This window comes from Cinclus cinclus, chromosome 1 (genome assembly GCF_963662255.1).
Source record: "Cinclus cinclus chromosome 1, bCinCin1.1, whole genome shotgun sequence".
NCBI classification, from domain to species: Eukaryota; Metazoa; Chordata; class Aves; order Passeriformes; family Cinclidae; genus Cinclus; species Cinclus cinclus.
The window spans coordinates 126,105,011-126,393,368 of record NC_085046.1 but is presented as its reverse complement, the minus strand read 5'-3'; the positions used below and the strand labels follow the sequence as shown (position 1 = coordinate 126,393,368).

At 35.6% G+C, this 288,358-nt stretch overlaps 1 protein-coding gene across 1 annotated transcript; it reads left to right on the top strand.

Annotated features, from left to right (window-relative positions):
* Positions 1-119,637: 119,637 nt before the first annotated feature.
* Positions 119,638-281,387, top strand: MMP16 (matrix metallopeptidase 16). The gene is made up of 10 exons (XM_062502793.1): positions 119,638-119,769; positions 202,024-202,172; positions 209,685-209,807; positions 218,409-218,713; positions 238,189-238,350; positions 241,309-241,526; positions 264,280-264,418; positions 272,417-272,567; positions 276,452-276,567; positions 281,053-281,387. Exons 1-10 carry the CDS (start codon positions 119,638-119,640, stop codon positions 281,385-281,387), a joined length of 1,830 nt encoding a protein of 609 aa, XP_062358777.1.
* The last annotated feature ends 6,971 nt before the right edge of the window (positions 281,388-288,358 follow it).

Here is a 288,358-nt window from a genome sequence, read left to right as displayed (position 1 = left end):
TATATACTGCAGTTCCTCAGAAAGAGCTAGCTGTGATAGAAGAAGTCCTTGCTTCTATAAAATAAATAGTAAAGTGATTTAATTACCTCAGGTCTGGACAACATTTACTGTATCTCTTGACCACTCCAAAGCCCACAAAAGTAGCTAGTAAAATAGTTCTTTAATGTATCCCGTTCACAATTTATATACAAAAAAAAAAAAAAGGTGAATGCTTGCTGTCTCTCTTCCCTGAAGTATATGGCTGGATGGAAAGCAAGGTTTCCATCTTATAATAAATGTCAGAATTCTGTCATTTGTGTCCAGTTCCTGATTTGAACAAAACAGGCTTTCAAGAGTTTTGGGAGACATGGACAATTTCAGAGGAGCTGATATTCATAGCACGCATGAAACTTTAGCTTCTAATCTGTGCCTGAGGAACAAGGGACTTAATGCTTTATTTTCTATATCCTAAGCAAAAGCACTTAACAACAACTGCAGGGCAATTTGTCTGTGGACTTTCGCTCACAAAATCTATCTGGGCTCCAAGAAATCTTTTCAGACAGATTTAAGTTAACATCAGGATAACTTTGTGCAGCAGGATAACTTTGTGGAATGTGTTAGTGTGAAGGGATATGTTTTTCAAAATGAGTTGCTTTTAAAAAAGGGTATTTCACTTCAAATATCATTTCTGAGCTCTAATAGTTGTAGAGTCCCAGCTCACACTTAGTTCCAGACTGACACAGGTGGCTTCAGGGGTAGGTGATGGTGTCAGGGACCTGAGACAGTATTCTTCAGAGAACAGGGATTCCCATTTTCAATTGGAATAGCACCTATGCCCACTGTCACACTGTGATCAGGCTCAGAACCTGAAATTATTGATGGCTAAAAGATATGGAACAAGCAGGATTCTACCTCCATGAGGGATTCAGGTACTGATAAAATAACACTCCTTATTTGCATAACATTGTCTTGAACAGTGTGGCAATATCAAAATAAAGTTGGTAAGTAATTTTGTATCACTGAATCAACATTGTATCTGTGACAAAAAATTCAGGCAAAAAATATTTGAGAAACCCAGCAACAAGCTCACTATAGCAGATAATACTAACAGGGAACTCTCAGCTCAACTTGCAATATCCTAAGGGAGCATTTGAGAATCAAACTTATTCTGTGTTTCTCCAGAAATTTAAAGAGTTTTCTAGTTGTAAAGTGATTAGAGCAGGAATACCAGCTTTCAATAGGTAATATGCTTTTTCCCCACCAACCATAATATATGCAAAACTTTTAAAAGAAATTATCAGTCTGACTATATACATCACTTAGAACAGAATCTTCCATGGATATTTAAACTTCAATTATTTACATTTTTAAAAATAACAAAATAATCCCAAAACAAAAAACTCCAAACCTATAAAGAATGATTATGGAAAAGTTAAGACCCAGACTACAGGCGATATTTTAGTTTTTGGCTAAGGATTTGCAGGAGGCTTCAACTAGATATTTATTTACCTTTATGAATCTCAGTGAGAGGGCAAGAATAGGGCTCTAATGACAGAATTTTGGTGACACTCACTATCTTGCAGCAGATTTACTCCTAGATGTCTTCCAGAAGGACAGGGTAGAATTTTGATCAGCCAATAGTGGGATAAGTTCTGTGGAAAATATTTTAGCCTTGCACATGGGAGCTGACTAGTTGATGTATTCAGTCCTTTCTGTCTGTATTTCAGCAGTCTGATTTTAATACCACCATATGACAAGCGGTGCAGTCAGTGTACCAAAATTACAAGATACATCTTTACTGGATCTTTTATTTTTTGCTTAGTTCTTGAAAAAAATATTTGCTGGGCAACCTGAGTCTTCAGAATTCCCTAAAAGGAAAAATTTCATCCATTAATCACCCCTCACAGGTTTCCAGGTTTCTGGAGTCACTGGGAATAAAAAGCTTCCTTTAACACCTCAAGTGGACAGGTCAGAGTGCAAAGGAAGGGAACAACATTCATCATCAATTTAGTCCTGGAGGGGGGATTAACTTCATTAGAGAATAAGAACTGACAACTAACTCACCAAAGACTAGAGCACATGTCTGCTTCTACTGCTGCCACTTTACAAGTTGACCTTCACCCCAGCACTTTTCACAGCAGCAGGTTTGACAGATGAGCAATAATGAGAGTCCAGATAGTGCACAGAACAGACTGATGCTGGAGCTGCACAAAAGCCAGTCATCACAGAGCACTTGCCTGGAAACTCTCAAAGGATGTTGCACTTTCAGTACTTTGATTTTTTTTTTTTTTTTGATTTTTTTTTTTTTAAGCAGAGCAAGCAGAGAAAGGCTGGGACATTTCAGAAGCATAATATGTGGTCTGTTTCACTCTTCCCTTTTTTCCACGCTCCCCTTTCCTCACTATTGCTCTTTATGAGGCAGACTGCATATATTAAACTTTGATAAATGACAAATAAATCCTGCTGTTTAAAGAGTGACTGTGGAGTTGTTTGCTTCCATAGCCATATCAAACTGTCTGTCAGATAATTTTTCACAAAAATTTTATAAGAAATTTTATACAAGTGCATTCATATGCACACACCAGTGCATTAAAGACACACACACCTAGTTGGACAAAAGGCATTACTGTAATGTGGATCTTGTTTGTTTTCTCACACTGTAGAGATTTGACCCTTCTGTCAACTTTGTAGTATTTAGAGATCTACACCACACTTGCACATCTTGAAGAGGAAATATTCATGTTGCACATTACTCTTTTGCTTTCTTTGATGGACCGAACATGTTCACTTATCTTGTCCAAATTGTGGCACCATTTTAGTCCTGATTCATTCTATGTAGTAGTTTACATTTTGAAGCAGTGTACAAACTTCAGTCCTCACAGTGTCCTCATGAGAACTGAGAGGGAATGTTATCTTTGGTTTTCAGGGATCAGAGCTTTCATGCCTACTGGAATTAAGGTGTAGTGGCTCAGTAAATTATTATCCATTGGGTAAACAATGGTGAAAATGTGAGCCCCCTTGAGCCCCTCTGATAATTAGTTAAATCTCAATAAAAGATATCTAAATCAATGTACTGTCACTTTAGATATGGCATAAGCTGAAAGTCCAGAACCTGTATGCAATTGCAGACATCCAGCTGTCACTATGTGATCCCATACGTGCATACTTGAGGAATGAAGTATGCAAAGAGTTTTCAACAGCGGTATCCAGCTGTCTAGCTCAACTCACTGCTGGGAAAATCTATCCTAAACTGCTGGACTTTGCACTGGAAATGCTGAAAATCTGAATCCTTCATGTCTATTTTGTTGCAATTAAGCTCTTGAAGAGAAATGGAAACAAAATTTTGTAGGCTTCTAGTATCTTAAGCCACTGCAGGAATTTGAACTTTTAATAGATACCAAGTGATCCAGCTTTTATCCAATACTATAAAATTAATTATTGATAAAGAGAGCATCAGCACTAGCCTCTTGATTTAGTATTCCATTGCAAAACATCTGCAGGTGTTCTATATGATTCAAGGCTTGACAAAGAGACAAAAGGCATGATTTCTAGTTGTCTCCAAACAAAGGAGCAAAACATTCAAATGTATAATTGAGAATTCTCCTCTACGATTTTTTGTCTGTAAAGGGGAAAATAAATCCTCTCCATGAAGTTATTTTATAACTTATATAGCTGCCTTAAAGTAGCTGGTAAAAGGCTGGACTATTTTATTTCTGGAAATCACAACAAAGATACAAATTTGACCTTCTAAGTAGTGAATTGTTACAAAAAGAAAAGAAAGTGACATTCCAGTTTACAAGAATTTTGTACATAAAACCATATTTTGTTATTGTAGCCTCCCGATCCCACGGCCTTATTCATATATAATTTCACAGTAAGGCATTGCCATTCCAGCTAACATGTGACATATAAAAACATAAGAGAGTGATTAAATGAGGAAGGGTGGTATAATGATTTTATCACAAATATATGGTAAAACAAGAAAGCAAGTACTGCACATTGTTAAGCGAAAAGAGGGTGAGGAAATGTGCCCTGACTACATCTGCAATTGTTTATCAGAGTGTAAAGGACAGAATGAGATTTAAATTCTGACTTGCACAGAAATATGAAACGAACTCATTGGTATTTATAAACATGAAAAACGTACATAGAGGATAGAATGCACTGCATATATTTTACAATCTAATAAATAAAGACATAGGGGAGCCAGGCATTCCTTTGCCATAAAAGACACTGAGGATGGATGTCATAAGGCATTTGTAGAATACCATGTAAGAGGCAGAACATTTTTATACAACTGAGAATTAAATGCCATCTAAAAGGACAGGACAGCCCTACAGCAAATTGACCCTTAGACAACTGCTACCAAAACATTCCACTTGATGAAATCAAGCCAACATTAGAGTCAGCAAAGCAGCCAGACAGAACTCACCAGAACCACTTTTTTTTTTTTTTTCCTGTTTTATTTTGTCAAGGTTACTTTCAAGGAAATGTATGCAATATAAATAGGCAATGAATAGATTATAATTTTATGAAAGAGAATCAGATGTAAACAGAAGGGATTGTCATGGAACATACCAGCACATAAAAGACATGCACACACGCATTAAAGTAGCAGGAAAAACTATCAAATAAATTGTGTTAGGATTCAAGTAAGATTCTTAGTAGGGTTTAATATAGTAAGAATATTATTCTTATGGGGTTTGTGCTGTTTCATCGTGGTTTACTTTGGGGTTTTTTTCAGTCTTAGACAGTAAAATGATATTATAAAATCTGAATTTGTACAAAATAGATTGTACAAGACATCAAATAATTTTCTGTGATTTTTTTAGCCAAAATTATTGGATTTTTTGAATCTACATCAGGAATTGGGATAAATATGATAAATTAGGATTTCACTAAGATGCTTTGAATGGATCCATATTAGAAAAAACTGGTTCATATAGACAAGATGAGGTTTTTCTTTAAAACTGCTTAGTATGATATAACCTACTTATTTGTCTTGCAGGAGTGACCTGTACACAAGGAATTGGGAAGTACTACAGGAATAACATAACATGAAACAGGGTGTCATAGAAGGCAGAAAGAAAATTCTTCAATAAAATAATGGAGAAGGAAGGAACCCATATAACAAAATTTTCAAATACACACATTCACTAATTAAGACTTTTTGTTAAAAGCAGAATCCATCTGTTGGAAGAGGCACAAGAGGAAATCCTGTCATACTTGTCAATATCATATGTCTGCAAAAAAACCCCAAAGCTAAGTGTGATTCTGAAATTAATCAAACTCATGTGTAAGGTGACTCTGCTGTAGACAGACAGAAGATTTAGTACCATTTGAGAGGACACTGAAATAACTCAGAATTCTGGGTATAAACTTGGGTCATCCATGAAGAGACTCTTTGTTGCTTCATTCATTAAATGGGCCAAAGGGGTAAAGAATTTTAATATGCTCGTTGGCAGATTGTGGAACCAGTTATATAAGAGAACACTAAAGATATTTATATATTCATGAGTTCAAAGAAGCATATGTTAGCTTTCCCTGTAAAACATGGTGGGTGGATGTGAGTCAACTTCAGTCAGATGATCTGGTCAACTTTAATTCCCCCTGTGTTTACTAACACAGATTTCAAGTTTCTGACTGCATATTGCTCTTTCCACAGAACTCCTGCTTCATTCAGGGCACATAGTAAATAGTTGTACTGAATGAGCAATTACAACATTAAAAATTATTTCTATCCTCAGTGAAGATACATTTCCCTGAATTATTTACAGCTCATCCTTTGAGCTTCTGCACCAAAAATAAAACTGTTCACTTACACCTTGGGTTCTCCATTGTGTATTAATTCAAAGGAATATTCCACAAAGATAACTCAATGTTTTATAAGAATAAATTAATTTCTTGTATTTCAGAGTCTGAGTTACAAGAAAATAAGAAATTCCATTGAGTACTTGAGAAAATGCTGGAGTTTGCATTAAGATCCCAAATTACTACTATAACACCCAAACTTCCTGCTTTGTGAACTAAACATCCCAGAGTTCTAACAAAGAAAGCAATATTCCTCTGTCTAGTGACCTTAGTTATTATAAATCTATGATTCATTCCATACCACAGTCTCTGTTCTTGTATGAGACACAACTGTGAAAGATTACCAAGTGATTACGTGATAAAGAACTACAATACAGACACAGAAAATGGTTGCACCAAAAAAAAAAATGAAAAATCTCGTTCCACCATTTCCTAACATGATTTTTTCCTACAGAAATCCAATAATCCCAAAATATATGTATAATTTATCTGAATCTTAGCTCGAGTTCATGTAAGCATTTTTTGCTTTCCCTGGAGTTAAAGGAAAGTTTCCTTCCAGAATGATTTCATATTAGCATTATATTTAAAATTATTTTGTTACTGATGTCTGTCTTCAAGTATGAGCAAGTTTTTGAATTCAATGTAATGACTGGGGAACACATCCAGTAGAATATACCTTAAGAGTACTTTGTCATTTGCTAACATTCAAAGTCTCTACTGATCCTTGGAGGTCAAAACTCATTTCCATGGGGAAGCTAGCAGAGACCTGATTATTAAAGATCACTAAGATTTAGAGCTACATAATCTTATTAATAAAGACACCCAATTCAGACACAGTATTTTTTCCAGATATACCCAATTAACATTAAGCATAAGTGATGGATAAATTGGACTTATTTATATTTTATATCAAAATTGTTTCACACTGTACAATTGGTTGTACTATACTGATTTTTCCCCAAAAAAATGTGTTTGGTTTTCATGGAAAATGTAAGAATTTTTTCTATGGAATGAATTAATACAGGAAATCTTCTTCTTTCACAATACAATGCATCAGTTAGGTAAGACTCAGATATAGTTTTCAATTGGAATTCACTACAAAAATACTAATATTTGCAATTGATGAATAAAAAGAAAAGCATAATACTGCCTTTATAGAAGAGTTGAGAGAAAAAATAATATGGAATGGAAGTCAATGATAGGCATTAGTGCTTTTTCGTAAAGCTTTCACAACCCAGTAATTCATCATATGAATAATTTATAGAAATATTGTCCACTGAGGAATGTCATACTTTGCATGTTTTGGTACACCTAAGAAAAACTATCCATCCACACATTCATCATGTTCACTGAAATTGTCTGTGAGTGATTCTTCAACTGCCCAGATTTGTTTCATCACTAGACAGTTCAAATGCCCTAAAGACATCTGGAAACAGCAGGATAGATGTGTAACAGAGTTTACTGTGTAGAAAAAGGGAGCTATTTTGGCATTCCTGCATTTAAAGAGGGCATCCCTTCTACTGAGAAATAGCACTTGCTCAGGTACAATGAATTAGCTGTTATTGCAAGCACAGTAGCCCTAGGAATTTGTCTGGGGACAATAACATCAGTAAATGCAGATTTAATTGATGTTGTGATCTTTGGACTGGATTGAACTTCTCATACAAGACAACACACGAGAGACTTGTCCACTCCCATCAACTCTGTCTCTCCTTTCTTGCTAGTTCAAACATCACTGGTGATTTCCAGATTTCAGTTAAGATCTAGCAAAAATTTGGAAGGAAAAAGAGGTACCTTACATTCTCTGGCTGCGATTTAGCTCTTGACCTCACCATTATATTCCTCCTCATATTTCTGCACATCCCATTGTATCCTTTCTTATCACTTCTTTCAAGACTCAAGTTACATGTTCACTTTATAAAAGAATGATCCTTGCTTTGAATTAACTTTAAAAACTCAGCTTAATAATAAGTCTACAGAGAATTCAAGAAGAAAAATGAAAATCTCAAACTACTGAACAACGTGTCTTTCTAACCATGAAGCCTGTTATTCACTAACAAAACCTAAACTTTTGGCTTTTTCAGGGAAAGATATTGTTGGTCTCATAGTCATTAACATTTTTAAAGAGAATAAAAGTGGATCTTTTGTAAATAAATACTATTCAGCAGTGGAAAATGGAAGTGAAAAAATAATTGAATAATGTTAATAAACTAATAGAAATAAAAGAAATAATAGGTACTACTAAGATGAAAGACAAAATTTAAGGGAGGGTAAATACAATTGTCTCTTCTGAAAAGCAGAGGAGAAATTCAGATTACTAGAACGTAATTAAAAATTCAGTGACTCAGTCTGCAATGTTTGATGAAGATGAGAAATTACTAAGTGAAATGTTTAAAAGCTTAGCAAAATCAGTTCACTTTGAAATAGGCCAATTTTTCTACATTCTAAGAGGGTAAAATTGATTATTCTTCCACTGAAGTCGTGTAGATTGAGGATGAAAATCAAATATTAAATTACTTTAGAGAAAAGTAAAATCATTTGAGAAAAAGATGATTTTCATATAAGAAAATCTGACTTTGGAAAACTCTGACAAAAGTGAAAGTGTCATAAATTCAAAGACAGCTGTATTCTACTGTAGTAAAACTGGTTTTATAGCTAATGGAAGTGTTTTCTGTGGGAAATTCAGGATTTACCCAGGGCAGTACTATCTTGCAATTGGACTATCTCTTGTCATTAAGTAAGCCAGTATCTTTGTTGTTTGTAATGACAGTCCCTGAAATACTTAATTTTATTTTTTAGGATTTTCTTCCTTTCAGATCCCTGCAGTAATAAGTATATCCCGAAATATTCTTGAAATTGCAGAAATAATAATTTCCTATAAGTACTTGCAAAGACTGGGATTGATTTAACTTAGAAAAATGTACATTTCTTAATTTATCTAAAGTACAAAGGACCTCACTTCTTCCCCCACAGTAAAGGCACCTTACTGTAAAGATCTTGGAAGTACTTTGGGCCATCTGTATTACATTGTAGCCCTGCATTACAATCTTCTTTCAGGAACTGAAGAGGAAGAAATTGCTTGGTTTTGCTTAGCACATTGTTTTTATGCTTAGGCAATTTGATATATGCATTAAAGTTTATGTCGTGAGAGGCAGTTATTTAAAATCTCATTAGAAATACTTTGATGTTTCAGCAACAACTTTAGAAATATAGGGTTGTATCAATAAGTATTCATTTTAGCAGGGAAAAATAGACTTGAGATTCTAACTGGCTCTTGCAAGTAGAAGTATGGGCTAAACAGCTTATAGAAAACCAGTGCTGTGTTTGCAAAAGTGATCTTTAAAGTCACAGGACTATTTCTAGACATCGTGGTCTCATTTTCTTGACAAAAACTAACTAGATTTCCAATTTGAGCCTTCAGAGAACAAAAAAACATTCCATGAAGTTGTGTTCTTCAAACAGTTTTAGCTTAGAAAATGTCCAGGTTCAGCTGCCAAGTTGTGATCGATCATTTCCTTTAACCAGGCTCATTTTCAGAGCTTCTATCTCTGAAACAGATTGATGTCTGCTCAACACTGTTATTTGCCTGCTCTCCCATGTTTCTAAGACTTCAGTATCCTCTAACATATCTCAAATTACGTTTAGCTAGGCAAATCTCCCAACAAACAGCAAAAGGGGGCATGAGACACTTCTCAAACCATGGACCCTCAGAAGCAGTCTGTGATTGTTGCATCTTTGCTCAGGCAGATTCAGTTTACCGAGGGGGGAGAAGAGTGAGTCAAGTGATTTGGCTTCATTTGCACTGAAGTAGGTGTGAAGCAGTGTTTGAAAGCCAGCTATGGTGTAAGTATTTAAATCACAAGTGGTTTGTGGTATCATGCTCTCTTTTCCCCCAGACTAGAGGTTGCACACTAACCCAGCCAGCCAATGGATTTGGCAGAGAGGTGAGTGTTACTAGCATTACACCTCAGCTGTTATTTCTGAGTGCTTTTTGCAGTCCATCGCCGAGGATAGATGCTGAATCTCAGCCTGAGGGGACACCAAAATAAGCACAAGAAGGTCTGATCATCTGAATCACATGAAGATTATGGAATTAAACTCAGAATTCAGAATACCTCTGATTAACAAGAATCTAGATGAGATCATTGCCTTGGGGAGACTGTCACCCTTCACTGCTGCAGCTTGATGTGTTTCAGCTCACAGTCTTATAACTTTATTTATGACAGTTCATTGCTGCTTATCCCTGTCCAAAATACATATGAGGTGGTAGTGGAGAAATTATTGTCATGCAACATCCCAAAGAAGTCTCTGTTCCTGAATTAACCATGAAGAGACCTCTTTTGTGGTACTGTGCCTTTCCTTTTGCTTGTCCATGCATCCTCAATCAGCGGTCCAAGAGAATTCGCAGGTACATCCTGAAGCATTTATAACCCCAGCTTAAGGCTGATTTTTTACAAAATCTGCACACTTCCACACTGAGCAAAGTACACACAAAGATTGGCACTTCCACTGAGTTGCCTTCAGCTGACAGGAAGTATTGTCAGAAACTTTTATCCCTTAGGCTTGTGTCCACCTGGATTTCCAGCAATGCTCTTCTCTTTCTTAGCCAAAAGCTGCCAAAAGCATGACATTTTCCCTTACATTTTCAGGACTTCAGACCATGTGTTTGAAACATAAAGATTTCGTTAAATTATTATGACAGTTAATATCTGTCTTATGAAAATTCAGTGAAGAGCTAATATGCAAACCCAAGAGAATCTCACCAAAAGCTAGGCAGAGAGAAATCATTTTCTTCACATGGTTGCAAAGAGTAATTTTTTATTTCCATGGGCATTAAAGAGTTAGGATTCATGCCTGCATAACAAGGAAAGGATATAACATCAGATAGAACACCTTGCAAAAATGCAATCTGACTTGAGCCTATATAGAACTTGCATTTTATAAATTATTTTCTAAATCCTGAAACTGTAAAACAATGCAACTTTTCTTCTTCTCACACATAACTCATGTGCCTTAGACGAGAAGCAGTACTTTCCATGGAAAAGGAGTTCATAAAAGCAGGGAAATTTTGGAAGCAAAATAAGATTATGGGCATTCAGGATGATTGGTTGCCTTGGTTTATCAGTAAGTTGTTGGACCATCAATAAAGACGATTAGTCATCAGATTCTCTAATTAACTAGGGAAGGCTCCAGGCAGGAAAGTGATAAAATTAGTCAGGTGGTAAATGCTCAGGTCATGCTCAAAGCTCAGAAGCTTTGAGATCTCCAGTTCCCTATTGGGATCTAAAAAGAAGGAAAATTGGTGTCAATGTAGCTTGGAAATGCCTATCAAACCTGCACCTGGTGGTCAGGTTATAAGGAAATGGGCACTCAGAGAAGTAAGTTACCTCCTAAGGAAGTAGATTTTCATTCAGATAATATTATTAATTATTAATTAATTGTCAAATCAGCATTTTCCCCACAACAATCGATTCTGCCAGACAACTTAGAAATAACAGCAAGAACAACTGAGAATCTGGAATTTCAGCTTCAAGTATTTTTCCTGAGGGCCTTGTTAGGGCATCAGAGAAACAAATATTAAACTGGTAAAAAGATGGATTATTTGGAAACTAATGAGTGGGAGTAGAAATTAAACTAGAACCCAAAATCTGTGGTAGTCAGATTTTTTTTTAAACTGGAGTCCTATTGATTGGCATTGTTGGGGGATGGAGCTGCTGGCAGCACACTGTTTTCCTTTGCAGCACAGCAATTAACAGATTTTGTAGGTAGAAAGCAGATAAGACACATGAAGGAAAATCCAATGTTTTCCACCCTCCAGGTTTCACTTCCTACAGTATAAAAAAACATGGTGCACAAGGTTATATGGAAATAAATGTCAGTTTATTTCATATCAAATGGGAATAGGAAGGAAAATGCCCTGCAAGTGAAAAAATCGGCATCCATATTTATAAGAAAATATTTAAGAGAACAAAACAAGGAGAGCTCTTGATCTGCAAATGCTGTACTTACAGGTGCTTTATCAAGAAGATTATTTTGCACCAAATCTCTCCTGTGTCAAGATGTTTATGTCCTTGACATGATTTCTTGCAATAATTGGGTATGTTTAGTCAAACAGAAAGATGAAAAGTAAGTTGCATCTTCTGAATCTGTAGTTTTTACAGAGTGAAAAAACTATCTAAGGAATTTAAGAGTAGAGGACTCAAAGAATTGCTACTAGGTTGAAGTAAAATGTTAGATACTGCTCTTTTTTGAGTGACAACATCTTATGAGTCTGCTCTTATGAGCTGATAGTGTATTGTTGTACATCCTAAGCACATCACAGTGGCATGGAAAGTAATCTTTTTGTTTAAATGCCTTTAAACAAACCCCAAAACATATTTGAAACAAATGTTAGAAAAGTCCTTTGACAACCCTCAGATGTGTGCTGCAGAGTTACAGCTCCACTTCAGCACAGTTCAGTTATTTTGATACATTTTCCACATTTAGACTTAAGATGGATCCAGGGAAAATTTTATAGGAAGAAAGAGAGAAACAAAACAGGAAGCAAGAAGGAGAGATGTGTTATGTCAGGATATTTGTCAGACACATCTCTCTTTTCTTCTTGTATCGAGAGTTAAATGCAGGATCAAAAGGTCTCTCTTGAATCTAAGTGTCATCACATGAATAAATGCTGTAAACTGAGTTCTATCAGTCAATTATAATTTTCTCTGTAAGTCCAGATTCCCACATGAAGGACTAAATAAGCATCCCTGGACAGTTTCTAAGTAGGCGAATTTCCTCAGGTTTCCTTAGAAATGTTCAGTCTGGAAATTCTGAAGAAAACAAATAAAAAGGTAGCATCAGTTCACTTGAACTTCCAAATATAGAGCATCCTGGGCTACACTCTATGAAAATGTCTTGATGTCCATCGTCTCCCAAGAAAAGAACACAGCTAACTGAACAGTTAGTACAAAAGCATGCATGCATATTGCATGTTCAGCACCTGGGACAGGTGTGTATCCAGACTACTTGCAGGCTGCCTATTCATAGTCAATCTATTCCACTCATTTGGGTAAATCAGATTCCTTTCTTACACTCAAATATATAATGTTTCTGTCAAAGCAATCCTTGCTCATATGTCATTTTATGGGACCCCACAGTCACAAGCTACCTTCTAACTAGCTGAGTAAAGACAGAAATGCTTTGTCTGGGAAAGCGTTCTAGTTGAAACTTGTCAATATTTTGAGATTCGAGCAATTACGAATTATATCACTGTGAACTTTAAAACAATGTATACTGAAATCCCCAAATATGTGCCTCCAACATCAATAGATATTCTTATTAGGTTTACAATGTAAGTGAAAATCTGTCCAGACCAGGAATGCTATTTTTGCTGTCATTGCATACATTTCTTTCTAATGACAGCAAAAATATCCAAGAGAAAAAAACATTTTTTTTTAAGTTGGGGGAAAAAATGCTGAGAGCCACCCTTTATTTTTTGCTCTGTTATTCATCTTATTTCCTTTACATATTTTATCCTCCAGTTAAATTCTCTTCCTTTCAGGTTGAAACATCTTAATGTCCTTTATTATTTTTTTCTCTCCTTGTCTTCTCTCCAGTGAATTTGTTTCTTCTACCAGCTTCTTTTTTGCTCATTCTGTTGTGTTCCTTGAAGAGCAACCCCTCCTGTTTCAATCCTTATCCTTCCTCTTCTCATTTCTCTCCCTCCCTGTGAAAAAACTCTGTTATCTATACTACTCATACCATAGTAGACTGAGATATTGTTGGATCAGGCAACTGCCTTCGCCATTTCTTTCATGTTGTCTTAACTTTCCTTATCTGTCCCTAGCTGTGATGGAATGAGAGAACACAAACCAGATCTGAGAAGGGGTAATGAGACGAAGATGAATCCTGCTCAGCACAGCAGTCGCTAAACATCATTGTGACGAGTGAAGAAATTGCAAAGCAACTCATTGTTTCTTGCCTAACAGCCTTATTTTCACACAAAGTTTCAGGAAGATCTCTGAGAAGGCCTAATGACAGAAGCAAAGGATAAAGATCCATTTAGAAAATAAAATCAGTGATGCACCCACTGATAAAGCCAAAGTACTTTGGAACTCATCCTTTTATTACTGGCTTGCAATCTGGTATTTCTCCTTCAGATGTTGCTTGAAAGCTTGTTTATATTCCCAGGTACAGCCACAGTAAAAGTTATTTTGCTTCTCTCTCCAAAGCTTGCCCCTGCCATTATCTCACTCCAGTTTTGTTTTGCTGTTTCAGACTGCCACAATACAGTTAAAGTTATAAAATCAGTGAGCACATGTTAAGGTACATATTAAAACATGAGTAATAAAAAAGACAAAATATAATTTCAGAAGTGTTAAGATTGCTGGGAAAAAAAAAACTGGGAAGGAAAGCCAGGTTTCAGGTACAAGACTTAATATTTTTTAGCATATGCTGTAACTATTCCTTTAATAGACCTGACCTCACAACATTAAAAGTCCTTCCTAATAAGCAAAAAAGTAGACAAATAAGGAAAAAATGCAATGATATAAGAATCTCTTTAGTTTGTTTACTCAGTAGTACAGTTTAAAAGGAAAATTTTACAGTTTTAAGCCAATTTGTACAAAATACAAAAATTGCATAAAGTTGGTAATCCTTTGTAATATGTCACTTCTAACCACTAGCTTTTATCATTGCAGGAATGCGTGTGGTGATCCTGAATGTTTAGAAGAATAAACTGACCAACTGTTACAGGAAATAAATTAGTTAGGTTCCTATTTTAACAAATTAGTTTGTGAAATGTAAATTTGACAAATAGACTATTTTAAGGCTCTTACAACGAACTGGAAAAATCAGGCGCATGAAAGACACTTTTTATTTGTAGCTCAAAGCCCAGCACTTGCCCAATAATCTTTAGGAATACATTTGAAAAGAATAGAGCATCTCAGAATGTGCAAGCAAACTCAGAAGCTGTGTGCTTCATAATGTGTCTCAGAAAACTGTTGTTTGCTATGTGTATGTCAGGAGTTAATTTTCCTGTTGCTCTCAATAAACTATTTTTGTATCTTTTTCTTTTTTTTTTTCTGCTATCACAGATCCCAAGAATTTCAGTTAAAGATTAGGAATCTCTGCTGGGTGCACACAAAGCAAAATGACAGTGTCTGCCTCTGGTTTGTGAGAAGAAAGTCAAGGATGCTGCCAAGGGAAAACAAAGATGTGTTAAACAATAACATTCAGCATGGTAAGTGGTAGGGCAGAGTGCTCTGAAGCATCTTTGTCATCAACAGTTTCTGCAAAATTCTCAGCCACGATAAATTTAATTCAGGGATGAGAGGAAGGTTACATGGTTCCAGTGTGGGCTCTTTTAAAGCATGAAGGGCACTGTGGGAGAAAGCAGAAAGGCTTGGCTTGAAAATCAGAGAAAAGAGAGACAGAAATGCTACACACGCAGGAGTCAGCCTCTCAGGATGTCAAGCTGGAAGAAGTAGTAATGCTCAAGGTGAAGAAAGATTGAATAAATCTTGGAAACAAAGACAAGTGATTTCTGATGTAGTAAAGAAGTGGGAACTTTAGGAGGCTGAGAATAGGAGTAATAGAAAAATGCTTAGAGTAATAGATCAGCAAAAATCTTTACACCACCGTATTCTAGGAAAATTCAGTAAAAAATATGTAGTGAGGGTGTTGCCTAATAAAAAAGAGGAAAAAACCCCTTGCAACAGAGTTAAAGAGGTAAGATATAAAATCAATCCTTTGATGACTGGTTTCAGGTGCACAAATATGGCATGATACATGTGTTATACATGATTTCTATGATTTTTGTAAGGTTAGTTAATTAGTATATCTAGCCAGTACCTCCAATAGGAAATAAGTCATCCCCATAACCCACCCCTGGGTCAGCCCTTGGAGCTGGTTCAGGGGCTTTTTGCTCTATTTTCTTGTTATGACTCTTAAGTTCTCATAGAAAACAAGATATCCTTGTCAGGCATTCTATTCTTAAGAATAAGACTAAACACATTTTCAAGGATGTATTAGTAAGAATTTGCTAAACTATGAGATAGGGCGGGAAAAATACTAGAAGCTACACAAATATCTATTAAAAAGATACAGGGCTACAAATACATGAAAAAAAGACATAAAAAGCTAAAAGAATCTTTCGGCATCGAGGGGAATTAATAGAAAAGATTTTTCAGTCATTTAAATACAAGGTCAATGGGCTTTTCAGGGGAAAGTTTTCAGAGGAGAAATCAATGGTATCACCTGTTAGATGAATTATGCAGAAAACATCTGCCAGAAAACCCGGACATGAGAAACTAGGCACAGTGTCTAGATGACAGGCTTAGAGAAAGCCAGGATAATGAAGTTTTTCACAGGGATGGAGAAATAATGCAGTGAAAAAGTGGAACGGCAGCAGAAGATTATGAAGATAAAGAGACCATCATTCATCATCCAACATCGTTCTACAAGTCACATAACAAAAACCTGTGCCAGTAAAATAGTGTTCAACTTTGTGAATATCTAGCTGAAGTCACCTAAGTTACTTGTAAAACTTTATTTAGTGAGAACCAAATAAATATTGCTTGTAACAAGACAATGCTTGGAACATAAATAATTTTTTGTAAATAAAATACAATTTCATATATAACATACAAGCACAAAATACCACCTGAAGCAAATTCAATCCCTGTAAAATTTCTATTATTTTTACTCCCCAGCAATAGAACCTAAAGAACATTGTTAAGTGAAATCTTACATTCAAGGCTAAAATACTGCAACCATAAATGTTGCATGACCCGAGGTCACCTAATATAGTCCTTTTGAGTACTTCATGGATGGAGTGATCTTAGAGAGTGAAGTTCAATTATACACTTACCAGATGTTTTAACAGACTTTCACTGATTAAAACCAAATTATAAACAGACCATTTTAATTCAGAAGGCTGAAAAATATTATCTTTTGAAATCTAACAAATCTTAATTCTGCTGATGAATATGTGGTTGGAATTCCAGTCTATTAAAATATTTGAGTCTATTAGTCTCCTCTTCATAATGGGGGAAAAAAATAACAATTTTATAGATATATATGAAATTTTAATAATTATACATGCACATACATGTATGCATTTATATGTGACACATATACATATATATATATGACATCCATATACAGCATAGATATAGATACAAAAAAATTCTTATAAACTATGCAAAAATGAATTTATATATATTTCTGTGATTATAGTAATTGAGCATTCTAAAATCACTTCTTTACCAAACAGTTTAAATAGGAAGTTTACATATATATCTAGTACATAAATTTAAAAAGCCAGTTATTCCCTGTTTACTTAAGATGATTTGATTCTAAGTTTACAAAGCACTAAAAGATGCTATGAAAATGAAATCTGTACCCAGTCATGCTGAACACAACCAGACACATTTAAACATGTATAAAGTTATATTTTATGCTAGGAGATACTACTTGAAAATAAAAACATAACCAGTTCCTGAAATTGGAGTGAGTAGTGAGAAAAGTCCTGAGAGATGAAAAAAGTCACTCTACACACTCCAAGAAACAGCCATAGTCCGATCCATGTGATTATAGAGTGTGTCTAATTTATACTGAAGCTCTTTAATAGTCCATATTATGAATATCAAGGCAGTAGTAAAGTAGGTGAGACTGCAGTAAAAGAGGGTTAAAGGCATGGCTGTCATGTGTGCAATGCTATGGCTGTGCTGCGCCAATGCACGATGGGCATTTGCACATTAGGTGTGAGAACAGAGTGAGTCAGAGCTGCCTCACTCAATGGTTAGAAACAAACCAGCACAGTGCATCTCTTTTTCGTTTGTCATTATGCACAGGAAAGAAATATTGCCAAGTTTCTAATTTAGGATTCTCTCCAAAAGAAAAGAACAAAACTGCTGTGTGCCTGGTCACTACTCTGTGACTGCAGTTCCAAAGAGTCGACTGCGATGGTCAGGGTCTATCTGCCCCTCTAAAGCATTCCCAGGCTGGATTTTCCTTCTTTTTGCCATACACAGCATGATCTGCTGCTGTGAGTCCCTTTGTCCCATCACGTGCTGAATTAGTGAGCACAGAAGAGGTGTCCTTGCTGGAGCTCTGGGTGGGCTCTGCTGTCTCCATCACCTCAGCCACTGGGAAGAGCAGGATGCAGTGACAAGATACCTTTTGGGAAACAGAATTTGAAGCAAGTACTTCTGTAATGGTTATGTTTTTATCTTGATATACTTGCAAGCTATAAACCCAACTATCTTCAGTCCAGTTTTTTAATGAAGCTGATTTTAATCCTAAATTTCTTTCTGAGGAGGACTTACGAATCTGCTTTTGGAACTGACTTAAAATTTCCATGATTATAATTGTGTCTTTTCTGACTCCAGATTTCAACCACCTTCACAAAGTATTTGCTAGCAATAATAGAGTAACAGTGGCAGGAGGAATTACATGGGAAAAGGTGGTGACATGTTTGCTTTCAGTTTTTTTCACTCCGCAGTGGTGAGACATCCTCTGAATTTTACAGGCCTAGCTGATAGAGAAGCAGGCTTTTTCAGTCAGCAAGACCAGTAAAATAAACTATGACGCTGCATAGTTTTTAACCTCTAAATCTCAAAAAACCCCAAGCCCTTCAAACACTGGAAGACAGAAATGAAAGGTGCAGATGACCTTTTCTGTGTCATCAGGATCCTGAGTAACCCGGATATCAGTACGTGTCCTCCTGCTCTAGTGACACTCTGTGCATTTCTGGGTCAGTGTATGTCAGTAAAGAAAGAGACTATTTTTCAAAGTAACCCAAGTTTTAAGTATCAAGGCCAGGGCAGCAGACCCCTAGTGTCTTACATCCTTAAAATTGTTATTTCTTCTCTCCACTTACATTAAATATCTGTTATTATATTAGAGACAAGAAATGAAAGACAGAAGTTTTATTTCATGGAATTATTTTAATGATGTTTAACAACAGCTGATCTGCAATGGGAAGAGTAGTTTTTAGTATTTTCAGCTAACTTACAAAAATACCCCAAAACCTCTACACTCTGCAATTTAAAAAAAATTTCTTCTTTAAAATTTTGAATTAAAAATAATTTTAAAATATGCAATTTATAGGAAAGTATTTTACATTTCCTTGAGAATAACAGCTGCTTACCAAATATTACCTGTATGTTCTACTACCACATTTCAAATGCTAATAAACACACCCAGTTACCACAGAATATGTTTCAGCATTTTCTTACCAATTCTATGAAATTATTTAATATCTAAGCATTTATATTGTTTGCTTGATATTCTTTATCACACCAGAGAAAAATGTAACAAATCACACCAGAGAAATATAAAACAAATTATAATGTTTAAGTATAAATCACACATATCCCTAGATAAGTACCCACTCATAAATAAAAAAAAATAATATTATCTTTTAACTTGAAACAGAATAATTTCAGCAACAGAAGTCTTGCCTGAAACCATTGCAGATCTGCTTAATGGTAAAAAAACAAACATGAAAATGAGGAAGCTATAATCTGTCCCTTCTCATCTTGTGAAATAACTCAATTTCTACAAATATATAAAGGAAGAAAATATTCAATAGTTGACACAGAAATGTGAATATATTTCATACTATCCCTTTCTAGAAGCAGTATGATACCAATACAATAATTCTTGGGAGCAGTGGGAAAATTTAACTCAGAAATATCATCAGTAAAATTTCTTAACAAACTTCCAGTAAAGCAGTTAGAAAATGTCAAAGTTCATATCATGTCCCAAATTCTGCATGTCTATTAGATGATAATAGCCTGTTTCAGACAACAACAAACAAACTGTAGGTCAAGAAACAAAAAATGTCTCCAGTCACCAAAGTTCTACTTTCAAACTTCTCTGAGTTGCAAACAATGCAGGCTTTATATTAGCGATGACTACTATCTGTGATTTAATAATTCACATTGAATCATGCCATTCTTAATTATGACAGTTATATGTACTGTCTTTCCTAAAATGTCTGTGATCAATTTATGTCTTTATAAAATATAATTTAAGTTAAACAGGAATTTATGTCAGCAAAGAGTCTCTGGGCTGTAGATTGTAGCACTTAAAAGTATTTGATTCTCAAATTCAAACAGAGATTGTCATATTTAACCAAGTTGCATCCATATTGCCCATATATTTTCTGGGTTTTAGGACACAGGAATCTAACAGCCTCAGAGTTCTGGTTTCACTACATAGTCTCAAAAGTTTCAAATTCTCTTCCAGGCAATTCTAGAAAAAGGAATTAAAATTCATATTTAAATATTCCTAGCTAACAAATGCATAACTTCAAATCATTGCAAAAAAACTCTGTACAGCAAGATACAATGAGTTTTGAATTGTTCCTTTACATTTCAAATAATATTCACATTGAATGTCCTGTCACATTTTTCTAGGCATGACAGCAAAAGTGCAATTGGCTGTCTTGTTAAAAAAAAAAATGTTATCTCCTTTTACACCTTTTATACGCAGACAAAGAATTTTCTGTTCCTTTTTCTCCTCTGTCAAGTGTAAAATAGTCTTGGCAAGCAGACATGCAAGTTTATATAAAAAATCCACAGATAATCTGGCAATTTAGTTGGCCTGATAGTGATACTTTCCCTGGCTGTCACTCAGTGTAGGGCTTTGTCTTTTACACCTAATATGAGTCAGCAGAACATTTTACCTCTGCCTTCCTTTCTTAATCTTCTCACGCAGTGTGTTTGTCTCCCGTGTGATCAGCACTTATTCCTGGGGAGAGGAATTCCTGGGCACAGGAGAAAAGGAATGGCTATATCTGCTTACATCGTTCAGCTAAAACATAAAGCTGGCTTCACCACTGTAAATGCTGCTTTTATTTCCTTATTACTCCTCTATAGCCTGACTTTCACTCTTTGGCTATGAAATTGAAAATATGCCATCATGAAGCCTGTGATGTACCTGGAAGGTACTTTCATTCTGACAATTTGGGCTTGTCTTATTTCTTTCTGGCATTCTTTTTCCTAGTCACTTCAGACTCTTCTGTTGCTGTCAACTAGATGAGAGAAAAATGAAACCCTAAGAAGTATTGTTTTTTTTTCTGTTGCTCTGAAACCAAAATGAAAAATAAGAATACAACAGGATGATATCAGCAAGCTGACACTTCTTTTTCTATTACCCTACTGATTCCACAGTAATTTTCTCCAAATCTTCCTTGTGGCAAGATAACTGTTTTCACTTTCACCGTTTTCAGGCATTTAAGACAGCTTATGATAAAAAATAAGGATATTTCATTCAAAACTTTAATCCCCTTTCCTATTGTGAGGAAGAAGGATTTTTCCTTAAAGAAGAAAAAAAAATAAATCATTACTCTAATTTTTCAGATTTACAAAACCAGCTATAAATTGTCCTCTATCTTGTGTAACACAAGTTGCAACATTTAGCACCAATATTAATAGTCTGATTTTGAAATTGAAAAGTTGGATTGTTTCATTTTTGGGAAACTTCTCTCATAAAACTCAAATAAAACGGGAGCTGATTATTTGTTTCAACAATTGTATATAAGCCAGATCTAGAGGTTGATATTGACAGAGATGAGTTAAAATATTATTTGTCATAATGATTTACCGCCAGCTAAGAATCTCAGAAGCTCTATCCTTAAAAATTACTATTATTGACATGTCTGTACCTTTTTTGAGAGACAAAAGCCATGTCTGTTTACTGAAACAAGGATATATTATTTTTCCTTTTTACACATGCATGCATACAGAGGTAGAACTCTGATTCACCTGTCATGAATAGAAACACAAGAAGAATTTATTCTGTTGAATCTTCACCATAAATGGTGTTGGAACCAAGACACACAAGCCTCACATTACAAATTTAAAATTGAATATGCAGGGCTAGCAGATGGAATAAGCTTTTTAATTTTAAGCTAAACATGTTTGAACTAGGAACTTAGAATACATGACAGACATTGAACTTCAAATATAAATTTTGCAGAGACACATTTCATAGTGGGATTGCCATTTTACGATGTTAATGCTTGCTTTCTCCATTTAGACTGCAGCAATTGTAAACAGCTGTAACTCACGTTAATGGCAAAAAAAAGCAGGCACTTCCCTGACCTGCCTGAATGGTTTTGGGGGTTATCTACACAGGAAAGTTAGAGTGCCAGGCTGGGAATTTATTGCATAATAACTGTTCCACACAGCTGTTCTCCTCTAGAGTGAGCATCCTAGCTGCATCTTAAATAGGGGGTTTTTTTGGTGTTTTTTTCTTCCCCTGTAATACACAGCCATCCAATTCACATTCAGTGCTTCCTGAAAAATGCTAACTGTTCCTTAAACTGGTCAACAACAAAACATTAAATCATTAAAATCACAAAAATGTTAAAAATTATACCTCCTTCCACCAATTATTTTAAAAATTTACCTTAAAAATACAAAATATTCTACATTATGTGATAGCTAGACGGAAGTTAGGAGAATATTCATGAGCATTTTTGTAGAGTATCATTTTTCAGGGGCTGGAAACTGCCCAGTGTTCATGCACAGTCAGTACCTCAAAGGATGCTCAGGGTCAAAAATGCTTTAAACATATTCATTTTTTGCCTTCACCAGTACAGATCAATTCTATATTTGCAAACAGGTCTATGCAGTATGGCTACTAAATATAAACACATAATTCTGCTGACTCTAACTCAGGTATGCTGGTTTCATTGAAGGGTTTTATTGTTTGAAGAATTCAGCTTTTATTTTTTTAGCAGTTCTCTACTGATTGTGTCAGTTTTTCATATAAAAGCAAATTTAGGTCTCTCAAATCAAGTACTAGTAAAATTAAATTGATAACATTTAACAATCCAAGTCACAAATGTATTTGAAATCAGCTTCTATTAGTTTGTTAAGGACAATACACTTGTGTTTTCTACTTGTGAATGTAATCAGGTTCAACAGGACCAAGTGCAAGGTGTTGCACCTGGGTAAGTGAAACCACTGATATAAATACAGTTTGGGGGATGAAGAGATGGAGAGCAGTCCTGCTGGAAAAGGCTTGTGTGTTCTGTTGCACTGAAGAGATGGTCATGAGCCAACAATGTGCAGTCACAGCCCAGAAATCAAACCATACCCTGGGCTACATCTGAAGCAGCTTGGCCAGCAGGTGGAGGGAGGTGATCCTCCCCTTCTGCTCGGCTCTGGTGGAAACCCACCTGAGTTTTGCACCCAGATCTGGGGCCCCTGCACAGGAAGGACATGGATACGATGGAGCAAGCCAGAGGAAGGTCCCAAAAATGATTTGAAGTTTGGGATACCTCTCTTACGAGGAAAGGCTGGGAGACTTGAGGCTGGTCAGGTTGGAGAAGAGAAGCTTCCAGGGAGACCTTATTGCAGCCTTCCAGTACCTGAAGAGGGCCTACAGGAAAGATGGGGACAGACTTTTTAGTAGGGACTACTCTGATAGGAGGAGGGGCAATGGCTTTGAACTAAAAGAGTCTGGTTCAGGCTTGATATAAGGCTAATTTTTTTTTTTTTTTTTTTTTTTTTTTATGAAGTGCTGGTGAGACACTGGAATGGGTTTTCCAGAGAGGTGGCAGGTGCCCCATCCCTGGAAACTTTCAGGGTCATGTTGGATGGCACTCTGAGCAACCAGGTCAAGTTGACGCCCATAATCTTTGCAAGGGCTTTGAACTATATGACCTCTAACAGTCCTTTTGAACATAAACCACTCTCTAATTCTATGAAATATCTGTTGTCAACTTCCAGGATTTCCCCAGAGATATCTATCAATGGGCAGTACCATTTAACTATAAAGAAATCTTGCCTTTACTCTACTATTCCTTCCATCTCCCTATGGGCCAAATCCTACTATATTGGTAAGGTCTGAAATTACTCACTTCTCAAGTACTCTCAATACCTAGCAAGAATGGCATTTAAGTTCTGGTTTAACTTCACTCACATCAAGAAAATGACATCAGTAAAAAATTGAAGAAGTCAAGTAGAATCAACACTACCTGGAATACTGTAAAAATGATAACAAAAGCTAACATCCTATAACCAATAAAATAGACTGAAAAATGTGGTCTAGCTTGCCTAGGTAGTTGGCAGAATTCTTTCTCAGTTGTGTTTCGATCATCCTGCAGAACAGCATCTAGGAACATAACTGTGTTCTAGGGATGTTGGGCAGATTAGACTTCTGCAGCTCAGCAGCTGAATCACTCTGGATGCATTGAAAAGCTATATGGAGAACTGAGAATCTGCTCTTTTATTTTATAATGAGTATTTTTTCCTTTTGGTGCTTATAGAAACATATGTTTAGTATGAAGGTGAAATCATTCATTTATCCATATGTCACCTGTGATATTGACCAAGTTGCGGGTTTTTTCCAAACCAAATTGTGTGCAAAGAAGGTAGCAAATTATGAACCATAAAACCCAGAGACAATAAGAACATTGGCTTTGTCCCGTAAAATTCCTCTTGCAAGTGAACCCAAACCATATCTGTAAATTGTAACCTAATGCTCTATTGCAGCTGGTAGAGTAGGAAGAAAGTCTCACTTAGTATTTTATTAAAATTCATAGTAACATCTTCCTACAAAGATTTGTTTTGTCAAAACAGGATGGTCATGTGTTGGTGCATTTTGTTCTGTACCCTTTCTGTCATATTCCACACTTACTTTCCAATACCAAGAATTTGCTTTCAGGAGAAAGAGACATTCCTGAGGAAAGACTGAAAGATTTAGAAAACTCTTTCAGTTACAATCAAACTTTTGCAGTTTCTGTAATTTTCCTATAAATAGGCCAATTTAGTCCATTGTTAAAAATATAGCAGTTGATTTACTTGTAGAGGACCTTTGTGAATAAATTGAAATTATAATGTTATTTTCAAGTGCTACATTTTCCATAGTCTGAGAACCGAATCTCTTGGAAACACACTCCCCTTGCAAATCTTTCTCTTGTCAAATAACTTCTATTTCATGTATAATAATTTCATGGATGCTGTCCTTAATGTTTCCTGTCATTGTATATTTTACAGTTCTTGACTAAATAGAACTGATATTGTGCAAATTTAATTTCCTATGCACAAGTATCACTACCATGTTTCAATTTAAATTGAACTGATTTGCAAGTCAAACAATAAAGCACTTCCCAGCAAAGAGATAAGACTGCTATATGCAAGCATGTTTGCAAATGTGTCTCATAATCTTGGATTCGAGTTTTAGAAACCCGCAGTCAAACCTCCTACCTACATCTGTGAACAAACACATAAGCAACGGGGGGTCTGTTTAAACCCAGCAGATGGACAGTCCTTGCATGAACAGATTGTGGGAGAGGCAGTGTGGGATGCAGTGCCACCGCTCCTGAACAGCAAACTCGAGCAGTCTGAGGCAAAGCAGCCCACAGTTAAGGCTCCACATCTCGTTTCTTTTCCTAGATGAAGGCAAATCCTCCATCACCCCACCTCTACAAAATAATTTTACTCAAGCAGAATGATTTGCATTCACTTCCAATATGAGCAAATTGCTTCCTGATATTTCCCGGTCTGCAGGACATGCTGAAACACTCACACATTGTGAATGATAAAAATATGCTTAGAGCTTGTACCTGTGGAAGAAAGAGATAGTTCTTGGATTTGGCTTCTTTATAGCTGATTACTTTCTTAGGCTTGGTGGTGGAAAGACATTATTTCATTCCAGTCTAATTTGACTGCATTTATCAGTTTTTGTAAAGGGTGTTGTAAGCTCAGGATAAAGGCCTTTATTAGCAAAATGAAGCACTGTTTGAAGCAATTTCATCAATAAAGGCGGAAAGGCAGCTAATAATGATGTGTTGTTCCTTACTTATGTTTGTGGGTCATTCTAGTACTTTTTGGATTCCCTTCATGTCTGCTCATGCACCTTTATATAAAATCTCATGTACTTCTGAAAATCTCCCCATCATCTAACTTTAGATCTTGCATCACTCAAATCCATACTACTACACCAATGCTAGAGGATGCTGCATTTATTTCATAGTGTGTCACAAAATCAACCAACCCTGTTTGCATGACTGCCTAATTCACCGTATGATCTGTCCAAACTTAATCTCAAAGACCTTGAAACACTTATACCAAGGGGACAGCTATAAGAAAAAGGACCACTAAGAATGCAGTCTTTTTCTGTACAACTAAATATGCCATACTCTGTAGATTAGAAACCAATACTGCCTTGTTTCTAAAGCACTGTTGTCCTATAATGCATCGTTAAGGAACCCAATTTCATTCCATAGAAAACTTACTCAAAAGAAAAAAAACACTTGTTCAAAGACTGTTTCATTTTTATAGTAAATGAACAAATAATTGAACTGACAAAAGATGTTCATTTTTTATTCTTACCCTGCTTTTTTGAATATTAAAATCTTGTTGATTTATTCTGACAGCAGTATGAAGGACAAAGCATGAAAAATGGGTTCTAAGAATCTAGTAATTCCCTTAGCACCATTATAATACCTCTATGTGGTTACTTGGCTATCTACTACAAAAATAAAGACCACATTTTTTTTTTGTCTTGCACCGGAAAGAGATGGATATAAAATCATACTGCATGACACTGGCAAAGTTTTTATGTCTTTGCTGCACAGTGTAATTATATAATTTTGTTTGATAAGGGATAAAAGCAAAGAGAATAATTCTCATGGTATATGCTTATTTGTTAAGAAAAATTAGGGTTATATTATGATTGGAGGTCTTTTCCTTCTTTATTACTATGAAGAGAAAGATGACACCAAAATTTCTGTGTGACTGGGGAGCAGTTGTTAAATAATTGAAAATAATTCGACATCTTACATCATGTCATATCAAGACTTAAATGTAGACACTTCTAGAATCCTCTCTGACCTATAGCAAGTGCTATTTGTACTTCCATTTTTACTTCTAGCTGAGGTTTAATTTTAGGTAGAATGAGAAAGATGAAGAAGATAGAAATAAAAACTCACAGCCAGGTTAAATAAATAAATCACTATTTTCTGAAATTTCAAGTTTTTTTAGGAAAACATTTTCCTTCTCTCTGTAATGCTTGATTTCTCCTATGGCTATATCTCTGCCTACTCAGAACAAACTTCTGCAAAAGAACTTCACAGAAAAGTTCTTTTTGAATCTGTGAAATCTGAGTGAATAAATAAACAGAAAAACAAAGAGGATACCAAAGGACAGTAAAATCTCATAGGGAAAATCTTGCATCCTGTAATGGTGTAACATGCAAAGTCCAGAGCAGAAGACAAATAATTAATTTTTTATGTTCCTGGTATAAAGGAAAAGTCATAACAGTGTTCTTTTAATTTCTTATTTTTTTCCATTGTAAAAGTCTTTCAGAATAACATCTCAGAAAAGACCATTGTAGATTTTTTAAAATCAATTTGATTTTCTGCTCTCAATATTAGCAGCATCGACATGTGATTTTAATGCTCATGAAATGTACTCATCAGTCTGATAGAGTAAAATAACTTTATTATCTATTGTTCCAGTTTAGAACTGGCAGAGAATTATTCTCTGCCACCACCTACCAGTGCTCTCACCTGGCAGAAACATTTCCTGTGTGTGGGTTATTTTTTGGATCATTCACTCCTAAGGGAAAGGAATTTTGTCTTTGTTTCCCCATGTCTAAAACAGTGTGACTTCTTCAGCACAGAAGTTCAAATTATATGTAGCAACAACAATAGTAACAATAATTAATTATATGATAAAGACATGTTTAGCCTTCCTGCTGTCCTCACTAATATTGCCAAAAGGTTGGTACTTACCTACAGTTAGTCATCTGCAGCTGTTTTAATTGTAGCTATCTGTGACTTTTTATTCAGAAAGGAGTGGGATGCTTTGACTTCTTGAAATGTGAAATAAATGTTTTTATTTCTACTAGCTGCTATAGCATATGTTTTCACCTGGTAATTTCTGAGGTAAAAAGAATTATTATTTCCTTGTTTGCAAGTGAACATTATCAAGCTGAATAACATGACTGATCTTTAAACTACTTTTTGAAATAAATTTATTCCTATACCAAGTGTTCCTATTTCTGCAGGATGCATTGAATACTTTAATATAGTGTGCTAAGGGTTACATTTTATTTAAGGGTAAAGGTTGCAATTTATTTCCAGTTTCATTTTCTGTTCTCAGCACACTTAGTTCTGCAGAATTTGGATCAAGACAACTCCCATGGCTCTCCACATATGCAGGTTTGATATTAATAGCACTATAAACATCTTGATTGTCAGCACTGTGAAGTAGAATGACGTGGTGGAAAAAATAGGCTCACAGCTGAAATGTTACATTTTTGCCAGTTTAACAAAATAAAAGAAGGTGAGAGATTTTTGTCTTGTGGTTTTGAAATAGTTTGATCTCAGTAAAACAGCTCAGAATGATCTTCTTTGGTCCCTCTGAGAAACTGGCCTTTTAAAAAGTAGTTTATTATTATACATTCAGGGGTTTTGAGGCCTTCCCTGCTGTGTCATTAGATTCCGTAAAGCCACTGAATACATATTCCATGGTGGTATAAAGTTTCACATTCCTTAATCTTCACTCTGGAAAGACTTCCACTGAAGTCAAAGTAATGTTGTTTTACTGGGTAAATAAATACTTTTAAAGTGCTATGGGATTGCTTTTGATATTAGAAAAATTGTTTGCATGTAGTTCTGGTTTACACTTGCAAACATGAACAGAGTCTTTAATCAAGGCATAAGATATTTTATTCCTGTATGTTTCACATTCAAGTGAATGATTTGCTGGCATGCTGTAGGTTGTTTTATTAATATCAATATTTGATCAAATTTGGGTTCAAAATATGGAGATGAAATATGACTTCTAAGTCTAACAACAGGCTGTCACCTATCTAGTACCTCACACATGATACCTGAGATTCTAGCTATTTTGTATTCATCAGTGGGGACAAAATCGTTCTTTTTGTTTCAAGTATTCCTCAGTACTTGATCAGCTGCCCATGCAGCTGAGGGCTCCACAGCCTGTTGGCCACCATGTCCCCTTGATGTAGGCATGTGAGCCACCTGGGTCTAGAGAGGATGGCTAAAGTCCCACTTACTACCCAAAATGTTCCTGTGCCTGGTTTTTGGCATATCGTTCAGTTTGATCGTTGCCACACAGCAATAAAAATATTTTAAAAATTCTGAGAAAAGCAAGATAAGATGTTGCAGTAAAGTAGGAGGAATGAGATATCTACCTGTTTAGTGGAAGGCTGGCGTACATGGTGCTTGTGTCCACTCTTGTCTAGATGCTGGCAATGAGGGCCTTACAGGGTGACCCTGGTGAGGAGATGCCAGTGGCCACCTCATGCTGGACGCAGCCAGTTGCAGCTGACACCAGATAGAGCCCACTGCATCCATCAGCCAAACTGGTGGCAGCTCTGGGAAAATCTATTTAAGGAAGACTGAAAACTGCACAGGCAGTGAGGAGTGTGGGGAAAGAAAGTGAGAAATAGTCCTGTGAGCACAAGGTTCAGAGAAGGTGAAAGGGATACTCAGGTACTGGGACAGCCCCACAGCTCACAGAGACCAAGGTGGAGCAGTTACTTCTCTGCAGTTCATATGGGAGTCCAAAGTGGAGCAGGATCATCCTGAAGAACTGCAGCCCATGGAGATAGCCCATGCTGGGGCAGGGAGCTAATGTAAGGAGGTACAGTTATGGGTTGAAATTAATCCCCCAATCCCACTGTCCCTGTGTTGTTCAGGGCTGACAAGGTAGAGGAGTGGGGAGAGCAGTGAAGTTGTTTGGGTGAAAAGGGGAATGAGGGAAAAGTGAGTTTCAATATTGTCTTTTTTTTTTCATGATCCAAATCTAATTAATTAGTGATAAATCTATTTTCAAGGGAAATTTGTTTTATCTGTGATGATAATTAGTAAATGATCTTCATGTCTATATGTCAGTCTGAAAGTTTTTAAATCATTTTTCCTCCTGTTGAGGAAAGGGAATGAGAGAGTAGCAGTACTGGGCATCTGGCATCCAACCAAGGTCAATCCACACATGACTGGGGCTGGAACACTAACCTTTCTAGGAGAGGCTGAGAAATTAGGACTTGTTCTGCCTGGAGGAAGGGATGGCTTCAGGGAGCCTCATCACTGTCCTCCAACATTCATTGGAAGGTCATTGAGGCTCTTTGCAGGAGTTTAAGCAACGAGAGGAGAAACCAAAGCACAGGGAATTGAGTTCAGATATAAGGCATCCCTTTTCCCCACAGGGAGAGCCAGGCAGTGGAAGAGGTTACCCAGAGAAGTTGGCTCCTTGGGGGTTTTCAAGCCCCAACCAAGTAAAGCCCTGAACAAAGGAGTCTGACCTGAGAGGTGCCCTAGCTCTGATCAGGAGTCTGGAGTAGAGATAAAGTCTATTTAAATTTTACAGTGATATTTCAGTAAGAAAAGACCTTCAAACTGTCCTACTTTATTAGAAAAGAAAATTAATAAGGGATTTACCTTCTCTTTATGATTTTTCTAGTCTGTGAATATGTTCCCATTTTAAACTATTACCCATGAAACCAAAGTACTGAACTTTCAAGTGAATAAATTCATATTCTGCAGCTACAACTATTTTCCGTTTGCAAATTTCTTGTGCTTTACCTTAAACATAACACTTATATCTTCAACAGACATACTCTTCAGCATCCATTACAATTAAAAGAATTAAAATTCAAATTTATCTTTCTGACATATGAGAAGATTCAGTTGTGAATAGGATTTTTTTCCCAACACGTAGCTGCAGTTTTTCTCAATTATATACCATAAGCCACATACATCAATATCTGAAATTTTCTACAGCTGGAAATTCAAGTCCATGTGCTCTTTTATATGTCTTTGTTCTCATTGTTATTATTTTGTAATTTGGAAATATTACAGTTAAGGAAGAACATCACATTTTGTTCATAATGACATCAAATATATTTTCCTGTGTCCTTAAAATAATCTTTATGTTTTTGTGTTTGGGTTTTTTTTCTTTATCTTTGAGGCTTTGATATTTGCTAGCTAAAAACAGCCTAGTGAAAGAAGGCTCAGGCAGACAGCTGAGAAATGAAAGAATTCCTTGATATTTGGAAATATTTATGATCTAAATAATTTGAGCAATTTTAAATGTAGCAGAAAACAACTAGCCACTTTACTTTCCATGCCAAAGCATTTTAGAATTCCAGCTGTAATCATTTCAATACTGCTTTTGCTTTTATGTACAGTGTAAACATAACATTCCTATTAAAAAATTGAACTAAATTAATTAGTTTACTTTAAAAGAGATAAATTCTAACCTCAATTGAAATTCCAGTATCCAATATTTGATTAGGGAAAGAAATTCTGAACATGATTTTTCATGTAACTCAGAACCCTGAATTTGTCACTTGATATATTTCAACGCCTCAGATTAGCAGAAATACTTGGAAACGTGTTTATGTAGAGATTATAGCCATGGAGAAATTTTGATACATTGCAATGGAAATAGATTGCCTGAATGTATAAATCCAGTATGAAAACATCTGAAGAGCTGGATACAATTTAAAAACGTCTTTACTAGAACACAGCCAGAGATGAGACCATACGACCCTCTTTGCGAGTTTTTAATTAAACCACAGCTACACATCCTAGAGTAGAAAATGAATTAATTTCTTGATTTGTTTTTGCCTGAAGTGTCAAGAGCAGCAAGAATGCACTGTTCTGCAAGGGAAGGAGAGGTTAAGATGTGATTCTTCAAATAGGTAATGGAGGAAACCCCTGAGGATACTTCTCACAGATTTCTCCAGATGACATTTTACAGTTACCCAACCCAGGCTGCACAGTTTCACCACAGCGGATCTGTTAAAGCCCAAAAAATGGGGGAAGAGCCTTATGGAACCTGCCAGTGCACTCATATTTCCATACACTGCTGAAGTGTTTCTCTCCTACCATTTCTAGCCCTCCTTATGAAGTTGTATTTTTATTATTATATTGCTTTGTCACAAAACAATTCCAACTGTGATGTGTGGAACTTTGCTATTGATTCAAACATATGTTCATATATATGTGTGTTTATGTATATATATATATATATAAACATACATGAGTTTTCTACAGATTTTCTGCATCATTCTGTACTGTTTTGAGTTTTTCAGTGTTTATATGTTCCCTGTAGACTTTTAGTCCCAGTATTTGTACAGCTTGTGGAAGAACACCCAAATGTCTAGCAAATAAAGGTGTAATGCAAGTTAAATACATATATATAAATGAATAATAATATCTGAAGTGTTTTGTTTATACCTTTCCATTATATACTTTTCGTTCTTCCAAAATTACAAAATCTATTGAGTAACTCTTACATAGCACTGCAGTGACTTTCAAAACATCTATTATTGTATCTGCTGTTTTCAAATGAGATAACTGAAGCACAGGGAGATAGAAATTATTTTCTCATTATCTTAAGCAGTTTTAACAAATCCTGCTTTGAAGGTTGATTTTCGATAATAACTTAAAGCTGTTGATATAATTCTTTACCCAGTTATGGGAATGATAACCAGACAACAGAGATAATTATTTAATATCTCTGTATTAAGGTCAGCACTACCTTGGTGAACACACACCTGATACAGTACTTGTGAAAATTTAACTTAACTTTAAATGATGCAAAATAGTTTTAATAGAAGAGATGTTTCTACAACTCCTTGCAATGTTTTGAACAGTAGCAGTAAAGAAGTAAAAATTCATAGAAAGAAGTTTTACAAAGGCAAAGAAAAAAAAAGCACCAAAACCCTGTAAGTAGAAGAACTCTGAACAAGAAAGTAGAAATTCCTTCTAATCATTTATATCTCTTGTCTGGAGCAAATCAGGAGATTGTATTTATACCATGTGATGTTGCTTAAAAAAAATTTGCTGCCTGTAACATGGGGCTAAAATGAAAGATTTTCCAGAATAACAGAACATAAATCACACCCACATCTTGAAGGAATTATCTTAAGACCTAACTAGAAATTGGCTTTATTTCAGATTTCACTCTGAAAAAAACTCATTAATCTGAGATGAATCCCAGTTCCCTATGGAAAGAGAGTGTGTGGTGCACTACCAACTGAATAGACACCACAAATTAAGATTTGTGCTTTCCATGTATGAAAAGCAGGGCAGAAGAGGAGTGTAGCTGGAGCAACAGTGCTGAGTTGGGTCTAAAATGTGACAAGGAGGGACAAAAATGCTGTTTTCTAAAACAATTATTTCCACACTAGGACCAGAAAATTCCTGGTGTCAGGTGTCCAAGTACTATACTCGACAGTCATATTTCTGTGGCTAACAGCACAATGTCAAATGTGAACATTCCCAAGTAAGCAGCAGAAGTGAGAGATTATCTTGTAGTTGCTTGTGAACAAAACCAAAAACAGAAGTCCTTTTTCAAAAATATGTGTAAAGATTTTTCCTTATTTAGGTTCCTGACTTTTGCTCTCAGGGTAGACAAACAGAACTTATAGAAGGAATATTTCTTCAACAAAACTCTGGACTCTGGTGATTTTTCCAGTCATCAAAAGCTGGAATAATCTTTCAGTCTCAGAAATTCAAAATTAGTGCCCAGGGTTTTCTCCTTATTTTGGAAATATACATTATCCACTTTAGACATCACATCAAAATAAATATTTTCTTTTTCATCATTTTCCCTTTGTGATTCTGCTACAAACCCACATTTAAAAAATCCCCTGAGATCTAAGAAACATAAATACTTCATTATAGAAACCTCTAGTAGATATAACCAATATGATAACCATAGGATTGCTACCAAAAATCCTTGTCCTGGTAAGTTGGACTAAATTACTTTTGCCCTTGATGGAGACACCTGGGGAAGGTGCATCATCACACACCTGACTCCCTTTCTGTTTTACAAAGATCTTCCTCTACTCACCTGTATCCCTTTTTATTACACTATTTCGTTCCCAATTATTTTTCTGGTACATTTTCATGATCAGTGATTGATAATCTGCCTGTTGTGCCTCAACTGCAGAACTATTGCCTCTCGACAGCAGAGAGGAAGGATTACATACAGAATATGCAACTTCTTTCTAATGTTACTAGTAGAGTAATCAAAATATAGATGTGTCAATGCAGCGTGACACAAGAAGATAGGGTGGGGAAGAAGGTGAAAATAGTACGCTTCCTAAGTCACAAAGCCCAATCTCAAAAATATAAGTAATGCCTTTTAGAGTGTGAAATAAGAAGTGTCTACACATTAGTATCAAAAAAGGGAGTTTCAGCAGAATCTGTTATAAATTTTGTAAAAAGGAATGCCTTTTGATCCCAGCACATTTTTTTTTCCAGGAATTTGGAAGAGCCAGAGTGCTACTGGTCTCCCAAATTGCAGTCATCCAAAAATAGTTTCTCTCTCTTCTTCTCCTTTTGATGATTAATTAGGAGCAATTTTCCCATGTAAGGGGTGGATGTGTAGAAAATGGAGCCTGCACAAGGTCTATATAGGTAGCTGAGCCAGTAATACAAAAGTTAGGTGAATCCTTAAAAACTTTCTCCAGACTTGGCCAAAAAGTGATATTACTACTGTAAAGGCCAACAGAACTGCTGACTATGTCAGCAAAAACGCAAGCTACTCATCAGGTTAGCTGATGCTACAGAAAGGAGAGACTCAAGCAATTAAATCCTATTATCTATTATATTAATTTATTAGGTGGCAATCTACCAATCAAATGGCATGCTGCCGTGCCAGACTTGAGCTGCTGGGATGATAACAGAATACAGCTTGCTGAATCCTCCTGTATTTCAGATCCTCTGGCAATTTAGAGATCAGAGCATCAAGCGGAGGCTGAATGTGGCTTAGAGCCAACAGATAATTTATGAAGCAAGTGTATAATAGCAGAAGCTCATCAAGAATGTAGAGAGCTAGTGCCTATGGACTTAATTTCTTAATTTCTTTTTATGTTATTACAATGGATTAAATGTTTAAGGTTCACATTGTGGAGAGCAAGACTCTAGGTTGATTTTCTGTAACAAATGAACCTCAGAGAGCAGCATCAGAAGATTCTTTTCTGTAATATTCTTCAGCACCAGCTCTTGTTGGACTGCTTATTGTTAAAAAAAAATCAGAGAAAAATTACCTTCTCTCTTAAAATGAAACATTCAGAGAACTTTTTGCTTAGGCAAAGATTTTCATTTTCTTCTGCAGATAGGGCAAAATGCAGAATACTTTTTTCCTTTAAAAAGATGCTGAAAAAGATTTAACTTCTTTGAAATTTATTGAAAAGATTCTGATTAAGGAAAACATTAGAATGTATTTCTCAATGTGTTTTATGAATGTCTAAAAAAGAAGACAACTCCTGGCAAACAATGCACTTTTGGTTTAGTCACTTCAACAAAAGAAATACCCTACAAGAAACAAGTAGTAAACTGAAATAAATACAATCTGTCGAAACAGTTGAAAACAAATTTATTATTTCATAAAGAAATTCACTCAGATGATATGATTTCACATAAGATACACTAAGTGTGGGGTTGTGCTTTTTGCTAGTTCTAATATTCTAATATAATTTTTACTTTAAAAGTATGAATAAAAGTACCATTCTAATAATTAATAGTTCTGTATTGATTTATCATTGTGAATTGCACAATTACCATTAATCTTTGTTTTAAAATTTTAATAGAAACTTAAGTATTAGTAGGTACATTAAAACAAATAGCCCTATTAATAGCATTGACAGCTATTTAAAATTAAGTCAGTTGTAGTATGTGTTTAAGTTTGTACCTATTCTATTGTATTTTCATTATGTATTTTGAAAACATCTATTAATATAGATCTTAAACACCTGGTACAGGTCATCATTAGCTATAGTTCTATACTGATTAGTAAAGGCATGGTCTGTAGAGCAAAAAGTGTAGCAATACTGCAAAGGATCTAAATATTTGAGTATTTATTGGGAAATGCATGGAAGATACAGAGATGCCTAATTTTTAACATATCTTTTAAAGAAAATATTACTAAGTCAACTTTTCTTTATGCAGCCTTGTTCCAGTATTTAAGTCCTGTAACTGAAACAAACAAACAAACAAAAAAATAATACATGTCTATAGGGAAATATGCAATCAGAAAAAATTGGCAAGTACCCAAAAAAGGCACACAAGACAACATAAGAAGTGCTTGTTTTAATATTCTTAGACATAATAATAGTGCCATTATTTCTCTACAACCTCTGTTTTCCTTTTACATTGTAATTTCTTGTCCTCTTGTTTATATACTTTGTAATATAACAGTTTCTTTCTCCATAAAATTTCAATGTAGACAATAGAAATTTTAAATATTTGCTTAGCTATTTGTTTGGACATAGTAGGCACAGTGATACCAGCAAATTGTGTTAGATAATGGAAGTAAATGCTGTGGGTGAGAATATCCAAGCACTAATTAAACTTCGGAGGAAGAAATAGGAATTTAGGAAGAACCGTTGAATGGAAGTGGGTCTGATGGAATTAAAAAAAGGTGATGGGAGGAGATTTAGATGGACAACAGGAAAAAGTGTTGAAAGAAAAAGTCTGTTTGGTTCTTGAAAGAAAAAGTTCCATAAAAATCTCTGATAAGCTTTCTGAAAATCCAGTTATCCTTTCTTTGACCAGGATTTTGTTTTGTCTTTCTCTCTTTCTCAAGGCTTGTGCATTGATTTTTCATAGCAAGGTTTTGGTAGCAGGTGGCTGCATGAGTGACTCTGCAAGAAGCTTCTAGAAGCTTCTCCTATGTCCAGCAGGGCAATGCCAGCTGGCTCCAAGACAAAGCAGCCACTGGCCAAGGCCAAGCCCATCACCAACAGTGGTAGCACCGCTGGGAAGGCAGATTTAAGAGAGGGGAAAAAATCCTGTGCATACACACCTGGAGACAGGACTTGGAACACGTGATAGGAACAACTCCGCAGACACCAAACACAGGGAAGAAGAGGGGAGAGGAAGTGTTCCCAAGTACCAGAACAAAGATTCCCCTTCAGCCCCCATCAGCCATGCCCCTGCAGCCCGTGGAGATCCATGGTGGAGCAGAGATTCACTTGCAGCCCCTGGAGAGACCCACACCAGAGCAGGTGGATGCCCAGAGGAGGCTGTGACCCTGCAGAGTGCCCATGCTGAAGAGGCTCCTGGTAGGACCTGAGGACCCATGGAAAAGAGCGCACATGGAGCAAGCCTGCTGGCAGAATTTGTCATTCCGTGGGGACTCACAACGAAGCAGTTCCTGAGGGACTGTGCCCTGTGGAAGGGACCCACGCTGGAGCAGTTTGCAAAGAACTGCAGCCTGTGGGAGGGACTTGCCTTGGAGATGTTCATGGAGTACTGTCTCCCATGGTAGGGACCCCACTCTGTAGGGACAGAGTGTGAGGAGTCTTCCCACTGAGGAGGAAGGAGTGGCAGAAACACCATGTGTAGAACTGACTGCAGCCCACATTCCTGACCTCCTGTGGCACTAATGGGGATGAGCAAGAGAAAATGGAAAACAAAGTTAAGCCCAGGGAGAAGGGAGGTGGTGTTTTTGTGGGGAAGAATTTTAAGATTTGGTTTTATTTCTCATTATCCTACTCTGATTTGATTAGCTAAATCAATTCATTGTCCCCAGGTCAATCTCTTTTGTCCTTGATGGCAACTGGTGAATGATGTCTCCCTGTCCTTCTACTGGCCCAGGAGCTCTCTATTATATTTCCTCCCCCCTGTCCATCAGAGGAGGAGAGGAATAGAGTGCCTTCAGTGAGCACCAGTCATCCACCCAGGGTCAAGCCCTTACAGCCACTAAAGAGACCAGACTCTGCAGGAGTACAGGGGCAGTCAAGTGAAGGTCCAGAAGGATGAATTCTGCACTCAGTATGTTCAATTTTGAGCAACATGAGATTTGGAGTCTTTCAATCTAGCCACATTTATAGAGTTTTTGCATAAAACCATTCATAAGCCAGATTAATTTTTTTCACTCTGAAGTACAGTAACTGAATTTGTTCTTTAAAATAATGACTGAGCATGGAAAAACAATTTATTTTCCCCATTACTGTTCTAAAATGGAATTTAATTGATTTTTTAGGACCAAATTTAGTATGTGGCAGCTATTCTGCAATAAATACTGTGGTTCAAAGTTTGGCCATATCTTTTTTATGGGCTTTTCTTTTTTTCTTAAGAATGGAAAATGCAAGGTACATCTTGCTATGTACAGTGCTACAGTTACTAGCCACAATGACATGAATACAGAACCAGGCACTTAACTTTCTTCAGAAATGTCTAACAATTAAGCCCTACAAATGCTGAACTAAAAATAAATCATAAAACCCTGGGTCTGATCAGCCTCACTCAAAACCTTTACTTCTAAATGAGTCCTGCTGCGTCATTTAAATTCTTTTTGGAGTATGGATACAGAAAAAAGCCTCTGAGCCACTACTTTTTCAACTAGTCCTCACTGTTTCCTTTTTTTTTTTTTAATAGACCATCAGAGATGGACTGACCTTAAATGACTAGACTTAGAGAAATCATATTAAAATGAAAGCACCAACACTGAGACTCAAATTTATTTTTACTCTGTAATAAAATGTAAGGTATAAGATATCTGCAAGTCATAAAAAATCGCTTATTTTAATCTTTTTTTTTTAGTTATTTTAATCAGATAAATGTGCATTATTATGGTTAATATCTATGTTTTGGATATTTGAGGTATTCATTTAGGGTTACAAGAGGAAGTTTTTTTCTGCCTGCACTCTGGAAAGACTGATAAGCAGCAAGAGTCCTCTGTTATTAATCTTTTTGCTATCACACATGTAAAAACAGATTGAGTTAATCCTGTGATGGGATCTGTAATAGTTGAAGTAAAGCATGGGAAATTACAGGCCAGAATCAAACTGGGATCCAGGTTATTTGGCTACAGAATTTTCATAAGCCTCCTAAAGACTGAATAGGATCATCTTTACCTTCATCTTTACAGAGGACTTAGAGCAATTTACTTATCTACGTAGAGTAAAATAGAGAAGATATTCTGTCCCTGGTGATGCTGGGATACACACTTGTGGAAAGAATATTTTGTTACTAGTAATAATTACTCTAATTAGTTTCCATGTCACAAAACTTGGTGTTTCAGGTTGCATTAGTCTTTCATTCATTCGTAATAAGAAACATAATGTCAAATAAACTAATGACAGAAAAACAGGGCAAGCGAGATAAAACAAAGTAAACACCAAGATTTTCAAATGTTTGAAGGCCTATTTCAATCCTATGGAATAATTCCAGAATCCCTTCACTTACGCTTACCTCTTAATCTTTGATGGGAAACAGTTAAATGCTTTTAGTTTTCAGGTAATTTAGCTGATGCTGCATTCTATAAATCTAGTTTTATACTGCAATTATGCTGAAATCAACAAAGCACAACATTTTTGTTAATAGAGTCCTGTGATTTTTTTCTCAGCATTTTAGCCATTATCATCCCTATTGACTTGCTTATTACTTCTTAATGAGCTGTTTTGTTAATCCTTCTAATCATCAAAAAGTCTAGGAACCTAAACCTGAGTTCTCTCTTCTGCTTTCACTGTAGTGTTACTTCACTGATTTTACTTGAACACATAGTTCTTTCTACCTACTTAATAGGATAATCAAATTATGTGTTTCTTATATATATAATTTTTTTTCCTATCAGTTTGAAGAAGACCCCACTTTGCCCTCTTCTTAACCCCTCTTTTTAGCAATATTTCTTATAATTACATTATCAGATAATCAGATTAACTTCCCCTGTTGGTGTTCTCAGCAAGGCAGCAGCATCTTAATTTTATGCTTTGGGGCATTAAACAACATGTGTCAGAAAAAGGTACAGCTGACTCTTAAGTATAGAACTGTGAATAGGGACAGATAATTACTCAAATTGCTCTGGTTTTGCTCTTTTTAGTGATCATGCAACCTGTCAAAATTTACGTTATCTATTTTGTAATAACAGAAACCCAGGAACAAGATGTTGGGCACAAAAATTTCTCAGTCAAGAGTATTTGGCAGCCAAATTGCATGCTGGAGCATTTGAACACATCCAAATGCTCACTGCCTTTGAAAGGACTTCCATCTGTCCAAGAATGGCCACCAACTCACAATCAAAGCATGCTTCTGATTATACTAAAAGACAATTTGTAATCATGAACCAGCTTTCAAAAAACCTTTGAAGTCTTTAAAACATGTTTATTTGGATGTTTATTCTCAAAAAGAGACAAATAATGTAGGCTATTAATGGACTTTATTAGATAGCACTGATGTATTTATTTCACCTACAGAAGGTTTGGATGCTAGAAAAGCAAGGATGACAGAAAAAAAAAAATGTGCTGGTTTTTCCTTGTGAATCCAATCCAATGAAATTAACCCTTTCTGGTATTTTTGTTGGTAAGTCATTCAACCTTTTTATTCTTCTTACTTCTTACACATAGATCCAAAGGATCCTGAAACTCTGGAATCACTCCCACAGTAATAGAAGCACCAAATACAAAAAGTTGTTGTATGAAAAAGCAGAAATACACATTACTTTGGGAAAACACTTGGCTAGATCTGAACTGTCAAACTCACTAAACACAAATTGAAATGTGTCAAAAGCATCAAGCAGCTGATTAAGAGCATGTCTACACTTTCTCACTGCTCTAAATTCATCATGACAATGATAGAAGGTTTTTCTTATCACACTTACTTTGCTTATCACATTTACTCCATTAAAGACATAAAAGATGTATGCTGTCTAAGGCAGTGTAGGTGGCATCTGTGAATTACTGAAACACATAAATTTTGTTTGTTAGAATGGCTAAGGTCAGCTGGTTTGTGATATGTGGAGACTATTTATGAATCTATTTCTGAACTTTATATTAATGTATATTAACTCAGTATTTATTATTCTTGATAATGCTGGTATATATTTAATTTTGACCTTTAATATATTAAATAAGTTTACAATATTCATCAAAATGCATTTGTCAGTACTGGAGATGTTCTGGACAGTATTTGTTCACATCCTGCTTCAGCATTACAATTTACAGTGTGACAAACAAATTTCTGGGACACTTGGTAGTTGGGCCTTAAGATCACCTCTCTGTCTGTGAGATGGGCACCCATGTCTAGAGAGAAAGATATGTAAATCTATAAGTTAAGTCTTGTACTGCAGGAAGCTGATAGAGAAAGACAAACATCCTGTTCTCAACACAACTGGTGATGTTTCCAAACAGGAAAATATATTACAATGTAAAAGGGAAACAATCTTCCTGTTGCCTGTAACATTTGCCATGAAGATAATAAAAGGAGTAAAAGGAATCAGAAGCACAGTCCAAAAGAAAGAAAATTATTTCTGAAGGTGAATGTGAATCACATCACATCACACAGACACATTTTGCAGTCCAACCACCTCCACCTCCTTACTGACAATGACTTATCATTGTCATGGCTTAGACAATTTGAAGCTAAAATATCAAGAAGAATCCTATGGAATAGAGACAATAGCTGCTTTGAGACAAATCAGATCTGCCATTGATCATGAAGAAAGTGGGGATGCCCAAAGAATTTGTGGTCTTTGTGTCCATGAGAAGGACAGGGTAGACAGGGAAGCAGGCTGCAACAAATGCAGGAGAAGACTGGCAGATGACTTCTGTCTGGAGAGTGATGTGTGTAAAGGACAAAGAATTCTGGGTCTGCAGTACCCATTGCAGCATTGGAATTGGGTGCTGAGTTTAGGGAGCCCTTACTGAGAATTATTTATATGGAGGAACTAAGATAAACCATATTTCCTTCCTCTTTATTTTTTTCTTTTCCTTCCTTATCTCTGACCTAACTTCCCACTACTGTTTCAATATTTATTCTCCAGTTACTGTGTTTTGTCACTCCTTCTCATCCTCTTTCCCTCTTTTGTGGATGTTCTTGCATTATTGTGTCTCTATACAATTCTGTGTTTTCTACTTCTTCAGAAGTATTGCCTCTTCCACCATATTGCCTTTCCATCATGCTTATCCACCCAAACTAATTTTAATAGGCATAGCCTAAAAGTCATTTCATTTTTACTCACTTTCCCTGTCATCATTCCTGCTGAATTTCAACTGCACATGCCATCTACACAGATTATTTTGTAATGAAAATAATTACTGGTGATTACCAATTGCTAGGTATCAGAATACAGATTTGTTATCACCTGAAGCAAACTTGAAAGTTATTATGCCTCTTCCATTTTAATTCTTTAAAATGTAAGATAGATGCTACAGAAAATAAAAGTGTGTTTGCACACAACTTTTTTTCTATCTCTCTTTTTTTTATTTTTTAAACTTTGATTACACCGCAATTAAACAGGAAGTAAAGAGATCAAATGTACCAAACTAGACTTCCAAAATGATACAAAGTGATATAAAACCAGTTTCTAAAGTATTTAAATCCATCACAAGGATCCCAAAGTCATTATTGAGACCAAATGAAATATTTTGAGTCTTTGAGGGGAGAAAAAAAGTACAGCAGAGGTGTTTAGATACAGAGAGATATGAAACAAGAACCACAGCTTCAAATGACCAGAGCTGAAAGAAGCTTCTCTCCTTTAGAAAAAACTTATTGCAAGTCAATCTCAAGCATTTGTTCACAGCTTAGGAAACAGCAGTTTCCACAGGGAATGGAGCACAGCTTTGTCTCTTGCATCAATCAGTCCATATATTCTGCAGTATCTAAAAAAATCACAGCAAGCAGAAAGCAGCATGCAGATGTGGTGCCCTCAAACACACTGTGAGCATACAGCCTAGATTCCTGAGGAAATCAGATGTCTGAATCAAAGGGACAGTGCTCATTCAGACCAGTTTAAACATGGCAAAATATCATAAATATCATTGATATTTAAATTTGAAACCACAGACTCTTATTGTAATGTAGTCATTTTCTGTTCTGTGAAAGCAATACTTCCTCATACACAATCATTTTAATAACAAACTCGATCATTCCAATAAATATTGATAAGGGAAGATAAGACTTAGATGCCTTCTTGAGTGAGTCCTATTGGAAAGGAAATATATCTTAGCTTGTTTTTTTTTCAGCAGTACAATCACTATTTTTCTTTTTTTGAAATATTCTGGCAATTTAAATTCCACCAAAATCCTTCTATCTGTAACTTCCTAGTTTGGGCAACTCTTTATGCAGTGCTCTTCTTAGGACTTTTGAAATGCTTTTTGATATCTAGAATAACCTGACTTTCTTCACAGGGAAGACCCAAACCCTATGGAGATTTTAGTTCATTCTGAACATCCATGAGCAACCAAATGCTTCTCCCTGTCCTTCAGCTGAAGTCTCTATGGATCATTTCAGTCAATTTTCCCCAGAGTTGAATAGACCCTGCTTTTGAGGGAGAAACATAACATCAAGTTTAGGAAGATTCTTTCACAAAAGTGTTTAGGAAGATTCTTTCACAGAAATATTTATGAAGACTAACAATTTACACATTGATCTACTACACTTATTTTAAAAACTTCTTTTTGAAATATGGTTTTCCCTTTATAATATTTATATATATATATAATATTTATAATATGCTAACAGAAAACATAGTTTAACAGCTTGTCTATCTAAATTTTGTTAAACCTCTTAAATCTGGATAAAGAATTGTATTAATGTTAACATTTTGCCTCAGAAATTATCAATTACTTCTGTAATTTATAACTCACGATATCATACTGAAGACTTTTATAACTGTATTTATATCTGGTATAGCACTATGTACAGATAAATGTGTATGAAAGAAATAGAATGTTGAATGTATTTTCGGCAGAATTTCTTGGTAATACTGACATTGCAGGGCTGTTATTAGAAGAAAATAAACCTAAGAGATCAGTGCAGAATCTTGAGACAGTTTAAAAGCATCCACCATGAGAGTGACTCGGCTATAGGAACTGTCCATGAAAAGGCTGCCATTGATAGCTGTGGGACCTCACTACAGCATGATTTCATGCACTACTGCTGGGAGTAAAACCTATAGAAATTGGAAAGTAATTACTTTCACAAAATTCTATGGAATCATAAGGAATCACCCCCCAAATTTCCAGAATTATGCCAAAATGAAAGCTCTTTAAAAGAGATTTGGGAAAAGCAGGTAAGAAAACCAGAGTGATACAGAACAAAATTTTCATACCGAAAGGGAAATTTTCTGTTTTATTAAAATTCATCTGATACAGACTGTGAAAATCTGTGCATGTAGGCAATAATAAGTTACAACTTTGAATGCAGAGTTAGATGTTATTCAAAAACAATACATGGAGTAGGAGTAACAGAATCCCAAGAAGTTTTATTTTCTGCATGTATGAGATTAACAACCTAAATAATCTGAATAAATATGAGACAAAATAAACCATGCTATGCATTACTTGGAATATTTGTCATATTATTAAGCACATAACCTATAATTCCTCTGCTCTAAAGAATTTATAATTGTGTGTAATGGTGTAAGCTGATTTTTTTTAAGAAATTCTAAAGACAATTCTAGGTATAAATAAAATTAAACAAAAGAAAAAATCAACAATTTCTGTCCTCTAAAGCATTTTTGACTGAAGAATGCCAGTTACAAAATTCAAATTATTAATTTTCTGAAAGATAATTTTGATTATAATGGATTCCTAAGAAAGCCAAAGAAAATTAGCATGCTTGAATCTTTAACTGTAACAAAGTCAGAAAAAAAATAAAATCCATGAAGGAAGATCTCATTTTAATAATAAGCATACAAGGACTTTCTTAGTCAAATGTTATGCAGAGACAGGTAATAATGATGCTGAAGCCTAAATGTGTTGCAAATTTTCACCTCCTTGAAAAGATAGAGGAACAATTGGAAGAAACATAAAAGTAGAGAATTATCTTCCTCTGAATTATACTCTCTGGGCATCAGAATTTGTAATACTGCCCACATCTTCCAGTAAATGAAGGCCTATGCAGAAAATAAGTTATTAAATACTGTCAACCATATATATAAGTTTCCATTCTCTGAGACAGAGATTTCCTGCCTCTTTGAGCCAAACTAGTTACAATGAACCCTAGTAAATTAGAAATATTTAATGGTCACTTTGCAAGCAAGCTTCACTGCACGACAAATGTATGCCTCCTAAAATTACAGTTTTTATATTATTTATCACAGTACTGTTGTTGTTATATAATTCTTGTTTAATTTTTGTTGCTATTATTATTATTAATTTCTTTGTTCCTGATGCCATAACAAAAATCCAGAAAGCCTAATAATAGGTGAAAAAGCACTGCTTTGCAAATTAGGCACTTAATAGTTTATAATATGAATACAAATACAAATACATTGTTAAAATATTTCCACCAGGATTCTATTCACAATCTATATTTTTGTGAATAAAAGCAGTTATTTTAATCTTGATACTTTTTTCTATTCTAACAACTTCAGTTTAAAAGACAATATATGTAAGAATGCTCTTACTTCTTTGTTTGACTTATGACAAATATAATTAAGGTCCTGATCAGTTGTGTTTTAATCAAGCTCAAAAATGCAATCAAAAAAGGTACTATTAGATGAAATTCAACTTTTATATAAGCCCATTACCTTCAAATTAACATCAGCTGCTTACAACAGATCTTCTTGTTGTGGGATGATAACAGATATTGTTGGTAAGAGAAGAAATCCTTTATATCCAGAACTTATGGCCTTCTGTATTTTCCTTTTGATTATCTGTTGATCACATGGTTAAATACCTTGTTGACTAGATAGGATTTTTTTTAAAGTTGAATTTTTGAAAATTCATTTATTCATAACCTAGCGAGATGTGAATATACATATATCAGTTTACCCCCAAACAACACAAAAGCAAACAAACAAACAAACAAAAAAAATCCCAAAAAACCAAAAAGAAGAATAAATTTTAATTTTGATTTGCTGTGGGTGACATAAAAGTCCTTGAGTTACATATTACAGAAATGGCAGGGAATCTCAATTTACTACAAGTGAACTGAAAAAAATTATGTACCAAGCCTAAGCAATAATTTAGGCAGTAAATGTGAATTCCTCATTTTTAAATTGAGATTATCAACAGTAGAGACCTTGAACATCTTATTTCCAGACAAACATCACTGTGAATAGGAAAAATGTTCAAATGAACAAACATATGAAAAGCATACCTGTCCATGGGTCTCTCTTTTCATTGAACAGAATATTGTGTTAAGTAGCATCACTCCTTTATTTTAAACTAGAATTTCCCTTATGCTCTGCATCATTAATATGGACATCTCTAGGGATGAATTTCCAAACTGGTTATCCAAATTTTTGTTGCTACTCCTGGGTCTTACAACAAGCATTTTTTAATCTGTTTTTCCGCCATATCAATAAAGATAGTTGCCCGAGAGAAATTAGAATAATTTCCTTTTTTTTTTTTTAAATTTGTTTGTTTGACCTCATTTACCCAACCCCTAATTTGATCTCTCAGTAGGTTATGACAATGAGCACAGAAGTATTTGTATCAGGGTAGGTTCTAATGCTTTTTAACTGCTGGGGCATTTTCACTGTGCGTGTCCCTGAGCCATTTCCTGGTCCTTGCTCCTGCCTCTTACAGCACCAGACTGTCACTGTGAGCTCCAGCCAGTGTTCAGCACAGGGGAGAAGTCAACACAGGACAATGTCACCTAAGGTTATAAATTTCTGGTGGAGATGAATCTTGCTAATCCAAAAGTATGAACCACACCACCTTGTCTTTTTCTTCAAACTTTCCCCTCCTTCTATTTTCCAGTTTTTCTTCACACCCTCACCATTCTTCTGCCTTTAGAGCCAGACAGCAGTCAAATTTTCTGTTGCACAGGAAATTCCAACATCTTAAAATTTGTTTTTCTTCTGTATTAGACATCACGTCATTTCATATTAAGCATTAACACTACTGGCATGTCATATTATATTAGAGCATGATACATTACCCAAAATATTAAATTATTTAATTTGCAGCATTATTTTGATTATGTAAGGCTATTTTTTATATATTGTTTATTTTACTTTTCTATTACTTTAATATCAGATGCTTTTTTATTGTCATGCTCAGTGTCAAACGTGCCTCATTGCAAGAAATGTAAAACACAGTATATTAAAAAACATCGTATCTTATTATCTTCTCCTAATTAGACTAAAAGGTTTGAACTGACATTACTGAAGTGTGACACACGCTAATCGCAAATCAACCAAGAGCTCATTGGAAGGAGTTTTAATTTAATCTGTTCACTGGCTTGATCTTCGTAAAAGAAAAAAAAAAGTACAAACATTCTTTGAGAATGAGGATTTAGAATGATTATATAAAATAAAAGAGAGACTTTATTCATTAAAAGTCCAAATTTTGTTCTCTGAAGAAAGACATAATCCCTGTTAAAAAGAAACAGACCCAAAGCTGTGTGCCCACCACCATGAATATGTTCACATGCACATGGTTTCTGGGACATCACTTAATGGAAATTGTAGCTTTGGCCATTGCAGACCATCCTGCAGACACATTTATTTGTGACTGAAGAGGTGGTCACTTGGTAGCACAGGGAGGAAGCAGAGTGCATTAGCAGGATCACCACCTAAAGTGCTGATATTCGAAATATACCTCTTGTTTTGCTTGCCTTCCAGAGAAAAAAAGAGGACTGAAACTAGCCATTACGATTCTAAACTTCACAAATTATGTAAAAACAAAAAACATTAATTTATGAAAAAAAACCATAAAAACCAAACCAGAAATATCCTTGCCTGTGGTATGGACAGGGTACAGACAAAAGTTATCTGGAGGAGAATGTAAATATTGAAATTATTGCTGATTATATGCTTCCAGGAAGATAAGGGACATTTAGTCTAGGAAATTGCTTATTGGCAAGATATTTTTTTTTATTTTTAAGCAAATATGAGCAATGTGATTGTGACAAAAGAAAACCATGGGAAACTGTATGAGAAATGTTTTCCTCATTTATTTGTATCCTTTTGTCCTTGCTCTCCTTACTCTGATTCAGCTTTTCCAAGATGACAGGCAAGATGACTTTGTTACAGTGATAAACAACATGACAGCTTTGAAATTCACAGCAATGTTCTGCAGGGCTATAGTATGATGACAACTCTTCGGTAGAGCCTTTTCACTGCTGCTTTGTCATTCTCTCTTACCCAGCATGTAAAGTCTACACATTTCCATACAGAGTGAGATGGAAAATTTGTCAACATTTAAGGAGAGATGAATAGTATTGTTATAAGGGAAAAAGCCCTGAACACATTCATAGCTAAATGTCAAAAATGCAAATCTAGAGATCAAAAAAGATAGAACACTGAAGACAAATAAGAAGAAATTATTGTTTAGCTCTTAGTTTACAATAAAAGAAAGATGCGTTTCAGGTCATTAAATCATTAAATTTACGCTAGACTTGGCAACACCAGACTTAAATCTAAGAGCTGTTTATTTTAGTGCTCCATTTCTGACAGTGGAGGGTATCAGACTTTACATTTTTATCTCTTTCAGGAAGAGACATTTTAGGCCTTATATATATAAAGGAAAATACTGAAATAAGGCAAGTCAAAGATGTTTCCTGAACATAAAGTGAATTAATAATAAAAGGGCTGCAACCCTGACACATGGAGACATCTTCCTCTTTGGTGAAGGTAAAAATGCAGCAGAAGTGTGTGTCTTCCTAGGAAGACAAGGAAACATCAAATACTTACTTTACCATCAAAACCAGCACATTTAATGGAAAATTTATTGACTTTTAAGAAATATGCTGTTCATTAGATTTTCCGTTAACCTAAGGTTTGTGCTCAGAAAATCTGACATTCTGAGTCAGAAAACTCAATTTCTGTGAAGACAAATCTCTGTTAAAATTAGCAAAGTTTAACAAGAAAACATAATTTCATTTCAGAAAGTATACAATAAACATAGGTTTTAAAGACTGATATTTTTGCTGACCTTCTTATAATTTTACCCAGCACTAATATCTCACCTTGACTAAAGTTTCTATGGAAAAATTTAGAGAGTGAATGATAAAGTGCAAGAGAGGTCCAAACTAAGAAATATTCCTAAAGCAATTATGTAATGAAAAAAATTAAATTAAACATTACAATTCAAAGCCAGTCAACTTGTATGAAATGTTCTTGACAACTTTTGCTACTTGGCATTTAAATTACTCACTGTCTCAGCATCCTTGGAAAGCAGTCTGCCACTTCTTATATTGAGATTAAAGAAAGTACACTTTATTAATGTGTTTTATTCCTTACTTTTTTTTTTTCGCTCATGAAAGACCACCACCACTCCATAAATACACTAATACAGCCCAGGAAATTCCAAGTAAGACAGGCAAGCACGTGCTGTACCATTATTTACAGGCTATCAGTATCAGTAAGACCGTAAAACTATGTGGGGTGAAATAATACATTTCTGGATAGGGAGACAGCACTAAGGATGTGTATGCCTACCAGTGCTCAGGTGTCCTCGTACTGTACCACTGAGAATACAGTTTCCTGCTCTCTGGGAATGAAAATGGCATGTCATCTCTTTGGCAAGCCTATCAAATTGCTGAGCAATCCCTAGATGCAAAGCTCAGCAGCTCTGTGCTGTGTGGAAGGCAATGAGCAAAAGGGAACACATATGTGGAAGCACATTCCCAAGGGCACTCCTCTGGCTAGCACCATTTTTCCGCATCTTCTTTTTCTACAAAAGTCCAAAGCACAAACAGTTTTTTTGCTTTCATGAGGCTACAGAAGACACTGGTCTGGACCAGACTGAAAGTCCAACTTTTTCAGATCCTGTCTTTGTCACTGTCTGACTTGGAGGCTACTTTGTCTTTTCATCCTGATCAGAACCATGTTTTTGTAACTTATTGCACATGATTCTGTTCCTAAGGGTTCTCTCCACAGCATAATGTGATTCTTAGCCAGGGAGAAAGTTTTGATAATTCCATTATTTTGTGCAGTGATGGGGTGTTTCAGACAGAACAGATTGCTGAGCTTTCTGACTGAATGTCCTTGAGCTTTGCTGTCAGAGGACGTTCCCCAATATTTCATATTTACCAGTTCAGTGGTCCTACATTTTTTCCAGGAAACAGTATATATACTTAATGGAAGTCTGATATGCCTGATGTAAAACCGCTTCAAGGATTTTTGTCAGCACTAGTATCTTTCAGCAAATAAATAGATGATGCTGTTGTTCTTTAATCAGCCATGAGGTGGCTGTTAAGTTTTCCATAACAAATTTCATTCAAGGCACGCCTGCCTATCACAGTGTAAGGATTTAATGGTGTTTCTGTCACAATCTATGAGAAAATTGATGCTGCTTTCAGCTTGTGCAGGATCAGCACTGAAGAGCATGGAGCTATTCAAGGCTGTGAAGGGACAAGAAGTTGCAGGGTATAGCTGGGAAAATTGTTCCTTTAAGATCATGTCTCACAAAGTTTTTGCTGTTATTAATTAGAATTTGAAACAGTGTATTAAGGGGTAACTGGAAATGTTAAATATTCTTATATCCTCTTGATTGGTTGTTTATTTGGGGACTTTAGGTATTTTGTTTTGTTTTGTTTTGTTTTTTTAATGATTGCCACTTTGCTGTTTTGCCACCCTAGTAGCCACAACTGTACAAGCTGCAGCTTTAAATCTTCCCAGTTCTGACTGATTTAGTGTATCTTGCAGTGTTGCCAAAAATATTCTTAGGAGTGAGTTTGACAAAAGATTCCAAATCTTCTCCCACCATAGCCAAAACCTGGGGCAAAATCAAAAAGTACGTAGAGAAAACAAGCGAATTATTAGCAAAATATGCTTCTTAGCATAACTAAAAGCATAACTATATATTGGATGTGAACAGTAAAAAATAAGTTAAATTCTTATTCTTGGCAAAATAGAAGAACTTCTGACTAGGAAGAAGACAAAAGTAAGACCTACATTTAGTTAATCTCCCCTTTAATGTTTCATATAAATTATTCATGCTCTCAAGCAACAAAATGTTGACCTTTCCTTATAGTACAATGTAAAGTTCACATAAGGCTGAACTGTGGTGACACATTATTTTATTACTGAAGATTCACTTGCAATTCATATTTCTTCCTATATATTTCAAAGGAGTAAAAATACACAGGAACATGAGATTAACTGAAAATTCCAAATACCTTTGCCAACATCTGAATTTTTTTCTTGAACACGTTGCTTAAAATTTCTCATGACAATTTCAGTTTTTAATATTTTAATGAGACTTTAATTCCATGAATGTAATTAAATACTGTATATTCTATGTTGACCAGTGCTCTCAGACTTTCTACCTACTAGTTATATTAGCAGGTGGTTTTCATACCTGCAAAGTATTTCTATGTATTTTTATTAATGTAGAAAATTATGAATTTCTCTTTTATGCTGTTCTTGAGAAAAAAAAATGTTGTTGCATTTTTTGTGCTAACGTCTTTCCAGGAAGAGAAATGACAAACTGCTTGCCTCCTGCAGTAAGGGAATTTGACAAATGTTAATGGGAATGAGAGATAATGAACAGCATGAATTTCAAATTTAATACTTTGCATATGGTCATGAGGTTAAACCACTTTTCCAAAGTGCTAACAAATACTTTGGCTATGTATACATTACACTGAAACCCTAAAAGTGACAACAATGAAGGTGGCAATTTTTTTTACCTTTGCATTAAAAAATACACGGGTGTTTTATACCTAACCAAGAATTTAATCTATATGTATCATTATTGAAATGTGAAATAACTGTGACTGAAAAATGAGTTAGCTTTGGAATAAGATCTGAGGGAATCTAAAGGTATACACTGCAGGGTTATACTTTCAGGTACCCATCAGTCAGAGCAGAATAGAGCAAAGAGAGTCAAGTCACAAATGTACCTGAGTGTCATAGACTGGGACCAAAAGGGGCCATCTCACCAGGGCTGGTATTGCCCTAGTCCAAAAGGGAAACATGACATAAAAAATACTTAACTATAGTATTCAGCACATTAAAAGATTATCTACTTGCAACTACCCTTCTAGTGCTACACAGTCTCCATGCTGTCTTTTCTGTATTTCTGCTAGGCAATCCTATTATGAAACTATTAAAAACATAAAGACAAGATTGCATCAATCCCTGAGATTCTATTCCTACTTCTACTACAGTGTAAGTATTTCAGGGCCATAAAACATTTTAGTCTTAAACTTACAGCTGAGTCCTTCACTTTTCAAATGAAGCTCTTAATTGTGCATCTTATAACATGCCAGTCTTAATATTTGCAAAAGAAATGTGTATCCCACCCACAAAATAGCTTTTACCTGTATGGGTTGGCAGTATGAGTTGCAGGCTTTAGAATTTAAATAATATAATTGTCCAGACTCCCCAGACAAGTGTGTACGGTCTGGTGGAGAGAAGACCTGAGGCTGTCCTCAAGACCACTCAGCTCCATGTGCCCAGCATGCCAGAAAACATGGAATGGCTGGAGAGAAATGGGATCTTTCACCAGGCATCTTGCAGGCAGGCCACATGATCTCAGCTACACCTCTCTTGGGACTAAATCAAGAGGCTGCTCTTAAGAACATAGACATGTCATCTGTGTATTAATAATCTCTTCCAATTTAACACACATAGTCTGGTTTGAAAATGGCTTTGAATTTTTATGTTTCATGACTGAGTTAATTGTAGGACTTCCAAGGGTCACCCCTCTGTGGCTAACTGAACATCCTGATATTAAATTACACACACATGTTGACTCCTTAATCACCAGAATATGCTGCTTTAAGAAAGAAGGAATTAACTTTACAGCGCCACTGGATTATTCTGAGTACATAGAATTGTTCCAAACTCTTGAAGTAAAAGGATTTAGTTCATACCAGCTTTTGCTAAACAAGTTCCTCCTTCCCTTACATGAGACTTGTTCAGCCTCTACAGGTAAACAGAAATTGTGTCCATGCATCAGTTAAAAGAGCAATTCAGCATTTTAATGATAGAAAAATTCCAGTCTGTCACATTATATATACATGTGTTTTCAGAGATAAATTCACTTGGGTGAAGACTATTGCCTTACACTCATTTTATCTGTTGATCAGAAATGTATCATTAGTAAGATGTAATTATTGGATTTCACATATATGCATGAATATATCCATTCACAGATTTTCTTTCTTAAATCTGGGCATCATTACTGTTCTGAGTAAATTAATCTGTATGAAATTGGCTGAACAGTCAAGTCTTTAACTTTGTTTTACAGCTGAAACTGATTAATGATATGACTCCATGTCTTTAAAGATAGAATCATTTGCTGTCTTTTAGAAATAATATAGAATTATTGCTGTCTGCACAGAAAAAAACAAAACAAAACAAAAACCAAAACATTCTGTCTGTAAAGAATTAGTAAAAGTTCCTAACAGCACAGTGCTAATTGATCTTTAAATTATTAATAGAATTCCTCTGGGTTCTTATTCTCCACAGGAAGGGTTTAGTTTTTTTTCTTTTTCCCTGAGTAAAATGACGATCATTATTATAATTTCCTGTAAAGTAACTAGCTTTTGTTTGGAGTTTAAATGAAGGACAGAGTCAATTAACATACAGATTTAAACATTTTTCAAATGAAGACAATTACTAAAACTCTGACATAAAAATCAGCAGAAGACTTATGGTCATTTCATAGTAATTACATTAGCACTATCAGGAAAATAAGAATAATTCTGTCTGCAAAACACTCTTGGCTAGAAGGTTACATATCACTGGTTCCCCCCACTACTTACTAAAGTTTGGGTTTGCCTTAAATAAATATGTTCGACTACCTGATTAATGAGTTCTGCTAACCTTTGTCAGTGTGCAATTCTGCATATGTTTCTTTGTCATGAGAAGATTTATGTTTTTTGTCTAACTGTATAAATCTAGAAATCAGGTTTTTTTCTCCAGTTCTGTTACTTGTGGTTTTTCTGAGGGGAGGGAGATGTTTGTTGGTCTTTAAATCACTACAAAGAGCTTTCTCCCCTGAAAATATCTTTAAGAATATTTCACAGGCACCATAAGAAAAATGTTGGATCTGGATTTTTGCCATTATCGGTTACAACTTCTTTTCAGTTCTGTTGTCGATATATATGGTATATATAATCCCATATGGTATATGACAGTATATTGACATACCCCAGAATAAAACTCTGATCCAGAGCATTTATATTAAATGAAATCTTTCTTGTTCAAGAAGACAATGCCTGAGAAACTGCAAGTACATTGTTGAGCAAGTTGTTCAAAGCAGGCACCCAAGTTATGTGTATAAATGGAACCACAGAAAATGAATCCTGTAAGGATTAATTAATTAATCATGCAGCAAACAGCAGTTTCAGTTCACAATTATCACAAGTTCTTTTTGGATGCATATTTTATTAATAAAAAATAGCTACTAAAAAGATACCAGAAAATTCAAGACTGAATAACTACTGTCTAGATCTCATTTAATATAGCCTACCTAATGCAAAATCCACTAGAACATACACTTTATATCAACTTTGTTTCCCTTTAATATTTAAGGTGAGATTAAGTGTCTAACTAACTATTACAATACAGAGTGAGAGAAAAGAGCCCTTAAGAAGTATTTAGTCACTGTTAGTGGTCTTCTGTGTCATTTGGGAGCTAACTTATGGATTGTATATCTGTCACCATGCATTAGGACACATCTAGTAGAGAAATTGGACCAAAAAACTTTCAGAGCTCCTTTGCAGTCTATTTACTTCATAACCCAAAGAAAAGACTGAAAGAGTACCGAAATACCTGTGGTGGAAAGGAAAAATGTGTGGTTGAAACATGCTACACTTCCCTTATTTTTTTCTTTCTCTTTAGACTACATTAGATGCACTTATGTGCCTATTAGGCTATACTGTATTAAAGCTTGTATAAAAAGGTTAATTGGAAGATTTATTTTAGTCATGGAAATAAATAATTTGGGGACTCCATAATTAAGAAAATGCTATTGAAAAAGGAATTCCCAGATATGAAACAACTGACAGTTAGAAAATTGCTAAGGATTAGTATCATGTATACTTGCTCCTTTCTTCATCTTACTAAGTATCTGCTCACGGCCACTAAAATTAAACACCAGACACTTCAGTCTTAGACATGACTCAGTATGGGCATTAGTTCTTTATTCTTTTTATCATCAAGATTTCTCATCTGGTGGTATTTATCATGTAAACAAGTAATTTGTGACTTTCTTGGACTCTGAATTTTGGCCCAAATATGTTCTCCCAAAAGTTAGCTTTACTTTAAAGTAAAATGGGGAGATAAATTAGCCTAACAGTGTCCCATCAACAGATAGGCAAGACTGAGAAAATAGACTTTTGGAGTAAGCAGAATTTTAAGATACAGTCGTTGTGTCTCCTACAGCACCACAGCCCAATTGGAATCATAAGAATCACCTGTAGAACAAGGTGAGTACAATTTAATAGCTATACATAAGATACAGTATGATATGACTGTCTTACTCTCTGTACAGCTTCTGGATGAACCCTGCATGTTCACCTTAAGAGCCTGTTCCACTCACCCTGACTTGAATCATAAAAGATCATGTCCTGTAGTAACAATACAACCTATTCCATCTTCACCATTCTTGCACTATGATGAATGTATTTTGGAATTTTTACTTATTCCACTCTGCTTCTTTCAAGGACAAGATAATCAGATACAGCTTTCTTTCCCGAAACTTTAAGTTCAAGTATTTTTCAATATTCTTTGTTTTATTTCATTTCATATAAATATTCAGTACATAAATGCATGAACAAAAAAAAAACCCTTCAGATTTTAAAAAATGAATTTTAAATATCTCTGGACTTGACATTAGAACAACTACTATTGCTCTTTTTGCGGCAATATAAAGATGTGGAAATCTCACAGAAAGGACAATTAAACATTATGTTAGCATCTAGAGTGGATCAATGTCAGCAGTCATCAGGTAGAGAGATTTTGATATGACAACCAACACCCAGATGCAGTAGATGTTTCTTAAAAGACAAATTACTTCTCTGGAGCCCCAGTGTTGTCAATGACAGCAGAAAATAAAGAACATGTGTTCACAGAAATATCTGCAATCTGCTTTTCATTTTAAGGTGATATATTTCTTTTTTCTTTCCAGAAGATGTTTTATTTAAATGCAGAAATGGTTAGTCTGGGTTTTAAAATTTGCCTAAGATCACATATTTTTAACATATAAAAAATTGCAGTCAGGTTAGAAGCTTGTGTTAGAAGTTGAAGCCAAATGTAAGTTTCAATAGCCAATCCATAAACTTATTATTAAATGGCATTTTAAAGGTAGTGGTTCCAATTTGAGCCTCCATCCTTCCTCTTTTCTGACAGTTACCCAGCATTCATAACCATTTTTCTTGACCTCTCTCTCCTACTCTGCCCCATTGGCTTCTTTCCTGGTTTTCAACGATATGCTGAAATCTCTTTATAAAATTGATCAGATGACACCAGCTATTCCTCAAGATATTCTAAATTTTCTCTCACTTTATTTAGAATCAAAGAGCTCTGCTGCTCCTTTATGCCAGTTGACTAGTAAGCACTGGCATCCACTTTCTTTGAAAGATGCTTGATTGTTATTTAAAACCTGAACGACCTGACTCAGCTCAACTGAATAAAATGTTAAAACCCCCCTAAGTTTGTGGATAAAACACAAGACAATAGGTGTTTTATACTAGATTTTGGATAGGACATGGTCTCACTGCAAGATTAGACAAGTCTGATGCATCTTTTTCTCATTTTTGCCACTGACTCAAAATATATGTCAGGATGCCTTAATTTACTCCATACTTTGATTGAGAATTTTAATTGCATATTCAGTGGAATGCGACATCTAAATGATTAAAAAAGCCCTGCATACACTGGTACTGTTAGCTGTAAGCATTATTTTTAAACTACCTCTCTACTCCTTGGTTTCTTTACCTGTAACACAGAAGTCAGATTACTAACTCACTTATGTTGAGGTATCTTGAAATATTGATTGGAAGATGCTTTTCCAGCAAAATATATACATATTTATTATTGTCTTTCCATTCAAATGGAACTTGAGAGATAAGCAGCATGCAGGTAATTCCAATAATATTATAGAGTCATAGAATGGCTTGTGTTGGAAGAGATCTTAAATATCATCTAGTTCCAATCCTCCTACTATGGACAAGGACAGCTTTCACCAGATCAGATTGCTCAGAGCTCTACATGGGACAGTGGATAGATAGATAGATAGATAGATAGATAGATAGATAGATAGATAGATAGATAGATAGATAGATAGATATAGATAGATAGATAGATAGATAGATAGATAGATAGATAGATAGATAGATACTCATTAATAATACAATTACACTCTAGCTTTCCATCAGAGCACTGTGTGAAGGGAATCACTAATAGGCAAATTTTAGAGTGTTTGTTTTTCTTACCAACTACTTTGATCTGAGACTTGGACCTTCAGATTCTTACTACCCAAAATATCTCAAGCAGTGACAAGTGTGTTGATAATGACCCAGTCAGTCAGTAGTGCTCATCTATTTGGTGACTTTTGTATTCTGCAGAAAAAGAGAGAGACAATGGTGTTGAGACAGCAGATCTATTCTTTTTGGGGTTTACAGCAAGATGTTCAGAAAGATCTGACAGACAGGATAATGACTTTCTAATGGCTTCTACACAAATCTGTTGAGGCAAGGATAGTTTGAGACAGACTAGGACAAAACCTACTGTGTGTGAACTCTTAATTTATCACAAATTTCCCCCCTCTGAAAACATACACATCCAGTCATTTTCTGCACTGTATTTTGGAAAGAATTGAAATTGAAAAAATTGTAAGACACTTTTCCTATCCTACTAAGCCTTTTTTATCCTGTTCATGTATCATGGACTTTGTTCATAATTTTATTTCATCTTCTCTCTGCTTGTGTTCATAGCAGGAGGGAGCTTGGCTAAGAAATATCAGAGCAGCTTTGAGATTATTGCTCTTTAGTGGTTAAAAGTAGGATTGCTTCCTGATGTAACTTCCAAAATGTCTCCTTTGTGTGTGGTGCCTGTCAAGATAATATATGCAGATTCAAATATGACTGCTATTTTTATATCTATAACTAGTCTAGCCATTTCTCTCTTTATACTACCCAGTTCTCCATTCCCCTTCCATCCCCTATACAGAAGAAAGGGGACATCTTGTTTTGTCACAATGTTTCACCCATACTATAATATTAGAGAAATATTTTCATAGGAGCATAGAAACAGAGAAAGGAAAGCATCATCCTAGACCTAGACCTCTACCATGCTGAAATTGTTCCCTATAGTATAACTTTTATTTTTCCGTCACTTGAAATTTTACATATTTCTCAAATGAGAAGACTTCAACTATTTCTCTTTAAAAATATATTACATAACCTACTAAAGCTGCTTGATAGCATATTTCCCCTTCAACATTCACCTAAATATTTATTTAAACTAATTTCCATTTGACTATATAGTTTTCTGGGCCTTAATTAATTTTTTCTTTTAAATAATTATAGAACAACATTCCTTCTCCCACCCTATTATTAATTTTACATAAATCTATACCAGTACATATTGCGGTTATATTTATTATTGTACTAATCTGAAAAAGTACCTCCAATCCCATAGTTTGTCAGTTCAGGTATCAGAGTTACACCAAAATTAAGGCTTCATTTAAAATATTCATTCAGATATCAAATATTAATTAAAAATTAGTTGGAGATATAAATGAAACTGTCTAAATTTCTTTAGAGAGACAACAGTATGCAAGAACATCATCCGAGCTGGAGAAAACATAGTCATGCCAAGAGACTCTACATAAAATTCAATCTATCAACTAGACTATTTATAGGAGTTAAACATGCTCTTTTCTGATTACTTTGACACAAAATATATCGTATAGTGCTCTTAGTAATTACTTTAAAACAAAGTAAAAGACTGGGGATTTCTTTCAAATTAAAATAAAACTGAAAAACTCTTGCATTTGAACTTTATTCTGTAAGACTGATCTACTTGTAATATAGTATAATATAGTATAATTTATAATGCATATTACATAATATTGTAATAATATAATATAATATAATATAATATAATATAATATATATATATAACACATATATAATATAATTATATAGCATATTACATATATAATAATGTACAGTATAATGTAATAGAGTATAATTTGTGTAAACTAGCAATTTTTAATATAACATAACTAGGAGCATAAATACTAGCTTTGCTATTCAGCCTCGACATATTTAATGTGCATTTCAGAATGCCTTCAACTGACACCATTCAGAATCTCTGTTCAAGGTTTCCCTGTTGAGGGCAGAAACAACCCTTAGCAGAAAACCTAGTTTTCAAGAGAAAACTAAACGAAAAAATGTACAAACACTTAAAACTATGAAATATTTTTAGCAGTTTTATCACACAAAAGAAAAAAAAAGAGAGAGAGATTTAGCAAAACATAGTCTGGAAAAAGTCTTTCTAGTCTTCTTTTTCATTTCTGTATACCCTGCCTAAAATATTTTCTTTTTCTATATGTACTCATATGAAAAAAGTGTTTCTTTCCTACAGATGAAAAATGGAGAAAAAATTAATATGACTGCACCTCTAGACTAGTCTCTATAATGAGGTTTCTAAAACATTTGTAGTAAAGAATTTTCTAACCTCAACCCAATTAATGCAGGAGACATGTTGACAGGAACCAGCTTGGAAACATCTATGGAGGTCTGACCTTATGTTTTGCTTGAAGATAACTGCATGACTGTTGCCAAGTTACTCAGGTCCAGCTCTTGCTTTTGTGAACCATAGGAGCACATTGTAAAAGCAAGAAAAATGGTTTTCTTATCACAAATCACTGAGAGGACTACTGTCCATTAACAAGAGAAATTACAGTAGTTTTTTCATTGCCTTTTCCCCCTCCTTCAGCTTTTTAAATACAGCCTTGGGAACATCCCCCATATGAGCCTCAGCATTAGACTGACTGTGGCATTAGAGCTGGTAAAGCCCAGGATGGAAAATCAATGAACACTGGAACCTGCAACATCCACTGATGAGCTTTTGAGGTTGTTCTTTGTCATCTTAGACCTTAAAGGTTCTCCCAGGTCATTGTCTTTGTACAACTTGTCTGTTCTCACTCCATGGTTTGCTCCATGGATACTTCACTTTCACAAAGACATTCAAACCAGCACTCTCCATGTCACAAGCAGACTAGAGCCTCTCCTATTAACAAACTGCAAAAACAATGCAGAGAATTATTTGGCAAAGTTTTATATATGACCTTTACTACTCTATCATTAATTTGTGTAAAGAAAATGCAGCGCCTTTTGCTCTGCAAGCACTTACAAAAATGTTCTCATTTGAGAAAATGCCATGCCATTAGTATTAAAATGTTGCAAGCACTTACTAAAAGGTTTTTCCTCCTTACTTTTATGACAGTTTTAGCAAATAATGTTAGCAGTATCATTCCAAAAGACACTGGAATCAAAAAAGAGTCAAGCCTTGGGGCTATGTTTTCCTACTGATTCACTAGATAAAATTTATTATATTTACAAACTAAAACATGTTCATTAAAAAATAAAGCATGTTCATAAAACCTTTTGTTAAAGAGAAGTGAAAGAAGCTTTGTGTTACCTAGCATTGTATTTCTTTGCAATTTTAATTTAAAGCAACTGTAGCAATAGAGACGGAATGTATTTCTTTTTCAGTGTTTAAATACAAACTGGTGAATGCAGGTTTTGCATACCAGACATGGGCTGCTCCTGCATGAATTAATAAAAACAAACTGAATTTTCAATCCCTCAACTTATGACTGGTGCCAGTCTTACAGTGGGATGTCTATACTATTATGTGCTTAAGAAAATATACAAATTAAAAGCTAGGCTACAGGGGTGCACATTTTTGAAAGTAATTTCAAAATAACTGTACCATAAGGGACTAGGTTGTTGCCATGTGTTTCTGAAGTTTAGTTAATACTACATTTTAGTTTAAGTGATTGCCATCCAAGCACAGTGAAGAAAGGGTAATCAAATACGGAGCCCATACATTGTGAGTCCACTCTACTAGAGACTGAAAAGGCACCACCAAAACCATAGTAACATTTCCAACATTTATTTTTCCTTAAAAAGGCAGAATCTAAGTTCATGTGTATCAGGGTAAGGTAACTTGTTCATCTGTATCTGTGTAAATTAAAAGTGACTCCTCTAGTGTCTAGGACATACTACTTAAAGTAAACCAATCTGGTTTTCTACTGCTCACGCACTAGAGCTCTAGTCACAGTATTTTCTGTTTACAAAAGCTTTTTGTCTTCCTATAATGTTATACATTTTTACTGATTGGTAAATAAATATTTCTAAATACTGGAAAATAGAGAGGAGACCTGCAGATTCTGATGATCAAGTAACCTTGTGAAAGAACATTTATTTCTCTTTCTTCTGAAAGTGAAATTGTTGCACATATCAATTTCCTTATCGAAGACAGTGAAAATCACTTGCAAAGACTAAAAGTCTGGTCAGGGAAAATTAGTGTATTTATCCACATGACTCTCACAAAATACATGAAGCTGTGTTCCAGACATTTCTATAGTAGGTAAATTAATTAAATCTCTGCAGTCATGCTTTTTTTTTTTTTTTTTTGTGAGGTTTTCTTGGAAAAGCCAAAATGAGCACTTGCTGAAAAGATACACTTTGTCTAGGAGAATTCACCTCTACTGAGGACTGGACCATAACAGAAAACACCAAGCATTGCTTACTATCCCTGAAAATCATGCCCAAATTTTGAGTGCTTTGGAATGCGTGGAAAAAGACAGAATTTCATGCAATCAGAGGAGATAAATGCATGTGACAGAAAATGTAATCCTTATCAGTTGTAGAGATATAATGACTGAGCATTGCAGCTACAAATAGTTAGAACTTCAGTAAACTAGCACAGGAGAAGTGATGGCCTATTAGCAATGCCAGCTGTCATAAGTTAATGCACAATAAACTCTGCATCCCCACACTGCTAATAAATACAATATTGGCCAGACACCTGACTTTTCATTTCTATCCAGGAAAACTGTTCTTATAAAACAAAAGTATTTTATGTTTACAAACAGGGAAACTGATAAATAGAAATGTAATCTTCACAGCTCCATCTATCAGTCTAAACAACAGCCTGTTCTCCTGGTATACAGTGTGAATTATTTGTAATTTTCTGGCAGTAGTAGGTGTTCAGGACCTCACCAGAAAAAAAAAAAAAAGGTACCACTGCAGTAATTCCATTATTCCATGTCTCCTTTGGCCCTTCTTTACATCTGCTCCTCTATCAGAGGAATACCCAGCACAAAGCCTGTTCAAGTCCATATAAAGCAAAGACATTTGGGAAGTGTTTCTTGGGTGCCTCAGGAACACAGTGATCCATTTGGCTTTGCTTCTTCGCTGCCAGTGCTACAAAGCAAAGAACTAGGGGTCTCACTGAGGCAGAGACTTCAGGTTTTCAGAGGCAGACATCCACTCGGAAGTCACGATGTGGATGTAGAGAAGGTTCAAATAGCAAGTAATTGGAAGAGTAATCAGAAACTTTATGTTGACTTTAACATGAGAGCAGAGATTGGATGTGTTAGAAAAAGCACTGTAAGGATAAATTTTTTCTAATAACTTAATTGTAGCTAGTAAAAATACCGAGAAGCTGGATTGTGCCCAGAAAAGGGCAATGAAAGGTCTGGAGTGCAAGCTTTATGAATAGTGGCTGAGGAAGTTTGGGGTATTTTTCCTGGAGAAAAGGAGGCTCAGAAGGTCTTTATCTCCCTCTACAACTGCCTGAAAGGAGGTTGGTAGCCCAGTGGGGTTCAGCTTCTCCCAGGTAACAAGTGACAGGACAAGAAGAAATGTCCTCAAGTTGCACAGGGGAAGGATTTGATTGGATACAGGGAAAAATTTATTTACTGAAACTGTGTCAAAAACTTTATCAGACTGCCCTGGGAAGTGGAAGAATCCATCCCTGGAGCTGATCAAAAGATCTGTGTTTCTGGCAGTTGAAAATATGGCTTTGTAGTAAATACAGTGCCAGGTTAACAGTTGGACCTGATGATCTTAGAGGTCTTTTGCAACCTTAATGATTATATGATTCTGTGACTCTATGATTGTTAGTCTGTGTCTGCACTGAAGCAATTACTACAGCCTCCACAACAATCATGTCCAGCCCTATGCATAATCTTATCCCCCCAAATAGGCCAGTAACACTTGAATTTTCTGAAAGCCTTGTCCAATTTTAGTTTCTAAATGATGGCTAGGAATCGTTTGTAAGGATGCTATCTGACCTGAGCAAGAAATGGGTCAGGGGTCATAGTGGCTGCTTTACAATATAGCTAGTGGAAAAATGCATATAAATTGCATCACATTTTTCCATATAACTGCAACAACCTTTTCTAGATCAGATTTCTCCTGAGTTTCTCAACTCCCCCCTATTTTCACACAAAATATTACTTTGTTTTCTTCTTATACCTATGGCAGTATTCAGTCATTCCTTCCAGCTCTTTCACACGTTCCTTAATTTCTTTATGTTTCATTTAAATCTCAACCAAGTCCTTGAAATTTTACTAAAAGCTTCCTTAAAACTCAAGAAAGACTGTTTTTGTCACTGACCTAGAAAAAAATGTCTGAAATTATGCTCTAGCTGTGATATCTTGACTTTAAGAAGTTTTCAAAATCAAGAGATGTCCAAGGTATAAATAGAAAGATTTAGCACTGTATAGTACTATATGTCCCGTGTTCTATCTTACATTGGGAGCCAACAACAACTGGACATTTACCAGAATAACTCTTTAAATTTATGGAGTGTTTCAGGAATTTACTACATGAAGCGTCAGAAATAGTACAAATATTGCAATAAAGGTAAATAAGGTGGTAAGGAAAATATCCATTTTTTAAACATTGACAAAGATATTTTCATATTTACAGTTATCCAAGAAAGGCCATATTTTCCATATATCTTCATTGGAACTTTAATCTCCCTGTAATATATGGTATTTTTGCCATTAACTTCTGGGTGGGTAAAGATTTTTTATTAAATACTTATTGTCGATCTTAGTAGTGAAAAACAATGTATACAGAAGAGAGTTTAGGTACATCTTACAGTGTAAAAGAATAGAAAAGTGATAGAAAAAACGAGTTGAATGTTGGAAGAGGATCATTAAACTAAGTATTGCACATGCTTCTACAACCAAGTGCAAAATACATGATGCAGACCATTATGAACCTATACAAACACTGTCTATAAGAATCTTGCAGGTATACAATTCTTCCATATGAGAATGTAACAACTCAAAAACAGGATGGAATCACTGTCTTTGGAGTATTGAAAACACAACTGGAAAATTCCTACAGACGCTCAGTCCAACTTTGAACTTATGCTTGCTTTGAGCAGGACTTCCAGAGCTACTTTCAAACCTTTTTGTTTTATGTTCTGGGGTAACATTTTATTTTATTATTTCTATTCTAATTTCAAAATAGGCAGTGACCATATTTAATAAGGCACAACTGTTCAATTATCTTCCACTATTTAAAAAGCTTACTTGCTTTTCCTAACTTTTAAAAACTAATCCCAACAATATGATTTTTTTTTAGACATGATATTTTTATTAGACTAGGACCACCAAAATCAAATCAAGACAGTTTGGTGTAGTCATTCAAATAAATCTCCTATTTGTTCTAGAAATGTTATTAATTTTGAGATCTCATGTGACAGTAAATATCTCTCCACAGATGTTGAACAATTTGCCTATTTGTGACCAGAGCAGAACCATGTTCCTGCAGGCAAAAAAATACTCTTACAAGAGCAAATTGTAGACTTGTCCTTCTAGAAAATGTGTGTCAAAAAATTAACAAAATCTAAAATAATTAAAGAAATGAAGGAAATTTTCATATAAGAATTTTTCGTCACTTTGCTGAACTCCACTGGGAGAGAAGCATTTTGCCAGGGGTAAATTTTGCCCTATGTGCTTAAAGTAACTGTGGGCCCAGAAAAGAATCAGATGAAAACAGTAGGAGAACGAGCACTGCACTAAGGTCTGGCATCTGAAACCTGCAACTCCCAAGTTCTCTTATATGAATTGAGACACTTAATTGCCTAAAAATATGCCTTGCAAACGTTATCCCCTTTCTTAACCTAGTTTGGGGTATCTTGTTCTTTGTGAGCACTATTCAACTTCAAGGATTTCTGATTATGTTGAAAAAAAAAATCCCAATTTGATATAGGACAAGATTCTCAATCTTTCTGCACCAAGAAGAAAGGTTATCCTGCAAAGTAATCTCCCCTGTCATGAGCTAAGAAAATAGGAAGTTGGCTGAGAAAACACTGTAAATGACCTCGTAGTATTGAGCTGCCACATCCCATTTCTGGAGATTTCTGTGCATTAAAAGGCTTCCCTGGTGTCTAAGAAGATCAGTGATATACACAACAGAATGGAGGATTAAAAGCCACAGGGATATCACTGGGATAGAAGTAGGCATGAGAAAGCTATATTTGGATAATTTGGAAGAATAAGAATGTTGGGGTTTTTGTTTTAGCTGAACCCTTAAGAAAATTCTTTATTAGAGTTATTTTCAAAATAGGTTTTCTAGATATTAAGATTACACATTATTTCAACATAGAAAAAAACTGCTCAAAAGCGGCTTTTGTAACTGTAGCTTATAAAAAGTCTTCTAAATTATATAACCAAAATGAGCATCAGTGGGGCAAAACCTTAGGTAAGCCTGGCACAGAACAATTGCAGCCTCACATGGTTTTAGTTCAACATCTGCTGTACTCCACAGCCAGCATCATGTAATTGGGAAAATAGATTACTTGCACTAGAAGGCTACTTGGTTATGTAATCTGGAGAGTTTATTACTACATTGGTTGCCCTCTGTCAAATGCGTCATTTTAATGAAGCTAAAGGTGACCTTAAGAATATTGAAAAATGGGACTGTATGGTTTTAATATATTAATTTATGCAACAGTATCATTTCTATACAATAGGACCATGTAGTGATAATGAATCTAACAATTTTTGTTTATTTGTCACTTCAATATGCATGCTAGGATTTTTGTCACAAAAGTAGTGAAGAGTAAATTTGAATAAAATGAGAACGTTCTAGGACCATGAGTAATGAAAAACACCCCACACTTCCTTACCAGATAATTTTTCTTGTTTTGTTCTGGTGAAGATCATGAACCACTACTGAGGGTTGGAACATTCAGACTGTGTTCCAGCCTCCCCTAGATGGAAGCAGAGCTGTCCACGGCCAGGACAGGCACAACCTCTGTGACACACCACTGTGGACTCTGCAGGCAGGAAAGATACTTAGCTGAGAGGACGAGCAGGGCTCTGCCTGCCATTTCAAAGCATACACTAGAATAGATGAAGGGGGAAAGAGAAGGTCCTATCAGATAGCTGTGGTAGTCTAAGGAAGGTGAGGGCAAAGAAGCACATTTCAAAATTAAGAGCTGAAAACACTTTTTATTTAATCAGATTTTTTATTCCTTACCATTTAACTACTGAATTTCTAGCACATGACATGAAAGCTCCAAACACTTCTCTCTGTCAAAGACAGATTTTTGGACTATGCAAACCACTGTTGCAGAACAACTTGGCAATTTTCACTCTGCCATACTTTGGGTAAGCGTGACTCAACAAATTCCTTGTGCAATTTCCCTTAGATATTGAACTTTCATTTCATGCCTCGGCAGATCTATCACATGGCCCAATATTGAGTCTAGTGCTACAGAGTCTGTGGAATAACAAGGCAGGGATTCAACTAACATGGAAAAATGTGCCATCAGGAGGAGTTTCTCCAGTCTCTGACCAACAGCATCTGGCCAGAGGGGCAGTAAGGACTCTACAGCACTATGATATGTATGAGAGGAATACAGGTATTCAGTTTTTGGGGCTGGGTGGGGAGCAGGTGAGAAGAAAATAAGCATTCTGAATTTATTGGCAAGTAATTTTTAAAAGATATTCCTTTCTAAAATAGAGATTGTTCAGTGTTACACATACTGATTTTCTTATTATCATTACATACTGTGCAGGCTTGATATGAATCTTAGAAATCCTTAATTGCAGTAACTGCTTAGGGATCCTTGAATAATATCTTCTGTGGAAATACACATAACCTGTCCTAGATCTATTCAATTAAAAATTACTATAACTGTTGTCTGAATTGCAGCAGAGCCCCAAGTCCCAAGCAGAGACTGCAGTCTTTGGGAGTCAGATGTCAGCATATCTTTTTCAATTAAAGTTTTAAATGAAAAAAGGTGAAAATTACTACAGACATAGGAAGTGACTCATTTGAAAGACATCTACAGGTGAGCTGCCACATTAGATCCAAAGACTGAGCAGGGAACATAAGAGAGTATTGCTCTTGAAGGGGCAAAAAAGGAAAGACCCTCCTAGTCTCCAGGGCTGAGAACCTGCAGTAAACACTAAAAAAGTGTTTGTTTTAATCTTTCCCTCAAGTTTTATCCTGGAAAATATAATTGTGCCTGAAAAGAAACTCTCACATTACTTTCTTTCAGGGCTAGGAAAGGCTGATTGCTTTCACATCAATAAAGCTGATGTTTTCTAGGGCCTGTAAGGTGAAGTTCTGTAAACACACAACAAATAAAGCCCATCTTCTTCCCTCAGTTCTTACCACTTGCAGGTACAAGTTGTCCCTTATAACTGATCTGTTGAAGTATCTACACTATCCAAAACAAACTTTCCCATTTCCAGACAACTGTAAATATCCACTGAGAAGTAAATTTTTTAAAAAACATTAACTCCAACTTACATCACAGAAAAATTAGATAATAGCCCATTAGTTCTAGACTAAACATACACCAGCCATATTTTAAACTCAAAACTCATGTCAGCAAGTAGAAATTGAGTGGACACTAATTATAGGAGGTATTCATTACCTGTAACATTGCAGACTACACACATTCTTTTGGAGAAGTTGAAACTATGTACTGTCTAAAACTGAACTCCAAAGAAAACTTTATGAAATTTGAATATATATCATAGGTAAATAGCTGGAAGAAGCATGCTAGGAGAGAAGGCAATTCACCTAAATAACAGTTTGGAGAAAACTATTTGATTTCTGCTATATTCTGCACTTTTCCATGCGTGAATATGGGTGTATTCATGAATATGTAAATTCCTGGTATTAGGTTGGATCCCACTGTGATGCTGGCACATAATTAGGAGCTCATCACTAATGATTTATGAGCTGATGCCATGCTATTAGCATTTAGAAATAAAACTACCACAAATAACCTTTTATTTATACTTTACCAGGGCCATTCCTAACAGTGGCCACATTATTGAACATCTACAGGAAAAACATCAGTATTTCTTTCTAAAAGGTGATGTTCATAAAACTCACAGGATGTGGGTATTTTTTATAGGAGGGAAAGAAAGCCTTGGTGAAGATTTGAAAAAAAACCCAAGAAACCAAACAAAAAACCCCAAAGAAAATAATTCCTTAGTTTATAGACACAATGTAACATTGACATAACAGGTGCAACAAATAGCAACAGTAACAATAATAACAATAGTAATAATAATAATAATAATAGTAAAGTAAGGAAGTCTCAGAAAGAAAAGAAAATTTAAAAAAAAAAGAAAAAAGGAACAAAAATTACAGCAAGTGCCATAAAAATAAGAGATTCCTACTAATTATTGTACAAATTCCTTCAGATAAAGGTTTCATTTAAGTTGGGAAAAGTGCATTTTATTTCACTTTTAGACCTTCTTAATTACTTCTTTGTCTATATAGATAAAATTCAGTCTGGGAAAGAAAAGACTTATCCATGTATATAAATACTTGCTGGGAGGGAGTGATGAAGAGGGAGCCAGGCTCTCTCAATAGTGCAAATTGACAGAACAAGAGATGATGGAGAAAAACAAAAAAGAAAACGCACTAAAAGCATTGCATTCCATTACATTCCAAGCAAACAGGGGTTCTTTTACAGTGATGGTAGCCAAACATTGGCACAGAAATGTTATGAGGTCTCCCTCTGTGGAGATACTCTGAACCTGACTGGAGAGGGTCCTGATCAAGCTCCTCAAGCAGAACTATTGGACCAGATGATCTTAAAAGGTCCCTTCAAATTTACAGCTTTCTTCTGTGATAGAAGAAAGGCTTGTGAGGAGAGGGAATATATTTTAACTAGGCCTTGTAGGAAAGCTGGAAAACATCTATTTTGGGCTACACAAACAATATTAAACCTAAGAAGCAGCATCAAGAAACTAATAGCCATGCTGCTCTTAGCTTAATTACCACAATATATTAAATAACAAAATTACACAAAATATCAATGCATAGCAATAAAACAGCAGTTAGCATTCACAAAGTAGAAGTTATTGGCAGAAAAAGAGAATACCTAGCCCTAACAAGTTAATGCTTGCATGGCTCAGTGGTAGGGTTCAGAGAGTTCAGTTTCATTATTGCATGATAAATTATATTGATAAATTAGCAAGAGCATGCAACTAAGATTTTTGACCTTGTTACTCTTAGACTTAATCTGTATTAGTCTTAAACAGTCAGTGCACTTAAACTTCAGTGCTGTCACCTCTCCCCCTGTGATCTGTTTGCAGTCTGGAATGCCAGCCATGCTCCTGTGGTTTTCCTTAGGTTTCAAAGCTGACCAGAACCTGAGAAGCAGGCTCCTTTAAAAGGACAATAACACAGTACTGCTGGTTCAGGTAGCCGTCTGCAATGTGGATTTGTCAACCCAAATTTTATTCTCATCTGTGGTCAAACTAAAGCTATGGTCAAACTGATGTATGGGAGCAAGCTGTCTTGTTTACCACAGACCAGATAGAGAGAAGAAGACATGAAGAAATTAAATTACAGGAGTCTGAACTGACCTTCAGCATGCTGATTAATGGCTTCCTACTGCACTCAGCCTCTGAAAAGAACAAATAACTAATGCAGACAATTTTACTAGAAATGCGGGAGAAGAGCCAGCTGCAGCAGAGTTCACATTTATGGTGAACTGTACTGAGGTCACTGCTCCTTTACTACAGAAGATATCTGTTGTAGAATGACAATGGGTGGAAGAAACATTTAGAAGCTGACAATACCAACTCTTATCTCCAGATTTTGTGCAAGGTACTTCCAAAGGTGATATTCCCCATTTTGACTAATCTGGTTCCATTACATTTTCAAGAGATGGAGACATAAGAAATCACAGTGGAAATTTCCATCATGATCAACAATTTTCATATTAAAGCAGTGTTATATATGTACATCTATTACTCTGTTTTCTCTTCTTTTCTTTCTCCCCCTCCAGTTTCATGTTGGGTTCAATAATTTATCAACAGAAAGGGTTATTGCTCATATGTTGCAAGAGCTGGAGGTCACTGCCAATATTTTCTGCAGTTACTTATGGATGTAGTAACATCTAGAACATATGTCCATATTTCCATAATACTTTCCTGGCTGATGTCTGGCAAACAAGCCATAATATACAGTGTGCACTTAAAATGAGCATTTCCAAATCTGACTGTCTTTGTGTTAACTTGCTTTAGTTGTGTCTGGTTGAGTTTTGGCCCACACCATGCTGTGTCAAACAATGAACAGTCAGTCTGGGCATCAGTGCAAGCTACAGAATATTTCTGGTAGAGTTCTCTGAATTTCAGGATTGTTTAGTAAGACTCAACTAGAACACCCATTTTCCAGTTAGCACCAAGTCAGAGAAAGGAGCTGAGCATGCTTGGATTACTAGTTTATCTATTTAATAGCTAATTAATATTAATTCAGATTTGTATAATATACCCTACCAATTTTATAATAACTGGCATTATAGAACTGTTCGCAGGCCATACTGGTTGCTTCCAGAGCTTTTTCTTGTATGGCATTATAGCTGCTGGATAAGTGAAAAGTATGGAAAATGCAGCAGTTTCAGTCTTTGGCTGTATTCTGCTTTTACCTTCCTCGCATAGATCCTCATTGCCATGAGTATATTGCTTGGTCCTTGTGATATGGAGAATGAGTGTCAGAAGGGCAGGTGGTGCCTGTGTGAAACCATAGCTATGAGAGGCTCATTCACTGAATTAGGAGAGCCAAAACTATGAGGGATATCCCAGCTCTCTAGCCATGCAAGCTCCTGTTATTTGCCTGCTACAAAGGAGACTCAGGCCTTTGTTGGGTGGCAGCAGCACATCACAGATCAGCATGTTTTGTTCATTGCTGCAACTTTCTCTGACACATCAAACCCTTTAGCCCTCAGGAAACTGGCGCTGCAAGATGATCCAGCCTCCATAGCCATCAGTATCTGGAGTCCCTGAAGCCCATGGAAATTCATTTCCATACATTTCACCTGCTTAGACTTTACATTCCCTGAAAATCCAGGCTTATAGATGCTGTCAACCCAAGTCTTTCTTTTTCCAGAAGGGGCCACTCTTACAGTGATTTCACTCAGATATTTAGAATGGATCACACAATTTTAGTTACAGTCTGACTATTGAACAAGTAAACAGTACAATGATTTCCTGATAACTAAGTCAACATGCATGTGTGTGACTCAATTTCCAGATAGAATTTTTCTCCTTTCTTGATTTGCAGTAGAGATTTAATTCTAAATTCTTCAGTCTTGAATTCTAGGATATTCTGGGGTGGATGGGTTTTTACAGCATCCTGGGCTAGAGTTCTTCCACTGTGAATAAACATCAGAACAACTTTGATTCTCAATAGTAGGAAGGAAAGATTCAGAAGAAGAGAGGTTTCCCCTCTCATTTGAACACATGCACCAAATTAATTATTTTTTTCTACAATTTCTCCAATGATGTGCCTTAACTGTATTTTTGTTTTCTACTTTTCCCTGTCTTGTAACACTGAAATATCTGGCACATCCATTTCAGAAAGGAAAAAATCTATTTTAAGCAGTCTCTAGTGGAAAAAGGCACAGGTGTTTAGAAAAAAAAAATGAAAGAAAGAAAGAAAGAAAGAAAGAAAGAAAGAAAGAAAGAAAGAAAGAAAGAAAGAAAGAAAGAAAGAAAGAAAGAAAGAAAGAAAGAAAGAAAGAAAAAGAAAAAGAAAGAAAGAAAGAAAAAAAAACAGAAGAAAAAAGTTACTGAAGTAAGAAGTTAAGTCTGGAAGTAAAGTCTCTTACTGGAATCAATTCTAAAGGAAAAAAAAAAAAGGTGGCTATATCTGATTTCTCTTTCAAGCACCAATAATATGGATATAAAATCAATTTGGCCAATACCCTGTATTGCTTGTGGAAAGGGCCAGTTTGTGACAGACTGTAGAGCAAACCTCGTACTAAAACACTGAGGGGTGAGAAGGCCACACTTGCAAAGAGTGGCTGAAATCAGTTTGTACCTCATCAGAGAGGCAGAGCTGCTGATATCTCAATTGCTGGTGGCCACAAGGAAATTGGAAGAAGTTGTAACTGGAGAAGGTCAGATTGGATGTTAGGAAATGTATCTTCACTGACAGGATGATCCTGGAATGGTGTCCCCAAGGAATTGGTCATGGCACCAAGCCTGACAATTTAAGGAGTGTCTGGACAATGCCTTTAGTAATATGGTTAATTTTACATATTCCTGCACAGAGCAGGGGATTGGACTCAGTGATTCCTATGGGTCCTTTTCATTTTGACATATTCTATGATTCTATGATTGTGTTCACATTATGTGGGATATAGCTAAAACTACAAATAAAAAAGTAGCACACATGTACAGGAACAGAATTTAAAAACTAGCACAGAAAATAGAGGACAACTAACAAGAAATATAGGGGATATCACAGAATTATTTCAAAGCCCCATTTTATGCTATGGGAATGTGTAATAATTTACACTATCAATCTGGATAACTTTGGATTTCTAAGGACAAACTTCCCTGCATAAATTCCTGATACTATGATCTTCAATTCACACACAGTTTAAAGCAATTGATTCTGTATGTGACATACATAAAAATAATGTATTCTCCTCTTTTCTCAGTAATAAATTCCATTAAATGCAAGACTTTTGACACACAAATTATAATTCTAACTGGACACAACATTACTGTGCATTCATGAAATAGAATATGAAGTAGAAAACTGTTGTAGGACATAGTGAACTTCAGCTGGGCATTGTAGATTTCTGCTACAATGAAGTCAGAATCATCTTTTCTTTGTCTGTTATTTAAAAAAAATTACTTTTTTTGTTAGACATGCAACTCCTTTTAATGTTTTTACTGACAGAATGTCTTAGAGAAAATCTTAGATATGTGAAGTTAACACCCTTAAAGTTCACACACTCTAGTCCCTCAGTCACCTTCCTCACAGCAAAAAAAAAGTCACAAGATTAGTCCTTTCTTACACCTAATTTTTATTTTAAAAGTTAATACAAAGAGAGAATTCTGTCTATATGTATTAATATTGAAATAGTGTCTTTTCATGGTGAAGACTAATATACTGGATGGTATATCAATGAGATTACAGTAGGACCTCACTTTTTCTCATCCAGCTGCAGGTAGATGAACGGTATAAATCCCTCAAACAGGCATGCATTTAGGATAAGTCCTTCAGATTTTGAGCACTGAACATAGGTGTTCAACTCTGGACTGAATTCTGAAAAAGACAAGAAAAAAACCCTTAAAAAAACAGTCAACAACCCAAACCCTTAAAAAGTAAAAATAAGTTGTCACAGATGTACTCAAGATTCATTTTTTCTGACAAACTATAAATAACAGCTTTGAAAGAGACAAAAGTTGACAATTTAAAGTATGAATGACTAGCAGAATCAAATTCCAAGTTCAAAGACATTAATGGAAAATATTTTGTAAGGCAGATTAATAAAATCTGCAAGAAATTTAAAGGAACTGGAAAATTGCTTCTGGGTGAAGTTTTCTACTAACTTACTCTCTGCTTTTCAGAAAGAGATGAACTTTGATTTTGTTGTAAAATCCCTTTAGAAAGTCAATTGCACCTGCTTGTGGAACCCCTTTAGTGGAATCTCCTTAGTGATCACAGAAGAAATAATTGCATAGAAGACAGGAAACATATATTCATCTCATTTCTCCAAAGGGGAGAAGTAAATCATGAAAATGGATAAAGAAAGCTTTTTAAAATACAAATTATATAAGAGACATTAATTACATTGGAAATAATAGCAAAAAAAAAAAAAGGAAAAGAAATTTTGATTCCATTCTGACTCAAACCAACAGACTGTTTTTGTGGTATTTTTCCTTTCTCTGCAACAGAAAAATGGAAAAATTGAAATGACCATTTTCTAAGCCAGAATGACGATAAAAAATGAATATACTGAAGAATGGAAGACCCTTAGCAAGCCAGATATCACATATTTTTTTAATGCACACTTAGTTAGTGAGGTGAAACCTCCCGAGCAAAACAATCTAATGCAGGAGATGGTATTTGCCTAGAAGTTTCAACACTCTTTCAGTCTTGTTCCCAGTGAATTTAAGAACAGGAAGTACTGGCTCAAGGTGCCCTCTCCATCTCTTCTAGAATGCAATGATCTTCCCATTGAGTACTTAAAAAATATGATAAGTATATTAGATAATATAAATACAGCTGTTTGACTGCTAAAAAAAGTAAAATAGAATTGGAGAGGAGTTTATCCCAGAAAACCTTTTAAAAAGTCCTAATTTCTCCAAAAACTAGCAATTAGATTGATTTTCTGGGATACACTCCTCTCCAATTCTATTTTATTTTTTTAGCAGTCAAACTTACTTCCCCCACTCAGTCATGTCTCAACATCTGTGTTGCCAGCCTCAGTGGTAGCTACAATTCAAAGCTCTTACCATATGTGACTCCAAGTACTATGTATGCCAGTTGAGGGAATATTCTATTCAAGTAACTTTGAGACATTACCTAACATCTTTTACCTGGATCAGACAAATATCACTTGTCTGACAAGCCTCAGGAATTCAGACTCTTCCAAGTAATTACAAGACAAAAATCCTACTGTAACACATATAGCCCCAAGCCTTCCTGTCTCTCAGACACACACACACATACCCCTGGCTAAACTTAGTAAGATAATTTACTAAATATTTTTTTTAAAAAGTCTGAAAATGCATGGAAAAGAACCAGATACTCCTTAAGGGACCAGTGAGAAATATCTGAAGACGCCTTTGCTTTAATTTTCAGCTCCTCTATGAGATTCATGTCATATGCCCTTTTAGCCTGGTGTTAGACAGAAAATGAAACTAGTACTAGGACTACTAACATTCCCAGAAATCTCAAGGATGTTATCCCTCAGCTTAAATTTTCTTTTCTTGTAAAGTAGAAAATATATTGCTCTCTGGATCATCAATTACAAGTGTTACATGTTCTTTATACTAGGAATGCATATTTTCAAGAAGGCAATCAGAGAAAGGTTTCTTTATGTTTATTACTCAACATTAACACAAACTGTACTACTGCAGGTCTCCTAAAGTCTATAACTAAGAGTATGAAGTTAGAGAAACCTATTTCTTTGCAGATTTCTCCCCACAGTGTAGCTGCCCTAAAACCAAACCTCTCAGTACTACATGAATCTCATTTATGATGCAATTAGTATTTCTTTATTACTGGTTTCTGCTACCCACACAATGATGATTTTCCTCCCACAGTAAACACTAAATAATGATAAATTCTATACTGGAAATGAAACCTCCCTGTGTTTTGAAGGATGCTGTGTTTAATCATGAGAAGCCATGCAGATATACTATATGTTTGAGAGTAAACCTTTGTATTGAGATGTGGTAACTCCCTACAGCCTGAAAATATGGAAGTCTTTGATGTGTATCAGGGTCTGGGAATTGTAACAGAAAAAGAAACTGAATCCCTTTATTTTTGCCAGGGAATTCCCAGAAAGACTGCTGTCCTGTAAACTCATGAATGGATAGACAGTTTTCTCAGGAATGAGAATGTGATTACCTATGCTGTACAATTTTTAGTATAGTCCTTTCCCTGGTGCTGGGATAGTAATGACATAGAGAAACAGTTTTTTACAAAAAAGTTCTCGGGAATAGTTTACGAGTTTGCTAATGCAATAGTCATCACAGCCCATTAACAGACATCACAGCCCCAAAATCAAATTCCTTAAATGTTCACTGTGGGGTTTGCTTATTTAACATTTATCTCACACCTAAACTATGGCTTTTCCAGAGGACATGATGGACCACATCACTTTGGGGTTTTCAGGAAAATGAGAGCTAAAATGATGAGCTAGTTGCCTAACATAGATCAGATGTCCCAGAATCTGTCCTGTGTCACTGCTTCTATGCATTTATGGGCACAGATTGGTGTGCAGGGGATAAAAGGAGAACTAAAGTCCCTAAGTGTTATCCATGTGTTTTATCAGAGCCCAGATTTTGGCTTTATCACTTTAAGCACAATGAAGTTGTAATAATCTTGGATTCCTGAATTATTTCCATTAAAGGTATCCATATTCCTTTGAGTTCATACTGACAACTATGGATTCAAGACCTGACCTTGCACATACAAATACACAGTTTAGGCCACAGTCTACGTGTGAACGCATGTCCCATCTGATTACATTTTGAACAACAGAGATTTCTACAGTTTTAGAGAATTGAAACTATACAATATTGCAATATAGTGTCTTCTATAATGGAATGAATTTATGGTCATTTAAAGAAAAAATGTTATTTGTCTGTTTTTGTACTGAAGCATGTTCAAAGAGCTAGTTTATTCTTCTCCTGTCCAATATTGCAGAATCTTCACTAGATTAGAGTAGCTTCAGTACTTTGAGGGAAATATTACTTAATTTTTTTGGCTGGTTTAACTAGATCAAGGCTCGTGACACATGACTGTCAAATCAGGGAGTCAGCTGCCAAAGTGCACCCTACACAATATATTGACCTGTGGAACAATATAATGCAAACAAAATCTTGAAATTTTATTGTAAAAGTTATGTTACTAAATTGTTTTTAAATTGTGGATTATAGGTTGAAGTAAAAATTTTTTTCTTTACTTTTCTCAAGCATAATATAGAGCAGTTCACTCTCATATCTGTATTTATACTTTTTGTTTCTTTTCTTTCTTTTATTTTTTTTGTCATATAAATACCTTCAGGAGTACTGGATATTGATGGATACTGCTTAGAACATAGATGAGTGAATGGCTTGTTATGAATAATTTATTGCAGTCCCTTCGAATTTATAAAATACTCAGAATTCAAACAGCTTCTTTAAAAAGTTGTTCATTTTAGGGACTGAATATGACCTGTTTTTTACAGAGTATTTGTGTTTTGGATGCCTTGATCAACAAAGTAATATGGTACTGTTCTTATTTGACATCCAAGCAGCTCTACTACAAGTCCTCACATATGCAAAAGTAAATTTAGATTTCAGGTTATTTTCATAGAAGTCACCTTGTTTTCTCTGCCTGCAAACATTTTAGCCACAAAAAGTGATTTGTACTAGCTTTAATAAAGAAAAAAAATCAACAAACCAAAACAAAAAGAAACCCACAAAGTATAAAATGTGATTAGAAGGAATGCACAAAAAAATCAATCAGATAAGCACAAAAAATATTTTGCATTATCTTCCTTCAGCTGATTTACAACCATTATATTGTTATTACTTTCTGTTTATTTTTCCATAATTTATAAAATAAGGCCTGCAAGCTGTCATTTCTTGTTATGAGTCTTCTGTCTCCTCTGTTTATTGAAAGATATAAACCTGTTTTTCTTCTGTGCTAAATAATGACATGTCCTTTTCATGACACTTGAAAATCAATAAAGCGTAGTGTTTAAAAGAAAAGTCAAAGCATGAATTTTCCATGGACAGATTATAAATTAATCTGATTGTTAGGAATATGACTATTTTACAGGCACATACAACTAACTGAGAGGGAATATGTACAATCTTCCTCATGCATACATTTCTCTGTGTACCTCCCAAGACAAAAAATTATGTATGAAGAAGCTATAGCTTCTTCACATTCTGACAAGAATTAATTTACTACTTACATAAATCTGGTGGGGTTCCAGGTCACTCTGTTTTTCAGATTAAGAACTGTAAGAATGCATTACAGTTCTTTCTGTAACAAAACTGAGACTGATGTCTACTTCAGATATCCAGATGCCCAGGAGACATCTATTATGGGAACTTGTAGTCTGAAACCCTAATGTACAGCTAAACAAGTTTTGTACAAATATGCGTACAACAACTTCATTATAATTATGACTAGTATTAGCAGTGATAACAGCAGTAGTAATATTGCACAAATGTCAATACAATAATTAGATTTCCTCTTTTAATTCATCACAAAAATATACACCAGAAGACAGTCACTGCCTCTGACATGAAGCTAGACAGAGACTGAAGGTGGCTAGAAAGCTACAAAGTCATTATTGCAACTGGTTCATTAGAGCTCATAATCCCTCTCTCTTTCCTTTGCCCTTAGAAATTTTCAAAAGAAGAAAACTTTGACAACATCTAGGAAAGAAAAGAAAGGCAGAATAATAACATGTCAAGGACCTCAAAAGAGTTAAGGTCAGAGTTATTAGTAGAATAAAATTATTTTCATATCTTGTTTTGTGTCCTACCTATTGGCCCCTAATACACCGGCAACTATTTCCAAGTAAATCTCTTTGGTAGCAGTAGGAATCCTCAAGACAACTATCCAGGAGGAAACCTATTTCTGTCTGACAGTTTTTGACAGCAAGCCAATCCCACTTCAGCCCCTCTCATGAATAAATACATAGTTATATTACCATTTAAATAGCATTTTACATCTAAGGGTCTCCAAATGCTTATCAAAAACTGCTCACTTCTATTGCATACAATTCATAAGTGACCCAGAAAGAAGCATCACTTGTCTGAAGAAATTTCTCATTGTTCTTTCAGCTTCCACTAAACTCGAAGTTAGATCACTCAGTTCAGAGGTTCCAAGACCTTTTCACTAGAACTAGCCAGACCATCTGCCCTCCTCCAGCATATGAATCTTGCTTTATTTTCAGATGGGTGACCTGTTGATGAAGAGCATTTTAATGTAACATTGAGGATTTAGAGGAAAGACAGAGGATTGAAAATTGGTCACAGTTGCCATTTGCCTGTTAAATTTTTATCAGTTTGTAAACATCTTCCTGTTGCCACCTATGGGACACGCACGGTGGTGTCTCTGTTTACCCAAACTGTGTGGGTTTCTGATTCCTGGTTACCTTGGTCTGTATATTACTGTGTCACAGTCAAAGACAGAACAGACTAAGTCACCTCTGAATAGAACTCGGAAATGCTTTTGGGTTTTGCAAAGGTGAAAGCACTATGTGGGTAGGATCTATGGAAAATCACAGACATTCTAACTGTGCCTTTTCTTGTAAATGGTGAATCACATAAAATGTTTCCTACCAAAAAAATGTTGGACAATATATGGATGGGATTTACATTTTTCTTCTGTGATGTATATTTTATCTGTGGCTTGAGTCAAAAGAAGCATACAGACATACTAATTTTTAAATTTTGTTTAGTCTTGCATTCTGTAGTACTATCAACACACGATTTGTACTTTCAAAAGAATAATATTCCTTAGCACGGATAATTGAGACTATTTCCATTTCCTTTTAATGACATGGAAATTTTAAAATGGATGATCTTCAAGATATTCAAAGGTCAGGAGGGCAATAAATTTACAGTGTTTAAATCCAGTAGAGATATTGTCACACTTACTGTGATATTTACCTTAGGAGCTTTTTTTCATTAGGCTTCAAAGGTTTCCATGACATGCTTATCTAACTGAATAGTACTTCTGTATCTGAAATATATTTCAAATATTTTCAGAAAAGTCCTTTTTTGCCAATTAGCTTTCACAATAATAATGAAGGCTAAAGATGATATTAGACACCACTGAAAAAAATACTAATAAATATTCCCATTGAATTAACTATATAATAAAAACTTAATAGTTTAGATTTAACTGCTCAAAGAAATTAATCTAAGAATGGGACATTTCCACCAAGCATCATTTTTGTTTGCCTAGTTAAATTTCATTATTCTCTGAACCAAGGTTATTAAGGTGTTCTGAGGTTGATTGAATTTTTAGACATTAGAAATAAAATGTGTTTTATTAAGCGAAGATAGTAAAGAAGGAGGAATTCAAAATTAAGATGAGCAGTTAACTGTAGATGGGACACAATCCAACATAAATGCACCTTCTCTCTTTGATTTCTTTAAGTTTGCCACAGGAAACTCATAAGTATGGCCAGAGCTCTTACCCCCCAAAAATCCTTTTAGCTGTGTGAATTCTGTTCCAAATTCACGCCTTATTAAATTTAGCATCTTAGTTATTCCCCAGAGGAATAGTTAGGAGGAAATACAAGTACAGTTTTCTTAGCATCTTAATCCAGTTTCTCTCCTAACTCATATATGGGTACCTGCAGGGAATTATATCTTCCCAATTCATCTTTTAGAGCTTCTTCCATAGGCAGTAGTACAGTGCACAAGTCTGTCTATCTGTACGACATAAATTAATAGGACTCTAGAGGGCTTTCACTGCCAAGCTGAAATCTTGAATGTTTGCCTTAAAGAACAAGCATTAGTTTTGTGGTAGGCTATTATAGTCCACAGATAATGGACTCTGGTTATGAGCCTCTTGCACTGCATATGCTTAATGATAATTCCTCACATGAAGGCTCCAGAAAGAAGGAAATAAGAAAAGCAAAGTTTCTTGGCCCTAGAGCTTTACTCTTTAAGGCATATAAATGTTCACTTTGATTTACATCAACAAAAAGGTAACGTCTTCTAGGTAAGAGAAATACAAATAGGAACCTCTGGATCCAGATTGTTTGCAGTACAATGGACAAACATTATCCAGAGTCCCATGGCTTTAAATGTCATGAGTTACTCCAGGGACAGAAAAGTTTTATTTCTGGTCTGGTGCCAGACAGATTTTTGGCCCCCTAAATATTTTTTTCATGCAGGTAGCCCATATTCTCCACTCTTTTTTTCCATTTGGTTGAGATTTAGCCTTTCATTTCTCAGTTTTAACAGCAGCTGATGATGCAAAAATAAAGAAAAAAAAGCCTGTCTTACTTGAAATATGTCTCCCAATAGATGTTACTTAAGGAGGGGATTAAAAGGAACACATCAAATCTTAATGTAGAAAATTCCTGCTGAGCTAAGAATTTTGTGAGGACTCACTCTCAGCTCTGTTGAGGATGGGCCAAAGACGATCTCAATGTACCAGCACCACTGTTTAATCCTTTCTACATGGTTTAAGTGAATGGCTCCTCTTGTAATTTTGAAACTCTTCCCGATGTAATTATTTTAACAAAAATGGCGATTCAGCCTTTGGAATTTCTTCAGCAAACCCTTCTCTGATATTATTTATTGTTGCACTTACTGCAGCACATAATCTCAGTGACAAGTGTATCCTGGTAATGTAATTAGATACCACTGGGCAATTGTGTTTATATAACTGCTTTTTCAAGATCTCTTGCAAATAAAATGCAAGTTTCAGGAGAACCTTTTGGTAATGGTGTCATTCCTGCACTTTTTTCTATTTTCACTTGCAATTACTCTTCTGAAACTTCAGCAATGGAGCTGCAATTTTCTTACCAGATACATGCCTTGGTCTAAATTTGATAGAATTCACACAAAGTGAATTCAGCTTTACCCAAAACTGAAGTATGTGAAAGAACTGTGTTCCTTGTGTTTAGAAATCAGCTAGTGGCTATTTCTCACAATACCAGAAGCGCAGCAAACATTTGAACACAAAACAGTGTTTTACTGGAGATGTGAAGTCCATCCCTTTGCCTCCTCTGTTAAAAAAAAAAAACAAAACAAAACAAAAACAAACCTGCAAGGATATAAGCCCTTCTAAAATTTATGAGTCACATGCTATCAAAAAGTTATTTTAAGATTGACTTAAAGCCTCTGCATGTGTTATGCACACTTCTGTCTGTGGCTGGCTGAGTACTGTTACCTAAGCTTCTGTATAATGGGATTGTTCTGCTGCCCATGACATGCATTTTCTACTCACCTAAGCTGAAGATAAAACTGAACTTAAAACCAGCCTAAGAACTGACAGTTTTCCACCTCAGGCTTGTGACCCAAACACTCAGAATATCCTCAGTGATGCTAAACTTAGGACACGTGGCAAAAGTAGTGACAAGTCTTGGACCTGAATTTGGGAATCTTGTCATTCACCATGGTAACAACAGAATCAGTTTTTCATGCTCTCTAAGCCATGGCTAGCTCTTTCTCATGAACTTGGCTCCTTATCTTAATCTGTTTAATTTTTTCTAAATAGATAAATAAATCTGAAAGGATTCTGTTACTGCAGATCAAATAAGGCAGCCATTTGGATTCCTAGCTTGTAATGAATGGAGAGTCATGGCTTCACAGAGAGTCCCAAAAATGGATTTTTTTGGACCTGGTAATTTTAGGTTTAAAAGAAGAAGACGCCTTTTAAGATGTGCAAAGGAGAATTTAATGCTTAAAATTGCTGTTTTAAAATTATGAGAATTGTCAAACATCTATCTGTATGAGATCAAGGACATATAAGTTACATAACTTGAAAAATGTATTTCTTTTATGGCTTAAGGCTCCCAGGAAGATTCTGTGATATTAAATGATCAAAAAGACACACCATCCTGAGTCTGGCATATGGCTTTGTTTATAGGCAAAAGAAGCTCAACCACAAAATCCAGAAAAAAGAGACTAGAATTAGCCTAGTCAAATAAAACATTTATCTGAAAATCCATCCACCAACAAAGCTAATGGGAGTTGTGTATGTTAATCTTAATGCCCTAAAAGCAACTGTATACCTAACAGTTTAAGAGCTGTTCTGGTCATCAAAAATTACATGAAATTGATCAAAAAAGGAGTAAAGCTTAAAATTATTAACAAGTAGGTTAATTTTCTTAGCCAAGACTAGTTCAAAGAATATCCAGAGTTATATCCAAAGACTGCCTCCGGTATAATAAAATTTGAAAAATATTTTTCTTCTACGTAGAAGGCTAGGCAAAAAAGACATTCCTAGAAAAAGTGAGATTATTAGACTTCCTTCATAATCAAATAGCTTCTGGCAGACAATGTCAGGAGATGATGTTGGAGTCCATGACAGCTGCTTGGCCTGTTAGCATTACTGTCTAATCCCACATTAAAGGGGTTTGATGATGACATTAGTGAAAAGCAGGGTCTACCCTGGTAATCTCCATCAAAGAGAATACATATAATAATGATAGGATTAATTAATACCAAAGAATTGATTAGGTACTCTTTAAAAAGAAGATGCTGCCCCAGAGCAAATTCAACAGTCATTGCACATGCCTGAGAAACTTACAAATAGAGACTACTATTAGAAATATGCCTTATGTTTTTATTACTATATATACACACATTACCCATTTTGGAAAATTTTATATCAAAATCTCAGTGAAAATGGCAACAAAAGTGTATCTGAATTAGTCCAGTGAAAGTGGATCTGAGAACACAGTATTGCTTTACTTGCTAAAATTGTACACATTACTGTTCTCAGCTATCTATTTATTGCCTTCTCTTAAACATGGGAAGTGTTTCCTGTAGTATTCCAACTCTTATGAGTTCAGTGCTAAAATGTTTATAGGCTCTAACAAGTACTTTCTGGGTTCAATTGGATGATTGAGATAACAAAACATTAAACAAGAGATTAATCACAAATTATAATCTCTGCTTTTTCCTTTGATAAAAAACTGCCTCATATTTAAAAACTGGCATTGGTGATTATGTGTGCTGGTAATTCAGATCTTAATGGAGTTCTCTGCCAAACCACCCACAGCAGGAGCTGGCACAAGCTCTGTGCTGTGGATGGATCAGAAATGGCATGTACATAGAATCAAGTCATTTTTGTGGTGGGAGGGACAGCTGCTCAGGGTTAGCCGAAGGTGTGGAGAAAAAAGAACTAGTTACAGACTGACCTTCTGTGGCAAAACTTATATCTGGCATAAATATGTATCATACCACTGAAGACAATTAAACCATGCCTGGCATAAACTGTGTTTATGCCCTGGCTATAACTTGGTCTTTACTTTCAATTTCATTAGTAGAGTGATGCAGTTCAGAGCCAGTCATTCCTAACCAGATATATATTTTGTTGCTGTCTTGCTAATGTAGACTTTGAACTTCTGCCAAAATGCCTATACCAAATTTAATTTAATAAATATTGGAATGATTCTGAGTTTGAATCATAAATTCATTTCTGAGGGAGCATCTCCCAGCACTAGTTTTCCTTTGTGCATGATCTTCTCTCACAGGTGACAGGGAGCCACTCTTTCTCAAATCCTTACTGATAAGTAGAAGCCATCTTCCTAGTCACCTCCTATTTCTTTTTTTTCAATTCATGAAAACCTGATCTCTCTAATGGCATATTTATTGCTACTCTTGCAGATAGATTAACTGTACCAAGCATAACCTGACCACAGATGGCATAAAGCTCACTTTAATCAGTCCCTTGCTGTGTTTCTGGAATCAGAATTGGCCTGGCCCCAACTTCATAAACTTGTTATGTCAATGCCCAGGCTGTACAAATCACCAGGTGCATGGGGCACTAATCTGTTTATTTTTGCCCAACAAGTTATAGACTGGTTTCACAATATAGATTTCAAATGAGAAAATGTTTGTTTGCTGGTCACTGATACTTTAGGATTTCAAGAGCCACTAATCTGTCAAACATGAGTGGTTCTAGGGTGTTTGGACCTGCCATTTCCTAGTAGGTAATCAGATGATATAGACAGCTTTGATCTTTAAAAACCTAGTTTAGGTTCATTTCATGAAAATCTTTGGTCAGAGATAAATATTAAAGGAGCAGGATTTTGCCTGATAACAAACCAGATAAGACTAGTCTGGAGAGATAGAACTAGTCTGGAGAGATAGAGGGTGGCTCCATTTGGCATCCACTGAGGGACACGCTGGGGCAGCATCTGCCATCGTCTGGCACCCAGCAGCAGGTGAGCAACAGGCCTGCCTGCCAGGGACGTCTGTGTGGGCATGAGCCGGAGGAGCAGCTCCTCTAGAGGTCCCTTCCGACCTCCTTACGGAGCCAGCTTGGGATCACAAAAGGACACAACTGAAAATCCAGCACTGTTTTGTAACACTGGGTTCTTGCTCAGTTTTGAGCACTCTGTTTTCTGTCTTTTGACAAAAGCAACAGCCATGGTTAATATGTATGTTTAAAAGGTGACAAACTTTTTCTGGGCAAGAGATGGACAACTTCTGCTCATTCCATTTTAATACTAAGCTAGATTTGAACCCAGGCCTTAAAAATACTTTCTGTGAGATCATAATTTCCAAGATGAAAATGAAGATGAAGCACTGGGGTCTACAATGTGGAAGATGGAACATACTTTTTCAGTGCATTGATTTTATTTTTTTAACCAATTGGTTGATGTTTCCCCAAGGTCTGGAAATTAAAGTAAATCATGGAGAAAATAGGGTAGTGAGTAGAGATGAAAACAGACAACCTAATTTGAGCCTTAGACGAATATATCACATTCTGAAAGCTATCCAATGCCAGCAAAACTTACTGCAAAGATATCCTTTTCTGCAGCCATATTCTTGGATGGACAGAAAATTATATGTATATAATATGATACACTGGAAGTGAAAATCAAATTTCAAACAGCTTTCAAAAAAGCATTCAAATATACAAGAATGTAAAAACATGTTGAAAAAATGAATATACAGTGTTCCATGCTTAATTGCTAAGAAAACCTCACAATATACAAAAACTGTCTGCATGATAAGGTATATTCAACTCTTTAAATTACTGTAGAATCTGAGAATTTTTAAGGTGTTTTGCTAGGTTTTTATTCAGGTAAAATCCCCATTAGTTGCAATAACTATTAAGTTTCTGATTTTATAGATCTAATGAAGGTATAATAACAAAATTTTTATGACCTGAAAAAAGTGTCTCTATATGAAAAGCCCTAAGCAACATATAAACAATTGCACATGGTACTACTGAATGTGATGATGACACAAAAGATAGAAAATAAAGCTTTGTTGGAACAGCATCTTCTCTACCATGATTCTCAAAAAGTCAGTTCAACACAGTTTTCTTGAATGGAACTTATTTGGCATAACCCTGCAAGGTGTTGAGTGCTCATAACACTACTAAAATACCACTCCTGAAATCTGTACGATATGTGGTTGATGGGATTCAACATTTTTGAGGTACATAGGTCATCCTTGGATACAAAGCCATTTGGAATGTAGTTATTCATATTGCACAACACAACCTAAAAATTTATTTCTGTGTTGATATAGGGTTTAGGATGGTTGAGGAGGGACAATACCACATAGCTTTTTTTGTTCCAGCTATTAGAGTAGTTGTGAACTTCATATGAGAGCAAACTTTAAATGACTGTGCATTTTCTGTATAATGTTTTCTAAATCTCTCTGGGCTGTACTTAAAATGTTGCCCTAGAGCATCCTTAAGTGCTTATTTTTTTACATAGAGTAATTAAAAATAATGTACAATGGGCAAAACATGTTCCTATGTATGCTGAATGAAAGGCAAAAAATGGCTTAATCTGATTTTGCAAAAATGTGGTTGTGGTACAACACTAAGTAAATTTTCACAAGAAAACAAGGTTATTATTAAGAGCAATAAATGCATCTAAACAACCTGTCATATAGAGAATATTCAAAACCTTATGAATTTTAGGATCAATTATATCAAAGAGCTATAAAATCAGAAGTGCTAGTTAGGCAGACTTTTGCAAGTCATGCAATCCAATGCAATTCTTTAACATAGGAGATCACAAGTGTTTAATGAGGTCAATAATGTCATTGCCTTACAGAGTCTTGACAAACTCCAGAGATGGAAATTTCATCATCTGTTCCAGCACTGCATTACTCCTTATCAAATTTCTTACCTAATCACCAACCTTAGTATTACAAGCCTCAATTTGTGGCAGGCCAGGCAGCCTGCTTAGTCCCTAGGAAAATTATGGAAGAAGTCTTTTTTTTACACTTTCCAGGAGACACGAGAGAGAAGGAGGTAATTGGAACCGGTGGCATGGATTTACCAAAGAAAAATCATGTCTAACCAGCTTGATTGCCCTGCGTGACAAAATATCACAGTCTGTGAATGTGAGCACAGTGAATATAATTTATCTTTTGCAATTTTTTGATACTGACTTACACAATATTTTTTAATCTAAATTAGTAAATTTCAGTCTAGATGGATGTAAAGATGACTGGAGGGTAGTGGACTCAGCGAGTAGCGGTTAACGGATTTGTGTTCTGTCTGGATGTGGCAAAAAGTTTAGAACTGCAGGGGTCTGCTCTGGTACCTGTTCTGTTTAACATCATTATCTTGAAGAAATGACTGTGCAGTCTCCTCAGGTTTTCAGAACACACTAAAATGGAGTGAACAGCTGACACAGTTGAGAGGAGATTGCCATCCAAGGTGCCCTGGGCAGGCTGAAGGCATGGTCCAACAGGAACCCTATAAAATTCCCCAAGGACACATGCAAAATCCTTCTTCTAAGAAAGAGGAAGCCCTGGAAACAATATGAAGGCTCTTCTCTGAGAAGAGCCTGGCTGAGGAGCTGCTGTGCTGTAAAGCACCTGGGGATCTTCATTGATAGTAGGCTGAGCATGAGCCAGAAGCGCCCTGACAGTAAAGACGGCCAACTGTGTGCTGGGTGAAATGAACAGGGGCACAGCAAACACATATGAGGCAGTTCCATTCTACCCAGCACCCATGAGACCACATCTGGAATACTGCATCCAATTTTGGATCTCCCAGTATAAAATTTTTTTTGAACAAGTGAATTAAATTCAGGAAAAATTTGGTGCTGGAGCGTTTGTCTTATCAAGGAGAAGTGAGGAAGCTGAACTTGTTCACACCAGAGAATGGAAGGCTTCAAAAAGGCCTAATGGCAACCTAGCAGTACTAACAGGGAGTTAAGGAATAGGATGTCAGGCTCTTCACAGTGGTGCATAATGGGCGGACAATGTAGAGCATGCAAAATTGAAGCAAGAGAGGCTCAGACTGCATATAATGATAAACATTTAAACAATGAGGGCAATCAAAAAATGGGAGAGGTTGGCATGGGAGGTTATGCAGTTTCCATTTCTGAAGGTTTTTAGACCAGACCCTGAAACCATAAGCAAACAGGTCCAATCTCACTGCTGACTATGCTATGAGTAGGAAGTAAACCCAGAGATTTCTTGAGTTCCTCTGTCTAGCCTGACTTACCTTATTACCACTTGTTGAAACATTTGCTGAGAAAAGTTTTGCTACCTCATGTTTGTAACTGTCCTTCAACTAGTTAATTCATTGTCTCTTAGTCTTCTGACAGTCCAAAAAAACTTCTTTTAACTTCTTCCTACAGACATTTTTCTCTATCTTGGTAGATAACTTTTAATCATGCTTAAGAGCATCAGTTTTCTTTAGAGACAGAGACACTGTTAAAGAGAGTAAGTCATACTTGTTTCCCTTTGAATGTGAGCCAAATCTGTGCAAATACCTTTCATCTGATCACCCTTCTCACAGATGCTCCAACCCTTTCCACAGTAATGCTTAGGAATAAATCTGAATTTAAAAACAATCAAAATAGAGTGAGATGATGCAAATGCTTTGGACATACAGATATGCAAACTTTTTTCCTAGGTCAAAACTGAAAAATGAAACTATTAATATGAATTGTCCAGGGAGTAAAAAAGAGGGACATGTGAAAAGAAAGGCAAAAGCAAGAAAAAATAATTTTATCTGTTAAAATTGGTGCCAACTTTTCACCGATTTCAGTGGAACCCAGTATCTCATCCACTTCTTCCAAAAAACCTCATTCTCAGAGACCACCCCTGTATTTCAATCCTCTGTTTTGTGAATAATAAATTGCCCTTGATCTTGTTGGCTTCTGGTTTTGCTGTCTGATACACATTATTACACGTCTGTATACTAATCCCTTCTGCTTATAGGAGGAAATGTATTAGTCTGTCGTGGATGGAAAACAGTACACAGAACATGTTCAGCACTGCACCAAGTTAGACATTTCTATGGTTTTGCATCACAAGACTCCCCTGTTTATCTGCACTTCCCAGGTTATTCCTTTCCTCTGGAGCAGTACTTCAGGCATTGACCTGAAGACTTAGAAAGAAACATATCAGGGTTTATTGATGTCATACATGACACACAGATGTGATGTGCATTAGAAAGTAATTTCTCTCTTAAAGATTACAGAATTTTTTTTTTTTTTTGGTGTAGATAGAAACAATTGCAGCTCCAAAAAGACTCTTCATTTTCAAGGAATAGGCAGACTAATATCTTAGTGCTGTCAAAAAATGAATTTGTGCTCTAACTTCAGTGACTCAATAACATGAAACACCAATGTAATTCATCACACTGTCAGAAAGAAAGAACCAAGGAGGAGGGAAATAAAACATCACATTATATTGTAAACCCAGTATTTGCAGTTCCAAGGGACTAGGATACTCAGCTGACTGATATTTAAATATCAAATCACTAAAAATAGCTCAATTAATAACTGTCATTTTAAAAAGCTTAATTATTTAATTTGATTTTTTCTTCTTTTCTGGAGAGTCTTTTGGTTTATCTTCACCTGTTTTAATAAGGAGTCTTTCAGTTAGGGCTCTGAGTGAATTCTGAGAATATTACTTCTCATTTTTGATTAATATCTTAAAATTACTATTTTTTCACACTAAACTTTTCTGAGATATAATTTCTGAGCTGATTTAATATAATGGGTCATGTTACTTTGTTTCTAAGTCATTTAGAGAAATGCAGCAGATTTAATCAGCTCTTCACTAAAATAAATTAATGCAGTGTCACATGGGATGTTCATTAAACCAGGAATAATAGAGGAACTGTACTATAGGTAAGAAACGGACCAAAGAAATCTGAAAAAGAACTGAAATTAGATTTTTCTTCATAGAAGAAACTTATTGGTGAAGTTCCTAAAAGGTTAGCCTTGGGTCTGATGTTATTTGAATATTTCATTACGGACTTAGCACAAAAGTGTCAATGTGATAATGAAATTTATTGATGATAAAGAATTGAAAAGCACTTTAAATACAGAATATCATGTGAGGATGACTGAGTGATTCTGAGGACTGGAATCAAACATAAACTAGACAATATAAAAAACTTAAAATGCAGGGCCTGGCATTTCAGGCTAGACCATAAAGTATTCTTAGGGCATAGGCTGCTCTGTTTACCTTCCATTTCAGTTGTATAAAAGCATGCAAACTTCTAGAGGTGAAGCTCACATCCATTTGGTCAATGGGAGGGTAGGTGCCTCGGAAGTCCTCATGAGTGACATCACATCTGCCTAATTTTAGGTGCTTCACCTTGGACAAATACATGTTTGCAGGAGTGATAAATCTTACCACATTAGATATCTAAATTGGGGGTGTTAGCTAGTCATCTAAGTTAAATCAGACGCATTTAATCCCTAGTAGAATATTGGTTTGACATGTGAGACCTTCCTAGTGTGGAATCTAAAATACAAATTAAGAGCCTTGATCTCTTACATAGTAAATGATGTATTAGGCAATCCAGAAATTATACTGTTGAGCAAATGCAGAAGTTAGGAAGGGACGCAAGTTGAAATCACTGTCCCTTATATAGTTTAAGCATGAAACCTCATTGGATTTCCATTTCAAATGTACAGATTGAAGGAAGAGGAGGTAGCACTTAGCACTATGAGGATTTAGAAGTAATGCACTTTCCCCAGCTAAGTGGCGATGGGTCAGGATGAGTTCAGGAATAAGTTCTGAAAAGGGGCTGACAGTCCTGGGATAGGTGATTCTGCACACACAGATTGCCTATACAAACTTGTGTAAGTCAGGAAACTTAAGCTTTTCTACATCAGACACTTATTGCTCTGTTCACAGGCATGGGTAGACGCGTATCGAGTCTGGAATGGACAGATAAGATGGCACACTGTATTTGTAATTTCCTTATTTTTAAGTCGCAATTGAGTCTCACCAACTTTTTATCTTTTACCTGCCTTTGCAAATATTAAAAGGAAACTGACTGGATTTCTGCAGCAGCAATAACTGCTCAGTATAATATAGCTCAGCTTGCCTCTCTTCTGACAAAAATAGCACATCGAATCCTATATTCTCTGATGTTTTTCAAATGCTGTCAAATCAATCTTTTTCTGTCAGGATTCCACACAGTTAAAAGGTAAAAGTAAATAAATAATAATTAAAAAATTAAAAAGTATGAGCGTACTATTGCAGTAAGCAATCTTTTGTTTACTCAATTTCATTGATCATTTAAGTTTCAAGTGTTTTCATTGTTTTTTACCTGTGGGTTTAAAAATTTTACTGTTGGTTGTAGTGTGAACCAATAAGAATGGTTTTGCTGGTGGGTAAATTGTTAGGCTTGAGGCACCTTTTACAAGGACATCAGCAAGGACTGCCCAGTGTTATTAAGAGTAATAAAACCTTGGGGTTTAATTATTTGTTTATGTAGATAAATGAACCATTGTTCATGATTTTATGAGCCAAGAATGTGTAAATACCACACAGTACAAAAGATTTTAAGATGCATAGAATTATCAGGTTTTTGTAAACTCTGATATGCCAGTGAGTACTTGTGTTTTTGTGCATGGTACTACACTGCATAACATCCTTTTTTTCCAGGTAGGTGGAGCTTTGGATAAGAAAACTAAGACTTTTCAGAATCTGGGCAGTTAACTGAGGATGTTAGTACAGGTGTATCATCCCTTTTGGAGCTATTTGGTGGATCTACATAGCAAGGTGCATTTAGCTGTTATCAAACACTTGGAGGTACCTAAGTCTCCCACTAAATCTAGTCCTCTGTCTGTCCCCAGAGAAGTTTATTACTCATTTTTGTGAGTCTGTTTGTGGTTGGTCCAGCCCTGAATAGGAAAACATAACCCAGTGGGAATCAATTAATGTAGAATTATTTGTCAGTTATTTAGTTTCTAAACTACTCTTCAATCCCATTAACCATCCTCAATGAAAACCTTCCATACTGGAAGAAAACAGTAAAATTCTACTTTATAACTTCAAAACAGCAAAAGTAGGGAAAGCAAAGAAGACACAGCACAAATGGAGCCAACCTTATCATTGCTGTCTTTCTGCAAACCAGATCTCTCTTTTGTGAGATCTTTGTCTCCATGATGCATTAACTGCATTGAGACAGTTTTGAATAAAATAAGGAAGTCACTATGGTTTTGCCAGTTTTGCATTGAAGATTTTCCAGTATTTGTAAATCTTGGGGCTTTAAATATCCATTAAAATTCTCTGTTTTCCCACAGAGCAAAGTAGGAAAGGTATTAAAAAATCTGCTGCCAGCATGCATTATTGACTAATCCAATAAGGTTCATGCAAAGCCAGAGCAATTTAAATTATTTTTTACATTTTAAAATTTGCATTCAAAAAAACTAACCAACTAAATGAACTACCTACCCACATTTTCCTAATTTATTTCAAGCTCTTTATTTCCCTTACAGATAAGCTATATTCCAATCCTCATTTTTTTTTTTTTTTTACACAGGGAAATTATGTATCACATTTTAAAGCTCTAAATCAGCACTGTAATGATATAGTGAAATGGATAGCTCATTCCAATAAAAATATGGTAGTAGAAACAGATTGTAAGGTTGTTAACTCTTCCCTCCCCACTTCACATTATATCTGTGAACACATAAGCACAACTATGAATGAGAAATTTTAAAACCTATAAAATCACAGTTTAACCGACATGTATTTAAAATAAAATTTCCAGCTAACATGAAATATAAAACCGTTTTCCAGAGAGATAGTTTTCAAATGCCACATCAGGGGAAATATACCTGTTTTCATGTGCTTCAAATATTTATTGCTAACCAAAACATTGCACTAGAAGCAATGAGAGTAGAAGCAAAGGGTGTCACATAAATGCTCTCATATCACAGCTTGCTATCAGCATCAACAGATGTTTAATTTTTTCCTTTAGCGTGGAAGTATGTTCATCCTTATCATGATGAGAATTTACAGGTATGCTGTTAGGTAAGAGATATTTTTAGAGTACTTCAGGTGAGAAGTATCATTAAAATTACATCTTGTGTATATGAAAGGAATACAAATTCACCTTTAAATTTAAATCATTAATTAATTACACTATGAATTTTAGGAATGCATTTAGTTTTCAATTCAGTGTCATGAAAATGCAACACAGTTGCTCCTGAGCTCTGCTGTTAATTGCTTACATTAATTGAAGTAACTAATTTTGAAATTTAATATGGTATCAATTTCTCAGTTGGTAAATTACCTCTTTAGATTATCTTCCTACTTTAGGTTAGGTATTCTAGATGCAGTCCAGAAATTATATTAATACCCTGATCCTCAGTTGGTGAAATATTAAAAAAAATACTATTTACAATGGCATCATGATTAAAGTTGAATCTCTAATATCTTTCCATAAACAGCATTAACTGGAATAACTCCCTGAATGGATTTATATATTGTAAGAATATCCAGAATCATACAGAGAGCTTTGAAAATATATGCATAATTTTAATAAAATAATCAAGAGGTATAACTGCCCACTTTAAGAAACAAACAAAAGAAAAATCTTCCATTGTATTTCATGCCTATGTCTAAAAGGATGATATATTTTACTGTAGATACTTCACATATAGGAAAGGTATATTCTGTTTGATGCCTAAGTATCATGACTCTCTACAGCTGTATTTTAAAAGCTCTAATATTTAATATTTCACATCCAGCATACCAGCATACTTCATGGAAAAACATATATTTGGTCTGTTTTCACAGTACTTGGTACCATTTCTTTGATCCATCTTGCCTGTCTACAATGGATCAGTTGTATTTTTCATCTAAGTGAGAGATTCCATTCAGTAAGGCTACCTGAAAAATGTGAGTAAACTGTGAAATGGGCATTACCACATTGTCAGCTCTCTTACAGTCTCACTGAGAGGAGGCTGGAGAAGGTGTTACCCTTCTAAATGCAATCTCACCATTTCCCATCAAATTTTAACTTGCCAGTTAATTTGCATTTAAAGCACCAAAGTTCCACTGGTGCTAATATGGTAGAGCCAAAATTAAGAAACTGCTTTGAGTACCCTCATACAAATTAAGTAAAACCTAAAATCTCTGAGTAGTGTTAATTAGTAACAGTCTTCCCTGATATTGTGAAGACAAATATTGTATAATTTTAGTTTGATGTAATTCTGTGACTTACACCGATTACCAGTTCTACCTAGATTAAATTTAGAATCCACAACACAGATAATCTGTTTGTGACAGTGTTCTGTGAATATATAAAAGATTATTCTATATATTTCCTTAGTATTGATGATATAGGATAAATGCAACATTTCTCACTTAAAAATCAAATCGGGAAAATTTGAAATTCTGCTTATTTGTGCTGTATTTAATAAAGCAGATTTTCATCCCTTTGTATTTACACTAACTGCTTAAAAAATCTGCATCAAATTAATGTATTGTTAAACAACTCAGGCTTGGGAACATCCAATATTGCTTAAGATATTTATTTTGTGCATTTTCAGAAAGTCTCCATACTGTAATGAAGCCATTAAAACAAAGTCACAGATGGAATCTAGAGAAAAAAAAAAAAAGAAATATCCTGCCATCAGTTTGAAATGGGTTTGATGTACAGTTGGCTAAATCCAGCTTTCTTCTTCGAGGATAAAAGTTGATGATGACTTCTGAATCAGAATGGAAAAAGATCTTTTCAGAACTTCTATCAATGTAAAAAGCTTTTGGTCTTTGAAAGTCTGATTTTGATAGTATTTTTAGTACCTACAAGGATTCATCAGCTCATGTAACCCTTGTTGCAGATGTATTAGGCTATTCATTTCTCATAGGATGTCACTCTAGGTCACTCTGTAGCTATCCTTCTGTCCCTTATGTACTGTCAGTCTGCCAGTTCCATGCTGTTATCTACAGTTTGTCTCCGCTGTTCTCTCAGTCTGTGTTTACCTTACAGGCAGTATTTTCCATGGGAAGATGGGCTATTGCCATTGTTTGGCAATTTGACAGTCGGATGTGATCATGAGCAGCTGCAGATCTTCCTTGCTATAGAGGACTGCCCCCATTGCTTGGCATTCTCCTAATTTGTGACACAGCCTGTCATTTCTCTGATGGGGTCCAGATGACTTCAGGGGATAAAAATGTTTTTCTAGCTCATCACACTTTGTTTTGTTACCTGGGAAGATGCTCTGCTGGATCCAACACTGCTACGTAAGGCTCCTTTTCTGTTTGTATGCCTTTGTCATCAGTTTCTTGGAAGTCTTTCCAAGGGATTATGCATGCCTACTGCTATCCATTATGTTTTCAGATTCCCAGATGCCACTGAATCACTAGAATTCTTCTGTAACATGTTGCTCATTTCCTGACTCAATGTCAGGTCAGAAATCTATATTTACTTTTGTCATGACATATTTTGCCCTCCAGATAAAGTTTCTCTCAGAAATTCTAAATATACCTTCTGGCATCCAAATATTTGCTAAATACTGATCTGATCTTTTCCAGGTCTAGTTGAGAATTTGTTGAGGCTATATGTCTTCTGTATTGTTTGTACTCTTCTCACTGTTTAAACATATGCACTATAATCTTGCACACACAGACACTTGTGTATATTTGTCCAGCATGAAACATCCATTTTTATTATTTATTACTTCTGTTCCTAAATCTGCAAGGGCTACCTCTGCAGCTCCCTCAGTAATTTGGCATATCTGTTCCTTAAGATCTGTCCATCCATTTAGTAACTTTCTTAGCATTTTCCACAAGTAAGGGTATGCTAGGAACCTGATGGGATCAGCATTTTGCTTTTCAGAGCTATCCTCTAGGAATCTTGTTTGTGCCACCTTGCCAAGAGTTGTCAGAGGCAAAATATTTTCAATTAGAGGAATGTTACTTATGTTTCATTGTCAATTGACAGAAACTTTTGATTACAGATTCATGTTAAAAAAAGAAAAAAAAGGAAAACACACAATGAAACACTAATATTTTCCTCCCCTCTCCCCAGGCTCACCTGCTTGTTGCTGCCAGTTAACAGGATTCCACTTTTTGAGACACTTTTACACTGCATTAGCCACTAACCAGAAGACTTTATGTACAAATACTGGGGCCAGTGATGCAGCTGAACATGTTCCAAGGCTATTTTCAAGTCCATTACTTCTGCAAACTGACTAGAGCCTCCAATCTCTTCACAGGTGGCAGCTCCTCCCATGGAGGGATTCCAATTAGCAGCTCACCACCTCCTGATCCCTGCTGTAATTTTACAAGATCTATCTGTAAACAAACTCCATTGTTTGTTTACAGCACCAAATCTATTATATGCTGGGCTTCAATAGCCTGAGGAATTTGGTTTTCTCACATTGTTCATTTGCTGGCTACAGACTAATAAACTCAAGTAGTCCCAGTCTGGATCTTGAGCCAGTACATATTTACTGGGTAAAGGTCAGCACACATTTTTGCTACATGGCAGTAGCTGTTCTTCCACCAGAGGGTTTTGAATCCCTAAAGAAAAAAATTCAAGGCATATAATTTCGGGTATAATCACAGTGATTGCTCTGTGCCTAGCACTGCAGTGGCATGCAGAATGTCCTCAACAGCAGCATAAACCTCTTACTCCCCAGAAATGTAGCTATTTTTGAATATTTTGTGGCTTCAGCTCTTGAATCCCAACAGCTTGCCTTGCATTTCTTAAGGAGCTCGTTGCCATAAGCTCTTGCTGCTGTTGTCACAAGATGCCATTGTCTCCTGTGCTGGTATGTGGCAGAATTTTTACTTCTCTCTTTCTGATCAGTACTAATGTCACTGCATAGGCTACCACCTGACTGACCTGGTCGAAAGCTCAATGCTATGTCTCTTCCCTCTCAAAATGAATCTTTTTTTTTTTTTTTTGACATCACTATATAAAAGTTTGCTCAATTGCCTGTAACTGAGGATGTGCATAGATCAATATGCATCAATGGTCACCTCTATGAAAATATAGTTGAGGAAGGGGGAAATCCATCGCACCAGCAGTTCCTGAAACATTAAAAAGAATGTATTGCTGTTCAAGTTTCTGAAGAGGTAAGGTTCTCTATAAGCTGAATCTCTCCACAGTTCCAATTTGCTTTGTTACAAAGTACTTATTTTTTCACTAATCAAATACTGGTCTTAACTCTGGACCTCACAAGACAACCCCCTGCCACTACAACTAACACAGCACTAGCTACTTTAGTTACATTAACTCATTACACAGACAAAAACACATAAGGCTTCAAAAGAAAAATTCAATTTTTATTAAGAAAATTCTTATTATTTAATTTACACTATGTACAGCAAAAAGTCTAGCTGTAAATAAGCTGCTTTCTTCCTTCATTCAATAAAGTATTCTGCTACTTCTAAGTCAAATACTATTCTGGCCACCAGCTAAGATAGTATGTTTGACCTTGATGCAGGCAGCAGAGACCAGTTACCTTCTGTCCCTGTATGCTTTTGTGTTGTTGCCAATTCTTGCTGTATTTAATGTGCTCTTCTTTAAATATCAATACTCAGAGATAAGTGTTTTCACTTATGATGCTTGCAGAGAGAAGTTGAGTAACATCTTATGGCCACAATACAGCAGGAACAGGAAGGATAACAATATTATTACAATGAAAAAGTAATTTAGAAGCTTAATTTAGAAACCACTTCGAGGATAGAGGATGGTGAGTGTGAGTCATGTATCCACTACATCTGAATATTTTGGTGGTGCTGTCCAAAGTTGTTAGCTGTTGCATACTGTTTAAAGGTTTCTCATGTCTGATATTTCAAAATAGTTTGCAGAAATTTCAGGAAATATGGGCAACAGCAATTAACTTATATTGACATATATGAATCCGTGACAGTTTAAAATGTCAAGGGGTCCTTTCCCAAACAATTTCCCAATTATTTTGTTCTCTTGTGATATAGACATTGAAACCTAAATTCAAAGTACATTACCTTGCATCCAGATGGATATTTATTTGGGCTGACTTTGTATGGGGAAAAAAGTGACTGGAGATGAGGAAGGAGATACATGTCATGCGCTGGCTGCATTTTCTCTATTCTTCCCTTTAATTTGTACTTCACACAAAAACCTGTGCCAGGCTGATCTGGGAGGTTAGAGAAGAAGTTCCACTGATACTTCAGCTATATCCCTTTCTTTGGGAGGGATACATTTGGGCTTCCTGCTCAAGCAGTCCTCCTCTTGCAAAACTCTGCCTACAGTTAATATTAAGGACAGTTCTGCTTGAGGTCAGTGAACATCACACCAAAGAAGATATGCAGAGCAGCCTCCTCCTTTTACCAGACACGCTACGCTCTTTCTTACACACCCACTGAAAAGACCAGCTCGTGTCTCAATATTTTGTAATACACTTCAGCGTACTTGGAATGTGAAAGACAATTAACAAAACCAGATGTTATTACATTTAATTTTTAGAAAAAAAATAGGAAAAAAAAGTCGAGAAAATAATATAGGATGAAATATAAAAACATTTTATTTCCTTATCATCCATTTGTTAAGCTCAGATGTCAAGTTTCAGTCTGTGGAGACACATCTGTCTCATTATGAGGTGAATGCAGATATCATTGTTCTGAGGATTTTTTTCTTTTTATTACTATTTTAACTAAGTGCTATGGAGAAAAGGGAGAAAAAGAAACCTTAAAGCTGCTTTGCCTGTTACTTTGTTCATATTAATGTATATACTTTAGTGAAAATAACAGAAATATTAAAATTAGTTCAATTTCATTAGCATGACACAGCTACTTTCTACGTTGAAAAGAAATCTGTATATAAAGTGAAATGAGCATTTCCTTTAAGATGGACATGCAAAATCCTTTTCAAGGAGAATCACCAAAGTCACTTGTCATCCAAAGTGACAGTCAGTGGATTTAAATCAGAGCAACTTGCTCAGAAATAGTATTTTTTTATCATTCTGACATTGCTCTACAAGGAGTTTGGGATAATAATGTTATTATATAGTGGACTTGAGGCCACTTGAGTATAATGGCCCGAGCATATTCATTGCATGATTCAATACCTGATGGAAAATCTTTAAGTTCATAAAAAATTGCTACTATTTATGCCTTTCTTTTGGGAAGTAGTAGTAGAGGCCCATTAAGAAAGAAAATAGTTATTTTCATTCTTTTACTCACATTACCTTCAAAGAATTGCCAAACAATTCATACTAGAAAACTGAAATAAGAAGTCAGACATTCTCATGACATGTAAATGTGAATTAGCAAAACTTAAAAAATAAAAGTATTTTGAGTGTGGAGATCAGAATTTTTACCACGCCAAGCAATTCAGACCCCAGTTAAACTGCAGTGATATTTATTGTGCATTTTCAGAGCAGGGCACGCTGGCAAATCGCAGTCTGTCTTTGTAACTGACTTTACAAACCCTTAGAGGGCTGCATAAGTAAAGGCAGTGCTTTGTAAGGTCTGGACATAGAAAGTCAGATTTTGGACATCCTCTGTATCTCTCTGTGTTAAGGTTTCACCCCACATTTCTTATCTTATTTGTCCAGCTCCCTGTGCCTTAGACCCAAAAAGCTAGTTGTGACAAAGACATGAGAAACCTTCAATTATTTTGGCAGCAAGAAACTACAGACACTTTTGAGGAACATTAACTGAAAGCTATCAAGAATTCTTGAAAGAAATTTTTTTATCTTCCAGAGTCACGTCATCATAGATACAGCTTCTTGAAAAATAATTCTAAAGGAAGGATTTTCTAACTATGCCACTGTCATTTCTTGCCTTAATTTTCTGAGGGAAACTAATTGGTAAAACACATGGAGAAAAGGAAGACATTGAAACAGAGAGAAAATATCCTAAAGGAATACTTTGGCTTATAAATCAATATGTTCCCTTGTACTTTTTCACCAAAGGTTTTTTTTATTGGCTAGGATAGGTACTTGAGAAAACTTAGGTATACTTCTAAGATAAAGAAAATTAGCAGATATTCAAGCACAAAATTGGATCACAACCATCCTGTCTATGATTCACTGGATATTAGTTCTGATTTTTTAGAAATACATTATTTAATAATCTAACCACCATACATGATAGCCCAATTTCAGACTTCAGAAAATCATTTATAGGTTAAAGAAGGCCTACATATCTGGGCTCATCCTCAGAAAGAAAAAATTAACCATTTATTTTAAATATATATTATTATAATTATATGCATAATTATGTCTCTGCTTTGACTTCTTATATAATCTGTGTAGAAAGTTTCTTCCAGAGGTAGTTCAGCATGTTAAGTTAAAGGAGGAACTTTTCTCACTGACAAAGAAGAAAGCTATGGAGATTATCCTTTCTTCTACTCCATATCCTGGCAAATGTTTGTAACTCCAAAAAAAGAACCCAGTAATCCACTTAAAATTGCCTTATAAGGGATATTTGGCAGAAATAAAAAAAAATAACTCAATCTTCTAACAGAAAATTAATAAGATTATATATTATTTGCGCTACTTGGATTCTGATCTTGGTTAGAGTTGCTCAAGGCTCCTTTAAATACATGGTGAAAATAATATTTCTTCTAAGTTGCTGAAGGATCAATTTGAAAAGTTTCCATATGCAAAGAATAGAGGCTCTGAGTTTACTGAGTTACTGAGGTGTCCACAGAAGAGGATTTCACTGGCTTAAGAGCAAATATTGCCTTTTGCTACTGGCATGACACCTTCCTACCAACCCTGCCTTCCTATAATGGGGAATGAATCTGTAGTTTTAAAGTCAAGAGCATATAGTTAATGAGAGATAAGACTGCACATACCATTTAACAGTATTCTTATAATGAACTAATTTTGAGTTTGTGAGAACACAGCAACAGACAAAGATTTCACTATAATAAAGTATGGGATTTATTTGAGCTATGCTGCTACACAGCACTGGACATGATGGTTTAAGAAATATCTAAGGTTAAGAGAACATGTTCACAGCTGGATGCGGAATTTATCTCTTCAAAGTTTTAAATTCAGACCCCTATTATTTCTGAAAATTTTACAGTTATTATTAGTGAAAACTTGCTCAGAAGCTGATTTCCAAGGATCAGAAAGGAGCAACTGCTTTCTTGGGGCCAGTGGCTGGGGTTAGGGGCAGGGGCTGCATTAGGTAGGCACAAGTCTTTTCCTGAAAGATTACTCCATGAAACTTCACTTGGACATTCTGGAGATAAAATCCATCTAGGCTTTTCCAATATGAGTTTTCCAATATGAGTTTTAATATTGAGATGTGCTGTCTTTTTCTTATGTACATACTACCTGGTGATTAGAGATGATTAGGATAAATCAGAATCGATACAATGATTTTACAGGTCCAGTACATTTGGGGGGAAATGGGAGAGGCTATGGACTTATTTTAACATTTACCCAGGTAGAAGGAAAACATGGTTTAATATTCTATTTCCCTTGCTTCCACGTGCCCATCAGAAGGCACAGGGAATTCAGCAGGCCTGGCATAATAGGGCATCTGGTGTGTGCCAGAGAGTAGGCTCAAGCAGAATATATTCCCTCATCCATCCAGTTCAACAGTTAAGACCTTCTAGGTTACATTTTCCTGTGTGAATTCCTCCTGGAGCATACATCAATGTTACTTTGTCTTCAGGATAAATCCGATGTTATTACTAAACAACATTTACTCATCATCTTTGACGTCACATCCCAGTCATTTTAGCAGCATCTCCTTTGGTATCTGGAACACATTTTCATTTAAACTGATTTACCTATAATTTCATATGCATGTTTATTTCCTAAATCCATTTCAGACCTTGCACGTAAGTGTATGTGTGTATAGCAACTAGAGACATTAATAAAGCTTGGTTAATACTGGGATGAAATTTAAAGAGAGATTTTATTTCTACTTTCATTGCTCAAATTAATTTGCAAGATTAGTTTTATAACTGAACATAGACTAGCTGGATTTTTGTTTCCTAATAAATGCATGTTACTACTTTTCTCAGAAGAATATTCTAACATACTCTTTTTAATGTTGTCTTACTTTATTGTTGTCTTATTTAATATATATTTCCTACCCACGTCCTCTACCTCAAAGGCCAAGACCTCTGAGAGGCCTGACTAGTGCCATAACTAATGAGTAATTTCTTCAAATTTCCTGAGCTGCTGTTCCCAGGATTCACAGGTAATGGCAATTTTTCCCTTGAGCAAAGTACTCTGTGGAGAGGACAATTTTCTTATAATACCAAACAGAATAGCATTTAGACAAAACTACATATAGTGTTTATAAAGTATCCAAATTTAGTTCTTAATTTCTCTCTTAAACATAATTCAACCTTTTTTTCAAACAAAATAACAATATTTGGTTATGGAAGGCTTTGTTTGGAATTAAATCAGAGTTGTCAAAGTTCCTGAGTCTGAAGGGTCTTCTAAGTACCCATGAAGACATAAAGATGATTTCTTTTCATGACTTTTTTTAAGGTACGATTTTTTGTAGACAACGAACAGTCATACAGGGAATTAAAAAAAAAGGCTTCTAGTGCTTACTAACTCTTAGAGAATGTATTGGCAATGTTTGCAAAGAGCATCAGTTGCTGTTTCTCTTCTCTATTTGTGAACAGAACAGTTGATTTATCAATTCTTATGGTTACAAAGCCTAAAGAAAGGTCTGATTTTTTTGGTAAGACAACAGAGGGCCATATGCTACATGTACTTGCTAATGTCTGTAGTGTCTTTTGTGGTACTAAGCATCAAAGTAGAAAAGTCTAGGTGAAGGACACCAATAGACTGTTTAAAAGGTTTTGTTAGCCTTTGCACTCCAACGAGTATTACAGAAGACAGAATAAGCTAAGTTGGAAGGGACTCACAAGGAACATCGAGTCCAGCTCCTGGCCCTGCACACCACCCCCAAGAGTCACACCTTGTGGCCAAGAGCATTGTTCAAACACTTGCACTCTGACTGGCTTGGTGCTGTGACCATTTTCCCAGGGAACCCTGTTCCAGTGCCAAATCACCAAGAACCTTTTTCTGATATCTAACATAAACCTCACCTAACACAGCTTCATTCTGTTCCCTCTGGTCCTATCACTGGTTACCACGGAGAAGAGATCACTGTCTGTCCCTCCTCTTCCCCTCACAAGGAAGTTGTGACTGCAATGAGGTCTTCCCTCAGTCTTCTCCAGGCTGAACCAACCAAGTGATCTCAGCCGCTCCTCACAAAGCTTCCCCTTAAGACTTTTCATTATCTTCATTGCCCTCCTATGGACAGTCTATAATTGCTTAATGTCTTTTATTGTTGTACCCAAAACTGCCCCCAGCACTGGAGGTGAGGCTGCCCCAGCTCAGAGCAGAGCAGGACAATCCTTCCCTTGCCTGGTTGGTGATGCTGTGCCTGATGCACCCCAGGACAGTTTGCCCTCCTGGCTGCCAGGGCACTGCTGGCTCACCATCAACTTCCCATCAAGTCTGAAATTGCATTGTATTTATAATTTTTGTCCACTTTCTGCGTAGTCCATGTGGATTAAAATTAGGCTTTCACTTACTGTAGAAATCACTACTCCTTTCATCTGGTGTGAAACATATGTCGTAGAAGCACTGGGGAATGAGGTGGGAAATGACTGGAATATTTCTTTAGAAATATTCTTTTTGCCTTTCCTTACAGTCAAAACATTTTTGAAAGCGACTCCTAACTACTCTTCTATTTTTTCTCTGATTTTTTATTCATGTTTTCCTTCTCATACTTTAAGGTTTAGTGTAAACTCTTAAAGGACAGCTTTAAAAGGCACTGATAAGTCTTTCTGGTACTTTGCAGGTCAAAAAGGGATTTGGTAAGTATTTTACTTTCCTAACTTCTTTATGTAAGTAAAGAACATTTTAAGTAGTAGGACATGAATTCATTGTTGAGGATAAAGACCAAAGGTCTTAATATCTCAGGTTGAATTACACTAGATAAATGAAATCTGAAATTCTCTACTTACAAAATTGTCCTTCTGACATTTCCCTTTCCCCTCATGGAAAAAGGGAACATCTGAGGACATGTATATCCGAAGATGTTGACCAGGGTTTTCATTTGTATGCCTGGAATACAAAAACTGAAGAAGCTGAATGAGTAGTGCTCCCCTGGAGTCAGTCAAACACCCAGTCACTTAAATGGCTCCTTGTGCTTTTCCTTATTCACTTAAATTTTTAAAATCAAAATGAAATGTTGTTATTTCAGCTACATTAACAATGTTATTGCCCTCTAGTGGACTTATTTACTTGCAATTGCATAAATTAACTTGAAAAGATTTTTTAAAAACATAGAACAGTGAGTCTGAACCAGAAAATAACCTTGATGGAAAAATATTTCATGAATTATTTTCATAAGGTATGTGCTGGGGATTATGAAATGCAAATTATATTGGAAGACAGGAAGCTTTTTGCATTACGTCAAACAATGAAAGAAGTCTGTTGCAATAAAGGTTCAACTATTTACCTGGAAGTGGCACCAAACAGTATGGCATGTCTGCCTAAGGCCCAAACAATATATCAGGCATGTAGTGAAAGGACAAGGGGAAATGGCTTCAAACTGAGAAATGACAGGTTTAACTTAGATATTAGGACAAAATGCTTTACTGTGAGGGTGATGAGGCACTGGAACTGGTTGCCCAGAGCAGCTGTGGATGCCCCACCCCCTAGAGGTGTTCAAGGCCAGGCTGGATGGGACTCTGAGCAACCTGGTATAAGGAAAGTGCTCCTGTCCATGACGGGGTGGGGGTTGGAACTGGATGATCTCTAAGGTGCCTTCTAACCCAAACCATTCTACAATTCTATGGTTTCAGCTCTTCAGTATGTGCATTAATCAGTCTCAATAACTCTCAGACATTATTCATATTCTATTGTAGCTTCAATGCTTGGTTAAATTTCTGAAATTAGCCAGTATGTCAAACTCCATTGGGCACAGAGTGCAAGCCTTGGAAAATGTCCTGTCAGAGAAAAAAAGTAAAGGGTAAGCACTGAAAGGCAACAAAAGAAAATATTGTCATAAGTATACTGGAAAATTATCAGGCCATGCATAAAACATAAAGAGTTTTTAAATTACTTTATAAAGATTAAAATTGAAGGGACTGGTCTAATAAAGATAGCTAAGGTGAATAAAGATGTAGATGGCTTTTAGAAAGAAACCACAAAGGTAGGTACTTAGCTTGTTAACTTCTGAAAGCATTGTTTAAGGAACTTAACTTGCCATTGCAAACTGCACTGATCATCAATCTAGATAGCATAGCTAGATCCCTTCACATGTGTCGAAATGTGGCCTTTATACATGAAATGAATTGTAATTTACATGTTTTAATTTGGAACAAGAATAAGTGAAACTCTCTTTGGGATAAAATATGTCTGAATTCTTTTTAAAACTGAGTATTAATGCAAGTAAAATATGGCTTCACAAATATCACAAATTTCCATGCTGTAGCATTTCTAATATTAACATAATTTGGTAATTTAATATTTTTAAATACCTGGTGGGAGTTGTTTTAATATTTGGAGTCCATCAATACTACTTATTTCACACAATAAGGAGCTACATAAATATTTATTAAATTATGCATAATTTTTCAAAACCATTTCTTAGCACATAGCAGGCTTGAAAATTTGACTGAGAGAGACTGATTACTGCAAATTCCATTTCTTATGCTTGGAAGTGAATTGGATTACTCTGGATTTACACAAGGGCCTGGAGCACATTAACAGGCTTTAGCTACCTTAATCAGCCTCACCTGGATCTGCACCCAACCACTCTTCTTGTGGGCATGTAGGTTATGAAGCTCATGCCAGGACACACAGCCCCACCCTGCTATGAAGGTGTCCCTGAGCCCTGACCTGCCTCCTGCGGTCCTGGTCCAGGGGGTTACTGCATGGACCTGGAACATATGCTGTAGCAGCCTTGTATCCAGCCTTGTCTCTTGTCACTCCTGAAGGAATCCCTGGGATCACCCCAGACTTGACCCATGATCTCACCTTATATGGGACTGCTGATGGATGGTGTTCCTCTCACGGCCCTGCCCTCCTGCAGCAGTGCTGTTCTTTTGTCAGAGAGCATTCTCCTGCCTGTGCTCAGCTCCTGGCTTGTACTCTTCAACGGACCAGCGAACCATCTTCTTCTGGACTGGATCACACCCCTTTAACCAAGGGCTTTTGTTGCTCCCTGGAAAACAGCTACATAAAAGAAGAATTTTTCCCTGACAAATTTACATCCAGTGTCAGAAAATCAGGCACAAATTTGTGTTTGTTTGAATTTTGTGAATCATGTCTAATGCTTCTGAATTTTAAGGGCAGAGAAGACTTCTACACATCACTCATAAAGAAATAGGGATACATTTTTCTATAGTGTATTTCTTGCACCATTCTGAATATTTTCTAATCTGGTATTATTCGTCTCCTGTCATAAAGAAGCCTAATATATTCATAAAACCCAGCCTGCACTTATAATCCCTTTTCAGAGCTTCAACGGCTAGATTGTATCTGCAGTTTAAAATTTGGCTTCAGATTGCATAATTTACCAAGTATATTCTCTCAGCAGCTGTTGATTCAGGCAAAAAATCACAGTAAAATCACTGTGATAGTGACATCCACAGTTAAAATCAAAAATTAGACAACGACAAATCTTCCTTCGACTATTTGGAGTTTTACCTCTTAAGGGTGGGGGAAGTACACAACATTAACCTGCTGGTGAAAATGTGGGTAGATAGATATACTGTGTCTTATACAGCCTCAGAGAAGAATGCAAGGAAATCTGGCAGGCGGGTGCTTTGCCTCTTCCATTATAAAAAACTGATCAGTTTAAGTGCTTCACAGTACAGGTGAAGTACACACCATATTGATGTAAGTCATCACATGCACGGCTTCTAAGGGTGAACATGGTGAGATGTGTGTCAGCCATGTAAGAATTCCATCCCTGTACTATTCCTGCAGTCAGATCAACTACAAAGAAACTCTACATGCAGCTGATGAAAGCAAGTAGCCACTGGGTCATAACTGTGATCCATCCATAGAATAGATAAAAAAATGCCACTAAGGTGGATACCTCATATTAGGGAATCTCTCAGCTTATTCTGACTGAGTTTGAATTGTGCTTGTCTTGTCAAGGACTTCATAACATTCTATAAAAGTATAGGATTGACTCTATGAATAATATTGACAGGATCCAGAATTACAGCACTATTTGTGAATGAGAATCTAGGACTAATTTTATGATAAACAAAGGCAAATGTTCAATAAACTGGGGGAATTCACATGTCTGGGTTGTAATTATATGACACATGCCCCTTTGAATTTTAGTGGATGCAGGATTTTCTGATTTCTCCTGCAAGGAATCAAAAACTGTTTTCTGTGCTGCACAGTAATTTTTCCCATGCTGCTTTAACATATACCAGGCAATTTACAGATGATGGTTTCTTCCAATTCAGTTAAGCAGTAATAAGCCTCATAGTTCACTTCTTGATCTCATCCTATTACTTTACTATTTCTTTGCTCCATTGTTCCAATCATGACATCATCAGACAGTATCATTTTTCCTGCTTTCTCTCCATGGCACTGATATCTTTACCATATCCAATCCATCTCTGGCCCACATCTGAAAAGGATATTCCCCCATTCAATTTGACTCATCATTTTTTATCAGTCATTATCTTTGTTGCTGTTGGTTTTATTTTGTTTTGCTTTGGTTTGGGGTTGTTGTTGGTTTGTTGGTTTTTGGGGTTTTTTGGTGGTTTTGTTTCTTCAGTTTGGTACATTTATTATTATTTTTCTGCTTTTCTCTTTCCTTATTATGGAGCAATATAAAAGTGGCCTTCAGACAGATGTCACAAACTCAACCTACCCCTTTCAACAGGGAACAGATTGCTTCATCCATTCACCACAAAAATCAAAATGCCTGCCGAAGAATGGGAGAACACAGAGAGGCAGTAACAGAAAGGTGAAAGACTCTGATGCCCTTTTCCCACCTGTGACAGTAAGTTTAAAGACTGTATTGGTAACTGTTATGAGAATTCATGGCTTTCAGAAAATGAGATCACTTCCCAAAGCTGTACATGCTGTAATTACATCATAATTGTAATATTGTCATCATATTCTAAGAACAGCAAGCTCTTGTCATTCCAAACAAGTAAAATTTAATCATTACATGAAAAGGTTTTAATTCCAGGAACTACAGAAAAATGTATCATCTGTCTGCAAAAATGAGAGAATACTAGTGTTTCAAAGAGCAGACCCATTAGTCAGCACACTAATGTGTTCCACAGGGGCCCACAAAACTTCATATCATGCAACGATCTTTCCTGACCAAGAAAAAAAACAAAACAAAAAACAACTTATATTTAATAACAAAATTTGATTTATGTACTGCAGAATTGCAAATATTTCTTTGTCCTGTACTCCTTCTAGAGGGCTGGAACTCGTAAAACTTTTATACATATTTAAACCAAAATCAAATATAATTTTGCTATTTTTCTAAGGTTGATTGCATTACTTACCTGTAATTCATCAAAAAGATAATTAGTGGGTCAGTCATTTGGTCAATCTACTCTGCTTTCAGGCAGGAGTAACTTGAAATATTCTTAGGTTTTAATTTTCATGGCCTGTTTAAAGTAGCCTCTCCCAGTATTTGCATATTATTACAGCAAGGAAAAAAATATCTCTAACCTAACTGTCTGGGGTTTAAATTAAGTCAAACTTATCCCACAGTGATGAAGAATAAATGTGCTCTTTTCATGATACCTGTACATTTTCACAGAGATGATTGCTATGTCCTCTGCACCATCTTTCTTTCTTGGCTATACAAATCCAATTTTCAGTTCAAGACAAAAGCTATTCTCATCTGTCTTTAAATCTCTGATCACTTTGTTGCTCTTTTCTGTTTATTTTCTCTTAGAGAATGGTGCCCAAATCTAATTTCTAGATGAAGTCTTGCCAAGACTGAGGAAGGAAGAAAAATATCACTCACAACTGTCAGTTTTCCATGAGCCATTCCCAGAACCACATTTACCTTTTCTGGCAACCTCTTATAAACCTTAATTCAGACTATGGCACATTTATAGTTTTCTGTAGTCTTTCTTGTTGCTCTTCCTCCTTTTATAACTGCCCACATAACATCTTTTCCAAGCATAGTACTTGTATATATCAAGATTAAATTCAATCGGATTTGGGATCTTTTCTCTGACATATGTTCATCTCCAGAATACTTGCAAACTCCACAGTGCCAGGTCAATACCATGACACCAATATCACTGTATGAAGTACTGTCAAGTAATTGGAAATTTTCCAAAGGGTTGGAAAAGTAAGTATCCAGTAATAATACTTTAAATTAATAAAGTTCTGCATATGTGATATGTGTCCGCAAACCATGTTACCTATATCACTGTGATTTTAAGAAGTGAGTAAAAATCCAAGGAACTGTACAGCAAGATTAGAAAAAAGCCTTAAATATTTTAAGTATTTGTAAAGTACCACAATGAAAAGGTTCCATTAGTACACATTAGAACCACTTTTCAATACTGAAGTAATCTTGTTAGACTGAAGATTTAAGTTCTACAGACTTTGCACCTATCTGAAATTCACATTGTAAAAAACAAAAAATACTTAGTTTTCAACGTTATTATTGCTTCTTTTATCACACAGACACTAGTCTGTTCTCTGACACATCAACAAAGTATTTCATTGTACTGTGCTACCAGAAAATATTTTAGTCACATACAAATTTCCTGAAACAAGTCCTTTGGTAGTAAAAGTTAGTACCATTGAAAACAATGAAATCGAGCACATCAAGCTGAATGCTTGAAATTACTCTGTTCACACTTTTTTTGGACCAGGATTTTTAATCAAATTATTTTTAATTAATAGGTTACTTGCAGTACACTTACTGGAAATTTCCAAGTCTTGTATGAGTCTGTGTAGCCTCATGAGTCATCTGATTATTACTTATGATCCCCAAGAATTTTCTGTATGATCATATACTTACAGATGCATTTGAATGCCACATCAGAATATAAAATCATCTATTTTCTTTAGACTACTGATCACTTATGTGCTTTGTGTATATTTAGATTTTTTAACCCTTAAATTTTAGTTTTTCAATGATAAGCTTTGCTCAGAATTACATTAAATAAGGAAGAAAAACAGCTACAAAGCTTAGAGTTCATAGAAACATAGAATGGTTTGGGTTGAAAGGGACCTTAAAGATCATCCAGTTCCAAGCCCACCTCCCATGGACAGGGATGGCTTCCACTAGACCAGGCTGTTCAGAGCCCCATCAACGAGGCCTTGGACACTTCTACTTTTAGGCACGGGGCATTCATAATTTCCCTGAACAACCTGCTTTAGTGCTTCATCAGCATCACAATAAATAACTTCTTCCTAATATTCAGTCAAAACCTACTCTTTTTCAATTCAAATGCATTCCCCCTTGTCCTACCACTAAATGCCCTTGCAAAAGTCTCTCTCCATCAGTCCTGTAGTTAGACACTTACAGACTACAACTCTATGTATGTTTAACGTCACTTTGGTAAAAAAAAATGATGCACAAATAAAAATAGAAAAATCTCAATTAAATTCTTTTATGAGCTCGTCTCCCAGTTGTAGTGATAATAAAAGAATAGACTAGCTCTCTTATTAACAAAAACTGGTAAACTTACATACATGATTTCCAGACAAAACAGAGTTAGTGAAACAGAACCTTCTCCAAGAATTGAGGAGAAAATTTTTACTTCTCTTTTAATCTAACCTCCATTGTTTCAGTCCATATTTATATATATGTTCACACTAGAATACTACGCACACATTTCACACTAGTTTTGCTCAATACTAAACATGAATGAACATCCTATGCTTGAAGTTAAGTGCATTTATGGGTTTGGGAAAAGCAAGAAGTCTCTGTCTCAGAACTCCACCTCTCATTACATTCTGGCAGCTCCCTGGGTATTTCTGGTAATGAAGAAATAGACATATTATTTTTTATTATAAATTATATATTTATTGTTTCTTAAAATAATCTGGAACTCTGCCTTCTGTGCTCTCTCTCTCTCACACACACACACTTACACACGTGTGTGCACGCACACATTGCAGACTCTCACAGAATAGCAACCTTAGCATGTGTTACAATGAAAAACCCATATATTTCTAATGATGCTGTTTTGCCCTCCTCTGTCCTTCAGAAATTCTATTCATCCTGGCAAATGTACGCCTAACAAAATGTGAGAAACTTTCTAAAAGGTACAAATGCTTTCATCTGCTTTTGGGTCAGTGAGAGCTGAAGGTTTAAGAGTCTGCTAAAAGCCCCTTGCCTCATGAAGACCACTGACTACTTGAAGAAGGTGATTTTTTGCTATGAATGACTGGATATAATAACACTGGAAATAATATGAAGAGTAAGAAAGGTTTTCAGAGCAGTTAATAAGTTGGACAACTCCAATATCAATCAATTAATGTAAATCCTGTGTAAATCTCAGGAGATGAATTAGCAATGAAATAAACAGCAAATGCACTTTTAAAAGCAATTATATATATTACGAAGTCTCTTCCTAATTAATAAATAAATTTAATTTATTTTTTTATTTTTTTTTCTTCCTAAATAATTATTAGGAAGTCTCTTCCTAATTCTCCTGGTTTTAATTTCTTTCATTTTTATTTCATACTTTCCAACACAGAACAATGAAATACAGTGTAAACCTAGAGTTTTCCAAAATGCCTGTGGGATGAGTTAGACCAGCTCCCATTAAAAAATGAATGATAAATAAATGTTCAAATCCTATAGATTCCTTTGAAACTTCAACCTGAAAGCATGAGTGCTATTTTGAAGCTTCTCTCAAGCTAAAGGTTTAAGCACAATTCTGCCTCTTCATTATGCATGTGTAAGAACATATGCACAGAATTTCTACTGAAAGACTCCTTAATGATACAGGAATACTGTATAGCCACTCTTGTGCTTTTATGAAGTGTCTTGCAATGCAGAAGTTAGAAGAAAATAAAATTGAGAAGACAAGAAAATCCATGATGAGAAGAGATAAAAAGCTCTGCATGTCTTAGATTAAGGAAGAATCGAAGATATATACATTACAGATATATAAATAATATTTTTCTTGGAGAAAGATAATACAAAGCATTACAAGGACTAAGATCATATTTGTATTTATGCTTTGGACAGAGCAGAATTGGGCTGGAAGGGGTGCAAGTAGGAGAGGTGTGTTACAAAAATCTTCAGTAAATTTTGCACGACTTTGCTGTGCCTCATTTATACAGGTCACACTAAACTAAACCAGTAAGAGTTGATAAAAGCCTACAGCATAATATAACTACTTTATAATGCTCTTTCCAGAATACAGATGTAAAACTGGACTGCTAATCTCACTTTCTTGCTAATGTCACTGTCACCAGGAGCCATGTATACACAGACTTCGCAAAGCTAATAACCCTCAGTTATGTCTCACCTTTTTATAAAATCATAGGATCATAGATTGGCCTAGATTGGAAGGGACCTTTAAAATCATCTAGCTCCAACCCCCGATCTTCCTATCTTTTTTCTTTAGAGTGTGCACAAGAAATATAATGAATTTAAATTTATTTTAATAGCTCTAAACACACCCACAATACCAGCATATATACAGACAGGTTTGAAATGTGACTCTTTAAATGAGGTCATCCCCACCAAAATTCTAAAGTAATACTGTAGTGCATCATCATATCTATCCTTTTCTTCTTAACAACCTACACCAGCACCTTCATCCTTTTCCACATATTTTATGCTAACTATTTAAATTTCTGTTGCTAAGGTTATAACTGCCACTGGAATAGCAAAGAACAGCCAAGGTGGCCATGAAATCTGATGAAAAAAGTTAACAAGGCAAAATTTGGTTTCAACTTACTTACTTTAAAATAATTTCCTATTCTCTCCTTCTGGAATATAAACTAAAAACCACCTGTAAGAGTAAGAAGAAAAAGTTCATGGTGCTCTAATAAGAAGTACACGGTGTTAAAAACAGAGGAACTGAACATTCTTTAGTCAGAAGAGCCTAGGCACAGGAAAACTGAGTCAAGTCCAAATTTACATTCCCCAAAGACATGTAAAATCATCTATGCAGTGCAACTACATTCTGTGAGTGTCCAATGCATTTTCAGACAGCAACATCCCAGTAAATATGTCTGTCCTACTATTCCAAAGAATTCATTTTCTGAATCTTTTTCCCTTCACCTTCCCAAATTTTTCACCCTGGGAGAAGCCTAACTATAAATATCCACCCACTTCCTAATATTCTTACACTCAAGAGCTGCCATTTCTAAATTTACTGTTTCTTTTCAGGCCACCAGCATTCAAGATAAAAAGCTGAAATTGCAAATGGAACCTTTATGCTAGTCTCATGCGACTGTGCATTATTTTATAGTCCTTTTTGACCATATGACTACTTCTCAAATGACAAATAGTTAGTCAATTACAGCAAAAGCTTGCTAAAATAATCTTAACATGGAAAGTTGTCAATTAAAGGGGAAAACAAACAGATTGTAGTTGGAGGAATAGAGATACAAAAGAAACTGAACTCTCTCTGTGTGATTTTTCCTCTCCCACTTGGATAACTGTTTCTACTGGATATGCATCTGTCACTTTGGGTGTATCTCTATTGCAGAGTTAAGTAAAAAAAACCTTAACCTTCAGAAACTTCCTCTTTCTTGAAGGCTGGCCTCTCCACACATATTTTCAAGTGTGTCCTTTTAGAACATTCTTTCGTTAGCACTACTCTCCCTTCACAAGAAACATACAGGTTTTTTTCCTCTAAGCTCTCCTGTCAGGTCTTCTTGAACAAAAAGCTCATATGTATATGGTATAAAGTAAAATGATCATAAGAAGTTATATGTGTCTGATGGTTTTTAAGGGAAGTTACTCCAGTTCTTGGGCTGCTAAAGCTGCAGAACTGCTTTTTAGAACCTAAAATTTAATTAATGCAGAAGTAAGTAATTAAATAAATTATGCTGTCACAGTAAAGATATTCCTGAATATGTATGTCAAGCATAATAATTATTTTCTTTCCCAAGACTGAAGAAAAACAGTTTTAAGAGGTGCAGTGATTTCATCAGTGACACAGGTAATTAACTCTAAAACTCACCAAAGATATTTAAATATTAACATTCCTATCTATTTTACTGGTTCTCTTTTTTACCAGATATATCCCATCCATCTGTGAAATTCCAGTCTTAGGTCTACTTCTTCCAAACACAATGCTATTTCTCTCAAAACTCCAATTGCCAAGACTTATCTTTTTGCCACATAACACTTCCAACACTCACTTATGCTGTAAACATACAGGAAAAAATGTATTAAGTATGTTGAGAGCTGGAAACAGAAAATATACAATTCGTTTTTGTGGTAATGAAACAAATGACACAGGCTCTAAGTACACTTGATATAGGGATGGTAATGAATAGACTAATTTTAAAAATGCCAATTTAAGCAATCTTGATATGGAATTTCCAGCTGGGTTTGAGCAACACAAAACCTGGAATATTTATCTTCCATTTAAGATTCGAATTGTTATAGAGCTATGGAGGCCTTTGTATTTACGTTGTAGAAGCCATCTGTTAGCTAAACCTTTAAACACCTCTGAAACATAGCATTTATGACAGACACGTGTTTGTGTCTTTCTTGACCAAACCCTGCAGTATTTCTTAGAGAACCTGGTTACTTTTCAAGCCATTTAGCTATGCTTGTGAATCCTCTCAGAACTTATTGTCTTCCTCTTCAAATCTGTCAGACTCACCTGACATTGATCTGTGTTATTTTTTCTGTTTCCTGTACTGTGTTCCTCTCTTTCCTAATAGCAGTATCAATCTTAAACACAGAAAACCTTGTAAAAATGAAGGAGATTGTTAAAATCATACAATAATCACCATTCAGATCCTACTGTCAACTCAGTGAATAATCACCAGCATAGTCCAAAGGACAGATGGACTGCTTATAAGCTTTTGGCTGTAAAGAATCCGCTAATTTGAGATAAACATTTTGGGGAATTTTTGATAGACTTGATGCTTGAATTGACATTTCTTGCTCTGCAAGAAAGCAAAAAATCATAAAGCAGGGAGACAAGGCATCAAAAGTGGGAGAGAAAAAAAAGTAGCATGAAAATTGTCATAAAGCAAATAAAATGAAATTTCATGTGAACAGTTTCACAGGATAAAGAAGTAAGGACTTGACTGCTTCAGTGCATTTTTCACCTCTTCTTCACTAACTCAATAATAACTCGCTTTTCCAAAAATGTTATCAAAAAAGAGATTTTTAAAATTATTGCATACTTATAGATGTTTTTCTTTCAGGAGCCATTTCTCTTTATAACTCTATGTTCTCTCTCTCTCAAATGTGCTTCTCTCAGCATTCAGCTGAAGAATTCTATTTCCTGTTCCTATTTCTCTTGACCACTTCTCCTGCATTCAAGAGATTAGGAGATACCTGCTCTACTTGTTGAAATGGGTGTTGTCTCTACAGAGACCAAAATAACTGAAAGCCTGACAAATGCCTCACAGAAGAGGTTTTACTCTCAAAATAGCTCCCCGAGACAGCAAAATCACATTGCAGGTGAGAAAATGATGCTTGGGTTAGACTAAATTGATTCATAACTCCCTGAGCAAGCACCAGAGTAACCCGAGCTTCCTCTGCTTTGCAGAGTTGGGCATGGCTTATAAATGTCTCATTGAACCTAAATTATTCTATGATATTATGGTTCTATGAATTAGAAATTAAATTTAAAACTTCCTTTTAAAAAAACAAAACAAAACAAAACAAAACAAACAAAACACCAACAAAAAAACCCCACCAAAACCCAAAACATTACACTTTCAGATTTTCTTCCTCTCTGACTTTGCTGGCTCTTTGTCAAAAACCCTAACCACATGTGAACCAAAATATTCTGAAATATTACTGATTTTTATGACTCTAAGCATTTTCCTTGTGATTCTACAACTATGTGTGAGGTTTTACACAGTCATTTCTTTTTATCTTTACTCAGGTTCTTTACAAAGACATCGATGGAGCTGCAAGACAACATAGTAAAGTGCACTGACAGTATAAGTCAGTTCTACTTCCTGACAGGATTACCTTATACCTACAGTGAACCTTGAGTAAACAGACACCTGAACACAGGCAGTATGAATACGATCCTGACAGGAATATATATTCAATGTAATAATCCCTCCTATGCTGTTAAACTCGCTCATTGCCTTCACATCCTGTAGGATATTTCAAACAGTCAAACAAAATTCGTATGGACACACCTATGAAAACCTCATTCCATGAATAAAAGGTGAAGTGTTTAGAAAATATTTTGCAAACCACAACTAAATATAACAGTGTGAAATGCGTGATATCTACCTTCACTCTTCGCAGTTTGTTTTACAATGCAATGAAGCTCTCTTTTTTAAAAGTTCCAACTGGTACTATCTGCGGCTAAGCAACACAAAGTTCAGAAAGGACAACATGGAATATTTTCTTCTTTTTTCTAAATTATTTATCATATGAATTCCTATTCATAATTCATAAACAGAACAGTGAAAGATTTTTGCCTTGTGTTCAGAGACAGGTAACACAGTAGAAAGAGGGATCTCTTCCTGCCTTTTTAAATGGCTAAAATTTTAAAACTAAAACTTTCACTTTTTAAATTTTGCTTCCCTACAGACCAGCTCACTGCTTATTAATTACTGCAGGTAACTGCCATAGGCAAGAATATAAAAATCATATGGGTATTTGATAAAAATCTGTAAGATGCTTATAAAGCACATGACTTGAATCACTCAAGCACTTCAACAAACACTTCCCATTTCTTTCCCATTTCACTTATTCTGCTTTCTTCCCTTACTTGTTTACTTACCCTTTCATCTTTGTTGCTTTTTTTTGTATTTTCTTTAATCTCTATCATAATCCCATACACATGTAAGTACAAACAGTGCTCTGTATGGAGATTAAAATTCTTTTTTATTTTATTTTTCCTTCTTATATTTCTCATGTGGCTGTGACCCTCTTCTTGTATGTTTCTGCTTGAAAATTACTCATAAATATTCAAAGCCCTTTCCCACCATTTCTGGCATTTCTCCACTCACACAAGCATTCCCGAATGGTATCTTTTACTTCAAATATCTTTTCTGTCCTTCATATGCCTTGTCTCTCCCTTGGTGCTCCTATTCATACATTGCTACTCTCTTTCCTTACCAATCTCCCTCCACCTGTGTGATCTTTCTCTCTCTTCCTCAAAAATGCTTTAGAAATATTCATGTGCCTTCCTAGTCCACCATTCTCTTCATGGCATTGCTTTTCTTCTTCTTTCTTTCAATAGATACAGTGTAAAGGAAGGAGGTAGCTGTATTTATGACCCTGTGCTTTTCACAATAAATAGCCACAGCAGTCCTGACAGAGCAGACAAATGAAATTCCTGTTACAGTAACTTATCTATTTCCATTTCCATTTCATTTTCTGGATATTGCAGTAATGGCAGACTCTACAAAATAGAGTGGCAAACACAAAGCTAGTGTTTGTTGAGGGCACACACACAGTCCCTTTGGAAAAGAGGAAAAACAATAGAGACAGTATAAAGTTAGTGTTTCCTTCATACCAGTTACAGTGATGAATTCATACTAATAAAAGGAAAGAAATTACTGAATTACTTTTGCTAGAAGTAAAAAAGTTTACTAGATGTCATAATACAATACACTTCCCTAAGAATAGAGAGGTTAACTATAATAATCTTGCCTATCAAACCTACATATGGAAGAGATTCCACATTTCCTCTAGGTATCTTGCTCCAAATGCTAAATTTGGGACATTATTGTTTCAGTATATATAAAACCACATATACTTCAGTATATAAACCATAACACTTTAGAAAGTTTTGTCCAACACTGAATCTAAACTTTATGAATAACTTATTATTTTATTTTTTCCCCAGAAAGAAGGACATATCTCTGTCCTTTTCACAGCACTGCTCACCACATAAAGAGATCATTTACTTCTATCTTCTTGAACAAGTGTTCTTTCAGCTTCTATACCCATCTCTAACTTTCTACATGTTCTAATATTTTGTAATTTTCCTCTGGACTGTCTTCAGTTCGAGGCCAAACACAGTTTGCTTCATCAACACCTTGCAGAAAGATAATCTGTCCTGTCAGATGTACTGCACACCTATTAATACACTCCACAGTGATAGCCTTTTTTCTTTAATGGTAGCACATTGCTGACTTATTTATATTACAGCCCCCAGACTATTTTCTGAAGTGCTGTTATTTTACCAGTATCCTTTTAATTTTTAATTTTTCTTCCCAAATATAATTTGCATGTGTCAGTATCACGTTTTCTCCTGCTTCTCTTTAACTTGTTCTTAATAATTATTTCTTTGACTTCCCATATTTGTCACCAAAATGCCAACAGGTCCTTTCAGCTTGCCGACAACTCTGTATTTCATTTCATAACGCACATAATTAACAATCAGAAGAACAGGAAATGCCTTTACACCAAGTACTTAACATCAAAATAAGTATATCACATAAGGAATTCTCCTTAAACAGGATTACTTTTAATTGGGAAGATCATGACTTCTTCACATAACTGCCTTACCCTTGAGATACCAAATGGTGGACAACTACACTTCTACATTCTGCTAGTAGGTGCTGCAAAATTGTGTACACCTAGTCTGCATGTGTTTTAATTTCAGCCATTGGTTTCAATTTTTAGAGTATGGATATTTCACATCGGGTACGTCTTCATCTTGATCATATAATGATCAAGTATCTTTGCATATTTTTGATAACCAACCAAAAATAGATTTTTTAAAATTTTTTTTGCTAGTAAAGTTGGAGTTTTGGTGGGTGTTGTTTGGGGTTTTTTTTCCTTTTTTTTCCCTCCCCCTTTTTCCCCAATATGCATTATTGCAACATCATGTCCGCTGATGTTATCAATCATCTCACCTTCTTTTCACTAGATGACATATCAAAGGGCCGTATAGCAAATATATCATAATACCATATATTTATGCGGATAAATTCCCGTTTACCATTAAATCACTGCAAGAGTATCTCACCCGCCGTAATCACAAGGCATTTTGCATATGACAATATTCAACATGAAGGCAGTCCGTGCTGCAGGATTTCACACACTGTTTTCCCTTAAGTGCACGGCCACGTACTCGGAGCATTAAGCAGATTTCCACCCCCAGGCAGCACCGCGGGCAGGGAGCGCGGCGCTCCCCGGCCACGGGCACCGCGGGCGGCTCGGGGCGCTCGCTCCGCGCCCGCCGCCTCCCGTGAGGAGGGCGGGGAGGCTCCGGCACTCGTGGACCGTGGGGGAAGGCCGCGCGGCCGCTGCTGCCGGGCCGCCGGTCCCCAGCAGCCGCTCACGGAGGCTCCGGGCCGGGCCCCGCAGAGCGGGGCCGTGCGGCGCTGGCGCGCCGGGGCCGCCTGGTGGGACCGTCTCCTCTAGGCCGCCTGCGGGGCGGGGCCATGTAGGTTTCGGCTGAACATTCTGGAGTGGAGGGGAGCGGCGGGGGGCGAGGCGAGGCAGGGTAGCGTAGGGTAGGGTAGGGTAGGGTAGGGTAGGGCAGGGCAGGGCAGGGCAGGGCAGAGCAGAGAACCGAGCCGTTCCGAGACGGGCTGGGCCGCGGCAGGCAGTCCCGGGCCGGGCCGAGCCGAGCCGGCCCGCCTTCCCCGGGAGGAGGCGGAGGCTGCAGGGGAGGAGGCAGGAGAGGAGGAGGAGAGGCGGGGGAGGTGGAGGAGGCGGGAGCGGAGGGAGGACACGGGGAGGTGGCTGCTGCTGCTGGGCAGAGAGGAGTCGCGCAGGAGCCGCGGCTGTACTCGGACGCCACATTCCCTCTTTATGGGGCTGGTGGTGAGGATGAGCGAGAGCTGACCCTGCCGCTCCGCCGCCTGTGCTGTGAAGTGTCTGCTCCTCCTCCTCCTTCTCTTCCTCCTCCTCCCCGGCCGTGGGTGAACCTGCGCTACGGGCTCTTCACCGACACGGGGGAGGTTGGTTTGTTTGTGCATTTGTTAAAGGCAAAGAGAGAGAAAGAGAGATCTTCCACCCGCTGAAGCACAGTTCACTATGATCGTACTCGCATCCAGCTCTGGAAGCCGGTTGGATTTCGTGTCTCAGTCCAGGGTGTTTTTCTTGCAAACCTTCATTTGGATTTTATGTGCTACAGTGTGCAAAGCGGAGCAGTATTTCAACGTGGAGGTAAGATCAGCCGGATGCGTGTGCGAGCGTGTGTGCTTCTCCCTCTCCCGTCCCTCCCTTCCCTTTTTTTATGTCCCTCAAATGAAATCAAATTGCCAGCCAGCCATGTCTTCCAGCAGCCAGGGCATACGTCTGTGTAGGCTTTCCTTCCAGCAGCCGGTAGCTCGCTCCCCTCCCCGCGCTGCCCCGCCTGATGGATGCGTTTCAGCCGGAGATCCCGTTATCCCGGCAGCGCGATGCCGGGCGCTGGAACGCAGCCCGCGGGAGACGGGAAACCCTCGCACGGGCACGGAGGAAACCTGGGGCGCAGTATGTACATGCAGCTCAGGAAAGGTTCGCTGAATGTCTTGGACTTAAGATACCACTGTCTTTCTGAGTTTTTTCAGCCTTTTTTGTTTTTATTTTTTTTGGTTGGTTGGTTTTTTGTTTTTTGTTTTGTTTTTTTTTTTTTCCTCGGGGAATGAATGAAAGAGAGTTATGGGGACAGGAGGAAGGAAACTTGAGATTTTTGGCACGTTTCTTTGTGGTAGAGTATCTGAAAAAAAAAAAATCTTTTTCCCATGGAGACCTAAGAAAAAGAGTTGCCACTAGAAATAGTGAAACAAATGGTATAAAGGTGCAACTACAGCTTGGAAGTTAGGAGGTGTGGAGGACAAGGAAACTCTTTCTCTGAGAGAAAATTAAGATTAAAACGTGGGGATACCAAGATGGGGCAAACCCTAAGAGTTTACACTTAGGTGACCGTCCATTTCCAGTAACCTTTGTCTACACTTCCAGTTTTCCCATTAGGAAATTTTACACAGTGCTTTTACTTAACTAATGTTTTTTTACTGACTTTTATCATCCTTGCATATTTTCTTTCCTCCTTTTTCTCCATCCTGTCACTCCATTTGTTCTGCTGTGATCCTTTGCTCTGCTGCAATAGAATGTCTCTATTTCCTTCTTCTTTTCCTTGTCAATTCAACTTACTGATTTTTCTTGTTATGTATCTGTAATTTATATGTGCACTTTCAAGTTCTTATACGTATAATTCTGCTATTCTGTTGGGTCGCTCTGTACCTTCACTTTCTTCTGTCCTGCCAACCCCACTCAGAACTTTGTGCTGCACCTATACAGCAGCCTTTTTGTTTTACAGTCTCTTTAGTCTCCTGGGTTCCTATGATTTTTTCTCTCAGAAAAATGAAGTCTGTGTCCCTGTCTCACACACATGCACACTCGCTTGTTTTATATGAGCTCTTGTTCTCACTCAATGACATACATTCTTGCTCCTTTCTCTGATAAGATTGCTCATGTATATCCTTCTCTGTTCCTAGTCTGTCTGAAGTGCTTACCTGTATGTCTTCTCCCTCTGTCTCATGCAAGATCACATCAAATGTATTAAAAACACACATTTTTTTTCTCCATGTCTGTTTTCATCCTACTCTTTCCTTCTCTACAGGCAATTTCCTTTGCAATTCTCTCAGCCTTACAACACTCATCCATTGATTCTTTCTTTGACTTCCATCTCTCCAGGAAGTATTGTCTTTTTACTCCATCATTAAAATCTTTCCTGATTATAAATCCAAGTTTTTTTGTTTTTTTTTTTCTGTCATCTGTGCTCTAGTCATTCATTTGATCCTTATCACTAATTTTGCATTTCTGCTTCTGTTGGATTGTAAGGTCTTTGGATCAGAACTCATGTGTTCTCACGTTTATGTGATGTGTACCATGCTCAAGCCTGGAGTACAATTGTGAGACTTCTGCTATATGAATATTAAAGCTGCATATTTAAGAGCACACAAAGACATTTTATCCTTCTGCTCATGTCCTCAGCTGCCTTCTTTGCTGATGAGCAGAGGAAGGAGCTTGGAAGAGAGGAAGTTGCTCTCTGTATCCTCCCCATGCTTCACAGGCTGGCCCCCTGCAGAGTATAGGGATGAAATTCCAGCGACAGAACTTTCTCCTCCCACAGCAGTCTGCTTTGCTGGCATCTGGCTCTGCTGGAGAGACGGGCGGCAGATGGAGCTAGTGTGGGAGGAGAAAAAGATTGGTTTAGTCAAGTGGAATATGAACAGGAGGCCAGCTCCAGTCAGGATGAGGTTTTCTGAGGAAAGAAGGGAAACACTTTCATTCTTGCCACCTCTTACATATGGAAAACAGCACATTTTGAGGGTAAAGGCAATATGAGGAGCAAGAAACACTGTTGAATAGAATGAAGTGGCATGTAATGTGTGATGAGGGCACATATTTCTCCTTTTTGAAATATGCCATCTCCTGCTCTTCTTTCCAGCCTTTCTGAAAACAGAATGTTATCATATGCCAGCCCTTCCAGTCTTTTCATATTGCTTGATTGTTTGAGACTTGTCCTAATATGGGGCGTTTTCCTAGGTCACTGCCTTTGACTACTGCTAGTGACATGATCCTGGCCTAAATGAACCTCAGATTTGCCCCAGAACAGCCATTGCTGTGTTCACAAGTTTGGATAATGCTGAAAATTCAATTTTCTTTTTGCTGGGAACAGCAAAGGCTAAAAGCATGGGAAATTTGAGGCAAAGGACTTGGCAGTGGCATGTGTGTATTGTGCTGTAAAACTCTGCATGTCAGCACAAGTGCATTAAGCAGTTGTACTTCAGACTAAATTGTGAAAATACAACAAAGATTTCTTACGACAGTAAGAATAAATATGCAAAATAGGCTCCAAGAGAAGTAGTGTACATATAGCTGAATTAAATGTCACTGAAAAAAGTGCTTAGGATGGTTGAAAAGCAGATTTACTTTTCATTCTTTCTTGTCTTTAAATAAAATACAGATAATACCTGTTGAACATTATAAAATGTGGAGATGGTTTATTTCCTCTTGTTCTGTCTTGTGTAATCTACTTTCCAGATTGATAAGTAAAATCTGTGCAGTCTTGTTGAATTTTTTTGCTTGTTCCTTTCAGTGCTGTGAGCCGGGGCAATTCTTAAGAGATACTACTGTAGCTCAAAGACATTAAATAGTAATGTTTCCTTTGAAAAGTAAAAGACGTAATTGAAGTTTACAAGCTTGTATGAACATATCTGTTCCTTGTAATCTGGTTGTCTCTCGGTAAAATTTCTTTAGCCAAACTTTACTTTTAGCCAAGAATAGAGGAATTCCTCAAGTTTCCAGTGATAACTGAATACAGCTCTCTATCCTGAAATGTATTCATGTATACAGTATTTAATGTAATAGACACATCAGAGTAGGATTCAGATATGGTACATGAGAGGAGCATGCTTGCGCTCTGTGTTGGTGAGAGTTGTGTGCTAAAGCTTCATGAGAGATGATTTTAACTGATGTGTTAAGAAAACATGATGACATTTAGGAATCAGTTGTATGTGAAGGAGTCTTTTAGCATTAATTTTCAAAGTTAATTGATTATCTGCAGCATTTTTGTGAGCCTTTGTTTCTGACATCATGAGAAAAACTAAGGACTATATTCTTAACTCCTTTTAGAGCTGAACTATTGGTCCAAAACTGTAACTTCATTAAGTATATTAGTGAAAGACTATGTCATCAATGTTGAGTTTTGCTGCTATTTTCAACTATTTGTGTACCTTAACATGGGAGAATGTTCATCAATGAGATAGCGAATGGAATAATAGTTATGAAAATAACATTCCAAATATAAAACTGAATCAAACACATGGAAGCTAATTTTTACTAAAAAGTGATAGAGCAACAAACTACCTCTTCCCCCTATTTGGCTCCTTATTGTGGTAATAATATTTTTTTGTGGCTTAAAGATAACTCCTTTGTGTGTTACTGGGCGTGTCTTTCACAAGTATCATCCATTTAGTGGGCATATATATATATTTGCTTTCCTAAACCAAGCAATATTACACTTTTTAAGCTGGTATTGTTCTGCAAATTTATTTCTCAATGTCATCCATTAGTATTTATTTACATGTACTTGAATAATAAGTATGCTTATATTTAATTGACCATTAAATATCCAATATTAAAAAATGAAAACAAATGTTACCATTTGGTTCTGGAAAAAATGGTTATTGTAAGAAAAATGCCTTGATCAGAAGACAGGATAAGCATGCATCTGGAATATGATTGATCTCTGGAACATAATGCTGCCTACTCTTACTCAGATGAGTATCTGCCTAAGCCCTGTCAAGGAAAGTGTTTTTAGAATTCCACCTAGTTTCATTGACTGTATCTGTGGTGTGGGAAACACTAGAGAGAAAGCATGCCTCATCATCTCCTCAAGCTGGTAGTTATGCTCTTTTCCTCCTTCTACTATTAAATGCATAGACTTGAATCTCTAGGGAAGGTCTTAAAATGACTCTTATTTTAGTGTGAGCAGGTCTTTAAAACAATACAGTCATCTTCCATTTTCAAAAGTGGGATAGTTAAATTGCATATTATGAAATAAAACAGAGTGGAATCTGAACTTCAGAAAAATAACATTAGTTTCCTCCATGGTAATAAGTTTCTCAGAACCCCATTGTTTTCATTGTTTATTTACAATTAGCCTCCAGCTCCTGCTAAATGGTAAGGCATGACCTTTTATTCCATAAGCTCTTAGTTTTTTAGGCTTAAAACCAGACTAGTTTAATTCTTCAGCTGGCAACTGAAAAGGAACAAACGTTTGGGAAGGGAAAAAATCCTCCAATATCACATTTACACACTTTTGAACTTCGCCTTGGTTATGAGGTTTATAGGCACAAAACAATACCTTTATAGTTCATTAAAATGCAAGCTGAAAACTATGGAAAAGCAATTAAGGTGGTTTTGATATTAATAATGCCATGTGTCCTAACAGAAATTTACAGGATCTTCTTCATTGATTTCAGTTACAATAAATATGCATGATTCTCAATTACTTAAATTCTGAATCTCACTCTTAGATAGGATATCGATGAAATGAACTGGACCTTTGTTACAACGAGGAGTTCAAACTGAAATTGTTAGAAAGATGGAGAGGAATTATTGAATCAGGTGATGAAGATGACTAGTGGGTGAAATATTAGTCAAGGAAGATACAGATAAAATGTGGTGTATTTCCTATTTGCTTATTCATGAAATACAGAGTCAAAGAAAAGCTCCTAAGGTCTCTGGTGGGAAGATATATCTAGATAAGGAAACCAATTGGAAAATTATGTGTCTGATGATAGGCAACAGAGTGCTTTTCTATCAGAGAAGGACAATACCTACTATATAATAAACTGGCTCTCATTTGATCTGAAGAAATACATGTGAAGAAGTACTATTTAGTTGTTAGAGTGCATTTCCTACTGTAAAGTATGAGATTATTTTGTGCTACTGACATTGCAGGGAAGCTCATGGTTTCTGTTGCCTGTATTTTTTTCAAAGGCAGGTTGGAAGGATGGTGCCTGCTCTTATGGGTTCACTTCTGACATAGTATGTTTTACCTTGGATGCAAAACATATTTGTTTATTATTGTAATTCAACTTGTTTTCCTGTGGCAAATTTTTGTCAGTTTAGTGTTTAGGCATCACACCTATTAGTGAATCTCAATTCTACTAAAGAAAAGAAATAAAATGGTTGAGGAGATTTATATGATCACCTTATATAGTGCAAGATGAAACTACAAACCCATGTATTTCTAATGTTTTCTGACATGAGATCTTACTAAAATAAATTCAAAATTTATTAGCCCACCAATAAACGTTGAACAAGCCCAAGCTCTCCCGTTCCATTATTTGGAAGGCATAATGTAAAACTCCTTCATAATCATTCGTTGTTTCTTCAACGTGGATATACTGTGTTCTTTAACTGGTTTAAGATTTATGCTGCTCTTTGTTAGTTTTATTTGAATCCATCTAAAAGGTCAGTGCTTGCTCTAGGCACCTCAGCTCTGCTTATGCACTCAGCAAGACTGTGTTGTAAGAGTTTATAAAGATAGAATGTAGTATGATACATATTTTAAAGCATTTCAAACTGCACTTGTTTTTACTGTTTTAAAGTCTGTTTCATTCTTGTACTTTACTGAACTATCATTTTATGATGTTAAACGTTGGAGGATTTTGTGTTGATACTGTTTAAAGATCCTTAAGGAAACTATGTAAGTTTTAGAAAAGTATTTTAATTACCCTATTTAAATTGCTTAAATCTTCTCAGCTCACTATTTCAGATCTTAGTTTATTGTCTAACCTTTTTGCCATCCTCAAACTTCACTGTTGACCATAATCTGAAGGAGCAGGTTGAGTCTGTTTAATTTGTTATTTGTGAGATGTCAAATGGCAGATTTGGTTTCATTCTGTATGAAGAAGGCCAGGATTAGTGCTGCAAACATGATTTTAGTTGGCACTGAAATGGATTTGAAAAATAATTATGATTAGAGCTTTATCCTTTAAAGAGAGGTCATGCTATTTGGAACCTTTATTTATTGGTTGCCTGGCAACTGTTCATTCATGTTCCTGCTTATCGTTGTTCATTGTAAGCATCTTTGCTGTGCACTAAGACCAATTAAGTGGCAACACTTTATTTCTGTGATGAATTAACTTTAACATAAATTACAGATAAAGAAAAAATCTGTAGTTCTACTTATTAACCAAAACTGTTGGTATGATGTTTCTTTGCTTATTAACATCAGGTTTATACCAGCTGAGGAGTTCACTATAATAATAATGTTTCTAGCATACCTTTTGAGGCATTACAGCACAGAATTGACTTAGGGGTTTGTTCAGGTATTTTTGCCATGTTTAGAAACTCCTGTTGATTGCAAGATCAAGGCTTCAGGGTGCTAGGAAACCCATGTCCTGTTGATTTCAGAGCTTTATATTAGGCAGTCCAATCTCAAGTATTGAAGCTTAAACCCAGTCATTGGGAAAAGAGTTTCACATTCTGTTGTTAAAATTGCTGTACTAGGAGATGTGCAGGTGAAGCAATAAGAAGAACATTAAAGTCACTTGATACTTTGTAGAACAAGAGCAGTTTTTATTGCAGTGTGAAAAAAATAAAGCATATTATTCAACAACTATTTTGACTGTGGATGAAAATATTTTGCTCTCTTAATTAATTTTGAATTATATAATGATTGACCTTTGTGTGGAATAGCAGTGTGGAATAAGACTGTTCGGTTATGGAGTATTTGTAGAAGATGTCTTTATAAAGAATACTGAAGAAAATTCCTTATAGCTGCGTCTTAAAAGACCATCTACACTGTGGGGTCAGGGTGGAAGTAGATTTATGTCTCTGCTGCTACCATTTGGTAGGATTATCTCTATTCTAGTTGGCTCAGTGCTTTGGGAAATAGGCCATCTCTATTCACATGGATGATAACAATGTTGCCAGGAGTAGTCAGCATGGATTTAGTAAGGGTAAATCATGCTTGACCAACCTGATTGCCTTCTGTGATGATACAACTGCCTGGATGGATGAGGAGGAGAGCAGGGGATATTGTCTACCTTGACTTCAATAAGGCTTTTGAAACTGTCTCACTCAACACCATCACAGGCAGATTCGGGAAGTTTGGTCTGTGTGAGTGGACAGAGAGGTGGTCTGAGAACTGGCTGAACAGCAGATCCCAGAGTGTTGTAATCAGTGGTACAGGGTCTAGTTGGAGGCTTGCCACTGGTGGAGTCCCCCAAGGTTCAGTACTGGGTCCAGTATTGTTTAACTTTTCAACAATAACTTGGATGAAGGGGCAGAGGCCTCCTCAGCATGTTCCCCAACACCACAAAGCTGGGAGGAGTGGCTGATACCTCAGAGTTCTGTGCAGCCCTTCAGAATGACCCTGGAGAGATGGGCAGACAAGAACCATCTGAAATTCAACAGAGGTGAATGCAGGGTCCTGCACCTGGGGTGGAACAACACCATGGACCAGAACAGGATGGGGGTGACCTGCTGGAAAACAGCTCTGTGGAGAAGGACCTGGGAGTCCTGGTGGACAATAAGCTGTCTGTGGGCCCAGCAGTGTGAACCTTATGGACAAGAAATACAAAGGTATCCTGGAGTACCAGGAAGAGCATTGTCAGCAGGTCCAGGGAGGTGATCCTGTTGCTCTACTAATCCCTAGTGAGGCCACATCTGGAGTTCTGAATCCTGTCCTGGGCTCCTCAGTACAAGAACATCTCTCCTACATCTCTCCTACAAGGACAGGCTGAGGGATCTGGACCTGTTCAGCCTTGAGAAGAGATGACTGAGAGGGGATCCCATCAATGTCTATCAGTATCTGGAGGGAGGGATCAAGAGGATGGAGCCAGGCTCTGCTCAGTGGTGCAGAGCAATAGGACAAGATACAATGGGCAGAAACTGGAACACAGGAATTTCCATGTGAATATGAGGAAGAACTTCTTGACTCACACTGGAACAGGGTGTAGAGTCTCTCACTGGAGATATCCAAGAACTGTCTGGACACAATCTGGTGCTGTGTGCTCCAGGATGACCCTGCTTGAGCAGGAAGGTTGGACCAGATGACCTACTGTGGTACCTTTCAACCTGACCTGTTCTGTGATTATGTGAAAGAATGTCCCTCTGGGACTGATGGCCTCTCCTTTGAGCTTCTGATTGTATTAGTTCACAAACACTCCTTATGTCACAGTTAGGGGGAACAAAGTAACTGCTGTAAGATAAATCTATATCAATTTTGATCAGATTTTCCCATTCATGTGAAGTGTTGGTAATACATGAAGATTGTGTTGTATGTTTTTTCCCTTTTACAAGACAGTTGAACTGTTTTCAAAGCTGTATAGATAATTTGAAAAGAAATGCTAGCCTCAGAAAATCTGGTGTTTATTTTTTTACTAATAATATTGTAGAGAAAAAGTTATTTCACTGGTACTGTTCATGTTTGGTGGGATGTAATCACAAATTCACTTGAAGTTGTGAAATAGATGTTGGCAAGAGGAAGGCTTAATTTCTTAGAAAATTACCAGCTGAAAGGCAGAAAGATCAATGTCTTTAAAACACAGATAGTAAAACAGGAAAACAAACCTCCATTTCAATGGGGAGGAAGATACTTCATTAAAATCTTTTGGTGGATATTTACAAAGTGTGCAACAGAGGAAATTGCTTTCTTTTTGTATGGCAGTTAGATCTGAAGGTGATGATCCTGTCACGTTCTTACCTCAGACATTGGTGTGATGCTCTTCTAGGAAATTGCTTTGACCCACTGTCTTCGCAGAGAAATTGACAGATTGTATCTGTCTGTGCTGTAGTTTATGTTTAATTGCAAGTGAAAGAAAAAATATTTCATGCAATAAAATGTATTATTATTATTATGAGAAGTAATAGAAATGTATTGTTAACTGTACAGCATGATTTTGGTCTTGGCATGTGAGGCCTTTTATTTTTTTTCTCTCATTGCTTCTATGTACTTAGAAAAATGAAATAATAATACTAAAAACCCCTCAAACCAACCCAGGACAGTGTTCCAGTGTTTGGCTTTTGTTGATTATGAAGTGCTGAGCTCTGATACTCTGTCCTTCATTACTTGTACATTAAATGCCTGCTTTGGAAAGACCTGCATTATGATTTGCTCAATTTCATATATTTGTAAATATATAAGGAAAAGGATGTGATGTGACTGTGGCATTTTGCTGGGGATGGCTGAAGATCCAGGTTGTGTGTCCAGTTCCATCATGAGTCTTCATATGAATCATGTAGTTTATCCATCCTTGTAACCAGCCTTTTCCAATACATATCAAGTGCAATAGAAGAAAAGTGATATAAAAGAGCCAGGAGTATATCTTCATCGTTCCTTTATCTTGGGACTGTTTCACTTTTTGCCATAAAGTATAGTAGAAGAATATAATAAAATATAGATACAGCATTTCAATTTAATTGTCTATATAATCATTCAGGAAGTGAATGTGTTCAAAAGAAAGTACCAGAGCAGAAAAGATGAAAGACATGTCTATAACAGTTTGAACACTGGCTTTGTTTTTTGTTTGTTTTTTTTTTTTTTTTAGTGTTTTTTTTTGGCTTTGGATTTTTGTTTGTCTGTTTTTTGTTTGTTTTTGTTTTGGTCTTTTAAAATATGAATACCAAAACTTGAGAGGCAACACTATTAGAATTAGATGAAGGATGTAATTAGGTAAGTGAAGATAGAGTATCACAGTCTCTATCAGAATGAAAGTTTGAATAGGATAATTTTTGCTACCCAAACATACTCAATATGATTTTAAATAAATGTAAGTCTTAACAAATAAATCAATTTTGGATCAGATTGTAAATGCCATGCAATGCATAATTAAAAACTGTTCTGTTTTTGAGTGAATTTACCCTTAAACAGGTAAATTGTTCCACATATGTTCATGTTTCCTTTTCATCAGAATACCTAAGCTTCTTCTTTTGTATTTGAGTATTTGTGGATTTTTACGACATATAATAAAAGATGCACTGCTCCATGCATTTAATGTTTTATATTGGGCACCACTAACAGGCGGCCATACTGCTCACATACTCCTGGATGTTAGAAATTAATGGGGAGAGGATAAGGTAAATAAGAGTTGCGGAGGTCACAGGTATGACAGAAGTGGAGACTTTTTCCTCAAGGTTCCTGTACCATCTGTTCATCTTATGACTCTGTTTCAGAGTGACTTGAAGTATTTTTTTGAGCTCTCCTGTTGGTATTAACCAGAAGTGTGATTAAGTTACTCACATGTGGGTATCAAGCACATTTTAAGGTGCCCTTGGCCAAGATATGCACAAGGCTGGCAGAAATAACATGAGACCAACAAAAGTTTCCTCTTTAGGCTATCAACAGGAAGCCATTCTCTGTGTTCTAAGTCAGCTCATATGACTCTAGACACTTCTATTTAGGTAACTAAAACCTGCTTCTAGTTTTAAATGGTGGTGGAGAGTGATATGTCTGTGGGGCTCACCCAGACAGACACTGGCATTCCAATGTCATAATTTGGAGTTGAATACCTTCCCTCTGCAGTGGTAGGATTCATTACGCTTGTTGTAGGGACCTGGTGCTGTTTAGGCACTGTGGTCTGACTTGCTTGGTCTCTAGATACTGTTCCAGAAAATCATGGGCTTCCTAAAAAATCCAGTGATATATCTCCCATCCCCTGGTTATTGTAGTTTATCTCAGATCACACCAGACACCCGTACTCTTGACAAAACCAAGAATAGAGCTCCATCCTTATGTCATTACAAGTTTTACCCTGTCACTGATGCCTTGCACACTATTAAATATATTCATCCCTTAGTGTAAAAGGTTAACACGTGTCTTTGTATCTCATGTATTCTAAGTATTTAGTTAGGGATTTAAAGAATACAACATTTCTCTACTGTAACAAGGCAGTTTTGCCTTCAACTGCAGTGATATCAGGCCTGAGCTTGTTCTAGTCCATGTTAAACATGTTACCTAACTCAGAGCAAACACTTAGGGCAGGTTTTATAAATGTACTGCTTCTGACTGTTATTTTGTGCTTTACCTTAAATGGTTTTAAAAACTCTCTTTCTGTCCTAAACTACACACGTCTTAAACATCTCTTGAGGGGAGAAAACAGAATGTTAAGCATTTTTATAAAGAGCAAGTAATAAAATATATTTTAGAGGAATTAGCTTGCTAAGTGTCTATTGCCTGATAGACAATCCCCAAAAAGATAAGAAAGAAAATGATATTTTAATAATTTTTTGGCTAAGAGCCCTCAGCCTTCAAGAATAATTATCTTGTTTTCAAGTACTTTTGTTATGTAAAGCAAAATGGGGATTAAGTCAACAGAAATTTACATTTCTCTGTTAATACCAGAATTTAGATCTTTAGGTATTAGGATTGCTTTAGATATTCAAAACGGTGTCAGATTAATAGTGTAACTGACCAGCTTGTATTTATAAATTTGTTTTTTTGCTTAATTTGTAAATCCAAAAATTTGAAATACATGAATATGCTACCCGATATACTATTTAAATGAGCTTTGTGCTATCATGTAGTTAGCGAGAGACTAGATCTGCTGTCAGTTTTTAAGTCTGCATTTGCAAAGAAAAATTGACATATGCAGTCTTTTAATACGGATGAGCTTCCTTTGTAATATATAGCTCTATTCTTGTTTTGCACTCACAGGCTCATTTAGAGATAAAACAGTGTTTTAGATCCTTCGTGAATAATTCTGTCGTTTTTCCTAACTGTTGAGAGAATTCGCTTTTTGTCCCAGCAGTCAGATAAAGATATAATCATTGTTTTTCATAAATTAGTTGCTTAGATGCCATTTCCATTGAGATATTTGAGGATTTTTTTCTACATGCAAGATCTTCCTGAAGATGTGTTGTCAATTTAATTTGGACCAAAAGTTTTGGATTCTATAGAAATATATTCTTTCTTTAACTTTGTTCAAAATAAACATTCTGTTTCATTAAAAGTTGGGGGGGGGGGGTGGGTGGGGGGATTAATGTTTTTAAGAATATGCGCTTCCTTATTTAAATTTTCAGCACCAGAGGAAATTATTCTTAGGGTGAAACAAAGTTTTTAAAATGTTGGAATAAAACATTCTGTGATGTTTTGTAAAAGTTATGAGTGATAACAGGCCTAAAGCCTAGAGCCTAAAGCAATTGCAGCTTTTCTCATGTCCCATCTCCAGTAATACAATAGAGAAATCCATCATGTCAGTTAGCTTTATCCTGATAGCTAGAAAAAGAAAAAGCTAGATAAAGCTAGATAGCTAGAAAAAACTTTAAATGTCCTGCAGTCTGAGGGCTTTATAGGTTTTAACTTGTTTTAGCTGAACATGTGGTTGAAAACTGTGTAACGGTGTTTCATAAAATAAGTAATAATAATAAAAAGGTTACTTTTTAAAAGTTGAAACAAAGAATTAATAGAGTTGTTGAAAAGAGTCAAGAGCTTTCAGAGCTGTACAGAAATGGAGAGTATAATTTTTGTCCATGCTTTCTTTTTTTGGAGCTCAGATATTATCTATGTTTCAGCTATAAGAAGAAACTAGAGACAAGAGGAAAGGGAATCCACCCATATTTAGTTTATTTTCTTTTTTATAACTGTTATTTGTTTACTTATGTACTTACTAGCCTAATAAAATATCTGGTCTTCACTGGGAAACTTGAATGGGACTCTAACTTCATGGAATTGTTGATATTGTGCCATTAATTTCATTGCATCCAAGGTTTTACTCCAAGCTATTTGAAAAGCTCTGTATTGCTAAACATTTTAGCTTAGTAAATTCAAAATATGTATAGCATAGAATCATGGAATGATTTGGGTTGGAATGGACTTTTAAGATTATCTAGTTCCAGTCTTGCCTTCCATGAGCAGGGACACCTTCCACTAGTCCAGACTACTCAAAGTCATCGAACCTGGCCTTGGAAGGTTTCAGGAATGGGGCATCCACAAGTTCTCTCAGCAACCTGCGCCAGTCTCTCACCACTGATACAGTGAAAAATTTCTTCCAGCCATCTGATCTAAACCTGCCCCCTTTCATTTTAAAGTCTTTGTCCTGCCTCAACATACTTTTCTCAAAAGTCCCTCTCCAGATTTCTTGTAGGCCACTTTAGGTGTCAGAATACTGCTAGAAGGTCCCTGAAGCCTTCTCTTCTCCAGGCTGGGAATTTATATAAATATATTGTAATATATATTTAATATTAATGTTTATAAAATATTTAAGAAAAATATTGGTGTAAAAATCCATAGGCTTAACCTATATACAAGGGATTAAATTAGTACAAAAAATAAGTGGAGGTACACTATCTGTGCATGAGCTGAATCTTGTAGTTAGAAGAAAGTTTCAAATCATTACAGGGGTGCTAGTCTTGAATGACTTTTTGAAAAGAGCAGTGCTGGGGTCATGTGGAGAAGAAACCGTTAACTTGAGATGGGAGCTAACTATTTAATGTGGGGGCTTACAAAGTGTAACTTTACTCATCAGCAATAATGGACTGGATTCCTTCCTTATTCTGTACTTTATGATTTCCTCATCCAGAGAGGCTGATAGCTCTTCTGACAGCTATTGATTGTAATGGTTGTTCTTCTGCATAAGTGTGTCTACCTTAAGAAGCTTATAGCTATTGTATTAGACCAAAAAGGAGGGCTATATTGCATCAATACAGTTTTCTGCTTCATTGCTTCTTGTCATTCACACTTTTCAGTCACCATGTGTGAAAGTCTCGTTTTTCCAATAACATTGAAGTCAATGCTGAAAATTGTAAATAATGTCTATGGAATCAACCATACTTGTTTGAAAATCATATATAAAGGCTTTTAGAATATTTTTGATTGTCTGCTTCTTTTTGAGCTCTTGGGTTCACTTTTTTCTTTTTTCTTTTTGAAACAATAATGAGAAATTCACAGTTAAGGAAGAAACAGAATATTCTCATTTTATAGAGTAAGCCAAATCTTCAAGAAGCTTTCCAAAAATTTAACATGAAAGCTGTCTAACACTAGCCAGGCTGCTTACTTGCTTCATACCTCTTTTCAGTTTTGATTGTCTTCAAAATTGTATTTGCTGCTATTTTTGCTCCTGTTAAAGCCTGCCACTTCAAAAGGTCAGAGTACTTCTAACTGCTGACAAACACTGTTTTTCATTATGTGATGACTGTTAACATTGCACAATTTGCATAACACCTTTAACTGTTTAACAGTAGCTAACTGGCTGACCTAGTGCATCACTACGGCAGGAGACACCTGTTTAATTCTCGGACTTAGATGCTAATTGTAGCTGCAGGGACTGGGTTGTTCTCCTGAAATTTAGCTTTTTATTTTTATAGGTGCTGCAATTTCTCTAGTAGGAAAAGGAAGACACATATTTTACTGCTTTTAAACTGTGTGACTTTGTACTCTTGATTCAGTATTTTGTAGCACCTATGAGAGACAAAAATAGGGTTGTAATTGAGGTTGGGCCAGTGTCACAGAGGTTTAGGATTAAACCTTCAAAAGCAGCATATCAATGTACCAATATCAGTAGGGACATGTACTTTTAGCTATAAAGTAACATTAATTTTTGAACTAAAGAGTTTAATTTAGATAGTAGTATTTAAATAGTACAAATGAATTTTTACATGAGTATTTAGATAATATAAATTCTCCATTTTCTTATGTAATCTGGCCTTTTTGGTTTTTTTGTTTTATTTCACTCTGATTGAGATACATGAAATGTAACGAGATAGGACTGCTTAGTAGCTGACTGCTTAGTTGATATTTTCATGAGAAAAATGCATTGATTGATACATACTCTGAATATTGGTTGAAGAGGGGATGACACAACACTATAAACAGCTGACTGCCAACAATATAAACCAAAACTTCAAAATTACCATACTGATTGAATTCATGTAATGAATCAGGAGTTGAAAGTCAGAGGATGGCCTCTGGAAAACCTGCCAATAGGCATTCTTCCTGTTCAAGAATGCGCATGGGAAATTTAACATTATTTAAACCATATATATTTATAACAGAGGGTATTTTAAATCAGCCACCCCATTTCTGTCCTACAATTCAGAAAACATTTATTGGATAGAAAGAAGACAGCAAGTAATGAATTTCAAAGAGATAGACTGTAATATGTCAGGAAAGCAGCAGATAGTTTGGCTTTCAGTTTTGTAAAAATAGAACAGGTAATCTGTTGAGACATTGCACTTTCATTGTATTAATTGGGTTAGATTCAGCTCTTCAGCTGTAGTCCCACAAAGGATCTCTCTAAGGATAGAAGGAGCATCCAAGTGTGGAGGTGAAACGCTAGAATCAGCTGAAACAGAAACATTGTTAGCTCTGATCATGACCCACACAGCTGGCTCTAGTGAAATATTTCCCTGCAGTTTGTATGTTTGCACAACCCCATAAATTCCATTATATTGTAGGTTTTGGGTGATGTAGATGTTACACTGTGGCCTCACAGTCTGGCCTGTATCATCAGGTAAAGGCTCACAGTGGATGGAATTTTGCTGGAAAATGTGTTCCCCTTTGGTGAGAAAACTAAAGGCTAATTGAGGCACAGGGACAGTTGTATGCTGATGAAAGGATTCATATCTGGGATATGATTCAGGGAAAAGAAGAAACCAGTTCCTGAAGTCTCCTGTGCTGAAGATGAGGTATGTTGAGAGAGCTTTCCAAGGCTCACCACTGTTGGTACTTCCTGAGACTGTAAAGGAAGAATGTCACTGAGAATTGATCTGTACTATATTTTTGGGAACTGACCTGGGATTTTCAATTTGTTTTATGTGCTAGCAGCCCTCTGAACTCCTGTAGTACCAATGATGTATCAATATTAGTCTTTCAGACCACATTCAGAGTAATGCTTAGAGTCTTCCTCTGCTTTATTCCTTTCCATTTCTCTTTATAAACCCCAGCTTGGTACACAGCAGAGGATGTTAGCTTTGATCTGGAAAACCTGCTATTGAGAACTGTGTTTTGGAAAGCTAGACCAGTCAGCATCTTGAAAGTAGAAAGCCCAGAGTGGCTTTTTGTCATTGATACTATTAGCTTGCTCTGGTAGCCTGTGAAATACTGCCTTTTAGTAGAAACTGTGTAAACAAAATCAAGCTATTGATACCTACTGGGCTTATTACTCCTGCACAAGTCAAATGTTTTTTCTTGATCTGACACCCTCCATTCTTGTTTCGAAAGCCACTTCTTAATCTCTGTGAGCAACTTTTCTATGTCTGACCTTGTAGGTGAAACTGCTGTGTGATGCAGCACTAACTGATTTGAAACTGACATAAATAAAATGTTCATTGTGTAAAATTTGTCTCTGTCATATCAGCAGTACATATGGTGTTGCTGGTTTTGTTTTTGTTTTTTTCTCAATGAATTTAAGTTACTCTGGCTGTTCAATGATGCATGCATTTTTAAAATTTATAGGTTGGGCTATAGAAAGTATTTACAATTTCTGTTCTAAAAGTGAAGTCAGAGTTTCTGGATTGCAGTTTCTCAGATCCTCCCTTGTTCTTTATGTAAATATAGTTATTACCATATAATATATAGTTCTTTCTCTCTGCTTTTAAACATAATTTCTTTATTCTAAATAAAAGAAAATACAGTGAGACTAGTGACAATTAAATCCTTAGAGTGAAATTATGTCCTGACTGAGAAAAACAGGAATTTTACTCAGACTTCTGTGTACCTGTGGTTTCACCTGGAACACTTCTCTTAGAAACACTTCCCTTACACTTTCGGTTCAAGTGTAAGGGGTTATGTCTGAAGTGGTGACTCTCCTGTGACCAGCTAGAGTGCTTCATGTTACTTTGGTCTTTGCTCCCAGGATTAGCTCTTACTAATTCTTATCAGTGCTGTAGCTTGAATGCTGCAGACTGTGGGTTGCTGTAATTCAGGAAAGTGTTTTTTGCAGGATGATAATGTGGCTGATAATTTCCCAGAAATGTTTCAACTGTACTTGGCAAAGTTATCTTCAGGTCATTAAGACTTAATTCTTTAATTTTATTTAAAAAAAAAAAAAATCAAGTGAGGGAAACCTGACTAACAATCCTTCCAATAAGGTGTCTGGAAATTTTCAAGGTGGTGTCTAAATTTAAGCTGTTTACAAATGTAGCAAATTATTATCAACATGTGTAACTTATCTAGATCCACCAGGTAGATATATACCAGATCACTGGAAATATTTTTCTTGTATTTCATCATGATATAGAATGAGGAAATTGTTTCTGCACCAATTTGAAATTATTCTCTCTTAAATTTGTTTATTCTGATATGAATAATAACCAGCAGAACAAGGTGTAAATGTTACTTTGACCTAACCTTTTTGCTTGAACTGCTCCTGGGAAAACTTATTTGCAGTTCCTTTCCATGTGGATCAGGAGAGTATGAGATAGATTGCACCATGGCCACTCGGTTTGCATTAGCAGTGTTATACTGCTTCTTTTTTTTAGCCAAGGACAAAATTAAGTGTTTCTTTTAAAATATATGAGATACTCATGTCACTATAGTGACAAATAATCTGTGGTACTGTCTGTGATATGCAAGGGGTCTCTGTCCTACAGTACAGATATCCTGAAAGTTACTGAATCTACCTGCTGTGCCTGATACTGGATTTGGCTCCCAATAGTAACCATATACTGCTATGCCTGACTCCAAAATCCCCAGATCCAAAGACATTAGAAAGGAAATTAATATGTGCATGACTAGATCCAAACCTACATCACTTTACTCATTGTGGACAGAAATCTAAGGGAGATCCCTTCCTAACTTTAAAATCTGTTTTGCTGTATTTAATTTTTCTAGTAAACGTACTATTTTGTTAAGCAATTGTCTTGGCTTAACCTGAGGAAGCAGCTGAGCCCCACAGTAGGATGGGTGAGAGAATTGAAAGGGTGATAGTGAGAAAAATCGTGGGTTGGGGTAAAGGCATTTGTAGATGTAAAGCAAAAGCTGTGCGAATGAGGAGAGCTAAGAGGGTATTCACCACTTGCCATGGTCTAGCCCTGCCCAGGAATGCTGGGCTCCATTTTGTATAACATTGACTTAGGAACTTTTCACAGCTTTGTATGCTGAATATAACACTAAATGGCATGGATTATCTCTTTGGTCGGTTGGGGTCAGCTGTCCTGTCTGCATCCTGTATTTTTGTTTTACTGAGTATAAATGTGCCATTGTTCAAAATGCTTGACAAAAATCATCAAGCAAATTCTTGTAACAATAATGATGAGTAAAAGTATTCTCTCTGTACTTTCTGTAGCATTTTACAGGACATTTATTGAAACCTTGTGTATATGTATGCTGCAAAATGTTAGTCATCATTCCAGGCACTCTTTCAGTAACTCTCTCACAGTCCTATAGTTCTTTTTGAGTCTCCAATCTGTACCACTTTTTAATTCTAGACATGATCACTCTTTGTTTAAACATCCCATTCTGCAAATGCCCACCATCCCCAGTGATTTCTATACATCTGTCACATGCCATAGCACTTACTATGGTGTGATGATAATGTTAAGGAATCATGGTATGGATCCAAAAGTTCTTTCTCCAGAGGGCTTCCTCATATGTAGCAGTTCAGGTATAAGTGAGATGTTTGGTAAAGTGATCTTTGTGGTCAAAAGCAAGCCACAATACACCATGCTTGATGCCAATACATTTTTACCGTTCTAGCCTTGACAAAAGTATGTTCTCTTCGTCAAATTGGATTTTTCTTAGATGCTTTTATTTGTCAGAGATACATGCATGAGGAAACGGATGTCCGTTAACCTGTCCGAACCTTGCTGCAAGAGACAGACTCAGACATCATGATTAAGATCTTTGGAAGAACAGTGTCAAACCAGTGTTACACATTGTCCTATTAATGAGCTTTAAAGTCCTCTACACTAGCTTTAAAATCCATACACTAGCACATATGCCACACTGTCTGCAAGGGTTACACAGGATAAAAAGAAACGGAGATCAAATAACTAACATCAGAGTGCTTAAGAGATGCTAATGGAACCTGGAGATGGAAAGAGACCAAAGCAGCCATAAAGAAATGAGAAAATTGCCTCCCTCTGTTTAAAGGTGTGGCTTCCTCTGACAGAGGGCAAGGCCTGAACATTCCACCCCATCTTTCCTTTCTCCTGAAAGGATAAAGAATTGCTTTGGGACAAGGTGAAAATTAATGCACCTCATGTAAATAACTATTTCTTTACCCTCTTCTGTGTTAAAAGAATCCTGAGTTCTGTAAATGACATTTATGTCTGCTATAGGAAATCCTGTCTGGAGAAGATTGGAAGAGCAGACCAGTAGCTGAAATTAAGAAAGAACATTTCCTATGTCTTCTGTGTCCAACATGATCATGATAACATAAGAGGAAGCTGTATGTCATGAAAAGTGATTTTTCTTTATTCCCTTTATTTCTTTGACATATATACCCTCAGCAGTCACTGAAGCCATCTGATAAAACATTTTGTAGTAAATTTTCATGGTAGCTGTTCTTTCTATATTTTTCCCCATGTCCACTTATGCCAAAGGAAAAAGGTGTTCTAAAGGAAACAGGTGTCAGCAAATTAATTTATGCCATATCTTTGCACATTTTAGAAATAAATTAAGCTATTAAATATTTTTATTTTTACAAACAACATTTTTTAAAAAAGATTTACTAGCATAAGTAACTGAAAGGATTTACAAGGGTGCAAGTGCAATATTCATGGGACAATAGATACATTTAAGGCAGGTAAATAACAACCTTGGGTTTTTTTTTTGTTTTTTGACAAGCTATGCATGTTCAGGAAAGGATAAAAGGCCTGGCTCTGGAATAGATTCCCTCAATGAGAACATGGTGCTGATAACACCAAGTTTGAGGGTTCCGTCCCCAAACAGGCCATTCATTGAAGAGTTGGCTGTAATGATCCCTGTGGGTCTCTTCCAACTCAGAATACTCTGTGATTGAAAATTTAATCTCTTCTACTCTGTTTAAACCAGCGTGGGCATCAAAATCATCCGCACATTTCCTCAGCTGTCCAACACTTGCTGGTGTTTGTCTTACCATATCTGGGTTTTTTTACACATCCATAATGAGGTCTTCAGATCCATGATAACCAGGCTGTTCTGTGTGAAGCCTTGGAAGCAAACCAGACCTGTCAAAGCCAATGGAAAATAAATGTAATGGCCAGCTGGCTTAGAAGACTGCAGTTAGATCATCAGGAATGAAAACTCCCCTCTGAGGTCTTCTCCTGAGGTGGCCTTTGGTCTTCCAGCAACAGATCATGCTGTTGCTATCTGAACTGCAAGGCTTTAAACTTTTAGCGTTTCATAATTGAGCAAAGGGACTATGCTTGTTTTATTTTTCTGTCTGAAGTGTGTCAGAAAATCAGCAGAGATTTTTTGGTGATTTAACAGTCTCTTTCTAGACAAGGGAACTCTTGCTTTTGGTGTGATGAAATAGTGAAAAGATGCCCACATGCCTTCTGCCCAGAAAATATGCGATGACAAGAGTCAGTTTTCTGAATTGTTTCATGCCAATATATTACTCTGAAAAAAAAATCTTCTCTATAATAAGAAAACTATGTTTGTAGCTCTTTTGCCTCAATAGTTAGGTAGCAAAGACAAAAATATGTTGACAAGGTGGGTTTTGATGGGTGGACTGGGATTTATACTATGCCTGATGGTTCTGACATCAGGGGTTGCCTGACTTTTATCTCCTCTGATTTTTTTCAGGAACTGTACTAATTTCCAAATTTTATCTATCAGACTCACTTCAGTAGAATGTGGTCTCAAATTCTGTATGGTTTACATACATGAAATTGCAAGAGGCAGCACTGTTGCAAAATGTAGTGGAACTTCTTTTAATGAACTTTAATTTAAGCATGGACAGTCTTTGTAGGAATATTGAAAATCAGAAGAGATCAATTATTTCCACTCAGCCCTCTTGTACTTTGATTACAGTGTTTAGTAAAACAAAAATCTGTAAGGAGAAGTGGTAGACAAGAATATTACTGGAAAACACTGAGCCTAAGCAGAAAGTGGGATTAACAGTTCTAGAGAAGATAATAAAGGAATTGGTCCATACTAAACACAGGTTCTGCAGCCCAAACAGGGGTGTGTATGACAGGCAGTGGGAGGCTCTGTTAGACCTCCCAAGGTAAGCAGTCAGAGGTACTCTTCTATTTTAAGGTTTACCACACAGAAGTTGTGTGGTCCTCTCACTTATGTACTTGTGGTCTCATACTGTAAATTTTCCCATTATCACTTACAGAGAGCTCACTGTGGCTTGCAAAGGCTGTATATACAGTACTATTCTGTATTAGTGTGATGTCAGCATTCCACAAAATCACTTTTTCCTATAAATGTGTAAGCTTGAGGACATGGGAATGTTCTAGAGGGAAAAGTTTTATATTGTTTCTGGAATAAAAAGGGTTACAAGTGAGAAAAAAAAATAATCAAGAAGTTTAGAAGGTTGCAGAATACAGCTTTTTTAAGATTTATACTTTATATAGCTAATAAAAACATGACCAGGATCTTGCTTTTGAGGTGGTTTTGGGTAATAAGATATCATGATGTTTAATAACAGGTGCCTGGAGAGCAAGATAGTCAAGGAACAGCTCTACACAGCAGGAAAAAAGGGAAAAAAATAGTGATTATGAAGTTAAGCTGATCTACTATAAATACATCAGAGTATGTTTTCATTTTTTTATTCATAAATCATACAAAAATGCTGATGTCATGTTAATGGAAAACATTTAGTGAGAAATAAAACAACCCTTCAATAAACACAGTTAAAAAGCATTTTTTCCTCTTTGATGTAATACAATTTTCCCATTTCTAACTGCTTTATTTTTTGTGTTTGATAATAAATATGCCTGTCTTTTTAAAGAGTGATGAGAGAACTCTAAAAATCAGTATTCTACAGAAACTGTGCAAAAGATGGTAAAAGAAATCTAAGCAATGAATCTTATTTCTGTGTTAGGATTTCATTTTACCCTTGCACTCTATTTTAGTAACAAAAATGTGTTCTAAAGAAAATCTATCTTTAATAATTTTCCATCTGCATTGTATAGGATAATCTATTTGTTTGAAGAGCAGCAATAGCACTTACTAATAATGGGGGGGTTAGTACTTCTTTCATGTAAAATAATAGTTGTAGCAGTCCAAATAGGAACTGCTTAATGACTCATTTGTCATTTCAGTCTTTCAATACAGCTACCGAGGATGCTTTTATATCCTTATTTTGCTGCTTCTTTCTTCTTTTCATTTCTTCTTTGGCTATACCTTTTGTTCACTGCTGAAATGAGCAGGGCAGCTCAGCTGATGCTGTTTTTCCTAGGCTCTCCCTGCCAGGGAGGGAGATGAAGCTGCACATAGGTCTCCATGGTGACCTTGCTCTTGGCCTGGTGCCTGCAGTCTGGCCTGCTCACAAATGCTGTGCCCTGATGAATTATTTAGCTCTGCTGATTAAAAGGAAAAAAAAAAATACAGCAACAGGCTCCTAGTGAGTAACTGAGGAGAGCAGTAAGGTGACATCAGTTGGCTTATTCCAGCATGCTTGAGGGTTCTCACCAGTGAACAGAGGCACTGGATTGCTCTTTCCTTTCTTGAGGCTCTTTATGCTATTTATCATTGCCCGTGTCGGATTCCCACGTTCTGTCAATGTGTATTAACAGAAAATAAGTGAATAATAATTCAGTAACTTGATAGTCTATTTTTCCTTTGATGATCTTTTAATTAAAACAATTTTTTTTCTTCCATTTTTAACAATCCGCATTCTTAGAAACTATGACAAGAGTCTGAGATGTCATACACTGAATTATTAAGCCCAGAAGTAATTAAGTCCAACATTTCTGTGTTTCTGTGTATTTAGATGATCGTTAAAGAATGTTTGGCAGTTGTCAATACTTACTGACAATTGACTTATATTCTATATACGCATTATATAGTGCTAATGCACTTGGTTACATGTATTAAACCCTAAATACATATTTGAAGTTTTGTTTTTTGAGGCCAACCCGCAAGTAGGGAGTGCAAGCAGAATAGACAGGAGTTATTGGCTTTTTTCTAGCAGTATTATCTGCTCTAGGTATGAAGAAAATTTTGACTCTTGGGGGCAGAGGTATTGTATCAAGTATACACTGCTTGTTTTTGCACCTCAGACTTTGCAGACAGATTTTACCACTTAGCCTGATTTTTACACGTTTAGTCTATAAAGGATTTTTCCTGTGCATGTACTTCAGGGCAGAGGACCATTACATGAATATGGATGACTCAAAAGCCCTCTTTTTCAGAACAACTCATAATATTCTTTCTAAGGAAGGGTGATTGCATCATACTACTGCTGAATAAAGATCTTATTCATGTCGATAGTATTAAATATTTAAAATCTTTTTACCCTGGGCCTGGTACATTTTGCCTATTTTTGGGAAATACAGTAGCTCGTCTTATGCCCCATCCTGTACAACAGCACTAAGTAAGGATTACAAATGAACTGTTCAATGGATTCAGTGGGGAGCATGTGTTTGTCAGGGGGTTGAAGTTGAGGTATATGTTTTTGCTAGACTGACAGACTCCTTTTAGTTTTAAAGTATTACATTAAAGTACTGCAATTAAATAAAGCATTACATTAAAGTATTACAATAAAAAATTAGATGTAATTGACCTCCTTCATGAAATCTGAACCAGCAAAAAGAATGTTCCCCGCTTGGTATATTGCTTAATTTGTTCATTTGCTATCCTGGCAAAATGAAATAACGTGCAAAATACCAGTGCTACTCTTCACCATCAGTGGCTCACAAAGGAGCCTAACATTCACTCCAGTCCTCTTTGCAGCTTCATCCTCAGCCAGAAGAATCATCTGAACAGCTCGATCATTTTATAAATTCAAGGCAGGACAGAATGAGGTGGCCAAACTTTCTCTGTTCCCTTGCACATCGCTTTTGTTTTAACCAGAATTTACATGAATTGAACTTAGCTAACTAAGTATTAGAAGTAAAAAGCTGCATGTTGACTATTAAGTTCTTACTTTGAAAGCAAGTAAGTTTGTCTAATAATCTCATTTTGCCTTGGCACTCACATTTCTTGAAAATGAAATGTGCAATAATTTGCTAAAGGGAAAATTGTAACTCCTCTACATTTCAAGAATTCCCATGCCAGTGTCTCCTGAGTCTAGCTAACATCTTTGCATCTGCCAGCTGCAAATAAAGATGAACTAGTAAACACAGAACTCATTTACAGTCAAGAGAATACAAGAATGTGAAGACCTTACAACATCACTGTGAAACAACATAATTCAAAGGCAGACAGCTAATGATAAAAAAAAAAAAAGAAATCTTCTTTTGTCAGAGAAACATATCACAGTGTTGAAGCACTACAGTGAAGAAGCACTGGTGGCTTCAGCAGAAAAAATACACAGATTTCTGAGTATATCAAATTATAAAGTCCATTATTTTCTGTGAATAATCAACAAGTACTCTTCTCTTTTTTCATTAAGGCTTACTTTATCACCTTTTTTTTTTTTTCATTTATAGGAATATTCATTGTTCTTGGGGGGAACTGGTTCTGAATCTGTGGTTCTCTGCCTAAGGCTGTTAGGTACTTAATTATAGCTTTTAGATTATATTATTTTTGACAGGTGGAAGGTCTGACTATTGTTATTGCATGGATTATATTTATTCTCAAATAATAAAATATGTAAGCTTATACTTACTTTCACTTTAAAAATCTTACCAAAAAATTATTTCAAAATTTAAATCATGTCTGTAGAAATCATCAAAACTAATTTTCTGTGCAGTAAATAAATTCCTTGAAATACTGTTGCTACAGTAGAGAGAAAAGTCCATTATAAAATCTCATTAGACCTGATCTCATTAACATTAGTTGGATAATTTGTAATTCTAAAGAAGGTACTGAGAGATGGGAATGGGTTATTTTTGCCTTTAAAAGTGTGTAAATAATATTTTTTATTTTCAGATATGCATATTTTTAGACTTTAGAGTATCAGTTTATCAGTTTTGGTCGTTTGCATTAGTCATCCAAGGTGATGGCTACTTGCTGAGGCTGTCACCAGCTTTGATTACTAATTAACTGTTACAATGATTTATGAGATAGCTCCCATTTTTTCAACTCTGGCTTCCGAGAAAACTTGGTGTTTACCTGGTGGACATGAAAAGATAAATTCTTCCAGCAGTGTAGTATGTGAGTTTGGCTACGATGTTTCAGCATTGCTTTTAGTACAACTGACTGTTTTAATCCCCTTGTGCCATTTTGCCCTGTTGAAATAGCTTCATTTCCCACTGCACCAAGTGAAGAAAGAGTATCAATCCCTGTATCTTCTCTTTTTTTAACAGTTTGAAAGTCATAGTCAAAATTCTTGAATCGCAGTTTTAGGTTTATTGCTTAATTGCTCAACTATGTTTAAAAGTGAGATGCAGAACCTCTAATTAGTATGCTTAAAAATTCATCAAAGCATTACTTAGACTGATTTGTCAATGGTCTAGTTATATAATGTGATATTAATTTAGAATATTTGCCATGTTTTTTTTACATTGTCTTTTGTTAGTTAAAACAGAAGAGTCTAGAGCAAGGATAAATGGTATTTTTAAAAAATATTATGAGGCTTGCACATCTTTAGTTTGCAGTTGTGTTTACTGAAGAGTTCTGTTAAGATAACGTAACTTCAACTAAGCCATCAGAAATGCATTTTGTGCTTTGCAACAAAAAAAAAAAAATAGAAAATAAAATATTTTTTAAAAAAATACAATAATCATGGTAAGCTAAGTTCTCCAAACCAATTAAAACTCTGATATCTAGTTTAGTATATTATTTCAAATATTCTCCTGACATGTTTTCTGAAACAGAGAATATTTTGTAAGTCAGTTTCAATTTTATTTCGTTTTTACTCAGAAAAAAATACTGTTCAAGTGCACTGTTACTATACGTGCCATTTTCATCCTAGGTAAAAGGGAAGAGAGTTTTGCCCTAAGTTGTTCTATGGAATTCGTTCCCATGTCCTTAAATTTATGGAGAAATGGAAAGAAAATACCCTAATTAACATTTAATGCAGTGTATGATCTCATAGCTTGACTGAAGAAGACGGCTGTAATCCATAATTTAAGAGTGTGAAATGCACTTTTCTTTACTTGATGCAATTAAATTCAACATTATTAAAGAAATACTTTTCTTTTTAGCTGGCCGGCCTTTCAAAAATACAGCACAATTTAGATATGGAAGGAGAAGTTTCTATTATGTAAATTCTGACTCAAAAAATGACACTTTAATTCTCTTTGGTTAATGCAATGGTTTGAGTATCTTTTAGTGCCTGCTTACCTTAATCAGCTTTTGGTATTTTCTATCTGTTGAACACTGGCATGAATATAACAGAAAAAGAAGCATGCGAGGATTCTCATGACACACCTAAGCTTCTGTAAAAACTGCACAGGGGAATGGCTGTCGGGGAAAAGATGTTACCTGGCATGGGTTTGGTGATTGGTACAGCTATAAAAGAAGTTGCAAGTAGAGAAGCTAAATCTAGTGTGTTCCCTGCACTGCTGGACAGTTCCCCCACGCCCCAGTCCTCTGCAGCTGCCCAGCTTCCTGTGTGTGTTGCTCCAGAAATTGCTGCTGTGCGGGGTGTACTTCTGTCATGACCATGAGCTTGAACATTGCCCTGAAATTAGTCTGTGTTATTCAGTGTGATGTTGTTAAAATTAGGAAGGATCAACTTCAGACTAACTTGAAAAGCATAAGCTTCCAAAAAAGTTTATGAAAGTTTGATTTAAGTAAAGGATTAGTAAAAAATACTTGAGATGTATTAGTAGAGTTATAGAATGGTTTGGATTGGAAGTGACCTTAAAGATCATTGAGTTCCAACCCTGCTGCCATGATCAGGGACACCTTCCACTAGCACAAGTTGCTCAAAGCCCCATCCAAATCAGCCTTGTGTACTTACAGGGGTGGGACGTTCCCTGGGCATTGTCACAGTCTGAAACCACATTGACAGTGTTGAGACTAATGGGGCCCCAGAGATATGACTGGTACTGTGGGCTTGGCTTTCCTTGTTTCAAACAGTTGGGTTGAATCTGACTTGTTAATGAGGCACTTCTTATGTCTTCTGGTAGATGGTTGTCTGACAGCAGATGGAGGTAAAAGCTAGGCAGGGTTAATGTCCAGGTTAATGTCCAGCTTTTTATCAATTCTTTAATTGACAGCCAAATCCATGAAGTTACAAAACCAACAGACTAGGTACAGCTCAATTCTGTTATTAGCTATTTTCCTTGATGTTAGTTTTGTTTGTTTCTTTTCACCAGAAATTTCCAAAACTTTTCTGATTTGAGAAGTTACTTTTTAGTTCATGGTACCCCATGTCAGCTACTCTTGTAAGGCAGATGTCTGTTAAATTTCCTTTATAAGAACTTATTCAAAGGAAACAAAAAGGCTTTTAAATAAATAATTAAATACATAAATTGCTTTTAGGTTTTACTAGAATAGAACTAGATTACTTAACTTCCTAAGAAAATTCAAAGACTTTAGAAAAGGCAATACAAATAAGAATAAATGTAAAACCAAGCAATTGCAACAAAGAATGTGCAGCAATACTTTCAGAAAAATACTCATGGCCTCTTTGTGAAGTATGGGTTTTCCACTATTTTTGTCTGTGCATGATTTTGAAATAGTTTTCATTCCCTTATACATGCAGACAGTTTTGTGATTTAATCTGAAAATGATACTACTTCAAGGAAGAGAGAAAGATTTTTCATTGGAGGGCCATTTCTAAGAGTACCTTCAAAATATACTCAAGCAGAAGTATTTCTCTGAATCACGCATAATGGGAGTATTGCATATGATGATTTGTAACTTTCTTTCTCAAGAAAGAACATAAGAGCAGTGATCCTGCTACCTGAGAAAAAGCCATTCAGTCCCTGTTAATGCCCTTCAGTCACTGGCGTGCTCCTGATTGTGCTGCTCTGCCTGTAAGTGTTTGTATGTGTGTTCATGGGGATGGTGATTGTGTACATGGATGACAGTTTTTTCAGGGGTCAGTCTTATGAATCCAGACTCCTTATTCATCCCCTTGGTGACAGGCCAAGTGTCCAAGGAAATGCTGTGAGCTCCTTCTTTTCCTTTTATTCACTGTGGAGTTTAGCTGGTGAGATGTGTAGGTTGGACATATGAAAGCCCTTCTGGTGTGATGTGATAAGTGACTGTGAGAATTGGACACTTTTCCTTCTGAAATACATTGTATGGATTTTGTGAGGTTTGCTTGGTGTGCAGCTCTAGATGAAAGCAAACTTTTAGTTTCCATAGAAATAAGTACAGCATGTGTTTAAAGCTTTGAATCATGGCTCTATTTAATACTATCAAAAGAGATGTTACTGTGCTGTAAATCTGTCTGCTGAATTTGCAAGCTACTTGCCACTTTATTGCTATTTAACATTTTTCCAGTTTCTGGAAATATTTGTGTATACATTGTTTCTCTAATTTTTTTAAAGAATTATTGCATCAGCAGCTGTATAGTAGATTAAAGCTGAATGCTCATTGATTCAATTTGCTGTTCGTGTTCACAAATCAAAGTAAGGAAATAGTTTAATATGTGGCTTTCATTTCTGCTGGTTACATGTGACGCATAAGCATTTCTGTCTGTCTGAAGCAACAGCAGTGCAAAGCAGCTCAGAAACTGAAAGACTGTGTATGGAAAAGCTTTGACAGAACATCATACTGGGCAATGTGCTGGATGTTATTTGGGTTGGTGGGTAGGTATGAAAAAGGAAAAGAGAACAAACAAAAAGGCAGGTGTGAAAGTTTCGGCGCAGCTTGATCAACAGAAGGTTTCCATGTTTGTTTGTCATCCTGCTAATATAGCCTAATGCATGTTGAATCTTGGATAAAGTGTCTGACAAGCAGTTTGTGGAGCCTGTCATTCAAAAACTGAATCCAAAGAGAAGAGGGCTATTTAAAAAGCAGACAGTAAGTTAGTGGGGTCAGCATTTCTTCTGTAGTAACTAACACTATATGGAAATGGGTATTTTTCCATTCCTTTTAGGATACTGGAAGTTCTGCAGGAGCCTCTTCTTTTGCTGAATAATATTGCTAAACCATTATTTCACAGAAAAAAAAAAACCCACAGATTAAATGAGAAAGGCAAGCTTACAATATTTAATTCAATGCTATTTTCCCTTTTCAAGTATTAACAGCCATTTCTGTGGTTTCAACCTGCTTGCATGCCAGAATTCTCTAAAGCTGAATGCAGAAGTCAGTCCTTACAGTCTCAGAAAAATGTATAGCAGTGTCTTAAGGAGGTGGTATGTCTTTAGAGGAGAAGTTCAGATTTTCCTTAGAGAAATAATTGCATAACCTTGTAGTTGTGATAACATTCTGAACACTGAAGTCTTATTTTTCAGTATTTCTCTTCAACAGAGATTGTGTATCCCTGCAATACATTTTTATGGTTTGGGGTTCTTGTGGGGCAGCTTGCTAAGTGGGTAGAAAAAATCATGAACTGTTATGACAGACTATAAATTTAAAAGAGGCATGAGCATAAACACAGTTATGCTGATGTCCTAACCAAATATCTGATATTTTAGGACAGTGTCTAGATGGAGAACAAAAACTGAATGTACAGAAGGGAAGTATGCATGGTAAGAGAGTCTTATCTCCTTATACAATTCAGGAGACTTAAAATTCAAATTTGTTTTCAGTTCTATTGAAAACTTATTAAAGAAGTACCTCATGTCATCATAGACATTAGTGGAATATGAACTGGTAAATTCATCCACTCTGCAGTGCAAAGTGCTCCTCAGAGTATCAGAGTATCACTTATAAATCAAAGTGTGAAAGCATAATTTTTGAAAGTAAAACATTTGGAGTTTGTAGAAGCCTCCAGGTGAAGGTTATGAGTAATAACTGGCTGTTCTGGCTCAGGAATAGCAGGTACTGTTTCTGTAACTGTTTATAAATCTATTGGACTGCTGGGAGTTTAAAACAGTAAAGAGATTTCTTGGTATAACATAGAGTAGGAAGATGTGGGAAATCACTGCAAGTGAAATAAGCTTGCATTACAGAGATGAGGCATTTTTAAGACTCAGCTCCTATACTACCATATCATTCAGGGTTTATTATTGGAGCATGTTGTAATTTGGGCATGTGCCTGGAACAGAAGCTGACAATCATGCTTGCTGATAACTATGAGGTGCTTCACAAATTAACCTGAAACTTACTCAGTAAGAAACTAAGAGTTTTTGATTGTAGGCTGAGCCCCACCAAAAACAAATTGATGGGTTTGGATATTCTGAGTCAGTTCAGAGGGGAAAGCTCAGCATCCTAAGTGTTTCAAAGACCGTGAAACAGTCTAGGTTCAACAAAAGATACACCACCTTGGAAATTAAAATCTAAGAGAAATGTAGTGTCAGATCTCAGGCACTCTCCTAGGGAATGTTCTCAGGACATGATGCAGTGGATAGTCTAATTAGCTGTGGCAGAACACTTCTATAGTGCAGTTATACTGTCTCCAGTATTTGAGCTGGCTTGTGCAACTCCACAGGCAGCATTATATCCTGCTGACATGGGCTGGAATTCAGCTTACTGCCTATGTGGAACAAGGGCTTTACAGCTCAGAGCCAGTCTGCATGGAAATTCAGGTGATGAGGTAAAAATACAAGCAGAAGACTAGGAGTATGTTTTCATTAAACCCCTTTCCTCTGTCGATGTGTCTCACTGTTTTCTTTTGACATTCCTGTCCTCACCACGCTGTATCTCCCCATTGTTTCACAGTGGAACAGCTGGGTCCTTGATTATTACTGAGTGAACTGGATGGATGGGTAAATCCCAGCTTCCAACAGTACCAAAGCAAGCGTGGCAACTCTTCCACTGATTGTTTTGTGTTGATTTGTCTGTAGTGATAGGACAAGGAGTAATGGGTACAAACTGAAAGAGGAGAAATTTAGGCCACATATTAGGAAGAAATTTTTTACTTTCAGTGTGATGAGATCTTGTTACCCAGGGATGTTTGTGCATGCCAAAACCCTGACAGTGTTCAAATCCAGGTTGGATAAGGCCCAGTCTAGTGAAAGGTGTCTCTGCCCATGAGAGAGAAATTGGGATTAGATGATCTTTAAATTCTCTTCCAAACCGTAACATCCTGTGTTTCTATGATGTTCTGTTAGTTTAGAATTATCATGGAGAGTTATTTGGAGGTTGTGTAGTCAATGCCTGAAAATTCCTCCCCCTTCCTAAGTCAGGAGGTTTGAACAAAGCTGTTATAAACAAGCCCTTGTAGAGACAAACATTTCTCGAATCAGCATTAATTACCTTGATATCAAACAGAAAGTATAAAATAAACTGTTCTTTGGGCTACCGGTAAATAGGAGAAAAGACTGATTGCATCTTCCTTTGCTGAACCTCAGAAACAAATGTCAGTTGCTGACAAAGATTAGTAGAAGGTTGATGTCCATGCCTGGTTGTTGGAAAAAATCTAATTAACTACTTCTGGCATGGGATTACTCAGTTCTTTCTTCTCTATCTTTGTTATTCATTTTTTTTTTTTTTTTTTCTGTTCTTCCTACTCTTTAACCAACAGATTCTGTTCTACCTCCAGCTAGAGACCAGTGTTGTTGGTTCTTTCTGCATGATCTTGTTCACGTACAACAGTGACAATGTCATGGAAAAACATTGGCACATCCCTGAAAAGCATAGTGTTCTGCTTCCCAGCCCCATCTCTGAATATTTTTTATCTTTTTATCCTCCTCTGAGAGCAAAATTGGAAGGAAATAGTCACTGATGGAAATAGGAATTATAGGGACAAGTGCTTGTAAAAGAAGTCCAAGTAGGAAAAAAAGGCCTAGAGAATTCTGTTCAAAATTAAAGGCAATGCCAAAAACTTAAGCCATAAATTTACCTCTTTTAATGTAATTACTTATAATTTTAGACCAAAAGGACCTATGTTCATATTGAAGATGAGGGTGAGAGATCTGTATCAGTGGCTGTGATGGGAAGAGAGTGGCTCTCCTCTTTCATTATAATCACATTTGTTGCCTGGGTGTGTTTCATTTGGCATGACTTGGCAGATAATTAAACTAAGACATGTTATTTCAAGATTTTATTTGATCCTTTCAGATATTAATTGAGTTAGCAGTTGTTCTGCTGGAAGAAGATGTGTTATGTTTTCATTGCTGATGATAAGTTCTGGAATGACCTTACTGCATAAAGTGGATTTGAATATGAGTCACAGTTTTCAAGGAAGAAGTAACTACTGACCCACCACATGTTTTAGTGATATTGGGCAGCCTGCAGCATTTCTGCAACATGCATGAAAACATCTTAAGTATCTTTAATCCCTTTTATGAAAATATACAAAAAGCATTCTGGTACACTAATGGAAATTTAGATGGAATGTGGGGACTTGAATTGAAAGAGAGTTCTTCAGAAGCCCTGCTCAGAGCTGACCACTTACCTACAGATGTTTGGAGATCATATAATTTTTGTTTGGCTTCTCAGGACCCATAACCCAGTTGAGGTTATTGGAACTTCTGGAATGATGAATCCTTAAACTCTGTAATTTCCTTAGCAATCAATGTAATAGGATGGTTTGAGGAAATTTGGAGGGCCTCCATAAAATTAGAGGACCTCTTTTATAACCAGTACAGTTGTGTTTCTTTTGTTCTAAACAAACAATTCAAAATAATCTCTTAGGTAGATATTTGTTACAGAGAAAAGAATTCTGATTTTCAGAATATTAATCAAAAGCAATTCTAAGGGTGAAAAATCTATTACATTCCAAGGTCATCTCTGTCTGAGGCCAAAAGACAAAACATCTTTTACAGACATTGAGAAAACTCTGAAAGGATTTCCCCTCTTTAAACAGGATTAGATTACTTGGAGGTGCATTTTATGTGTTAAGGGATATAAGAGAGTCAAGGCCTTTAAGGTTAAAAATATTTAATGAAAAGCAGTATGAAATTTGACTTTCTGGATAATCCTTGTTTTATAATTCTGAAAAATAATTTCAGGTATTTGATGAACACTTGGTCAAGTTTGGTAAAGTGGTCTTCACAAATCAGTGTAGAATGTCAAAGCAATAGTATACTAAATTTGATATTTGTAATAAAACAAGAGTATTGTAATTAAATATTAGACCCTGTTTTGTGAGAACATGACATCACTGCAGAAATTTTTGAAATTAATCTCTAATGTGGTCCTGTCCTGGGCTGCTTTGTCAGTAGAGCTATCATTTTGGATGCAGACTGTGTAAGGGAGCTCTCAAAGGATGTAGCACTCTGAAGAAATTTTTATTGTATTGTCAGGTTTATAACTTCAGTGGAGCATTTCCTGCTCAGTGTTTTTAGCATAGGACAGGACAAGAGCCAAATGAACTATTTTTATTAGGGAAGAGCATGGGTCAGAAAGCACTTGATAAAACAGAAAAATCTGTAGTCTATCTTTTCTTCTACACTTATTTTCTCCTGTGATGAAGACTCATGAAATATTGGATGGGTTTGTTTTTTCTGTCTCTATTTCTTTGGGTAAATCCAGGCTGGTGATTCAGAATTTGTACCGTGGTGCTGTGAATGGTGCTGGTTACATTAGAACATTCTACCTAACGGAATCATTTAAAAGCATGATAGCCCTTTAGTGATAACTGAGGTTTACATAGATTTTACTATATTTTCTGAATTTACTCATCTACTGTCATAAGCATTGGAAGGAACTGAAGAGCTCCAAGAGCCTCCACTCAATTTTCTAGTTATATTTATTTTTTAAAGTAATATGGTCTTCTTTAAAAAAAGGATAAACTTGGGCTGTAACTTTAGATATGTTGACTTACAAGGTGCCTGATATGTGGAGTGATAACTCCCTATTTTCATACTTTTCTGTCTATGTTCCATGACGCTGTTTATGGTGAAATCACTTAATCATTTGTTTTATAACTTGGAAAGGCGAAGAGCAGAAGGTGTTATTACATCAGATGAAGTGTTGCTATGTACTGCAGGTGCCATGCTAGTAAAAGATACACAGTCTATGGGGACATCCTCCCATATGGTCTGTGGCAAGCTAAACTCTTGGCTGATGCCCACTATATTTTGTGTTTTTCTGAGTGTAAATGCCGATTTGTAAACTTAAGTAAGCATTTATTTAAAATGTATCTTCTGGACAGCTGATTGAGTGTTCATTTTGGAATGCTCTCCAAGATGCTCAGGTTTTTTTGTTTGTTTGTTTTTGTTTTGTTTGGTTTTTTTTTTTTTTCTTGTATGTCAACTGAAATTTAAAATGTGTATGAAACTTATTAGGATAAAATGGGATTGTCTTTTTGTAAAGAGTGTGTTTCCATCCATACAATGGTGTGTATTGCTCTTTTTTGTTCAAAGTGTTGCTGCACATTTTATTTCTATGCCTCCATCTTGTACTAGCTTAAGTGATGGCAGCTGCAAAATTTTATTTAATCCTGGAGGATAGAACTTTGAGTGTTTCAATCTTCCAGAATTATCTATTGGTGTTTATTTTAGATTGTTCAGAATATGATTACTAGTCAGGTTTTTGTAAGTAGGGAGCCAAAAATAGGCTGCTTTTCCATATTCTTGGGCTTACTGTATTTGCTTTTTTTTTTTTTTTTCCTTACTAACTTGAGTACCTTACCAGGAAGATATTGCAAGGAGTCGTGTGATGTTCTGGTGTCTGTTTCTAATACTTTAGAGTAAATATCTTTAGAGTAAATAAATAGCTGGATAGCTGCTTTGTGTGACTGGCTGAAAAGGGAATAAATGCCTACCTAATGAAATGTACTGTTAGGAACAAGTTTTTGATATTTTGCTTGATTTTATTATTTCAAATAGAAATATGCTGGCATTTCAAAGAAGGGAGAAAGTTTTGCAAGCGATTCTCAAATTCCATTACAGTTTTCATCAAGTTTTTTTTTTTTTAATCTATTCTTGGATTTCTAGTTAGTATCTCACAGTTCTGTGTGACTGATGAGGTTTGAGAAGTGTCCTGAATGTTTTTGCATCTAAGGAGAGAAGATACTTTTTGGGGCAGAACCCCCATGGCCCTACCTACCTTTGGTGAAATAGACTGCATCAGTTGAAGTTAACTAATGTATTTTCGTGTAAGAAGCTGAATGCACAGTTAAAAGTTCAAAGACAAGGTGATTTTGCTTTCTCATCCTGAGAATTTTAAGACCTTTATTATTTAAATAGACGAAACTATTTTTTTCACTGTTATATCTAGAAATTACTGACTAAGGTGAAAATGTTCTAAAATATTAAAAAGCTCACTATGGCTTCCTGTTTGTTTTTTTTTTTTCTTTTCCTTCTTCCCCTTTTCTGTTCTCCACTTTCTACCATTATCTGTTTGCCTTACTCCCTTTCCCACAGAACTTGACCTAACATTCTACTTCCAGAGTGCTTTTATAACTGCCCTGTGTCCTCAAACCTTCTGCTTTTTCTTTCCCTTTCCCTTTCCTTCCTCAACTTTACCTCCCAGTCTTTATTACTCCTTCCATTGTATTTCCATTTGTCATTGTCCATGTCCCTCCCTGGACACTGTCCCATTAGCTGCCTTATTCTCTTCTCCATTTGCAATGCCATGTCCCAGCTGATGAAGTTTTGATAACATCTCAAATGAGAATATGGGATGAAGCAACCGCAGAACATACCCTGCGTGACTGCAGGCACAGCAGGTGAAGCAGATATCAAAGCATAGCAGAGAAATATTTAAGAAAAGTAAGCACTCCACAGGTAGGTCTGGCAAAAGCTATTTCAATAATACATTGGAATACCAATATATGTTTAAAACTTTAGAACAGAAAAACTTCTGCAAAAAAGTTAATGGGGAAGGGGTGAAGAGAAAGCTTTTGTTTTAAGCTCATCCATATACACTGAAGAGAAACATGTGGTTCTGCACATTTTCTTGTTCTGTGACAGCAAGAGACAACCTGCACTGCTTATCCCAGAATTCATCAGCTAAAGGCAGCTGTACCCAAACCTCTGACCTTAACTTTTGTCTTGGCTAAACTGTGGCTGATGAGCTACTGAAAAGTTTAATCCCACAGTACCAGCTAACTAAAGCTACTGCTCTAAGATTTACTATTGGAAAAACTTTTACTTTTCTCTCTGTAAGTGTCTGCTGAGTCAAATACATGTAATTCAGAGATGGACTGCATTTCTATAAATGTGACTCGCTGCTTGCCTGCTACAGAGTGAAATACCCTGGACCAGCTCCAGTTTTCTATTGAAAAAAATACATGGAAGATCTTACTATAATTTTTAATACGCTAGGCTCTTTGGACAAAGTTTTGGGTTTTTTTAAATCATATTGTCCCACGGGCATACACACAAGAATTTTTGTTGCGAATAACAGTTCTGTAAAAACAGTATTTTTTTCAGTGTAATAATAACAGAATGTAACAAATGTCGTCAAGGTCACTCTGTCTTCTTTTTCCAAATCCCTTTGAAGATCTGTATCTGCAAGTAACTAGAGCTATATATTTGCAGGGAAACTTGTAATTGGCTCCATATATCATTCATTTGCAACATATTATGCATACAGTGTTACTTGTCTGGTTAATCTTTTCTTTGAGACAGAAATAATTCTTATTGCTAATTATTCCTTACCTTTTTTTCTTCTCTCTCTTAATAGAAGTCAGAGTCTTCAGGGCATGAGCACAGAGGTGTTTGTTACTATATTAGCAGTACAAGAACCAACCCCAGTTTTTTATTCAGGTCCTCAAAGATAATGTAGTCAGACTACTTTAATTGCAGTGTAGCCAGAAGACAAACAGATATTAGTCTGTCATGATGTATTATTAAGTAATAGCATGTCAGACATCAAATCAGGCTCAAACACTGTTATCTTCTGCTGGGTTGTAGTCTTCAGATACCCCATGCCTAGGATGGGTCACTGCTGCTGCAGTGTGATACCACGATTCCTAAAATCACTATTTCTGTGGAGTACACATTGATTTTGGTTCTTTGCCTGCAGTGTTGATACATTTGAAAAGCAATCACTATTCTTAGGGTTATGCAGCCATCAGTCAAATAGTGGTAGCGTGCAGACAGAGATATATGGAGACATCAAGACACTGTGCAAGTTGATGTTACTCTTGTTAAACAAATGCAGACATGCAAATATCACTTCTGATCAAGGTGCAAGGAGAAAAATCAATGCTTTCCAAGTATATATCAGTGTAAATATATTACTCTGTCTTCTCTTATTTAAAGTTACAGTTTCTAGTGGGTTATTGCAGTCAGTGCACTGAGAAATATGAACATGCATTGTTAATTTTCTTACCTGAAAAGAACACTGCTAAAGAGAAAATATTTTTCCTGTAAATTCTTGACTTATATTTGAAATCGTTTGCTCCATTTCTGAATGTATAGATTTCTGAGACTGTGGAGTTCAAAACACATATGGTTTATGCACTTTATACATTGAAATATTCATTTTATATAATAATAGCTATATTTATAAATGTATATATGAGAATAGTTTGCATGATTAAGAAGCAGAACTTGACTGAAATAAGATAATAAAGGGAAGCAAACCATGTTTGATGGGTAGTGGGTTTGGTCTTAGTGACCTCTGGTCTAGTCTTTGAAAGGGTTTTATGTGATGTGTGCACAGATACTAGAACCATACTAACATAATACATAAGGTAGCATTTGAGCAGTTGTTTGAAATACCATTTCGGAAGAGAAATGAGACCCTGAAATAAATGCTGGAGACTAAAAAGAGTGGTACAGGGCTCTCAGATCTGAAAGAATTTGCAAATTCAGGATGGTAAGTATCACTTGCAACATAAATGATATATGTACTGCTGTATGGGGAATTAAGACAGTTCTTAGCCTTTGTTCTAATCCAAACACCACCATCACCTCATTCCTTTGAAACTAAAAGGGTTTGAAATTTTCTATGGGATTCTTTAAATAAATCTATAAGCACATATATATGGCCTTTACAGAATGATGTTCAAATGTTGATATGACAGAGAGTGGGTTCACATGATAACAAGTTTTGATTCCTTTATAAGCTTAACCCTTTAGTTTTTTAGTTTCATAAATATACTTAAAAAAACATGGCACTGTTTTACAGAAGTATTCCCACAGTTCCATCAGGAAGCTTTAGTGGGAGGAGAGTGCACATTCAGCAAATTTCTGTTAAAAGGCATTATGCACTTGATATCGTGTGATAAAAACCACTGTGTTGCAAATGTTGCTTGCTTATTTTTTCCTCTCTTGGAGGGGCTTATAGTTATACTAATCATACAGGATTTTTTTTTCTTAACTCTTAAGGAGAAAAATCCTTTTTTCATCTTCAGAGCAACCATATCTGTTGAATAGGTTTATACTGCACATACAAACTACAAAGCATTCATTTCTTCATTTTTGATACACTTTATCCACTCTTCTTTCCTTCTTTCTACTGTTTGCTTTTCACCCAGCACTCTGTGAAATAGTGAACCATTACAGCTGCTTTTGAGTAATACTTGCTTTTATTACATTTATTATACTTTTTTTTTAACATTTTCATAGTTAAATAGAAAGAACTCTTTAGAAATAGAGTCCAAGGACAGAGGTATTTGCTTCCTGGTTGGACTCTGCAAGAGAATTTTATGTTCCTTAAAACTGAATTAATATGTATCAAAATGCTCTGTAAACATAAATGGGTTTAATTATTCCTTTGTGGCATTGCTATGAGAAAATATTGTCAACATTTTTGCACTAAATTTTCCTTCCAATTTTTTATACACCTGTGTGCTTGAGAGTTATGAAAAAAGGGAGGTAATTACATTTTAAATAATTCTATTCTCGATGCATATTTCTGATATTATTCACTATTTTTAAATAGCTAAAATGAGAAGTGTAACTGAGGTAATTTTGTATGTTTGAATGGAGAAGAAGCATAGTCAGATATTCAGGAAACTTTTGGGTTGCTTTTCTGTATTGTACTGAATTGCAAAACTCAGGCAGCTTTGCACCAAGTTACAGAGTCATAGACTTATGGAATAGTTCAGCTTGAAAGAGATTTTTAAAGTTCATCTAGCTCAATGGTTCATTCTAGTTCAGTCAGGTAAAATGCCCCTACGTGAGTGGGACAAAGTCTTGCCTAAGAAAGAGTAATTGTATTCACTGCTCAGCGAGGTGCAGGTGTGAAATAATTTTTCTCTCCAGGTACTACAAGGTCCTTCTGCAAGCAAAACTTAAATCTTCCCGGTGGCCTGTACTAGCCTTAGAGCTACTTAGAATTACTGCTTCTGCAGTCTGTGTGCTGGTACTAAACTTCAACTTTTCCACAGGAAATTCTCAGCTTTTTAAATAGACTCGTAGACTTAGATAACATAAACTACATTCTTAGTAGTTATATATGTGCTTGAATTACAGCCTAATGGAACATGATAAAGTATATCTTCAGTACACAATTCTGGGCATTATTAAGATACAGTTAATGAAGATTATATTTAGATTATGAGGTGAACTGTTTAGCTTGGGAGGAATACCCAAGCAAAATCACTTTATAACATATTCATAATTCAGTACCACTCCTGATTATACCTATATGAGTCTTAAAAGGAATGGTATGCTGTGGAATCTGAAGCTTATATTCTAATTAAAACTTCTGAAAAGGTCTGGCAGTGGGAATTATGACTATTTCATAACCTAGCCATCTTCTTGATCTGTTTAAAAACACTTTACTGCTGAAGAATTGTTTTAGGAAAGTCAGCCAGGGCTTATTACTTACATGATTGATGTTTTAGCTGTTGACCTTGAACACTGTGGCTCAGTGCTGCACCTTTAATTACGCAGCCAAGTGCTGCAAAATGCGGGTGTTTGATTAGGTAATCTAGAATTTAACTTCTGACTCTAAAATATTGTGAAAGGTAGAGGATCTTTTTTTGTGTAGTCAGAATGATTAGCTGCCAAAACTTAATTCTTTGCTAACAGAGATGATAGTTTACCTGTAAATATTACAAATGGAATGTTGATTTATGGTGAAGAGGTAAGGGGGTTTTATTGTGCTTGTGTAGTTTATAAAAATATGAAAAAGTAATTAAACCACTAATACTAGGAAACATTAAAAAAGCAAAGTTGGGGTGTTGTAATTAGTGTTCTCATATGGCTTGGATTTACTCAGCGGGTGAAGGTGGTTGTAGCCTTCCTCCTTATTTCTGCTACACAGTCTCAGTGGTGCAGCTGCTTGAGTGCATTGCCTCTCCGTATTTTCTGCCTGTCTCACATCAGCCAACCTCTCACAGACTGTGGCAGCATCCATCCTGATGCCATTGTCCTGCATGCTCTCCTATCGGTCATATGGTGATGAGATCCCAGCTCTTACTGGTGATGCTCTGTCTGTAGCAAGAGCAGGTGATAAATTGTTATTGAATTTTATGCCCAAAAATATGTATCTATTTTTCAATGTTGCTTAAGTCACGTCATTTTTAATTGAAATACAACTGCCCTTTATTCAAGGTGAGCTTCTATAAATTGAAAGTGGCCAGTCCCTCCAGACCTCAGTGCTTCATCGAGATTACAGAGGAGCATTCTCAAATACTCACATTAATCTTGGGGCTGCTACTTGTGCTGCCTGTCTGGTGTTACTTGCCTTCAAAGACATTTATTTTCAAAGGTGCACCTGGAGCTGGTATCTGCCAAGAATCTGGAGAATTTGGAATAAATTTCAGTTATGTGCTAATATGTGTATAGGAATTCTGAATATTATCAACCAAATAATTATTTTGAGTTAAGATAATTATTAATTGTCTACATTCACTGATGAGGGCAGTATTTCAGAGACGTGATTCTTGCCTTGGCTGTTCTTTGGCTGTGTATAGGCCGGATCAAGATTACAGGGGAAAATGTGAGAGAAACAAGCTTTCTGGATCCCATGCTAACAGCTTGCGAGGGGCTGGATGGGGGAGTGGCATGCTTTGTTATAATCTTGTTACTTGTAAACTGATGAATGCCACTAAAATAGAGCAAACACTGAGCCATGATGTGCTGTTTTTGCAGAACCATTCCTTGGGGTTGAATCACCCCTTAAAATCGACTCTGCACTCTGGTTTAAGAAGAATATTTGGTTGTGCTGCGTTCTGTGACCAGATGATACCTAAGGTGCCACCTGGACTTGTTCTTTGGGGGTGGTTTTTCCTGTGTGTGTGTCTGTCTTTCGTTCTTATTTTGATTATGATTGTTGCTAAGACTGTGAGAGTTAACTTTTCTACAAGTGAACTATTGCCCAGTGTGGGAAGATGTGTGAGAGAAAAGCAGTACTACTGACATAGATTCCCTTCGGGTAAAGCATGAATGTTCTTTAGGCAGGGCCATTTGCTCTGAGCAGCTCTCTGGCCAGAAATCCAGTAGCAAATGACAGGAGCATTAGAGCAAAAAGAGCTGCCACTGAAACAGCAGAAGTAAGAACATTTTAAAAGAAGCATGCTGTCTGTTCTTTTGCCCAGAAATGTAGGAAAGGGGAAAAGGAAGTAGCTTCTGGATGAGTATAAAGTCCATTAGAAATTTCAGAAGTAAAATTCTATTCAGGGACCTGTTGTTACCTTCAGGAGCTTACTTCTCCTCTCAAACTCACTTTTTTTTTTTTTTTCTTTTTCCACATTTTTCTTCCTTTTCAGGAGAATAGCATTTTTCTGTGGTTTAGAAATTCCACTGCTGAAGCTGAATTCTTTCTGTCTGTTACCAACTTGTTCAAAAGTTAACGATAAGCCAGCATCTCTGATATACTTGTGTTTTCTAGGAGAAATATATTCAATTAACTGTGGTACTTAGGAGGCTTGAAAGGCTGTTCCAGAGTGGAGGCAGCTGAATCTGAGGATCCTACTTACCTGGAATAGTGTTGGATTAGAATTTTCACTGAGAGAGCCAAACCTAACCATGTTTTTCTTTTCACCTACTGCTTACACAGGGGAACTTCATAGTGTGTCAAGGTCTGTGCATTCTATCAGGCTAGCTTTCAGTGTGAGAGCAGCGAAGCTGAACCAAGCTGTGATAGGGGGCTTGGTTTTAACATTATCGAAGATGAAATCATTGAAAATATCTACTTGGTGGATAAATGCTGAAAGAGAAAACAAGCAAACAAAAAAAAAACTAGTGGATTTTCAGTAAATTGAACAGGGAATAGATTATAGGCTTGTCATTTTACTGTTTGCATAGTTGAGGAAACAGAAAGCATCAGGGCTTAGGACCACAGTGATGATCAGAGGGGATGGAGCACCTGTCCTGTGAAGACAAACTGAGAGAGTTGGGGTTTTTCAGTGTAGAGAAACCTTTGGGAAAATATCATTTTGGTCTTCCAGTACTTTAAGGGGTCTTAAATAGAAAAGCAAGAGGGACTTCTGATTTGAGCATGTAGTGTCAGGACAAGGGGCAGTGGTTTTAAAATGGAGCACAGCAGGAATAGATTAGATGTTAGGAATAAATTGTTTGTTCAGAAGCACTGGAACAGGTTGAGCAGGGAAACTGTGGGTGCCACACCCCTGGCAGTGTTCAAGGCCAGGTCGAATGGGGTTTAAGCAGCTTGGTCTACTGGTAGGTGTAGGTTCCTTCCAGACCTAAGCATTCTACAATTCTGTGTTTCTCTAATTCTAACCAATCCACTGAACTCACAGGAAATTCAAAATCTTTGGTTGCTCTTAAATAAGAAAAAGTAATAATATTTGGGTACTGATATTATTTGCAGGAATGCATTGTGTGGCAATAGAGTATCACATTTCTTCAGTGTCTGAGTAGGTATTAAAGAAGAATTCAGCATTTTCATAATGAAAATAAAAAGAATGTATGGATAAAGGGATATGTTTCTTCTCAATAGAAGATAAAGTGCTGGCTACTGGAGCATTGTTTTGCATATAGTTTGCATATGGCATATGGTTCACTTAAGAATGAATCAAATAGAGTTTGGAAGTAAAGTTTAGACCTCTTAAAATAAGCAAACTAGGAAAAAATATAATGTTCATAATGCTTTGTGTCTGGTAGAATTATAGCCTTCACTGATTTGCAGTAGTAAATCTGTAATGGAAAGAAACATTGTACTAATGGGAGAAGTAGGGGTGTGGACTTCAGCCAGACATGACATTTTCTCATTTGCTTTTTGTGCCCTACTTTTGCCTTCCCCCTGTCACATAAGAGGGTTCTTTTTCAGTGCCTACAATTAGATGCTTCATGCTGTCAAGTGTTCCTACCCAGTTACAGTAAGGAAATTAATTGTGCTACCTGAGTGAACTAGTGCTTCTCATTCTGCCATGCATCAGTTATATTTGAAGCAAATTGGAGTGGTCTGTCCCCTTTGCAAAAGCCATGTCAGTATGCAGTAGCTGTTTCTTGGGTTTAGCATCTGTCCCAGATGGGAGCAGTATCTCCAACATCACTGCTCATGCAAATGAGTTTAAGTTTGGAAAAAAGATGAATAGGCTGCAGAGTTACTTTGCTCTTTCACAGGAGTAGAGAGATGCTCTAGACACATCTTTGTGCATTAGATCTACTTAAAAGGAGTGCTAATAAATCAATTCTCACTCTTAGTGGAGGTGCTTTGCACTACAAAAGAGGAGAGAAAAACAGTGTTAGCACTAAGAAACAGTGATTGTAGGAAGACAAATTGGTGTGGGAATTGTGGGCCTGTAGTGTATATGCAGCTACTTTAAACAGTGCACTTGGAAACTAAGATTATTTCTTACCCAGTCTCCTAAACACAGATGCGTGTTGTGTGGGTTAATATGGGTACATTATTTTTTTTTTTTCTTCTGTAACAGGAAATTACAAGTTCTGATCTTGCAGGTACTTAAGGCAATGAAGACAGTATACTGGAGTACTTTTAAATAAGATAAGAATAGATTTTATAAGGTTTATTTTAAAGCTTGGAATTTCTGTAGGTCACATGTATCAATGCTTTATGATAACCACAAGCAATAAAGATTTACCCACAGTTATAATTAAGCAAAGACAGAATTAAAAACATGATGTTGCTGTCATAGAGTTAACTAATGATAACTGAAAGATGGACACTTGCTTTTTCAATTAAGAAGATAAAGTCTTCCCTTTCCTAAATTACACTTGTAATGTAGTTAGTTATATAGACACTGTATTTCACTATTTGTTTACAAGTAGAGAGAAAATTTAGTACCAAGGTGGCACAGCAAAGCAATGGAGCCAGAAGAATTGGATTCTGTAATTGACTTTGGCCCTAGTCCATCACTGAAAAGAGGAAGACACGCTGCATAGTTAAAATGACCCTAAATAAAATTTCTCTGGGCTTATTTTATTTTATTTTTATTATAAAACAGTTGAAGACACCTGCTATGCAATCTCTTATGAGACTAGCATAATAATTAACTTTTCAGAATACAAATTGAAAAAAATGATGAATGTATGCATAGTTTACCGAAGTGACAGTTTTCTAAAGAGAATGTTATTTATCTTAGACTACTAAACAAAAAAAAAAAAAAAAGGTGTCATGGTAGATTTTCAGGTCAGTCTTCTTTAAAAAGATAGATTAAAGAGAGCTGAAAATCATCTGATGATTTAGAAATCATCTTCTTTCATACGACCTCTCTGGCTATTTACAGGTTTAATGGGGAAGTAAGACTCCACAATTCCGCAGTTCCAGAAGAATTATAGAAATATATTTCATTAAATATCAAGAGGCAGAGGTGTATGAACATTCTCATGAGCAACTGCCCTTCCATTCACTTATGTAGTTCATTGGTCAAGTCTCCCTGTGTGGCCTCTGAGTTCTGAGTTGCTGTGGAAATGACCCAGCAGGAGCTTGCAATGACCTGGGAGACTGAGGATTGGCTTGGCAATTGTTGCAGCATAATTCCTGTAAACAGTGAAGTGGCCTTGTTTGCAATGTGGATATAAGAAAATAGGTAGATTTTAATGTCTCCTTGATGACTGTTGCATATCCACTATTGAATTTAATTTTCATTCAGAATTAAGTGATTGCACCCTGTAGAACTCAACAGAGATAAAAAGAAGATTTGCAGGTCCGTAGATTGTGAATGAAATGTAGCTTGCAAGGGTAAAGATTGCCTTAAGAGGCCACAATATTGACAGTAGTATTGACATCAGAGGCAGGTAACCCTTTAACTTCAATGAAAGCAGCATGGAACCCCTGCAGAATGGCATGGTTTGGTTGATAGCATGTATTTTAGTCTGAAAGTGAATTAGCACAGTTGTAATAACAAATTATACAAGTGATATCTTAAAATGTTAGGGGAAAATAGTCAGTTTCAGGTTTAGTTATAGATCTTTTTCTAATGCAGTTTTGACATGTGCCTGGATCTAGAATTAAACTGTCTTTGTTTGGAGCAGCCCACAATGTGCATTTTTCATTCAGAGAATGAGAACTGATTCTCTTCAGCTGATCCAATGCTCATCTCTTTGACCTAAACTCAGGACAAATAAAGATTTGTACAGCTGCATCTACAAGTAAAGCATAAGAAAGTTTTTTTTTTTTTCCTGCTAGCTACTTACTGAGTAAGCATTTAAATATAGCTTGACAACAGCAAAAGCTGAAAACAGGAATTGTTTGTTATTGTTTGAATTCACCCTTTCTTTCATAAGGTGGCTGTAGGTTCTTTTAGGGTCCAAAGCCATTAGTATGTGAAATTAGTATAACTAACTAATAAACTAATATGTTTACTAGGAGATATTGAGAAGTTGCCTGATGATGACTACCGTTCATTTGCATCTAAGGTTTATTGATTAGCCTTACACATAATTACTTCATATTTTAAGCTTTTTCAAAACTGAGTAAAACAAGATAAAAAATCTGACAAGCAACCAAACAACAATGAAAGCCTCACCCCAGTTCATTATTCTGTAACATTTTCTATTGAAATGTGACAAATTCTCAAGCAGGGCCAGATGTTTTCTCCCTAATGCTCTGAGGGCATCTTTCTTCTCATTTATTTTACAGAATGGTGAAAGCTGTTTAGAGCTACTAAATATAGCATCTCTGCCTTGTCAGAAATAGAAAGGTGCAAATTAGTCTAAGAATTAAGTAAACACAAAGCTTAAGGATTCTGAGAGAAGCAGAGAAATAACTGAAAGTTGAATTTGCTAGCTGCATATGCCTCCTTCATAAAATTCATCCTTCAAACCCAGTCATTCAAAGGAAAAGTTCCATGAGCAGCCTTTAATCATGCACCTACTATGTGCATATAAATCTCTTGGCTATTATTTTTGAGAACTGTTGCAGATTCTTAATTAAATAAAAAGTTAAGCACATGTAACTGTTCAGAAAACATGGATCTTGATAGTTAATTCCTTGAAGTTCTAAATATAGTCTCATCTTTTTTTTTTATCATATTAGCACATGATATAATTCTACACTGCCAATTTCAACTGCACTTTTCAGAAAGGAGTTAGTGGGGCAGAAGTCTTTCAGTATTTATGATCACCTACTTCCTGTGTAAGTAGGTAAGTAGTAAGTATCAGGTCTCCTAGTACAAAAAAAAAAGGTTGCAGGGGATGAATTACTCATTGCTAGAAGTCTTACGTGCCTTCCTTCCTCTGTACTCTTCATTCTACAGCCTACAGATTCTTATGTGTGTCCCGAAACTGACTTCATAAGAGTCCAAGACTTTATTCTAATGATGAAAGGCAGATTTTTGGTAGGATTTTTTTGTTTTATTTTGTTTTTGTTTGTTACATTTGGGGTTTTTTTTCATTTCCTTGTTTGGTTTGGGTTGATTGTTTTTTTTTGTGTTGGTTTTTTTTTGTTTGGTTTTTTTTTTGTTTTTTTACTTAAAACCTTTAATGAAAACATGTTTGTGAGAAATTTGTTGAGAGTGGTTGGTTTAGAAATGTTGGATTCCCTACTCTAGATAAAAGATTTGAGACATGACCCATTATTTATTTGCAAAACTTTCCTTTTGTCTTAAATTGCTGTAATGAATAATTCATTCTCTTTTGTTCTATTGGACTCTAAATTTCACTGGACATTTTTCCAAATTCTGTTTTGGTCATAAGTTCTCAGTACAGTTCAAACCTTTATCTGATATTATAGCTGTGATTCCTGGACCCCGCTGCTGGATAGCAGAGTATTGTGATATTAATAAAAATCTATGAATAACACAATAGCGTTAGTTGGCGAATCTGGTAGCAAGGATATGATTCCAGTAAATTATATTAAATTTTAATACATATAAGTTTTCTAAGTGCCTGCAATTTATCATAATAAGATTTTCTTTGCAGATCTTCCCAGCCTGTTTACATCTTTTTGATTTGGTAATTTTATGTCTCACAAGTGTGTTCCTTAACTACAATGTCCCTTAGAGTTTTTGACAAAGTTCATATAAGCATTCAACTATTGTTTTAATAATCTTCTCCTTTTAAGTTTCTTTGACATTTTAGTGACATTCAATGAGCAAGATTTTGTTCAATGTGTAAGGTGAACTTTGGGAACGTTGTGGAATTTCTATAGCATTTTTCTGCTAATAAGAGAAAAAGCTTTGTTCCTTTCTAGTTGAAAATGTAAAAGCATCTTACTTTGTTGGCTCAGGCACTGTAGGCTACTGCAGAAACAGAGCAGAGCTAACTTATTATTTTAACATCAAGGATGAATAAATTTCTTTGTAACAAAGTCTAAGATGGATTCATAACATCTGACCCCTCTATTTTTTAATCTTGAAATCCTTGAAGTTTTGAATTTTCTGTGAAACTTCTCCTGGTACTTTTCCACAGGCTACATTAACTTTTCGATACTTCTTTTCAAGACTTATATACAATATTTTCACCACTACAGTTTTATTTGAGCTTTTGACATTTTTAGTATACTGGGACAGTGGAGGGATGGTGTTACTACATCCTAAGGAAATCTGGGTATTGTCGAAGCCAGTGGGTCTTTTGTTGATTTTCATGTTCTTCTTTCTTTAAGAGGCCTATAAAGTTTGCATTGGGCTTTTTGGCTTCATCAGGAATGTTTGTGCTCAATTCTGAAGGTTATTGTGCTATAGCTTATTTAAATTGTCTTGTTGTGAGGAGATGTTATCTCTTAGTATTTAGATCTTTGCTGCTTCTCTTCCTCTTCTTCCATTTCTGTTTCTTCTCTGCATCAAAGCACCCTACTCTTTATAAAGTGCCATTATCTGATTCTCTGTAGTAAGATAGACTATGAAAAAAAAAAGTGTTTCTCCATTTTACTCTCCTCAACACAGTGGCACTTTACACCACCTCTGAAACAACTCCAGATTAAGGCACCTTTGGAAATCATGGAATAAATTAAATGCTTTTTTGCTGTCTCTGATAAGTGTTTTTTAATAGTGCTATCTTGTGGTGGGAAAGACTTAACATATACTGTGGTTTTAATGATTAGGTTTACATAACCTTAAAAACCCCAGAATCCTGTGTCTTCTTGAAGAGAATGCAAGAATAAACTCAAATGAGCAGGAGATAAGATCATTTTAGTGGAACCTTTAAATAGACATTAAAGAAAGGACCCTTTTCTCCATATTTAGGTCCAGCTAAAAGGAGTGGAAAACATGGGAGAACTTCTAATGATAGCAGCCTATTATCTTATCAAAAACAGGTCAAGAAGCTGAGCTTACTAACTTCTGGAGAACCTTTAAATATTTTTAAGCATGTGCAAGCCACAATGATTGACATTTTCATAAATGTTTGTACTGTAGAGAGATTGTTAAATTGCCAGGCATTTGCTGGTGAAATGTAAAAGAAATCCTCTCTTAAATATTGAGCTATATTGCAAAAGGATGAAAAAGTTTTACTGTATCAGAATTGTGCATAAAACTATACTGAGAAAATGACTACTGATAAACTCTCATGTGAATGCAACAATAGCTTAATTAAATGTAAATTAAACAGTTAAAATGCTCTCAGTAATGGCCCTGTACCAGTTCATAGTTACAAAATAAGTGTTTCAGTTTGTTTTGAGGTAGTGTATGTGAAATGTGAAATATAACATTGTCTATTACAAAATATTTAATATTGTTGGACTTTATTATTTCTTGGAATTCCTTTTCATTTAATTTGATTTTGGGACAAAGAAGTAAATTTTTTACTCAGATGCCAAGTTAGTATTAACCTGAGGTATTAAATCAGTCTTATATAAGCAATGGTTTTAGAATATACTGGATCCTTTTAAATTTTCATTTCATTTTTCTAATACATTTATAATGCAAAATGTGTAGACACTTTCTAAGATCTCTTACATCCATTTACATAATACAGATTATGCCTCTATTTCAAATTATTATATAACCGTGAAAATATTTGCATGTGTGGATGTATTTTTCCATTGCTAGATATGCCCATAACATTATAGATGCATTTACTGTATTTTGTTCAGAAACTAAGATGCTATGCAGATTGCCTCAAAATGGCATCTGAATGTTTTATTATTAGTGGTGAAATTTCCCATTGGAGATTGAGCCATTTTGGATAATTACCTCCATGCAGCAAGTGTTGTCCAGTGTTCTGAATATACACTTCCGATGCTTATTTTACTGTAAACTAATTGATTTAACTTAAATTCACCCTTTTATCATTGTAATCTTTATAATTCAGAATTTCCCCACAGTTCTGAAGATAATTTAATGAAAATTCCAGCCATAATGAGATCAAGGGATGTGACTGACAGGTATTCACATCATATGTACTACTTTAAAAGGATTGCATTGCTTCTGCATAAAGCAACGACAAAAATTATTAAGTCTTAAAAAACACATCTGTAACAGAATTGTTTTTGTTTGAAGTATTAGTTTTGAAAGACTTGGTTTATATAGTTACCGGCTTTTATTGTGGTGTTTACAGATTTTTAAATACCCTTGTTTTCCCTTCTTTTTGATTTTGCTTCTATTAGCATAAGTGCTATATATAGGCACACAATTAACAGAATTCTACTGATGAATTTCAGGAAGACAAGCCACTCAATTTTCAGCTCCCTCAGCCATGAGGAGAGGACAGTCAGATTGGAAAGAACCGTAGGAGGGTTTGGATTGGATTGGGTTGGAAGGGACCTTTTCAAGATCATCTAGGACAATTCATCTGTAGGCAGGAACATCATCCTTTAGGCCAGGTTGCTCAAAATCCCATCTCACCTGACCTTGAGCACTAACAGGTATGAAGCATCCACAACTTATCTGGGCATCCTGTTCTAGAGACCCAACACCCCCACAGTAAAAAATTTCTTTCAATCTAAATCTACTTTCTTCCTGTGTAAAATAGTTGCCTCTTGACCTGTCACTACAAGCTTTGGCAAAAAGTCTCTCTCCAGCTTTTTCATACGCTCTCTTTAGGTATTGAAAGGCTGCAGTAAGGTCTCCCCTGGGCCTTCTCTTGTCCAGGCTAAACAACCCCTGCTATTTCAGCCTTTCCTCACAGGAGAGGTGTTCCAGCCCCTTCCACTCAATTTTGAAATGTGTTAACAACAAAGACTTGCTCGGAAGTTAAGATATCACTGATAGACTGAACTATTCACAGATCTGAAAACTGAGGCAGGAATCTGAAAATTACAGAAGGATAATAGGAAAGATTGAAGGTTAAAACTGCTTAAGTATTGAGAGTTCTCTACAGAAATGTCTGAAGGGCATCTAGAGATGTTACTATGAATCACAAACATGCCATGATTTTGGACTGGTGGGTTAGAAGGGTAAGACCTGTTTAGAAAAGACAAGCCAAGGAAAACTGGTGGAGTTACATTTCATTTGAAAAATGTGTTTCTACTTTTCTGATGTTGAGGCAAGAAAGTGAGAGGTAGAATTCTTGAAGGCACATCTTCATGGGCTATGAAGGGAAAAGAGACCAGATATTATCATTATGGCAATCTATTGCAGGCAGCTTACTCAGAAGCATGGAGACATTAGAAACATCTGAATGAATTGGCATGGTTGAAGTGAAGAGCATTGGATATTCAGTTCCAAAAATAGTGTGTAAGCATAGAGAAGGTCTGACATATGCACAAGTTTATTTTAAAAGATAAAGAAAGTTGCTATCATCTCAGTCGGGTCTGGCTGATACTAAGAGATTTCTGAAACTAGATGAGCATCTCCACTTGGAAGCTACTTTGTGTGAAAGTGACTGTAAAATGCCAATATTTATGGGTTTAGGAAGAATCAACCATAGTAGTGGAACATGAAAAACTAATTTAAAAAAGAGCATACTTTAATGAACCTGGGGACCTAGTAGAATTGGTCTCCTGGGAAGATAATCTAAAGGATAAATGAGTGAACGAGAGCTAGCAGTTACTGAAAGAGATCATGTTAAAAGCAGAGCTGAATACTGTCACAATGGCAGGGAACATAGGAAATGCTCAAAAGTATGGATGCATTAGGGTACATAAATAAACACGAAAACTTTGGGTGAAAAAGTCTGAAGGTATTAAAATGATAAAAGGATAGCCCTGGTCCATTACTCAGTAAGAAAGAATAACAAGAAAAAGAAAAAAATAAATCCCCTTTCTGTAGGCAAGCATTTAACGAAACAACATTACCAAGTAGGTACAAACAGAAGTAGGATGAAACAATTTTAAAAATATTAATGCATTATGATGTATTTGTTTTGACAGGATCCAATTAAATTTGCCCTTAAGTACTTAGAAAACCAAGCCATCTTAATCCCTGAACCATTAGCAAAAATAGTACCTAACTTTAAAAAAGAAAAAATAGACTATTGTAGAAGTACAGATGAATCAGTGTAATTTCAACATCTGGGAAGTTGGTGGAACAAGTTATTAGCATTCAGTGTGTGTGTAAAGAGAAGATAAAATAATAAAATCAGCTAGAATGGTTTTGTCAAAAACAATCACATCAATGTACTCTAATTACTTTCTTTGATGGGATTTCTGGGTTAATCGGATCTGGGAACAGATAGGATTAATTTTGACTTCAGGCAAGGTTTCTGACACTGTCCCACAAAGAAGTCCATAAATAAATTAGGTCAATATGATCTAGATGAAATTAAGATGAGGTACATAACTAGTTGGAAACAGTACTTAAAGCTGAGTTACAGTTGCTGACTACCAAGAAGGGTCAACAGTGGGTCTGGCTTTTTTCAAGATTTTTATAAATGACTTTGCAGCAGACTAACAAGTATACTTTATTTATTTTATGGATGAAATGTGATAATTTGGTAGCTTTTCAACAATAGGAAAGAAAGATCATTATCTTGGGAAATTTTAGCTGTTATGTATCACAAACTGAAATTTGGTAATAATTGTAAAATGATTAGTGAGCAGAGGGAAATGCACAAATAGAAAATTAGAATAAAGAACAAACCATTTTTTCTGAAGATCAGTATATGAATGCTAGAGTGGATCACAGAATTTGTGAGCTAAAATAGTGATGGTTTTGAAAAATAAACATCAGAGGTTCTTCTGGTTGTCTTAACAAGTATGTAAGTCAGTAATTTCACTCCAGGCCTGATGAAGACTTGACTATGAAGTAATTATGAACTAATGCATCCACTCTTTGCCTCCCTACTTTAGAAAAGAGCTAAAATTCATAGCATGCTCAGAAGAGAGTTGCAAAATTACAAGAGATACGGAAAATTCTTGAGCCGAGCAGACATATTCATCTAAATAGTGTAACTCATGGTAAAAGATTTTCATATGCAAAAGACTGTTATAAACAAAAGACATCCAGGTGTATAAATAGGTAATAAATAGTTTAGTTTTCAAGAAAAACACCAGAGGTAACAACCAATCAAAGGCCTTTAGTTTTGGTATGTAGAAAAACCTTCACCTTTGAGAATGAAACACAGGAATGCTGAGTAACAGGAAACAGTGAGGGTACTCCTTCACTGGGTTTCTTTTAAGGAAAAAAATATCTGACCTATATGGTCTAGCTGCACTTTATTCTGATTTTGGGATAAGCAAGTGATTTCATCACTCTTGTGTACTCAGGCCATCTTTCTTTTTATGCAAAATGCAAAATCTACATCAAAATTCTGGGTTTATCCTCATCTCTGTTCTTTTTAAATTTCTATTTAGCTTAATGTGACGTTTAATTTGGTCTTTGTATCTGGGGAATTTGACAGGTTATCTCGAATATGATGCCTTCCTAATTAATCAGTTATTCCAAATAGGTTTACACATACAGAAGCAGGGAAAAGAGTTCCTGAAGCAGCTCAGGGTGAGACACTTGCCAGACTGCTGCTATTAATTACTGCACAGATACTCTCTCTACAGTTTTGCACGAATGCTCTTCTGTCTCGTGGATGTTCCGGATGTACATCTGGAGCACGGCAGCCTCTCTCTGCAGTACACTGAGAATGTCACCTCTCCAGGCTATGATCTTGTTTATTTGGGGCTTTTTGATGGAAATGGCAGCCACCATATCTGAACTCATGACATTAGAGCTAGCTGGAATCATAAAATTTTTCCCAAGGCAATTCCAGTCTTTTGACATTTGTTTTCTGTCTTCCATACTAGATTAGATCTCCTCTATCAAATTGGTTTCATTTAGACTGCAGTGCCTCATGGAATATGTAGTTCAGACTGCCTAACAGGTGCTTCACCACTGTCTTAGAACGAATTGTGCTGGGTGTTTCATTTGCTTGCATGACTTTTGTACCAGATCGTACAAAATTTACCCATCTTTGTTGCTTCAATAAAGGGGGAAAAAAATAAAAGGATCTTTGGCTGGCGTAAGGAAAGACATGGCTCCAGGAGCAGCAGTAATGTGAAAATGCAGTATTTTGTTTATTTTGTTCCTGCTCAGCTGATGGTTACTTAAGGGTATTCTGGTTGTTATGCAGGATTCTTCTGTTTTTTGCTGTTAAAGTGATTATGTAAGCAAAATTGTTTGTTGGACATCTTTTATTATTTCTGGTAAAACATTCACATTTCCCCTGAATATATTACACCCTAGCATAAGCAGTTTATTTGTTCTTAAAAATAAATAGTAGACTACAATATCATATTATTTTTCCATGTAAGTTTAATAAAGTTATAGTATTCCTTGAAAGCATTAAAGTGTTTGCTGTTTTGTGGATAATGAAAGCAACCTCATACAGAAATTCTATTTAAACTGCAGCAACCATATTTCTTCATCCATTGTAATGCTCTTTTTTCGGGCCCAACAAATGACAAATGTAGTTTTCATTATTCATTTATTTTCATTGATTAGTTGTGCATTTGCATTTCACTTCTATCATTGGATTTTATTTTATTTTTTTATTTTTAATATGGCTTACACCCAGAAGCTAAGTGATGGGAATTTCCTGTCTGGTTTTATGTTTTTTAATTTTTAGCAAAACCTGCACAGGTGTTTTCTTGCCTTTATATGTTGTTTTCATGGGTCTTGTTTTCAGGCTCTGTCCTTTTACATGGGAAATGATCTCTAGTATTTCTGTGTTTCTTCAGTCCTCAGCAAGAAAAAAATATTCTGCCTTCATTTCCTTTCCTCTTAGAAGAGCATGGGCAGAAACACCTAGAAAAACAACTTCTAGGCCAGGGATGCCTGGAAGAAGAACGTGTCTAGTGGAAAACCCATGTGAGCTTGCTTCCTTGTCCTGACATAACCACCCCTGAGATGTGTCTGTTGATGGAGGAGTGTGGAAGGTCTCTGTCATAACATCAGCAGGCCTGGCAAGCACTGAGTTAAAACAGGAGCACTTTATCCAGCAGGACCTCCCTGCATTCTGTTCCATAAAGCTTTCCAATCACTTTGAGTTGTGTCTGCTTCTATCACAGTTAGATTTTGACTTGTCAGTCTACTTTTAGTAGTAAAGTCAAGCAGCACTAATGGCAGTGTCCCTGCTGCAGAGCTACATCTACTGTACTGGCTTTTATCTGTGACTTTGAAACTCCTCAGGGCTTTGTCCTTGTTATTCAGTATAATTACATATTTTAAGCACTCTGTAACTTTTGGCAATACCAGCTTATATAACAGAATGCAGAAAAAATATTTTTAATAGCATTGATAGTGTGTATTTTTTATGAAGCAGGATGATGTTTCAATTTATTTGTTTGGATTTGTGATAAATTAAAATCTTATTAGAGAAAGCTAAATTATACTACAATCTCTAGCAAAGCAGACATGCAGTTGATTAAATAATTTACTACTTTGCCTTTTTCTTATCTTTAATTGAATCTAGCCCATCTCAATTGGACAAACAGGGCTCTTTGAAGTTTTTCCTTTCTGTCAGCTTGCATGTATGGCTCTATATAACCAGGTCTGAAGCTTGTGCTCAACCATTCTTGTAACAGTAATTAAGTACAATATTTAAAAAAGATCAGTAGAAAACATGGTGATTATTGCTCCAGTACTTTGATGTAAGTCTTGCAGCATGGAACACCAGCTTTTCCCCCTGACTGCATCTACAAAAGCAAGGAATAATTCCACCAAGGCTATCAGGATTAATGAGAGAATGATCAGTTCTGTTGTTTACCCAAGGTCTACAGGGGTGGAAGAGAAACTTGTATTTGGGATAGGCTGATTTTGCAATGAGTAAAGCAACTTAAAAAAAAAATGAAGTTAAAATTTGGTAAATCTTCCATTAAAATCCCAGGTTTTAAGGCCTTCTTTACTTTGGTATTCCAGGCTAAAAGACAGGTCCTGCTTATTATGGTAAATAAATGAAAGTCATAGGAGTGGTCTGAGTTTAGTCAGAATGAACATGACCTCTTAACCTGGTAAAAAAGATCCAGAGACATTATAGACACAGGTGGCAAAGGGGCAGCAGGAATTGAGAGAAAATAAATTAAATCAGTTTTCTTTTATTGATTATCTGGGGGCAGCAGTCACCAGAATTAGCTCTACTCTGGATTTCTTGCGTGTGGCATTGCTCAGAAGTGCAAAACTATGTGTGGGTAGTGAACTGCTATCTGATTTGAGCTGACTTTGCCATTGGGTGTCATTAATGAGCCTTCCAAGAAAGAGGGAAACTCATTGCCAGGAATAGGAGAAGGAAAAAGAAGTGAGAGTCATGAATAGTTTGAAAAACAAGAAATGGACCAAAAGTTTATAGATATCACAGAATTATTGAAGTCTGGGAGGTATTCCTGGAGATAATGTAGTCCAACTCCCTTTTGCAAAGAATGATCACCTAAAACAGATTACCCAGGGCCATGTTCAGCTGGTTTTTTTTAATGTCTCCAAGCAGATTCCAAGACAGCCTGTTCCATTGCCCTACAAACCCCACAGAAAGAAAGAATTTTCTTACATAAAAAGAGAATTTCCTGTATGTCAATTCCTGTCAATTTGTACTTGTTTTCCCTTGTCCTGTCCTTGTCCTGTCACTGGGAACTTCTGACAACAGTCTGCTTTTTTCTTCTTACTCTTTCTCATCAGTTATTTACAATGACGAGATCCTTCCTGAATCCTTTTTCCTCCAGGCTGAACAGTCCCTGCTGTCTCTACTTCTTCTGGTATGACAGGTGCCCTATGATAATCTTCATGACCCTTTTCTGAACTTTTTCCATGTGTCTATGTCTCCTTTGTACTGGAGGGTCCTGAATGGGACACTCTAACTGATGACATGATGGTAAATGCATTCAATGTGTGGAAATAGGAATCTCAAAAAAAAAAAAAAAAAAAAAAAAGAGGCAGCATCAGAAGCAGGGCAGCTGCACTTAAGTGAGGAACAGCCTAGGCAAGTGATCCTCTATATCCACATGTCCTAAGCAGTGCTGACTCAGGTGCTTTTGCACCTTCAGCAGAAGTTCTGTGCAAAGAAGATTTTTATTTATTTTTAATCCCAAACCCTCCAAAACTACAGAGGAAATACCAAGGGTAAACAAGAATGAGTACTCTAAACTACTCTGTCTTTTTTGCTTCATCCAGGAATGTTTTCCACATATTTATATGAATGCAATGTGGAGTTTGTGACAGGAAGAAGAATTGGAGGAATGAGGAAATTTTTCTTAAGATATTCCACAGGTGTATTTAGAGTCTCTCATATGGGCTCTGGGAAATTGCAATGTGAGTTGATCTGAATCCAAAATACCTGTGTATGTTGACAGAATACTGAGTTTGATCTGATGTATTTCATTATCTCAGGAGGACTTTTTAAATCCAGGTTTAGCTCCATGTAAAGCAGGTTCGTCTTGGCTAGCTCATGGCGTGGGCAGAACAAACTCATTACCTGCTGTAATGCACTGTGTAGACTCATGTGGGCCAGTGCCAAAAAGGCTGTAATCTGCCATGGAAGCTGTTGGCTTGGAAAAGGCAGGCAAGAAGGCCACAGTAATGCCTGGCTGGAGTGAGCAAGTATGGCACTCAGAATTCATGATTTTAAATGCCAAAGCAGGTAACAAAAAGAAGAGGAAAGGTAACGTTTTCCTGGAATTTTTAGAGAGGTCAAATGGTGTAAGTAGAGCTGTGTAAAAGTTGAGCAAGGCAGAGGCAGCACTTTGAATGTAAGTCTAAGAAGGTAGAGAAGACAGGTGGGTGACAGCAGGGAGAGCTTTGGGAAGAGTGTCAATCAGGTTTTCAGAGGCAGATAAGTGGGCAAAAAAATGGAAGCAATATGTATAGTCACATGAAACAATATACTTAATATACTTTTAAGAAGGAAGACTGTCTAAATAGCTGGTTCGTAAAGGAATGTCTAATACTTCTAAACTCAGAAATTGCAATTTATTTAATTCATAAAGAAACTCTGGTGAAGCACAGTGCAGTTGATATTTACTCTCTCTCTGTTCCTACTCCATTATAATCAGAGGGCAAAGATACGAAGCTATTGAAGATTTTTCCAGCTGCAGTTTCTCTCTTTACAGTATGATCAACACACAGCTGCTTTAGAGCATACTTCAGGTTGATCATATGGATTTAGTTCTGCTGATGGCTGCCTGCATGTTTTTATTTGAGAAAGCTTACGCATGTCATTCTGTAATGGTTCAGATTTCCATTTTAGGTCAGTATGCTTATGATGGCAAACTGCTATAAATGGCTCCACCAGGTGCAGGCATAAGAAACCAAGCAGAAGTATCTCTGATCACAATATACCCACTAGTTTTCCCCTTGACAGCAGCGTTTCTCTTCTGCAAGATGCAAGCCCTATGTTTCCAAATAAGTTGTCATAACATTCCATAAAAAAAGATGTTATACTGCAGGATTATCATTTGTGAGGCTCTTGATCTTTCATAGTGGAAGTCAAATGCCTGTTATATATCTGGAAAGTGATGGGCATTTGAGGTTGTGATGTGCTGCGGGTGAACTTTAGACACATTTGTGTAAATGTACCAGGTTACATGGTAACCAGCAGCAATAGCATGGGTGTCCTTTTCTCATCTGAGACAGATCCGACTGTAAAATATAGTTCTGACTTTCACGCTGCATTAGGGTAAGCAACAGGTAGCTCAGTTTTATTTTTATTCTGAATGGAAATATACAAGTGCATATATGTTCCATAAATTCCACAGACCTGTCATCAGCCTTCACATGCCAATCCACCAGCTGCTTGTGTTTTTGAAATTATTACACTTTTCTTTGTATCCAAAAAAATTAAGGGCTTTGTTCTTGTTTGGGAATTGGTTTTTTTTTTTTTGGTTTATCTTTTCCCTCAAATGGAGAAAAGTATTTCACAAATGATCTGAGAATTATTTACAAATAGGAGTAATTTATAAAAAAAATCCATTAGCAGTAGGGCTTAAACCATATATGGCTTTTGCATCCTGCACAGTGTAGGTGAGAATAAAAAGAATCAAAATTATTTGCACATGTCATAGGCTAACTGTAAAATGTTTCCTATGGGCAATTATTGGAACTTATTTAGAAACAATTTTTTATCTTAGAAATACCTTTGTTTAGGAAGATCTTTTACAAATTTGAATGTATACAATTACACTATTCTCATCTTTTGTGTTTTGCATCATATTTATATTCCACTTTTCTCTCTTCCTCCTTCCAGAGGAACCTCAGAGGAGTTGTGGCAATTAACAATCTCCCACATGATATGTAATGCATCATTTTTTGACCATGAAAATCACCTGCCACAACCCACTTTTCCCCACATATCTGAGAAGTTGCATGAACAGTAGCTGGGTGAACTGTGATTTTCAGGTGGTCAAACATTCTGAAAAAGTTTATAGAAAGGATGAAGTAATGGTGTAACATGTATGGAAATGGAACAGGAGAGAAAACTTCAACTGGTTAGAATTGCATGTAATTCTTTACTTCTGTTAACTCTTTTATTTTTAATTATTTTTAAGTATTCCTTCACAAGTGACAGAAATATGACTGTGTGGGATGTGTAGTTTCTCTGAATTACACATTCTTATGTCTTAGAGTTGTCAGTTTTCCTAGACATTTCAGCTGTGTCATTTCTGCTCTGCTTTTGCTTAAAACAATACTGAAGTGTTGCTGGGTTGTACTGTACAATACTACTCAGGAATCACTGGACTGTTTTCAGAGTCGGGCTTTTTAATTCTACCTATAGCATATAGCTGCATATTATTATACTTAAGAAGCAATAGCTGAATTGCATTATTTTAAAATTACTTTTATCACAAGATTAAAAGAGAGAAGCTTACAATTAAAATTCAAATTTCCTCTTTCCTCTTGTATTTCTGGACTTTTTTGTCTGCATCTGTACTAAAAATGATATTGTCAAAGTAGCTAGAACTCATTCATAAAGTGAGTCTGCCTCGGGAGTTGTACCATCTGAAAGCTGTTACCTTTTTAAAGGGAAGGATGTGAATTTTTTTTCCAAGTAGTAGAGATTTTTATTTTGAGTCATAACTGTAACCAAGTAGTGCTTAGCACATCTGAAGTGGTGAATGGTGCAAACATCCCTTCAAGCCAGGTTGGTTTCTCAGGAAGCTTGTCTCAGAGCACAGGTGAAATCTCCAAGTGGTGTGCATTGACTTGCACTGGTTGTCTGTGACTCCAAAGGACTTTTAGGACAGCAATGGCTTGGCTTCTCTTTGCTTTGCCTTTGTTTCCTGCCAGACTTTACTGTCCTTAGCTGGGATGGTGAGAGCTTGGTGCAAGCTGTCAGGATCAGAAGGTTGAATACGTTTCATGCTCTAAAAATGTATGGGGGTCACTCTTCATCTTGACTGCCTGGAAAGCACTGAGCTAAAATAGGAGTGTGCAGTGCTTGCAGTATTTACTGTTGCACAATAGATGGGGGGGAATCACTCTAATGCAAATGTTCTAGTCGGACTTATTCATGACAACTGTGGAGCTGCATCACTACCAGCAATGGGCTGCAGCCAAGTCTGAATTGATCTTGGGTATAGCAAAACCGTCTGTTGCTGTTGTTTTAGTCCAGAACAATGACTGCCAAACTGCGGCATACCTTTATTCACAATTCAAACACCAGCTATTCTAAAGTAGCATGCAAAACAATAATATGGCATCTTGCTCCTTCATTCACAGTGGAGATGAATGACAGCTGGTAGCCAGTAAATGCCCCTCCTGTATTTGTGTTTGGCACAGAGATGTGCCAGCTACTACCATCACCATATGGAAGAGGTGGGACCGGAGCCCTCGTAAGTGTGTGTGTGATTGTGCCCTGACTCTGCAGGAGAGGCTGCTCATTATACAGGGAATCCCTTTGGAAAAAAATGACATTAGAAATCATCACAAGCGAGGGGGACTAGCCAGAGACCTAAGGGGCATTTCTACATATTTTACCAATAATTGTCTAGATTTCATGTGCAATGTTTTGTTTAAAGAAGCCTATGGCAGAGATGATGATGATGATGATGTAAAATATGTTTAGAGTTTAACTTAATCTCAGCCTTAAGTAATTCCTCTCTCCCTACCATTCCAATGAGACTTAGAAATACTAAACTAGCATGCATGAGATGTGGCATCACACTGTCCACACTCGATATTTTGTTTGGAGTCCTCAAAGTACTCTTTCAAATAGTGGTATGTTTGAGGTGACTTTAGTGGTTTATGCTCATTAGATGGCACTACAGCAGCTAAAAGATGTGATAATCTTTAAATCGTTCTTATCATATTTGATTCATCTAACCACTGCCAGGCTTTGATTAAAAATACAAAAAATGTATTTTTTAAGGTGGGTGACTATCATAGGTTTGGGTGTCTTCTTCATAGTCCAGTTTTATTACATGTTTGTGCTTCTGCCTGTAGGCTGCTACACTAGATTGGTGCAGGACACCATCCAGTCAGCATGCTAAATATTACTATTACTGAATTTTTCTTTCAGTGCTAGCAATGAAAAGGAGAAACAGCTATGCATGGATGAAAGCACTAGAGCATGTAGTACTTCTGGAAGTTATCATATACTTATTTTAAGTTACCCTGGTGGTTAAAAGATATCAGGAACTATTGAAAGAACTAAATAAATTATTTAATTCAAATTTACTTAACTGCTTCAGCCTGCCAAAGATAAAAAATAATGATAATTTAAAAATCCTTATTTTACATAGTATTTCAACAGTGGAAGGTAATGAAAGAGTTTGTGCCACATTTATGATCTTTTGTAGACTTCTGACTGATCAGTTACACCTAGTGTACTATAGAGATCAAGCAGTGCTTGATATCGGTTTCAATAAAGCACTTCTTAGCTTTCTGTAATGTTACTTCTACTGTTTTGGTTTTTTTTTCCTACATAATTTTCCTTAATTCTGCACAGGATTCATTGCATCCATCCTTATTTCCATGTAGTGTTTGTACTTGAATTTTTCATAGTTACCTTTGAGAGTAAAAAGGTAATGCTGAGCTTCCTTCAAGATTCAAATGTCGCCAGATTACTGTAGTTATTTTTCCGACATGTTCAAAAGTTGAACTCTGAGCAAAGCAAAGTGTGAGTAATTCTACCTTGCTGTCACATTCTGAAGAGGCATACAGAAGGTCAAAGTGTTCCTGCAGATCAGAAGCTCTGAAAAGTTGCTGAAGGGCATTGTCTGCATAGACAGGATTGAGTAACTCATGAAGGAATAAAACCATTAAAGTAGGTTCATGGCCTGGGGGTTGTTTGACTGAACAACTTTGTAACTATTTAACAAGAATTTAAGCATATAATTTTTTTTTTTCAATTAAAAATAAACATAATTTTACAGATACTTTGAGGAATTTTAAAAGCTGTGATTTAAAGAAGATACTTTTTCCTGAAGTACCTTTTTCTGATAACTTTTCTAATTCATTATTTCAACAAACAGTTTGGAGAAGTCTCCCAAACTGAAGTATTGCACAGATTTGAAGGTGACAGCATCAAAGAAAAATCAATATTTGCAAACATGTTAGTACTTATTCATAGTATGCCCTGATACTGCATGATTTATCAGACTAAAGCAGAGTATTTTTTTCATCCAAACTGCTGAATTTTGTTGTGATGGATATGGCAAGCAAGGTTGTCCTTCTGCATTGACCTTTCTAAAGCTGAACATGTCAGATTCTCATCACAGATGGCATTGCTTAGAGGTTCTTTGTCAGATCCCTTGTCACTGAGATTGTGTTTGAATTTTGGGTCAGTGAAATATAGTCTAATAAAAACACTGAGAGTTGTTTGGGTATTATCTTAAAATGCAGCTCTTAAAATCATCTATGATACTATTATGTATCAGAAAGTTGATCAAAGTTTTTGGCAACAAAATCGGGTGAAATAAAAACTGTCCTTCCAGAACACTAGTCATAATTTATTTAAATTCTGAAAATACTAAAAAACCCCCATTTTTTAGCAATTGTTGATCAAAAAGAGAGCAAGCAGTTGACACCAAGTCTGACTTGGTGCTGCTCTTAAGCATTTCACAAGGTTAAACATCTGGTGAGGCCACTTTAATCCCAATTTTAATAATATCCCATTTAGATAATGAACTTCTGACTTTCATGTGCTTGAAGCTAAGCCTTTCCTCATGTGCAAGCTTGCATGGATCTGTAAAACATAGGGAAGGACATCTGGATCTGGATTTAATTCCATGTTTTCACAATCAACTGTTGAAAAAATGACAAACGTAAGACTTTGTGTTTGCAGTTATTTTGTTAATTGGAGCGGAGTTATCAACAAGAGCTTGAGTGTTACAAGCAACAACATTAAAAGCATTACTTGGATGCATTAAAGTATGGTGAAACATACACTTCTAAGTATGCACCGGTTTTGTTGCAAAGATGGAACATACTGAAAGTCAATCCATTGTTACTGGGCTCAGTTACAGTGAAATGATCATTATTTAAGGTGTCTTAGGGGTCTATGGGCCTTATTGCTGGCAGTAGGACAAGAAAAATTCCTGGTATGAACTGTGCTTGTGAAGCCTCTCTGTCTAAATTTAAAGCTTCTGCCTGGCTGCCGATTTGTATCATTATTCTGTGTTGTAAAAAACTACCAAATGTATACCAGAGTAAAACTTAATTTTACAGTAAACTGAAATACAGGATGTTTTATCTAATGAAAGGCATTTTAAATATTAAAACAGGTGTAAAACTGCCTGTGAAGTACAGTAAGCAGAGTCAAATGATAATCATGAAAGTATTTTGAAACTATGAGACAGTTAATATAACAGTAATGGAAATAGAATGCATACACACTGTGAAATTAATATCTCATTTCTATCTGGCTGCAAACAGCAAATGCATATTATATATTTTAGTTTAATCAGACTAGTACATGTAGAGTCTGAAATTTCACTGGGAGAAATCCATGTTTTTTGGTTTTGTCATGTAATTAACATAAAAAAGAGAAACTAGTTGTGGTTTCAATAGCTCACTATATATTTCTGTGCTTTAGATGCATTGTATTATTAATGTATGTGGACTCTATTATTGTTTCCATTCAGTTTTCATTTATAGTTGGAGATTTTTTGAACATTTTGTAGTAATGACCAATGTAAAATTCAGGTATGTGCAACTATCTGTGAAAATATACATTTTACATGTTTTTTGTATATTTTACTAATCTTCAGATTAGTAATGAACAGTATATGGTATGAAAAAATGGCTTTATTTGGGAAAAAAAAAACCAAATCATTATGCTATAACTATCCTGGTCAGAAATGCATACTGAAGAAATACTCAAAATATGTAGCTTGTGCATGGTGCCACCTGACCTACTCAGCTGTCTTCCAAAATAGACTTTGATTTATTTTTTTCAGGCTTTTGATTTTAATGGACGCATTTCCAGATTATAATTTGTTGCTTTTAACTGACACTGAATATGTGTTCAAATTCACTATTAGATTTCTCACTCTGCCTCTGAGTAGCTGTTCTAGGCTTAAACAGCTTAAGCTACTATTTGAGGACTTTTGAGGATTTGTTGTAATTATTAATGTTATTTTTCCTTTTGTGCCATCTGTGAGCCTTGTAAAACCCTAGAGGCATTCCAGATTTCACATGTAAGTGTGTGGAAGACAGCTAAAATATGAGCTGGTTTTGATCACACGGGTGAATGCCCCCCTAGGTTGCCTGCTCTCCTGTATAGAACCTGATTTTTATCTTTCCATTGTTGTGTTCTTTTTCCTAAATTCCTTGAACATTTTATTTTAAGCAGTTCATATTGATATTCACTGTATTATATCCTGTGTACAAAACACATGTGAAAATGTCTGACCTAGGAAAATAAGCAGACATAATGTGACAAAGTTGAATGCTAGCAGGGCTTGGACTGCAAACAGAATTTTAAAAAATCATATTCCAAATATGCATTATTTTAACAGGTAATGGATAATAGAGTATTTGTCATCATGGGTTATAAAATGCTTTCAGCTTCCATTTACAACTATGGGCAAAAGAAGTTTGTTTGTGTCAGTTACTCTTCTTAGATTTTGTCAAGTTAAAAAAACTCTTTGATTAGCATGGTCTTTGAAAAATACTTAGCTGGTACTAGGGAGTCATCGAATTTTCCATTCTATTTTTTAAATAATGCCTTTGCTCATATTATAGGCTCTTCTTTAGCCAGTCCTTGTAATAGACTGTTAGACTACAGGCAAGTTTGAAGCTTCTCTTGTCTGGAGAAGTACTAAACTCACTTTGGAAGAATGCTACCTGCAGCAGTGGGAATGCCTCCACACAGGCACAAGTAACAGTATGGGTTTGTATTCTAGTGGTTAGAATAGAAAAGAGGAGAATAAGACCAAAAGCTGTTGATTTCTCTTCCTGTGAAGGGAACTTTCATGCATACCAGTGTGATATAAAGATCTTACTGAATAATGAAAATCTGAATTCAGAGCAACCTAAGGAATCTGGGATGATGCTTAGACTATCCAAGGAAAATGTGTTTGTCTCCAAAAATAAAATGTTGAGCTAAAGGTAATGCACTAAGAACAGTTACCAAATCTACAGAGTTCTACAATAAGGGGTTTTGAAGAACCCTGGGGTACATGAGTTCAAATAACATCTTATTTAAATTGTTTTATTTTTTTTCATATATGAATATTTGTTTTCTCATGTATAAATATTTACTTCCATAGGTTGTAATTATTTGTACAAATAACTTACAGTATTCTAGTAGATACTGCATATTTTGTAATATTAGCACAATATAAATATATTTACTTGCTTAAGAGTATGCCAAATTTGCAGTTGTTTTAAGGCATGAATGTATGATCCAAAGTAGACTTCGGGGTCACGTATGTTAAGGTAGTGAGCAATACAAGAGTCAAGGTGCAGAGTTTTAGAGCTCTAGTAATTAACCATTATGGGGGGTAATTTTAAAAATATATATTTAAATCAGAAATAAAGTATTAATTAGCTAACAGTTAAATACAATTTACCAAATTAGCTCTAGTATCTGAATAGGGAAATACCTTATAATAGTATATTTATAGTAAGTATACTTTCATACATGTGGTTTCTTTTGCAAAAGACTTGTCCTGAAGCCTTTACCTTTCCTTTACCTTGTGGGTATTTTTATTTATTTTGAAAAACATTTAGTCAAACATGAAGGTTTAAGTAGTTTAATCAACTTCAGGCACTGGAGTATCACCACGTTTCTTCTGATGAACCAGGAGGAAGCTGACTTGGTGTCCAAGAATTTTCTCTCCAATCAGTCTCCTATCAGAGGTTTAGGGGGGCAGTTCCTCTGGGGAAGGAGATTACCATTGTTTCTCCCACCTCATGTGCTATAAGAAGAAGTCGTTTGAAACTGCAAAATATTCGAACAAACTAATTTTTTTATGACAATGCAAGCTCTATGATAGTTTTTTATGTGTACATGTCAATGGCATTAGCCTTTCTGTAATAAACTTATTCCAGTCTTATGTGGAAATGAAAGTCTGAATATTTTAAAATTAGATTACACACCTTTCTAGAAAGAGCAGTGTACTGGTTTGAACAGCAAAACCAGTGAGACTTCAAGTCAGTAATACAATTTTTAATAAGGAAGAGGAAAAAAACAAGAAAAAACAAAATACATGCAATAATAAAAATAAAACCACTGACAGAGTCAGAATACAACCTGATACCCTGTCAGTCAGGGTGCTGGTGCAGTTTTCCTCCAAAGGGTCCAGCGATGATGTGGATAAGAACTTGGTTCTTCCTCTGGAATCCAGTGGAAAAAGGCTGCCTTTGGCGTTCTAAACCTCAGTTTTTATCTAGGTAGGAAAGGCTTGGCTCGTCCTCCTGTCTGGAGCATCTCCCAATGGGATGATGTAATCTTATCAGTTATACAGTAGGACTGAATGGCCCATTAACAGAAGACATTTCCCACAGAGATAAGAATGATCACCCTTCTCAGATGGTAATAGAATATGTATGTTGTATTGTAAACCAGGACAAGCAGCTGCTCTGGAAGCCTTTCAGAATGGCAGAATAATCCCTGAGGGTAATAGATCCACATTACATGTGGAGGTCCTTTAAGCAGAGCTTACAAAAGAATTTTCCACTCATGATATGAGAATCAAAATAGTGTTTCTGAGATATTTCAGGCACTTACCTGTTGTTACAAGTTTTCTATATTTTAAAGTGAATGAGGAAAGAAGAACATAAAAAAAATATTGTGAGTAGAAGAAAAAAAGAAGTCTTGCTATGTCTTTCTGTTAAAATGTTGAATTGTGCACTACTTGGCACTATCTGTAATGTTTCATGACCTTCACAAGATAGGGAACAGACTTTATATATATATATTCTTCTCACGCTGATTAGTGGTAAAGATTTTACAATATTTAGTTCAAGTATTCCATTATGAAAATGGGAATCTACAAAACTTGGTATGTTGGCTACCTTACATGCCCTACAGAAACAAACAAAACAAATAGCTCATTTTGAATCTGCAAGAAAATTTTCTTTTTTTTTTTTTTTTTTTTTAATCGTATATCAGAAATCTGGCCTTGGTTAAGTTTGGACGGATGTATACATGTATTCTACCTGTCTAGACCTTGTGTGCACATTGAGGCCATTTATGTACTCAGCTGCTGATCCAATACACCTTCACAGGACTCAGTGGCAGACTTTGGTCCCTTTCTCTCAGGCCCCTTTCCCTACAAAGCAGTTCAGTGCTCACTAAAGCCACATGAATCCTTTGAAGATCCTTCCAGCCCCAGACTGGTCAATACTAGTCCCTCTGCAGACTTATGTCCTGCTTCTTTTCATTAAGGCTTCTGCACTGTCCCCTGCAGGCATCAAATGCCAGACCTCCCAAAGTCTTGTGATGCTTTTGCTTAAATATACAGCTCTTGCTTACGGAAAGCTTTACCTCTTTGCTGTCACAGCCTTATGTGTTTTGCTGGAATGAGATATATTGAACAGGCACAGAAGATGAATGGTGGTTTCTAAATCATCATATCTAAAAATTCAAATCTAATAGCTACTGCCATGGTGATTGTACTAGTATATCGTCACATCCTCCTCTTCATGAAAAAAATATTATCTCTGATGAGATCATTAATTCTAGTAGGAAAATTATGTGAAAGCTTTTCTCGTAGAAGACTGTTGATCATCCTGCTTCCATAGTAAAGGTTATGAGACTTCTTTGAATTAATTCTACTTTGAAATTATACACACCATTTAGGGAAAATACACTCCATCCTGATTTTCATCTTCTCAGTGAAAAGAAAATTTCTTAAAACTTTGAAACATGTTAAATGAGCCACTTAACCTTGCAAGACTTTTTCCGACAGTCTTTGTTGAGAAGCTTATGGTGAGATTTTGAATTGAGAAAGAGATGGATACAGATGGAGAAAGAGACAGGGAGAAGTTATTTGCAGAGTGCTGTAGTTCAATTCTCAGCATGTGTGGATTGGAATGAATGGTTGTCAATTTATTGAGGGTGGCAGGTGAAATTCAGTGCTGATGGGGTAATGCCTGCTAGAGGGGATCATTTGAATTCTTCACACACATTGCAGATTTCTAAATTAATTGTAGACACTGAGGGAAGGGAGTTGGGCGGTGTTTTAGACAGCTCAGCAGAAACAGCCGTTCAGTGCACTGCAAAAGGAAAATGCTAGGGCGTTTAGAGACAATTCTAAAAATCCTGGAATATTTTAATATCGTTAAGATACTCTGTTACTATCTTCTTGCATAATGTTTGTTAGATTCTGAGAACTTAATTTCAGAAAGTGATTCATCAAGAAAAGACAGGATTCTAGAAAAGGGTGACAGGAAATTTGAGTATGGGAATGCCATTTTATAAGGTTCTGTATTAATATTGTTTAATTCAAGAAGAATAAATAGGATTAGCCTTAAGAATACAAGAAACTAAACTGAATTCTATTTGTATTTTCAAAAATTAATGTGGGTCTGTTGAAGCAGGCAGTAAGCTTAGAAGTGAAAATTGCTTTTTAAAAATCAACATTTAACTGGTGGAATGAATGTGAATTTTCTCAAACTGAATATTCCTTTGATTTGAAGAAAGAAGAATGATTGCATTTCATTAAAAATTGCTTACAGAAAAAAAAAAACTATAGTGGCAAGCATATATTAAAAAAAATGAACCTTAGGGTAGGTATGATGATGGTCAGTTGCAGAATTTTAAGGTAAGTAAAGAAGTAGCTCTTGATAAAAACTGTATTTATACTGCAGATGTTCATCATACAATCATCATCTTTATGCAGTGTAAAAACATACTGTTATATCTTACCTGTAGAAATTTTGAAAATATAGCCAAGTTTCTAAAATTAGTTCTACTTTTAGCTGTCATACAGAAAGACAGCACAGCAACATGAGAATACTTTTTCCATGATGCCCACCACCTACTGGATGATCTCAGTTGGAAATATCTTCTGTATAATTTCTGAATCAGGATAGAATGGACTAGAACAATGGATCCTAAACAGTTGATGCCACATCAATCATCATCTGAATTTGTTTGTTCACTATGCATGGCTTACATGTTGGAGGCTTTTTGGGTTCCTTACTTGAAGTTCTGAGGTGCCCTAAGATGTAGAAGAGCTTGATGTTTGCAAAATTCAGGATTCATTTGATTCCTGACTCTGTTTTCTCTTTTTCTCTCTTTTTAAACTTTGTTTTTCTTACGTTTTATGGGGGCTTTTTTTGAGGTTTTTCTTGTTTGTTTTTTTAGTGGTTTTTTGTTTGTTTGTTTGTTTGTTTTTTGGTTTTTGCTTTGTTTTGTTTTCAGTACAGCAAATTTACAATGCTCCTTTCCCCTAAGGTTTTTTCCCTTCCAGTAGGAGCTGAGAAATACAATATTCAGATTTTTTCATTAACAATTGTTAACTCAATTACTATATTAAAATATTTTTCTTTTCTGTAAGACCAAAACTGAAAAAAACATTTTTTTTCTCTGAATTGTATATAGCCATACACATATAAACTGTTGTAAACACCATTGTCTTTAATATCTTTAATGCATACAAAAATCTGTTCTCACTTGCATTTTGAACCTCTGAAAAATGAATACATAGTTTTGGAAATTTGGATTTAATTGCTGAATGGGTAAAACTAGATCTAATTTTGCCTCTAGTTTATGGCGAACCAAGTCCAAAAGCATAGGTTAAGCTAAAAACAAATTAAAATCAAATAAACTGCTGCTTGGGATGCTTAATATTGTATTCACGGGATTAAGATACTAATGGCATTGCTATGAGAATACAGGACCTGTAATAATTATTAACTGCAAATGTAATTTTCAAAATGTACTATGTTACTTAATTTCATGGAATACCATGTCTTTTGGAAGAAGAAAACAGAAAAGCATACCATATAATTTTCCTTGGCCTGTTCTGCCATTGTGATTCTCTCTGCATGTTTTAGCTAGAAAACCAATGTGTTTATAAAAAAAACCCAACTTCTAAAATGTCTGAACTTTGCAAATATTACCAGTGACGAGTGTAAGGAAATTATTTTCTTTAAGCAAGTTATTATTTTAATATATATAAAAGTATGAATGAATCCTAATGTTGTTGTTGTTTGATAGTGGTTGAGTTGAGCTGGGTCCTGAGTGCTCCAAGCATCTATCCGAATCTATGGCTACTGAGAGCACTCAGGGATTCAAAGCATCAGGTCCTAATTAAGCAAAGCTGAAATTGTTCTACTGCATTTTAAAATTGCAAATCACATGACCACAGCCCATAGAGGAGCCAATAAAAGATAATACTATGGCTTGCTTTGAAGCAATTATTTCTGCCTGCAGGAATCACCTTGTCACATCCCTCACATGAATCAATCTACCACTTCCCCTTCCCCCCTTCTATTTTTGTAATTCTACCCTTTAACAAAAATAGAATTTAGAGGGTGACGTAAAAAGGAGGGTTGCAGATGTACTGAAATATATTCAGTTTTTCTGCTACTTGTAGGAGGCTTACAAACAGCTGGTGAGTTAGTGTATTGCAAGCAAAATAGACCTCAAACAATGTATAAGGATTCTTTTGTCTTTATGAAAGTAGGAGGCTAATGGGGCTAGCCTGAGTTGGTGTTATTCTGCCACTAATTTGCACAGACATTGTTTCAAGGAAAAGAAATATTTTACCTTGGAATTAATGTGTCTTTATTAGAGCAAGCGAGATAGTTTTCTCTATACCTTCTGTCTTTTTTTCCTTCACCTTAACATCACTTGCAGGAGTCAAAAACTATGAATTCTAGTAGTGAATTCACCTTTTCTCACTGCATAAGATTTGAACTCTATACAGAAGAGCAACTGTATTCGTCTATTGTGATCCATGCTAAAACAGGATTAATGAAAGATACGTAATCATTGTTGAAGATGAATAAAAATGGTAAAAATGTTTACCCAGTATTGTTGTTGCCTCTTTAGCTATAGGGCAATATATGACTTCATTTGAACCACACATACCAGAGGAAAACAAACCAAATTACAGGTGTAATTTGCATAAATGATTGAAGATAATTGTCAGAAACAAGCTTGTAGAAATGGCAGCACTAGGTTCTGATTGATCCCTGCCCTCCCTGTGGCAGAGTCATTTCCCACAGGCATTTTTGAAGAAGTGTTGGAAATGAAAGCGGGAAACATTAATTATAGATCAATATTCCATGGAAACTCTTGTACTGGACCAGCATTTTCAAAACTGGGGAATAAGTCAGAAACCAAAACAGTATGGGATAGAGAACAAGCTATTTTCTGTACTGCCTTTTCCTTTTCATCATTAAGGCCTCTGATCAGGTACACTCATGTAGCTGAATTGATTGTGGTCATTGAAAAAGAGTGGCTGAACTAAAATGTTGTCTTCCTCATGAAGAAATTACACAATTCAGGAAATTTATTTTCTTTTTTTATTAACTCCCTGTCCTCCTTGCAGATGTTACGAGATTTTATTTTTTTTTAAGTGTTCTGTCATAGTACTTACTTTTGTTTTCTTTTCATTCCACCATGTGGACCAAATAAAGTAATTTGGGAAAGACAGAATCACCATTTTTGTTCATTACTTTTTCTTCTTGTCTCTCCCTGGGAAATGACAAACTGATATCATACATCAATTTTATGTATGTACAAAATTTATGTTCATCTTCTATCTACAGATTTCTGTAGTAAAATATAAATCAGATTTTTCAAAGAGCTATAATAGTACTGTAAATACCACAATTATAGATCAGTTAAAAAAGGAAGTATTTCTAAAGTATGCAATGACACCCAGCAAGAAAGTGCAGGATCTGAAATTCTGCATCTTATATATCTGACTTTGAAAGGCAGAAGGGGTATAAAGGATGCTAAAACTGGAAAGTGGATATAGCATATATTTATATATTTATATTTTAAAAAATCTTTTGACTGTGGTAAACAAACATACTGTGTTATCAAAGTTAATGTTCCTAATAGTCATGATATCATTAATTGCTCAAAAATACATAGAAATAAATGAAAGGGATATTCATTCAAATAAAGGAACTAACTGGTTCAGTTAAATACCTCCTGTTTCCACTGAAGGCAGCTTTATTCTTGACTTTAGCATACCAGTTGGTTTTCTACAGACATACTTTTCAACACTGCTTATGTGTGGTAGAGTATGAATTTACATGCAATCTTATTTATAAAGGTGTAGTAAAAACCTAAGAAGTATGAATTAATAAAAACTTGCATTGTGCTTTTGCATTTCTGTTCTTTTGCTTTGATGCACTTTTAGTTTAACCCATAATATAAGAATATTCATGATATTGATATCTATTCAGAAAACATTTATGTAGATTTTAGTGGATTTTCTGGGGTTCAGAATAGGTTCTTATGTTTGTAAAATGAGAAAAAACCTATTATAATGAAGAAAATTAAATAAAGGCAATATGGATAAAAAAAGTTTGTTCAAGTCAAATTTCCTTTAGATGTTTATGTTGCATTTCATCTATTTCAGTGCTGTAAATTGAAACTGCATAAATCATTATAGTAAAGTTATTCTATCTAATAGATTCAAATGCCAAGTGCCAAATATGGTTTGAATAATCATTTCCCCAAAGCAACTTTGTAGATTGACCTTTTCCTTTTTTACAATGGTCTGCCTTCCCACAGGCTTTTTTTAAAGTAACACACCACCATCTGTTGGTTTCCTACAAAAATGTTTTAGAACAACGTTTTGGCATGTTTATAAAATTATTTGAAATAATCTGTTGGGATATATAAAAAGGAAAGTGATAATTTCTGTATTTTTTTATCAATACACTGCTGGTTTGTTGTTTTTTTTCTTGTTTGTTTGTTTGTTTGGTTTTTTTGTTTACCTCACAGAATGAAATTTATAATTGCACCATAGAAGACAAACATACCAAATAACCAAGATTTCTTACTTCAGTCTTACAGTAGTTTAAAGTTTCTGTTTTGGTGTTGATGCTGCTGCTAATGATGATACATCCTATGAGGAAAAAATCATATATTTTTAAAAAGTTTTAGTGATGTGCATATCTCCCTTTTGAAGTACATGGCTGCCTGCAATGATATTCTCAGAGCCTAAAAAAAAAAAAAAAAGGTCATTTCCTGTTAGTGCCTACCACTTGGAGACTTTCCTGCTTGTAGGATGAAAATTGGAGCAGGGAGGCATTCCTCATGAATTTATGATGAAATGCATTGCTCTGATTGTTTAGAATATGTGTGTAAGGGGAGATAGGCTTTCTCCTGAGAAATCTAAACCAGAAGAAACAAAAGTTCAAGCAAGTACTAAGCAGTAGGATCTAAGCAGCAAATTCTGTTTCCCTAGTTATTGTTCATTTCCCTGCTTGCCTTTTTTGTAAGAATAAACAACTCTGCCCTAAAATATTGTTACGGTAAGCATAGTCATTGTTATGCCATCAATATCTATTTGGATTAGACCAAAACAATCAGCTTTCAAGTGAGGTATTGCAAAGCTGTAGGGGTCAAAGATGCTAATAGCAAGGCAATGACAGGTTGGGATGATCTTCTGGAGTATGGTGAAAGACTCGCTTGGAACTCTTGCCTTTTTTGATATATCACCAAACAACACTTACATTTATATATTGATTGATACATTCAAATCCTTGTCTGAATACTTGCAATGTTGTGAAGAGGAAAGCTGGGAGGCATCATTCATTTTTGCTACCAAACAGTGAGTGATGGTTTCCCAAGGAACACCTCATGAGCCTTCGGTTCAACCAGAATTGCTCTGACTCCAGGCTCATTATTGTTTTTTTTTATATGCCCATCACCTTGATCTAGTCAGTGGTGTTCTGGGATCCAGGCATCTGAATGAACTCCACAGCTACATATAATGAGCCACAGAGATCCCTAAAAGAAAAATCTAAACCCAGGAAAGATCAAGAATGTTCCAAGTGGGAACACATGAATAACTTCTCAGAAGATACACAAAGAGGGACCGAAAGAGGCAAAAAGAGTAAAATGTTTGATTCTTAAAGGAGCTGGAGGTCATCGAATCTTGTAGGCAATCTCCATTCCCCACAATACTATGGTTATCAAAAGAGTAGACAGCAATTCTTTCTAAATGTATACAGTTGCTTAGTTACCAGGCAGAAAGTAGCAAAGTGGCACTCATGTTCTTTGTCAGTTTGAAATTCATATAACAAAGGTGTTATTTAATAGATGTTGTGGAAAGAGGCACTGTCCAACCCCCTTCCCAGGACCATATCCAGACAGCTTTTGAGTACTTCCAAGAATGGAGGCACCTCAGCATCTGTGGGCACAGTAAAAGTGTTTCCTTAGACTTGAGAAGGAACTTCTTGTGTTTCAGTTTGTATCCATAACCTCCAGTCACGTTACTGGGCACTGCTGGAAAGGGCCTAACTCCATCCTCGCTGTTCCCTCCCTTCAAATATCTGTGCATGTAAGATATCCCTGGAGCTTTTTCTTCTCTAAGATGAAGAGCCACAGCCCTCTCAGTCTTTCTTCACAGGAGTCATGGTCTAGTCCCTATTCATCCTCTTGGCCTTAGAAGTTTATTTTTTTTTTCCTTTTTTTTGGGACCAGTCAGGACAAATTCAGCCGTACTATTCAATACAGCATTCTTATCCCTGCAGAGCACTTAATATTTTTCTAGAAGCTATAGAAATTCTAGTAAGATGCAGAGTCCTTTAACATGAGCTGTGTGATTGAGTATTTACATCTACTAGAACTATAAGTTTTATTTGTGGAAGTATTTCCACTGATCTGGGTTTCTGCCAGACTTTGCCAGAGATTTTTATTAGTGATTGAAAAAATTTCCCCGAGCAACTAATGAATAAGGTCCACATTCTGAAGTCAGTTATAAATGTGGAATGATCAAGAGTTTCTTTCCAGGCCAGGAATTTCTGTCAGAGTTGTTATACCACTAACCCACTTGCCTCACAGACAGCAGAAGTAGTGAATAAACAATGTAGCTTCCACATTTGGAGCTGGGTAGTGTCTAATCTCTGTTCAAGCATATTTCAGTGGCTGAAGGACAGTGCTGTATGCAGACCCCACATCTGCAGCTTACTGCTAGATTCCCATCTGCCTGGGATCTGTCAGTGGCTCTGGCCTGGTGCTCCCAACAGCTCTTTTACACCTCCCACTTCTGCTGCTCTCAAGCTGCTTTGATTTTCCCATACGCAAGTGTGGCAGTAAAGGAAATTATTTAGAATATTTAAACTAAGCTTGAATTATAAATGAGAGGAATTCAGCACACAGTTTTGAATACATTTTGCCTTTTTACTGTTGTCACTCCTTGGACTTCTTGAATCAAAGTCACTTACAAGGCAGAGCTTCTGGCTTTGGGCTGCAGTCTTCATTCTTGAGCTCTCACTGGGAGGAGGAGTACCCTTTTAAAATTATCTCTGTCACCCTACATGTGACTGGGGAAATTCCAGACTTTCACCTCTCTGCCGACATGCAGTATCATGTGTTAGTAAATCTAGTTTTGTACTGTTGGAGACTAATAAGATTGTTCAGTTTCACATCTATTTTGTAGCTAGAACACAGAAAAAGAATAGGCAGATACATAATAGAACAGGGGAGTTGCCTCAATTAATTTTGAACTGACTAGCTGCAGCAACACTGAACCCACTGAAGCCCAATTTATTCTCTTCTGTGACCCCCTTTGAGGTCAATTCTGCTACTTCTAGTACTGTATCTGATTATTTACTATAGTGGAGGATGCAGCCTAGACATCCCACAGACTTGTCTGAATTATTAAGTCCCTGCTACAATTTTTGAATTCCCCAGTAATGATTATAATCATTAATGTGTCTAAGAATGTTCCAATGTCACATGTAAATTGTTTCTTGGGAGATTGTCACAATAATTTACAAGAAAATAGGTTAGTCACTTTCTAGTTTATGTTAGTGGAGAACTAAATTTTGCAAGTTGGTGCTTTGACTTTTTCTTTCTGGCATGTTCAAAGTGATAAAGAAGATAATTTCTTGGTTTGAAGATGCTTACTTCAATTTAAGACCTTTTCCAAACTACTAGACAATTTCCAATAAATTGATATGTTTGTGAGCTTGACTGTACTGTGAACATGCAAGCTATTTTTTTGGTTGTTAAGGATTAATTATCTCAATTTAAGACCATGGGTACTAAACCAATCATGACCATTTAATTTGTTTTTTCCATCATAATTCTTATTTTTATTCTGTAGACATTACTGACAAAGTTAGACTCTCCTGGACTTTGTGTTCTTATGTGCTTTTTCTTGGAAGTATTTTTCTTACTAGATATATGCCATGTACCATATACCCATTCACACTGGTGTCTTCTGTTAAGAAGAAAAGAACACCACTGGTAAGGAACTGGTGACAGTGGAGGCAAGAGGAAGGAAAGACATCAGAACATTTCATATAGCACTCTGTGTAAACAATTTGGTTTATTTCTGGCTGTCTGTCTATCAGGTTGCCACTGAAAATTCAGTATTAGCTGCAATAGATAGGTCTGTAATTAAACCACACCATTAGCCATGACTGCTTAACCTAAATGAAGAAGTGATTTGGTCATATGAATACCAATTCTACAGCTAGCTTATTTGTCCTTATGAGAGTTAAAGCTTTCAATCCCTTTCAAAATTACATCAGCACTTGAACTACTAAATCCTGTGATCTCTGTAAGCTAGAATCATAAATGTATGCTTTTTGAAAATACAGAACTCCTGAATTACTCAGACACTTTAAATAATTTTGCCTATAATGTCTTTTGTGGAAATGTATTAAAACAAAGAAGTCAAAATATTTTGAAATTATGAAATATCACAGTTTCACTCAGTGCAGATAGGAATTCTGTTTTCAGATAAAATCTGAAATAGGAGTAGGAACACATGAATAATAATTATATGCAGCTGCACTACTGAAGATATTTATGAAATTGTTTTTATCTGTGCTTTATTAGACTGATTTACTAAGCCTTCAGGTTCACAGAATATAATTGTACTGTAGCTTGTATTATGTACTGTCATTCAGTTAATAATTTGTTGCTAAGCTTTCTTCTATCTTAGAAATCAGTAATTTCTCTGAAACTCTGATTATCTTTATAATATTCTTGTTTAATCTTTAATGATAATATGTCAGTTTTCTTTGTTCTTAATAAGTTTGGTGTCAACATATTACTTTTATGAGCAGTCTTTCTTTCTAAACTAGCAAAGATCTGAATGATTGAATACCCTTGGTGTGTTTAATACACTTTAAGTTAGCACATTCTTTATTTTAAGAGGCGAAAAAAATTACAGCCATGTGAGGAAGTTCTATCTGTTCCATAGCCAAGTGATCCATACAGCATAGCATAAGTAGAAGTTAAAAACTAAAATGAAGAAAATTTTTTTCATGTCAGAAAAAAAAACCAACAAAAAACCAAAAAAAAACCCACCAAAAAAAAAAACAACAAAAAACCAAACCAAAAAAAACCAAACAAAAAAAAAAACAAACTCAAACCCTAGGTATCCAGTCAATTTATCAAAAATCTGGAAGGTGATACAGTTTATATACTGAGCACTTACATGTTCCATGGATGCCTGCAAAGTGCCAGGTCCTCAGCAAACTCCTATTGTGTCTACAGATTTCATCACCAATGGATTCTATTTATTGTTTTCTTTGTAATTATGCAAACAGAAGGTGGAATTAGGGTGAAGAAACTTTTCTGGTGAGCAAAATGTGTAAAAACATGTTTTTAAAATTTTAAAATATATAGATGAATGGGACATAAATCTTGAAGTTCTGTTACTGAATAAAACTATTTTTAGGATAATTTTTTTTTCTGTTTGTTTTTTTTTGTTGTTGTTGTTGTTGTTGGGGGTGTTTTTGTTTTTGTTTCCAAAATGAAATATTTGGGTGTCCATGTTCTTCTGAATTACTCCTAACACGTCAGCTAAACCCCAGTGTTTGTTAATAGGCCAACAATGGCAACTAACATAGAAATCTAGTGCAAGCAGATTTTTACTAAAGATAAATTTTAGTTTAAAGTTTTCTGGAAGTTAATGCAGATAATTAAATATGATTAAGCAAAATAGGTTTCTTTAGTTAACTTTTAAAATAATAGAAGGAGTGACATCAGAAAGTTCAAATACATCAAAGGCTGCTTCAGAGAGGAAATTAATAACTAGTTCCCTTTACCTGTAGCAGGTAAAATAAAAAGTTTATTAAAAGCCATAATTAAAAGGCTTAAATTCTAGTAAGAAGGATTCAACTCTAAAGGAAACTTCACAGCAGCAGGATATTAAAGCACAATACTAGAGAGGGAAATGGTGGAACCTGTTGCCTTCCATCTGTGTTTTTCTGTAGCTACCTGAGAGATACCATTTTGCAGCAGGACAAGGAAATTCTGCTCAAAAACTTGACTTGAAGTAGCAGTATTTGAATTTGTATAAAGGAATGAAACGTATCACTTTTTGGGAGTCTATGCAAAGGGGCCCTGTTGGCACCCAAGACATAGCATGTTGGGTGGATCTACTTCACTATTTCTTTGTTCCAAGACCAAAGATTTCCTCAGGATGAGGCTTGCCAAGACACTGTCATTGCTGAAGTACCTTAAAGGCAGGCTAAGTCTAATTTCAATGGAGGGGAGGGAAAAATTCTTCTATATATAATTTCTTTTATAGCTTGCATCAAAAAATATGAGACGGACAGAAAATTGTTTTCTTTCATTCTCCTTCTCATACTGTTTTCCTTTCTGCTGTTTTTGCTCCCCTGTATATTCTGGGCATTAAGTTAAGCTTCTCCCCTATAGTTCACAGCATCTGAACTATGCACAATAAAATCTGAGGTGCATATTTCAGAAATCTGGTTGTCTGACCCAAGGTCCTTCAAAATTTTCTGTCCTTCCTGCAGAAGGACAGAACCAGAACTGCTGAACCAGCTTTGCTGCCTTTTTTCTTGTTTCATAATCCTTTCTCATAAGGACAGAGTAAAGAATTTTGTAACACTAAATGCTACTAGCTCTCAAATATTCACCAGCCTGAAAGTCAATTTGTCTGCGTTTTTAAAAATGAAACTTATTTTCAGAGTGTCATCTGACTTTCCAGTATGTTAGCTGTGTCTTCTAGGCTATTTTGAAGGCTAAGGGAATACCCAGGTGGTCTACTTCCTTTGTTCTGTGACTGGGGGTGGCTTTTCAGGCATCCATTTTTATCTTGTGTGTTACATTTTTTAGATAGGGAAAGGCTATCCTGTCCTCTCCTGCTGTTTCTGAGTCAACTCTTTTCCTTTTCTGCCAAGTGTCTCTGCAGTGGTGCTCTGCTAGATTCCAGTTTGTTCTCCCTGCTCTACTTCTTCCATGAGCAGCAGCCCCCAAGATATTTTTTCTGTCTCTGTATTAATAGCTTTTCTAATTCAGATATCTGAAGGTTTAACTTCTGGCAAATTTCCTTACTTGCAAGCCCATACCTCTGGATCCTTCACTTATACCGCAGTGAAGATGGTTTTGTTTGGTGATAGGTGAACTCCCAAGCCTACCAAGCAATTTTGTCTGCCCTTAGCACCTGAGAGCTTCATAATAAGCCCTGGTCTGTGTCTGCGTACCAAATTCTTGCTGAGAAGGTGACACCATTTTACATAACTGTGACATAATACTCAGAACTATTTTTCTTCCCTTATTATTTATTTTGATATCACTGACTAGAGAAGATTAATATAAAATTAGCCTCATTCTTAAATATATTAATTTTAAATATTAATGTAAAAAGAGTCTACATACTACACTGAAATCAATACATTCTGTGTCACACTTACTTATCTTAGTTCCATGGTCTTGTTTCCACATAGTACATTGCTCTTGCAATTTTCAGGCTCTGTATGGTCTTTTGAAGCTGTCTTCCAATAATGTAGGAAAGAACAGGCTTTGAATGCAAAGTGGGACTTAAACGATGCTATTTCTGTAATTATCCAAAATATGGCACACACTTAATGTACACAAGCTCTCCCCTAAAGCTGAAAAGTGCAAGAAGGTATGAATATGTAAAGTCGTATGTAGGTATGAATTGTATCAACTTATTTATAATGTAAATGAGAGCATTTTCATATCTATTAAAAAAATCTTATTCTGAATGGTTCCTGTATATAGAGATAGTGTGAAGGTAAAAGACTTTAGTCTAGGTCATAATCCTGTCTATACTTCCCTGTCCTGTTGTATCTCCCTGTTGTGTGGAGCTCACAAACAGGTTGTGGGTTTGATCCCTGTGGGCCATTAATTTAAGAGTTGGATTCAGTGATCCTTGTGGGTCCCTTCCAACTCAGAATATTCTGTGATTTTGTGATTCTGTGGTTGTTGAGTCTGTGTGTGACCTGCATGGGTAAATGTGTGTTTAAGGTAAATGTGTTTAAATTATAAATATCTGAATTCATAACCTGAAGATTTCCACAATCTTTAATGCCAGTTTGATCTTTTACTTACACTGAACCAATGTTCACCTGTAATGCACATTCGGTGTTAGTAAAGTGAACCTGAATTAAGTTGATTTGACATGATCATCTTCACTGTGTTCATTAAAAGGGAGTGCACCACAATCGTAGTTAACCTGCTGCAAAACTGAAGTAGTGGACTCGGCAAGATAAATTTAAAACTGAAAGTAGATACATAGGTTGGTATTAGGCTGCATATAAACAGTGCATATACAAACAGTTAAAAACCCAGAAGTGTTGTATGAGGAAGAGAGAGCCCACAAAACACTGTAAGGTGTGGTGGGTGGATACCATTCATTAATGTAATGATTCGGAACCTGTGAATTGAGATGTGATATGTTTGAAAGAGGTGGCTGAGTCAATTTTTGTTTGGTTGGTTTTTTGTGTTTTGTTTTGTTTTTTGTTTTTTTTTTTTTTTTTTTTTTTGTTAAAGAACACAGGATCAGATTTATGGGGTCAGAAATCTTTTGTTACTGGGGGGAGTGAAACTGCAGCAATACATTTTAACTGAGTCTTGCAGATTGGCAATATATGTACCTTTCATTCTAGTGAGTACTTCCAGCTCTCAAATGAAAAGACATTTTTAAAGTTGTGTCAGTGCCCTCATTTCCTCAAAAGTCTTTCACTATTTTCTGTAAAGTCTCGATTTTGAGAATACATAGAAACATTATGATAACTGCAGCTACTTGTTTATGAAAGTTGCCTCAAGAGGACAGCATGTTTCAGAGGGCTTGTCCAAGTGTTATTAAGATAGTGGCTTTAATCCATGAAGCTTTCAGTAATTTGGACCTCACACTTCTACACAATTAAGAGTATAAGCATTAAATCCATCTTGATTTAAAAAGACAGTTCCTCCTAGACAGTTTTCTCTAAGTGAAGGCAGACTCTGTTACTTCACTATTTCCTGGACACACGCTTTGCCTAGAAGTATGTGATTTTGATATTCTTCTCAGAAAGCTGAATGTCTCCCTACCCTCTATTTCATATTCTTCTAGAGACAATAACAATTTAGTGTAAATGTGTGAGCTATTGTGGATTTATTATTGTAGATGGTGAATATTATTATGTGCCCTGTGGGTAGTCAATTGTATGTGGCATATATTGTAGATTTATATTTTGTCTGCTTAAAACACTACTGGAAGTGCCTAGAGCCAGGGTTAGGTGCTTAAGTTGTATCTTCAAATAAATAAATAAATACATTAAATAAATAATTGAAGCAAGCAGTTTCAGATAATAAAGAGAGATGGCTGCTGGGTAGAAAATGCTGCTAAGTCTTACAGCAACAGAATCTTTAATAAAGAAGGTGAAATAAAACCCTCGAAGAATTTCTTACCTGCAGATAAAACAAATAAAAAGAAAAAAGCACCGAAACTAACAGGACTTGGTGAATTAAAAGATTCTTTATGTATGGTATAAAACTAATTACTAAGGAGCATTTTACTTACCTCTAATTTCTATTTAATAGCCACTGCACTTGTCATTGCAGGTATGGTTACAAAAGTATGGCTACCTTCCACCAAGTGACCCTCGAATGTCGGTGTTGCGCTCTGCTGAAACCATGCAATCAGCTATAGCTGCCATGCAGCAGTTCTATGGCATTAATATGACAGGAAAAGTGGACAGGAACACAATTGAGTAAGTAACCAGTACTGAACTGCTCTTAACTTTTCTGTTTCAAGCAGGGTAAAATAGAACTGGAAAGCAGCAGTGCAACCGGAGTATCCAAATAGTGTTGCAGCTTCAGATGGGGAGGTAAATTGTTTCTCTCTTTCCTTGCCTTTTCATTTTCTTCATCTTCTGTATTTCACGGGAGCATGTCCTCACCTGCCTAATTTCCTTCTGCCTTTGGGCAAGTGATTGTAAACAAGATGTTTCAGGGTTACCTAAAGGAAGGGCCTAAAGGTTATCATTGTGAAAGGGAAGAAACATATTGGAAACTGGCAAAAGTCCATGAAATGTTTCACAGTTGAAGGAGTCTTGTTTACTGGAAAATCTTTAATGTAAATTTATTTATTCTTATTTATTAAATTTGGCAGACTCCACTGGCCTATTGGTTTACTGTTTTGCAGTAACAAAAGACCATGTGTGGTCATTTTAACATGCAGTAAAATTGAATTAGTTTTGCACGCCTTTTGTGATTCTGAAGTTGTTTCAGGCTCTCAGTGTCTGATTTTGGTGACAGAATGGACAGAGAAACTCTGTAAAACAGAGTTATTAAAGGACACATTCAAAGAACTCTATACTATGCCAAATTTTAAAAATGTGCCCAAAAAATAACAGGGATGATTAATACACAATTAAGAGAATGTATCTGGGATTAACACAGCAGGACCAGGGCAGTGATCACGCCCCTGTACTTCACATTGGTGGAGCTGCTCCTCAAATCCCATGTTCTGTTTTGGGCCCTTCACTGCAAGAAGGACATGGAGGTGATGGAGTGTGTCCAGAGAAGGGCAATAGAGCTGAGAAAGGGTCTGGAGCATAAGTGCTCCTGGAGAAGCTGTGGGAATTGTGGCTGTTTAACCTCAGAAATGGCAGCTCAGGGGCTTATCACTCTCTACAACTGAAAGGAGATTTGTAGCCAGGTAAGGGTCAGCCCCTTGTCCCAGGTAAAAAGTGACAGGACAAAGCTCAATTGCACCAGGGGAGGTTTAGATGGATGTTAGGAAACAGTTCTTCACCTAAAGCATTGTCAAGCATTGAAACAGGCTACCCTGGGAATGTGTAGATATGGCACTTAGGAACATGGTTTTATGGTGAATTTGGCAGTGCCATGATAATGACTAGAATCAATGATTGCAGAAGTCTTTTCCAACTTAAACTATTATCTGATTTGAAGTTCTTGTTGGACTCATTTCAGTTAAACTGTGGTAAAGATTATCTTGTGATTTCAGAAAAAGTTACTTTGCTTGAAAAGCAAGCAATAACTCAATAGTGCTGTCACTGCACATCCAACATTAGTTTCGGTGAAATATGCTTCTCCTGCTCTAAAATGCTTAATTGGGGGGGGAAAAGTCCTCCTTCATTTCCCATTTACCACCCCCAACCTGATGTGTCATCTTTTGTTATTCTTCTATGGCAAAGTAGCTGACATTAATGATTTTTCTATCATTTAGAATTTAGGGAAGAGACTGCACAAAATGCTGGCAGGATTGGAAAAATCATTTTATTCCACTGACATATACTCTATTGCATTGAAAAGCAATAAAACAAAGCAGATTTTGTGGCTGCCCTCAGGGGAAGTGAGTTGATCACACAGTTTAGGAATTTAAAGTATCTTAGGCCATGCGGTGCAGGTGCAGAAGCAGGAAATGCCTTGTGAGAGAGCCATGTTCAAAAGTGTGTTTATGGCCATTCTGCAGGGTGAAGAGCCTATGCTGTTCATACAGCTTCATTGATTGATCTTTGAGGAGAAAGTGCTGCCAGTAACTAGTACCCTTTTCAAGACATGTTAGTAGCAGCTTTGTGAGAGACAATATATTTCACTAAAAGTAAAATAATCTGTTCACAGCAGCACAGAAGAGACAGAAAGGGGTAAACTAAGGGAAAGCAGAGGCCATCTCTTAATTTAGAGTATCAACTGGAGGATTGAAATAAAACAAACCAACCCAAAATTCCAAACTCAAACAGAGGTGGTTAATGTTGCTAATTTGGTATTTTGGCCAGCAAGATTTACTTCACTGCTGCAATTTAAGAGATGAAGGAATCCGTGCAGCAATCCAAAATATTTATCTTATAAAGTGGTGAATATTGAGTGTTCGAGATCTTTTGATGCATGATTTTTTATACCGACAGACACATTAATATATTGAAATTCTTAGGTACGTGTAACTCATGCTGGATGAATACTGCATTTACATTTGGAGTCACGTTACCTTGAGTCAAGTTAGGAACAAAACTGATTCTTGAAGGCTTGTTACAGTTACATTGGTGTTGAAAAAACAAAGCAACTAAACCCTAATTTCTAACTAAATTCTGTCCTCAAGGTACCATCAGTTCACATCAATGAATATTCATGGGAGATTTGACTGTAAAGGGTAGATTGTTTTTCAGCTGTTCATTTGTGGCATTATTTTGTTAATTTTGGAAATTACTTTCCCTTTCATCTCACAGAAAGTATATATACTCTTTAGGTCAGAAATATGGGACAGTTTATAATTTGCTTCTCTGGGATTAATATGCCTCAATAACTGACAATACTGGTGTTGCAAATAATAAATAAAGCAGGAACCTCATAAAAAATACATTCTCATCTTGTGCATGAGGATTTACCTGCTGCTTTGACACATCTTGAGAAGAGATTATGATGTGTGTCTTTGTCTTCAGAAAGACAAACAATTTAAAAAGTTATAGTAGCAATTTGATAGGAACCAAGTTTGGAGATATTAACAAAGAAATAATGTCCTACAGCACCAGCACCATCAAATGTCTCCTGAGGGGATTTTGCTGCTCTGAAAAAAGATAATCCCTCAATGAATATTTTGGTATGCATTAATATGAACAGTGTTCATCTTCTCCCTACTACTCAGCATTAACTTGTTTATGCTTTTTTTTTTTTTTTTCCCCTCAAGTGTCTTGAAAAGAATGATGCATACTTATTTCTGGGGATAAAGAAAAGTGAGTGATATGAAGAGACATCCTTATAATGGTGTAAAAATGTGAGGGAGGTTCTGAATATGGACAATGGCTAACCCAATGAAAATACTGTCTGACATTTGCATGGAGTGCCACAGTATTTTCTGTATTTCATTTATATATTAACAAACACAGTCAAGGATTCATGTAAAAGGACATTTCTGAAACTGGACCCACTGTTGGCATTCCTGGTCTTCTGCATCCCTAAAAGAAACATTGTAGAGAAAGACTAATTGTTATCTTTTCTTAAAATTGCTGTGCATGTTTACTCCCAAAACTTGTTTTGCACTTTTGAGGAGTACACTGCAAACTTCTTAATATACAGATGGAATGATCATGTATAGGATGCTGACTAAATCTGTGCAATAATAACAAAGCTTTCATTTTATTCTAATATCATCCTTCAGAAATAAATGGCAAATATGCTATTTCAATACTTAGATGAGCTTCTAACCAAGTTTATGCTCTCTGCTGATTATATATATTAACTTTCAGTCAGAAAGTAAATTCTGAGCTGTTGAAATTGATCCAGTGGTTTATTTTCTTAGTAAATTAGTAATTTTTTTTTTAAAAATATACATAAGGTCTGTACCCCCAGCAAATATCCAGTGAGAAGTCTTGAAAAGACATAATCAGGGCTGAAATGCCATATCTTACATCACTTTTTAACTTTTTCCTATTACTTAGCAAGTGTCAATAAAGTCCTGTAATAGCAGGCTGCAGTAAGCAGAGATGCTTAGAAAGACAAACCTATTTCTCCTCACTAAAAGTTTAAGGGTATAATTCAGTAGTTTTCTTAAATAGACATTTATAGTTTGTCCAGCCACTAAATTAAGTTGCAGTAAGACAGGCTGAACCCTCTCTTTCAGTTTCCTTTTTTTTGCTATAACTCTGTCCCAAATAACCCCCAAAACCAACAACAACAAAACAAATGTGCAATCTTAGCAGCAATTTTGATAAGGAATACAGCAATTGGGGCCTTCAGCCAAAGGTATGCTTTTAATGTTTTGATTCTGTGAGGGTAAATTTTTTTCCTGGAGGTTCCAGAAAAATTAGAGGCAGAAATATATATTTCCTCCTTCACACCAGAGAACAAAACATGGTTAGGCAAGTGGCTTGAGGTAGACGTTCAGTTTTGTCTCTCTACTGGAAGAGCATCACAGTGTTGCTGCATATTTTTCTTTTAATCTTTCTAAACTTGTTGTGATTCTAAAATATTTAAATTTTCCTGACATATATAACTCTTTGAGATTCAAACTAATGAAGTTAGAAGAGGAATGTGGTGTGACATAGTGTACAGATGGAGAACATTATCCACAATTAAGCCTCTTTATTGAGTACTTATAAAATATTAATTTTGAAGGGCTGCTGCAGGAAAGATTTCTACAAGTTCAAAAACAGTGATGAAAGAGAGGCTAAGTCATTACATGTATGCACCTTTTAAAAATGAAGCATATTTCAAAACATTTCATAAACATGTCAAAAAATTAAACTCTAACAAACAATTGTGAACATGGAAGACCTTGATCATATTAATGTTAGAAGAATCTATATTGGGAAGAACATAAAAATCAATGTTTTAGTTGTCAATTCTCCCCAAGGGAAGACCATATTTTGTGCTAAGTATCTGGAATGTCATAAGCATTAATGATTATTACTAAGAGAAGTCTTCCTCCCAGTGAGTGTGAGAGCACTTACAGTAGGAAAAAAATTAAATAATAAAGAAGTAAAAGGAACATTTATGCATCTGAAATTGTTAACATTTTTGCCTCATTTCTGTGCTAGAAAATACTGAGCTCTCATACTAGTCACTAGTTTGTTTAAAATTCAACATCTAAACTTAGCTCAGCTAAGATCTAGGTGATAGATTTGGTGATGTTCCAAATCTTCAGCTGTGAATTGCATCTCTCCTTAAATTTTTCATGAAGATAATTTCCCAAAAGCATCCAATGCAATCCTAACTGCCCATGCAATGACTTCCATTTGATTTATATTGTGTGAACTACAGTCCCAGACCTCATGTGAGAAAAGTAAGAACATTAGTCGTCCAGACAGCATGACAACTTGGAACATCCCCTCCCTGTCCAAACCAATACAGGTAAAAGCAGAATGTCCTTGATAGGTACATACTACTTCAAAAACAATCCAAGAACAAATTGTGACTGCTTGAATTTCATAACATGTTATTTTGGGCTACATTCTGTTTTGTTAAAAAAGGATTGTCAGTAGTTCTAGTAGGATAATACAATGTTGACTTTTGAATCCATGTTAGCTACTGTTTTTGACTTTTGGTATTTGTTCTAAAGTCTGAAAAAAATTTTACATTAACAAGATTTTCTGTAAGATTATTGAATCTTTTGACTTGAGAAAATGTTTCAATGGCTTTGAAGATTAATTTTTAAATTCAGAACTTAGAATATTTAATATATCCCTAGCTTACCAGTGAGCAAACCCTGTTATTAAAATAGATCTCCATCCGTTAAGCTAAATAATGTAAACTTTTTGGAGAGGGAAAAGCCCTAATTCAGTGACTTTTAAGTCATTACCCTTGAAATGATCCAACTGTCAATTATATATATATATTATGCAATATCTTTTTGCATGTTTCTAACAAAATATAGTAGTTATTCGGTTTTGCTTTATTCCTTGCTTCTTGCTCTTGATGTAGGGATATCATCTTAAGGTGGGAACACCAATCTTTTGTTATGTTTACATCTTTTTCTGCAATGTGTGTGTGCAGTTTCGACAACATAATTTATATACACCCTGCCCTTAAAGTGCTGCATACTGACCTAACATGCACTGTGAAAAAGTATTACTGACAATGTGTCGAAAAGTTTTTGAAGGTCTGAGTCAATTTTAATCTCGTGATGTGTAAATATATCCTTTTTGTAAGAAGAATGTTATTGCCCTTTGGTCTGTGACATATATCTATTTCTTTCCTTCATTTTCTTTCATTATTAGAGCAAATTAAATTTTTCAGTAATATTTCATCCCAAAAATCCCTAATGTCTGCTTTGTTGAATTGTTATTTAATTTCAAAAACCAAAGGAACCTGAACTAAAGTTGCAGGGTATTTCAGCAAATGCTGGTTGGGTAAGATTTTTTAGATTTTTGCAGTATGGTCTTTGCAGGCATTAGGGAAAGAACATTGTTTACCTTGCATATCAGCTCTTTTATGTGCCCTGCATAAGTATTCTGAAATTAGAGCAAATTCTGAAATTAGAGCAAATCATTCTGTGTTTCTTATTTGAAACAGGTGATTGTAAACTTGATATCTTCAGTTAAGTTCATGAGTTTTGGGTTCCTGACCTGTACTATTCAATAAATTTGTCTCACATCAGAGTTTTTGCAGCCACTTCTATAGCCCATATCAGTGCAGGTGGAGTGCAGTGCCATCTTGGTACTATCAAGAAAATTTAGTACTTTCCCACAGGCTGGTGAGCTTAACACCTACTTGTGCCTTTGAAAAACAGTTTGCTATATATCCATGGCTACAGCATATATGAAGTGTTACAAGTCTAACTGTACTTTTAAACCCATTTATCAAAATAAGTGAGGCTGATGATTGACTGTTTGCTTTTTTGGAGCTTTTTATTATCTGTGCACGTTTTAAAGGGAATCTACTTCCTTAGGTGACATATCAGATTTTCTGTCATCCAATCACACATATATACAGCTGCTATGTGTACATTTATTTACAAAATAATGCCAGTTTAATGGTCAGAAACTCATCCATGAAAGCCAGAATATAGGGTATGACTACGCTTCTGGTAAATGCCATTGAAAAACTATAGCTTTTATGTAAGGAATTGTTTGGCATGATATAAATATAGTCCAATGAGCTGGGAAAAGTAACAGAAGACATTTGTCTTTTACTTATGTAGTAAAAGTCTTACTCTCTTCCTGATGGTAAATTGTTCTGCAGCCATTCAACTCATATAAAATAATAAATTTAGCTGTGTTTTCTTTGAACTAAATAGTGCCTTAGAAGTGAGAAACAGTTCAAGGATATTGTTGTGGAAATTATACTTTTGAATGAGATATCATCTTAATTATAATGTATTTTGAATGCTGGCAAGTTTAAAGTTTTTTAAATACTGGAAGACAATGAAATATTGAAGAGCACTGTAGAAATACAGTCCTTCTCTGGGAAATCTGGTGCTGCTGCAATGGTCATTTTTATTGTATGTGATTTAGATTTTTCATCTTTATTTTGTGCAGAACATTAAATATTCTTAAGCAATATTCCCTGAGTTAAATGTCTCCATTAGAAGCTTACAGTTCCAATGAGATACTTCTCGTTGTATGGAAAAAGAGTAAGATAGAGAACTTGATAGTATCTGAAAGTTAGCAATTTCCATATCTTGAATTAAAAGTGTCTATTGTTTTTATTGGCTTATATGTTCTATAAAATCATACATCCAGATAATTACATGTTTGTATTAGGGATGCAGTAGTTATGATTTTTTCTTTGATGTTGCTTTAACCGTGTGGTGCTGTTTCTTGCAGCTGGATGAAGAAACCTCGATGTGGTGTGCCTGACCAAACAAGAGGTAGCTCCAAGTTTAACATTCGTCGGAAACGCTACGCATTAACAGGACAGAAATGGCAGCACAAACATATCACTTACAGGTACCAAAGATATTCACATAAGTATTCAAATGTCACTAATAGTGATGACTTTTCATTTAAAGTAAATATAAATTCCCAAATGTTTTTCAATATTTTGAGGAAAAGTTTATTATTAATGTATGATATAAAAGTGCTAATATGGATACCGCCTATAAGTATGTAGGTGCTGCATAAGAACCAAGTTGTTTTCTGGGATTAAAATTGCATGTATTTAGTAGCCAGTAAATTCTCTGAAGCTTACAGCATCTGTTTAACACCCCGCATGTCCTTAAGGTTAGCTTTCGACTTTCTTGGCAGCTTCTCAGGGAATAATGCTCTGAATCTAGGAGTGCTGTAACGAAACTCAAATTTCTAATTTAAATATATAAAATAGGTTACTGAAAGGAGTCAGTCTCTGCAAAATATAGGTGGGTGTCCATGGTTCTATTCTAAGTACAAATTAATTTGATTATAATTTGATGAGTCACTGACAAGACCATTTCCAGTCTAGGTGATGATGGTCATGGGAGGAGTGTGTGCAGGGCAGTACATCTGTTTCACCCCTGAGTCTGCCATGTAGTTAGTACAATGTGCCTGCTGTCAAAACTGAGGCCTTGCAGGGAAAGTTAGATGGAAACTTTCAAGATGTACTCACTAGAGCTCTGTCAACCAGAGAAAGTGTCACGTATAAAATCTTTAATCTGTCAGCAAACCAAGGATTCCAATAAAGACTGTTATAAAATTTACACAGCCTCATCATGGATTCCTGTGATATCTATCAAGGGTAAGTTCTGAGGGATAAAATGGTTTTCAAATTCATTAACTGGTGCCATTATTGATGAACCCATGTAAGTATTAAATTTAAAGTTCATAAACCCTAATGGTCCTATGGACTGTTCCTCATAGCCTAGTGAAGATACAGTTTCATTAGTAACCCTATGTCACTACTGTGGCTTATGACTGAATTAGAGAATTCTAGTTTAAGACATTACGTTCTGATATAACATCAAGCAATAGACAACTGACTGCCTTGGGGTTTGTATGTTGCATTGGCTGAAGTCCTTCAATGTTCATGTAAATGTAATTTATAGTTGGTTAAAATAAGAATGCCTGCCTACAGCACTTTATATCTAGCTGCATTTTAGAATTTAAATGCAGTTTGTGCACACTTAGGAGGCATGCATAGTCATCTACTCATATGTGTGGTTTTCTGCCACTCTGATTTGTAAGGAGTCTGATTCCCTATTTCATTACAGAATTTTTTACAACAGGCTAAATCCTACCACTTGTATATCTTCTGGACTGTCACCCAAGGCATTAATCCAAATAACAAATGAAGGTGTTCAGTATTAAACTAAGTGACAACTATCTAGTAATCTTTCTCACTTTGAAGAATTTATAGCAGTTTTTTATCTCCTGCCTCGCCTCTTCAAAAATGTTCTCTCTCACACTTTGACAAGACCTCCAATCAAACAGAGCTTTGAAGTGAATAAGTCTGTAATATTTTTGCAATGAATTACAGTACAAAAGACATTTAAAATAGAAGCCCTAAATTTTATTAGAATAATAAAAAAAAGATGTTACATTATCTTTTTGAATTAGAAAATAACCCAAAGCAAATAAGGACCAAAAAAAAAAAACAAACCTAAAATTCTTTTCACACTTCTTAACAATTCCCTGCTTACAGGCTTATGACATGTTAAATGAACGACATTTTAACCTGCTTTGTTCCTAAAATTTTAATCATATCTCTAGTATAATTTCTCTGCTCCATTTTTCTCTGTGCCACTCCTCAGTCTCTTTATAATCAGCAGGTTTCCAGCTGCATTCTGTGCCGTTCTGGCCACTCGAATCTTGCAGTCTGAAGTGTGCCTGCTAAACCAGTTTAGTAATTCCTCCCCAGAAACAGCAATTTCTCCTTCATTTCAGTGTGTGCTACATCTTACAATTTTCTGGAAACCAAAACCAAAACCCCTCAGCAAATACTCCTGAAAGCAAGCTCCCCACTCCTCCTTGCCCTGGAACTTTCCCACATTTTTAACATGTACTTTTTCTACATGAAACAGTTCTGCAACAAGATGGAGTTTCAAAGAAGTGACTTAAAATTACAACTGGAAGTTGCATTATTAATATAATTTTTTGCCCAATATTATATTTTGAATATTTATTATATCATTTTGGCAACAGATTAAATTTTGGACTTAGGTGATATTTATTCCTAGAAAGCAATGGGCTTACAGACAGAACCAAAATACAGATTCCCAGTATTGGGAACATCAGCATGGAATGGACAATGTGTTGCATTAGTTATGCTTACTCCCTCAGGGAAACCACCTCTCTTCTCATTTGAACTGAGGTGTGATGTTCGTTAGAATTTGTTTCTAATGAAGTTACCTAGTTCACAGTATTTTTGTGCCTGATATAATTCATGCTGATAAGCCTTGTGAACATTATTAGTATGTCTGTTGTAGACTAACATGCCTTTTACAAAGACAGAAACAGAAAGTATTTGAAACTTTTTACCAGTCAGAAGAGTATAGGGGTGAAAGAAAACATGTAGAGTACAAGAAAATTATGACTCCATTAGAAAAAAAGCTACAGAGATATTAATGACATAATCTTAATCTTTCCTTAGTAATTTAGGCTGTGTCAAGTTACATTGTACACAATTAGAGAAGAAATTTAAGAAACCTATGAATGGATTTTTAAAAATTATTTACGTTTTTAAAAAACTTTTTAAGAGGTTAATTATGATTCTCAAAAATATAGTCACTTTCCCTTTTTTTCTAGTAAAGTACTCCAGAACTTTAAAGGAGCAACAATGTGAATCAATAAAGCTATAAGTTTTGTAAAAATAGAATAGAAATGTTTATATGTCCAGTTTAGATAGAGAATCATTGAATATGAAGCCCTCCTCGTCAGAATTAGACTATTCGTAATCTGAACTCCAACAGTCAGACATTTCTCAATTGTCCAGATTATTCTATCTGCAAAATACTTTTGCAAGTAAAATTGGAGAACGTTCTGTAAAAATAAAAGCTTTGCCTTGAATTATAACCCTGACTTAGAACCTGTAATGATTTAAAATGAAATAATAATTTAAAAGCTATTCTGATTTATTTTTTTCTTTCTTAAGGAAGGAAAAAGCAAAATTCAATCAATCAGCAATATGTAATAATTTACTTTGTGCAGAAAACTTAGCTGCAGATAGTCAATAGCTTCATCCCAAACCCACTTTAAATTAATCTTTTTCTTGACTCCAGTGGACATTGGGTCAACCCCCAGATAACTGTCATTTTCCTTTTGCAAGTTAGATATATCCTAGATTTCATTGCTGAAAGAAGATGAAAGATTTGAACAGGTCTAACTTTATGCTGTTCAGATAAATGAATGAATGCAAGCTGGGAGCATCAGTATGCAATGAAAATTCTTATCTGGCTTGTTAGCAATGGACTATGCAATTTCAATACTCTGAATGGTCCATAGTGTGTAGAATATAGAGTGAGAATTCTTTCTTGGATATTTGAAATCCACACTAAAAAACAAGGAAATCCTGGATTAAGACAAAACTTTGAAAATACTGTTGCTTCATATTAGCAAAAAGATTGAGTGTATTACTGCAAAGTAATATTTAGAACACATTCCATCTTTCTGTTGCAAATTATTGATTTTAGATTACCTAGTAGTATATTATGACATCAAATTTCTTAAAATAGCTTTCCTATAAAAACATTTATCTGTCAAGTATTTTGCTACTCTTGGGTTTTTTTCTCAGAAATCACATTTCTCTCACATATCACCTTTCATGAATGTTGAGAAGAATGTTACCAATGAAAATGAAGAGACAAGGTAATTATAAATTCTTTCAATCATGGCAGCAGTAGGTTGAAAATCAAAATAATAGTTCAGGTTTAGGTTTAATCAGCATGAGCAAGAGCTATATGAAGCCAGACAGCTCTCTTAGTCTATAGCTACAAAGAGTCAGCAAACTGAAACTGGAAAGAAGTTGGAGCTAAAAACCTCACTCAGTGAGAGATCAGTGAAGCAACTTCATAGAAATCAATTTCTAGACAAATGATGGCCCAAAGTAAAATATGTTTTGGCCAGAGGTAATTCATTACTTTCAATAAAAGTTACAGTGCAATTAAAAACCAACCAACCAACCAACCAACCAACCAACCAACCAATCAACCAAAAAACCCAATATAGAGCAAACAAAAAAACCCCAACCAACCAACAAAAACAAAACAAAACAAAAACAAAAAAATAACACAAACCCCCCATCAAAACAGCAAACAATCCCCAAAAGTTTTGGTTCAGTTTAGGTTTGATTTACATTAACGATAATAAAAAGGTTGTGTCAACAACTTATTCAAATCTAATGTACATTTCAATTCATTTTGCTTGAGCAGTTTTATATCAAGCACGGACCTATAACTAGCTGACTTCAAACAGATTATTGACTGCATCTTTTTACCTACTCAGTTGAAATTCCTGCTCTTTCATCTATTTAAATTTCAGATCACTGATTTTACACAGTCAAGTGAGGTATATCCTGACAATCTTGCAAGGCTCCTGAAGCTGATGCAGCCAAAAATATGTCAGTGAAACATGGATAATTTTTCTTTTAAGATATTTTGGGAAAGGAGTGGGAAGGGAAGGAAAACCCAAAGCTTTTCTGAAATCAATAGGACTCAGGATTCTAGGATAACACTCTCAAACAGGACTCTTCAGGAAGCTGTAGAAATAGTAAATTAATATAAAATGTGCAGATCAGTGATAAAATCTAATTGTTCTTGTGGAAGACTTTTAAAGTTACAGTGCTTGAAGCAACTATCAGGTTGAAAATCATACACAACCAGCAAAAATAACCACAAAACCCCATAATCAATTGATACATGGTTGTGGTTGTCTAAAAATAACAACTCTCAACATTTATAGAAAGTATCACTCAGTTTATTAGTTTGTAAAAAATGGTATGAAAATAAATGTTTCATTCTATAGATTGCCTTTTGTTTGGTAATTACAGGATTGTCAACCTCTTTATAAAGTTGCACTGCCAGTCTGGTGCAGGTCAGCTTTGAATCTTTCTGTCATTTGAACTTTGTGAAATGATTGCTAGACATTGAGACTAGGAAAGCAATACCTAGAAAAAAGATAGATCTTTATTATGAAAGCCTTTGTCTTGCTATGATTTCACCTTGCAGTAAGAGTGGTTCTGAGTTATCATGTCCTACACTTGCTTCTATTTGAGCTCCATTATCTGGACATGTTGAGTGTAAGATACCCAATTCCTCTATTTTTCTACTGCCTGTGAGAGTTACCACTAGTTCAGGTGGTTGCTAAATTTAAGATGGAGATCTAAAAGTAATAGGAAGGGGCTCATATGGGACTTTATTTGCTATTGCAATCATAGGTATAAACTGAAGACTTTTAAAAGATGAGTCCTAGTATCTCTGGTAATTGATAGACTATCTTTATGGGTTGATTTTAATTTACTTCTCCTTGGACTTTGTATGATAAATGACATGAAAGAAATGTAACATAAGTTGGGTTTCAGATATCTGCACTGGTGAATTATTTTACTCAAAGCTCCCAGAAAGACAATTTCAATGTTTGTGTTGCACAGTGTTGGTATTTGCTCTTTTAGGATTGAACCCGCATTTTTTTTAACACATTAAAAATGGACAGTTGTTTTCTGCAAATAATCTTGTGTAGGAATAACTGCTGATTGATGTAATTTCTCTTTCAAGCTATACTTTTCAATATAATCTTGTCCAGTTCAGAATGTTGATTTGGAAGCCAGAAATCTCTGGTTTTAATACAGAAAGTATGCTTTCAAAAAATATTACTTTACAATTAATTTGGAGATGTTGGATGGTATTACAAAAGTAAGTCAACAGATGAATCCCATGGAAAATGTCTGCTATCAAAGGTAGTCTACTCTAGTGTGAAACTAGACCAAAGGCTCAATATCTCATTTGCAATCTGATTAAAACTTAATTCAATGTGCTGAAAAAGCAAGAAAATGTAAAATGTTAAGTTTTAGCATTTGAGTAAAATCCTTTTAGACTCAATTTAATATCAATACAAAATTCCAATCAATTTTTATCCATTTCTTCATTTCACATATAATAGCAGAAGACCCTTCTTTTATTCTGTTTACTTTAGTGGGACTTTGACCAATTACTAAGATTCCTAAACATAAAAAACCCAAAAAAAACCACAACAGAACAAAAACTTTATATTTCAGATTAACTTTTTTCTATATCAATATTTCAGTTTTTGTAGACAAGCTCTGTTTTCTATGACAGCCTGTTGATTCATTTGCCATATTCCTTATCCGTGGCAAATAACAGAGGCTCTAATCCTTCTAAGAGCTCTGCTTGAGGCAATACATGTGCCTTAGGGAGCACACAGCAGGACTGACTAAGGGCACATCTGCCAGCTTTGTAAGGGATATTCTTAGCGTAGCAACAGTGAAGTTTTTGGTATCGGTGGTATAAGTGTGCCATTGTGATGTGATTTTTTTGATTTTGTGTCACAGGACTGGTTCCAAAATACTGTACTTTCTCAGGGGCCACAGACAGTAGTTTATGACCTTGCTAATTAAAACATCTCAAAAAACCTAATTCTCAAAGGTGGGAGCTTTCAGAGAGGGGTTCTGCAAGGGTTGGTTGTTGGTCTGGTGTGTCCAATATTATTTTAATCACAGAAAAAGCAATGCAACACTGACCATAAAATTACTGATGAGCAAATAATTATGAAAGGGCATCACAGAAAGCACTTTAAATCACATGACATTTATATTGTGTTGAGTAATGTCATAGATCAGAGGACAGAGGACAGATCAGAGTCATTTTGTCTGTCACAGATCAGAGGACATTTTCTTTCTGACAGCAAGATCATTACTGCAGTACTTTATAGTTCTGATGGAACCAGTTTAAAAAAAAATAAAAATTGCATTGAGTTGAATAAAAATCACAGAAAATATTTGATAGACTGGAGAAATTGTCTTATAGCCAGAGATTTAAAGAGTTCAAAATTTTTATTTCTTAGAGACAACAAGAAGGTAATGAGATTACAGTGCAGAAATGTCTTTTAAATGTCTTTTTATAGGGGAAAATTTTTTGAAGCTCATGTAGGTGAGAGAGAAAGGCAGAACAAGAACCAATAATACAAGCCAGGCAAGTAATAGAATTGGCACAATTATGAATTGATTGGTTAAATCACCTTTGGAACATAAGATCAAGGAAAGCAATGTATTCTCTACATTGTATTATAGCCCATACTGATATCTCTTTGGAACATACATGCCAGCTAAAAAAATATGTTTTGGTTAGACAGTACTATTGGACTCAATACAATAAAACCAATTTTTGAGTGGAAGTCCAGATAGGTAACTTTATGTTTTCTAAATGAAGCTATGAACAAAAAGTATATATGAAGTAAAATCTATAAGGTTACACTTGAAAGATTTGTTTCCATTTGTATAAACATAAATACCTTGTAATCAAGCACATTTAATATACCAAACAAGTCAATTATTTGAGGTTTATTAATGGAAGTATATTTGTTCTCCTTTAATGTGCCATGCTGTGTAAACTGACAAAAATATTACATGTACTCTAGAACTACACAATTTCTGAAATTTGTGCTGGACATTCAGTCATTCACATGTCAAATGAATAAAGAGAATCTGATTGCAGCAGTTTCAGAACAGACACAAACCTAATAGAGTTTTTGCTGCCCATACGAACTGAGTGGAAATGATGCAGAAAATTGGATAGGTCTGAAATTGATTATTGACATTCTTTTCTTGAACTGAATAATGAAAATAAAGATTTTTTAAAAACATGATTTCACTATAATTTAATAACTATGAGAGTACACTCTAATTCTGATGGGTTTTTTTGCCTTTTTCCTGTGTGTCACTTGATGAAGTAGTGGAGACCAAAATTTCTGTTTAAATTCATGTTTTCAAGATAGTATATAATTTTATTCTACAAAATTATTTCTCTGATGGATTCTACAGTTTTATGCAAGATTTACAGATGTAATCAGATCATAAAAGGACATCTTAGCCTATACTGAAGTCAAAATGCTTTGTTTCTGATAAGGAATTTATCTAGTTGCAAATGCAACAAGGCTTTGTGAACACTGGTTGGTGGTCACAGTATGGAGTTCTTTTGTTAATGAACTCACTAATAAGTAAAAATTTCATTTAACTAAAAACATTTTTCTTTTGATCAGAAAGAACATGACATTCTTTAGCTGTGATGGATTCTAATTGTGGTCCAGGAGGTAAACAGTCAGTGGTTGATTAATCTGGTTATCCCACTGTTAAGAATTTTTCATTTTAATATATTTTTAATCTTCAAAATAAAAGATTTTTGTGTACTGCTGGGAGTAAGCTTGCTAACATAATAAGTTCTAACTTAAAGGGCTATACCGATTGACACCATAATTCTGCACCAGCTTGTTTAAAAATACTCAAAGTATATAATGCCAGACTAGCATGTTTTATTAAAAGCACAGAGATTATAATAACTAGGGGAAAATGGTTATTAGCAGTGTCACCACTGTGTTAAATTTAATCTATGATCTGTTTCTTTCTTTCAGCATAAAGAACGTCACTCCAAAAGTAGGTGATGCTGAAACTCGTAAAGCCATTCGCCGTGCCTTCGATGTGTGGCAGAATGTAACCCCTCTAACATTTGAAGAAGTTCCTTATATTGAATTAGAAAATGGCAAGAGAGACGTGGATATTACTATTATTTTTGCATCAGGTTTTCATGGGGACAGTTCTCCCTTTGATGGGGAGGGAGGATTTTTAGCTCATGCTTATTTTCCTGGTCCTGGAATTGGGGGAGACACTCATTTTGACTCAGATGAGCCATGGACTTTGGGAAATCCCAATCATGATGGTAAGAGAAGATTTAATTTTAAACAAAATAGATAAGTTGCATGAACTTTCAGCTAACAGAACTGCTTCCATGTTCCCCTGTTCCTAAAGTGGTTTTCTTTCCTTGGTTAAAATTACTTTAGAAGTAATTTCAGTTGATCGGTCTCTTTGAATCCAAGGCAGAAAAGTATCTGAATGTAATACAGTAGGAAAACATGTTTTGCTTGAAAAACAATGAATTCTTATTAGGAAACTTCATGATCATTCAAACATTCTACTGGTGAATATTTACCTAACTATTTTAGTTTTGCATTTTTTAACATGTTAACCTTATTTAGGTTTGGGGAAAATGTGGAATATTTTTTAGCAGTGATATAAGTGGTTAAGAACTACTCCAGCTGTCCACCAGTTCTGTGGATACCAATGTAATTAAAACCTAGTCTTCCGTTGTATCTATGATGATGCAGTGGCAGTATTTAAAGGCAAATCTTAAAGATGCCATTCCAAGAGCGGAATTGATGTTTCTCAAAACTTTTGAATGTCTTTCAGAATTGTTGATTTTAACATGTCCGATTTACTTAAGTAGTACATTTCCCATAGTCAAAAAAATTACTGCATAGCAGTTGACACACCTAAAATTTACCAAATAAAGACTAAATATACCCTTTAAAGTTATTCTTCACAACTAAAATCTGCCCAAGCTCTAATGTGATGGTGACTAAATTACTGCCAATATCTGGGAATGCTAATTTAAATTAACTTTGCATCCCTGCAAAATGGTATCAGAGAAGAGATTTTCTGTATGCATATTCTGTATTTGATGCTGCGACAGCTTTTGTTTCCAATCAGCTTCAGTTGTCCTGGTAGATCTCTCTAAGCCAGTTTCATTGAGACACCTCTTCAGCAAACAATGATACACAAAAGAAGATGCACAAATAGGATGTTTCTGGCATACAAAAGATGATCGGGATGACGGGATGACAAGAAGTGCAGAACTGTTGTATTTCAATGTTACATTGAATTTGTGAATCATGAGAGGCTGTATCTGATTGCTTTTCTTTCCCCTTCTCACCTGAGATCTTCCAAGTAAAATTCAGTGGTTTTTATGTGGCAGTATTTGTAGCCCAGAGTCTGCAACAAAACCTTAATTTAACACTTTAGGAGTATAAATATGGTGTTGTGACTATTCCATCGGTGCAATACTTCTGCTGTTCCAGAGTCAGTTGAAGCAAGACCTGTGTATGGCACTGTGAAAGCCCTCAGTTGTGCAATGGGTTCAAGACACTTCTTTCTTGTGGCACAGGCCCTAGATTCTTTCTTTAGCAAAAACTGTCATAGCGCACAGCTCGTATTTGCCCTCTTCACACATTTAGCTCAAAGGAACACTGGTGGGAGTCTTCTGTTTGTGCAGTTCAGGTGCATAGTCAGTCACAGATTAGAGTGATGGTAAATGAAGGTGATTTTATGTGTCTGGTGTTTTATGTTGGTTGGACACCAGCACTGCACATAATGTTCAGTGGTTTTGGAGCTCTTGCTTCAAGCACTCAGGAAAATCTACAGGCATGTGTGCATTGAAGTCAGGATGTCAGTTTAATTGGGATAACTCTTTTGGAGCAGTTCCATACTTTGTATGAAAGTGAACGAACTTCTGGATGTCTCAGTCTCCTTTAACTTAAACAATTTTCATAGTGCAAAATGGCACTAATTTCTTTTTACAGCCTTTGAGGTTTTGTAGGGCAGTTTTCAAGAGATATTTCTTGTATTAATGAATTTTAATATCTTTTGATGAAAAAAAATCTTTGAACTTTTATCATAAAAAAGTTTGCTAGCTATATCATGGAGGTTTAATAGTTATCATGGGAAACTTCTCCTGTAAATTTAATAACTTAAGTACTTTGGTGTGCCCATATATACTTTTTTGGGGGGACATATATTCCTGATAAAATGTAATAATCACAGTAAAAAAAAAAAAAAAAGTGGAAAGATTTTTGAAAATACATGATAATTAATAAAAATATCTTACCAATGCAAGTCCTCCAAAGAATTTTGAAAACTGCTAGTTTTATTGTTGAAATGGTGGGAACCATGGATAATAGGTCATAGTTATCTAGAGAAGACTCCGCTGTCATTGTAACCCTAGAAACTGCTATATATGTTCTTTTCATCTGAAAATGCAAAGCACCTGTTTGATTAGTGACTTTTAGCTATCAGATAGGCCAGGCTTTCCTCATTGCCTTACTAATTAGCTAATTAGTGTTTAGGAATAGTGGAGGATCATGCAGGTTTTTGAATTTTATGGTTTTGTTTGGGGTTTTTTGTTTGTTTGTTTGTTTTTTGTTTTTCTGGGGATTTTTTGTGCCTGGGAAAAATTTCCAGGGGGATAAAGAAGACAGACATGCCATTTGGGATTGACAGGGAAGAAAGACTTACAGCTCTCTTAGATTTTCTATAATTTTGAGCTAAGTTGCAGAACACTGAAAAGCAGAAGGTTGGAAAATATATATGTGACCTTAGCTATGAGTCATTTTCCCCAGGTGAGTATCAGTTTTAAGATCTATTGCTCCAATACTCTAGTTGTCATCTTCTTGTAATACTATTTGAAATCCGATAGAATGGGAAAAAGATGTGATGATTTGTTTTTATTTTTAAACTAAAACTCACCCCAAGGGGCTGGTTTTCTCTGATTCCTGTTCCAGTTTCCCAGAGAGATTAAGAATCTCAGAGCAACTTGTTTACTTAGCAGCAAAAATAAGGTCCTTTTGAAAACTCCTAGCCTCATTCTTTACCTTGTACTGTTCTAATGAAAACACTTTATATGCCACCTACCTCAGAAAAGAGAGTCAGCTTAATGAAATGCTGTCATAAACTGTTGTCCTTTTTAAAGTCATTTTCATTCTAAATAAGGAGTCATATACACAATCAGTATTCTGAGTATAGTTGATTACTACAGCAATTTATTCTGACTACTTAATTGCAGTATCTTCATACTTCAGGCTTCTGGTTGTTTTGGTAGTTTTTTTCATATCATGTTTTGTCAATTTTCTAGTGTTTTTCTTTGGTGTGATAATACTCTAGACTCCAAGGACGGTTGCAGTAGAAATAAATCATCTGCACAGTGTATTGCTGCGTTCCTTTGTTCTCATGTCAATGCTATGTTGTCTTATCAATCATGTTCTGCAAAGAGATCTGTGCTTTGACTCCTCCCTCATCCTGAAGAGTGAATGAATGAATGAATGAATGAATGAATGAATGAATGAATGAATGAGGCTTTTGTAGGAGCAAAGACTAATGGGCCTACTGCTCAGGGAAAAACCTCCTGTCATACAATTTTGCACTTGCAGGCTTTCTACAAGGATGTATTTCTTTGCTTTCATAATATCCTGTAAGCAGAGTACAGCTGGTACCTCAACTCCAGCTGGGCTCTGGAGGTCTTTTCTCTGAATTTTCATCCATGGTGCTGCAGGTGATCCTAGAAATATTGCCAGAGAGAAGGACAATAGCCTTAGCATCACAGGGAAGCAGTGGGAACAAGGACAGGATTTCTTTTGCCAGGGAATGAGGGACATACTGCTGGATAAAATACGATGCACATTTTTTTTTTTTTTTAATAAGGAAAGGGAATGCTATTCTTTCAATACTTCATACAAAGTGTGTGTACTGGACTGTAGTTTTCCTTCAGTCAGCTCTCATATTCTAGTTTCCCTTTTAGCACAACTGCTTTTCAAGTTCCCGTGGGAGTAGGCTGTTTCACTTACAGTAGACTCCATTTCCTTTATGATCTCCCTATCTAGACTTCAGGTGAGATAAGAGCCTTAGCTTTTTGAATTGTTTGGAACAGGATGATTTCTTCATGCATTTTACAAAGTGGCTTGTGCTGCTAGGCAGTCTCAATTAAAGCTCAGGTTATTCTGGTAGCACTTGGAAAATACAGTAGAAGAAGAAACAACATTAGCAAATCAAAATGTATAGGATTTTATAGGAAAATATTTCACAATGCATACACTTAAAGATGCAAAATGGCAAAGGAATAAACAGGAGATGGAAATAATGTTGCATAAGTAGATATCTGAAAAATCAGCCCTTGTTAAGAAAAGAAATTAAAGCCTTATTTTCTTTTGAACTTACGAACTGTAAGCAAAAAAACAAAACAAATTTAAAAATGAAGGAAAAAAGAAAGAGGAAGAAATTTTAGTCTTGAGATGAGGGTGAGATTTCTTTGTTCCCATGACTCCAGTCCATTTAGGTGATATATATCCCCTCATTGTTTTTAAATTAAAAATTTATGGACAATGAATGATGTATCTAAATCCAGAAAAGGACAATGACTTCTTCCTAGGAGTGGCAGTATTTTGGAGATATTCTACTGTCAAAACCCTCAGCAAAAACCTTTTTCAAAGTATTTTCTTCAATGGGGATGTTTCAAATGACTCTGATGACATTCAAAGTCATTGCCAGGGAGCATCTGGGATAGGTACTGTCTCTGTAAATTTTCTAGTAGCTTGAGGAAAAATTCTGTGTTATATTCTGTGTTTCTGTACCAAAACTGAAAGGAGCATCTTATTAGCCTTATTGCACTGGTTTATCAAGATTGATTTCACCTTTGTCTGTCTACATGTACTTAAGTTAGTTTAAACCTTTTTTAAAGCAGGTTTTTTTTTTTTTCTAGGAAGTTACTGAATGCATCTAAACCTATTTAAGGGAGCGTTAAACCAGTTTAAATTGTACTACTTTTAACTAGATTAATTTAAGATTGACCTACTTCCACAAGTGCAACCTTTTTAAAAAATGGCAAGATTTAGAAGGGCTTGGGGAAAACAAGGATTTCTTGGGAGCTTAGTTTTCAAGCACATTAGACATGATATGTAATGTACCAGTTACTGGATAAAATGTGACCATGGGTGTGTGTCGTCCAGCAGCAGAAAATATTTGGCAAAAACTAAGTGTAAACATAGTAGATCAGTAGTGGTAATTTGATATTTTTATCTTCATATTAGCAAGAGAAATATAAGTCAAACTACATTGCATTCTTTTTACCTCTGTAACAAATTTACCAAGGTAGATACTGTACCATACTGAGATTCTGCAGAAAATAGTTCTCCCATCAAAGACCATATGATAAATAATAAGTGGGACTCCCTTACAGAAGTAATAGATGGTTTTAGTTTATAGTGACATGTAAGAAAAATATTACTGCAGAGTACTTACATACATGTGGAATATTTGTAACTTGTGCATAATAAAGCTCTGTCTTTGGGAAAACAAAAATTCAAGAATTCAGTTTTGTTGATGTTTTTGTTAACTCTCCAGCATTCAGAAAATTATTCAAGTTTGCAGGCAATAACAAGAAAACAAGCAAAGAAACCTGTCACTTTGTACCATGCTTTTTGTAGGTTGCCAAGTAAAAGCTTCTTGGACCTGATGCAAATACAGTGTCTTGTGTAATGTACTCAAGTTAGTGCGTAGATTCTGCTGCGGGCACTGTGCTGGCAGCCAAGAAAAATTTATGAAAATCCTGATCTCTGAACTGCATAGATCAACTTGTAGTAAATTTCTTCTGGCTGCCAGTGTGGTTGACACAGTACAGGAGATATATGCTGTTGGAAATGTGAACCGGCAGAGTTGTGAAAACCATCTCCTAAGGGAGCTCTGTGTCTTGAACAGTGCTCATGCTGTGGCTGGGTATAAAGGAAGCCAAGCATTTCAGATCAAAGGAAGCTCTGTATTACAATGTTAACATGGCTTTAATTTCATAAAGCATAGTGCTCTTAATTGATTATGTATGTTTTTTAATAAGCAATTATTAACATCAAATTTGATCTGTAACCAAGCGGTGTGACCATCCAGTTGTCACAAGCTTATTTTCTAGTTATGCACTAGGATAACTGTGTAAAATATTAATATCTTAATGGAATTTTTATTTTATAGTACTTGTGTATGTGCTTTGTAAACAGAGAATTGCAAAGATGGGTTCAGATCAAAGGTTATCCTACAAAATATCCTATCTCCAGTTAATAGCTATTAACAAATACCTAAAGAAGAGAATAAGAACAGGGTAAGCATATGGCAGTAAAACCCCGGCATAGTCCTTCTTAGCTTCCATAATCTGTGGCTCACTGAATTTCTGAGGCACAGGCCATATTTTTCTGTTTAGTAGCCTATAAGGGATTTCCGTTCATTAATCGGTGTAATCTCTTTTTGAACTCACATAAGCATTTGGTGTCCACAACATCCTGTGACAATATGTCCTGTAGTTTAAGGAGATGTGAAATACTACTTCTTTATGATTTTTTTTTAGACAGATGGATGCTCGTATTGTAAGGAAGTAATTTTCTAATAATTTTATCTATTCCATTCATATTTTATGGGCCTCTGTCATATCTTGTTTACAGGATAAAGAGACTGAGACTGTTGAATTGCAGCCTTGTTTATATACAATCCTAAGGATAAGGAAGTACAACTTCCATTTTAAATTGAAACTATTTGAGTGCAAAATGAGAGAATTAGCAATATTATAAAAGATGACAAAACCCAACTATTGCATTTATAAAATTACACAATGATGAAGATGCCAGGATAATATTTCAAAGAGCTTTGCAAGTTGCAGGCATATTGAATAATGATTGATTCTTTTAATTTCATTGTTTTCTCTGAAATCAAATTTGATTCAGGAATCAGTTAACACAAATAATGCTTTCTGTCACTAAACCATGTTTGCAGTATTTAAAAGAAACCAGTCTTTCCCTTATCAGTAAGTTCATTTTGTGCTGGTAGAACGTCCTCTGTCTTCAAACTTTCCAAACCTTCCTGGATTTACTTGCTGATATGCACCTGTCCCATATCCAGTCACTCCAAGATCGTACCTAAAATCTTAACTCTCAGATATCCAGTGTTTGATGCATGAAATGTATCCTTGAAAGTATTATTATGGTATGCAAAGCTGCACTGGAGAACAGAAAGATCCTTTTCAGCTATTGAAGAGATGGGAAATGATAAAAAAAAAATCATAAATGGCCCAGGCTGCTTGTGAGGAGTTAGTCACTGGACACAGAACTATGAAGATAGAAGAGGATCTGTCTGTTGGACCCCATCTACTAGCTGGAAGCCAGATGATGGAAAATACTAACTGTTGGCAAAGTACTGACCTCATTTTTATAGTTTTTGGGAAGGATTTTGCTTTCATGGAACACCCTTTTGGCTTTGAGGAAAGCACTTCATTTGCATGTTGTTAAAAGGAAAATCTGTTTAAAGCTGGCAGTCAGTGAAAGCTGTCTTGTGGATGAATCCAGCCCCATGTTCTAGATGTGTGCTTGACTCGATGCTTTTAATACATTCCAGAGGCTCTCAGTGTGTAATATCTTGCTCTCAGCTTCCTTCTTGGCTAACATTTCCATACACCCTATTATGCAAACTGAAAAAGAGGCTGAGGATCATGTTAAGAGAATTGACTGTGTGATATTCTTAATTAAAGCAGCGGGATTGTAGATTAAGATGCACATCTTACATCATGCTTTTCATGTCTATGGAAGCAAGGTGATATTTAAAGTGTAGCTTAATTGCCAGAGATGGTCCTGTTAATTGCCAGAGATGGTCCTGATGCAGGTTACAAACCAGAAAGGCAGCACAGCTTGAGCCACCAAATTGCATATTCCTTCCATGGTGGTGTGGCTAAGCAGCCCAGATTATTGCAATCCTTTGTGGAGTAGTTAGGGAAGTTGCAAACTCAGCTATCCATTCAAACTGCCACTGGAGGTTATTTGCCACATACCAGGGCCAGCAGAACTCACTTGCTTACATTTGCCATCTGCCTCAGTTTGCAATCAGCCAGCCTCTCTTAAACTGCTAATGAAAAGTGTTAAAGAGGATCTGGCTGACTGTGCACGGAAATAAATGAGGAAAGTTCACGTTGTCTGTTACATTGACTTTGCTGCCAAGGAAACATCTAGCTGAAAGGCAGCATGGGTCCTTGCAGACAATTTTGGCAGCATTTGCACCTACAAACACTGAAAAAAAAAAAAACCCTGCCTTTTTTTTTTTTTAATTTTAAAGATGTAGTTGTCTCAAACAGCTGTTTATGCAATAATGAAGTCAAGTTTATCTATCAAAACAGATTAATTTAATCAGATCCTCATATTAGTATATTAGAACTAAGTTTACATGAGGAAATTTAATTGAAAAATGTGAAATTTACTTGAAAAAGTTTGTTGAAGTAATTAATAAGTTGAAACTAATGGTGTTGGAGTTTTTGGCTTTTTCTTCTCTTATTGTCCTTCTTATTTTTCCCTGAAGTGTATGAGAAAAGATAACTGGGAAGCCATTTTTGTTTAGGCAAATAGAATTATTTTAAGTGAGTCCAAACATAAAATGTAGCCAGACTCTTCATGATTGTTTTTATGACCCCACAACCTCTCACTCAAAAAAACCCCCTCTAACACTACATATACAGCAAACAAAAAACTCCTACCTTAGCTTTTCCTCCTTTTAGAAAGAAGCTTAGGGGATTTTGAATACAGAATCTGAGAGAACTTCATATAATTCTTACCTGTTTCAGAAAGTTTTAGAGAGTGGGAGAAAAAGGAAAAAAAAAAAAAGTTCCACTGCTTTTTGCTCTTATCCTCTATGTATTTTATAAGTGTTACCATCAGCCTACCAACAGGCAGTATTTCTTTAAAATGCATGATGCAAGCTAATAGTAGTGCTAATAATAGAGGAACTGCCTTATGAGATATGAGATTTCACACCAGAGACTGAATTTCAGATTCTTGAAAGATTATTTGCTATGGAAAAGTCATATCTCAAACATGTTGTGTTCCAAGGGAAAAAAAAAAAAAAAAGAAAAAGGAGAGAGTGAAAATTCCCTTTATTATTATTACAAATAATTAAAAAAAAGTTTACAACTAAAAAATCAGCTAATGAGTGAATGAATGGCTTGAAATTATTTACTTTTCTTTTCAGTCTGGTCTCCTAGTGGAGGTAATTTAGGAAAGAGGCTTTATCTATGAACCTAAAATTCTCCCTTTAGACAGAAAGTGACATTTCAGTCATTTAAAGCAGGCATCAGGCTTAGCATTCCAACTCCCATGTGATCCAGGGTGCGTCAAGTCTCTGTTTGTTGCTAGGGCCCCTTAATGGAGACTTTTTCTTCAAGACAGCAGATTTAGGAAATACCAAAGACGCTCTACAGAATATTATTACTGCATTGCCATCTCATTTCTCCTGCCTTTTTAGGGGCAAACAGAATCTGAAAAATCATGTTGCCAATTAATATGGATGTTGTCATGGTTTCTTGAGAGAACGAGAGCAGAATTTTACAGTAATTGCATATTTAATTACATATTTATTTATTAAGCAGAAATGTAATGGATATTGAAAAATTATAAAGATGTAGATAATGAAAAATATGATAATACTATATCCGAATTTGAAGAATACTATATCATTAACTAATGGAAGATTTGCTACAATATTAGCATTCTCAAGTCTAATTTATGCTTTTTCTGACAGTTCTTCACTTCAAAATGCCAAAACCATATGTTCTGAGACTGAAATGGTTTTAATCTATATTTAGGCTTCTTCCTAACGGTTTGGGTTCCAAAAAGGGCTGAACAGGTAACACCAATAGCTGGAAACATAAACAGCTAAAATACTAAGTTGTGAAAAAAGATGAAAGCAGAAAAATAAAAAAGGTTAAAAGAGCAACATTTTTGTGCAAAATACTTTTGTTTTATTGTTTTGGGGTTTTTTTAAGGTTTAAGTCTCTCCTTCAAGTCAGCCTATGATAAGTACTTCCTGGGTTTGTACATATATCACTTAAGTCTGGATTCTGCATTTCTATAATTAATGTTTTGCTAGTGACTTAAAAGAAAAGACCTAAGTCAAAAGCCAGAAGACTTGAGGGGGTGGAATTAATCGGACCATATGTTGGTGTTTAAATCTGAGTTAATCTCATGGAGGCCCTTTAGAGTTGTAGGAGAGATACATTGCCTTCCTGGGTAAGGCTTGTTGCATCCTGAAGTAGGTGTCTAAAACAAACTAGTAGAATCATGTTCTAAAATACCTGTTTCTGTTCTCTTGCTGTGAGAAGTGCAGGTAGAGGCATTTGTGTTATAGTGTTGAGTAGCTAGATAGCTTGCACTAGTGATGTTGAATCATGCTGTTTCAGGTTTTAGTGATAGGTGGCATTTCAGTCTGTGGTGATAAGAACTTCAAAACAGCAACACCAACAGGGGTCAAAAGAAATCTGTCTCAGCCCCAGGGATGGCTGTTTTGGGAGCAGTTCAGTAAGGGCAGTTGCAAGCATAGGATGTTCCCTGCCCCTCTCAGTATGGTAAAACAAACACTCATATTGGTCTGAATACAGTAATGCACAAGTGGATTGCTCCTCTGAAATTTTGAATGCATAGTTGCTAGTATGGTAATGTGTAAACATACTTTTAGTTTCCCATTTCTAAGAATCATACAGAGCACCTTTCTTATGGTGCAGTTGAGAAACTGATACTATGTTAGATGAGGAAATGGGATTAGCACTGAGTATTCAGGATGCTGAAGATCCAGTAGTGACATTGAATTAATGTTGTTAGCTGTGTTCCAGCTAGTAGTGCTAGCAGAAGCAGCAAAAGCAGTAGGGCTTGAGCTTCAGGAAGAGTTAGCAACCAAAATACACATATAATCAATCAATAGTCACTCCTTAGCTGTTTTTTGTTTTTAATGATAACTTGTGACACTGGTAGGGCTGGCCATAGTGCCTTGCAGGGGTGCAGAGATGTGATCCCACCATTCCTGAGTATGGGATGTGGCACAACACCTGCAGAAAATTGTGGCTCCAATGACTCTGTGTTCAGATTTCTTCTTTCCCAGTGGGAAGCTCTGGTCTGAGAGCCATCAGACATCGAGCCTCTGGCATTGTCCCTTCTTCCTGCTGGGGCCACCTGCTGTTGCCCCAGGATGGGGTTAAGCTGAGCTCCAAATTCAAAGAAGGGGAAGTGCTAGGATTGACTTCTGTCCTGGCCTTCATTCTCGTGAACAATCTCTCCTGAACTTTGCCTGGGGCGATGAACTCCTGCCTTCATCTTCCTTTCTAAGCAAATTCTTGCAGTCTTCCTTCTGCTGGGAAGCCCAGGAGCATGGCTTGGCTGCCTGACCATCTTGTCCTCTCCAGCACCCTTTGCTCTGCCCTCTGCAATCTGTCATCCTGGAGGCTGCCCCTCCATGGCAGGGGCTCAGTCATCTCCCTGCCAACAGGTGCCAAGAGTCACTAGTGTGAACTGACTGAATTCTCCGAGTTCTAGAGAGGCTTATAGTGGTCCTCTAGCTAGAGGAGCATACAGATGTATGGATATAGAATCCTAGAATCTTAGCAGCAGATTCTCCAATAGATCAGAGCATTTCATATGAGTAAGTTTTAACAAAGTAAGACCTAAGTAGCAGATTTGTCTTTCTGTCACTTTCTCTGTATACACAATCCCCAGTTTGAAGTTGTCTCAATGTAAAATATGGTGCACACTTGGATTGGGTTTCTCTTTGAAGTCCACAGACTTCTTAGAAAACTTGTCTTCTTTTCAGGTCAGAGAACTTTTAATGATTTTTTTTCTTCTAATCACTTTGCCAATTAGGATTCAAAATTCCCACTTCTTTTTTATCACCAGTTTAATGAAAAGTACCCAAACCATGGACAAATCCATCTTGATTTTTTTTTTCTTAATGTGAATTAAAAAAAAAAAAAAAAAAAAAACCAAAGTAACAGTGAAGGAAGAATTGTTCATATAAGAACTTCATATATAAATACAAACTACTATGTCACTGTTTTAAAACTCTCAAAGTCCTGTGTCTGTGTTAAGATACAACAGTATGCTAGTAATAACATGGTTTTGGTGGGTTTAATGTGAGATAATTTAGAGGATATTATAATTACTCTTAGTAGTTTACTGGTGCAGGATAAAAAAATTATCAAACAAAATATTAGCCAACACAAGATTTATACATAAATTAAATTCTCTGTGCATTCTATTGTGGCGATTCAGTGATCTCTAGGACTCTTTCAGATTTCTAAAAGGTGGTGAGACGCTAGAACAGGTTGTCCAGAGGAACTGTGGATTCCCCATCCCTGGAAGTGTTTAAGACCAGGCTGGATGGGGCTCTATGATGGTCTAGTGGAAGGTGTCTGCCCACGACAGGAGGGTTGGAACTGAATGGTCTCCAAGGTCCCTTCCAACTCAAACCATTCTATGCTTCTGTGATTTCTGTCCCATGACAGACTACATCTATTGTGAATATTTGCAGTATCACTTTGACCTTCCTTCCTCCTAGCATTTACAAATATTTCTTCATCGGAGAATATACAGAACATAGGGGTAAATGAATAAAAGTAAAAGAAAAGGCCACAGTGTTAACAAACCTATATTTTAGCTGAGTGACTTAGAGACAAGCCCCACTTTTTTTTTTTTGCTTTTTTTGGTGAAAACAAGGGTTTAATTTTAGTACAGCCTCATGCACAATTAAGGTTCTCTTGCATTTATTCTCACCCAAAGTGCCACTTAGGAGGGGTAGAAAGATGTACATTCCCTTCACATGAATGACCCACATGGACCAGACCATGGAGGATAGCTGAGAACTGTGTGATGCATGCTCTTCTCATGTATATGTCCAAATCTTCAATCCCAGCATGTGTTCATTTTCACCACCTTCAGAAAGCAGGTTTAAGTACTTCTCTAGCTTATTTTTCCCTCTAAAAAATAGAAACAGAAACAAAGAAAAGACAGGAGAGCGTGTAAATAGGTAAGGCTGTTAGAGTATTTGCAGCATTTGTAATATGAATACCTTTTCTAGCAAAATGCAAAATTCTATTAAAATTCAAATTTATTGAAGATAATTATTGTATAAACACCACCATGAAAACACCCAAAATAATTTTTTTTCATGCTGGTAATAAGTATGGTTTTATTCCTAGTAGAATGAAAATGCCTTTTGAGAATAATGTACAAATTCAGTAGTGGACCTGAGTGATGAAGTTGATCCCAGGAGCTAGAGATTCAAAATAAATGTAGGAGTTTGTTTTGTTTGCTAGGTTTCCTGTCACAGCAGGGTTTCCTCAAAGCATGAAATAAAGCCATAAGCATTACATTTTCAAAAGGAACACATACCATCACATTGAAGCAAGCTCTCATGTCTTCTCTGCCTCCCCTAGGATCATCTCTAGCTGCTTCGGTTGTCTCTCTTTGGGGAAGTTGGTACTGATTCACTAGTCAGAATGGTTTGCATATTTTTTCAGTACTAGTGATTGAAACTGTGAGGAAAAAGTAGAAATATTCTTATATCCGTGCTTTTTATAAAAAGGAATTTAAGAATACCGAAAGTAATTAATTCCACCCATTTCAAGCAATTTACTAAATATTGTAGAATGTGGTTGGCAACAGATCTAAGTAGTAAGTCAGAAATTCTTGTCTTTTGTATGTCTTTGCCTTCGAAGTACAGGCTGCTATGTGTTATAAAAGAAGGTGGGCTCCTGACTTCTTCTAAATTATGCCCAAAATATACAGAAACAGTAAAGCACTGCCAGGATGGACTCACAGGCCACTAAACTCAAATGTTCTCATCAATGATCTGAGTCAACTGAAGACAGCCGTGCTCTGTAGTAATGTGCCCTTGTCAAATTTCAAGCAAGCAATTTTAAATTTCACACTAATCTGTTAAACTTTTTAAAGTATAATACTTTTTTAAAAATATGCACATATGGCTGTAGGTATTCTAATTCAATATAATTAATACAGACTTTGTATATAACAAATGTCTGTGCCTCATGTTCTGTCTGCATACAGATATATATATATATATACACACACACACACACTTATAAGTATATATATATACACACACATATATATCTCACTAAGCCTACTGGAAAGGACCTATTATGCATTTATGTACTAATAGAGTGAAAGAAGACATTTTTATGTCACTGTATTTTGTCACAATGAAAAACCCTAAATATATAGATCTATTGTTTAAATATGATTGTTTAAAATACAGTGTATAAAAATAGATACACTAAGTTCATACAGAAAGTAGATATGCTCTATATGATAAATTTTTATTTAAAATTATGAAACATTAGATTTGTTCTTCATTTTTCAAAGGTGCTTCATCCATCTTTTAGCAAGACTCTCTTTCCAAAATAAACCCCAGGCTACCAAATTTTAATGCCAATGGCAGAAATCTGAGATAATGTCAAGCAACTATATATGGTTTCCTAGACTGGAAAATGTAGCACCTTTATTTGGGTAAGAGTATTCCTATGATTTGCAGTTAGGTCCATGTATATGCTCAGTATAGCATACATGTACATATATGGTGCTTATATAAGTGCATACATAATGTATATGCTCAGTTCTGCTGTACTGTAATAAGGTCAGAGAGAAATAATCTTTTTTTGTGACTGATTTTTGAAATAGCATCCTCAAAATTCTGTCCTGTCTGGAAAGAATAATAATAACAAAGATAAAACTTTTTTTTTCTTTTTTCTCACTTTTTTTTTTTTCTTTTTTGTATGTGGTGTAGAGTAGGACTCTTACTCTACAGTTTGTAGCATTTCACCTATTAGGATGCATCAGGTAGTACAAATGAACATGAGAATGAAAATGCAAATTCTGCTTACATTGAACAGAAAATGATGGGTATTTTGTGTGTGTGCAATATTTCTGATTAGTTTTAAGTTTGCCTTTGAGATACTGTCTCTTTGGTAATAGGTCTATAAAAGAAGTCTTGCACAGATTTAAATTTCAGTTTGATATGAATTTAATTAGAAAACATCTTTCTACATCATGAAAAATGAAATAAAATAGTCTTTGGAAGAATGAGTGTATGTCTATGTATAAAATATCTATGTATAAAATATCTTTGTATTTTTACAGTTCGTAATTTGAAATTCATTTTCTAAGGTTTCTTTTTCTTTTCCTTGGGATAGAAAAATATTCAAAACTGAGGTCACATGTTAAGCCAATAAGTGGTTGCTTTCATAAATTGAAATCACATACCATTTAAAATGGAAATTAATATCTTCAGAACTACGTTTTCTTAATAACTTACTATGGACAAACACATTAGCTTTGTTTATCTGTAGATGTGAATAATAGTGTATATATTAGCTGTAGGGAAAGGCTTCCCCATACAACATGCTTCACACTGCTGGCTGTTGAATATTTGATGTGTAAATACATATTTATATTCTGGAGTTTGGGCAGTATTTGTTAAGTCAGGCAGATTTAGTGCCTAAAATAGTTTATAGCCTCAGAGAAAAGTGTCAGTATAAAAATAATAATTTTATCTTAGTTCTTTACGCACAGTATCTTTTTTTTCTTCCCCTGTGAAATCAAACTTGAGACAAAATAAGAAAAATAATCGCAAACTTTTTGATCTTACAGCCATTCTGTTCCAAATCTCCATGTTAATAGAGAACACAAGAATAGAGATGCACAAGTTTTGGACTTGTGAAATATATTTTCCAATATTTTTCTACTACTCTGTGGTTATGCAACAAGATTTAACTCAGACTATCATGAATATTCACCACTGTATATCCTTCAGTGGCAACTTTTGCTTTAAAAACCATTGTAGTTATATTAATTTTAACTCTGTTACAACTTGTTAGAGTTTGTGATGGTGCTTCATTTTGCCATGTTTACTGAAATATGTCCTACTTGGATAATGTATACTGAAATACAGAATGATTTGGGATTCTCTCCTTAAACAGTGGCAACTGAAAATGTAATAACTCCCCGATATTGATAGGATAAGAAAGCTAGCCTGAGCAAATATGAATGCTCACTTATTTTACACTTCTGTTTGTTTTGAGCACTGACCAAGGGATTGAAGGTAGGCTACCATCGACCTTACAGTCACAAATACACTTGTGTGCAGCCTTGAGAAAAAGAGCAAGACTTACAGGAGGCTGTCCTTCTGCACTCTCAGGAGCTTTCTATGGTAATATTGAGGTACTCAGGGTAAGTCAGCTCCCTAAAGCAAAGAGGCACTGAATAATTGCTGCCTAATTAAAAAAATCTAATCATATGCAAAGCAAAAATGATAGAAAGTAAGATAGCAATAAAGCTCTACCTGTGCTGGACTCAGATGGCTCAACTTGGGCTGGTTTATACCTGAGTTTCAATTGCCCTCACTAAGTTATTTGGGTCAGTTTAAATTCAGGATGCCCTGGAGACAATCATGACTCTTGATGGAAATTGTTGTGAATAATGGGGCTATTTGGCTACAAGTATAAAATACGTTCCCTGTTAAATCATTGTCACTCCAGGCAAGAATATAATTCTCCCAGCTCTTTCCTGTGACCTTCTCCCTTCCCCCTTATTCATTTGCTCAAGGGCTGTTCTGCCTTTGCCACACTTAATGGCTCCCCTGATGGCTACAAGTTGCACTATGCCAGGTGGATATAAAGATTAAATCCAGAGGGGCAGTCAAACACTGAAAGTAATGTTTGGGGGTTTTTGGTTGGTTGGGGCTTTTTCGTTTGGTTTGGTTTGTTTTTTCTCTTTACGTAATCTCCCCTATCTAAAAGACAAAAGGAGAAACAGCCAGCCCCTGCATAGTACCTGTTGTCTGACATGGTCCCACTGTCACTCAGTACTACTGTAGAAGTGCTCTACTATATATGCTCATTGTCTGTGATTCTGGAAGGAAGATATGCCAGTAGCTGAAAAGAAGTTTTATTTATTTCCCTATTACTGTGTATTTCACTTCTTTCAGATCAACATGGAACAAAATGTAGAAATTTCTGGAAATCTGTAAGGGGACTCAATAAGGACTGAGAACCAAAGGATGCATTGATGATCCATGTATTGCATAACTGGCACAAGTAGAAGTAGTAGACTCTTCCAAGACTGTTGATTAACTGTGGTTTCTTGAAATTTAAAAAATTATAACTAGTTAACTTCCCAGACTTCTTGCCTCAAACATTACAGGTAAAACATGTAGAAAATTGTTTCATCTATTGATAGTAATGAGCCTAATGATAGTGGTAGAATAAACACTCTTAAATCAAAACTATTTGAAAATAATTCAGTAAATAATGTGGCAAACTTGTTAATGCTTTTTTTTAAATATAAGACTTAGTTAATATTCTTAATTTTGATGTAGAAAGCATGGGCATAGGAGGGAAATTTGTTTTCAGAAAGTCTGAAAAGCAAAAGAAGGTTGCTTCTTAAATATTCAAGCTAATACCAGGGAAAGAAATTTCGCATTCTAATAAGCCTAGTTTAGAACTTTCACAAAACTCAGAAAAGAATTGAAAAATAATGTGAGACTTTTTATCATAGTATGAAAGCTGTAGTACAGTAACATGCTCTTCTGTCTTTCCATCTTAAACCTAGGATTATTTAAAGTTACATTAATTATTCCATTCTAAGTGCAGAATGAAAACCTTTGCAAAGTCCCTTCTGTGCATTACTTCCTATGCTGATGTTAGCTACAGAGGCTATGGATTATTCATATGAGATGATGTCAAGATCATCTTTGTCTGCATATAGCAGGCTAGATTCAGATATCAAGGGCATTTGTCACCAGGATAGTCAGGCTTATCAAACCTATTGAAATAGCACATTGAGATTCTGCTTTACTATAAAAAGAGCTGCATCTAAGAAAAATATTGTCACAAAACATTTCATCTGGAAACCACATAATTATAAATGATAGGATAAACTTCTCATTTCTAAAAGCCCATTACGTCACATTAATTTTTGAAGTATGTGATTTTTTTGCACGGTTATATTGAATAAAAGATCGAGAACATTTAGTTCTCATATTTTCAAATTAAGAATCAGAATTTATGAGAAGACTGTGTGAATTAAGCATATAATTCTACTTGTGTCTGTTTTCAAGATTTAATTCAAAAATTTATTTTAGAGACATCAGCATGGCTTCGTACATCATGAAGGCATCTAGTGTTTCCTGTTTCATATGTACTTTGGATGAAGTTTATTTTTTTGTGTCAACAGGAGGAAATGCTTGAGAAGTTGAAATACTGTCAACTATGTCCTCAAAGTTCTGTAATGTATATACGTGTAATTTTGTTGCTGATGCAACTTAATATTATTACTACTGACATTTTAAAAGTACTTCCAGATCAAGTTCCAGCAGTGGAAAATAACTGTCTATCCCCAAAGAATCTACAGATTATAGGATAAGAGCTAAGGTTGACCATTTTTTTTCATAATCACAATCAATATATGACTATTAGGCCAAAGCACAGGCCTTTCATTATTTATACTTCTCTTTCAACAAAAAAACTACTTACTGTAGGTGACACCATTTTCACATGAGTTCAGCATTTAAAAATTAGATGGTCAGCACAAGCTGCTGATCCAGAGTACTTCTCTTTTCAGTGGGACAGGATCACACTTCTGGAGGATAGCTCTTCCCATCCCTAGGTGGTAAAATGAGCTCTATTCTGGATGTGACCCTATTCAGACAGCTGGAATTTTCTCCTGCTCTGAAATGCTTTTCCAAAGTCTCATTTTGTGACAGGTTAAGTACGACAGAATTTGTATGAAAGACTCATAGAAAGACATGTAGAATGAAATCTTAGACGAACAAAAATAGGCAAAATTGGTACCATAGAAGTCTAGCTCTGAAACATTTTTCTTATAAAAGATCCCATTTGATTTGTTTATGTTTGATTTTGATTTATGTTTGCTTCAGAAGAGTGCCATAATTCTACTGCCAAATCTTCCAGTTGTATCTAATGCTCAGTTATAAAGGGTTTAAAGATACTTTTGAGAAGAGAATATAACAAAAACATTAAACTGGTCTATAGCATGAATGCATGGTTTTGGGGTTTTTCTTTAGTCCTAAAGAAATTAAAAAAGCTCTAATACTTAAATAAAAAACTACAGTTATTACAAGGAATTGCACACTGGGGTATATTAGGGCATCTATTTTCCTCATTAGGATTTCAGTTACAGTGATTAAGAAATGGACAACATCTACATATAATCAGCAGGGGTCTGATTACAAGTGTTTGGATGACTAAGTGCTCTGTGGGGTTTGTCCTGAATAGGTAGTCTTCAGGTTGTGAAGTTTACCAAACAAAGCCAAGATATTTTCATAGTGGAACTATGTCTTAATGAAAGCATTTTTAGTTGGGTTCATGGAAATATCAAGTCATAAATTGCACAAAAGCCTAGACATGAGCTATGACACTTGAACCCTACACTTAGCATGTGTATCAATTAAAAAGGTTTATGTTTATGCTGACTGTAAGAGTGCCATATATTATAGCATAATGGTTTTCTTGTTAGAGGAAAAAATCAAGAGAAAACTGCCTTTTCTGCCACATTATCCTTGATATCATTTATGATCCATTAATTACTACTCATCACCTTGTGAAACTCAAATACAGTCAAAACATCTTGCAAGTGCAGAGCCTTCCATGTGTATTTTTTTTTTTTTACTGGCTTTGTGGATTCAAACGTCTTTACCCTTTCCTTCTCTTCACAGGAAACGATCTCTTTCTAGTTGCAGTGCATGAGCTTGGACATGCTCTGGGCTTGGAGCACTCTAATGACCCCACTGCAATCATGGCTCCATTTTACCAATATATGGAAACTGACAACTTCAAACTACCTAATGACGATTTACAGGGCATCCAGAAGATATACGGTATGTCACATTCTCTTCAGACAACACGTGCTTTTTGGTTTGGAATGCCTTTGAGGTCCTCCTGTCCATATCACCTCCCCAAAGAGTTCATTAGTGTGGCCTTCACCAGTTGTTATGCCACAGTCTCTGTGTGAGTAAAACATCCGAAGAGTTTGAGGACACTCTTACTTGTTTCTCACTGTTCACAACTTATATTCAAATTTGCACTTGTCTGGAATAATAATTTTAAATGTTTTAAAAATCCATAAAGAAAATTCATGCAAAATTATTCCAAACTGTGAAAATATTAAGAAGTGCAGTCCTTTAACTATAATGAGATTATTTACACAGGTGTCCAAGCTCGTGTAACTGCATGAATTGGTTGATTCTTAGGATATCAGTTAAAATACAGAAAATTTCCCTCAAAATCTGTGGTCCAGAAAACACCCTTTTTTATGACAAATATGAAAAATTGATCTCAAAATAATGTTACCACCAGTCCCTACAGAGGATAAAGAAGGCACTACTTCTTTAAAATATGTTAATTTAGGTTTTTGTGGCCTGATATAAAATACATGTGATGCAAATAAATTCTGCATTTAACAAGGCAAATGAATTTTTTTTAAAAGTCAAAACAATAACATAATTGTGATTATGGGTTGAATGTAACATTAACCCCCATATTACCATCCCTTAAATTTCCAAAGACAGAGTTTTAATTTTAGTTTTAATATCTTTGATTCTGTTGGTATATGCTAAATGGTCTCTTTTCTTTTTTTCTTTAAAGATATATTTTATTTTTAGAATTGAAAATGCTGTCATATCTCTGTTTTAATGTTCTGTATCCAGTACATATAATTTGATATTGCCTTGCATAATATTACTTAATTAAGTCTGCATTGGATTAAATTATGTACTCCCAGTTTTTCCTGTGTAGTTTGTCATGTTTATGTTGAATATTGTGAGTGCCATTCTTTCTTTATCTTTCCTACCAGAAAGGGCAACTACTATCATGTAGCATTACTGTACTGCTAACTGGACATCTGCAGACTCCATGGTGCAATAGTAACAAGAATTTTAAAATATCATAGTCACAAGCACAGATATATATTTTCATAAAGCATAAATAGCAGTTTCATAATGATTGGTTGATCAAGTTTTGTTTGGTTGGGGTTTTTTTCCTGTGTGATTAGCTGGAAGGAGGGTTGTTTCTCATGACCTCATAAGTTGGTAGTCTAGACTTAAGGGCTAGACAAGAATACTTTGCTGAAAACTAGCTGCTAAGCTGGAGCAGCTGTGGGCTATACATTAGGAGAAATGTGTTACCCCTGGGAAGTAATATCTGACATCACCACCAAATGGCATAAAAAAACTTTGGTTTGGGGTTAAAAAATTTCCAACACGAGCTACTGCAAACTGATTCCTTTGCTCCCTTTAAAATCAAGATGTGATCTAGAATCATATGCCTCAATAAAAATGTCACACCTATTAAAATAATTACTTTGGTCTGCAATATTCCTTGAAATACTGTTATTAACTGTAAATTATAAATGTCACAAGTCTTAAAATTGTGAATGAAATAAATGCCTTATCAAATTGTATGACAGCCATTTGGCAAGTTTAAGATTTCCTTACATAATCCATCTTTTTCTTTATAAAGTCTGTGTTTTTTGTAAAATTCTCAGAAATTCAAATGTCATTTGTGCAGTTTTAGAGTTGTCTTACTATTCAAAAGTGTTTCTGAAGGTGGTCGCACAGACTATTTATTTTTTAAAGTCAAAGTGAGTATCTATTTAAATGATTTGGAGAGAGGCCTAAATAGAATGAACAAAAATTAAGACATACATCTTGTTTCCAGACGTCTTACTGATCCAAGTGAAGCTTCTTATCTTTTTTTTTTCTGTGAAAAATAAATGTTGCTGATATTTGTAGAGGGGGGAATGTATTTTCAATACATTCATTTCAAGTCATTCAGTAAGCCATTGGGGTTATGATCAGTATCTGTCTGGCATGGCCTGATGACTTGCAGGTAGATAAATTATGAGTGGGATGGTAATTTCATAAAACTCTGTATATTTTGACAAATAATATGTTTTAATTAAGAAAAATGTTTTACAACTGCTCTACAGAGTTTTAATTTTCCACTTGAAGAAAATGCATGAAGCATGGAAGGGGATGGTAGGGTTTGTGTGTTATATACATGCCTAGGATTTGAGGTCCAGTTTTAGGAGCTCCTGTACATGCCAAGGGACATTGGAAAAAGCTGTGAATGTCCTGTCTCTAATGAATATGACATTACTTGGTCTAAAAATTTGGTCAGTAAGAAGTAGCAGGTATGCAACATATATGCCTGTGCGAATTGATGATTAGAGATTAAAATATAGTTTGAAAATCTATTGAATGATGATGATCTTATAAGGAACAAGATTTTTTTCCCATTTATTTTTATGAGAGAAAATGATTCTGTTATAACAGCTCTTACTCAGTTGGCAAAAAATTTGCTTTGAACTACTCCTCATGTGAAATGATGGTAGTCTAAGCATCCTTTGAAGGTTTTATTGGACTGTTGTTCGAAAAAGGAAGATTTTTGGATAATGAAAACTAATTATTTTCCTTGGTTTTGGTAGTCATTTTTTATGCCCTTTACAACCAGTGCCTGGTTGGTAACTGGAACAGGCACCCCAAGGAAGTGTTGACAGCACCAGCCTAACAGAGTTCAAGAAGCATTTGGACAACACTCTCAGGCACATGGTGTGACTCTTGGGGTGTTGCTGGACTCAGTGGTTCTAATGGGTCCCTTCCAACTCAGTATATTCTGTGATTCTATGATTCAATGATTTAATAACATCAAAAAGGTATTCTAGGTCACTTTTTCATTCCCCTTTCACTGTCGGGTTTGTACAGCTTACAGCTGTTTTTTGTTGTGTATGTTTCCTTTGGTGGGTTTGTATATTACATCCAGCTGCTGTATTTTTAAAGGTCCACCTGACAGGATACCACCACCAACCAGACCTCTGCCAACAGTGCCCCCACATCGTTCAGTCCCTCCAGCAGACCCCCGAAAGAATGACAGACAACCTAAACCTCCCCGGCCACCCACTGGTGACAAACCTTCCTATCCTGGAGCCAAGCCTAACATCTGTGATGGGAACTTCAACACTCTGGCTATTCTTCGCCGGGAAATGTTTGTTTTTAAGGTAGGAGGCTGTGAATTTTTCAGTGTTACATCAAATGTCTACATTTCTCTTTTTTTTTTTTTTTTTTTAATAAAGCAAACTCTCATTCATCATGACTCTACATTCCCAGCCTGCTCACAGTTAGAAAGTTCAAGAAAAAAATTAAAAAATAAACATACACATAGCTTAAACATCTAGCAGGGGACTGCTGTAATGTTCTATTTTAAGAAAATATCCATGTCAGCAGAAGCTGTAATGCCTCAAAATGTAAGGGTAAATAAATGTTGCATGTTATAGGAAGATAAGAGGTGTAAATCAATTAATGAATAATAGGGATGCTTTTGTTGGAATACAGCCACATGTCAACATGCAGTAGATACTATGTCTTCAGTACTTGTTCTTTTTTTTTCATGGAACTATAATTTTAGCTTTACAATTAGATCTGTCATTTACAGAGGAAGTTTGTCATTGTGTTGTGGTTGCATTGAAACCACAATATCTTACTAAGGGTTTTTGCCACAAAATTCTTACTGCAGATGTGTCATTATTTATTTTCATTCATCTTCTTGGTCTGAGCTGAAAATGTGGTGTATATACAACAAATTGAAATAAACAAACTGAACTGAAAGGCAGTCTTTTCATGGAAGCACTTTGCTAAGGCTTATGGACATCAGAGGTATCTTTAAGAAGTTGATCTGCAGTATGGTTTCCAGAAGGCATTGAATGTTAAAGAAAAATTACAGAATCATTATTGCTCAGTCGCTTAAACCAATTTGCTGATAGGTAATGTGGAGCAAAAATTTCAGAAACAAGCAACAAAATATTCTATTTATTTGAAGTAATAACATGTCAAATTTGCTTAAGCAATGGGAAGTGTGAGATCTTTCTTTTGTAAATGTGTGGCAGAATCCTTTTTATCTTCAGTATTATAGGTAGAGAAGAAGGGCCTTTCATGTGAGTAGATAAGCATTTTCTCTTCAGCAATGGTGTAAGTGCAAGGGAAAGGCAATGTAGTTGTCCCAAAACATGAAGCTCACAATTCAATTTTGTTGTCCTTTCTGATAGAACTCATTTCTCCCTTATGTGTTTTCTTTATCTATAACCTATTTTACCAGATAAATCTTATTAGCAATGCTACCCCAGATTTCACTTTCTTTTGCATATCTAAAAAAAAAAAAAAAAGAAAAAAAAAGGTACAAATAGGTTTACATGAATATATTCAAAATTACTGAGCTACCTTCACAATCCTGTGGACAGGAAATATTTTTCCCATAAACAGCTGGGGATTTTTACTGCCTGGGGCTGTCAGCCTACTCCATTTGAATAGATGGTGTATGGTGAAACACTGGGAGGTCCTGACCCACTAGTCTTTTATGACTAAAACTCAAAGGTTGAGGAAGAACCTAATTTCCTAACTTGACATTAAACAGGATATTAAAATACCTACTTCAATCTCATGTCATCCACCTCAAGAGCAATAGAACATATTCACATTTAGTTTAGACATAAATCCACAAACTGAGAAATGCTGTTCCACAAATACAAAATTTCTTGTCTAGGCAAGTCTGTATTCCTGGATAAATATATTCACCACCATTAATAACCACACTTATCTCGTCTGATTGAAGGAAACAATTTGTTTTCAAAACTGTTTACTGCTTACTGCCTTAACACCACATATTTACTATAAAGTGTGTATGCTTGCTAGTGTGCAGACTGCATTGTGTTCCAAAGTTGAAATTCCTTTCAGGATCATTTCAATGAAGAAACATGATAAAAGTCTCTCAGAGAAAAATGACCAGTAACAGAATGCTTATAGATTTCACCTATAGAGCCTGACTCCCCAAATGAAGTCACTGTAATCATAAAAGCAATGTGCTAAGAAGGGAAGCAAGAGGTCACCTTTGTTGAGGTTAATTTCTTTAGGGTCCCACAGTTTCCCTTTTCTCCTCAGGATGCCTGGGAGCATAACAATATAGCATGCCTTGGGTTAGCATGCTAAGCAATGGAATTTCCCTGAGTACAGAGAATTTGACTTTGTAGAATGAGTGTCTTTGAATGCTTGACTTAGTGAGCCTTAAGTCTCGTGTTTTTTACATTAATTTGCTAGTGAAGATTTTGTCTGCTAAAGGATTTTTATTAACTGAGATTTTTTGAGGGGGGAGCAGGGGGTGATGTATAAGGGAGAACTATAAAAGGGGCAGAAAAGGAGAAGAGTTAGAAAAGTCAACTTTGCAGAATCCTGGGGTATGGGACAGGTTGTAGGGAAAAGCACAGTGTGTCTAAATGTAGCAGAAAAAAGGCAGGAATTAAATCTTAGGAGGGGTAAACAGAAATAGGGACTGAACACAGGGAAATTATCCAGCAAAGGAAGAAGCTGGAGGTTCTGTGATCTGTCACAGCAAAAATAACCCAAACCTCTTTTCCCTTGCCCGTTAATGGTAGTGCAAAGGAGGACTGGGAGGGCATGAGTGATGGGCTGAGAGCCAAGTCTGGAAAGGTGGAGAACAGGGGACTGATGACAGTACTGTACCAGGTGGAAACAATTAAAGAAAAATTATGACCTTCATTGGAAGAATTAATGCTGGATAGTTCCCAGATGAGTTAAATGAATAACGCTGGAGGCTAATCAAATTAAATCCTTTTCTTTCTTTATCTTTATCCAGAGGTCTGTAATTATTGTATAGTGGCAGATTTTACTGCCTCCTAAATGAAATGTATGCCATGTACCAATTTCAAATTGAAAATGGCTATTTTTTTTTTCTCATGGGCAAGGCTCAGAATCAGGAGCTCAGTTTGTTTAAATAATCCTTGAAATTGCTTGGGAACCTAGCCACACAGTCGAAGAAATTGAGCACTTTTGAATAATTAAATTATAATTTAAGCATAAAACTGAAGCATGAAATCTAATACGTTGAGGCACACTGTGGATTTTCATAGTAGTTTACAAATATTAATAATTCCAAGATTGTTTTCTCTTAGCTGTTGAGCTATTTGGTATATTTAAGAGCATCAGAATCTTGGAAACAATTTCTATGTTCCAAATTAATGAGCTTTGTCTGTGGTTTTAAGACTAGCTGGCATTCTCAAATAGATATATCCAGAGTAAAACTGAATAGCGCTAAATGTAAAGAGAAAATGCAATTTACGTTTATCCATCTCTTTTTTATTGTTTTACCGTCACTTTGACAAAGTACAATCTTAGAAATACTTGATAAAAATTGTAGGGTAATAGAGATGAAAAACAGGGGAACTGTTCTTGATCTAACATAAATGTTAAGCACAAAAGTAATTAACTTACTAAAGATTTTCTAATGATCACCAACTAAAATTATAAATTTGCAGATCAACTTTTTTTTTATAGGAATGATTAGATTTTAAAGAAAAAATAATTATTTTATGCCAAATATACACATATCACTGACATATAGATGTATTGTCTCAAGAGGATTTCTTCCAGAATTCTTTAAATTAGATGCCCTTAAAATGTCCCTGCTGCTGTAAGGTTTGGGGACACAGTATGCTATGCAAGGAAAATGTTTGTTAAAATCAAGACATTGTAACTATTGGTTTCAGTTGTCATCAACTGATAAATACTACTGTTATTTGGTTCATGCTTGAATTGGTATAAGGAACTATCAGGGCAAAAGAATTTCTGTGCCAAAATTAATGTGTGCCAAGTTTTTATCTTTGGATAGCTTCTTAGCTTCTGTATTTATACTGAATGCAATTAGTATTTTGCTGTCACATTCATTTCCAATCTTTTCTTCTGTTCAGTTATAATTCCTCTGGGACACAAAAAAAAAGGCTGAAAATGGTGAAAAAGAAATCTCTTCCTTTTCTGGACACGTTATGCAAAGTGTTATGACACAGTGTCTTTAATGAAAATCCTCTCTGCCACGGTGTGTGGCATTATGTGGTATCCAACAATATTGTCTTATTATCATCTCCTGAGAGTAGCTCCAGGGCTAGTGCATCATGAAAAGAAACCCCATTGTCTAAGGTCTGCAGAAAAGATCCATTAGTGAAGACATTTGCAGCATATACTTCCACTTTCTTCCTGTGTCCTGTGTAATTCACACTTTGTACCATGGCGACAAAATTACCTGTAGTTCTTCTTCAACAAACAGTGTGACTGCTGTCTTTATCCTTTTCCTTTATGTTTTTTTTCAGTCTCACAGATTTTAAAAAATTCTGCTTTCTTCAGCAAGTTGCATCTAGAAAAGTAAGCGTGTGTGAAGTTTGTCCTTCATAAGCATCAAATTAGAGGGACAAGTTACTGTTCCTTTTTATGGGACACAGGTTCTTGTTTCACAGAAGAACATATCATAGAGATTGCACTGGTCCTTTGTTTGATGTTAAATCCTTAGGAAACAAATTAATGGATCCCATATAATCTCTAATGATTTTAGTATTCATATTGGAGAAGTTAACTCCTTGAACAACAATCAGTTTTTTAACTACTCTCGTATACTGTGGTGTTTGTTGAAATGTAATTTAAGTATTAAAAACAGAATTTTGTCTGGCAGACAAATAGCATTTACATTGTGGAAAAATGTCTTCTGAACACTGCAGATGGTAGAATATGGAATGAGTTTGAGGAACACCTTAACGGGCTGTAGTATTTCTCCACAACTTGCAGAAACTTGTTTACTGACTCTTCATCTGCTAAGAACCATTGTAAAAACATTTATGACATGCCAAACAAGCCAAGGCAATTAGGCTGTAATTGCTCCTTGGCATTAGTTTAGACTGTAATTGCTTTCATACATAACAGTATAGGTTCCATTTAATAACCCTCTTAGAACTGTGTATTTACATAGAGTATGTCATTTAACACGAAAGGAAAGAAATCTGTTTCTTGATAAACACATGAGAAACTTTTAAAATATTTTAGCATTGGCTATTTAATCTAATTAAAAATATGTGAGACAGAGGGAAAATACTAATAATAAAAGCAGAATCAAAGAAACAGCTATAGTATAAGACTTGATTTCACTGTGTTTGAAAGCAGACTTTTTTCCAAGCTCTTGTGGTCTGTTTGTGTAGCTGTTTTTTGTCATGTCATGCTGTGGGTGTCTGAGATGTCAACTGCTGTCTGGGAAAGTTCAGCAGAGGATCCTGAGGAAGTAGACACTATGATCTGAGAGGGAAGACCTTAACATCTTAACATCTTGGCTATAAAAGACTAGGAACACTAGTTCAGAAGTAGCTAAGTCTGCAGAGAGAAGATTCCTTTTCTCCTATATTTTTGTATCATGTTAGGAAGAAAAACTTGATGGAGCCAATTTTGAGCTAATCAGGGAAGGAGAGCTGCTTTAATTCAGGTAATTCAGTTTATATGTTGAAAAGGAAGGGGAAAAGTAGTGAAAACCCAGTGGGGATTTCAGTGTATCATAATATACCAAGCTAACTGGAAATGTACAGCATGGTTGTTTTATGAAAGAAAACCAAATTGTAGGATGTCAAGAAGGATAAAAGCAGGGACATGCTGGGATGTTAAAAAATAATAGCTTGTCTGTTTTTCATAATTGAATACTTTCACTGACAGATGTAAAAATATTCTCCAAATATTATCTCAGCCTTTCAATCTGCTTCTAAGCTAAGAAAGGTTTCTAGCTAACACATTTCACAGGCTTAAAATGGGAAGTACAGTCTGTTTCTTACAGTGTGGCAAGTGGGTAGTATATTCCATCCAGCTGCAGAGCAATTTAGACAAGAATGTAATCACCTGGGTAGTAATTGTACTGGAATAATTCTGTTTCAAATCCTTCTACAGTCTCTCTTTTTAAAAAGGTGTCTTGAGCTTTATTACTCTATTTGAAAGAATGCAGCTCAGTCATAGCAATGCTTATTACTTAGCACCAACACACATATCTGTGTATATATATGTAAATTTTCTGTATAAAAATTAAAAAAAATTAAACTCATAACTATTTTAGGGCTTTATTTACAAAGGTATCAATATAAATAATGTACATCTTATTGAAATATACAAGCAACTTGAAGTGATTAATAGTATGTGCTATCTGCCTGGTAAAATTCCTATTAGTCATGTAGTAGCCCATTAAGAAGTATAACCTTACCAGGATGTATGACTCAGTATCTTCCACAGGTCTCTAGATTTGCCTAGAGAGGGAGTAGAGGTTTTTTTGTTTGTTTGTTTTTTGGGTTTTTGTTTGTTTTTTGTTTTGTTTTGGTTTTTGTTTTGGGTTTTTTTGTTTTGTTTTTTGTTTTTTTCCAAAAGCTCTGTTTTCATTGCCAAACAGTGTGGTGTAATAGGATTTAATCAGTAGTAGAGCAGATGGCACTGAGTTCCTCTCATGTCCATCATGTTATTTGCTTTTAATTAGATACATTTGTCCTCTGAGGCCAAACAGTTGCACAATACACATGCAATACATGTGGTTCAGAGTTTTCAGAAGGTTAGTTATCCCTTAGACACTGGTGTCTTTGACTGTGGACCCCATGAGAGTGTACCACACAAGTGTTTCATCTAACGATGGGTTTTACCGTCTTGTTAATATGAAATTGCTCACACCATCTTGACCCAAATAAATCCTCACATGCAAAATATATTATTATTTCTTCTCATACAACTTATTGCATTACACAGTTGTACCTATTGCTTGACTACCTCCATGCTACAAGTTTGCATTGCAATACAGTTCATGAAGATTAGGTAGATTTAATGGCTGTGGTGAGACATTGCCTTGAACTTGAAAGCTAATATTCTGAATTTTATTTTCCCTGAGAGAAAAGCAAGACAGATGACTTGTTTAATTTCTGTTTAAACATGAAGAAAAAGAATTGTCCCAAAATGTTTCTGTCTCTTACTTTCCCCACTTAACTCCACAGAAAGTTTCAAGTATTTTTACATACTCCCCTATAACCCCTAGAGGTCCTTTCAAACCTCAACCGTTCTGTGATTCTGTGAATGTGCTAAAATTTCACTGTTTCACCCACTCATTTGCCAGTAGCATTTTCTCCATTTCTTTTGGAACATGTCTGTCAGAGGCAATAGCTAGTGGGATTTGGTCAGGAGACTGTTTTGTGATTTCTTCATTCCAGCTCAGAAAAACAGACCAGGCAGAGGAGATTGGGGTGTGTGGCAGTTGCTTGACAAACATGAACAAGAGAAGTTCAGGGGAGGCAATGTGCACCCTTTGTCTGTGTGAGACAGACACTCCTTCCCCTGGGTCAGCTTTCAGAAGAAATCATCCTCCTTCCCAGGGTCAGGCTCTGAGCTAAAATCCTTTATTCAAAGGCTGACTTGGTCCTGCCTCTTTGAAACTCTCACCATCTTGTGATGAGCCATTAATACCCACAAGGTGCACTCCCTAACCCAGAGAGTCCTCACAGATAAAAGGAGCACTTCAGACTCTTCAAGAGTTTTCACAGAGAGCTGGACAGTCTGAGTTTAACAGAGTGGATACTGGAGTGAATTGTGTGAATTATCATACAAATGTGGTAGCAGGCTTTGGGGCATTTTTTGAAAGTTGTGGGCAGTTAAATGTGAATCGAAACAAATTCTTATTTCTGATTTAATCTAATAAACACTAAAAAATGTGATACTAAATATTTGCAAACCATTGACCACAATTCAAAAAATTAATCAATCTTTAGAAGCATTTTCTAAAATAGAGTGAAACTGGGGGAATCTGAAGCTCTCTGGTACTTGCTTTATGCAAAAGAATAGAGTGGGTCAATTTTTTCTGTGTTCTTAGAAAACTACTTGAATAAAAAAATAGAATTGTTACTTTTTCTTGCTCCAAAACATTATTCCTCCAACAAACAATAGTGTGCTTATATGGTGTTACTTGCACATTTAGAAATGCTATTGTTATTAGTTGTTGAAAGTAACTGTTCCTTTTTTTTCTGCCCATATAATAAGAGTTTTTTCTAAAATCTACTTGGTCATTAAAAACTGTGTTTTCAATCACAAGTTTTACGTACCACCAAATGTAAGGAATGCCAAACAATTATGGTTCTGTATAACACTATTAAAAAGCCAAAAAAATTTAAAATGCAGAAAAACAAATGCATGTGAAAATGCATCTAGTCTGGTAAACTTATTTCTTGTGTGTTATTCAATAATAAACAGAGAATCTCAGTGGGGAAAGTAAATACCCTAAATGGACATTTTCACATGAGAAAGGACTAACGATGTCAAAGTGTAAAGAAGTAATCCCAGGGATTTTACCCCTCACAGTTACAATATTTGTCTCCTAAAGTCGGAGAATCCTGTGACCCTATTAATTTTTCATGTGTTATTTTAATACAATAATATTTTAATACAATTATATTTTAATGAATAACGGAAAGTTTTAACTGAATTCTGGTGTGCAAAAGTATTTAATTTTGTAGAAGTTGCCTGTTTTCAGAGGCCCAGTGTTTGGGTGCATTGATTAAATATTTCATTGGCAAGAAAATAGAAAAAAACATTATTGACAAAAAATAATTGCGAAAACTCGCAGCAAGGAATAATCTAAAATTACATGGAGGCATATCTTCAATTTTGTTCCACCAGCAAGTGTTATCTTGTAATATTAACAATACATTTTAATTGAGGCTACATCCTAATGGAACCAAAGGGAGTAATTGCAAAAACACTTCAAGCACAAGGCTTAATTAAAATTTCTTGTTGTATAAAATTGTAGCCTTTTGACTAATTTAGGTAAACGTTTTGGAAAATAATTTGAATGGCGCATAAACTTTTTCAAGCAGTGGTATTATTTCCTTATACTTTCTTAACCTTCATTTACAGCCAAAGCTTTATCTTCTAGCAGAATTTGTATATTTTTAATTTCTTTGATTTTTATTTTATCCCTTGTAAGGGGTTGAAGGTCCACAATGTAAGAGTTTGGCAGAGATTTAAATGCAAATAAACTAATCTCATTTGCTTCTCTGAATTAGCCATTTCCTATGCAAAACACTGCACTACTAAACAGCTGACATCTTAAATAATGTAAAACACATCTATTTTTTCAACAACTTAGTGAAACACTGTTCACACTCTTGTCAATCTATTGAAGAATGACAAAAATTTATAATATATTTTATTAAATGCTGCATTTCCTTCTTTTATAAGCTATAGCTTGAATATTTTTAAAGGGTTGCTTTCCTTGCCATTGAGTGGAAACTTGGCACAATTGAAAATAATGATAAAAAACTCCACTGACTGTAACACACTGATGATTTCACTTGGTTTTAATTACCTTTGGTTTAATAAGGGATGATCTATTATGAGTAATACATATTAGGGGAAATCAAAAAAGAAACAACAGATAGGCCTGTAATACCAAGTGTAAGAAATTACAAACTGTTTTTCTATAAAAAATCAAATTTTATTATGCTACATTTCCAGTCAACAAATCAAAATTACACAGGGACCATTTTAATCCATGATTTGACATATCTTGTCTAATGAAAATATTTTTACCAAGGAGAAGAGGCTGTATTAGGTCAAAGGTTATGCATAGTAATTGCAGAGTTCAATCCTTTCCCATTCTCCATAAGACTGCACCAGCGTTTCTTCTCAATCTTATCACGATGGAGCCTTTGATTTTGTGTTGGAGTGATATCTGGCCAGCTGTTTATAACACCCACGGTCATCTGCTGCTTTAAGTTGCACATTCCTACCTCATCTGTAATCAGATGTGGTTTGCAATATTACATACTCACTATTAGAAATTCTTTCACTTTCTACTTTCACAAAATCATAAATGACAAAATAGTTTCACAGTTCTACAAGATCTAATCCCTGTATCTGAGTCACAGAGGCAGTGAGCAAAGACAACTGAATATCTATCATTTCATATTTGTGTTGTCATGACAGATGTTATTGTTGGCTGCTGTTTTCTGGATGTTTCACTCTTAATGGCCTGTTTTGCTCGTTGGCCCTTGCTGTCAATCTCAAAGCTGGGCCACTCTAGAACTTACCACTCATCACCCACTAATTACTTTGGGATCTTCTACAGTCATTTTTTTAATCCTATCATGCCCACTAGGGAGAACATTTACTTATCCTTGCCACATACCATTCGGAGTTAGATTTGGTACCCAGATTTTTTTTTTCTTTTTGTTGTCAGCACAATATCAGAGAACGCAAGCATTAAAATAAGAAAAAGTAATTAGTATTTATATTAGCCTCTTACCTTGCAGTGTCTTGAATGAAAAATAACCCTCATAGACTCACCTATGGATATAGAGCACATTTCTCAAAGGAGAGAAAGGACCTTAACACAGGAGCTACCAGGACTCACTGACACAGCTTTAAACTAGATTGGAAGGGAGAAAGGGACAAAGCCAGTGATAAGCAACTGCCAGCGATAGATAGTAGGATGGCAAGCCAGAGCTTGACAAACAAAGTGCTAGTGAGAACCCCTGGGGCTGAAGCTGCCCAGAAATGTGGAGAGCAATAAAAGGAGACTGTAGTAAATGGGGTTACATCAGGCTGGTGTCTGGTCACTAGTGGGGTTCACATGACTCCAGGGCAGTTCTCTTCTATGCTTTCACAGACAACATGGACACAACCTGAAAGGATGCTAAGTAAGTTTGCTAATGGTACTGTATTGGGAGGAACTGATTACTGCATTGAGGGCAGAGAAGCCCTGCAGAGACCTCAACAAATTAGGGGGCTAGGCAATCACCAACCATATGAAGTTCAGCAAGGGAAAGGGCTGGATTCTGCACCGAGGACAGGGTAAGCCAGGATGTACGTACAGATTCAGGAGCAAGACGTTGGAGAGAGCACCATGGAAAGAGTCTTGGGGATCCTGGTTGGTGGAAAGCTGAATCTGAGCCAGCAGTGCCCTGACAGCCAGAAGGTACAACCATGTCCTGGGGTGGACCAGGCACAGCATGGCCAGCTGGGCAAGGGAAGAGATTGCCCTGCTCTGCCGTGTGCTGGGGCAGCCTAACCTTGAGTGTCTACTTGTTATAAGTACACATATGCAGACAGACGTGGTATGACCCTGAAATGAGTAGTGTAGTTCCTCTTCCATTTCCCCTACAATCAATTTATTAAAGAGTGAGATACTATCTTGAGAACCTCATTCTTTTTAGAGCAGCTTCAGTATCTTGTTTACGTATGAGCTGTCCTAAACTACTGGAACCAGGAAGAAATATTTTAATTACTCCCTCTTTCTTGCTTCCACCTGTGGTTCTGACATGATTTGTCAGTGCACCCCAAATTCTTTTGGTTTCCTCAGAGATTTCATGCAATGTGCAGTGTGGAGAAGGCAGAGATACAGGATGGTAGCATGAAGACATACTGCATATTCTCGTAGGATCACATTGAATTGCATATATGTGCGAAACCATGAAATTTGTTTTCATGAAGTATGACTATTCGAGGGAAGGCCATGATTTTTTTAAGTCTTCAGAGACATAATTAATGTCAGTATAAGCGTTAATGACACAGCTGATCTTATGTGTTGTAATTCTGTATGTGTGTATGATATGTGCATAATGGTTTCCATCAGTTTATGCTGTGTCCTCTATCACTGACATCCCTCTTTCTTTACAACTGTAATGTCTCTGTTCCATTTACTGCACATTTTATTTATTTGTTAAATGTTTTATTTTTTCTTCTTACTTACTTGTAAATGTTTTCCTGTTATTAGTTATAGAATCACAGAATCAGAATGGTTTGGGTTGGAAGGGACCTTCAAAGATCATCCATTCCAACTTCCCTGCCATGGGTTGGGACATTCATTTGCATATTGAGAGAAACATATCTGCATATGAAATTATGGATGTGGCAGAAATATGAAAATACAGGTGATATAATGATAAATCATAAAAAGAATAATAAAATACCACATTTTTTTTCTAGTAAAAACATTGCTGTTTAAAGGAAATGAAATCTTTCATTACATCTAGAAAAAATGTTTGGAGTACTAATTTCTGTGCTCCTACAATATCAATGATAGATTTCTGATGGTTGATTTTAGATAATCCTGGTAGACATTGTTACTGCCTTATCTTCAAAAGCTTTTGGCCAACCAGAATGAAAAATAATGACTTCTATGTTATTTCCACTTTGAAAAAAGACTTAGAAGCTTCCTTTAGCTGAAAATTATTCTAAGTGATCTCATATATATATATATATATATACCATAGTTCACAAGTCACAAACTTATTAATGTAAGTCCACATTATTTTTTTATCAGGTGAATCCTTCTCTACTCTATTTGGAATTTTCTAATCTTCATGCTTTGCCAGGAATATCTTTGTGGATTAGTGAAACTAGAAATAGGTATTTATGGTTTTGACTTATTCATAGTTTCTCCATTTGACTTCTTTCAGTGTTTTTGCTGCATGCCTCTAGAAATTTTTGGTGAAAAGTAATACCCTCTCTGTAACTTTTGTTTATCAAGGCCTCCATTCCATGCATATTTAATACCCTATATCTTTTGGGAATAAAAAATAAGAAAGGTAGTTGAGTTTGCTCTGGTGTGACCTTTTTGTTTTCCATAGAGTGTTTACGTCATTACAGAGAGCCTGATGACTCAGACGTATTTGTCGTAGTTTTAAAAATCATCTGCTCACCTCCAGCAGACAGTGAAGCATCATATTGCACATGATAGAGTGATAAGGGTAGACAAGTAGGAAAAAACCCCAAATTATTCTGATTTCATTGCAGTGGTTGGAGAAAGATAATTCTGTCCTGAACCATTTTCAAAGATCTATATGTGAAGTTACAGAAAAAATCTATACACACAAACACCATTATTCTTTATTCTCTTCTCATAGGCCAGGATGGGTAGCAAAAATAAATTATGAACAACTCTGGAAAAAAATCCTTAATTTTTCTATAGGATCCTACGTGGTACACTTGGTCTTCACCAGAAAGGAAATTTCTGTTTCTGTGCTATTGTTGGTAAGGCAATATAGCTTTGTGATAGGAAATACTGTGCAGCTGGGAAAAGAATCTTAAAAATGGTGCTATGCTCATATTCTCCCTATTCCTAGAAAATTTCACATGTTTTGAAATCTTTTTGACAGTTCCATTAAACGGAAAAAAGGTAGTCCACAGTTATTGATCTTTTTTAAAAGGAAATGGTAAAAGAGGTTGCAAAAGGATGGAAGAAAAGTGGCGTATGACATATAATATCAAAGATTATCTGGCTGATGGAGGTGCACAATTAGTGTTATTGAACTTTCAAATAGATTAAAGGCTCATATGTTTGTCAGATTTAAGCTAGCAAAGTGTCATAGAAAATAATGGATTATCTATTTTTCCCAAAGAGTGCATCAAAAGTGGAATGTGTTATTGCAAGAGAAATATCAAGAAATAGGTGTTGGTCGATGCAAAAGGAGATTTGACTCGTTTGAACATTATGTTTGTCACATGTCCCATGATATTTCAAAGAACCACGACATAACCTGTATAAATGCAGGCCTCTGAGAGAGCCACTCTACATTCCAATTTGGTGTTTTCCACTGTTATTTATAAAGACAAAAGGATAGCTACTACAAAGCACATATCTTCACCCTATCCTATCATAATGCAACTGCATATTAAACCTTCTTTATGCCTTTTCATTGCTTCCCTTTTATATACCTGCCTGGTTTTAAGGATGATGTATCAAAGATCTCTAGGATCTCTTGTTTGTATCATATTACCTAGACAGATGCATGTATTAATAAAATTGTGATTTTTTTTTTTTTTTTTTTTTACATTTGACTCATCTTTGTTAGAATATCTACAGTTTAAATATAGAATACTTTAACAAGACACTTTTTTTTTCTCAGTACTAGGAGAAAGTTTTTCAAATCTAACCAAGAAAATTGAAATTTTTTTTGGGCATAAAAAATGCCCAATTCTCTTATCTTTCTATGGTTCAGAACACACCACTGCTCCATGAATTCATGGAACTTGTTGCTTTTATGTTAACTCCCTATGGGGAAGGGCAAAAGAACTGGGTTCAAGAAAATTTCCAGATGGTTCTGTAGTCTCAAAGTGCAATCACTAGTGAGGAAATAAACACTTAGCTGCTCTGTGAAGGCCTAACATTGATCATGTGGATTAAAGATTTTATGGAGTACTGCATGGGCATGTTGTGATACCTACAGAGCATTAGGGGGAATTTGAACGTTCCAGAGATTCCTGGCTGCAAGCCTAGACTTTATTTTTTTTATTTTATGTCTGTCTGTTTGTTTCTTCATATTGGATCATAACCACGTGGCAATGGGAACATTTTATAGTGTCTCAGTGAGTTCAGTTATTTGGACAAAATCAGAATGAATTAAAAAGCTCAATTCAATTAGAGATAGCGAAACCCATCCAAATGGAGATTGGTTTTATTTACATATTTCTGTCGTTATTTTTTAAAAGTGTGTTTAGTTTGGTAAAGGTAAAACACTGATTACCTGAGTTGCCACCATTTATATGTATATTGTGGGACAGATCAGAAAAACCAGTATCATCTCCAGCTGCATCATAGTACAGGGTCTACTACTATCATACGTGTAATCTGAAGAGATACAATGGACAAGTTCTCATGTGGAAGATTTACCAGGAGGAGCCTAGTGCTCTTTCAAAGTCTATGGTGGAGATATGTGTACATATATGGAGAGATATGGTGGAGTTATCGTACATAACCATCCAGAGAAGGCCCAGATCAACCCGTGTTGTTGTTAGAAGTCTCAAAATATGCTGAGTTTCATGTACAACATATGATCTAATGTACCTCAGCCACTGGTGTTAGCCAAAAACTCCATAGCAGGTTTTGTATGGATGCTGCAGAACAGATTTTCCTTGTGCTGATAGTGTTTTATAACTGCTTACAGCTTTTGATTACTTCAGGATATTTTTGAAAGGTTAATGTATACAAAGAAAAGAAATACTAAAATGCCATTGGTACTGTCTGCACAGGAAAAATAGAGAAGATAGATGGATATGCATCAAAAAATTGATAAAAAGTTCACATACAATTTGATAGTGAAGAAATTATAAAAAAAAATTTAAAAGACTGAAGAAATTAAATAAGGGCTATAATCAAAGAATAATTTACTAATGAAAACAGCTGTAAAATGAGGATACAGTATTAAAAAATTAAATATTAACAAATGTACATCAAAGTATTCTTAAATTATTTACTACCATAGAACACAAAGTACGAAGAGCAGTTTTAAGAGATGTTTATTTCAGAATTAATTTTTTTCTACATGCAGTAATATCAATTTGTTAATTTGAAATGTATAGAATATATTTTTTGTATAAACAGTTTTCATCTGCACTAGAAATTGGACTGGGCAACAGCAGTCATATGACATTTGCAACATAGATAAAGTAAGTTAGATAGTTCCTGCAGTTATTTTCTGCACTCAGATGAGCAGTGATGGGAAAGGGCCAGGATTTCAATCAAGATCTTTTCCAAACAAGAACTACAGCCATGTGTGTGGATGCCTCTGCAATTAGGCAACATTCACTGTCTTCACTGAACAAGATACTTTCTCAGTCAGTTCACTCTGGATTCTACCAAGACTGTTTGTCAAAAAAATGATAAATATTCACTATTGAGAATTTTTTTTTTAAGCTTAGGGTCTATTTTTAAAAAATGCTTTTCTTTGTATGTCCTATACATTTAATATCAGATTCAAGGAATCGCACAAAGTGTTTGGATACACTAATAGTCAACCAAGTAGATGTCCAAAATAATTTCTGCAGAGCAAGTGACCAAATTGCATGTGGTACTTGGCTGAATATTTTGTTATATGTTATGTCCACAGTATTGTGCACTTTTTACCCTGTAATACGCATGATAATTTGGAAAAATTCAACATGCAACAGCTAAAGTAAGCTTCACAAATATATTAATAGCATGATTTGCTGAGCACAGAGGTATTTAGTCAAAGTTTGGACTTAGATGATCTAAGATCTTGGAGATATTTTCCAACCTTAATATTCCTATGATTCTATGGTTCTAAAGATACTAATAGTTTTATCTTCTTTTTATATTTGTGACATTAGACAAAATAACTCTGCTTTAAATAGCTGAACAATGAATGTTGTCTTTCAAATGAGAAAAATACATCACGAAGGAATGATTTACAGAATCTAGTTTAAAAATGAATGGGTGCTCTTCAAAGTGTATTGAAGAGCTGCAGAATTCTTGTGTAGGCTGTTCTCAAATGTTCAGTATTTTTATATTGGAAATAAAATGAAAAATTTCTCAAATCTGCTACTGATCATAAAATGGTTTTGAATATGAAAAAGACCTCTGAGTGGGGAGCAGTTCTTTTGCCCTTTCTTAAATGTATTGCCACAGAGGCTGGAGATTGGCTGGGGGGCTCAGGCATTCCCTGCAGTATTCCAGCACAGGTCAGCCCTGCTGCTCCCTCGGCCAGTGCTTGGGCACTGGCATCCTGAACAAATGACCACACATTAGAGAAAGAGTAAAACAAGGAATATTAGAAAGAAAGGAAGAAATTAAAAGACGAAATAAAGAAGGAGAAACTGTGCATCCTGGATCTATCACTGTGCAGCACTAGAAGTGGAAATACTTGACTGCGGCTTATTGAAATCACTACAAAAATTTAGGATAGGTTTCAGAGGGAATGACAGTGTTTTGGCTAATCAACCATACTTTAGAATTTGATGTTGAGGATAAAGGAGATATTTTTGCTTCAGCTTCAGTCGCAGTTCCTCTTGCTTCATCCTGGTGGTCCATGGAGGACATCTGTACAGCAGTTTACAAATAAGGGAGAAGAACAAGAAGTTTCTCTCCTGAAGAGAGTCAGAGTGCATATGAAATGCCATAACCCTTTGAGTCCTTTCTGAAAAATAAATGTATTATTTTCATATTTTCCCTGATCTTTGAAGTCTAAACTCTGTGTTGCTTTTTTTTCGCCTTTTTTTTTTAAGCGTAACTGGATTTCAGCATGAGCAATGAAAAGCAGTTTTGACATATCTCAAATGAATGAAAGAGACTATTCAGGCCAATAGTTAGGACTCAGAACATGATGCCAAGAAGATAGGTTTTAACATAAGGCCATTTTGGACCCTGAATAAATTATTTGACATCACTTAATTGTGTCAGTAATACAGAAGAGGAGATAAGAACAGATATTAGAAAAAAAATGCTTAGCATACTCCTTAGCAAAGATTTCCTACATAAAATCACTACATAATATTTCTGCTTGAAAATGTATTTACACCACTGAACCTCTGCTTAGCTGAAGAGAGATACTTTTAACCAAACTCTGTTTAGCACGTCCCATTTTCGACAGTGGGATATTGCCAGTTTTTCACTTACTCGTATGCTGAGTCGTAGTAGTTAATTGTTTTGTTCATGGTGTTAGTTAGCTGTATGTAACATGTTGTTAAGGAAAAGAATAAGTTCATAACAAGCAATGGTTTTAATTTGTCTAGAGGAGTTCTCCAGTATCTGATTGGGTACCAACAGTAAATAGTTGGTATTTTATATAATTGCATTTAATAATTAGCATCAAGGAAGTAAATTCCTCATTTGAGAAAGTAAGGAAGAAATGGAATAACTATTTGGTGATGTCTTGGCATATCTTTGTTTTAAATCCAATGATTTGGTCTCATTTCCAGTGAGGATATCACTAGGAGATTCAGGATCTCAACATGGGAAGTGCTGAGATTTTTCTGAGTGGTGTTAAATGCTCTGACTTCTCACCATGGCTCTCAGACAATATTTATGCCCTGTTCTAACAGGATAACCATGCTGTTGTCCTAAACACATTAGGAAAGATAAATTGTTTCTATAAGTTCAAGTAAGTGATGCATTGTACATGCATCTGTCAATTAATGGATAACTCCTTTGTAGTTTTAAAGGAGGTTTATTTGTTCTTAGTGTGAGCCAGCTTCATAATGAGCTGAGCTGAAGTATTCTCTGTGTGTATAGATAGTCCATTTGGTTGGTTGTTTCCTAAAATGAGCTAGATTTGTAGCATCTATTTAATGTCAGATTCTGGTCTTAATAGAGCCAATTGCTTTCTACAGTGGAATTAAGTAGGAACTGAAGTAGGACTAGTCTATAAGTTTTATTGCAAATTCTATATTGAGAAAAAAAAAAGCAAAACAGAAAAGAAAAACAATTCCAGAATCCTTCTCATAGCTGAATCATGCTAATAATTTTTCTGCACTTAAATCCTATGAACTGTATATTTTATTTTCTGCTCCATGAAAATTATTTCCCAGAAAGTTGCTCAATTTATTTTTTTATTTTATTTTGTGCATGTCCTTTGGATTAAATCCTATCAATTCCAAATTCAAAGTGTTGAAAATGTATGTCACTAAAGAAATAGTGGAATTCCCCAAATGAGTTGGTACAAAGACTATAATTCCACATGCCACAGGCCTGTTATTACCAACACTCAGATTCCCTGATGAAATTCACAACCTGATGAAGTAGATGTGGAAAAGTGCCTTTTAAGATTAGATCAAGATTTTTTAAAGGATATTCCAGGTTTATTTTGGTGTAGATACAATAATTATACCTTGCATTTCTCAAATTCAGTTTCTTAATATCCCATAAAAGTGTACAGTAGGGGAACGTTATTGTCTCCTTGATCACAATCTTGAAATGTAATTTCTGCAGGCTTTGTCCATTGGTAAATTTCTCTGTATGTAACTGGAACTCTTTCTTTTCTCTAAAAGAAGAATTTAAACTTATTAAATATCTTAGTATATTATTTGCCACTGGCTTATTTTCTTTTGTTTTTTTCTCTAATACTCAGATGGAAAAAAATGTAGAAGGATACTCATTTGTCTGAATGTGTCAGTCTGTTGCTGCTGTTTTGCTTTGCTGCTGGGTGTGTTTAATCTTCCATTGACACAGGCCTGCTTTTGTACATGATCAGAGTATGCTTGTGGGAGAACACAAGACCCAATAACATTAAGCCACAGTATTGATTGAAATGTAGTATTTGATTTGATTGACATTTATTTGTTTGACATTATTGACATTTATTTATTAGGGCAGAAGTATTATTTGGCTTTTTCCTTTTTTTTTTCCAAACTAAATAAGCCAGTTATCCTGTGGAATCTAGAAATAGTGACATTTATCTCCCTATCAGTTGTAGATATTAAATTTTGTATCTCACTCCCATCCTATTAAGGGAATAGACTTAACAGCATTACATATCTAATTAAACATCCCTGACATAAATACATATCTGACTTAAACATCAGGTCAGGCAGAAATTCACAGAGATTTTTGCTGTACAATGCAAAGATATTTCAGAAGGGGTTTACACACATTTTTATAATCATAGTCAAAATAATGTAATTTATAGTTGCAATTTGACCTTGTTTTGCACCTCTCTGTCTGCCTTAAATCTTTACCTGCCTTCATCTCCAAGTAGTTAAAAAAGTACCAGTTCAAAGATTTCTGATTTTTTCTTTCTTTTCCATTTGTTGTAGGCTTTTTAGAATGTCCATCACATTGGGCAGTCTTTCTGTTTTTACTGGGTATCATTTAACCTTGAGTGAGTGTCAGGTATCATCACAGAATTGCAGATAGAGTTCATTAGGTGTAAAAAGGTCAGAGCTCTAGACATTTTGTTGCAAATTAATGTTTTAAGGTTGACAATGGTTGTTGGTCCAGAGACATAAGAGAAAATGAGTTGTTTAGACAAAAATGGTCTGTTAGTTTTGCACTAAAAGCTCCTCTAGTTTATTTATTACAGATAAACCAAAATACCTGGAGATTTTTTTTAAATTCTCTTACATATCTGTTGTGCCCCATAAGGAATCTGAAAGATATTTAGGTTGGTAATAAATACTGAAATGGAAATTAATTAATCGTAGGAATAAATATTTAAACATTCATGGAATGAAATATAAAGAACAATTTAACACAGTCATCACTAAAAAGGGTGAAATTGTATATTCTAAGATTGGGAGGAGACTGAATCTACCAACAAAGTATTAAAATTATGCATTATGAGCTAGTTTTTTAAAACTCTAATACTCTTCATTTTAAGATTCTCTGAGTAAATAATGTAGTGTTTTTATGATTTTACATAATACACTATATGTTAGTACCTTTAAATGAACTGGAAAAAAATACCTGAAGCTTTTTGTGACAGTGCAGAATGATATATATATGACCTTTGTTTAGTTTGTTTTCTCTAAAAAGCTTTATTGTCTTTTTTTCTCAGAAATATCCCATCTTCTAAATAAAATGTCAAAACATTCAGTTTGAGTGACTGCTACTGCTTCTTCACTCCGCTGTTGCCCTTTATCCAGCATAGTGTTTTTGAAACATCTTAGTCTCTTCTTACTCAGTGCCCACTTTCTGGGTTTTAGATATATTGCTCTATCTTAATTAAATGTTGATTTTAGTTTGTTTCAGTTTTGCTTTTTGGATGGGTATAACTGCTCAAGTTTAATTTACTTGGTATGTCTATAGTCATAATATTTAATGATCCATTATTATGCCAGATCTCAGCTGCACAGGAGTGATCTATATTTTTGAAGCGCTTGGGTACCTAGAGATGCTTACAAAGAGCCATTTCCTAGCCAGCAAGGAAAGACACTAAAATCTATGCATTCAATGTATGCATTTGTCAGGCTTTGCATTGCAGTGCATGTGACAAGTCATGCGTTCAACCTGTCTGCTGTAGTTAATGTGTTTTGGGGAAAAAAAAAAAAAGATAAAAAGTATATTTAACCAACATAGTGAGGAAGGCAAAGGGTTTCTCAATACACACTGTCTCTCAAAAGAGACAAAACTATGTTTATTCAACATAAACAAGTATACTGCGAAGTGTTTTGCCAGAGGAACTATTTCAAGCTATTTACTTAAAGTGTGAAAGAGCTTTATTAGAGTGAATATGCTTTCTCTTGGTCTGTGCCTCTCTTGAATTTCAATAATAGCTGAACTCCTGTGAAGACATTTGCTTTCAGTAATTTTACATGTTTATTAAAATGCAGATGATAAAATTGCTAATAAATATAACTTTGTCTAAGACAAATTAATTACATTTACATGTAAGTGCTGAAATGAGGCATTCTTTCTATAAGCAGAGCCTATCCCATCTGATAGTTCAGAAAGGTCCTTGGCATGCTTTATAGCTGCATGCTGGATTTCTTGAGTTCCAGAGTTTGAACTCTGTCAGTCTAAAACCATTGAGTCCAGCATGTTCATAGGAAAGTCAGCCAGAAAATTAAATTTACATAAAAAAATTATTCTGTCAGCCTCTGCCAACAACAACCTTCCCCAGTCTTATAAATGGCCCAGACTTTCAGTTCTGACCTCAGCATTTCCAGATATTTGCTGGTTTCCTGAAATTATATCTATTGACAAATCATATACCAGCCTCTCTCTGTTTAAATAAGGCCATAAAAATGCTAAAATTATAAATTTTCAAAATTATAGTTTTGTGAAAACCTGTAGGATCCTTACTGATGATCTATACCACACTTTACATGGTTATTGCAAGGACAGGTATGTATGCTGAAAATAGATGAGGAAAATAAGAAGTCTTTCAGATTTCATCAGCAGAAGAGAGAACATGGCATGTTATATTCACAATTATGCTTCAGAATGGAATATTTTTACCTTAAAGGCAATGACCCATATACATATTTGTATTCATATAAACAGATTTAAAAACAAATTAATGGGGATGTGATGAATGAAACAAACATTGCAGTTTTGCCATAATTGTATTATTGTTAAAATTTTAATAGTATAGCAGGAAAAATTATTGGTTTGCTAAGGAATTTGAACAAATGATAGATAAGAATATTTGAACTATTGTACTGCAGGTCAGCAATATGAAGTATGAAATATAGTCTGACACGCAACTCAATGCCAAATCCGCAAAATACAATTTTATTGGTTTTGCTCTCAAAACAAAATAATTCTAGCATACTCCACAAATCACTAAGACCACTAAGTCTGAAATATAACTCGTTCTCAGGAAGATATTTGTTGACTTGATGATTTTACAGCTTTTGTTGCGCTGTGAAATCTGTGTTCCTTACAGAGGAAGAGCTGCCATGTAAACTGTGACACATTGTGGCAGAGCCCCCTTTAGTATTAAAGGGGGTTGTTCTATATAACACTAATGCTGAAAAATGTTTGAAAGTATGTAAGAAGTTAAATACTTACCTTATCCTTCATCTCTAAATATTGAATGAACTGAAACAGTTCTGAAGAGGTACAGTAATTATATCTTTATTGATGCCCATTTAATCTGCCATGTATTGGATTTAGCACCTATTATATGGCTATATAGAAGTAACAACCATTCTATTTAATGTCACTTGGAAAGACGGCTAAACTTCACTACAATAAAATTGTCATCTAAGTGTAGTTCTCACTGGACTGATGTAGTAATGTTACACATGTATTTATCAATCTTTCACTGTTAGCAGCCACTGCAAAAAAATTAATTGGTCTTCAAAGCCTGTATGTAGTCCCATTATTTTGGGCATTCACATAAGCATATGGTTTAGTCTAAAAGCACCTGTAGTCAGACCACACATTTTAAATTGGGCCCCTAATAAGCATGAAGTTGAGAGAGTTACATCACCTCATACAACACACTGTATGTTCTGTCAAGGGCTATCTGCGCCAAACACCTGGTTCATGTGTGTAGCTTATTCCCAACTCAGCAAAAACCGGTTCTGAAACATTTGTAATGTGACACAAATGCAAACACAATGTGCTTATCCACTCAGCAAAAGGTCTGCTCTAAAAATGCCAGGATAGGCTGTTCAGTATGTTCAAGACAGCAGCTGTACACATACAAATGTAGTAAGGAATGTATGCTTGGTTTCCAGGATCAGTGGTTTTGGCGAGTCAGAAACAACAGGGTGATGGATGGATACCCCATGCAGATTACTTACTTCTGGAGGGGACTGCCTCCCAGCATTGATGCAGTTTATGAAAACAGTGAGGGGAATTTTGTCTTCTTTAAAGGTAAGAAAGAACAAAAGTAAGATTTTGTGTAACACTTTTGAGTGTGATCATTTCTTGAAACACATCTTGTTTATTTTTATTAATGATTTGTAAATCTTGTTGCAAATTGGTAGCTAAATGAAGAGTATATACCTGAACATTTTCTTGTTTGGCAATTACATTTTTAATTTATGATTACCCTTCACAATATCAAGTCATTTGCTCTTCAATATTCAATAAAAATTTGAAAGTATAAATATGAGACATAGAAATGATCTGCTATGAAATAATTTTTATAATGTGTTTTAGGAATACACAATGAACACCTTTCTATTGTTTCTTTTGTGTTTTTTTCTTTGCTCTTACTCCTTTTTACAAATGAATTTATTTATATGGAACCTCTGCTTATATACCTCACTATACTAGAGTGTACTTGTTTCATTTCAGACCTGTGATGTTAGGAGTTTCATGTGGGGAAAAATAATCTTTTTCATAGATGTGTATGTATTGTTTTCAAAGAAGCATAAACTCCAGAAAATAGGTGATATAGATTGAATTGTTACTAACAATTATTTTCAAATTTCACTCCAGACATAAGCTGTTCTTCAAAATTCAAGTTTGTGAACATGTACCTAATTTAGATTTAATGATAAAGTTGTCTTATATGTTTAATAAATGCAAACTTAGTGACAAAAGTCTGCAAATTATGCAAAGTATGTTTTCTAAAATAATCATTTGAGAGAAGAAACTGAATAGATAACAAAAATGTGAAACATTATTCAGCTCTTTAGTGTTCTGAATGATTAATTTTTTAACTTGTTACAAAAGAAGGTAGATTTTTAAAACTTGTTATATTAAAAATTTAATTCATTTTTACAAGTGGACTCATTAACAGAGAGTTAGAAGTAATATTTCTCTCACTAAGGAAACCAGGATCTGGATATTTTAAATGAAAAATATTTAATATCATGCAGAAACACTTCATAACGGTACAATGAAATTTATGTTTTGCTAATAGTGGAATAGTAGTTTTTGTGTGAATCAAAAGGAAGATTGCATTCCATATAGTTAATTTTCTATGTATATTACTTCAATATAGGAAATGCTTTTACTTCTGTTGCCATAGAGTATACTTCCAGTCATTAACTCTTGAAGGTTTATATAGCTGGGAATAATGATCAATGTATCCCCAGATCTTCATCCCACTGCTTGATTTTTAGGTCCCTAGGACATGGAAGGGTGAAAATGTTATTCTGTAGCTATTCCTTTGCACCACCTCTACAAAGAACAAAGTAGGTACCTTGGACATTCCAGACTTCTGCCTTGATAATGCTGGGATCCCTTACCCGAACTCCAGACAGAAATGATCAAGCTTACTCTTACAGCTGATTTCTTTCCCTTCCCAGTGAACTTGAATCATTATTTAACTCTTCACCCACTGCTGACTGGCTCCTACTAGGTCTTAGAGGGATAGGTTGATCCTGCAGTTTGTAGTTTATAGATAAAAAACAACAGAAGGATGGAACGTCTCTATTTTCTCTCTGGGAGATTAAATCAAGATTAATTAAAGCAAGCAGGAACAGCAGGATTGTGCTCTTAAAAGTCAAAATTATGTTTTACTTTCACATCATCTGCACCTTATGCTATCTCATTTCAGGCCAGTTAGTGTTGTGCCTTTTAGCTGATATCATATGATATTTAGATATTCTTCTGTAGATATTTTTCCAATGACATTTGTATAATCCCTTTATTTGCCAAGGTGAGAAGTCTTTGTATTTCCTTGTGCGTTTTTTTAAATATTTGCTTCTCTGCCATGTCTTCATGACTCTTAGTATCTAACTGTTGGTGGTTCCTATCAGTATAATTGATGTTTTTCCACTGATACAGAATAAAAAATTTTAGCTGAGTCTTCTGTGTGGGTGTCCTTGAAAATTCCTGTTCCAAGGGTGTCAACTGCCTTATGGAACAGGATAACAGGATTACAGAAATCTATATAAATAGACTGTAGGTAAATTATCATTATCTCATTTCATTATCGTTGTCTCATTTCTTCTATTCCATCACAAAATTTTCTGGGAAAAGAGTACATGTCCTCCTCCCAAAGGTGCTAGAAATAGACTAGTTGACTGTTGCTAAGATGATGAGCAAGTAGAATCTCTTAACCAGGTAGTGTGCTTTACCAGTCTAAAATTACAAACAAGTAAGTTCCAGAAGGAACTTTAAATCTGAAGTCTAACATACAGACTTTTGTGTTGACAAAGCACATACCTAAGTCAATATCTGCATCCATTATTCAGAGAATAAAATAGAAAAGGTGGTTTAAGTGCCAGCAGAGAACTTGCACTGGATTAATGTCACTATGCACTCCTCTGACCCACACTATAGTGTCGCCTGTTCCTGCCCTCCCTTTAGTGCTGACCCATAATATACTACAAATATACTGGCTAGACATTAGGAAAAATAAATTCCTTGCAGAAAGAGTGGATGGATGAGCATTGGAATGGGCTGCCCAAGGAGGTGGTGTAGTCATTGTCCCTGGAGGTGTTTAATAAAAGACTGGATGTGGCCGTGGTTTAGTTGATAAGGTGCTTTTAGGTCATAGGTTGAACTTAATGATCTCCAAAGTATTTTCCAACCTAGCTGATTCTGTGATTCTGTGACAAGTTCGTCATCCATCCCAGCAGAGCTCCATGCACTCTAGATGGTCATTGACACAGACAGTAACACTCCCATGCCCTCTTCCCTGTCCATCCTTTGTACAGAGCCAGTAGCCTTCCATCCTAACATTCCATTCACAGAAGCCATCCCACCTCGTCTCTGTGATGCTGGTAAGATCACAGCCCTGCAGGTGTGCACAAATTTCCAAGAATGTCCCCAACTCCTCTTGCTTATTCCACATAATACTTGTGTTTCCATAGAGGCATTTAATTTGGTGCCCCCAGTGAAACCAACTTACTGGCTGGAATGGCTGGAATTCCTTTGTGCTGCTTCAGGTGTTCTCCTGCTGGCCAGTGATCTCTCTCCAGGCTCTGGACATCTCTTGCTGGCACTGTCATCAAACTGGTAGGAGTGGAATGGATTGAGGTTCTCCCTCCACCAGCAACTTCAGTTAAAAGCCCTCTTTACCATCTTGATAAGCCTATGACTGAGATGCTCTTCCTGTTCTCTGCCAGATGGACTCATCAGCCCCCAGTAGACCAGACCATACTCATAAAGTACAGAGAAATCTGGTGGATAGCTGCCTATAAAAAACAGATGTTTGAATTCTTGTTATTATTCATTGCCAGCGTCCATGCTGAATGATAATAAGATGGCATCAGAAAGACACCTTTTTATTTTTTTTCTCTTTTTTTTTTTTTTTAATGAGAGAATATGAATAGTAAAATTCATCCTGTCTACCTTTGGGAATTTATATAGTTCTAAAAATGAAATTGTGAAGCCATCTGCACTGTTGAATGTTATGGTAAACCAAATGTAGCAATAGAAAGGCTGCTGTAAAATTCATACTACCGGTGCCTCCATCAAAACATTCTACTGCACTTACCCCATGTCCTGACAGTTTTATATTGAAAAATAGATTTACTGTACTTCAGATCATGGAACAGAGAAATGACAGAAACTTGATGTGGGAAATAGGGAATAGGGGAAAAGGAACCATGAATATTAATTTTAGGATACTAGTAAAAAGACTAGATACAGGCTTGAAAGACCAAAATTAAGAGGAATATTGACTGGAAAAACCAACATTCAGGATTAGATATTTCATTTTTAACTTATATAAATTACATGTAATTGTTTAAAAGTTCAGGAAATTATCTCACCACTCTAACAAAGTGATTATTTGCCACACACATTAATTGCAAATAATATGGACAAAAAAAACCCCAGAAGCACAATTATTCAGAATTCAAATTCTATAAAGGAAGAACTAGTTACTAAAAACTTGTTGGCAGTAGTCAGTAGGAAGTTAAAAAGTCTGAAGAATATCTAGAATATTTTAATTTTAAGTGAAGCATAGCAATACAGATGTCCTTTATTTCCAGTATTTTTTTTTTTTTGGAATTGTGAAGATGGTATTTGAGAGACTTCAGATAATTCTGTGGTTCATCCTTCTCAGCTGTTTCCCTACAGTGATGATATTTAACAAAGATTTTTTTCTAAAGAAGACATTTTAGCTTTTTTATCACTTGCTTCACTCTCAGCTTCTGACCTTGCCAGTCTGCTTCTTACTATATTAGACCTTACATTAGGGAATAAAAGCAGAGAGATTAAACATTCTGAAATTTCAGACTTCATGAAACGTGTGGTGCTTTATTCTCTGTGAGAATAACAAACCTAACAATGAGACCTTAAAAATCAACTTTGTAAAAAAAGCACAGTGGTGATTTCTGCTAAGGGCATAGGTTCTGACTCCAAAGAAGCATTAGTTATCTATAAGAAGAATAAAAATATGACTAGTTTTGTCATAATTCTTTCCATTATGATCACAATTAATCAATTTTTATTGACTTTTTATTAGTAGAAGTGGAATATGAGCTACATGAAAGCATATTGACTATAGCATTAGATTGTACTACATCTAAAGTTACATAAATATGTTAGAAATAAAATTATCCCATTCTCATCACAGCTGTGCATCTTTTGCACTGATTTTCAGCTTTAACTTCTCCTAACATTGGGTTCTGATCAATATTCTGTTGATCAGATCAATTCTCTGATCAACAGTCACCCACTTTCCTCCAGGCAGGAGACAGACAAAAAAATGCCCCAAAACAACACGACCAACAACAAACGTCCTAAAACCTCCTCAAAAAAAACCAACCAAACAAAAAACTGAAGTGAAAACTGCCAGCCAGATGGAACATTTGGATTCCTTATATACAGTACTTCTCATTAACAATCAACACAGTTACCGCAGACTAAACATGTCTTCTAAAGCAAATGTTAAATAAAATTCCTCTAGTTAGCATTAATAGGCCTTGCTCACATATGTTAGAACCCTCAATGCTCCCCTGTCTCCTCAGAATACAGTTAAATTTACCTGTTCTCTGTTTTCTAAGAAAGAATTTGCTTCTTAATAAGAAATTACATGAAGAATTCAGTTTCTTAGGTCTGTTCCCACATCTACACTTTCCTTTTACTTCAGTATATCTGAATATGCAAAAAATACATGGCTCAGTGGTGCTGTCACTTACAATGGTTTGTGCATAACCATTTTTTATTTTGGTATGACCTGATCTTGTTAATATTTAACTTTGCCTCCTTCAGTATGGCTGATAACGATCTATTCATAACAATTGCTTTGACTTTTATTCCTTGTGAGGCACTGAGAAAAGTGTTGGCATTACATACATCACAGCATATGCCTCTTGATGCTGTGCAACAGCTGTCGTTTTGAATGATCTTCTGAAACAGAAATGTGCTGGCCCGGGATCATTCACTGGATGCCATCTGTTATTCACACCATAAGTACCAGCTAGTAAAGTCCAAACCACATGACTTCTCTCTCCTATCATTGTATTTGAAACTGCCATTAACATCTGAAGCCTTCTGTGTCCAGTCACGTAAATTGGCAAGAGATAAACCACATGGGAGTAGGGACAAAGAATGTTTGAAGATGCTCACCTCAGTCATTATTAAACCCTATAAGTGAATTTTTATATGGCATCTCAGTAAAGGTAAATCTCAGGTTAGTAATGGCCTTAATCCCAGATCATCAGAGAACTCCGTTTTCCATGACTTGTCTTCACAGATCTCTGGGTCTCTTTTATTTTCAGTACTTCAAATAGCTCTGTACATACTCATACTTTGAGTCCTTTTTTCCTTCAACTGGCAGGGGAGAGAAAATGGATCTGTTGAGTAAACTGTAGTGTCTGTGCTTGAAAGTGGGTGACAAGCAGCTGTAAAGAAGCTGATAAAAAGATTAACCCTGGAAACCCAGCATGGGAGGGATGGAAACTATACCCTCTCTTGTAATTAAAACTCTGATAAAATGAAAACATGCTTTAAATCACCACAGTACAAACAGAGAGATGAAAAAAAACTCTTCCTTTAAACAAACATTTAATACCACAGAGGCATAGCTAAAATATAAAATCAAATGCAAAACAGCTCTCTGGATTTTCCCTCTTGATGATTCTGGCAAATACCGGTCCTAGGTGTTTGGGGTAATATTGCATTTCCTTATAAAATATTTATGCAACACAGTATCTTAGCCTCCTAAATCTGTATAACAGCCTGTCTACCCATAAAGGTAAGTACAAAATCTAATGTGAACAGTCATGATTTTATCCTACATCCTCTTTCCAAATGTGTTTGAGCAAAATTTGTTTTCAAACTTTTCCCCTTATATTTTAAACATCATTGTCATGCATAACAATGGATAGACCAAAGCGAAGAATCCCATAAGGCCAATTCAATATATATGTTCATGGATCCTGTCTAGATTTTTTTGTGATTTAGCTCAAAGTGGCCATGTGATGTCAAACAGTATCTTCTCCTTCAGTGTAATTATTACTAAAAGTAGCAATGCTTTTTGAAAAAGATGGTGATGGTAGTGCTTTGAAGAGAAAATAAACACATGGTTCTTTCACAATGGAGCCTATAGTCTAGCCTGAGAAGAGTGTCCTTGTGGTCTAGGGGACATACACAAAGAGAAGACGGGCATCAAAGCAAGCTCCTCAGATAAGAATGTAAATGCAAATTATGCTCCCCTTTCCTATTTCCAGGGAGCATATGGGGATCTTTATTCCCTTTTGTCAGCCAAAGCTGTCTATGTTTGGAAGAGAAGTCTCTGCTGAAAAGACACAGGTCAGAAGTGAGTTTTGAAGAATTAGAAAAAAGCAGAAATGTAAAAAGTAGAAGATAGTTGCAAGAATGGGGCAGGTGGCACAGTATGTTGAGAAGTCCTTAGGGGGACAACAAAATTATCAGGAAAATATTGGACTGTAGGCTTAATATGAGATGGTGAAGTAGGTGAGATAATCATGGAAGTGTTCAGTGAAGAAGGGCTTGGCCAGGAAGCTAGAGGAGAACCTCAAGATTGGAAACTGGAGTTGTAGGCTGGTGAGCTAAGCTGTTCAGCATCCCCTCCCACAAACAGGGGGCTAAATAAATCTAGACTAAAACCACCAGTGCAGCTGCTACTTCTCTAGGCATGGATCCCTATGTACACAAAATATTTGTCTAGTAGCTGCAGTTACCCCTCTAGCAGTAGGGGTTTCAGCCACTCAGCACTGCAGTCCAGGAAGCCCTAGACAGTAACCTGAGTAACCTGGGTAATCTGAGGTTTGTGTCGATACTATGCTAAAATCTACTACTTTGTATTTCAGCACTTAATAAGTCAGTTGGGTGATTTTGAATGATTTGTCACCTACAGACAAAGCTTAAGTCCTACTGCCACTGGCAGCCCCCATCATTTTCGGAGACAAAAGGTTTTCACCTTTGGGACTTCAGATTCTCAGTTTCCTGTCCCTAAGGAAAATATGTTTAAAAATTAAATTTTATGGTTATTTCTGAAGTAATCATACATTCTTTATAAGTAATTTAACTTCTTGAGGAGAAATACAGAGTAATAAAAGTGTTTGGTCCCTGTGAGGCTTGCCATTTCTATTTTTTTGGGTGTGTTTTCTTAGCTTATTTTCTTATAAAATTCACTCTTCCCTCATGAAACATAAAAGTGCTGCATAGTTTTTCTGTAAATGTATTACATTGTTGATCATACAGCCTTGTAAGATTATTTCATTTTTGTTCCACTTTTGAGCTCTACATAGTTGGTATCAAAATATTCTGTGGACTTAGTTGAATAAAGGTGCTTTATAAATGCAAGATATCCATAAGGCATATTTAATTTTGCGTTATCTGTAGTGATGGAACATTTTTCATTTCATTGTATTTGGAAGAACTACTACTATAGACCTTTGGGAGTCTTTCTTATTTCTTAGGAGTGCATTAACATTTCTTCTGACAGTACTGATGACTAACACACATATATATGTGTATGTATATGCTTTTGTACAGGTAACAAGTTCTGGGTTTTCAAGGACACTACTCTCCAGCCAGGTTATCCTCATGATTTGATAACACTTGGCAGTGGAATTCCTTCCCATGGCATTGATTCAGCAATTTGGTGGGAAGATGTTGGAAAAACCTACTTCTTCAAAGGAGATAGGTTGGTATAGGATTTCTGCAAGGGAATAATTCAGTGGATATCAACTAAACATCTTGACCTCTTCTTCTGTCTCTCAAAAGGATGAATCTAATTCCTCCTACATAGATGGCTGTACTGTTTTCACATGTCTTATAACCTAAATTATATTTGTGAATATCTTGGAATGGGTATAAGTATATTCAGTAGAAAAGTTACATTTTAGAAGTCAACAGGCAAGTCACAGTTGTGGCAAATTTTTACTTAAATATTCAAAGTGATGTGTTTATGTACACTCTTACCTGTTTCTTTTTATCCACATTTCTAAACCCCAGCACATAAGCAGGCAAGGCATGATGCAAACCTTTTAAGGTCAGTGAAAATGACTTCTTTGCTATTATTTAATAATGAGGTAAAAAAGGGAACTCAGAGCTAAACCTGGGAGCTAGAGAAGAATTTGAGCATTTTCTTGGAATTACTTCTTAATAAATCTTATAGGGACACATATTTGTGATTATCAATAATAATAAAAAACAACACAACCCCCCAACAAGAAGACAAGCACAGGAAAAAAAGTAAAATCCAAGGTTTTTTCTATTCCTGAAATACATGTACCAGTCACTTAGTGTCAATATCTTTATTTACCTGTCAATAAAAAGAAGGAAAGGAATATTTGTCTGCTTTATAGAGACATCAAGAAAGTTTATTAATTTTTTTAACACTGCAAGTTGTCTGAATGATGGATTTTACAGGTTTTTGGTATGGTGCTATGTTTGTTGATTGATGTATCTCTGTGTAAATTTTGTGTGCTCAGAGACAACTTAATCCTTATTAATAACTGTATTATTTCTATTAGTCTTATTAAAAGTATGATAGCCTTTGTTACTGCGTGGCACTTAGTGTTGTCAGACACTAATAGTATTCATGGCTCACTTAAGAAACAAATTTAGTAGACACCATAAAATATGTTTAGGACGTACAGTTTATCATTTCTTAGCAGTACTGTAAAAATTATAGAATACTACACCAAATTTTATGGATAAAGCTATTTTTAGTATTTAAAAATATATAGCTCTCCAATGCTCATGGTGAGGGAAGTAGATAGCTAAGTCAGATTTTTTTAATGTTTTAAAACAAGGTATTGTTTCATGCAATCAGTTTCCATAGTGAGTAGAAGAAGCCTAAATAATTTGCTTCCTATGGTTGAGTACATTTTCTAAAAAATTCAAATTCTTTTTAAGGTAATAATTTTCCACCTCCACATACATATTGTAAAAATATGCACATTAGGAATATTTTGTGAATTTTACTTCCTTTAGGCTTTATTCAGCAATGTCCTTTTATATTTCCATGCATAGGCAGTTGCTTATATTCAGGACTTTCCTAAAACACGATTGGTAATAACAGAAGACAAAAAGAACTAGCAGAGAAAACAGGTGCTGGCAGAAAAGTTGCTACTTAGAGCTAACAAGCACAATGAAACTCAGCAGGATATAAATGCAATACAGTATGTTAGAAGAAGATTGAACATGAGCCTTGCAGAGATAATTGAGCCATTACAGGATATTGACCATCAGTAGGAATAAACCCTTATAACAGTAAGTTTCTCAATGTGCATTGCTTATGACATCAGATATTGGCTATAAAATAAAAATAATAATAAAAATGACCAAACAAAAAAATAAGGAAACAAGAAAATCCCATTAACCGAGCCAGTAAGAAGATTTAAAAGTCAAACCAGTAGGCAGTCATATGTCTAAAGCAGCTGATGTATGGAACATTGCTGTTGTTATTTGATATTATCAACGTCAACACTAACAATAATTTTTCCAAATAATTTTATTAAACCCAAAAAGGGGAAATAATTGACTACTGAAAACATTAGTCCCTCTGTCATTCCTATCCTACCAAAACTGAGTCATTTGGGACTAGAAGATAATAGGTTTGAGGAACTTCTTGAGTCATGTCCTTGTTTATGCCGCTGTATGGTCCAACTGGTTTTATGGATTTTAGAGTTCAAATCAATGTTTTTTTTCTTCATAAAATTTAATGATCCAATGGTTCAGGATATCGTTAAGTAAATAGGCTTAGGTATAGAACATGGTTTAGCAAATATTTTCCAAATTCCCTTTTCCTAAAGCTATGTAGTAGACTTTCATTTTTTTCTCCCTCTATTATTTATCAGTCTTTGAGCTACAACAAGTTTATTTAGGCTTCAAAGCTCAACCCATCATTAGGGAGTTTGTTTGTGAACATTTGGCATGCCAAGTAACATCAAGACTAGGCTTTTCCCCTCCTTGTAGGCATGTTCATTATTCCAGCACAGATTTTTGAGGTAGTGTCATGATCAGTCCTTCCCCAGTAGGATTTCTCATCAATGATGAAAACTCAGAAGTTTTGTGATTTCTGAGTGTGCACTGAGTACGTCCTCAAAGACTTTTAATGACAAAGTGTATCTTTGAAAGTCACTTTGGGCTAGTGGAAAACTAGAGGTTATTAAAAGAAGGAGCTCAAAAAGGTGAAAAGACTGGAAGAGAAAAAGGAAAAGTGAGAGAAATTATGCAAGACAGAAATAGAGTTCTGGAATAAAGGGATAGAAAAACAAAATATATTTGTTTAAAAAAAATGCAAACTAAAGACCAAGAAACTTTGAGTTAAAAGGTTAGGAAGAACTGTTTCAACATTAATAATGTTAGAGCTTTGTTTACTACTACTTCTACATGTTGTTTCTCCATGTAAACTTTCAAAGATATTGCATATCCAAATAAAGAGCATTGTATTGTTGATTGGTAGCTGATGTATATGTGACTAGATTAAGAATTAAGGCTATAAAAATTTAAGCATAAGAAAGAAAAAAAATTACAAATGTCTTTTTAATCTAACTTGCCAGCACTTAACCCACTTGAAATCTGCCATCTTTTAATTTCTTTGAAAGTTTAAAGCCAGAGAAATGCCCTACAGGGAGAAATACTGAGGAGTTTAGACCACTATACTTTTTAAAAAAAGATTAAAATGTGATTCAGTTAGAGTGCCTAAGTACCTTCACAGCAGTAAAATATCATCCACTTAAGAGTTTTGTAATATATGATGATCATAACAAGGATTTCTAAAAACTGAAGTCAAATGCATTCAAATGAGAAGCAGGGTCAGGTTTTTAGCAGTAACCAGATCATCAATGATAGTGATAAAATGATACTCTAAATAGATAGAGTAAATCAAAACATAAAATTACCCACCAAAATACTAAGATACACGGAGGATATTAGAGATGAAGTATTCTTAGAACCAGCTTCTAAGATATGCATAGCAATTTGATTAGCGCTAAAAGGAGAAAAAAAAATCAATATTATCTGTAAGTGTAAATATTTATCAGATGTTCAGGATTACTAGAATTGCTTGCTGAATCTTTTTAAGTTTAAGAAAGGCTGGATGGAAAAAAGGTGCACAGACAGGTTGAATTTTATAATACACTGCATCTATTTAATGATAATGAAATTAAAAGCTAATGTAATGCATACATATGAAGAGTTAAATTAAGATTGCCGGCAGTATTTTAATCTGAGTCTACTGTCACTTGCATTATTACAATATTATGAAAAGCATTAATATACACTGTTTTTTTGCACGTGTTGCTTCTCTCTGTGTCACTGTGCAAAACCCCTAGGCATCAGAATTGTGGTGATTATAAGTGAGTTCCATGCTGGTTTAATTGTTGAAGTGCAAATATATTTTATCTTCTATCTACTTACATGAACCAGCAAATAGATTTATTTGTAATCTGGTAGTGTGTTCAAAGAAAGATTCCCACTCGTAGCTAATGAATGTAGCAAGTGTAGGAGGGGGAAAATATAAAGTTATTCATCTGCTATCTTATAAATGTGCTTTTGTTCCTTTAAAAAATATTTCAGGTACTGGAGATACAGTGAAGAAATGAGATCCATGGACCCTGGTTATCCCAAACCAATCACAATTTGGAAAGGTATCCCAGAATCTCCTCAGGGAGCCTTTGTCCACAAAGAAAATGGTACGCAAACATGTTCTTGCTTTAATGATTTTATTAATACCCTTTATTTAAGAGAGAGTAGTGGAGGGATGATTGACTATTCAGGCTAAGTAGTGAAGGAATTCTTGATATCTGAACAGAGTATTTCCTGCTCTGGAATTGGCTTTAGTGATAATGGATCGTTGTTTGCATGTGCTCTTTAACCTAGGACTGAAAAAGCTTTCATATTTAGTATTATAAACCTTACTTTCCATTCTTTTTTTTCCTCTGTCTTAATTAATTTTGTTCTCTGCTGAATTATAGTGCCTCTTAAAACAAGCTTCATAAATACAGTATATCTGCACTGAATTTTCAAGGTGTTGGCTTTTTAAACAGCTTAGAAGGTATTGCTTTCATTCTCAACAGCTAGCAAAGGGAAGCAAAATCTTTATCTAAGCAGAAATATCCCAATTAATTTATCTAAATCAAAGATGTCATAAGTCCATGATGTAGAAACGTAGATAATAGGGATTTTAGGATGATGTATTATTACCTTTATCATGATACATCATTACATGCCTAGAGCCTGGAGTCTCAGCTGGACACATCAGAAAACAAATGAGTGGCAAAATCTCCTCCATCTTAGGAGAATTCAGTGCTACCCAGGGGATGGTGGCCAGCTGCCAACAGAGCCCTCAGTTGCACGAAGTTCTTAGATCCTTTTGATGGGAATCAAAATATGCATTGTTGGACAATTGTTGTATGGCATATATGATTGATTTATTAGTATGTCTGAAATTTATTCTGTTTGGCTCATAAGACGGGACACATCTATTGCCATATAATTTTAATTTCCTTTTAATAAGAAAATAAGAAGATTTCTTTCCTTTTATAAAACATTTTAGTCTCCTCTTTCAACTTCTTACTTGATTAAGTAATTTACCATGGAAATGTTTGGGGTTTTTTTTTAAGAAATATGTTTAATTGCTTCCTTGCTTTGTGACTGTTTTACACAGAAGAAACCCTATCTGTATTTTGGCCTTTTTGCTAGACTGAATTTTTTATGTTGCTTTTAACTGGAAAGTAGGTCAATCAAGATAATATTCTGCATACATCACACTCAATAATTAACTGTTTTAAAATACACGTATACGTGAAAAGAGTCACAAATGTTATAGAAATATATATACACATATATACATCTATATCTGTGCATCTATCTATCTATCTATCTATCTCTCTGTCTATCTATTTATCTATCTATCTATCTATTTACATACTTTCTGTACTGAGCTCAGGTACACATGCCTCCCATTAAAAATGAAAATTATCTTACTGTAGCACCCAGACCACTGAAAGCACTGCAGAGGCAGAGCACACATTCCTTAGACATGAAAGACTTTTGGTTACATAAAAGGCACTTCTCTTTCCAACCCCAGTGCTTTTGAGTGGTTTTGATAGTCTTGCTGGACTCTTTGGATGAGGAGGTTAGTAAAACATGTGAGATTGTGGAGGAGGTGAAAGGAAAGAGGGAATTCTTGAGCGTCTCAGAAATCCCATAAGGGCCCCAGGGCAGAAAAAGGGACTGAAAATGACACCATCAAGTTCCCAAGAAGACCACTAAGACATTTTCCCTGAAATCAAGAAAGTAAAGTCTTAAGAAGCACTTCATAACTTTGCTGCTGTTTGTGTGGGGAAAGAAACAAAAGCAGATGCAAATAAGAAATAACACAGCTCAGTTGGAAAGAAGTTGATAAAATTTTGCCTGAAACTGCTTTTATATCTTTAGACAGAAGCAGAGTTGATAAAGAACTTTTACTATAAACCTTCATAAGGATACATCTGAAGGCATGTCTTTCAGGGAATCCATTTTATTTTAAAGTATTTCTTTTCCCCTTCTTTTGTCTTTCTATTGCAAATGAGCACCTACGGTAACTCTGGTCAACAGAGGTTTCCTTCGGTGATGGCAAAAATTTTGGTAATTTGCATAAGAGTTTTGGAAAGGATGAGGAAAACCTATTCTAGGTTTTTCCTGCTCTAGTCATTATTCTGCCTCAGTATTCTAAAAGCTTGGTAAGGTACAGGTGCCATCTTTTAAACTCGTCCGGCTACTTCCCATGTTGTGATTTGTTTTCTAACACTGTGGTGCAAAGTCTTGGGAGGGAGTGGAGAAGAAATTTCCTTTCTATTGCTGCACAGAATCTGAGATCACAAAAGTTCTCCAAATTGGAGAAATCGTTCTTTCTACCTTGAGAGCAGCACAGAAAATTTAACTTTCCAACTAGAAATTCTGCTAAAGTGGATGGTGGGGCAATTTTTAGGTAGAAGAAAGAGAAAAGGTGGTCTACTTTATTAGTCCACTGGCCTTTTTTGCCTTACACTTGCTACATAAGTAAATTTGAAATAGTAGTGATTGCTAAGCTGTTCAGTGCTTTGGGTCAGGTATTGCTCTCACTTCTCAGTGACTGGTACCTAGAAAATTGTGAGGAGTAGCTCTCAAAGCAGGCTTAACACATCTAGCAGATTAGATTAAATCACTTTCAACAGTTATGTGAAGTCCTTTGTTCTGTCAAGAGAAGCAGTACAACTATTCAGTCTCTTGGAAATGTCCTTCTCTGCTGCTAGCTTCCATCTTAAAGCTGTAACTGACTATTATCCTGGTTCCTGCCTCAGCAAAAATGGCAGAAGAGTTTAAACTATGTTCAGTTTTCCATTGGAAAATGTGCTCTAATTGAAAAAGATGTATTGGATCTCTAGCAGTTGGCAATTCTTTTGCTGCTTTAAGAATTTTAATTTGACATTTTACTGCATATCAATTACTACTAAATAAAGTCTGTATTTTGACTTAACACTCTACCCCTGCGTACGCATACATGTATTCTGCACATATCCATGAGTGTAGATTTAGAGGTGTCACATATATATACAGTCTCTATATGTGTATTAGAGTATTGATAGAGATAATACATCAAATTTCCATACTTGAAATATTTATCCGTGGCCAGGATGTGCAGTACTTTGGGAAAGGCATATTGTTATATGGAATACAAAGACAGGGTAACTGTGGTTCAAAATACTAAAATTTTGCATTTGATAATACTTTTCATTAAAACTACAGATTGCTTTAAGAACTTTATACATGCTAAGATTTTAAAACTTCATCATATTTAAAGAATACCAGTCCTCTTTTAGGTTTTATTCCTGTCAGAACAGAAGGCATTTTCTGAAGAAGTCTAGCTACTCTTTTGATACAAATCAGTAATTTTTATGGTGGTGGATTTTTTTTTCTTTTAGTTGTATTAGATCTTTCTATAAATCTACTACCATATTTTCAGGTAATGAAAATGCAAGGGATTAAGGAAAGAAAGTACCTTTTCATTGGCTAGGGAGGCTATTTAAATTACAAAAATATCTAATGTCAAAGAATGATGAAATATTCAAGTTTTTGGAAAAGTGGTAGTAGGTGATGAAGAATTTTCCTACAGTTTGAGCTGCAAAATAGACTATCAAATATTTATTTTTTTTTTCTTTTTTAATTTTAGAATTTAAAGAAAATAACTAATGATTGAATAAGCAGTTAATAATGTTATCTCCAGGTAGGCAGTTACCAGCCTTTTCAGGAAGCATTGTTAACTACAAATAGTGCCTAATGTGTCTTAGTAGCCTTTAATACTGCAGGAAATATGAGATATACAAAGTGAAGATAAGAAAAAAACTAGCTGTTTCCATTTAGCTCATAAATAGTAGGAGAAAGTTCACCCATCCTGAAGGCTTGTGTCTTGCCAGATCAATGCCATTTTTCAGCTGAGATAATAAAGTAATATAGATTTTTGGCAAGAGTCAAGTTTTTTTCTCCATTTAAGCATACTTAATAATAACATTGGGTTGTGCCTGAATGAAAAAATACCAGGTCTTTACAGAAAACTTCAATCTGGTTGCATCTGTTTTCTCATGTGAAAGATGCTGTTATTTCGTCCAGTCTCCTTCTGAAGGAGCCTATTGTCACAACAATAGGCTGTGTGAGATTAAAGAGGGTCGGTTCTAATTTCTGGATAGCATTGCATAGCATAGCATTGCAATTTGTTTCAGGAGACTTCCCAGCTTGAACAGGTGGGAAAGATGCTTTAAAGTCCTGTCCCTGAGGATTCCAACTCTAGTTGGTTTTTCAGTGAACGAACAAACTGGCCAAACCTTGACTTTTCATACACCGTATTCTCTGGAATAATTTGATTATTTTTTGTAGCAATGAAAGAAAATGAAATCCCCATTTACTGAATGAAACAACAACTAAAGAAGAAACAAACAATAAAATCAAAACCAAACCAAAACCCCCCAACTCAATGTTAGATTTCTAGAGACAGTAAAGAAATATTTTTATTAAATATTTAAAATACCTATAACTGAAGTATATTCCTTATGTGTTTTGATTTTTTCAATTATGAAAAAAATGAATACCAGTAATTTCCGTCATGGTATTTTTTGCATGATTTCATATGACCATGAATAATTGCTACTTTCTTCTCTCAGGCTTCACATATTTCTACAAAGGAAAAGAGTACTGGAAATTCAATAACCAGATGCTCAGGGTGGAACCTGGCTATCCCAGATCCATCCTCAAGGATTTTATGGGTTGTGACGGACCAACAGATCGAGATAAAGACCGACACAGCCCTCAAGATGATGTTGACATTGTCATCAAACTGGACAACACAGCCAGCACTGTGAAAGCCATAGCCATCGTCATTCCCTGCATCCTGGCCTTGTGCCTCCTTGTCTTGGTTTACACTGTGTTCCAGTTCAAAAGGAAAGGAACACCCCGCCACATACTGTACTGCAAACGCTCTATGCAAGAGTGGGTGTGATGTAGGGTTTTGGTATTTTTCCTTTCCCTCCCAGGAGTTTGTGGTAACTTGAGATTCAACACAAGAGCTGTTATGCAGTTTCCTAGCTAGGAGCGGGCATCTGTCAGTCTGAAACAAAGCTGATCTTTAAAACCCAGGGGTTGCCTGTCCTGCGCTTGAGTGGCGATTCGCTCAGCTGGGAAGCTTCCATGATACACAGTATCTGCTGTTTCTTCAGTCCTTTGTCTTTCTTTGTCATTCAATTCTAGGCCTTCCCTCTGCACGCTAAATGCCCTATAAACTATCAGGATTAACTAACGAAGAGGAATAAAAATATCTCCAATGTTTTTACATTTTTCCCTTAAGGCCTGTTCCCCTTCGAAAAATTTTTTGCTGAAAGTAAATTTTTTTAGAGTAACACAACAACCAACAATGGAACTTTCAGGAAAGTGAGAAGACCCAAAACAGCTTTGTCTCCAAAGAGGATTGCTTTCTGTCTGCTACGGATAAAGTCCTATACTCCTACTTCCAGCTTTGTCAGGTGGGAGACTCGGATGACACGCAGGACTTCAGACTGTTTGGACAGCCATTTTCCAACAAACAAGGGGCCAAAATATCTGCAATATAGTAACAGCCTTAATACATTCATTTTGTGGTTTTTACAGCTGCTCTGGGCTATGTCCTCAATGTTTTAAACTCATATTCAATACTATATTCAAGCAGAACCTTTTTATTGGTTTGTTTGATTTCTGGTTGGTTTTCCTACATTTTCTTTCCCAAGTTGTACCAAGCCAACTACCCCAGGCCTTTTATTGGTCTGTCAGGAGCACTCATTCCAAAGAATGGTAAAAAAGCAGTGTGTCTCTGAAGTGGATTTCAATGAACTAAAACAACAGACATGCTATTGAGAAACTTGACACTGGTATTATATTGGTGGTGTAACCCTTTGAGAACTACTGCATCCAGTTTTCAGAGTCTGGTGGATGTTAATCTTGGTCATCATTAAATTATAGAATTGTATTTGGGTAATACAGGTTTCAAAAGAAAATTAGTTTTTCGAAACTGGTTTCTTGTGACTGCATTTTTAATTATTTGCATTATTGATGGAAAAGCATTTGTAACATGAATAGAAAACAAAATATATTTACCAGCTACTTTCTTGTTAAAGGAACCAAACTTATTTTAATAATTTCTACTACTTACCAAGAATTTTTTTCTGAGCAGACAACAATTTTATAGCTTAGCCTCTTATCTTAAGCATCTTGGATATCTCTCTTGGGACTATGTTGCATGACAATTTGATATACCTCCGCAGAGGTAGAGTTGCAGTTTCAAAGGAAAGCTAAGAAGGTGACTCTGATAGTGCATGAGTATCCTCTGGTGTGTTACCCCTTTGCATGTTCATCATAGTTCTCAAAGGGTTAAAATTTCTGGCCTTCAATCAAACATGGTAACAACTGACAGAGCCAAGAGACCACCAAAACATTTTGTCATTCTGTGTAATTTGTGCTAACAGCAGTATTGTCATTTTCATGTGACCTGCAGAGCAGGTTTGTATCAATAATTTTTTCCTAGAGAAAAGTCAGCAACTGACAGACCTCTTTATTGATTTTAGGAGCTGCTTCTTGCAGTGATAGGCTTTACAGTCACTGGGCTGTGAACTTATAATAGATGGTCAGAATGATGCACCCCAAAAAGTCAGACACCTGGTTTTTTATGAAAGCCAGGTTTTGAGGGGAGTAGCTTTTGCAACAATGAACAGCTTGCCTTGAACTTGATTATTGACCTGTTGACTGTCATTACCAAGTTAAACATTGTCTTCTGTGAACAGCTTCACTGTCTGAATTTCCTTAAAGTGTACTGTCCTATGTCTTTGACCTTTAACTTGCAAACTGGCACAAACTGAAGGGAATCTGGTGTTGCAAATGAAATGAGTTTTATTTCCTGAAAGGCCTGATAGACATGATCCCAAAATTTGAGAAAAAAAAACTAAGTGTTTTAGTAGGAGAGAAATGACATAGACTAAAATATTTATGATAGGTCTGTAGAAAGGTATTTTGGTATGTATACATGCACACTCTAAAAATGAATTACAACAGAAGTTAATTTTTATTTAACTTGAATACAATTTTCAGTATAAAATTATTATTTCTACAAATATCTAGTTATTAATGAAAAGGTTATAAGAAAGTATTGAAATACTTGAAATGGCCAGTATGGGCTTTTACATAAAATGAGACTTTTATACTACATTCAACCAATTTCTTACTGGTTTCTTAATCCACATAACTGGGTCACTTTTTAGAGAGTGTAGGTATATATACATATATATTATGATTATTATTGTTTTGGTAATGGATAGCTTGACTGCCTTGAATTTATATTTATATTTATATTGAGCATAGCATGAAAAATAGTATGCCTTTTTTTCAATTACATGATTTTATATTGATTTGAGGGCTTATGAACATACATGGCATGCTAGAAAGCATTGCAAACTTATTTCTTAGAGCATAAAGAGATATACATATGTATGGTTAACACAAATGAAGATTAGAAAAAGATATAGTTTTACAACAAATATGCAATGCAGGTGGCATTTTGGAGATGTTTTGTAGAAGTACTGCATTCTGTAGGTTAGAAGCACACCAGTATCAGGCCATAGTATTATTTAGTAAATCTAAGTCAGTTGTTGCTGAAAATATATACGTTTATTGAAAATTTAGTTGCACAAGATTTTTGCTGCGGATCAGCTCATTTGGTGAATTTGAAATTCTATGCTGTTTGTAATATGTATTAAGATGTGTGTGTTTGTATACTTATAAAAGCACACAAACACACACATGCACATTTTAATCCACTGAGAAAATTTTATTGTCAACAAACTACTATAACTTATGTTCTGCTATAGACAGAACAAAATTATTGATGTTGCTGTTCCAATTTTTTTCCCTTGGATAGTTGGAGGAAAATACTAAAAGAACTACTTATTCTGTATTTGCTTTTCCTTTAAAACAGGAGAATTTATTTCATACTTTTAAAAGTCAGAACAGCATCTCATCAGTCTTTTATTCACTTGAAAATTTCATTTCAATTTTGAAATATCTTTCATGGAAGCTTTAATTTTTTTCTGCAACCATTTCCCAGACAGTAATGAAGTGCTAAGCATGTTGACTGTTGTTCTTTGATAAGGTAACAAAAATATTTGTGTTTGGAGAATTTAACTGTAATTATGCAGGAAGGTAAGTGTGATAATTCTAGTGCTTGGTATATGGTACATCATAGTTACATGAATACATAATAAGTTGATCACTGAATCTATTTTCTTTTACTTAAAAATGCATATATGCTATATACAAAGAGAGGGAGAAAAAATATATTGGCATGTTTATGTCACGCAAAGCAAGATTGTGTCAACGTTTCTGTTACATAGTCATGTTTTTAGCAGGTTGTAACGCAGTCATAAAGGTTTGCTTTAAGTAAAAGATGTAGGAGCATTTGTGTTCACTGTAATTTCCAAATACATACTGGCTAGTTTCAAATTATAGAATTTCAGAGTAAATTAGTGATGTTGCCTGATCTAATTTTGAACTTAAATTACTAAAAGTTCTAAGACAATTTTTTTTAATAGTTGTTTCTCTACAAGGGCCTATGACTATGAGAATTAAGAAAAACCAAGTTGAAAATATTTTCAGTTCTGCAATCTGGGTTCCTGCTCATGTGCCGTAACTTTTTTAATAAACATTTCCATATTGCTATTGTCATGATCTGTATTTTGGAACAATACAAAACTGAATATGTGTCGTGTTAATCAGCTCCAGTCTATTAAGCTGACTACACAAGGTCATGTATCTTCAGAGTACTATGGTCTGTATGATGCAGAAGGCCAGAGTAGATTATGGCAGTGTTTCCTTTGGCCTTTCAATATCTAAACCCATGAAAGGGTTATTGACTGTAGACAAAATTAATTTTTATCAAAAAAAATTAAAAATATGTAACTATATATTTACTAGATAGGCTGGGATGGAGAGACTCAGATGGTTCCAAAGGAGTCCTTTCAAGTCTCCTGAATAAATGTAATACATATTTTATATATTCCTATGAACCTTTGTTCTTTTTCTTCTTTCAAACTGGGAAAAGGGAGGGGATAAGTAAAGAATAAGATTTTTTTAAGGCTAATTTTGTGAATTAAAATAACATAAGATAATACATCCAAACATAAGGGGCAGACTTACCCTTTTTCTTAGAAGCATATTTCACATCCCCAGTTGCTTAATCAAGAGCCCTGTGCCATTAGCACTGTGGGTGAAGAACAAGTGTGTAAGGCTTAATTTTTGAATTTTCAACTTTTTTTGGGGGGGTCTTACTTTACAATCTAAATTCTAAGTGTCAGTTAAATGTAGCTTTTTGGTACCAAATTCTAGAGAATCTAATTCTCCATTGTTGGTTAGAAAAAAGGAAAAAAATGCATAGCCTAGGAATGTGGTCTGCCTATTAGGAATGGAAGGATTGCATTGCATTCTTTCCTTTTTTTTTTTCTTATTTTCTTTCTCACTTTCCCCCCCCCCCCATTTGGACCATTGTTAGGACAAATCTTAAAACACACACAATGAATGTTCTAGAGGCACTGGATTTTTAAGGAAGTAGAAATGCAAGCTACCATACCATTAGCAGCCTACTTTGTAAAGAGCATAAGATGACTGGGCGGAGGAGCAAGGAAATGTCTGCAGGGGCTTGCTCTGTCCTGGCTCCCATATCTCCTTACAACATGGCCTAAGTTTTATCAGCTATTTCAGAGGTGAAGGAAGCCATGCACCATGGCAGTGGGAGATGTGAAGCTGCCATTACAGAACAGTAGCTCCCAGTTTGCCTTTTGTTGTTGTCAAGACTGTCTCTGGACACCTCTGTTTCCAGAAGTATAAATAGATGACTGCAGTCTGTGAGCTATAAGGGAAATCATTGCTATTAGCAAAGGAAATAAATTTCACTGGCCGCTTAGGTGTCCAGCTATGCTGTAAATCAAATAATATTATCTGGAAGCTGAGGAACAGATAACCTGTTATTCAATACAATGGTACAGTTGTGATACCCCAGCACTGTAATGTTAGGCATACTTCCTTAGCTCCTACTACACAGACTGCAAACAAAAAGAGTGGTTCTCATGAGATAAGACCATTTAAACATATGTCAGTTACAAAATCAGGTGTAAATGAACCATGTGCTCATAAAATTAATCTCTGATATATGCATGTAATTCAATGAATTGTCTGCCACTAGTCTCATGAAAAGTATGTAAAGTGTGAGTCAAATCTGTCTAACCCATTCTTGTGACTTACCATCTGAGATGTCAGAGACTGATGGAGAAGGACATTGTCATCAGTGCCATCAGTGCTGAAAATATCTGGTAAACATCAAAAAGCATACCATCACTTGTTGCAAACTGGCTCCATTTGAGGCTTGATGTAAGGTAGCCTCTAATGTAAGGCAGCATAGCTTTTGTATGATGTGGAATTACTTGATATTTATATGTATGTATGCAAGTAGGAATGCCCAGCAATAATCAGAAGATCATATTTTGAGGGATCATCAGTGTGTGAACACAGCAAGCATCTGTTCCTAAAATCAAAATGTATTTCAAGGAAGGATGTAGACAGCATTAAACACATGCATTATAAACAGATCTTCTTTCTGAGTACACATAAGATTTATCATATAATCTACAAATTATGGTCAGTTAATTAACATTTGGAGTTGCAGCTGCCCATTTTGTCTTTGAAAGAGGATATTCTGTGAGTGGTGAACATAAAGTATGTTTACTTTGTGCAGATGTCCTTAAGTATTGCTCTGGTCTACTAACAGTATAGTTGAAATAAATTTTAGATACAAATGAAGAATGGCTGATGTAAACTAGCATGCTAAAGACAGTTTTCTATACTTAAATGTGTATGCAGCACAGTGCTACTTGCTGTCACAGTAAAATTTCATAAACAACAATCATTACACATGCCAGCCACTTATGATGGTATGAAGCTTTCCAGTCACACAGCTGTTTCTTCCGCTTCTGTAGAATACCATTGTGCACAGATTATAAATGTTATTATAGCCACCACATGAAACAAGGTCTTCTGTTTAGTTAGTAGCAATTTCTGCCATATGAAATTGACTCATGTCCTTTTTATGATGACAACCTTAATCTTTGTGGAGCAACATATCTTAATTCATAATCTTTTTTAAAAATTACTTTATTTCGCTCTTGCAGTAAAATACATTGAATATTTTCTCCATCCTGTGGAATAATCCTGAGCATTCTGTGCAATGTATGTGTCTCGGATAACCCATTTACCAGACCATCATTACAGGAACTGGTTTTCTGGGAACTGGGATTAGTAACAGAATGCTGACATAAAATAACTTCCTAAAGTACCTGGTTAGTCCTTAACAGTATGACAATGGAGTTTGAAGAGTTTTTAGTGAAGTGTTGTGTTACATATTGGCAACAGAACAATATAACTCTGCCAATCAGTGAATGTCCTTATGGGTGCACCACTTGCAGGGTTGTGTGTTGAGTCATAAAATAATTTTTTAATTCATATTTCCATCCTGATACGTTGGTGTTTAACACCCAGTTTACATACACATTCATAGCTTACATGGCTGTGAATAAATTCATCTGCCTTGTTGAAGTCAAGAGTACTACCTGTCAGCAGGTGATCTGTATTTATATGGTATAAAAAATTTGGTTCCCTTACTATCATTTTGCAACCTTAAAGAAGAGAAAATAGGTTTTCCCATGGTATCACTTTTTCCATCACTTTCCAAAACGATGGTTTCTAATACTCTTTTTCAGTGTTTAAAATTAGATTAAAATATTAAATAGATCTCAAAAAGTACTGATTTACAACTGATATCATGCGGGTAAATGCACAGCCTCATATTTGGGCATACAATGATTCTAAACAGAGAAAAACATACTCTATTTGCTATGCTTGGCC

What these genes read in the sequence shown, in the direction of transcription:
- MMP16 (XM_062502793.1), top strand. Translation starts at nt 119,638, where the DNA reads ATGATCGTACTCGCATCCAGCTCTGGAAGCCGGTTGGATTTCGTGTCT. An exon ending in GGGAAATGTTTGTTTTTAAG is followed by an intron (nt 241,527 to 264,279) that starts GTAGGAGGCTGT and finishes CTTGGTTTCCAG; the next exon opens with GATCAGTGGTTTTGGCGAGT. An exon ending in TACTTCTTCAAAGGAGATAG is followed by an intron (nt 272,568 to 276,451) that starts GTTGGTATAGGA and finishes AAAATATTTCAG; the next exon opens with GTACTGGAGATACAGTGAAG.